This window comes from Mercenaria mercenaria, chromosome 4 (genome assembly GCF_021730395.1).
Source record: "Mercenaria mercenaria strain notata chromosome 4, MADL_Memer_1, whole genome shotgun sequence".
In the NCBI taxonomy this organism is placed as follows: domain Eukaryota; kingdom Metazoa; phylum Mollusca; class Bivalvia; order Venerida; family Veneridae; genus Mercenaria; species Mercenaria mercenaria.
This window is the reverse complement of record NC_069364.1, coordinates 49,962,272-50,250,629: the sequence shown is the minus strand read 5'-3', so window position 1 is coordinate 50,250,629 and position 288,358 is coordinate 49,962,272. Positions and strand designations below refer to the sequence as shown.

The 288,358-nt window shown below is 35.2% G+C and overlaps 9 protein-coding genes and 1 non-coding gene across 14 annotated transcripts; 5 read left to right on the top strand and 5 right to left on the bottom strand.

The window, feature by feature from the left end:
• Window positions 1–2,313: 2,313 nt before the first annotated feature.
• On the bottom strand, window positions 2,314–38,582 carry LOC123551645 (uncharacterized). Its single transcript, XM_053541125.1, has 5 exons — window positions 38,406–38,582; window positions 21,689–21,782; window positions 16,759–16,902; window positions 12,045–12,209; window positions 2,314–3,738 (listed from the first exon to the last, which is right to left on the bottom strand). Exons 2-5 carry the CDS (start codon window positions 21,777–21,779, stop codon window positions 3,632–3,634), a joined length of 507 nt encoding a protein of 168 aa, XP_053397100.1. The 5' UTR covers window positions 21,780–21,782; window positions 38,406–38,582; the 3' UTR covers window positions 2,314–3,631.
• A 10,987-nt stretch (window positions 38,583–49,569) lies between these two features.
• On the top strand, window positions 49,570–58,938 carry LOC123551643 (uncharacterized). The gene is made up of 5 exons (XM_045340724.2): window positions 49,570–50,218; window positions 52,959–53,104; window positions 53,536–53,731; window positions 54,215–54,316; window positions 56,192–58,938. Exons 1-5 carry the CDS (start codon window positions 49,990–49,992, stop codon window positions 56,602–56,604), a joined length of 1,086 nt encoding a protein of 361 aa, XP_045196659.2. The 5' UTR covers window positions 49,570–49,989; the 3' UTR covers window positions 56,605–58,938.
• Window positions 58,939–60,961: 2,023 nt separating this feature from the next.
• On the bottom strand, window positions 60,962–78,110 carry LOC123551642 (pre-mRNA-splicing factor SYF2-like). 2 transcript variants are annotated; one of them, XM_045340723.2, is made up of 7 exons: window positions 78,066–78,110; window positions 70,607–70,696; window positions 69,744–69,869; window positions 69,276–69,393; window positions 66,614–66,704; window positions 65,214–65,312; window positions 60,962–64,219 (listed from the first exon to the last, which is right to left on the bottom strand). In XM_045340723.2, the coding sequence occupies exons 1-7, from the start codon at window positions 78,075–78,077 to the stop codon at window positions 64,054–64,056; spliced, it is 702 nt and encodes a 233-aa protein (XP_045196658.2). In that variant the 5' UTR covers window positions 78,078–78,110; the 3' UTR covers window positions 60,962–64,053. The 2 variants fall into 2 exon arrangements, with proteins under 2 accessions (XP_045196658.2, XP_045196657.2); XM_045340722.2 differs by lacking the exon at window positions 78,066–78,110 and adding an exon at window positions 78,001–78,052.
• On the bottom strand, window positions 73,344–77,989 carry LOC128556357 (E3 SUMO-protein ligase KIAA1586-like). The gene is made up of 4 exons (XM_053541124.1): window positions 77,068–77,989; window positions 76,463–76,513; window positions 75,811–75,989; window positions 73,344–75,246 (listed from the first exon to the last, which is right to left on the bottom strand). The coding sequence occupies exons 3-4, from the start codon at window positions 75,946–75,948 to the stop codon at window positions 73,660–73,662; spliced, it is 1,725 nt and encodes a 574-aa protein (XP_053397099.1). The 5' UTR covers window positions 75,949–75,989; window positions 76,463–76,513; window positions 77,068–77,989; the 3' UTR covers window positions 73,344–73,659.
• Window positions 78,111–85,399: 7,289 nt separating the features above from the next.
• On the top strand, window positions 85,400–91,266 carry LOC123551641 (ufm1-specific protease 1-like). The gene is made up of 5 exons (XM_045340721.2): window positions 85,400–85,556; window positions 89,050–89,265; window positions 89,528–89,630; window positions 90,794–90,864; window positions 91,119–91,266. Exons 1-5 carry the CDS (start codon window positions 85,419–85,421, stop codon window positions 91,260–91,262), a joined length of 672 nt encoding a protein of 223 aa, XP_045196656.2. The 5' UTR covers window positions 85,400–85,418; the 3' UTR covers window positions 91,263–91,266.
• A 7,099-nt stretch (window positions 91,267–98,365) lies between these two features.
• LOC123551640 (protein Son-like) lies at window positions 98,366–125,464 on the bottom strand. Of its 4 annotated transcripts, XM_053541117.1 has the most exons (15): window positions 125,318–125,464; window positions 121,345–122,553; window positions 120,024–120,321; window positions 119,379–119,636; window positions 119,092–119,217; window positions 118,238–118,326; window positions 117,762–117,925; window positions 117,273–117,521; window positions 114,187–114,297; window positions 111,586–111,705; window positions 106,683–106,784; window positions 103,211–103,358; window positions 102,433–102,501; window positions 101,925–102,040; window positions 98,366–100,747 (listed from the first exon to the last, which is right to left on the bottom strand). In XM_053541117.1, the coding sequence occupies exons 2-15, from the start codon at window positions 122,489–122,491 to the stop codon at window positions 100,619–100,621; spliced, it is 3,126 nt and encodes a 1,041-aa protein (XP_053397092.1). In that variant the 5' UTR covers window positions 122,492–122,553; window positions 125,318–125,464; the 3' UTR covers window positions 98,366–100,618. The 4 variants fall into 4 exon arrangements, with proteins under 4 accessions (XP_053397092.1, XP_053397093.1, XP_053397095.1 ...); XM_053541118.1 differs by lacking the exon at window positions 106,683–106,784; XM_053541120.1 differs by lacking the exons at window positions 98,366–100,747; window positions 101,925–102,040; window positions 102,433–102,501; window positions 106,683–106,784 and adding an exon at window positions 109,875–109,974 and having other exon boundaries at window positions 103,220–103,358.
• On the top strand, window positions 125,417–140,011 carry LOC123551639 (ribosome production factor 2 homolog). Its single transcript, XM_053541122.1, has 10 exons — window positions 125,417–125,520; window positions 129,702–129,834; window positions 130,082–130,119; window positions 130,905–130,944; window positions 132,070–132,151; window positions 133,362–133,438; window positions 133,926–134,025; window positions 135,288–135,390; window positions 135,928–136,072; window positions 138,504–140,011. Exons 1-10 carry the CDS (start codon window positions 125,507–125,509, stop codon window positions 138,693–138,695), a joined length of 924 nt encoding a protein of 307 aa, XP_053397097.1. The 5' UTR covers window positions 125,417–125,506; the 3' UTR covers window positions 138,696–140,011.
• Window positions 139,914–172,028, bottom strand: LOC123551638 (tubulin--tyrosine ligase-like protein 12). The gene is made up of 14 exons (XM_053541121.1): window positions 171,807–172,028; window positions 170,143–170,294; window positions 158,650–158,814; window positions 158,063–158,099; window positions 155,719–155,878; window positions 151,751–151,884; window positions 150,393–150,580; window positions 146,639–146,857; window positions 145,762–145,873; window positions 145,109–145,263; window positions 143,948–144,035; window positions 142,905–142,973; window positions 141,823–141,961; window positions 139,914–140,728 (listed from the first exon to the last, which is right to left on the bottom strand). Exons 1-14 carry the CDS (start codon window positions 171,939–171,941, stop codon window positions 140,571–140,573), a joined length of 1,911 nt encoding a protein of 636 aa, XP_053397096.1. The 5' UTR covers window positions 171,942–172,028; the 3' UTR covers window positions 139,914–140,570.
• Window positions 172,029–172,050: 22 nt separating this feature from the next.
• Window positions 172,051–186,500, top strand: LOC123551637 (protein FAM76B-like). Its single transcript, XM_045340713.2, has 8 exons — window positions 172,051–172,246; window positions 174,467–174,531; window positions 175,057–175,117; window positions 175,891–176,046; window positions 177,336–177,805; window positions 178,511–178,745; window positions 179,524–179,625; window positions 181,023–186,500. The coding sequence occupies exons 1-8, from the start codon at window positions 172,166–172,168 to the stop codon at window positions 181,149–181,151; spliced, it is 1,299 nt and encodes a 432-aa protein (XP_045196648.2). The 5' UTR covers window positions 172,051–172,165; the 3' UTR covers window positions 181,152–186,500.
• A 7,958-nt stretch (window positions 186,501–194,458) lies between these two features.
• On the top strand, window positions 194,459–194,612 carry LOC123553626 (U12 minor spliceosomal RNA). The gene has a single exon (XR_006686813.2). It is a non-coding gene; the product is annotated as a U12 minor spliceosomal RNA (small nuclear RNA).
• Window positions 194,613–288,358: the final 93,746 nt, after the last annotated feature.

Genomic DNA, 288,358 nt, shown 5'->3' with positions numbered 1-288,358 from the left:
TAAAGCTAAGTCATATACGACCTTTGACCCCTAAGTGTGACCTTGACCTTGAAGGGAGTCATCCGAAACATGCACTCTGATCGTCGTCCCAGTGTGATGAACATTTGTGTCAAGTTACTTTGAAATCCTTCAAGCAGTTCAGGAGTTACAGAGCGGACACAAAACAAACTGATATGACCTTTGACCCCTAAGTGTGACCTTGACCTTGAAGCAAGACATCCAAACATGCGCTCTGCATGTCGCCTCTGTGTTGTGAACATTTGTGTCAAGTTTCTTTGAAATCTTTCTAGAGGTTCAAGAGTTACAGAGCAGACACAAAATTGCTAACGGATGGACGGACAGATGGACACCAAGGGGTATAACGTAATACGTCCCTTTGGGCATATAAAAAACCCAGATGAAATCAGGCTTTTCTCCCAATGAAAATATTGCAGAATTTGGTACTGTAGTAGCCAAACATTGAAATGAACCTGAAACTGGTAAGAGATACAACACCAGAAACCTGAATGGACAGACAGACAGATTGACAGACAGATAACCAACTATTTATGTTCACAGTCCTTCTTTTAAGGTTTAGCCACCCTTACAGAAGAAAAAGGCCTGCTGCGTACTCTTGCTGTGTACATACAGCGTATATGATGCGTACATGATGTGTACTGAAATCAAGGGCTTTAAATAGTACACAGGATATACACCGCACATACACCGATAGTACGTTTGTAGTACACTTTTGACATGCAAATGAGCTCTGCCGTGTACTACTTGCTGCGTACATGCTGTGGACTACATAGTACACAGGATGTACGCTGGAGGAATTTAGTATGCGGGAAATAGTACGCAGCATGTACGCGGCACATACACTTTTCACATGCAAATGAGCCTGCGGTGTACTACCCCTGCGGCGTACATGCTGTGTACTCCTGCGGCGTACATGCTGAGTACTCCTGGCCCTAGTCCTGCGGCGTACATGCTGTGTACTCCTGCTGCATACATGCTGTGTACTCTTGTGGCGAAACTGCTGTGATAATGTAAATTCCTTACCCCACCAACTTTTGTATGCAAATGCTGATCATTTGAACAGAAAAAACAGAAAAAAGATAAGTGACATGCATCAATAAGTATTTACCCTTACCAAAATAATGTAGATTGATGTTATCAAATAAATTAGTATGCTTTTCTTCATCCACTTTTCAATGAAATAAATCAATTTTTGCAGCATGTAATTTGGTAAACTTTTGAAGAAAATGGCGTAACTGCATCAAGGGGAAACAACTTTAATGCAACTAAATATAAGTGTTATGATTTATTATAGATGATGTGTGTGTTGTATGTATTTATTTTGATTAAAATCCATCTGAGAACAATCTAGGACTGGAATTATATAAGCATTTATACACTTTTACGTCCGTAAAAAGTAGCGCACAAAAAAATTTTGGATTGATTTTTTCCAATGGGGCCGGCGCAATTAGCCAAAAACGTTCTGAAAATATACGAGCGGCAAATCCGATGAACAACTTTTTAATTTGGTGAGGCCTTAATGAGTTAACATAATGAGCATTAAAGCCTTTATAAAACAGGACAGAATGGTGTTTTGCTTAAGAGTATTCAAATAACAGTGAGAGCTATTAATTCTTCTCATTCGGGCACTGTTGAGGCATTATCTTGGTAATTATTTCATGTATTACAAAATGTAATGCAACCAAGTTCAAATAAGGCTTTTCAATTATCCAAGTAAGTTAGAAAGCTCCAGGATTAATTCAGAATGAAAAAGAATATATTTTTACACTGCATGCAAGGTGCAGCTCAGAAATCACTAAGATGTAAGCTTCACAAATGAACATTGCAAATAGTTTGGCAAATTTTCATTGTTCAGAATACCGGTAATCTGAATTATTCTATGCTATTAAGATAAAAGTTACTAAGTATAAATGCCAACAGAAATTGTACAAGTCTTTCCCGCGTATATGAAATGTACTGCACAAATTTCAAAGTATCTGCGATGTACATGAAGTGTACTATTTTCTTGTACAAGTCCCTCCTGCGTACATGCAGTGTACTCCTTAAATTTTCAGAGTCTGTGCTGCGTACTTGAAGTGTACTAGTGACCTCCTGCGTACATGCTGTGTACTCGTCGAAATAGTACGCGGCATGTACGCGGAATGCGGTGTATGTAAAATGTACTCCTCTGGCGTACTACTGTGTTCGCGGCATATACACAGCAGATACGCAGCATGTACGCCACAGAGGCTTGCTTCTGTAAGGGCATGCACCTGATGCAGGTTATTTTACTTCATTTGCTAAAACAAGAGAAAATTCAGTATCTATTTTTTATTACAAATGAATAGAATAATTACATATGTGCAAGAAGACAAAAAGAATGGCTATATGAATGAAAAAAAAACTGTAACTGTGCATGATGAAATTAGCATAATCTTCTGAAAGTGTGATTTTTATCAAAACTATAAATAAAAAAAAAAAATACTTGAGAAAAATTTGCTGCTTGTAAAAAAACTTCAGTATTTATATATTTATATTAACAATGTAATACATTTTTGTAATGAAAAGATGAAATTTAAATGTTAAGATGACGATATTACAAAACTTCTAACAATATAAAATACATGATTACGGCATACAATAGTTAATACATGGAACAACAAATGAAAAAAATCTGACAAAGGCCATGCTAAGCCCGTTTTTAAAATTGTTAAACTTCTTAAATTATCATATACTAGATCTCTTCTAGGGCTAATACCCCTTTTGGAATTAATAAGCCAAATATTTTTTTGTTCTCCTTCCTTGCTCCATTAAACCGACAGTTCATAGTGTAAATGAATTTTTAAAAACATTAGCAATCCACTGTATATGATACAAGCATTTGCATGGAATATGCTAAATCATTTAGGTACGCATTAACTCGAATCACTATGGGATCACCATGATGTTTCTAAACTTTCTAGCGCTTCCAAATCAAAAATGGTAATACACAGAGGTCAGAGTTCACACATGCTAGGACCATACTTTTACAAGTAAACGACCAATTCCCCTAAAACATCTGACCTGTGCAATAGTTACATAAACATGTTAAGTTTATAATATTTCATTTTTTCAGCATGAAATATCAGTACACTTTGAACTGTCGCTTTAACCACACTGTAGATATACTTTACTTATAATGATGTGGACTATTTATTTTGAATTCAAACAAACTATCTATGGGGTGTTTTTACTAGAAGAGAACAGTTAAGAAAAGCAAATAATAACTTGGCACAATGCAGGTATTATTAAAATGTTACATCTTTTAACCATTGTTTATCACATGCTGTTAAAATGTCACTAAGTTTGATTAATAAAACACGCTTTTGGGGGTAAAACTGCACTTTCCATCAATAACAGAGATGGTCATTTTTTGCTCACTAATCAAAAAAGAAAAAAAAGAAAGAAAGAAAAAAGAATGTTATTTTTAAAAAAAAACTATTTGTTTTTAAATCAAAGTTTTCATTTTCTTAAAATTATAAGGATTTTTTTTTAAAATATGTTAAAACCTGACACATCTCTGTTATAAAAATGTTTGCAAAGGAACTAAATCAGCATCACACTGAGGCTTGCACTTTGTTCTACCATGCCACTCCTACTGATTCTGTGTCTTTTTCTCTCTGCGGTTACCTTTCCTCTTGCCTCCCTTGCCTCCTTTGCCGCCTTTACCCCTTTTACCTCCTTTACCACCTTTAGGTTTGACTGGAAGAAAATATTTAAAACGTTTTCAATAAAAATGGATGTATTATTATTAAATATATTGTTCTAAACATAAGAAAATATTACCCTGCATATATCTACAATAGTTTTATTAAATTTGAAAGTATACTCCTAATGGAGTGAGGCAATTAATGAAAATGATGATGATGAGTATGCAGTAAAATGGTCTGAGGAAAAAGTTTTCCCACTTTGACTAAGATAATACATTGTGTACAATTTCAGCAGTAGGATCTGTAATCTGCTGCACATTATTGGTGTTATAACAACTTTATTTACTGGTCATTACATCAAAAAGACGTTTTTCTAAAATCATGAGTCAATTCTTTTGCTCACTGGAGATGTTGATGAAAACAAGAGGGCCATGAAGGCCCTGTATCGCTCACCTGACCTATTGACCTAAAGATCATCAAGATCAACATTCTGACCAAGTTTCATTAAGATATGGTCATAAATGTAGCCTCTAAAGTGTTAACTAGCTTTTCCTTTGATTTGACCCGGTGACCTAGTTTTTGCCCCCACATGACCCAGATTCGAACTTGACCTAAAGATCATCAAGATTAACATTCTGATTAAGTTTCATGAAGATACAGTCATAAATCTGGCCTCTAGAGTCTTAACAAGCTTTTCCTTTGATTTGACCTAGTGACCTAGTTTTTTAACACACCTGACCCAGATTTAAACTTGACCTATAGATCATCAAGATTAACATTCTGACCAAGTTTCATTAAGATATGGTCATAAATGTGGCCTCTAAAGTGTTAACTAACTATTCCTTTTATTTGGACCCCCGTGACCTAGTTTTTGACCCGACATGACCCAGATTCGAACTTGACCTAAAGACCATCAAGTTTAACATTCTGACTAAGTTTCATGAAGGTATAGTCAAAATGTGGCCTCTAGAGTGTTAACAAGCTTTTCCTTTGATATGACCTAGTGACCTAGTTTTTGACTCATCTGACCCAGATTTAAACTTGACCTAAAGATTATCAAGATTAACATTCTGACCAAGTTTCATTAAGATATGGTCATAAACGTGGCCTCTACAGTGTTAATTAGCTTTTCCTTTGATTTGACCCGTGACCTAGTTTTGACCCGACATGACCCAGATTCAAAATTGCCCTAAAGATCATCAAGTTTAACATTCTGACTAAGTTTCATGAAGATAATAGTCCATAAATGTGGCCTCTAGAGTGTTAACAAGCTTTTCCTTTGATATGACCTAGTGACCTATTTTTGACCCCACCTAACCCAGATTTGAACTTGAGCTATAGATCATCAAGATTTGACCAAGTTTCATTAAGGTATGGTCATAAATGTGGCCTCTAGTGTAAACTAGCTTTTCATTTGATTTGGCTTGGTGACCTAGTTTTTTAGCCTACATGACCCAATTCAAACTGACCTTAAGATCATCAATATTAACAATCTGACCAAGTTTCATGAAGATACAGTCATAAATGCGCTTCAACAGTGTTAACAAGCTTTTCCTTTGATTTGACCTGGTGACCTAGTTTATGATCCCAGATAACCAAATATCGAAATCGTCCAAGATTTTATAAGGGTAACATTCTGACCAAGTTTCATTAAGATTGGCCAAAATGTGACCTCTAGAGTGTTAACAAGCTTTTTCTTTGATTTGACCTGGTGACCTAGTTTTTGACCCCAGATGACCCAATATCGAACTCGTCCAAGATTTTATTGAGGGTAACATCCTGACCAAGTTTCATTAAGATTGGGCCAAAATTGTGACCTCTAGAGTGTTAACAAGCTTTTCCTTTGATTTGACCTGATGACCTAGTTTTTGACCCCAGATGACTTAATATCGAACTCATCCAAGATTTTATTGATGGTAACATTCTGACCAAGTTTCATTAAGATTGGGCCAAAAATGTGACCTCTAGAGTGTTAACAAGCTTTTCCTTTGATTTGACCTGATGACCTAGTTTTTGATCCCAGATGACCCAATATCGAACTCGTCCAAGATTTTATTGAGGGTAACATTCTGACCAAGTTTCATTAAGATTGGGTCAAAAATGTGACCTCTAGAGTGTTAACAGTCAAATTGTTGACGACGGACGGACGGACGACGGATGACGACGGACGCCGGACACAGGGTGATCACTAAAGCTCACCTTTGAGCACTTTGTGCTCAGGTGAGCTAAAAATTAATTGTGCTTGCAATGTTAACATTTAAAACTATTTACAACAAAATCTCTAGATACGTTTAAAACTAGATTCTAACATGACTCGGTTTGATTTCCTGTTAAACAAAGAAGGAAATCAAGCTCTGTATATTCTGCGATAAACAAGTATATTCTGCGATAAACAACGGTTGACGCGCGGACTGGTAAGAGAGCATTATGACGTCAAATTGCCGCATGACGTCCGATACATTACTCCTCGGGTAAATGAAGTCCAGCATAATATTTATTAAAATAGAAGATCTATGTCAATGAGCATGTCAGAATGAAAACAATCAAGGCCTTCTTGTGATTTATCGTCTAATCTACCATGGTTCATCGTTCAGATGCTTCAGTATTTAACCATGAGGGCGTAAGCCCTCAAGGTTCAATTCCTACACATCTGAACTCGAACCGTTGTAAATCAGATGATAAACCACTCAAAGGCCTTGATTATTTGTTAAGTAACATATATATCATGGCCTAGTGTTCATCTACATCAAAGAAGAATATTCAATTAAACATTAGAAAACTTTTAGGAACATTTCATCTGAATCGGTACATGATCAAGATAGCAATAGCAGATTGAAATTTTGCATTATGAGTTCTGATTTCTGACTTAGAATTGATTTATTATTGGCCTTTAACAGTTCATAAAAGATATAAAATAGAATGCAGTAAGTCTCATTGGAATACTGACTTTCAAGTAGAGTCAATATCACATTATACTGCAAAGAATGCCTAAATCATCATTTATTAGAAGCATTTGATCTGTTAAATTCACAGGCATAAACTATTTGAAAAACATTTAACCTATCAAGGTTTTTTCAGGAAAACTTGACAAGTCTAAATCACAGACCATCACTTCTTTTATAATAAAATCTGTGAAAACATCCTTGGAAGCATAGAATGCATACAAACAACGTAACAGCAGGCTCAATTTGATTGAGTCTGTTCATGAGAGGTAATAGATAGAGAGTGCAACACCCTCACGTCCCTTATCACTAGCTGAAGTGAAATTCTGTTAAAGTCAAAATGAATATTCTCCATGATCTCAAAGGTCCAGAAAATATAACAACACTGTATCAAACACTTAAGCTGCAAAAGCAAGATACTTTTTCAGAAAACTTAACATCAAACTCTTTGTTTGTTTATCTGGTTTTATGCTACTTTTCTAACAGTATTTCTTCAATGTTAACAATGGTCCGTTAACATTACAAGTGTTTCTGGATTCTCTGGCAGGGCTAACATGTTTCAGACGTGTCCAAGAATGCGCACATAAATCAAAGGCAGAAAATGCATGAATTCATACATATTTTTCAGTCAAAACTTCATGGAGAATTTTCACTTCTTTTGGGTATCAACACACAACATTTTGATAGTTATCTACTATGCTAACCAGATATGCAATTTACTCAATGGATTGCAGATAAACACCCCCCTCTCCCCCACCCCCTGCACAATCTGAGCAAGATGGACAAAATCCCTCCTTTGACTTTTTCAGTTTTATCCAAATTTTCACTTCATTCCATTAAAAAAAAACATAATTATCATCTCATAAATTGTAATTTTTTCATTTCTGCTAATTTGAAGTTTTTAACTAAAAAAAAAACAAAGGAGAGATTTCAAGCTCCTTGGTCAGACTGAACATTGGATGTGTGGTGGTGGTGGGGGGGGAGGCCCATCCTACATCATTGCACACGCTCATATCTTGACCAGTCATTATCATAGACACATAACCGCTTAAAAAAACAAGAACAATTTGACCTTTTAACATTTCAAGAATAATTTGACTACTTCAGGAAAACACTTTATATGCCTTTGACCTTTGAATACGAGGGGTGTTCAATAAATACCCGGAAAAGTGCTCTCATTTCTTTATTTCTGGTCTCATTTTGCTAAAATTTGAAAATATGACGGATATGAACATACTGAATGCAAATACCTAAATTACAGATTTCGGAACATGCACAATATTTATTTGTCGTCTCCTAGGCAACGTCATCACCTCAAAAGCGGCCCAACGTCATTATGATTCTGTCATATCACACTCAGTTAATCAATACAACTCGTGATTACCTTTGATTCAATGTTTATCAGCATTAAATGCATTTTTACACCTTTCTAAGAATAAATAAATAAATGATGTTCCTGTCGTATTGAAGAAATTGGACACTGAACTGATGCCCTATCAAGGAGCTCTTTAATTTATGAAATGTGACTGAGCTTTATTTTTCATGTCTGTAACTCAAGTCGTCAGCAATATTCTCCTGACCACTTTTAAACGTCACGTCCCACTAATAAAATTTTGTTTTCTTCAGGGCATTGTCCCTTAAACCTTTTTCAACATAGCATTTGTCTCTTTCCTTGATTTTCGATTCAGAACACAAAATGTTATCTCACATCTCCGTTCAACACTGATTTTCAAGCGACGACCAACTCAATATGCCTGCCAAATATTTTAATGATGTCACATTTATTATTTGACGTTACTGGCGTAACGCTAATTTTTCATATCAATATTCACCCAATTTAAGAAAAGGTAGCTTGAAAAATAGGTAAGTGTCAAGTAATGTTTTAGCACATGTAAAATAAACAAGCAAATTCGATGAATTGGTATCCCCCGCCAAGGGTTTGTGGTGAGGAATGGCAAAAAGATATATCCGGCAAAAAGTTAAGGATGTTAATAAGAAGCAAATAATTTCATTAGTCAAAATCAATTTAACAGAAAACAAATGTTTAATTAAAAGAGTACATAATAAATGTATGATACTTTGATCCTGACTAAAGAATTTATTTTGAATGGGATATGCTTACTGTAATAAGCCTAGCTTTTAAAATTAAATGCAGTTAATTGAAATGTGAGCTTGAAGTTTAACTGGAATGAAATATTGTCTTTGAGTGGTTTGGCACCAGGTGTTGCTGTTTTACATGTACAATTGAACTTAAAAGATCAGATGTCCTTAAGAGAACACAGGTAAGATATCTTGAACATGGCTGAGGGCAATGTTTGTGCAGTCACAACTTAACATATTGAAGGTTTGAACATTTAAAAAAAAAAGGAATGGAAATATATATATGTATATAAAGATATATCAGGGCTTCGGAAATTTGCCGGTTTGTCGGTTTTGGACCTATTTTTGACTTTTCAGACCGATTCGTAAAGTGAAAAAACGAAAAAAATCGGTCCCGTAAAAATGGAGAAAAGTTTAAATTTCAGTCTGATATCTCAATACACGATCACCTGCCAAGCAGGAAACTGTTGGTCGCACCCTCAGATAATCAATAAACGTGTCAATCGGTCTGATTGTCACTTTGATAATCAGTCCGTAATTAGCACGTGATGCAATCAGCGCTCGCGCGGCACATCCTTTAATGTTTGCAGACAGCCGACTGCAATGTATTAAACATTTTTGACTGGTTTCCAAATGTTTCTGACTGGATCTAAATCATTTCGACGGGGATCCACTTCTTTTATTTAGAATCCGAGGAATGTTTTTTTTTTCAAAAGGTTATGTTTGATCACGGGTAAAAAACAAATGGTCACTGCATTTAATCATGTACATTATAGGTCTTTGATTTAAAGAGACATCACACGGAAAACCGATAAAAATGTTTTTTATAATTACATGATTCATTTGTTGGGGCTCCAGTTGAAAAAAGTGCAGAAAATCGTCATTGAAACCAGACTGTACAAACAAGAAAAAGAAAAAAAAAAGATGGACTGGCAAACATGAATGATAAAGAAAACCGGAGTGGCGCTGTTTATTAAATTGGTCTTTTAAAAAACGTTTCAAAATGAAATTTTGTTTACATCAGAACAGAACATATAACTTTATAAAAAAGTACAATGTAAGTGAAATGAAATCATCTGTGGCCAACCCACGTGACCTTTTGGTACTATAAATGCAGGAAATTCGATCTCAGCGTTCACATAACGTACACATTAGTATTCTTAAAATACTGAGGCTGTTTAGCAGAGAATATGTGTCGTGTAATTCACTTTGACACATTGTATTTTATAGAATTCCGTCAAAGAATGAGGAAACATCACAAAGTATCTGCCGTGATTACGGTACCAAAGTCACGTGCGTTAGCTTTTAGACTAGTTACGTACACAGTGTCAATGCCGGTAATTTTATCCTTGCAGGAAAAACTTCGAAATTTAAACAAAGTAACGATCACACATAACACTGAATAACTGTTCTTCATTGTATGGTAACTCGCGGTGACCGTAACTCAGTTTTAATGCATGACATGCTTATTTCTTTACTCTATCACGTTTTACAAAATATGTAATATAGGGAATGCGGTGGGTGGGGTAGAGCCGATGTCAGGATTTTCGTTTCGGACCGATTGAGTTATCAAAATTTCCGGAGCCCTGAGATATATGTATATATTTATTTTTTTAGGGGTGGGGTGGCAGGGGAATGGAGAGGAAACAAAATTTCACATGCTGATATAAATATTGATTGAAAATTAAAATGAAAAAAAAAGGTAAAAGGGTGAAGTTGGAGTGGGGGGGGGGGGGCAGTGGATGCATGATCAGTGGTGGCATGACTGGTGGAGAAGTGAGGTGGGGGAATGGTACAACTTGGAAGGTTTGAAAAAAACTAAAATAAGAAATGAAAAAAAAAATTTTTTTGGGAAGGGGGGGGAGGGGTTAGGAGGGGGAGGGGTGTGACAAATGCAAGTGGGTGACCAGGTGTGGGTGCGCAACTTCACATGTTTATAATAAATGTTCACAGAAAAGAATGAAAGAAATTTAATGAAATTCTGCCAAATGGTAAGTTTGTTATGTAAAAATATGTGGATTTTTAGACAATTAAAGGGCAATAACTCTGAATTTACAAAAAGAAATCCTTACAAAATTGTCTGTGCACAACCACATTATAGTGCTCTAAATTCTGTAAAGTTTCATAGTTCTAGGTCAAATATAAAAAAAGTTATGATGCAGAAATTGGCATATCTATAGATCTATAGTACCCTATATAGTTAACACTAGAAACTTCTAAGGGCCATAACTCTGGTGTTACTTGGGCAATCTGTCTGAAACTTGATGGGCCCCATAACCTCATAGTGGTGAACATGTACATGAAGTTTGTTTGAAAAAAATCTAAAATAAGGAATGATTTTTTTTTTTTTTGGGGGGGGGGGGGGGGTGTCGGGGGATAGGGGGGAGGTGTGTGATCAAGGTAAGGGGGTGACCAGGTGTGGGTACACAACTTCACATGTTTTACAATAAATGTTCATGGAAAGAATGAAAGAAATTTAATGAAATTCTACAAAATGGTAAGTTTGTTATGTACAAATATGTGGATTTTTATACAATTAAAGGGCAATAACTCTTAATTTACAAATAAATCCAAATGAAATTGTGTGTACACAACCACATTATGGTGATCTAAATTCTGTTTAAGTTTCATAGTTCTAGGTCAAATATATCAAAAGTTTGATGCAGAAATTGCCATATTTAAGTACCCATATAGTTAACACTAGAAACTTCTAAGGGCCATAACTCTGGTGTTACTTGGGCAATCTGACTGAAACTTGACGGGCCACAAGAACTCATTGTGGTGAACATGTATATGAAGTTTTAAATAAATATTCCCAACCATTTCCTAGATATGGCTCCGGACGGACGGACGGACGGACGGATGGAAAGACGGACGGACAACTCCAAAACTATATCCCTCCGACTTTCGTCGGGGGATAAAAAAGAGACAAAATTGGGCCGGATGACGTCACATGACATTGCCATGGGGACTCGCATTAATTTATTATTTATCCAATGACAATCTAATTTTGACAAATCAACTCTGTATTCCCTAGTCTACATTTTATAGCATTTTCATTTATTTTTGATGATACATGAAGAATTGAGAGCACTTTTCTGGGTATTTATTGAACGCCCCTCGTATTAACTTATAACCTGCTGGTGGCAAGTGATTGGATGTGCAGGCTGATCATGGTCTGCACTGTTCACTATTCAGTCAGTAAATTGTCAGTGAACACCCCTTTGAAAAACAAGTGGTACTGCCCAAATTGAATGCTGGACCAATCAAATTTATGAATTTAACAGGGTAATAGTTAAAACACAGTTATACTCACCTCCAGTTTTACAAAGTCCTGTCTTTGTAGTCTCCTTGTTCTTTTTGCTATTTGTACAGCCAGTCTTAGTTAGTGTTATAGTAAATTCTGTTGTTTCAGGGTCACTACCAGGTACACCACATGCAGTTCTATCAATTTTCTTTGTCATCACACAACCATTTTTCTCTTTAAAAAAGGAAAAAAGGGAAGGATGGGAATGAATATTGAAATTAACATTTAAATATTAATATCAAGTTTAATAATTCAAATAATCATAATTATGCAAATACAATAATTTTGTTGTCCAAATATTGGTGGCAGAAACTGCATAATTATAGTTGGACTGTTACACTTTACATTACTAAGATGACTTCACGATTAATGTCGACTGTTGTTAATATTTTGAAATCTAAATCCCATGAAACTTTTATATTTCTGAAGCAAAATAACTTTTCACAGTTTTGAGTACCAGTTATTTGGTGTTTTAGTGTCTACAAGACAACATATGAAAAGAAAATTTAATCTGATCACTAACAAATCAAAACAGACAATAGAATCAAAATTTTAATAATGCAATCTGTTGCAATACAATTTTTGATAGGGGTTAGATTAAGCAATAAAATACAATGCAGTTTAATTTCACCAGAGTTATACTGCCAGGTATGTCTACAACAGACATTCCTTCCTTACAGAAACATATTAAAAATACAAAATAATGATCACACCTGTCAGTTATTAAACCAATAAAGTGTCAATATGTTTAATTTTGCAGTTTAAAATCTGCAATTTGCACAAATTACACTGATGCGTTGAATGAATTCTGAGCACTTGGTTTTACTGTTGTTTTTTTTAACTCAACAAATATTCCCAAGCATTGTAAGTAAAGTAAATCTATAGTGAGAACAAGAGTTAAAGCCAGAGTTCATAGTCAGGTGATATTTTGTGTTGAAAAGTATGAACTAGAGCTATCACTAAAGGTGATCGATACACCCAGATGCCGCTTTGATACAGGGTAAGTAAACTGTTGTGATCAAGACCTTTGATCTTCAAGTTTGACCTTGACCTCGGTCCTAGTGACATGGATTGTACACTGCAAGTCATCTTGATGCGGTTAACAACTGATGCCAGTTTTATCAAAATCCTTCCAGATATTCAGTAAACGTAAATTTAAACTATTGGATTTGACTGCTAAGTGTGACCTTAACCTTTGAACTAATGATGTGGGTTGTGCAATCTGCATGTCACCTGGATGAGGTTACCAACTAGTACTAATTTTATGAAATTCATTGTAGTGGTTTAGTAGATATGAAGTGGACATTAAAATTTAACTATTTAACCTTTGACCTCTAAATATGACCTTGACCTTGGGCCTAATGACCAGGGTTGTGCACTCTGTATGTCATCTGGTAGACAACTGGTATCAGTTTTATGAAAATTTTCATGTGGTTTATACAATATGGAGCAGATATAAAGTTAAGCTATTTGACCTCTAAATGTGACGAACTTGATCTTGAACCTAGTGACCTGCATTGTGCACTCTTATCATCATCTTTATAAGGTTAAAAATTGATACCAGTTTTATGAAAATATTCTTAGCCATTAAAGAGGAATATGCACTATTTGGCAACATTTCATATTAGAAAGAACTAGAGCTATCACTAAAGGTGATGAATGTACCCCCCACATGCACTGACACAGTACATTGCAATTTGACGCACACAAGATTGCATAATTATGTGGACTGTATGTATATAGACTGTATATGTATACAGTATAGTAACAAAAAACAAAGTCCCATAACTATGCAGAATATTTATCTAAAAGAACGTAACATGCACCATGCACAACTAGGGTTGATACTGATCACTTGTGTGAAGTTTCATTAAATTGTGTGCAAGGGTTCGGAAGATTAGGTGCGCATAAGACTGCATATGCAAACTGTATGTACATAGTATGTGAACAAGAAACAAAGTCCCGTAACTCTGCAATTTTTGTGGTTGAAACAACCTAACATGCCCATGCACAAGTACTGTTGTTACTGATCATTTGTGTAAAGTTTCATTATATTGTGTCAAGGGGATGAGGAGAGATGGTGCGCACAAGATGGTGTCTATGTATATATAGTATAGTAACAAAAAACAAAGTCCCGTAACTCTGCAAATTTTTTTTCTGAAAGAACCTAACATGCCCCATGCACAACTACTATTGTTACTGATCACTTGTATGAAGTTTCATTAAACTGTGTCAAGGGGATGAGGAGAGATGGTGCGCACAAGATTGTGTCTATGTATATAGTATAGTAACAAAAAACAAAGTCCCGTAACTCTGCAATTTTTTTATCTGAAAAAACCTAACATGCCCCATGCACAACTACTGTTGTTACTGATCACTTGCGTAAAGTTTCATTAAATTGTGTCAAGGGGATGAGGAGAGATGGTGCGCACAAGATTGTGTCTACGGACAGACAGACGGACGGACAGACAGACAACCTGAAACCAGTATACCCCCCCTTACAACTTTGTTGTCGGGGGGTACAACTAGGTGAAACATTAACACTAACGAAAAAATATCAAAATCGGACTGCAAACAAAAAAGATATAGCCATTTGAATACCATCTATGCTCTCAAATGGCAGCCATTTTGGGCATTACCATATATGGAAATTCAGTGAATAACAACTAAGTGCAACATATTTTGTGGGCCATAATATAATATGAACCTTAGTATATGTGTAAAAGTGTTTACCTTAAATCTAAGCTCTGTGTTTGATTGTATTTAACATAATTTTGCCATAAATAGATATTTGGTAATGCTCATATAACGAAAGGACGATGTCGTCACTGTGCCGAAAATGGCTGCCATTTAATTAACTGATAATATTTAAATTGCCATAGCTTTTTTGTTTGTAGTCCGATTTTCATAATTGTTTTGCCAATTTATAGTATTCATTAAATTCTTTCTAAATATATACATTGTCAAATGTTGAATATTCCCCTTTAAGAAGATATGCAGCAGAATCAATGGACTGACACGTGAACAAACCAACAGACATTCTAAAATTCAATAAGCCTCCATATACCTTGTATCTAGCGGTATCAATACTATTGTACTTATTGATGACCAAACAGAAAGAATGGAAAGAAAAAACATAATATAATGTCTATTTTTATACTCCTAATAATCTTTAGAAAAAGATATGAAATTGTTTCATTTAACATAAACTGGAGACAACAAAACAAACATTTTTCTTCTTTCTTTTTTTTACTGCTTTCTATTCTCTTTTTGCTAAAACATTTGTTTTAAAAAATAATGAATATTCATTTATATTTCATCACATATTTCTTAAAATGTTTGAAAGGTATTTCATTGTAGTACACTGAGTATTGACTACTTATGAAACAATATACAATGTCCATTACTTGTTTTGTCATGAATTGTTTTATTATTACACACTACAACCGATATTAAATGTGATGACTTATACAAATAAATTATAAAAAAAGTTTCATAAAAAAACAAGTTTCATCAAGATTGAGCCAAAAAATTGTGGCCAGTGGAGTGCTAAAACAGTAAAATTGTTGATTTGTAAATATGGAATACATCTCACCTCAATGTGAGAAAATGTTCACATTTTCAATCATGCTAGGTGCTTGTGAAATTGTGAAAATATTTAAAATTTTCTTACTTCTCCATAATATATATTCCATAATCATTCAAAATAAACAAATATCCTATGTATTGTCCATAAGAGTTGACCTGGCACTCATTAATCTTTGCCAATATTTTCGGTTGTTTTCATACATTTACCCACTATTTGAATCCTGCAAATATCTATAGTACTAAAGTAACCTATACAGTTAATCCATGACACGCGTGTAGTGGTAAGGTGTCTTACTTCCACTCACGTTTTCACTGGTTCGAAATCACCTCAGATTATTATTTCATGTATCATATTTCATCAATTTTAATTGTTTTCTCTTGTAGTATTCATTTTCTGGAAATGCTGGTGGTTAGTAATTTGAGCTGCGCCATGAGAAAACCGACACAGTGCATTTGCGACCAGCATGGATCCAGACCAGCCTGCGCATCCATGCAGTCTGGTCAGGATCCATGCTGTTCGCTAATGGTTTCTCTAATTGCAATAGGGTTTGAAAGCAAACAGTATGGATCCTGACCAGACTGCGCAGATACGCAGGCTGGTCTGGATCCATGCTGGTCACAAATGCACTATGTTGGTTTTCTCATGGTGTGGCTCATTCGTCTTTTTATCTTAAGATACTTTTAAACAATTTTCGTCCATTTTTTCTACAAAGGTTAAATATGATAACTTTCAATAAATGAACCATAATAAATCAGGATAGGTTTGATCAGATAAGTGGTAAGTTTGCATATAAAATTAGGAAAAAAAAGAAGATATGGTCAGACGTAGGACTCGAACCAACAACACTGCGATTGGAAGCTAAACGCTTTGTCCGCATAGCTACCTGCAGAAGCGTGCACATTATATCTATTCAAAATTATATATGCAGTAGATTTATCACTTATTTAGGTTTGGACACCGAAAATTAATTTACAGATATATACGGAATATTCATGAGTGCTAGGTCAATATTTATGGACAATATTAAATGTCATTCTGAAATTTTGTTGCTTCACAATCTTTTCTAGAAAACCTTTTTATATTTTGAACATTTTTAGGACTGAATACAGAATGCATGACAGAGAATGTACGTACTTGAAGTGAAAGTGTTCTCTTCAACACAAGGCTTTTCATATGTTTCTGGCTGACAGCCATCCACGCCAGCTGTAGGATTCTTTGTGATTGTCATGTTACCTTTCGCACATTCTGTATAACTGAACGTGTAAGGCTTGCACTTCCCTGAAAACAGACGAGAATATTCTTACAACTTTTAGTTGTAACAACTCAAACAGCATACAATTTTTCTGAAGAAAAATCACAACTGCCTGTGGCGGGATTTGGACCCGGGTTGCTTGGGTGCTGGTCCAATGCTCTAACCACTGAGCCAGTCTACTCCCCGACACAGTTGTCAGATATTGGTTTTAACCGTACTGGCTGTGATTAAGCAACTGTAACAATATAGTAAACTGATTCTGGATGCCACACTTTCTACCTGTATTAACAGCTCACCCTGAACAAAGTATCATGTGATCATTAGTTTTGACAGATTTATTAATAATCATGCTATAGACATCAGTAGACTCCTTTTAACCCTTAGCCTGCTAAATTTCCTAAATGGACTGGTCCATCATTTAATTTGGGCAATACCATTTATTATTTGAAGGGGTTTTCACTGAAAATTTACTGACTGAATAGCGAACAGTGCAGACCATGATCAGACTGCACGGATGTGCAGGCTGATCTTGGTCTGCACTGTTCGCAAAGGCTGAAATATTCGCCGCCAGCAGGCTAAAGGTTAAAGTAGTTCTGCATGTTTGATAAATCGGAAGTAAAAGGGAAACATCATTAATTTGGAAAATGTAAAATAAAGCCCAGGGATTTTTTTGTTCATTAATTCACTCCTTCGAACAGAGACTATCCCAAGCTGAAAAAGAATGTTGTTTTTTTTTCCTCCTAAAAATGGAAAGCAAAATTTCCTCAAATTTAATTGGCAAAAAAATAAATGAAAGGTTATGTCTTATACAAAAATTGCATCTGAAAACGATAATATAAAGATGATCACTTAAGACCATCTTTATTAAAATATATCCCAATACTGCAGCATATTTCTCCCAGCAGACGACACCTGGAGTGCACACAACATATCTTGTGATGATGCCAATGATAAAACTGAGTCGTTTCATATGTTCAATACAATTTCTTGTGAACAAGAGATACGAATGATGAGAATGTGTGTGTGGGTTTTTTTTTGTTATTAAAATAAAGTAAAGCATGTTCAAACTGACCTGATGACAGAATTGAATAGTATACGTAGTTTACCCATGAATTGCCCCCAAAAAATCAGAGGTATCTAATTCTGTCTGCTTCATGCTAGAATTTTTTTAATTTCAATTTTTCTAGCGTTTCACTACAAAACATTTGCATTATCAGCAAAGGATCTCCAAATGGTCATCCCCAAAACCCTGAGTATCACACATGGCGCCACATCCACTGCTATTAATTAATACTACTGCATCAGTCCCTCCCCTCTCCCCCCCCCCCCCCCTCAATCCATAATTTAGTACCACTTTACCCCTCATTTAACCACAACCAGTACCATTACCAGAATATGAAAAAATTCCCTGAAGCCTGAGAATGTCATGCAGAAACAAAAATCATTTTACAACAAGAGCTGTCTGATGACAGCGCGCTCGACTATTCGAAGAATTGATTGAAGAATGGGGTAAAAATATTTCCACGGATATACAGACAAAAGAAATAAATAGATTAGACAAACAATGTTCCTGTATTACTTTGATTTTGATAAGTCTTGCACTAAATGGCAATATATGAGGCAATTTCAAAGTCCAAAAAGGGCCATAATTCAGTCAAAATAGTTATGTACTCTTGCCTACAGATGGAAATCATAATGATAAACAAGTGTTCAAAGTTTGAAAGCCATATGTCAAATAGTTTTGACAAAACATGGACTTGTATGAAAACAGAACCAATTTCAAAGTCCAAAAAGGGCCATAATTAAGCCAAAATAGATGACAGAGTTATTTTCTCTTTCCTACAGATAGAGACTATTATACTAAACAAGTGATAAAAGTTTCAAAGCCATATGTCAAACACTTTACAAAAAATGAACTGGTACGAAAAACTTAACCAAGATTTCTAAGTCAAAAGGGGCCATAATTCAGCTAAAATCCTTGATGGAGTTATGTACTCTTGCCTATAACTGGACATGGTGATAGTAAACAGGTGTTGAAAGTTTCAAAGCTTTTTCTCAAAAGACTTTGTCAAAATATGAACTGGTACGAAATATTAACCAAGATTTCTAAGTCGAAAGGGGCCATAATTCAGCCAAAATCCCTGATGGAGTTATGTACTCTTGCCTATAACTGGCCACGGTGATGGTAAACAAGTGTTGAAAGTTTCAAAGCTTTATCTCAAAAGACTTTGTCTAAATATGAACTGGTATGAGAAACTTAACCATGATTTCTAAGTCAAAAGGGGCCATAATTCAGCCAAAATCCTTGATGGAGTTATGTGCTCTTGCCTATAACTGGCCATGGTGATGGTAAACAAGTGTTGAAAGTTTCAAAGCTTTATCTTAAAAGACTTTGTCAAAATATGAACTGGTATGAAAAACTTAACCATGATTTCTAAGTCAAAAGGGGCCATAATTCAGCCAAAATCCTTGATGGAGTTATGTGCTCTTGCCTATAACTGGCCATGATGATGGTAAACAAGTGTTGAAAGTTTCAAAGCTTTATCTTAAAAGACTTTGTCAAAATATGAACTGGTACGAAAAACTTAACCATGATTTCTAAGTCAAAAGGGGCCATAGTTCAGCCAAAATCCTTGATGGAGTTATGTACTCTTGCCTATAACTGGCCATGGTGGTGGTAAACAAGTGTTGAAAGTTTCAAAGCTTTATCTTAAAAGACTTTGTCAAAATATGAACTGGTATGAAAAACTTAACCATGATTTCTAAGTCAAAAGGGGCCATAATTCAGCCAAAATCCTTGATGGAGTTATGTGCTCTTGCCTATAACTGGCCATGATGATGGTTAACAAGTGTTGAAAGTTTCAAAGCTTTATCTCAAAAGACTTTGTCAAAATGTGGACTGGTACGAAAAACTTAACCAAGGTGTGACGCCGACGCCGTGGTGAGTAGGATAGCTCTACTTATTCTTCGAATAGTCGAGCTAAAAATTTGCAAACCATGAGTAAATCTGTTAAAATGACAACATTACTGTATTTCTAAAGATAAAATTTGATATTAACTAATGTGTATCCATAGACACAGGTGCCCCCCTCCCCCATCTCCATTCCTGCCACTGTACATGGTTTCATGACTCTAAGTGAACTTTTAAGAACTTTATGTGTATTTTCGCTAAGGGAAGGGCCTTAACTCTGGCCTAGCTGAGTGAAATCCCAAAGAGAACACCAGGTGCACAACTTCACATGCTATATATTGATCCTCTAAGTTTTATTACTCTAGGTCGAGTGCATTTTGATATACATGTACACGAGACACAAACTTTTATTTTTTCACTAAGTCAAGGGTCTTGACAAGTGAAAAAAACAAAACAAACAAGAGCTGTCTCCATAGGATGACACATGCCCCCGATGGCACTTTGAATGAATAGTTATGGCCGATGTTAGAGTTTAGGACCTTTGACCTACGGAGCTGGGTCTTGCGCGCGACACGTCGTCTTACTGTGTCACACATTCATGCCAAGTTATTTGAAAATCCATCTATGGATGACAAAGATATGGACCGGACACGCCCATCAATGCACTATCCTTTAATGTCTAAGTGTGACCTTGACCTTTGAGCTACGGACCTGGGTCTTGCGCGCGACACGTCGTCTTACTGTGGTACACATTCATGCCAAGTTATTTGAAAATCCATCCATCGATGACAAAGATATGGACCGGACACGCCCATCAATGCACTATCCTTTAATGTCTAAGTGTGACCTTGACCTTTGAGCTACAGACCTGGGTCTTGCGCGCGACACATCATCTTACTGTGGTACACATTCATGCCAAGTTATTTGAAAATCCATCCATTGATGACAAAGATATGGACCGGACACGAAAATTGCGGACAGACTGACAGACCGACGGACCGACAGACGGTTCAAAAACTATATGCCTCCCTTCGGGGGCATAAAAAAACTCAGGTGCACATATTCACATGCTGAATAATATTCCTACATGGTTTCACGACCCTAGGTAAAATATTATTTAAGATATATGCAACACAAACTTTTAAGGAGTTTATGCCTATTAATCACTAAGTCAAGGACCGTAACTCTGGTTTGGTTGTGTAAAATCCCAAAAAGAACACAGGTGCAAAACTTTACATGCTACATAAGAATCCACTAATGTTTTATGACTCTAAGTCAAATACTTTTTAAGATACATGCGACACAAACTTAGGCCCTTTTTATGTGTATTTTTCACTTAAAGTCAAGGGCCATAACTGGTCTGGCTGTGTGAGATCCAAATTAAAACATCAGATGCACAACCTCACATGCTGAATAACAATCCTATCAGATTTGATGACTCTGGGTCAAAGACTTTTTGAGATATGCACAACACAAATTCAGACAGACAGGCAGGGGCAACTCTTAGAGCCCTCACAAAACTTTTGGGGAGCACAAAAAGGTCAATTCAAAAATAATGTCTTCAAATCAGCTTGAAATGTGCAGATATCTTTTATCATAGGCAAATATCTCAAACACAGGAATAATAACCTTATTTATAACCGAGAGAAAATTCATTAAACTATATTGCAGAAAGGTTTCTTTTTGCAAAACTGTCATTAAAATTGTAATTTTGCCACAGACTTCCATTATGAAAAATTATGTGAGGTCCAAATTTTGTTTATCAGTCTAGCAAAAGTTCAAGCACAGTTCCCTATCTTTTTTCTCTGAAGCTTTGAAAAAAAAAAATCAGGATTTAATCAAAATTCTACATTGTAAGAAAGGACTGATCTGAACATGCAGAACTACCTTAAGTCACTTACTTAGTGCTTTTCTTTCAGCTTTGTTTGGCTTGGCTGCCATAGCAACCACTGCAAACACCAACACAAGTGCTAAAACGTATGTAATCTTCATCCTCTGAAATAAAAAAAAAAAAATCATATGAGAAATAGTAAATATGCAGGTAAAGGTTCTTGAAGTCATTCCCTTTTTATAAATTTCCCTTTTCACTTGTGGTAAATTATTTTTTTACTTTGCACCACATTTTTTTGTGTGTGTGTGTGTGTTCGGGTTTAACGTCTTTTTCAACAATTTTTCAGTCTTATAAACGACGGTGTCTACTTGTAGCAGTGAGCACAATGCCCAACTTTATAGTGCTGCCTCACTGTAATATCACGCCGTAGACACATGGCATAATACCCCACCCAGTCACATTATACTGACACCGGGCTGACCAGTCCTAGCACTATCCTCTTAATGCTGAGCGCCAAGCGAGGAAGCTACTAGTACCATTTTTTGGTCTTTGGTATGACGCGGCCGGGGATCGAACCCACGACCTCCCGCACTCGGAGCGGACGCTCTACCACTAGGCTACCGAGGCGGTCACCACATTTTTGAAACCTTCAATCCAATCAGTTATATCATCACCACTAGTAAACAGAAGTATACACTGTTAGTGACTATTGTACCAAATAAATGTCATGCAATACAGCTTACAATACTGTAATAGTCAGCTCCCTGCCCCGGTTTGGGGGGGGGGGGGGGGGAGAGACATAGCAGAACCGTATCCCCCATAAAATTAGAGGTCATCTTCTGACCACAGACAATCATCCCATTAAATCTGATTACTGTAGGCCAAAAATTCTTAAACAGAAACCATTTCCAGTGACCCTGACCATTGACCTACTGAACCCAAAGCAATATATGGATCATCTACTCACCACAGACAATCACCTGACAGTAGGCAAAGGTGTTCTTTAACCCTTACCCTGCTAAATTTCTATAATGAACTTGTCTACATTTTAATTTGGACAGTACCATTAACTTTTAAAAGGGGTGCACACCAAAAAGTAACTGACTGAATGGCGAAGTGCAGATCATGATCAGACTGCTTGGATGTGCAGTCTGGTCAAGATCTGCACTGGTTCCAAAGGCAGAATCAATCCTTATTAGCATGATAAGGGTCAGTTATTGTGCAGAAACCATTTTCAGTCTCAAGGTCATTGTGACCTTGATCTTTGACCAACTGACCCCAAAACCTATAAGGGTCATCTGCTGACCACAGGCAATCATACTATGTGGTTTGAAGCTAAGGCCTGGGCATTCTTTAGTAACTGAGCAGAAACCATTTCCAGTCCCAAGCTCACTGTGCCCTTTACTGTCTGTCCCACAAGGTAACCATGCCAGATATTGCTATATTCTAAATGAATATTAAACAGACAGATGTTTATTTCTGTTGACAGCTGCACATCCACACATGTACCTTTTTCTTGTAAAATACAATGACTCACATGACTTACTAAGTCAAGATAAACCCTGGAAATCTTGACAAACTTTAGTCATATTTAAAGAGAAGCATTTTTTTTTGTATTTTTATCTTTTGTTGCTTAATTTCTACAAGAGTATACTGTATAATAAGCATTTACGAAGATAGACAACTTATAAATAGTAACATACAAAGTAACACTGACATACTGACCTATTTGTTTTACACATACAAATTATTTACTTACTTCCAAATTTTCTGTATATCTCTACTTTTTCTTTTCACAACAACAAAAATTTCTGACCAAGTATCACAAGATTAAACTCCCTATAATCCCAGAGAGAAATCATACAAAGACTATCCTACATTCTCAGTTCCCATGTTAGTGATGTTCTGATCAATAACACTGGCACTAAAATCATGAGAGTACAAACATGCTACAGGCTGTGCTTATCAGCATGTCAGGAATGCTGCAATAAACCTCTTCTCAATATTGGGGGAAAGGTATGACTGATAAAAATGACTGTTTTGAAATTATAATGATTTTTCATATTCAATGTAACAGATTTTCATATTTAAGACCAATTTTATATATCAGAAAGTTTATAATGCTCTGCACAGCACAGGTTTTTCATGTAAAATATATTGCCCTGTATTGCATGTAAAATTTAACATAGCAGTTTTATTATTAATTACTCTTATCTTGAACTGTATTAATTCTGTAAGTATTTATAAAATAAAATATATCAAATCCCTCAACTGTGCATACAATAAGCTAGAGTTTGAAATCCATTCAAAATGCTGCATAAGAACATTAACTTATTTATTTTTAGCGCCAAAGCAACCATAAGTTTAAATGTAGCAAGAAACTGGCATATCTGTCAGTCTCATAAAACAAGAGGGCCATGAAGGCCCTGTATCGCTCACCTGACCTATTGACCTAAAGATCATCAAGATAGTTTCATTAAGATATGGTCATAAATGTGGCCTCTAAAGTGTTAACTAGCTTTTCCTTTGATTTGACCTGGTGACCTAGTTTTTGAACCCATATGACCCAGATTCAAACTTGACCTAAAGATCATCAAGATTAACAGTCTAAGTTTCATGAGTGAGTGAGTGAGTTGGGTTTTACAGCGAATCGACACATGAAGATACAGTCATAAATGTGGCCTCTAGAGTGTTAACAAGCTTTTCCTTTGATTTGACCCAGTGACCTAGTTTTTGACCCCACCTGACCCAGATTTGAACATGACCTATAGATCATCATGATTAACATTCTGACCAAGTTTCATCAAGATATGATCATAAATGTGGCCTCTAGAGTATTAACTAGCTTTTCCTTTGATTTGACCTAGTGACCTAGTTTTTGACCCTACATGACCCAGATTCAAACTGGCCAAAGAGGCCCCACTAACAAGTTATAAATTTATTTTAAAGAGAAAAATGGATCTAAATATGTCTATTATCAGTGGCAAAAATGAAGAGAATAATCTGCCTTGCACATATCTGCAACATGATGCTATGTCGAGACATCATGAAAATTTTGTACGACCAGAAACCAATTAGTCTAATAGGACATAATAAGGATGCATTATCATACATCACTGAGTCATTCCCTAAAGAACAACATATCACTACCAAGGGAGAATTCTGGGCGATGCCTACCATTTTCTAATCTTGGCATAGCAGCAGTAATATTTCATTATGAAATGCCAAAAAACACTTATCTCTGAGAATATAGGAGGACAGCTTAATTTGTGCACAACATTCTACTGTTAAATTATCCAGCGAGAAATGTGAAAGATCAATTACCATGCTTTCTATCCAATTACAGCTTCCGTATTTTAATCATTTCATATCCTGTGACTTGAAAATTTGATCAAAATCGCTCAACGTCATACTAGACTCAAAATTTATATATTCATTCTCAGTGTTTCAAAATAATTTAGCATTTAATTGTCAAATTGCTTACACTGCTTTAAACCCTGAAAAGTTTTATCCTTTTATGGGTAGGGTAAATTAACTGCTTTTATGGGTAGGTTAAAATTACTATCTACACAATGTCATGTACAGGCCATAAATGGCTTAATGTCCAGTGAAGAAGATAAAGATCACAAGATTGCCGATAGTAAAAGTTTACAACCCAGGTGTAAGATGTCAAGTTCAAAACATCCCATGCTGCAGGCAATGTCACAGTGCACTTAGTAAGCTGTAGCAGGTTTTCAATGATTTTTCTTCCAGATCCCCATTTTTCATAATGCTCTACCATTAGCTGTATGCATGTTCCAGTATAGGGCTTTGGCCTGACTCTTTTTTTCCACATTTTTTTTTTTTCAAAAATAGCCTGGTTCATGGTTTCTTAAATTTGCAGTTTCGTTAAATGTGAAAAGATATTTTCACTGAACTTTGCTGGCCGACAAGTTCTTTTGATATGCCTTACCATTTTCCTGTACATGATCTCAGAACCATGCCATGATATTCAGGTAAATGTAACAAATATCAGGAATGAATTTATTTTGAATCATGAACATCACAGGATTAACATGGTCTAATTAACACAATTTATGCAAAGTATTGCTTTAAAACATACAAATTTAATGGTTATTTCAAAAACAATTTGCTAACAACTAAAATATCAAACATTAAAGATGGCCACGCACAAAATATTTTGAATCAGTCATGCTAACGAAATTTTTGTTTGCAAAAACACCTACTGTGTGTAAAAACACTGACTGTGTGTGTATCAACGATAGATTCAACGCGATAATATTTAACTCAATTTTTTTTTTTTAGGATAAAAAAATGGCATAAACTAGCGAAAACAGCTGAAAATACTGGCAAAGATTAACAAGTGCCAGGTCAATATTTACCAACTATACATCCTGCTTATAAATGACAACCAACATAATATAGTAAGTTTTATTTTTTGTGTGTTTTACAAATTAAAATCATTGTTCTAGAATTCGATGATTTTAAAAATCTACGAATATAGCAGAAAAAAATTCTGTGACTAAATGTCCCAGAACAGTATATCAATCAGGTACACTAGATGCCTTTTATTGTCTGTGAATATTGCAACACTGAAATCAATCTGGACAACTTAAAATTGTTTATAAAAAGTAAAAGATGGAATGTTCAATCAAAGAGATACACATCTGCAAAGATCATCTGCAACTTGAAAAATCAATTTCGGAATTGCTTAGCCAGAAAAAATCCAAACAGATTAAATTGATCTGCAACATGCTAGCATTACTGGAGATGCAAGTGCATCAGACTTTAGAAAATATGCACTCTATTACTTCTTTCATAGCCAGCTCTTTTCTTCAATGAAACTGAGAATCTAAGTGTAAATTGTATCTGCAAACACAGTGCCTTTGATCGGGAATGAAGAACATAGTGCTTTTTAGCGGAAGGTAAAACAAAGAGCCGATAAGGGGGAAGTTTGTTTGTTTGTTTTGGGTTTAACGCCGTTTTTCAACAGTATTTCAGTTTTGTAACGGCGGGCAGCTAACCTAACCAGTGTTCCTGGATTCTGTACAAACCTGTTCTCCACAAGTAACTGCCAACTTCCCCACATGAATCAGAGGTAGAGAACGAATGAATGCAGGCACAATGTCTTTTATCAAATTGTCAAAGAGAACATAATTATGCCCCGCCTGGGGATCAAACTCACGACCCCGCAATCCGTAGATCTGCGCTGTCCCTATTGAGCTAAGTGGGAGTGTCATAGGGGAAGAGACAGCATACAGACTGTAATGGGGGAGAGAGAATATAATGCCATTAATGGATAAGAAAAATTATAGTCTGTAAGTGGAAGAGAGAATATTAAGTGCCTTTAATGAATAAGAGAGAACCTACTGCCTCTGCCAGGGAAGTGAGAATAAGTATAGTGTCTGTAAGGGGAAAGCGAGTACAGTGCCAGTGAGTGGTAAGAGACAGCATACAGACTGTAATAGGGAAGAAAGAATATAATGCTTTAATGAACAAGATAGAACATAGTGTGGTAAGTGGCAAAGAGAATGTAATGCATTTAACAAATAAGAGAGAACATACTGCCTCTGAAAGGGAAGAGAGAATAAGTATAGTGTCTGTAAGGGGAAAGACCACACAGTGCAGAACAAAGTACCTTAAGTAAGAGGAGAGAACATACTGCCAGTAAGGATGAACAGAAAAAATTCTGTCTGTAAGTGGATAGAAAAACATAATGCCTTTAATGAATAAGAGCCAGCATTGTCTGTTAATGGAAGAGATTATATAGTGCCTTCAATAAGAGAGGTACAGCCGGTAAAGGGGGGAAAGAGAACATACTTATTTCTCCATATACATGTATACTTAAAGCAAATACATTTTTGCAGTATTAGGTGAACCATTTCTGTTCCTGTCATCCAGGAATTAACTTGCATATATTTTAAATTTGACCACAACATTATAGGCAAGTACAAAATGTTCTTTTCTTCCTTTTTCATTAATTCAAAATTCAGTGCATATTTTCAGACTGATAACACAATGTTCATTTCTTTACTAATCATATGTAAATTAACTTTATAGAATTTCCAGTAATTGGTGATGTTTGGAAAAGATATACCTAAAATTGAAAGTCTGTTCCACCAAGAATTTTAATGAAGCAGAAGATATGCTCATTACCATCATTTAATAAGAAACTGGCAATAATCTGTTTACATATCCTATTTCCTGCCAAATAACCATGAAATGCAATAAAATACACAGAATGCAATCATAAATCTAATTTGCATTCTGTTATTTACTTTACAATTGAAAGAATTTCTAAAGCTAAAATGAAAAGACAGGCTGAAAACTAATCCATTTACAGGTGATATCCTGTCTTCCTAATATAATGTCAAGACATAAATTTTCACAATAAATTCAACCTTATTTTTTATTCAGCACTAATTTATCTAAGTGTTTTCTAATCACTGAGCTAACACCTTACTGCTTTCAATCCACTGAGCTAACACCTTACTGTAGTACTAATGTATCTAACTTTGCTTTCTATCCACAGAGCTAACACCTTACAGTAGTACTAATGTATCTTACTGCTTTCTATCCACTGAGCTAACACCTTACAGTAGTACTAATGTATCTAACTTTGCTTTCTATTCACTGAGCTAACACCTTACAGTAGTACTAATGTACCTTACTGCTTTCAATCCACTGAGCTAACACCTTACAGTAGTACTACTGTATCTTACTGCTTTCTATCCACTGAGCTAACACCTTACAGTAGTACTAATGTATCTTGCTGCTTTCTATCCACAGAGCTAACACCTTACAGTAGTACTAATGTATCTTACTGCTTTCTATCCACTGAGCTAACATCTTACAGTAGTACTAATGTATCTTACTGCTTTCTATCCACTGAGCTAACATCTTACTGCTTTCAATCCACTGAGCTAACACCTTACAGTAGTACTAATGTATCTAACTTTGCTTTCTATCCACAGAGCTAACACCTTACAGTAGTACTAATGTATCTAACTTTGCTTTCTATCCACTGAGCTAACACCTTACAGTAGTACTACTGTATCTTACTGCTTTCTATCCACTGAGCTAACACCTTACAGTAGTACTAATGTATCTTGCTGCTTTCTATCCACAGAGCTAACACCTTACAGTAGTACTAATGTATCTTACTGCTTTCTATCCACTGAGCTAACATCTTACAGTAGTACTAACGTATCTTACTGCTTTCAATCCACTGAGTTAACATCTTACAGTAGTACTAATGTATCTAACTTTGCTTTCTATCCACTGAGCTAACACCTTACAGTAGTACTAATGTATCTTACTGCTTTCTATCCACTGAGCTAACATCTTACAGTAGTACTAATGTATCTTACTGCTTTCAATCCACTGAGCTAACACCTTACAGTAGTACTAATGTATCTAACTTTGCTTTCTATCCACAGAGCTAACACCTTACAGTAGTACTAATGTATCTAACTTTGCTTTCTATCCACTGAGCTAACACCTTACAGTATTACTAATGTATCTTACTGCTTTCTATCCACTGAGCTAACACCTTACAGTAGTACTAATGTATCTAACTTTGCTTTCTATCCACTGAGCTAACACCTTACATTACTACTAAAGTATCTAACTTTGCTTTCAATCCACTGAGTTAACATCTTACAGTAGTACTAATGTATCTAACTTTGCTTTCTATCCACTGAGCTAACACCTTACAGTATTACTAATGTATCTTACTGCTTTCTATCCACTGAGCTAACATCTTACAGTAGTACTAATGTATCTTACTGCTTTCAATCCACTGAGTTAACATCTTACAGTAGTACTAATGTATCTAACTTTGCTTTCTATCCACTGAGCTAACACCTTACAGTATTACTAATGTATCTTACTGCTTTCTATCCACTGAGCTAACACCTTACAGTAGTACTAATGCATCTAACTTTGCTTTCTATCCACTGAGCTAACACCTTACATTACTACTAAAGTATCTAACTTTGCTTTCAATCCACTGAGTTAACATCTTACAGTAGTACTAATGTATCTAACTTTGCTTTCTATCCACTGAGCTAACACCTTACAGTAGTACTAATGTATCTAACTTTGCTTTCTATTCACTGAGCTAACACCTTACAGTAGTACTAATGTATCTTACTGCTTTCTATCCACTGAGCTAACACCTTACAGTAGTACTAATGTATCTTACTGCTTTCTATCCACTGAGCTAACACCTTACAGTAGTACTAATGTATCTAACTTTGCTTTCTATTCACTGAGCTAACACCTTACAGTAGTACTAATGTATCTTACTGCTTTCTATCCACTGAGCTAACACCTTACAGTAGTACTAATGTATCTTACTGCTTTCTATCCACTGAGCTAACACCTTACAGTAGTACTTATGTATCTAACTTTGCTTTCTATTCACTGAGCTAACACCTTACAGTAGTACTAATGTATCTAACTTTGCTTTCTATCCACTGAGCTAACACCTTACAGTAGTACTAATGTATCTAACTTTGCTTTCTATTCACTGAGCTAACACCTTACAGTAGTACTAATAGTACTAATGTATCTTACTGCTTTCTATCCACTGAGCTAACACCTTACACTGTACTAATGTATCTAACTTTGCTTTCTATCCACTGAGCTAACACCTTACACTAGTACTAATTTATCTAACTTTGCTTTCTATCCACTGAGCTAACACCTTACAGTAGTACTAATGTATCTAACTTTGCTTTCTATCCACTGAGCTAACACCTTACAGTAGTACTACTGTATCTTACTGCTTTCTATCCACTGAGCTAACACCTTACAGTAGTACTAATGTATCTTGCTGCTTTCTGTCCACTGAGCTAACACCTTACAGTAGTACTAATGTATCTTGCTGCTTTCTATCCACAGAGCTAACACCTTACAGTAGTACTAATGTATCTAACTTTGCTTTCTATCCACTCAGCTAACACCTTACAGTAGTACTAATGTATCTAACTGCTTCCTATCCACTGAGCTAACCCCTTATATTAGTACTAATGTATCTAACTGTTTTCTATCCACTCAGCTAACACTTTACATTACTATGAATGTATCTCACTGCTTTCTATCCACTGAGCTAACACTTTACATTACTATGAATGTATCTGACTGCTTTCTATCCACTGAGCTAACCCCTTACATCACTACTAGTGCACCTAACTGCTACCCACAGAGCTAACCCTTTGTTTTTACATGTACTTGCTTTTTACCTACTCACCCACCTCCTCACATTGGTATTAATGTATCTAGCCTTGCTTTCAGCCAATTGAGTTAACCCCTTATATTAGTACTAATGTCTCCTGGCCAGGAAATGTGCATGCTTGATTTATTTTTTTTTTCTTCCTGGTTAATTTTCTCATATCTATTTTCCTGTCTTTAGATCTTTTTTATGAGAAACACAAAAGACAAAATTTATAAACAAAATCTTCTATTGTGGTTACCATAAATGTGCATCAAAAGAAATAGTCTCTTGTTAATCTACCAGTTACAGGATATCATATGAACATTTTCTTTCATATATATATTAGGTAATAAAATCTCATTGTAAAACAAATACTTAAGCTATGCCAGAGACATGAAACCATTTTTTACTATTCATCTGCACAGTATTTGCCACTTTTATCTTAAACTCTAATGAGATTGAACAAAAGTGAAAAGAATCCCTAAACACCTTCATCTGTAATAAAAGCAGCTTCCCTACATGAAACAGCGGTGTAGGATCCTTGATTATAGTCACCAAGTACTGTATTAATGGGAATATGTCGTTGCTGTTAAAGTTTCTGGATTAAAAAAAAAAAAAAAATGCAGTAAAATTTATTATTACTTTTATTTTTTACATTTTTTGAGACAGGTAGGACACGTTTATAGAAACCATTGGCTTTCAGAATCTGATTTGAGATTTTGTTACTAAATATCTGCTTTAAAAAACTTACCAACAAGTGGCTAAGCTGAAAAAGGGGCACACCAAGAAATGATTAAATTCCAGGTTGTCAGACACTACATGTACTTTTTACGGTTTGATTACTGACAAGTTTTAACTAAAACTGCTCAACATCTACTTGCAGTGACTGGGAAACAGCTAAGAGCTCATCAATTACGTCAAATAACTGTGCCGCCAAAGAGAGCAAAAACATTGATTTTCAAATGATCTATGTGTCTCAGACACCGAAATAGCATTTTGTGTCATTATTTTCAAGCATACCACTTCTAAGTATGATGTATTACTCAATTTTCCGGAGTGACTTATTACACAAATCATAACGCAAAATCAGAAATTTCTGAATAAGTACAAAATTGTATCTATATATGAGACACACCATGAGAAAACCAACATAGTGGCTTTGCGACAAGCATGGATCCAGACCAGCTTTCAAAGCCTATTGCACCTATTGCACTTAGACAAACCATTAGCGAACAGCATGGATCCTGACCAGACTGCGCAGATGTGCAGTCTGGTCTGGATCCATGCTGGTCGCAAAGCCACTATGTTGGTTTTCTCATGGCGTGGCTCATATTATGATTGTGTGTTTCTGTTCTGTGAACATTATCCATCATGGTTACAATAAAGGTCTGGAGCTTTCTGTTCATGGTATCACAGAGTAGACATCATCCATCAACACAAAGTGAAAACATTCAATTTTGCTAGCACAAAACTTCATGAATTTGCTTAAAGGGCTATATATCTTGTAGCAATCTGACTATAGTACTTGATCTTCTAAACGAAGATCTGAGAACGACCCATTCACATTCGTCTTCTGTATATTTTGGATTTCCAGTATTGCTATTTTTATTTTAACCAATCAGACGACTTGTTCGAATGTCAAAGAGTAAGAAAAATGTGCAGTCATTCCAGGGTTCGAACCCGGAACCCCTCGCTTACAAAGCAAGTGGCCTACCGACTGAGCTAACCGGCTATCTGATACATTACGACATAAGAATTGTAAATATCAAAAGTCAAGGCTACAGGTAGACTTGCAAGATGTGGTAAGTTAGGCTCTGATTGGCTAGCGAAAGGGTCGCCAGAACGAGGCAATGAATAGGTCGTTCTCAGATCCTATGCGTAGCGTAATAGGAGATGTACTTTAGTCAGATTGTATCTTGTAGCAACTTCAAATTACATGTAATAGGAATTTTACTTTTTTGGGATTTAGTTCTGTGGCTTAAATGAACATCATTCTGAAAGTTTCCTTCTAACAGAGAGATTTTTCTGAAAATTTGTTCATTGTTGACTTAAAAGAATGAATTAAAAAAAAATAAAAAGTGACAAGTACATGTCACAGCATTCATTTTCAATTTATTGCATGCTCTATTTTTTACAAATGCAAAACTGTCAAAATATGCAAACCTAGTCTTAGTTTTAATAATCTCATCTTAAAACCGTGTTTTATCTTTCTATAAGGTGCAGACAGCCTTTATCTAAATACTAATGCAGATTTGATATGATTATGTCAGACAGTCCAAAGTGCTAAGAAAAAATACCTTTGGTTAGAATTGTAGCTAAAATTGAAAAAAAAAAAAAGAAAAAAAGAAAAAAAAGAACTGATTTTCTACCTTCATAACTTGATAAAAACTACTAAATCTTACAGTTTGATCTATTTAAAAAAAAAAAAAACGCTTCCAGACATGACGTGGCTGTAAAATGAACATGAAATCCACAAGAACTAGTCCCCAATGAAAGAAGAATAATTTTACAGTATTAGAGGGAATAAAATTTAATTCCTCGAGACAGAAAGTAGAGGAGATGTCAAGGATGAGCGTATGAATTACTGTTCTCTATGTCTAAATTTTACTGAATATTCAGTACATAATCTTCTTAAGTATGTATGATGTATTGCTACTCTTGCAATCATGTGAATATTACTCTTTGGCAAGGAGTTCTGACCTTGACCTTTGGCCAGTGCAACTGAAGCATATGTTCTGCAAATGACCTTGACTTTGACTTCTAAAATCAGCACAAGGGCTTCAGTCAATTCATAAAGGGAGATAATTTACATATTTGAAAGCTCACCTTAGGACAAAATATATCAAGCTATTTCATACTCTGGAAAACGGAACAAAATAAATTTCAGTCAAAAATACGGTATAGTTAGAGGGTATATACACTGATATCGGCTATATGAAACCATTTGTACTGTCACAGATATGACCAATCTTCTTTTGACCGATGTCAAAATATTATCAGAAAATCTTTTTGTTTGTTCAGTTTTCTATCCTCAAGCTAAACAAAACTTGATGTAATCTGCAGATAACATTATCTCCACTGGTGACTTAGTGTTGATACATCAACAGAGGATTTTTCTACATCACCTGATGAAAATGAGCAAGGACCTCTGGATGTCTCCCCTTTTAAAGGCACATAATGCCTTTGATCAAGATGTGGCTGCCACATTTTCCATTATGAACATAAAATACATTGACTTCTTGTTAAATCATATTTCTGATAATTACTTTCCTTAACATTTGTCAAAGGTTTGAATACTGCTAAATATACTAGAATGTTCTATTGAATTATTGTTTTTTATTACCTCCCTGTATGTCTCTAACTATGACAGTTCATGACATTGTGCAATATTAAAAGTAGTGCTTTTCTAACAATGTAAGTATGCAAAATACCTATTTCAGGGATATAAACTAGCTATTTTTATTTCAGGGCCCAGACTGTCAAAAATAAATGTTTAACATTAAGTATATAGGCATTTTCTCTAACAATTTAGGGACCAAGCCCAAAGTCTAGGGACCATGGGCTACTGGGCCCCTGCTAATTTATATCCCTGAATTTGGAAAGCTGTTTCATCTATTTTTAAGATAAAAATTTAAAGCATTATGGGCCTTTAAAGAAAATTCTTAAGCTTCTGTATAAGTGGCCTTCAATACAGTTCAAAGAATTTTGAAGTAATTACCTTAAAACTCTTGGCATTTACTTCAAAATACAATATTTAAAAAAAAAAGTGTAACACACTATGATATTTTTGATGTGATGGTAAAAGATTCAAACTTTCTGAGCATATTTTCTGTCTTTTATATATACATAAGAATTTCTCACCACAAAATTAATGACCAATCAGTGTGATTTCTGTTTTACCCTGAACTCATTATAGCAGCACAGGCCAATTTTCTCTCTGATTAATGTCTTTCCTATACAGATTATGGTTAAAATGATGTGTTCCTGTCACTTGTATTAGATTTCATGTTATTTTCAGAAGTTCTTCATTACTGGTATAAAAACGAGGCAAATTGCAGTATATTCTGATGGCAAAAAACATCCACAAAAGTAAGTTGAGTGTCACATGTCCTTTACATGACTCACTGAATCAGATATTTTAAAATATTAGTAAAGAAATATGAAAAAAAAAGTTTTAGAATTGGTCATGAAATGACTCAAAAGCAAGTCCCTTAAAATGACATGTTACTTAAGTTGTTGACAAGTAGTGTTAGTACTTGACCTCTGCCTCAACTTGTGAACCTTGCAATAACATTAATTGACCATAATGAGACATTTTGCTATATTTACAAACCTTCAAAAGTAAACAGGTTGCCGTAGGTTCAATGTTTATAACCTTACAAATTAACCCTTATCATGCTGAACATGACTGATTCTGCCTTTGCGACCAGTGCAGATCATGATCAGCCTGCACATCTGTGTAGTCTGATCATGATCTGCACTGTTCACCATTCAATCAGTATCTTTTTGGTATGCACCCATTTTGACAGTTAATGGCACTGTCCAAATTGACAGATGGACTAGTTCATTAATTTAGCAGGATAAGTTATTGTAAAATCTCTATTGGATCTTATTTTAAACACAGATCTGCTACAAAACCTCTTCAGTTACCTGCAGGGACAGAATGCAGCAGCACGTCTTTTAAAAGAAGTCTTAATGTCACCAAGACCCTTAAGATATGTCATACTTGAATGAACTATTTTATTGAATGTTCAAATGCACCTTTTATATGATCTGAGATACAGTATCGCATATACACATATATATGTGTACTTTAAAGTCTAAGTCTAGGTTTGTTGTCTTGAAGCCAAGCTTGTCTTTGGCAATAAATGACTAGACAGTCTGGTGAAAAGTGTAAATTCTAAACCAAAGCCCGATCAGAGACGTGACACGGTACTAGACTTAAGTCTCTATATTTATCGAAGTGTAAAAAGAAAAACTGTAAGATTTCTCAGAACTTAGTGCCAAGTGCTTACCCTTTGTCTCTAGAAATCGATAACATAAACACTCCGGCAAACTGTAATTATTTTTTGTAGAGTAAATCAATAAGCCTTCATTCACTATGGGACTGCAGACTTGTATATGGTTACACCCAGTTTGTTGGCACAATATCATAATAACTATTGATTATAGACTCCGGCTTTTCATCACAAGGGAAAATTATTACTTATTTGGGAGATAATCCGAAAAGCTGTATCAAATATTTACAAATATGATAAGAGTACAAATTAAGACCAAATGTAAATAAGACCATTAGAGCAAGATTGCTTTGCTACGGATAATGTTATGGAGGTTGCCCAAAGTGCACTGTTATTTCATATAACCATTGCCCATGTACTGTCCTAATACTGAAGACAATATTCTTTAAAAAAAAACTTCCGTGCTGCACAGCGATAATTTTTTTTTGCAGTTCTCAAAAAGTAATGAAATGACTGAAAAGCCCGTCTTTACATGAAATTGCATTTACTAATAATACTTTTTTAAGTTCAGTGGATTATTGAACTGTAACTGATGTATATCAGTAATTCCTACTTCACTCCTGAACATCAGATCTTACGAAGACTATGTTGTGTTTGAAAATATTGCATCTGGTGTTCATACTGTTAAAGACATTTTTACCTTTACACAAACAGATACCCGCTACATGTTTACACTTTAAATTAAATCACATGTAAGAAATCAGTTTGAATTTACATTGCACATTACTTTCTTTAATACCTTAAAATTAATGTATTTTGTTAAAATGAAGAATAAGAGGACACAATTATCTGAGACATATTTTTAACACAGAGCAATTTTCTTCTTGGAATCCTGTAGGGGATATGGCAAGGAAACTAATAACACACAAGGTGAGGCTTTATCTCGTCAAAAACTGTTTTGCAGTTTAATTGCTTTTTTCCAAAAAAAAAACTGACGCAACTCGGCTTGAATTCGGAACATCGGTTGAAAACTTTTATTGGAAAGCTTTAATCGAGAAAATGGAATTGAATCTGAATTCTCAATGAATCTGATAAAATTCTAAAGTGAAATTCTCCGCAAAAACTCATTCAATAAATCGCTGTTAATTTCTGCAAGATTTTAGTTATTGAGTGTTGAAAACTTTTGTGCAGATGCACGGAAAGAAATAAAATCTCGCAAATTTATATGCTGATGACACCCCAAGATATTTTTTCTTTTCAGCCAGATCTGTTTCAAAGATCTTAAAGGCTTATAATGCCTTTGTTTAAAATGTGGCTGCCACATTTTTTGTTATGAACATAAAATACACTAATTTCTTGTTAAATCCTGTTTTTGATAATAACTTTCATTAACATTTGTCAAAGGTTTGAACACTGCTGAATATACTAGAATGTTTTATTGAATCTGTTGTTTTTATTACCTCCCCTTTTTTGCTCTAACTATAACAATTTGTGTGCAATATTAGAAGTAGTGCTTTTCTAACCATGTTATAAAGTACGCATAACATCTATTTGAAAAGCTGTTTCATCTGTTTGTAAGATAATTTTTTAAGCATATATGCATTTAGCCTTTAAGTTTAGTTCAGCCAAATATAAATGGTCAATATTGAGAAAAATAACTGTGATATGTACCAACTGTATAGAAAGCAATATTTATATAAAACCTCATTATTTATTGATCACACTACTGTCAAAGAATTCTCGTAAAATAATATATGTTGGAATGAGCTAGCTTCAAATTAATATGAAAAAAAAAGAAGAAAATATTAAGACAGAAATTTAGCGAGATAACTGAATTCGCAAGAAGGTTCATTCGCAAAATTTCAAGAAAATAAAAACCTCGCGAAAAATAGACTTTTACAGTACTTAAATAATTTTTTTTTACAAATCGTCACTCCGAATTGTATAAATTAATTCAAATCTTATGTGAAAATGAATCCGGGTATAAATCCGGGATAGCACATGACTGTATATAGCAAAATATCAAATTCTCATCTTTTTTGCTTTTTTTGTTCATCTGAATGAGCTCCTTCAATGAAATCAACAAGATGATATTAAAATATTCTTTATCAGCTGTAACTGTAAACCTCTTATTCATAATTTTAAGCAAATGTAAATCTAAATTGTATATTTAAGTTACAGTTTTTAACAGTAACATGCATGTGGAAATTTTATGAAAAAAGTATCAAAACTTTGAATCTGAATGCAAAAGGTATATCAGTACCTTCAACGTGATCTTTTAAACATGTATCAGATTTAAGAACAGTCCTTTCAAATTGTTTTAATTGGTGTTTTACAATGAAAAAAAATGCTCAAGTTTGCTATTTTAATTTCAATATTTAGGGTATATAATCACCTGTATAATACCAAATATAAACAGTTCAATAATTATAATAATTATAAAGTATTTTTAATAGCACTTAATAATGCAGATGATAATCTGATAATACATTCTTTTACAAATAAATCTACAATTTTAAATTATTCTTTAATTCTAAAGAAATTAAAGCAGATCTTTTTTTTACAAATTTAAGCCTGCGTCAATGTAAAGAAATATTTTTGTCACATACCTTTCAGTGTTAGCTGGACAAGGTACAAACTCCAAATAACTTGACTAACCCCAAGGGCTTGTTTATGTGTCCACTGCAAAGTAATAAATGACCGCTTGACCGTTACTGATATCTCATCACTATGAATGCACGTCACTATCTGTATCACCGCACTATCCTATGTAATATAATACAAGGTGATAAATGTCATTCAACAGATACCACTAAAAACCGGATTTTACTGGCTTTCTCTAGCTTTGTGAACAAAACTATTTGCATACCTTCTGTTTATTGGCTAGAATATATTATCAGATTAGACAGTCAATAGTGAAAATTTTGTATATGGTTAAAGTGGTTATCTTAAATCTGTTCGCAAACAAAAATATTATTTATCATATCTCGATAATCAAATGTTCATAACAATTATATTCAGGAATTCATCTAATATAAGGGTACATTCATTTGCACTTTAAGTATATAACTGATGTCTAATGAACAATAATTTGGATTGAAAATATTACATTTTAAAGATTTCAAAAACGTATTTCGTCTTTAAGAAAATTAATAATAAATTTAAAGTAATATGTACAATTATTTCCTGTCCGTATTTCTAGAAAGGAAAAGGCAAAGAATATCAATTTTTTGTATATAATAATATTATACAAAATGTAAAAATCAAAGTGCACATTTTTTCACTGGAACAAAACAGAGTAATTCCAACATCTACTAACACAAGCAATCAGAGGGGTTCATGCATCCACGAACCCCTTTTATCATTTTTGTATTCATGAGCATATTTCAGCACAGCATCAATGCAAAAACTAATAGCATTAAAAACCAGAGGGCCATCCTGGTCCTATGTTGTTCACCTGACCTTGAATATTCAATGTTGAATATAGATGACTCAATGAATCATGAATGGTAATATCTGTGTTAAGCATACAAAAACTTTAAGTGGGTCAACTGCCCCCATTTGAACAAATATGATGGAGTACCTTAAAATGACTCTACAAGTTAAATGGGGATCAATCAATCTGTTCACAAGAAGTAATTTAAAGGGTTTTCTATTTTTAGCTCTAATGGCCCCTTAAAGGACCAAGTGCCCCCATCTGAAAAATTAAAGGCTTTTCTAAGTTCATCTCTAGGGGACCGGGCCCCCTACCTAGAGGCTCAGCCCCGTATGGGCCCCTATTTCAATAAAATTGGGAGAGGACCTTACAAAGATAATACAGACCAGGTTAGATGAAAATCCAGCATGCTGTTCATGAAAAGTAGTTGTTGAAAAGGTTATTTTAGTTAAAGGCCTAGATTCACTACTATATAAGTTTCCCCCCCCCGCCCTACCCCAAATCCAATATACAACTCCCATCTTATCTGCTGCTTATCAGCGATTATGTAACAGTAACTGATTAGAGGGCAATTAGCACAACAGGGACCCCAACTAGACCATGAAGATGTGTGCAGTGGAGTTGAAAGAAATTAATTTTTCTTCAGTGAATGTGGAATGATATTATATAATAACTATTACTTTAATGTTATAATAGATAATAATAATAATAATAAAATAATCATAATTATTATTATTATTATCATTATTATATACAGGATGATAAAATATACAGTATTAATAATATTGAAAATAATAATGATAATAAAACACAAGTATAGTGAAAACTTCATGAGTTCTTTGTGCTGACAAACAATATTTTTCCAATTGGAAATTGATTTTCTTGTATTCATGTAAGGCCAAAAAAAAAAAAATTAGTTTCTCAGGCCACATTTTGTAAAATTTAATGAGGCAGTGCAGATTTTTTTTATATTTATTTTCTTTTTTAATAACGACATTGCCCGTTTTATATGAAATCTAATGATGTACATCCATATTTAACACACTTAAAGACATTGATGAACAAAGGAACCATTCTTGACGATTTATTCGTACGTACTCACATATTTTCCTTCTTCTGTCCTCAATTTTTTGTTGAATTTTCTCTTTTCGCGAATTTCTTCAGTTTTTCTTTGATAAAAATTTTAGATGCAGCGGGTCAAAATCGTATGCGGCAGGGCCTGAGAAACTAAACATTAATTTTTTTTGGCCTAATCAACATTATTTAAATATAAAATTATTGTGTTCCATCTATACTCAATTTTCATTTTCAGTACGTTGCCAAAAGAGACTTTTTCATGCTTTGCTTTGTAACTTTGAAATGCACATTCTGTTTTCAGTTTTAGACAAATGTTATTTACAGTATTCTGTAAGCTTTAGATGAGTGAAAGTCACATTTTTCTGAAATATCACAATTCTCCAGACAGAATTTGAAAAAATAAAAACTTGCATATTTCTTTAAGCAAGTTTCTCATTATTTCATTATTGTGGAAATAAGTTTCTGATTATTTTATTATTGTGTTTGATCATCAAATGTTTTTCTTCACATAGAAATGCCAAAAAAAAAAACAAGTATAACTTTAAAAGTTATCAATTATTCATTAATTTAAAATAAATTACATTGTTTCCACTTCTCACTAATTGATACACTTGTAAGGTAGACTGACTCTCCAATAAACAATGACCCTTGTTTATTGGAACCATACTGTGATGGTCATTAGCCCCCAACTGTGCAGGTGAAGACAGAAATCCCTTGGCCCACTGCCAAAATCTAGGCCTTAAAAGGAGCCAAGCACCCCAATTTGAAAAAAACCTGAGAGAGGACCTTACATCAGGCTAAGACTGAAGAAGATCCATCAAGTGATTCATTACACATATGAAGAAGTTGTTTAATACAGGGGCGTAGGGACGATTTGAGCATTGGGGCGGCGGAGGGGGTGGGTTTGGGAGGTGGGGTCCCCCTCCTATGAACGGGGTCCGGGGTGGCCCCGGGAAAATTTTGCATATAGCTAGAGTAAATGGTGCAATCTGGCGACTTCCTGGACTGCTCAGTATCTGTTGAACATACTCGTTTCTTTTTTCGAGTTTTCACCCCTGTTTACAGTTTACTATGTTTAAACACTATAATGGCGGCACGATGTTAGATAGGACAATGTCTTGCCAGGGTAAAACCAGTAATTAATCTAAGTAGGGGATTGAGCACAATACCCTGATTTAAAGAGGTAATCCAATCCTTGTGGCATTTTAGTCATTAAATGGCATTATAAGGGTAAAACACAGTTCCCTGTTTAGGGTTGAATGAACGGAGTTCGGGGTTCTTTTAACCAAATGATCGATTTGGAAATGCAAAATTGCGAGGCTGATTGGCCTTTTATATTTTTATGTAGAAGCTGTAATACTTGTTAATTTAATTAGATCTGTAAAATCTATGAGGACTTTTCTACATTTTATGCGTTGAATTTAATCATTATGATTGGTGCCTTTGATTTTCAAACAATATGTTTAAGTGTCAAAAATATTTAATATATTTTATGTAAAGACATCTAAAGATCTCGATTTGCGTTTGTGTTTTACCAGGAAGGTCTAATACGTATCAGTTGTTCCAGGTTTTACTCAAGATACTTTCCTTTGTCGGCAGAATTTGAGACACAACATTAATAGCAATTTTGGCAGTAAGCAGTTAAATACAATTAACTTTCATTAATTAAATTAATGTATTGCCTATAATCCGAGTCTGCGTTGCGTGAAAATACAGCGACCTTGGTCGTTGCGGATTATCGATTTTGTACAATACCATGTCACCAAGGTGATCTAGCAAGGTGTCAGCGATATGACAAGATTTTGTGTACATATCAGTTGCCGATGCACTTCATGATAAATGGAAGACCGCTGTATTTATTTTCAATTATAATTTCTAGCCTTTTCAAAAATTTACGAGTTCGGCATTTCGCCGCTCCTCGAAATATTGGGGCGGCAGGCACCGCCCCTGCCGCCCCAGCTCCTACGCCCTTGTAATAATGCTTTTTTTTTTCTATTTGTAACTCTTGCGGCCCTTGAAAGAGCCCAAGTACCCTCATTTGAATGAATTTGAGAGTTGGCCTTACAATGATTCTATACACAAAGTTTGATGAAATTCCGAGTGTATATCAAAATCCCCTCCACTGAAAAATGACTGGGTGTTACAAAATCCCCTTCACACATTTGCAGGGGTTATCATAATCCCCTCTGTGATTAACATTATAAATATATAGATATCAGTGCTCCAAATTATATTATGTTTGCTAAAGGCATTGTATTTACGTGCTTTATGCAACAGACTTTTAAGTTGTATATAGTTGTATTTGAACTTGATGAAATAAGTAAAAATCACAGAGGGGATTATGATACCCCCTGCAAAAGTATGAAGGGGATTTTGTAACACCCTGTCATTTTTCAGTGAAGGGGATTTTGATCAAGGGGATTTTGATTGTCTCCCTGAAATTCCATCTAACAGTTTTGCATAATTTTACTAACAGATATCATTACAGACCTCTGGTAAGCCAAAGGGCCTCCCTGGCCAAATAGCATTTCTATCTTTAGTTCTAGTGGCCCCTAAAAGGGGCCAAGTGTCCCCATTTGAAACAAAATTGGGAGAGGACCTTATAATAATGCTACAAACTAAGTTTGATGAACATTCTTTAAGCGATTCATGAGCAGAAGTTGTTGAAATGTATTTCTAATTGTGGCTCTAGGGCCCCTAAAAGGGGCTCAAGTGCCCCCATTTGAACAAATTTGATTCATGAAAAGAAGTCTTTTAAAGCCATTATTTTTAGTTCTAGCAGCCCCTAAAAGGGGCCAAGTGCCCCCCATTTGAACAAAATTGGAAGAGGACCTTATAATGATGCTACAGATCTAGTTTGATGAAGATCCATCAGGTGGTTCATTAGAAGTTTTTTACAGGTTTTTTCTATTTTTAGCTCTGTCTGCCCTTTAAAAGGGGCCACGGTGAACTCACAGTGTTGCAATCATACAAAACACATCCCTTATTTTCACATAGATATTGAGATTTATCTAATGAGCACATGTATTGGAAACACAATTTTAATACTGATTGTGTATTGGAATAATGCTAAACTATCTCAGCCGTGACATGTCCTTAAATTTATTAAGACATAACAACATAGGCGGGCTAGCTGTTAAACAAGAGCTGTCACAGGAGACAGCGCGCTCGACTATTTCGATGCTGGATAGTGAAACTGGGCACATCTGAAGAAACTAGAGCTGTCACTGGAGAATGACTCCAATTGTGGATGAAGATATTGCACAATAGCCTGAGTCTATATCAAAAATATCAACTTAAAGTAATAAGAGAGGTAAAGATAAAATGTATCAAAACACTATATAAGTATATCCTAGCAAAAAGGGGCATAATTCATTAAATATTGGTGCCAGAGTTATGCAGCTTGTGTCATATAGTGTGGGTGATGATGCTGAACAACTATTTTAAGTTTGAATCAAATCCATTCAGTAATAACAAGAGACAGAGTGAAAGTGCATCAAAACTTTAACCTAAAATTCTAAGTAAAAAGGGGGAATAATTAATGAAAAATTTGTGCCAGAGTTATGCACCTTGCGTCATATGGTGTGGGTGATGATGTTAACAACTATTTTAAGTTTGAATCAAATCCATTCAGTAATAACAGAGACAGAGTGAAAGTGCATCAAAACTTTAACCTAAAATTCTAAGTAAAAAGGGGAAATAATTCACGAAAAATTGGTGTCAGAGTTATGCACCTTGTGTCATATGATAAGGGTAATGATGTTGAACAATTGTTTAAGTTTGAATCAGATCCATTCAGTAATAACAGAGATAGAGTGAAAGTGCATAAAACTTTAACCTGAAATTCTAAGTAAAAAGGGGAATAATTCATGAAAAATTGTGCCAGAGTTATGCATCTTGTGTCATATGGTGTTGGTGATGATGCTGAACAACTATTTTAAGTTTGAATCAAATCCATTAAGTAATAACAGAGATAGAGTGAAAGTGCATCAAAACTTTAACCTGAAAATCTAAGTGAAAAGGGGGGATAATTCATGAAATATTGGTGCCAGAGTTATGGCCCTTATGTCAGATGATGTGGATGATGATGAGGAATAAGTATTTCAAGTTTGAATTAAATCCATCAAGTAATTACAGAGATAATTTGAAAAAAAGAGAAAGTGCACCAAAACTTTAACCAAGGTGGGGACGCGGAAAGACGCCGACGCCGACGCCGGGGCGAGTAGGATAGCTCTCCTTATACTTCGTATAGTCGAGCTAAAAATAATGTAGACTTTTGCTGTCAAAAGCCACTCATTGTGTATAGTGCAATGAGAAATATTAGTCCAAATAATTGTACTCGAGAGTTGAATATCGTTATATTATTTTGACTTGTCGATATCCACTAGGTAGACAACGTAAAATATCAAAATGTAAAATCGGTCTGCCCGAGGTCTCATTATTTAGACTATGAGAAATATTAGTCCAAATAATTGTACTCGAGAGTTGAATATCGTTATATTATTTTGACTTGTCAATATCTGCCTCCTCTAGGTAGACAACGTAAAATATCAAAATGTAAAATCGGTCTGCCCAAGGTCTCATTATTTAGACTATGAGAAATATATGACCGTAATTCGCAATCTTTGTGTAATTGGGTCATATAGTTTTTGTAACATTTTTCCTAATAGGCGAAGTGCTTAGAATGTTTTAATTAGGCCTAAAAAAATATGTTTGTTTCCTGTAACATGCTGAAAAAAATGTGGGTCGATAGAGGAATTTTTTTTTTTTTTTTAGTAGGTGTCAGAACATTTCAGTTTTTAGTAACCTTATTATCGCCAATTAACTGCCTAAAGTGTGAGTAATCAAATAAAATTGTTGAAAATTTGCTCCCGCCTTTCAATAACAGATGTTGTTCATACAAGTTTTTTTCTACACTGATTCCTTTGTTCAGTAAACATTGTGTAACAGGCAAAGTTCATAGTTTTGCAGACAGACATAGCTTCGGGCCATTTTTGCCAATTAGAGATTTTCGGGGCCACAATTAATCTTTTGTCGCAAATGGCTCAAGTGCAACCGACAGCGTGACCCCTGAACAAGTGGTACTAACATGATAATAGGCTGCTCTTCTATGAATTGTTTATCAATTAACGTTTACACATTGATCAATAAACACCTTTCATAATGAAAGACATTATTGTACTAATACAAACCGCCAGTCGGCACGTGGCGTGATTGACATCTGTCAGTAGGTAATTACCCAGCCAGCATGACTATATCGGCCCGATATAGGTATAATGTCGGAATGTCAGCAAAATGTGCCGATGTAGGGCCGACGTCAGGCCGTTGTGAGTGAGTGAGTTAGGTTTTATGGCGAATCGACACAAAATGATCATATATCGCCGAGATCGGACCGTTGAACTGCCGCAAAATATTGAAATCGGTAGATCTACATCAATCAGTGTAACTATTTCATAAGTCGGATTGACATCGAACCGATATTGGATTCTCTAATATAGCTATATTTTTCAAAATATTATTGATAAACGTGAAAAAGTAATCTAATTGTTTATGTGTGCTAATTTATTAAGCAAATATGATGTATGCCAGAATCAATCAAACTAGGTTCCAAACAAAATTTGTAGATGGTATTTATCAAAACTTTATTGTAATAAAGTGAGGTTATAATTAAGATGCATTTTTACTTTATGTAGAATGCCGCCGTAGAAATATTTATATTTACAAAAAAAGGAATATATAAATATGTTTCAAATTCTGATTGAACAATTTTAATAGTGTTAAGAATATACAGAAAACTTACGTAACTGTATAAAACATGTAGTATATAGTTGTGAAAAATGTTATATCAATAAAATCAAATAACCATCATACACATGGTGCGAGACACATCTGTTCTCAAGTAAATTACTCTGAGAATTTATGAAGTGTATAATTGAAGAAAACTTTGATGAAGCACTGCGTGTCACACTATTTCTCGACAACGATATGATCTGCCAATATCGGACCGTTTTGATGTTGGTCAAATATCGTTTGCCAATGTCGGACCAATGTCATTTTGATGTTGGCCCAATATCGTCTGGCGACGTCGGGCCGACATCATTCCTATTTGCAGCCAATATTGAAGCCGATATCGGGCCTTTATAGACAACGACTTCGGTTTGATATCGGGCCGATATAGAATGCTGGCTGGGTAGTATATGACGCTCCGCCTACTGCCATACTTCGGCTTGTGGCGGCGAACAGTATTGAAATTTACCGAGATTTTGATTGGCAAGGGGCAGAACTTTTGAACTCGATACACATCAAAGAAAACCTCGATTTTCGCTGGTGAAAACCCGGAACCTCGAGTCTACCGACAAACAGGCTTTTCGCCATGTTGTTTCATGTCGACGGAACCAGGAACGCTCATTACTATGCGCGACGAGGTCGGGTACAACTAAATTATTCCTATAATTAATAAAGATATGATCAGAATCTCGAATTTCGGCCCATAAAAAAATTGCGATCGGTGGTAAAAACTTACGGTCGGTCAGGTTACAGGAAACAGACATATTTTTTTTTTTTAGGCCTTACTGTAGTTATGCATAACCGGCGCAGTCGCTTTTTCATCTGTCATGTTTTAAATCGACCGCTAATGTCTGCACCAATAGCACTTCTTTACCTGAAAATACGCCAAAGTACACATTTAGGAGACATGCACTGAAAGTATGGCGTCATTCAGACATGGGAGGCCGAAGTAAACAACATCTAAACTAAATGAATATTTAAACGCATGCAATGTTGCCATATCCTTGCATAGATAATCAGACACTTGTTAAGTTATGTACAGATTTTGGTGAACACTGACTGAAATTTATATTTACTAATGAAGCAGACACCACAACAATGTTCAGTCATCTGTTTCTTGGTCTTCAAGAGGTACAAACGATTCGCAAATACCCTAGAATTGCCAGAAGACATCGGAGGTCTAGGGAGAAAACAAAAAATCTGTGGTTTGACGTTCACATCAATCAATGATGCTTTGGATAGCCTCTTGATGAAGCCACAATGTCGTTTACGTCGTTGAAATATGAGCTCCGTGTGCCAGGTTCGTGCAAGTGACTATTTTCGAGAAGGCATAACTTCTGACTGTATGATCATATTAACGTCAAATTTGAAGCGAAATTAGTGAATAGATTGCGAATCATGAGTGTGTATTTCTTGCTTTGCTTCATTTAAGTGTGTTAAAGCCAGAGACAACGTCTACGTTATTTTTTAATAGCTCATACTTGCTAGATATGTAGACTGACACATACCTTGAAAAACTATAAACAGCATACATTCTGAGGATGAATGCTTTGTTATTTCACTCAGTAATTCACAAGACACAGGGCTTAAGCTAGGCTAAGATTTTAGGGAGAAGTCACTTCTCCCTCAGCTAAGATTAGGGAGAAGTGGAGAGATTTTAGGGAGAAGTGGCGAGATTTTAGGGAAAATGGGAAAGATTTTAGCACCATGACATGCAAGTTGAAAAAGGAACTAATTATGCTTAATATAAGTTACTATTTTTATTATTTCCTGTCTTTGTTTATTAATTTAAAGTAAATAACAAATTCACTGAAAATGTCAGTGATTTTGTTTTCTTATCATTTTAAACCTTGTGAATCTAATGTGCTTGAACTGCAAATTCAAGTTTTTTTTCACCCTTGCAATGATTGCCCAAACCAAGAAAACCCTTTAAATATGAAAAGAATTTAAAAAAAAAAGTTAATTCCATATCAGCAAAAAATAAATCAAGCCCCCAAAGTCAGTCACTTTAAATAACAAGTGTACTGTATGAATTAAATACATGTCAATAGCAGTGACATCACTATGACATCACACAGAATACACCTCTTCTTTGATCTGCTGGTGTCTCTTTGATATGCTGGTGTCGGCACACATTAAAAGAAACAGTTGTCAAACAGGTTTAATCCAGTTTCTGATGGCAGGTGTCAAAAATTTGCGTTAATTTCAGTTACGTTATTTTATTCACAGAAAGTGTCAGTGATAATATTATGTTTCTAAAGTTTTGGTTTTGAAAAATACGAGTAAAATTATACATAAATTGTTCATATATTTAGCTTATAATATAATACCTATATGGCATGTTATTAAGCAATCTGATTTGCCGACTTAGTCAAGAGGCATCGGTCATTGTAGGTCAACAAAATGAGCACTGAAAAACTGTTATTTGAACTGAAAAACAAACCATTTTTAAAATTAAAATTTCTTTAATGTAAAAATCAACATAATACTTTGCAAATTCATAACTTTATCATGACATCACAGTACATTTGGGGTTCTAATTGATCAATCAGAGAACTGCATTTTCGAGTACCTGCCAGTTTCCACTTGGGTATAACGAAGTATATTTACAATGAACATATAGTAAAATGTAATCATTACCCAAGTGAAAATAAGTATCATTCCGCAATGTTTTGGACATGTTAAAAATATGAATACTTAACAAATTTTTGTTGCAACAAAAATTGTGAACTCACATAAAACTGACAATTTCATGAAGTTATGAAATCACAAGCAGATTTTAAAAATGGCCAGAAATTAATGCCTTATTTTTTGGTAGCCAGAACTACGCCAATGCATGCACTTAGAATTTGCCAGATGTGCATTCCAGTAACTGTTATTGTGCATTGGTATGTGGTGCTGAATGAAAACACATACAGCTGCGTAAGTGATGTCATCAATAGTGAAAAACAAATGGCTCATACAAGTCAGTGACTTTCTTCAGGTATGAAATAACATGTGTTGCACAAAATCCTGCACAAAAGAAAATTTGCTTAATTTTCTTAAATAATTTAGTCTTTTTCTTTTTCAAATTTAATCATTTAATCATGTCTAGAAGACTGAAATATGTAAAATACCCCAGTTTGTTTAGATGTGGATTTTAAACTTATAATGGAAAAAATGACCAAAGCTATCCTGTACACCCTAAACTAGCACATGTGTAAACAATGGCATGGAGAGAAAAAACACATGAATTTCTATTAAAAGCTAAATGTTAAAAAAATAATGGCTGCTTTCTGTTTGATATACAGAAAAAAAAGTACTAAATTTCATTCCTTTGAATTGGAATGCAGGAAATATTAGTCAGCTATCCCATGTATCCGCTATACCCTAAAGCACTGTACATATTTCCCATTCAAAAAATGACAAAATCAATGACGTAGCAAATAGTAACGTTGGAAAGGACGTAAACTACGCAAATTACGTCCTTGACGTTGGCGACGGCATATTGTGATTCTGTCGAAATACAACTTCATATTAGAGCTACAAACGTTTTTTTATTTAACAAAATATTGATTTCACATTTTTCCAATAGTTTAGGTCATTTTGTTAATGTAAACATATACAGCCCTTTGACATTAATCCGGAGGAGTCTAATTCAGATGAGCCTACTTTTGTATTTGTTTTGCCTTTTATTTTTTGACATTTTGGCGCGGTTTTGATCATTCTGTAAAACGCATTGTATACGTAATACTTTCATAAGCGTCTAATAAAGCACCTGCTTCCCGGAAGCGGAAATTCTATGTTGCTATACCGGTTACTAACGGCGCTCTTCTTTCCATTTAATTGCCAATTAGCACCTTTTGTAATCTAATTGTCTCAGTTTATTCGTTTACGGACATTAAAAAACAAAAATGATGGGCAGCAGAAAAGGTGCGCTCACAAGTACAGTTGATACAATCAAGAGAGACATTAATGAAATATGTCAGGGCGGAAATTATTACGTGACAGAAGAAATTGGAAACGAATTTAACACAATCGCAAATGGGTTAGATCACTTGAAACTAGATGGATATTTAATGAACACATCCACTGACTGGCAAAAAGGTTTCGATTCAACACAAGTTACAGCTCATAACTCAAGTAAGTATATTTTTACACAAAGTTAAGTACATATGCATACCGTTTTGTTTACATAGGTTATGTTATCTTGATGACTGCTTCTGAATTTCAAACACGTATTCAACAATGATGCATGAAATTTTTTTGGGTAAGCTCTCACCCGTCCTGTACTCCAACCAGCTGACAGTCAATATTTCTTTTACCTTTTTAAACAAACTGTATGCACAGGTTTTAAACTAAACATGACCCAGTGGACTAGTGCACTGATTTCTGTTCCTTTTTCTTTAGCCATATCTTTGGGTTCGCTTTCCATGCGAATAATCTTTTCACTCATTTTTTTAAAAACATTTTTATTTTTCGTTTAACTTGAGAAAATTGTTATTATCAAGAAATATTATATTGAAAAGAAAACAGATTGCTCCGCGGCACTGACAGAAAAGACCATCATAAAAACAACCGCTTTAGACCATGACTGTTGATGAGAATGTATCTCTAATGACCATAGGTGATACAATCTGTGTCTTAGCTCTGTTGGTATAAGTTTGACTGAGCTCGGATGTCACGGTTCTCATATTCCTTGGACCAGGAAATCATGTTCAAAATCTTAAAGTAAATAATCTTTACATATTTTCATAGTATATTTACTTTTTGTTGATACGATATTAATTGGAAAATTAGAAAACATTTTAAAAATGTAACAGAACATGACCGAGACCTACCGGTACCGGTATGCTAAGGTTGCTTTAAATGGCAGATTTATATCGGCTGCAAGTGGCAGAGGTTGGGAAGGGCAGACCCCTCCCCAACCCCCCACCCCCAGAGTGCCTTTGCATATGTGTGCTGTTTAATCACATAATCAAAGAATTGTGGATAAATTGTCCATGATATTATGGCTAAAGAAACTTTCCATCAGAGACAAATTTCAATGTCTAGAAATATTACTGCCAAATGAAGCTAAATCTAGTAAAATTACCACTTAACTATTTATGTGCATTTAAAGTTATTTAAATTATATTTAATTAAGAAATAGTAAATATGTTCCTATATTTTATCAGTTAATGAAATATGGGCAGGAGTTTGGATGCGTAATAATTAAATCACGAGTGCGTAGCACGAGTGCTTTAATTATTCACATCCAAACAACTGCCCATGTTTTATTAATTGATAAAATTATTGGAACATATTTATTATTTCGATTCTAACAACGCAAATAATTCGCATTTTACAGTACTACATTTTCAGCGTAATAGGTCATTCGGGTCATATGCTGTTACAATTTACCCCCTATGGTTAGAAAGTGTTGCATAGCTAATGGAACGTATAGATATTTGTTTCTTTTTTGTCAGAATTTTGAGAAGTATTCATAAATTAGTAATCTAACAGCTCGCATACTAATTATGAACAGAATCATCAAATTAGGCGAGTTGACCCTGTGTTACGAGTGACGAGCTTAACTTTTATATGACGTCATATCATTATGACGTCATACTTTATGTCATACATTTATGACGTCACCGCTGAATCATAATTAAGCTAATTGAATTCTCTCGTAGAGATCAGAACGTGTTTTACGGACCTACACATAAGTCAGTATGACTTTTTATTATATTTGTGTTTTTTAAAATGCTGTTTTCAAGCGTTTGGCCCTGAAATAATTCGTATGTAATGGAACTGAAGTAGAATCTCTTATGTTACAATCTTAGGGGGGTGAAATGTAACAGCCAACCATATTTTATCGTAGATTCATGTATAGGCGATTTCGCTATATGTTTATATAGCAATTGCTGCGGATCGTGTTAGAATTAATAATTATATTTCTCATTTGAAGGAATTATGACAATAATTGTCAATAATTCCATGTACGTTTCCTGGGCATTTTGTTCAAAATTACTAAATTAATGGATTCAATTATCATCCAGAATAAAGAATAACATTTTTTTTTATCTTATTTTGGCCAAAATTAATACTTCTAAATATGGTAGTGATTACTGTAAAATAATTGGGAGATAAATGTTTGTGGATTTCATGGTGAGTGTATCAAACCTGGAAATTAAATCCCAACTTAAGAATAAAATTTCTATTCAATTTATCTTCAGAATTTGAAATCCATGAATGTTAATCCTAATTCTAATGAAATAACTATTTTAAGCAAAGCCATAAATTTTTGTGACCACAAAGTTAAATGATTTCACAGTTGTCGGCAATCAGGGCTTTTTGTGAGGAAAACTCATGAGGTAATTCTGACTTATTCAAAACACTAGTACTGCATCCACAGAAATTTGTTCAGACTGCTTGCAGTCAAATTCTGCTCTGACAAGGAGTCATTATTTTATCAGACAGATCATGAGTCTGATTACTACTGTGTATCCTGTAGAAATATACAATTAAACTGTTAACAGTTATGACTATGAGGTGCTTTTAAAATGTCTTATTAGCAGTTGACTGGTGTAGATAAGTTTAGAGGAGAATCCAGATATATAAGAATATATACAGTACCTTATCATTTTACAAATACACTTACTGGTTCTTTAAAGGGCTAACATAAAAAGTGAAATTGAATATGTCAAATTTGAAATTAAAAAAAAAATACTGTGATCTTTTTCATTTTATATTCTACAGACAGTGGAGTAGTGGTCTGGCTGTTTTAACTCAAAGTCGGCAACGTTTTCATCTTTAGACATTAGTACTGTTTTTCCCAGGATTAAACTATCAAAATTTTTGCATTTTGTCTTTTTATTACTATGGCAAAATTTAATTTTAGATGCAAGAAATGTATTGGATTCCCTGGCAGCAACTCTGTTTGATTACAAAAGCAAGATGGGGAACACTGCCGTATCATCCTGCCAGGAGAATGAGATCAGAGAGAGACATCACTGGGCACTTAACAGTCTTAAACGTGCAGAACAGGTACTCTTCTGTAATTTTTTTTTTTTTTTTTTTTAAACATGACCTTTTATAACTCTTACCCTGCTAAGGTTTTAAAATGGACTACTCTGTCTTTCAGTTTGGACATTAACATTTATAGTTCATAGGGGTATTCACTGACTGAACAGTGCAGATCATGATCAGAGTGCACGGATGTGCAGGCTGATCTTGATCTGCAGTGGTTGCAAAGGCAGATACAATTGCTGCTAGTATACGCTAAGAGTTAAAAACTAATGTTTTAATTTGAAGAAAAACATTTTTTTGCTTACTTTTGTTGTATCTTACATTTTGACTTGGGTTTTGGGTCTAACAACTTTTAATAGCAACAGGTTATTGTCTGAAAATATATGATTTACTAGACAGTTGTTTCTTTTCTTTATAAATTTTCTTAATTCTCACAATTGTTTGAGCAGGATATGGCACCATTCACTTATGGAGCAGCAGACAGAGTCCGTCAGTTTGGGGATCACATAGGTGTAACCGACCGCTATACAGGGTACAGAAACAACCTCACCAGGGGTACCAGAGAGCCTTTCAAATTGGGTACCAACTGGATGGACAAAAACACTCAGGGAGGGCATCTTAGAAGCAGTTTTAGCAGAGCCAACAGTTTGTACCTTGTTATTTCACAGTCAAAATTAAGACCCAAAACCCCTTGCAGGAATTGTTTTAAGACAACTACATAATATGTATACAGTCGAACTTCGTTTGCGCAAACTCAGATAATTTAAACACCACCCTTTGCTTGAACTCATTGTCAAGTCCCGGCAAAATCCCTATGTCGTTTATTGTTTTAGTGGAGCAGACTACCACAACTTGCCGGTCCCTTCGAATATCAAGTTCGAGCGAACAAGGTTGAACTGTATACAAATATAGCTATATAATCTGAAGAAGAAAAGGTATATTGCCTTCTTCTCAAACTCACTGATGTCAGTTTAATACCATTTGAACAAAAATTACAGTCAAGATGATTTATTTGCAAACTGTTTTGTTCTAATCGTAATCAGGTGAAATAAACAAAATGAAAAGATGATTTTTTTTTCTGCTGTAATATTGAAATAACCCCGTAAAATCATTTGTTTTCCTTTTCAGCATTTGCTGGTCCAACAATGACTGAAGCCAGGACAGTGGCAGCTCCTGCAAGCGCCAAAGTCAGATTTGGGACAACTCAGCCTGGCAGAGTTGATGTCAAAGGTATTAATTATGCAGAGTACTGTACAAGCTAGCTAGCTAGGGGTTTTAATTGTTGAGTTTTATCTCCACATTATTTCTGTGGATGAACTCAAAAACTGGGATTGAAATTTGTATAATACATAAAAAACTAGTATATTCTACAAATTTAGTTCACTTGTGAGCACCATAATAAACATATTCACTTGTGTCTGCGCCACTGGTGAAAATATTGCATATGGTGTTCACTTGGTGAAATGTATTTCGATGCTACACTGAAACAAACAAATTTTCTTCTTATTTTATGTATTTTCAATAATTTAAACCAAATTATACCCAGTTTACCCATGAACTGTCTCTAGCCTTGCATCATAACATAATAATGTCATAAGGTCACAAGATCAATATGTAGAAAACTGTCAAATAGTTCTATTTATAATAAATAGATTTTTTGTGCAATTTCTCTCTTACATTACTTAAATAATATTATTCAAACAAAAATTATTTGTTTCTCTTAGTTATCCATATTATACTTTAACAAGGTCCATAGCTCTTGCACCAACATTTCATGAATTATTCTTTTTTCTTACTGGTACAGATTGTTTGCCCAATATAAATAAGTTCTTTCAGTATCTTTAATTTTTCTTGTTTTGCCCCTTTTCAGTTGAACATAAAAAAATGCAGTTTGCTGCAGCCTCTGGTAGATATTGTTTTAGCATAAAAGAAATGTCTGGGCTTACTTTACATACAAATATAGCTACATTGGAACCAGAGAGTCATGATGACCCTGAATCGCTCACTTGAGTAATATGAGCCACATGTTTAAAATGGCACACTGATGCTAAAATATTAGAAAGTAGGTCAGTAGGTCACATTCATGGTTGCTGAAAGTCAGTTTTAAGATCGGTGTGCAAAACTGTACATGTCATCCATATTTCAAGGCTGTATCTTAAAAAACAAGAAAGTAGGTCAGTAGGTCAAGGTCACAGTCAAGTGACCCCTAATCTAGAGGCAATGACCTAGAGGCAATGCTACATACCAAATATCAAAGGCCTAGGCCTTGATCCTTCAGACAAGAAGATTTTTTTCCCCCTATATAAATCTATGTTAAATTTGGGACCCCCAGGGCAGAGCCTCTTTTCACCCCAGGGGCATAATTTGAACAACTTGGGTAGAGGACCACAAGGCAATGCTACATATCAAACATCAAAAGCCTAGGCCTTGCAGTTTCAGGCAAGAAACTTTTTAAAGTTTTTGTCCTGTATAAGTCTATGTAAAACTCAGGACCCCACCCCCTGGTTATAATTTGAACAATTTTGGTAGAGGACCACAAGGCAATGATACATACCAAATATCAAAGACCTAGGTTGTGTGGTTTTAGACAAGAAGATTTTTAAAGTTTTTTTCTATATAAAGTCTATGTAAAACTTGTGATGCCTGGGGCGGGGCCTCTTTTCACCCCAGGGACACAATTTGAACAATCCTTGTAGAGGACCATTAGATGATGTCACATGCCAAATATCAAGGCTCTATGCCTTGCAGTTTTGGACAAGAAGACTTTTTAAGTTTTTCCTTTTGGTTGCCATGGCAACCAGAGTTCTGCATGGAATTCAATTCTTTGAACAATTTTGAAAGGGGGCCACCCAAGGATAATTCCTGTGAAGTTTGGTGTAATTCTGCCCAGTGGTTTTCAAGAAGATCTTTTTAGAAATTGTTGACGGACCCACGACTGACAACGGACACAAAAGCTTGAACCACGAGCCTTCGACTCAGGTGAGCTGAGTAATTTTTACCTGCATTTAACTGAAACTTACTGCAAGTATCAAAATAGTTCTTACCTGGTATTGTATTTATTATATCTGTACATAACAGCTCTGTTTAATTATATCTCATTTGCAGGTTATCAGACAGTTGACAGTCTATACCCACGTAGTAACACAATGTTTGTTGACGATGCTGCCAGCCGAAGTCAGGCACTGGCCAGCCTAAAAGCTGCAAATGCTTTAAATGCTAGTACCTCAGTTTCTCAAGCTTTCACCGCCATGCCGAGAGGTCACAAAAACCTGTCGGTCCAAGAGCAGGCTGGAATCAACACTACTTACCCTGGAAGAACAGAGTACATGACACGGTACAAATCTCCACCTCAAGATGTACGAACAAGCGACTTTATTGTCAATCCAACTCCTAATTTCATGTTGCATGGACGACCACTTGGACTTACAACATACACTCCAAGCTTTACTGAATATCAAACAAGATATGAATGGCCTGATGGAAATAAAATAGTAAAATTGCCCTGGAGAAGAAACTAAAGTGGCACCTTAAAATTATCAGTATTGCTTTCTGCCAAAGACTTTCTGTGTCACATTTTGTATGCAATAAAAAGAATGGACAGAATTATTTTCTTGAACTATGATCTGTATGAGATTTTTAAAGTGTTTAAACCACATTTATATAGGAGAGATGGTGTTTGTAAACAAATCCATTATATTTTCTATTTTTAGAACTGATAAGACAAAAACCGGGTGGCAGACGCCGAGCGTCTATGTTTTTTTTGTAAACAGTGATGTTTTTCTAACGGCTTAAACTTTCTTAAAACACAAATAATATCAATAGTTTTTTGATCAATGGAAAGTGTATAAAACAAGCAATTTATTGATTACTTTTGATCATAATTTCGAAATTAAATGGATTAATTATGAACGCTTAACTTACAGTGTTTTTTCAAAAAGTTTGGAGGATCGCTACGCCATTAAAATCTTATGTCATTTAAAACGGTTACTCATTTTAAAAAGATATTTAAATGGGAAAATATGAAAATCGTAAGCATTTCAAAACTTTTTGAATTTTTAAAATCCATAAATGAGCGAAAAAGTTATTAAAAATTAAAAATTCAGATCCCATACACAAACGATGTAAAAACATTTGTTTTACCCACCACCAGATAAACAGGTATTTATGCGTGACGTCATGGCGATCTCTCCTATTTAAAGACAGACTTACTTTCTGAATGTTCAATACCTTTTTATGCATATCTGTTGATTTGTGAATGAAATTGAAAACATTTCTTGAAAAAAAAAAAAAGTGAAATTAAATTGTAAGTGAAAAAAGAAATGGTATTTCAATTTTTGTTCTTTTTCTTTTTTCGAAATTACTACTGTTTAAGAAAATTATTGCAAATTTTCTAAACATAGTTACATGGTAATGACAAACTGTAATCTGGCTAGACAGTTTAAGAACTTTACTTACTATTATTTTGTAGTGAATACAATTTACATATCAGTACACATAAACAGAAGAGTTCTGCATGTTTTTGTTAATAGTTATTCAGACATTCAGATCCATGACATATTTATTTTCAAACAATAATAAAATCTTATCATAACTTATTTTTTTAGCTGCTAAAGCAGACATGTTTGTTCTATCAGTATTAATAAATATTTTCATGTTGTTAGACCAGTTAACTGTGATAAATCTGTTTTAATTATATGTTATATACAATGCACTTTAACATAAAATGATATATTTATATAAGTAGAAAAATATACAAGTTGATTTTAGATCTGAGAATCAGTATTCAGAGAGACGTTATTCCAGTATCAATCTGATATGTAAAACATATCATGGAAGTCTTTAAGAATTCTGTTTTCAAGCAAATGTTTTCTTGTAATTTAGTATTTTGCCTTTCGACAAGAGAACAGATTGCTTCAATCCAGTTTAACTTCTTTTATAAGTGAACGAAAAGGTGTTTTTATAGAGTATTTTTTAAATGCATTGTTATTTCTAATTATGTTTTGATAATAAATCTGTCATGAGAAAAACTATAGAGAACTGACTTGCATAATATGTTTTATAGTACAGGCACATGTATACTGTGCAATCATTTAACTGTGTTGGCCTAAGATTTCTAGGTTTCTTCCAAAATGGCAATTTCTTAAGGACATACATTGGTGTATTATTGAAGTTATGATAAATGAGAAATTTACTTGTTTGCTTGGATTTAAGCTTAAGGATTGAAGCAAGAAATGAAGTCCCTGAAAATTAATTCACCACAAATAATGTTTTCACAGAAATGCATTTTGTATGGATCCATTTCCCTGAATTTTCATCCATCTAAATCACTAACTAATTTTGCTACTGCTTTATTTTATACATACAGGATATAAGACAGATATTATTATAGTTAGTCATTAACATTTTGTAGAGCAATTAAAATGATGCCTGACTTTTTCTATTATTATTACCTAAAGCATTTGTTTTATATGTGAAGTTATGTGCTTTTTATATTTTTGAAGAGTATTTGTTAAAGTTTTTGACATTGTTTGTAAATACATTAGGATATCAACTGTGTTTTCCATTTTTAATTGCAGACATTGAATAAATTGATACTTTTTGGCTTGTATAAAATCATACATATTTAAATTAAAATGATTTTAAAGTGCATTATTTATTTTATGAAGTCACAAAAAGAAGTCCAAAAGTGTCAATTTATTAAATTTCTGTTCCATTTTGTTGTGTTTTAAGTGGTCACAGTAATCCTGCACTTTTGTGTGAATTTTGCACTTTCTATCTATACTCTTGTTTACATTTGTAGATCAGGTCGACGTTTAAAGGTATCCTAAAAAAATATAAAACAAAAAAGTGAACGGTTTTGTACTTTTTCTTGTAATCGTCGTTATTTGGTGATTGGGTGTTTATATTACTTTAGCCGCAATGGTCTGTATTGCCAGAGACAGGGATCAAACTTCAATGCAATTTGTTCAAAGAAGCCCAAATGGGCTAAAGCTGCTCACCTAAGGAGGTCCACAACCATTTCATCTTGCTTCTGACCAAGTCTTATGAACATCAGTTAAGGAGTTCATTGAAAGACTTTTTCTATTTTTTGCTCTAACAGCCCCAATATATTGTAAATAAGTTAAAAGGTCCAACCAACGGTATTGAAATGTTTTTCTACTTCGAGTTCAGGTAGCCCCTTTCAGAGACCAAGCAAAACCATTTGCACAAATATCAGAGAAGGCCATTCCAGGATGCTACAGATCATGTTTGGTTCTCACCAGCAGTTTCCGAGAAGATATTAAAGTAAAAATGTTGATGGAGGCAGGATGATAAAGGAAGTCCGATCACCAACCTGTACTAATAGCTCACCTGAACTTTGTTCAGAGTGAGCTAAAAAGTGTCCAAGAACTTAAGGACCTCTTTCCAATATTTGACTGAAGTATTTATGAGACACAAAGACAGAACCAAAGTGAGGATTTATATCATATACCACCTTCACAACCAACAAATAAACTTTTTCATATCTCAGAAGTTGATACAAAAAAAAAATGTTGGGTTCTGATCCACTGAAGAAACAAAATGTATCTATTATATTTAACAAGAGATCACAGAGTGATCTTGGCGCCCACCATTGAGTAATTTTTGAATGTTCCAAATTTCAAGACTAGATCAAAATCCTATAAGTCCTTGGATCCAGTGACCTCTAATACCAATTGGTAATTTTGGCTCCATACAAGGTACTTGCATACCAAATATCAAAGAGATTGGTCAATATATGAATGTGCTATGAGCAAAGCACAAATATGTCACTAGGTCAAAATCGAGGTCAAAGTTCATTTCTGTACACATAAAACTGAGCATGTGGTCCAAATTTGAAAGCTGTAGCTTGAGAAATGTGAAAGTAGGTCACTAGATCAAGTTCAAGGTCAAAGTTCATTTCAGTACACAAAACTATGCATGTGCTTCAAATTTGAAGGCTATTTGTTTGTTTGTTTGTTTTGGGTTTAATGCCGTTTTTCAACAGTATTTCAGTCATGTAACGACGAGCAATTAACCTAACCAGTGTTCCTGGATTCTGTACCAGTACAAACCTGTTCTCCGCAAGTAACTGCCAACTTCCCCACATGAGTCAGAGGTGGAGGACTAATGATTTCAGACACAATGTCTTTCATCAAATAGTCATGGAGAACATACGCCCTGCCCGAGGATCGAACTCAGTACCAATACATCATTCTGACAAAGTTTGGTCAAAATCCCCCCAGTAGTTTCTGAGAAGATACGGTAACGAGAAATTGTTGCCAGACCATGGACGCAGTGATTTAAATAGCCCACCATCTGATGATGATGGGCTAAAAATGCAAGCAGTGATTGTGTCAAAAACGTCACTTTATTAACATTTTTCTTCACAAAAACTTTATTTCATTTATCAATTTGTTCTGGTATTAGGTGGGTCAGAAAAAGTATATATAACCTTGATAGACTTTCATTAACTTTTGACAAGACAGTTAAAAGATAGAATAGTAAACACAGTAAAATTTTATGTGATACATTAGAAAACTGCTTGTGTGCTTATTAAAGGACAAATTTCATCAGAATTTCAAGTCCGCTTTCTAGTTCACAAATTGTATCCATCAATTTTAAGCTTTTTAAAGGAAGCAAAGGCCCCTTTGTAATTGTCTATATACAATCTTTAACAAATATCATACAAAAGGCCTTATATTCATACCATTCCTTAAGCATATTTATCAAATATATACTTCTGCTAAAATAACTTTATCTTGATTGGGCAACCAGTGTTAAATTCCAGTGCTTACTGCAAAAATATAACCATAAAATGGCAGGAAAAAACAATGCCTTCTAATATCATATAATTAACATAAATTAAGCCTTCAATGAAATTCAATGATTTATTGGTTTCAACAAAATGTACATGACTGTCAAATTAAATGATACAATTGCACAAGTTAAAACAGTGAGGACAGAATCTGATTTAAGACCCCTAATTCTGTCCCAAGGCTATAATTATTAAATAATTATCAATTCTTTATGTACACACATTACCTTGCATACCAGGAACATTCATTAAAAGAATATTGACAGGTAATATAACTGTTAAGTATCTTATTTACACTTACATAAAACAATGTCTAAATATGACTTGTTGCCTAGCAACATAAATACATACAAGAGGACCATGATGGTCCTGAATCGCTCACCTCTTCCCACATGACCCAGTTTTGAGTATGACGTCATTATTTGACATAGTGACCTAGTTTTTGAGCTCATGTGACCCAGTTTTGAACTTGACCTAGATATTATCAAGATAAAAATTCTGACCAATTGTCATGAAGATCCATTGAAAAATATGGTCTCTAGAGAGGTCACAAGGTTTTCCTATTATTTGACCTATTGACCTAGTTTTCGAAGGTACATAACCCTGTTTTGAATTTTACCTAGATATCATCAAGGTGAACATTCTCACTAATTTTTATGAAGATCTCATGAAAAATATGGCCTCTAGAGAGGTCACAAGGTTTTTCTATTTTTATACCTACTGGCCTAGTTTTTGATCGCACGTGACCCAGTTTCGAAACTGACCTAGATATCATCAAGGTGAACATTCAGATCAATTTTCATGAAGATCCATTGAAAAATATGGCCTCTAGAGAGGTCAAAAGATTTTAATAATTTTAGACCTACTGACCTAGTTTTTGACCGCAGTTGACCCAGTTGACCTAGATATCATCAAGACGAACATTCAGACCAACTTTCATACAGATCCCATGAAAAGTATGGCCTCTAGAGAAGTCACAAGGTTTTTTTATTATTTGACCTACTGACCTAGTGTTTTAAGGCATGTGACCCAGTTTCAAACTTGACCTAGATATCATCAAGGTGAACATTCTGACCAATTTTAATGGAGATCCATTCACAAGTATGGCCTCTAGAGAGGTCACAAGATTTTCTATTTTTAGGCCTGCTGACCTAGTTTTTGTCCGCACATGACCCTGTTTCGAACTTGACCTAGATATCATCAAGATGAACATTCGGACCAATTTTCATACAGATCCCATGAAAAATATGGCCTTTAGAGAGGTCACAAGGTTTTTCTATTATTTGACCTACTGACCTAGTTTTTGATGGCACGTGATCCACTTTCGAACTTGAACTAGATATCATCAAGATGAACATTCAGACCAACTTTCATACAGATCCCATGAAAAATATGGCCTCTAGAGAGGTCACAAGGTTTTTCTATTATTTGACCTAATGACCTAGTTTTTGAAGGCACGTGACCCACTTTCGAACTTGACCTAGATATCATCAAGGTGAACATTCTGACCAATTTTCATGAAGATCTCATGAAATATATGGCCTCTAGAGAGGTCACAAGGTTTTTCTATTTTTAGACCTACTGACCTAGTTTTTGAAGGCACATGACCCAGTTTCGAACTTGACCTTGATATCATCAAGATGAACATTCAGACCAACTTTCATACAGATCCCATGAAAAATATGGCCTTTAGAGAGGTCACAAGGTTTTTCTATTATTTGACCTACTGACCTAGTTTTTGATGGCATGTGACCCAGTTTCGAACTTGACCTAGAAATCATCAAGTTGAACGTTCTGACCAATTTTCATGAAGATCTTGTGAAATATATGGCCTCTAGAGAGGTCACAAGGTTTTTCTATTTTTAGACCTACTGCCCTAGTTTTTGATGGCATGTGACCCAGTTTCGAACTTGACCTAGATATCATCAAGATGAACATTCAGACCAACTTCCATACAGATCCCATGAAAAATATGGCCTTTAGAGAGGTCACAAGGTTTTTCTATTATTTGACCTACTGACCTAGTTTTTGATGGCACATGACCCAGTTTCGAGCTTGACCTAGAAATCATCAAGTTGAACGTTCTGACCAATTTTCATGAAGATCTTGTGAAATATATGGCCTCTAGAGAGGTCACAAGGTTTTTCTATTTTTGACCTACTGACCTAGTTTTTGATGGCACGTGACCCAGTTTCGAACTTGACCTAGATATCATCAAGGTGAACATTCTGACCAATTTTCATGAAGATCTTGTGAAATATATGGCCTCTAGAGAGGTCACAAGGTTTTTCTATTTTTAGACCTACTGACCTAGTTTTTGAAGGCACGTGACCAGTTTCGAACTTGACCTAGATATCATCAAGATGAACATTCTGACCAACTTTCATAAAGATCCAATGAAAAATGTGACCTTAAGAGTGGTCACAAGCAAAAGTTTACGGACGCACGGACGACGGACACCGCACGATCACAAAAGCTCACCTTGTCACTTTGTGACAGGTGAGCTAAAAAGTCATAAGCGGAGAGATGAGTCATTTGCAAACTGATTGAGAATCCCCTGAAGTTTTAATAAGTATATGAAAGATGACCCAGGTGATTTATTAAAGAGCTTGAGTTTTAAAGTCCAGTATTCAAAACACATTTATTCAGTAGTGTACAAAAATGTCTTTCCCATTTTGCCATTTATCATAATCTCACCTAAAACTCAAAATTACTTGTCTTTTAAAATTATGTCAGATTCTGACTTTTGACCTACATGATAGTGTCAGTGCCTACAGAAGTATCTTTTTTACAACCGAACTACAATATCCTCATGCTATGTCCAAAATGGGGCTGTAACACCACTGCCATACTGACAAATATATGCTGAATTCTGTTTTTAAATACAGATGATGTAAAAGCTGTGTAAAATGGCTGCTTATAACTTTAATCATCCCTGCCTCAAAGCTAAGCTACTCAACACAAGTGATGATAATTTACAAATTAACTGTTTGAAGACCTTGACGTTGTTTCCATAGCAACCATCTCTTATACCAGATGTGAACCTTATTCCTAGCAAGTCTCTTACTATCTGACATTCAAAGAAATCACCTCTGGAAATGTTTTACTTGAAAAAAAAAAAAAAAACATCCCCACTATACACAGTAAAACACTAGACTGCTGTCCCTCTTTCCAAGTTCTGTTTGATTTCTGCAGTATATGTTCCATAAAATCTTTCCAGTTTCTTGTTAAATTTAGCATTTCTTTCATTGATATAGTCAATATCAGCATCTTCATCATGAGCACGCCTCCGGCTGTATTTTGCACGCTTTTCAATTCTGGAGAAAAAAAGAAATCAAAACTATAACTCAGATTTACCCTATATTACTAATGCACATTTACTGATCAAAATGTAAAAGACAGTTTCAACATGTTGCATATCATTATGTCAATTTTTTAAAACAATGTTTAATGACTGCTCCTTGAACTCTTCTTTAATAAATTGTTTGTTTTGTTGGGTTTAACGTCGCACCGACACAATTCAGGTCATATGGCAACTTTCCAGCTTTGATGGTGGAGGAAGACCCCAGGTGCCCCTCCTTGCATTATTTCATCATGGACGGGCACCTGGGTAGAACCACCGACCTTCCGTAAGCCAGCTGGATGACTTCCTCACATGAAGAATTCAACGCCCTGAGGTGACTCGAACCCATGTCGTTGGGGGGGGGGGGGGCAAGTGATTTGATGTTGCAGTCTGCACATTGTCTCTTCAGGGTGAATTACCACCTGCCTATATTCAAAGTTTCAAGTCAATACCTTTAGTACTTCTTAAGTTATGCTCTGGACACAAAATATGATGGGCAGATTTGACATTGCTGTAACCTTGACCTCTGACCTACTGCCCTGGTTCATGCACTCTGCACATCGTCATGTTGCCACCTACCTACATCTCAAGTCTGACTTCAATACCTTTAATGGTTAATACATTATGCTCCAGACACAAAAAATGACGGACATATTTGACCTTTGAACGCAAAATGTGACCTTGATCTTTGACTTACAGAGCCGGTTCAAGTGCTCTGCACATCGTCTCATCGCCACCTACCTATATGCCAAGTTTAAAGTCAACATCTTCAATAGTTATAAAGTTATGCTCTGGACACGAATTATGACGGAAGGACAGACAGACACATGCGCCATCACATAATATGTCTGGTTTTTTTTCTAAACGGGCGTATAAAAACTTGATCACACTAAACAATAACAGCCACCGAATGAAAGCAAATATCTATTTGATGCAGTAAAAGAGAAACAAAGTTAGAAAGGACTTACTGTTTTTCAAGGTCATCCACCATTCTATCTACAGCTTCCTTTGGATCTTTTCTCTGTGTCAGACCCAATGTGTTCTTGGTAGCATAGAAATCATCACCCCTGAAATACAATAAACACATAATCTTTGAAAATATTTCAATTCGAAATACTATATGCCAGTTTTTTTTAAACTTCAAATTTTTGAATATACTAGAATTTAATTTTACTAGCATGAATATAACAATACCACATCAAATATGTTTAACTTGGCCAATAATACAACTGAAACGTTTGTAAAATAATACAGTGATTTTGCACATGCTTGTTATTTCTATTAGACAGCAGTTGTAAGAAGCTCTCAGTAAGCGGCCATTTTAATTATTTACTAGACTGATTGATGTTTAAAATGCGAAGTGTTTTTGTTCAGGGTAGTCTAGAAATTTTTGGTAGATTAGAAAAAACAAGAGCTGTCCATAAGACAGCACGCTTGACTTTTCTTAGTGCTTGACTCTGAATTACAGCTTTGCCAGTAAAAACTTTATAAAACTTTAACCAAAAAATTCTAAGTTAAAAAGGGGCATAACTCTGTCAAAATTCAAATCAGAGTTATGCGGATTGTTTCTCCTGGTGTAGACTTTGATAGTAAATAACTATTTTAAGTTGCAAGTCAAAAGCTTTGATAGTAACAGAGATATTTGACTTTATCAAAAACTGTAACCAAAATATTCTAAGTTAAAAAGGAGCATAACTCTGTCAAAATTCAAACCAGAATTATGCGGATTGTTTCTCCTGGTGTAGACTTTGATAGTAAATAATTATTTTAAGTTTCAAGTCGAAAACTTTGATAGTAACAGAGATATTCTACTTTATCGAAAACATTAATGAACCGTGACGCAAACGGCGACGCCGACGCCGGGGCGAGTGCAATAGCTCTACTTTTTTTTCGAAAACTCAAGCTTAAAATGTTCATGTTCCTGCTTTGTTATTTATTTATTTATTTTAATTTTTTTTGCTGGGTTTAACGTCGCATCAACACAATTATAGGTCATACGGCGACATTCCAGCTCTAATGTTGGAAAAAGACCCCAGGTGCCCCTCCGTGCATTATTTCATTATGGGCTGGCACCTGGGTACAACCACTGACCTTCCATAAGTCAGCTGGATCGCTTCCTCACATGAAGAATTCAACGCCCCGAACCCACATTGGTAAGGTGCAAGTGATTTTAAGTCAGCAATCTTAACAACTTGGCCATGGAGGCCCCTCCTGCTTTGTTAAAGTTTAGATATGATAATTAGAAATTATTATCAATGATGATGGAACCTTAAGCACACCAGAGTGATAATGTAAATCTAATTTATTCTAAGAAAATCAAACATGAGTGCTATGCAAATACCTAAACAAATGTCATTATAAAACTTACATTTTCTCTTTCTGTCTGGAGTAGTCAGCAAGATCTGGTTTAAGATTCTTTGTGTTTCTCTGGTACTTCCTATAGGTAGCCGCCTCATAATCTGTAATACATAACCAGTATTGTTATCTATCTGTCTGATGACAGTGCGCTCAACTTTTCCCAGTGCTTGACTCTGAATTAGAGCTTTGCCAGTAAAAACTTTATTAAACTTTAACCAAAAAATTCTAAGTTAAAAAGGGGCATAACTCTGTCAAAATTCAAACCAGAGTTATGGGGATTGTTTCTACTGGTGTAGACTTTGATAGTAAATAACTATTTTAAGTTTCAAGTCAAAAGCTTTCATAGTAACAGAGATATTTGACTTTATTAAAAACTTTAACCAAAAAATTCTAAGTTAAAAGGGGCATAACTCTGTCAAAATTCAAACAGAGTTATGGGGATTGTTTCTCCTGGCGTAGACTTTGATAGTAAATAACTATTCTAAGTTTCAAGTCAAAAGCTTTCATAGTAACAGAGATATCTCACTTTATCAAAAACTTTAACCAAACAATTCTAAGTTAAAAAGGGGCATAACTCTGTCAAAATTCAAATCAGAGATGTGGGGATTGTTTCTCCTGGTGTAGACTTTGATAGTAAATAACTATTTTTAAGTTTCAAGTCAATAACTGTGATAGTAACAGAGAAATTTGACTTTTTCAAAAACTTTAACCAATGCTGACACCGACGCAGACGCCAAGGCGAGTGCAATAGCTCTACTTTTTCTTCGAAAAGTCGAGCTAAAAACTATAAAATACACACATAAAAGATTAACTGAACTAAAAGAATGACAAATAACTGAAAGTCCCTATTCACTGTATAAAACTTTAAATGCAAAACTGGCAACATATGTCTTAGCTCTAGAGGATGCTCAACAAACTATTCAAGATTTCAAGGATACTCAAATTACACTGTGGTATTTCAAAGCTGATTTATAAATTTTGTAGTAAGTTTCATGGCCAAATCTGAACAACAGTTAGCAGAGTGCATACAACTCATTAATGAATACTTAGTAAAGGGAAACAACCATGTTTTACTGGGTGAAAACAAAAACTTAACTTCAGGTACAAAACTTCACACCTATAAAGTTTAATGTTTGTGAGTAATGTACAGTATGCAACACAAGTTTGAAATTACAATTCAAAGGCAATAAATCTTCTTTACAGAGTGAAAACAAATAGGGACACAACTTCATTATGCTGATTAACATTTCAGCAAAGTTTACTGTCCCTACCTTATACTGTTGCAACACATACAGTAATAAATTTTGTTTTAGACTTGCCATCCTGTGGAGTACCTGAAGATCTAGATGTACATCATGATATAATATTCTAAGCAGAAACTTTTTTTGCAGGTTTTTAAGTAACAATGAAATAATCTAAGGTGATATGGTGACTTTCCAGCTTTTGGTAGGAGGAAGATCCCTGGTGCCTCTCCAGGCATAATTTCAGACATGTGCGGGCAGCTGGGTAGGAAATTATGTAAGCCGGCTGGATGGCTTTAACATACGAAAGACTTCTACACCCCAAGCGAGGTTCAGAACACAAAACAGTGAGTCAATGATTCAAAAGTCAGCAAACTTAACAGCTCCAAAAAGGAAGCTCTATCACAACAAGAGCTGTCGGAGGACAGCAACGCTCGACTATTCAACAGCCTTGTCGACTGAATGAATACGAAAGTCGAAAAAGGGGCATAATTTAAAAAAAGCAAAATAGGGTTATGGAACCTGCATAGTGCTTATCAGCTCATGACAGTGGACAAGTGTGTGAAGTTTCAATCCATTCCCATTAGAGGGTACTGAGATACCAGCTTACATATAAGAATTTAACCCAAAACTCCTAAGTTTAAAAAGGTGCATAATTTTGTAAAATGCAAAGTAGAGGTATTGACCCTCTGTACTGCATGTCATATCATGACAGTGAACAAGTGTGTGAAGTTTCAATCCTTTCCAATTTGTGGATACTGAGATACCAGCTTACATACAAAACCTTAACCAAAAAATTCTAAGTCGAAAAAGGGGCATAATTTTGTAAAAAAGCAAAATAGAGTTATGGAACCTGCTTTGTGCATGTCAGATCATGACAGTGAACAAGTGTGTGAAGTTTCAATCCATTCCAATTAGTGAGTACTGAGATACCAGCTTACATACAAAACCTTAACCAAAAAATTCTAAGTCGAAAAAGGGGCATAATTTTGTAAAAAAGCAAAATAGAGTTATGGAACCTGTGCAATGTAAGTCAGTTTATCACAGTGAATAAGTATGTGAAGTTTCAATCCATTCCCACAAGTGGTTACTGAGATACCAGCTTACATACAAAACCTTAACCAAAAATTTCTAAGTCAAAAAAGGGGCATAATTTTGTAAAAAAGCAAAATAGAGTTATGGGACCTGTGCAATGTAATTCAGTTTATCACAGTGAATAAGTGTGTGAAGTTTCAATCCATTCCCACACGTGGTTGCTGAGATACCAGCTTACATACAAAACTTAACCAAATTGGGACGCGGACGCGGACGCCGACGCCGACGCATGGGCGAGTCCAATAGCTCTACTATTCTATGAATAGTCCAGCTAAAAACTGATTGTGTTAAACAACAGTCATATACTTTAAATGTAATCAACAGAATGAAAACTACCTGAAAATCCAGGATCAGGATTCTTTTTCTTCTTCTTTCTCTCCCATTTTTCTGCATCATCAGCTCCAATCTCCAGCAGTTTAACCCTGTCATAGTCCTCACCCTTCGCTTCAGCTTCCTAAACATGATCATAATCAAAACATTGACACAGGAAGGCAGCATACTGACAGTAAAACAATTTTCTTAATCAAGAACAAGAGGATCATGATGGCGCTATATCACTCACCTGAATCAGAGCTTAAACAGGCTAAAGAGTGTGCAACTTTAGAAAAAGACCATAATATGCTCAATGTGTCTAAAATCATGATTTTCAATCAGTGATAAATTCTATGTGATATGTGAGGTAAAAATTATGACAATTTCTTCTCCTACAACTGACAGGCTGAGAAAAAGTCTACAATTCTACTTCTAACTTGGTTTCAGTATCTACTGTGAAATCTATAACATCCGACAATTTTTGAATCTCACTTTTCTCTTTTTCTCTTCTTGTTCTTCCCATTCTACAAATTTCCTTTTTTGTTCAAAGTTTGCAGGCAGTTTCTTTCTTCTATCTTCTTCTACAACTTCCTGATGGTTCATCTTTCTTGCTTCATTCTGTACAAAAAAAAATATTATTCTGCATTTGACCGAAAGGCAATTTCTTAATAATTGTGTTTTTAGTCTAGAAGTTTTCAGCTGCAAGCAAATATTTACTTACTTGACACAAAATATAATAAACACTGAACCTTAAATTAGATTATGGTTCTAGGATATCAATGATACACACTACCAGTATATATTATTACTTTTAAAAATACTAGATACTGGTTTAGAGTTCTTCAAAAGTCATCACATTCTGCTGTTTGTTGAGCATAATCATGTTTGACTGTCAACCCAGAGGTCTGGGGTTTGAATCCAGACCCGGACACTGGAAATTTCCACAATGCTTTCAAGTGTCTCCCACTCACAGGCTGTCTATTTGCAAAGAGCTATGCATGCTAAGTCAGTCAGACTTGTGTGTATCTATAAAAGAGTTCTCTCTATTCTGAAGAGCTTTCTGGCCTTCTCTTACTCTGTCCCTCTGGACAGATCGCTCCGTGTATGTACTGGTAAAGGATGAATAGCCTTTAGGGTGCACAGAGTGGTATTCATCACTGTAGGTAAAGCACCTTTGAATGTGCTTAGCATGAAAAGGGTGCTATAATAATGTATCTGGTAGCAGACTGCTCACAGCATTGAGAACAAAAGTGAAAAAATTAATAACAATTATTTGTACAAAAAGCTGTATTCATGCACTAGCATAAAGTTTTCGTGCACTCTGAACATTTTCAAACTCTGTTTTTTAAACTTACCATACGTAGCTGGAGTTCCTGCAGTCTGTTTAATCTACTTTTCTTTTTGTCTTCTCCCCCTGACTCCGAGGAAGTGCCTGGCTGTGCATCCTGACAAACATAATTATTTAAAAATATTAACTTAAAACTAATACTTAGTTCACATAGCTTAATTTACTGTACATGATTCGAGTATGTCTGTTACTCTGTGTTGAGTTTTATTTAAAATTAATTGGAAGACATGTTTATTTTTCCCGTAAAATTTATTCCTTGTGTTTCCTTTGAATAGAAGCCGTTTAAAGGTATTTCTATTTTTTTTAATCCTAGCAGCCCCTTAGAGGGGCCAAGTGCCCCCATTTGAACAAATTTGAGAGAACCTTACAATGATGCTACAGACCAAGTTTGGTAAAGATCCATCAAGTGGTTCATGAGAAGAAGTCGTTTAAATGCATTTCTATTTTTAGATCTACATGTAGCAGCCACTTAAAGGGGCAAAGTGCCCCCATTTGAATAAATTGGAGAGAGGACAAGTCTGATGAAGATTCATCATGTGATTCATGAGAAAAAGTTGTTTATAGATATTTTTCTCTTTTGAGCTCTAGCAACCCATAAAAGGGACCAAGAGCTCCGATTCAAACATTTGAGAGAGGACCCTGACAGGATGCTACAGACCAATTTTAGTGTAATTCTGATCTGCAGTTTCAGAGGAGAAGATGTTTAATTAATGAAAGTTTCTACCAAGCAAGTACCATTTTAAGTATTCACAAGACAGTCTGAAAGATAACTATATCACCCACCGCTGTTGTGGTTAGTGATAGGGTTGATGGAATTGGGAGGAAGCATTGACTTTGTTAAGTATATTGTATAGTCCATGTATGATGACATCAATAAATCTGAGCTTGAGTTGTGACCTGGAAATTGAGCTATCATGGCTGACTCATGAGTTCTGCACATCGTCTTGATGAGGTGATCATTTGACCCAAGTTTCATGAAAATCCTTCAAGGGGTTTAGAAGATACAAAGCGGACACAAAATGGAAGACTCAAACCTTTGACCTTGAGTCGACATGGCTGACTCATCAGTTCTACACACCGTCTTGATGAGGTGATCATTTGACCCGAGTTTCATCAAAATCCTTCAAGGGGTTTAGGAGATACAGAGCAGACACAAAATGGAAGGCTCAAACCTTTGACCTTGAGTTGTGACCTTGAGCCGACATGGCTGACGCATGAGTTCTGCACATCGTCTTGATGAGGTGGTCATTTGACCCAAGTTTCATGAAAATTCTTCATGGGATTTAAGTTATATGGAGCGGACACAATTGTTACGGATGGACGGAGACCATTCCTATAACCACTCGTGGCGGGGGATTAATAATCATTACCAGACATCTAAACAGCCCTACAAGGGTTATCTAGGGTCCAGTAACCAGGGTTACTAGACCCCTGGCTACCGCTATATCAACATCTATGCATTAAGTGAAATTTCACATTTCATAACCACAGGTACTCTGCGATTGCGCATAAAGCCGCCATGTTGACTACCCGCCGTGTTTTGACCGTTAATTTTCATATTTGAAATTCTTTACATTTATAGTTACCAAATAACTCACAGATTTCGATTCAAATGATTCTTGAAAATATTCAGACTCAGAATTTGCCGATGATATTAAAAAAATAACAAGACAGTTCTCATGCTATCTTTTCAATCAACGAAAGTGGATTGAATCCGGCTTGGCAATGAAAACGTCAAGATTTAGGTAAAAAGAGTGAGATTCGCTGGGCTCAATCAACTTCTGTTGGTTGAAAAAATGGGTTGAGAGCTGTAACCTTGTCTAGGGGTGGCTCTGGATATTTTTTGGCTGTCGCTAACACTTTCGCCATTTGGCAAAAGTTGGAGCCAAAGAGGAGCCACTGGAGCCAACACCGGTGCCAAAGGAATTGAAATGAAAGTTAATTTTACCTGCATTATAAACTACAAGAACAAAAACAAATACTAAAATTCAAGTTCATTTATTTCAGTTCTATCTTCAAAACTACAAAACAAAAATAATAAAAAGCACAGTTTGAAGAACATTTTAGTAATAATATGAGCGTTTTACAAGTTCTTTTAACCATTTCTAAATAAAGTACAAACTGCACTGTGGAAAAAGTCGCCTATAATTTTCTATCCGAAATTTATGCGTCCGAAACTCGTAAATTTACCAGGTGCACAATCAGACGCCGTGGAAGTTTTCATGCATGTTTCGATTCTCTTATTTTAATAATGCCCGATTCTTGCCTCAACTTGTTCAGATTTATACATTTAATTGATTTATTTATTAATAAAACAATACCAAACTTGGCGATCTTTTTACAATATTTTATTACGGCAGTTCAGACGTCCGCGGAATCGGTTCCCGTGCAATTCATTTATAGAAATTGGCCGTATTTGAAGTAAACAGGGCCTCCTCTGGGTTTCTCATACTTGTCGCCAACCTTTTCGCCACTTTGAAAAAGTTGGAGCCACTTAAGAGCCACTTTTGAGCCAAAGTTCTGAGCCACTTTTATTTCTCTCATTTGGTTGTCTTAGTGTCAGAGCATATGGAAATCAATTATTGTAAATAGATTCAAGTTACATTAGGAATGATCATAAGGTGTATTAAATAATTTTAGAAGTAAAAACAAAGGAAAATTCAGTTTCTATATTTAATGTTAAATATACTTAAACTATCATATAGTATAATCTATACTGTCTTATTTACATAAATATTACACAACAAAAATCAGTCAACCAATTTAGCACTCAACATTTCTTTTTTTTATATAATGTTGAATATTAACTATCATGTAGTATAATCTATATTGTCTTTTATTCACATTTAACACAATAAAAATCTGTCCATCAATTTATCACACAACATTTGTTATATAGACTGCTGTCAAAGAACACATTACACTAGGATAACTTAAACTATCATGAGTATAATTTACACTGTCTTAAATTATCAACATTTAATACCATAAAAATCTGTTAATCAGTTTATCTCACAACATTGTTATATACATGTATGCTGCATTCCCAGAACATGAATATTACATTAAGATTCTCCTAGTCTTCAGAGTTTTCCATTTCTTAAAAGCACATCCAAAGTCAAAGTCAGATAAACCTGGCCCATCAATTGAAATCCTCATCAGGTTGTTCAGAGCTGACATTGCTAGAGAGTTTCTCAAGCAAGTTTTGATAAGGTTTTGCTTGCTGAACCCCCGTTCACATTCAACAGTGGAAACAGGGGCCACGAGTAACCTCCCAGCTGCCTCAGAAGCAGCTGGGTACACATCTTTATTTCTTAGTGCAAGATTTGCCATGTCCCTAGTGGATTTGACTGATTTATTGCCATTGTCATGGCTTGCATGGGCAAAATTGAGGAAGCATGAAAGTTCATCCTTGCAACCTTCCACCCCAACAGTGGCAAGGTATTCGTTGACCACATCTATGTCAGTACCTTTGCAGGTTTTACTGACTAATGGATTAAAGAAATTACTGAGAGCAGTCAGAACTGAACCATCCTCATTATCAGAAAACCGGACATTTAAACTTTTGACCAGACCAGTTACAAACTGGTCACAAACTTTGACTGCCTCATCTCTCTGCTTAGAACTGTCCCTAATAGTGTGACATTGGAACTGGAAAGTGACCAGACCATCAGCATCAACTTGGGGCTCAGAAGGGACCTGATCAAGAAATTCTGTGAGCTTTTGACCATTTTTCTTGACCTGCAAGTCACTGACACAATCAATAGTTGACCTGAGCAAAGGAGTAACCTCTGTGAAATCAAGGTCCTGCTTCTGATACATCTTTGACAGGATTGCCAAGGGTTTCAACACATCAAAAAGAAAGTGCACGACATACAAAAACTTGAAGCAGGTAAGTGACTTGTGTAGGCTCAGTGCCTTTCCTGAATTCTCCTCAAGAAAGACAGAAATCAAATTAGAGAAGTTGGTGACCATGGCAGACACTGATCCTTCAAAACTGAGCCAACGGGTATGAAATACTTCCTTAAACCTCTTACTTTGACCTGGTGTTAGAGACTGAACAGCTTCAAGCATGGCCATATTCTTAGGCGAATAGTGAAAATACTTGTAAACACTGTTGATGACCTCTTGCACTTTGACCATGTAAGGGATAGCATCAGCACCAGTACAACAACTTAACGCTAACCTGTGGGCAATGCAATGTGTGGCCAAAACACCGGGTACCTCTCTCTTTAACCTTGTAACTACACCAGACTTGTGGCCAATCATAACTGCTGCACCATCTGTGCTCACACCACAGAGATTAGACAAACTTATACCTTTGACCTTCAACATATCCATGACCTTAGTATATATTGATTCAGAGTTTGCCCTAGACAAGCTATCTATCCCAAAGAAGTAAGTACCAGGGGAAGTGTAACCAAACTCATCAGACTCAAGAACCCTAATGTACATTACCATGTTCTGGTGGACAGACACATCGGTGCTCTCGTCAAACATCAGGCTGAACTTCACACTGGAATTGATCTTGTCGATTAACTGGTCTTCAAGTACCCCGGCTATACAACTCTGGAATTCTTCAATTGAAGTTGAATGTTCATAATTGGTGTGACCATCACATTTCAGATCTGCCAACTGTGACACGCCCTATAAATAAAGTTTTAAAAAAAACATACATAAAAAGCTAGAAGTGCTGCTTTAAGGTAAAATTAATGCCTTAAAATATACCTTCTTTGTCTTATATAGTCTGATATCACAGAATATTCAGGCAGTATTTTTTGAAAAGCAGCACTAGTAGCTTGTATTTTGATTAACAACTGTGTTAAATATAATCTAAAGTGCACATAGGAGAAGGACACACTGCTTGTTCTCCTAATCCTTATGTTATCTGTAGAGCATATGATGTATCATTTTATGTATATCTGAACAAGAACTATTTAAACTAAGGTGCACACAGATGTAGCATTTATTTGTTTTGTGCATTTCAAATTTGTATTTAAGGCTGATGTGTAACTGTGTAAGGAAGATTTGCATCCCTACTAGCTGTAGGTACACACCTTTGCATTTTTAAAATTTTAGTCTGATCATGATGTTTAATATCTTACACATATTTAAAATCATACTAAATGCCTATTGTAAGGTTTACATTTTAATATGAAAAAATAAGATGTCATCTTTCCCATATTACAATTATATTTCATACAAACTTACTTGATACAACAAGAACTTGTTCAGCTTCGGAACCATACAGTTTGGAAGGTTTTCTTCTGCAGCGAAGTATACATTTTTCATTGCTGTTGTTATAGCCAATTCACTCTTAGCCAGTGAGTTTTCTCGGCACACTTGCATAATAGATCTCAGTTTGCCCGCTCTGGCAGCATCGTCATGTTCTGTAAATGAAGACAAATATATACAATTCTGGTGTATTTCTGCATTTTATTAACTTAAAAGTATTTCTTTTAAATCACACTATATGGTGGAATTCTAATGTATCCATTTTTTAATCTTCTTTGAAATTCAATTTAAAATGCAGAAATACAGCCACAATACATATAATGATATATGCCGCAAACATTTTTACATGTATCTTGTGTTTGCACAAAGTATGTGAAAAAGTTCAATTTGCCCGGTAACATCTTTAAGTACAAAAATATTATTTCATACTTTTTACTGGTACTTTAGTATAAATAACAATAAGTCCTGTGCAAGGTTCGAATCCTGTCAGACTGTACAGAGTTGTAACAATATGACAGACAGTTTTTAACAAATATGCCTCACAAAGTGACAAAAGATTTGTGACTCGAGTTCAAAACAAACTCGACAAATAGAATAAACCTAATAAAATAAATCTTATTGTGCTTACCTTTAATTTTCGCATGTTTAGTAACAGACTCCTTCTTCAACACATTACATCCTGTAACGAATGAGTTGGAATTTTGTGCCTGGATACAAATGTCACAAAACATTTCCTTAGTTTTAGAATCATATCTTAGCCATGAATTACCAATTTTCCAAGACTCTTTAAATTTTCTGATAGGAGAATTTTGAAATTTTGCTATTTTTGAAGGTGGAGTAGAACACTCATCTAAAGGTCTTTTAGAAGCCATGATAGCAACTGATACCATTCCAAAATGCCTGAACATTTTAAAGAAATTAGCCAGGATAACAATTAAGTCAGTTCTGTTTTTTGTTTTCACAACCGTCGGTAAAATCTTTTAAGTTAATTGACGAATTATAAAATTATCTAAAATGTTTGCAAACATTAACAAACTAAATGCATCTTTCGTACTAATTAAAAATTCGTCATACATCTACATGTCACAAACATACATGTCGGCCTTTTTGTAGAAATCCAAACTCATAAAGTACGCCGTAATTGTCGTTAATTTAGGCAAATCCTCGGCGCACTTCAAATATACGAGTTTGCAGATGTTTTTGTAACTGATTAATGATTTCACACATACTTACGCAATCATCTTCTCAAAGTGTCAACCAACATCAATATCCGAATTGACAAACACCGTCTAGACTGGTTATCGATTTTTTTCACAACCAGCGCTTTAGGTAAACACGTGTATCGAGAACCAATTCTTGACTCGCTTATATCATTACGGAAAAAAGACATAAACGACCCAAAAAAACTATGCGCCACTCATTTTCGCCAGTTCGCAAAATTTAGCGCCAGATTCTTAAAATCATCGCAAATGGCGACATTGGCGATCGACAGCGGAGGCCCTGGTATATTTTGATATAATTTATAATAAAATCAAGAAATAACATACGACTGAAGCATAAGATCATGTTGAAGAAGGTTTAAGTCTTAAAATTATTGGCAGTTGAAAATTTTCAAAATGACGAGGCTTACATATATTGATTGGTTGATGTTTGACAGATGAGTAGGCGAAGTTATTAACCACGGATTTATCAATAATTTACATCTATTGTATTACGCTGTGTGTACACCCAATTTTACAACTTAAATTAAACAGACAGATTACCTTGGCGATTTGGATTACCCCGGAGGCGAAAATTAGGCGAAGTGGCCTTTGAGTTTTTGGCATTTTCAGAAAAATCAAAGTCAACAGAAATGACTGAAAGTTACCGAACTCTGACCTTTATTTATGCATACCAAAAGTAAATTAATTTCATTCTAAATATGATTTTAGCAGTTTTCAAATATTTGATCTGTAAATTTATATATTGAAAAATCTGTCAATTTACAGATAATCTGTAAATATACCACTCTCCTAGACCTGATTAATGCCGACGGTAATTATGAGTATCCGAATCATACACTAATTCAACAAAGCTCTTAATTTCTATCTAAACTTCTAATTATAAAATATTCACATCATTACATACACAGCTTAATAAAAACTTTAGTGAAATAAATTACTTTACCTTTAAAATACGGAACAAAGACATGATCTTTAAAAAAAACAAAAACAAAAACAAAAAAACCTTACGTTTGACGCCATTTTGTTTTTTCTAATTCCCGTATGGTACCGTATTCCTACGGGCATGACTAGATACCGGAAAGGGCCCTTTCCGTGATATTTGATCGGAAAGGACCTAACATGATCGGAAAGGGCCTGCCATATGTTTATTATTGGAATTTATTTAACTATTTCTTCATATTTCATTATGGCATGATAAAAGAAAATAAATTAAGAAAAAAAAGTTATCAATATGTTATTGTTAAATGAATTATAGACAAAATACAAGTCATGGCATAAACCGCGCTGATCGGAAAGGGCTTAACGTGATCGGAAAGGGCCTGCTTTATGTTTATTATTGGAACTTATTTTATTATTTCTTCACATTTCATTTAACAAATGAAAAAGGAAATAAAAAAATATCCATATTCGATTTTTAAATGAATTATGGACAAAATACAGGTCAAGACATAAACCGTGCTGATCGGAAAGGGCTTAGCATGATCGGAAAGGGCCTGCCATATGTTTATTATTGAAAATTGTTTATTTATTTCTTCATATTTCATTTATCATAACAAAAAGAAAAGAACATACGGTAAAAAAAATATCAATTTTTGGCTTTTAAATGAATTATAGGCAAAATACGCGCCAGTACATAAAACGCGCTGATCGGAAAGGGCTCAACATGATCGGAAAGGGCCTGCCATATGTTTATTATTGGAAATTATTTCTTTCTTTCTTCATATTTTATTTATCAAATCAAAAAGAAAAGAACCTAAGAATAAAATAACATTTCTTTTATAATTTTTAAATGAATTATTGTCAATATACGCGCCAGTACATAAAGCGCGCTGATCGGAAAGGGCTTAACATGATCGGAAAGGGCCTGTTTTATGTTTATTATTGGAAATTATAAAGAATAGATTAAGATATATATATTTGTCTGACGATTCATTAAGATGAATCTTACAAATCGTATTTTAAACAGGAATATGATTATCATTTCGACCTTTTGTTCAATTTTCTATTAGGCATGTTATCTATTACTGTTTCTAATCGTGTTTTTCGATTTATTTGATTTTCTAACAACTATAAAATATTAAGATTCTACATTAACATATTCCTCTGTCAATACAGTTAACACTTACAAACTGTAAAATAAAGATATCATTTCATCAGCTAACGTCAGTACCTGCGGAATGTTCTTCTATGCAGGTGTATGTGTATGAAGTTTCACTTAAATGCACTTTAATCGGAAATGAGGAAAAGCTAAAAACTAATTATTTAGGTAATTTACGCTGTGATTCATAGAAACCATTTTTATTATCGTTTTTCATTCACTGATAGTCTCACGGATCTTATTCACCTGCATTATATATTTCAGGTTTCAGATTATACACAGTATTTTGCTGTTTCAATTGCCAGAGCAACCCAAATTTTTGTCCAAGAAATGAATGATATAACATGCATAACCTCTATATTGCCCCTACACAAAAAGCGAATGTCATGAACATTTCTTAATCCTTTGGAATATCATAGAATTCAGTTATTTGTCGGACGCAATCCGGTAACGGAAGTCAGACAAAATGGAAACAGACATCCGTCCGTCCAGATTCACCTCAAATTTGCAAACTAAGTGAACGATTATGAGACACTTTTCTTCCCAACATAATTTAAAATTATACATGTGTTTTATGCCAGTCATTTGTAAATATTCCGGCACAGGTCGCACAAGTTAAAATAAAAGCATCACTACGACGTTTAGAAAAAAACATGACAGATTAGATATACCAATATAATTTTTTTTTATATCTACGAATACGTATTTTTTGTATAAACGTATACGATAATGATTTTTAAATACATATGTTTTATATTTCAGGTATGTCTTCTTAAACATCGGAGGAAACAATATTGTCAACTACTGTTCGCCCGCTGATATATTTACAGACATCAGAGATATAGTAGAAGAACTTAGAGCAATTGGCGTGGAAAGAGTTTTCGTTTCTTCAATCATAGAAAGAGGGAAATTTCCTGAGTGGACTGGAATTACTAAAACTGACTTTAACAAAATACGAAAGTCTGTTAATGAAAAACTGAAAAAGTATTTAAAGGAAGATTATGTAGATACAGGAAAACGACTACGATACCCGAGACATTATGATCGTGACTTAGTACACCCTGGAGAGAAGGAAGGAGGAATGAAAATGTTTAAATCTACTATTCACCGCTGTTTTAGTAAAACCTTGAATTATTATTGATACGTTCAAGTATATATGTGTACTGCTTTATAAGCATTTCTTGTGCAAAAATAAAAATACTATCAAATGTACCTGTTTTTTTTCTTCAGTTCTTCAATTTGCAATAATAACAACAAGTATTAAATTAAATAAAAGCTTATCATATTAACTGCACTTTCCTCACAGAATATACAATTCGTCTTACACTGTTCCGTGCAAACGGTACACACATAATCCTTAGCCATTTTGCTTAAGAAACATGTATGCTAAGAATCAGGAGACTTTATACCCAAAACATTTAGCGGCATTGTTTGAAGAAAGCAATTAAACTTCATAAAGGGTATTATATGTCCAAAAGACAAAGTGAATAAAAATATTTTTATAATATAAAGACATTATTTGTCACATGGCACTTGTATGTGTTTACAATTATACTGATTAACTGATGTAATCAATAGGTGTGATAATCCAATCATACCTTATCAGGACTAATCAAAGGCACGTGTTTGTTACGCCGCATATATTCAAAGACCGGTCCTCTCCGATCAGCGCGGTTTATGTCATGATCCGTATTTTGTCTATAATTAATTTAAAAATCGTAAATTGCTATTTCATAATTCATAATTTATTTTCTTTTTTATTTGTTAAATGAAATATGAAAAAATAAATAATTAAGTTCCAATAATAAACAAATAGCAGGCCCTTTCCGATCATGCTAAGCCCTTTCCGATCAGCACGGTTTATGTCATGAAACGTATTCTGTCTATAATTCATTTAAAATTCGAGTATTGATATATCTTTTATTTTAAATTATTTTCTTTTTTATTTGTTAACAGAAATATGAAGTAATAATTAAATAATTTCCAATAATAAACATATAGCAAGCCCTTTCCGATCATGTTAAGCCCTTTCCGATCAGCGCGGTTTATGTCATGATCCGTATATTGTCCATAATTCATTTAAAAATCGAATATTGATATTTTTTTTATTTTAAATAATTTCCTTTTTCATTTATTAAATGAAATGTGAAGAAATAATAAAATAAGTTCCAATAATAAACATGTGACAGGCCCTTTCCGATCATGTTAAGCCCTTTCCGATCAGCGCGCTTTATGTCCTGACTAGTATTTTGTCTATAATTCATTTAAAAATAACAAATTGATAACTTTTTTTTCTTAATTTATTTTCTTTTATTATGTCATAATGAAATATGAAGAAATAGTTAAATAAATTCCAATAATAAACATATGGCAGGCCCTTTCCGATCATGTTAAGTCCTTTTTGCGAAAAGGGCCCTTTCCGGTATCTAGTCATAGCGGTATTCCTACCGTACATTTTTTGCCGTGTATTAAGGGAAAATGTGAATGGATTATTTATATTTGTTCATGTATTATATAATGTAATATATTGTTATGTTGTATTATGTGCTGCTTGAACTATTAATAAATCTTTAAATAAAAACTTTGCATCGTTTTCTTTTTCAGTCACAAATAACTATTTCAAATTAAGATAATAGATAAATATAACCCTTAAATACTATTGGTTAGGTTTTTTACGACGCAAAGTGATATAAGCTATTTTTATTACTTTTAAATCTGAAATAAATGAATTTAAATAATTCAATTTAAACTATCGATCGTGTAATTAAAGATCATCAATAATATTTGATGACTGTTTAAGATCAATAGAACTGCGGGCAATCATTTTCTTACTTACGACAATTTTGATTAATGACAAACTGTAAACTAAATTGAACTGTAATCAGGCATTGACATTGTCACAGCTTTTATGCAAAACAAAACAATTTCACTAACACAATCGGCAAACAATATTCTTTTCACTTAATTAAACATAAATATAATAGATCTACATTTTGTATTTTACAAAAAAATAAATAAATAAAATAGGAGTAGAAAAATCTATCTCCTCGGTCACTTACATATCCTAATCATCTCATTATCCCCTTTGTTAATGACGTTATTAATGTTATAAGAATATGATTATATTTCTAAACCAACCAAATTAAGTTTCTAAACATGGTACGAGTTGACCAAAAACTTTGGTCCGGGTCGTCCATAGTATATGGTCCGGGTCGTCCATAATATGGTCCGGGTCGTCTATATATAAAATGAGCCTGTAAGTTAACGTTAATAAAAATGAGCCATGTTCGTAATAGACATTATTAGTAATTCTGAAACTTCAAAAACATGTATTTGGTACAAAAAAGTGACCTAGAACTTTACAAAATACAGCTCAGTTCGTTCTGAAACGTGGTCCGGGTTGTCCAAGATATGGTCCGGGTTGTCTGGTCCGTATTGTCCCACGGTCCGTACTGTCCCAGTACCATCCGTCAGCATAAATAGTATTCCCTATATATTCTATATAAAACTGACATTTTTTAATGAGCTACCAAACATAGCTAGACTTATTTCAGAGAGCCAATCCTTACTTTATTTTAAAGAGTTATGATAAAACTGACATAAAATGAAGAGAAAAGTAGGGGTCATGTTCTTCTAAGAGAATTTTCTCTTGTCACATTTGCTTGATGTAAAATCACATCAAAATCACACTGCTGTGACCTTGAAGTACTACTCATACTAAAATTGAGTTTCACTTCACCAAATACAACCTCCTCTCCCATTTTTTCTACAAAAATGTCAAAAAAATACACCCAAAATGAAATTTAAACAGAAACCAGCTTTAATTTAGACCTCTTTGGCCATGCCAAGTAAAAAATTAGTGTTCAAAAACCTGTCCGCCATTACGCGTTAGGCCTATTCAGACAACTTGCAGTACATGTAAAGCATTGGTATAAATATAGATAAGACAATATATAGAACATATTATTAAACATTGTTGGTGCAAAAAGATCAGCAGCAACTCTGTCTGTTCCAAGCACAAATCAAGCTCCGAAATTGATTAAGATTTTACTCCATCATCATCATCATCATCATGTTGAAGAAAGGCGTTCCAGAGAATTACAGCACATGATGATGATGATGATGATGATGGTGATGATGACGATGACGATGGTGATGGTGATGGTGATGGTGAATTAAAATGCTGTACTTATAGGTTAGAGACCACCAATTGTTTTCCCATAGACTTACATTGTAACATTATGGCGTGTACGGCCTTCCATACATCGAAACATGTATATCTAATTACAAGTTTTTCAAGAACCACTTAGTTCTACCAAAATATCGGACGAAAAACATATGAATAGTGATACTTTATTTAAGTAATTTTCGTGTGAATGAGATGACCCCCTGTTTACATCATTGACATGGCGGGAGAAATTCGTTTGATAAAACTTTTTTTCAATACACATAAAATGTAGCAAATTTTGTCAAAATGTATAATGAAATACTGTAAATGCAGTGAAAAATATCAATTTTTAAAAAATAATCACTTCCTGGGTTAGTTTACATTACTGACCAATCAGAACGCACAGACGTTACCTTATTCCCAGGTATACACTTACCTCATTCCCAGTAAGTTCCCTGTACTTTTTTGAATTGGTGGTCTCAGACTTAAAAGTACATTAACAAGCCATAATGAAAAATAACCTTTATCTTTTTAACCCAGACTTCAAAATCTTTAAATCATCCTGTTATCATGTGTTATTTTACATTTTGTATACATCATATATTATGTTTATAGATGCACAAAATCTATCAAATAATATGTTTTTTTCAATCAGCAAGAGTCTGTCAACTCTGAAAATATAAGAGACAACAAGGCCTTTTTCTTTAGAATTTGGAAGATGCCTTGTAAATCGTCTAAATTTGGAAAAATTAAATCTTAATATATGAAACAGAAATTATTTACATTTGCTTTTTTAAGTTTTAGTAAAAAGCATGTATGGCGCTGGATCTTCAACATCTTGTGATAGTAGTGATATCTAAGATCGCGAGTATACTCTTCTGGAGTGAGGTGATTACCGAAGATGGTGATGATCATGATATTGATGATAAAATCTGCTTCATTTTGGAAAATTTTCAATTGTGCGATATTTTTTCTGGTATTTCATGATGACGTCCAAGCCGTTTAAACCCGGGTCTGCCTTAGTACAGTAATGTATGTTTCTGTAGTCTTAGACTTAATGAATATTTATACTTTTAATATAACTGCTTTATAATTTCATGTATGTGATTCGTAAGTTGGTGCAAAAAGCTCACTAGAGCTTATGTTACTTGTTGTTATTCTCCGACTTTGTAAATAAATATTACTTGACTTGACTTGAATGTACATGTAGATAGTTATTGTCCCTTCTCTTGATTAATAAATATTCATTACTTGTGCTATTTAATTTTGATTTAATTAAATATAATCATAATTTTGTTAATAACAACTGGAACCGCGATATCACTTTTTTTATAAATATAAAGATGGTATGGAAATAAAATTGATATTGAATTTTTGATTGATCTTGAATGTCTTTATATATAAAAAAAATCACAATTATTACATGGACTGAAAAAAATAAAGGGGAAGGAATGTTTAAATGTAAGTGGAATAAGAAAAACATTGCCCTTTCTTTTATAGACCAATTGCTGCAAATTATGAAAATTGCATGAATGAAAGAAATTGACCTCTAAACGGTATTATCCTAATATATAAAGAGGAAGATAGGATTCAATTCAATATTGTCGTAAGGGATTGTTTGAAAAAGACTTTAAAAGAAATAAACAAAATCGTAATAAATGAATATAGTTTATCAATAATGTTCATTGCCTTAATACAGTCCTTCTTCATGTCTGTTTGTTCGTTACTCCTTTGTGTATAGATACTTCACAAATTTCTTAATTGTAACACATTACATTATAAAACTTAAAAATATACATTATACTTAATAACTTTGACAATTTTCATCTGTTAAGAATCATTTAAGTTATTATATTATTTTATGCGTAATTTTAGATTATTTTGAATATAACTATATCATGTCTTTTTGGCTATATATATAATTTAGACTAATAGTGCTATAAAATATTTTTTTCTCATATCATATCAATGAATACCAAGATATGTTATACATTACGCTCAATTCCCCCATACATTATAAAGCATTACGCCTCATTACACCACATTATGCGCACGGTACGGGTATAGTACGGGGATTAGGAACCACTATTTCAAGATGGCTGCGCCCATGGGGGAAGTCATGAATATCAAATCTGATGTCCACGACGGCTTAGAACCCTTTGGTTCAGATAATCACATTGCACGAGGTGCATATTTATACTATAATTACGGCTGCGACAAATTTGACGACAGAGTATGTTCATTGTTTTATTCATGGGACTGTTCTAGTTTGATGTAGATAACCGGTGTTTTTGTTTACGTTGTTTGGCAAAATGATCCTATAGATCTGATATACAACTATACCCAGTCCAATTTATAACAAGGCAATGTGTCATATGCAAGACAGCCCTAGCTTAGTGATCAAGGCTATACTTGGTGGTTTGAAATAAGATCATTTTTCATTTCTGGTCTGTACTTGACACTCATTTGCGTTATACTTATAGCACACCATATTCAATAAGATACAGTATGAAAAACTTATCTCTCAGAAAGCAAAAACTGAACCAAAACAGTTCTGGCAATATGTTAAAAGTAAAACTAAGTCTAAAACAGGAGTGTCAAATCTGAAACGTGATGATGGGGAGTTTATTAGATCTGATAAAGAGAAAGTAGAACTTTTGAACGAATTTTTTACTACAGTATCTACAAAAGAGAATTTACAAAATCTACCAGTTATTGAAGACAAAAATGTACATGAAATTTTGGATGACATTTGTATTTCTGAAGGAGAAGTTATAAAATTACTTAAAGATATAAATGCCACTAAATCTATGGGACCGGATGAGATCCATCCATATTTGTTAAAAAGTATGACAGATATATTTGTAACACCACTAACACTAGTTTTTCAAAAGTCTCTGCTGTTGGGAGGTATTCCTATGGCTTGGAAAGATGCAAGAATCTCACCAGTATTCAAAAAAGGAAGTAAAACTGACCCAAGCAATTATAGACCTGTAAGTTTGACATCAGTTGTTTGCAAGATGCTTGAAAAAATTATTAGAAAACATATTATGAATCATTTAGATGAAAACAAGTTATTATCAAATGAACAGTATGGGTTTAGAACCAGGCGATCATGTGCTTTACAACTCTTGAATGTTATGGAAGACTGGACTGAGTATTTTGAAGAACATAATAGTTGGGATAGTGTGTACTTGGATCTGGCCAAGGCATTTGATAAGGTCCCATCACAGGAGGTTGCTGAAAAAGGTGTCATCATATGGAATAAAGGGAAATATTTTGGCTTGGATTGAGGACTTCTTGACAGATCGCAGACAATGTGTGTCCATTAAAGGTTAAACCTCTGGTTGGAGAAATGTTGATAGTGGTGTCCCACAAGGTAGTGTGCTGGGACCGGTACTTTTTATTTTATATGTAAATGATGTCGTAGATGGAATTAACACCAACATTAAAATCTTTGCTGATGACACAAAGTTATATGCACCAACTGCAGAATCTGACCATCTTCAGACTGATTTGAACTCAATTTGCGATTGGGCAGAAAAATGGGAACTAACTTTTAATGTGAACAAATGTAAAGTAATTCATTACGGGTATGGAAACCCAGAGAAAGAATTTTTTATGAACACAAACAAACTAAAATCTGATATAGAAGAAACAGACCTTGGAGTATTGTTTGAACGCGATTTGAAATTTAGTAAACACATTTCTACTAAGATTAATAAAGCAAATAGTATTCTGGCACTTATAAGTAAATCTTTTGAATATCTTGACAAGTATGCATTCTTGAAGCTGTATACAGCCTTGGTTCGACCACATGTGGAATTCGCTAATGTTGTTTGGTATCCATATCTTAGAAAAGACATAGATAGTTTAGAAAGACTTCAGAAAAGAGCTACCAAGTTAGTGCCTTCTGTTACAAACCTTACATATGAAGAACGTCTTAGGGAATTGAATTTACCAACACTTGCTCATCGTAGAATTCGTGGTGATGCTATCCAGACTTTCAAAATTGTTAAAGGTATAGATGACTGTTCCTTTGAAGATTTTTTCTGTTATTCATCATCTACAAGAGGACACAACTTAAAACTTGAAAAGCCCCGTTGTAGAACAACCTTTTGTCAAAATCAGTTTTCACGTAGAGTGATTGACATGTGGAATCGGTTGTCTCAAGAAGTGGTTGATGCCAAGGATGTCTATAGTTTCAGGACCAGACTTGACCATCACTGGCAGGGAGACATGCTGTACCAGTTTTGAGAACAGAATAGATGTTGTCAGGACAACTTTTGTAACTAAGTACTCTTTATCAGTTACCAACACAACTACCAAATTTGTTTTGAGAACTTGCAGTAATAACGTCATAAATAAAGTCCGAAAGAAGAGGGGCTTAAAAAGGACCTAGTCTTTACTTCAGAGCCCAAAATCATCCTACAGGTATCCTACAGGTATATTCCGAAATGGCTCCCAGAATAATTCTGAATGAGTCATTGATGACGCAAATGAACTTGCGACCAAATTCGGCAATGCAAATATTCATATCCAATCTAGTTAAGTAAGCACTGGTTCGCACATCTGACAGTACAAATTAGTAATATGGACTGTGACAACAGTTTAATTATCAAATACCTTTCTGGGTCGCCATATATTGTGAACTGGTCTATACTGTGTAGCAAAGTAGACAGCGCAGAAAGTTTAACAATCTGATACATCTCAAGATCACTAGATATGGTAAACCATTCAACAAAATGATGACCCTCTATCAAAATTTCCAAGAGGAAACCCTCTGTCATTTGATTCCAGCAACAACAACAAAATGGTAACAACGACAGCAAAACTGTTACAACAGCAACAAAACTGTGCTTGAGTAGAAAATATTCTCAAGTCCAATGAGATGTAGGTTTAACGATGTTATATACAATGTTTAAAATTAAATTAACTTCAGGTTTCTGGTTTCCCGTACTATCATTGGGGTTAGAGTCCTGTGTATTTGTTGTTTACATCTTGCATGCCAAAGAACTAGGGAAGCTTCTTGAATTGGAGTGTCTTCTGTATCTTGCACTATCCTCCAAGTTACATTACTAATAGTCTTATAGAGGAGTTTCCCACATCAGTTACTGGTGCAACTATGAATAAGCTTAGGAATTGGTCTGTAACTCTTGTATACATGGATTTATATTCAAATAACTTATCACAAATGTTCACAATAACAAGACAATGTGTGGTATGCGAGGCCGTCTCTACTAGTCAAAGGTTTAGGTCATGCTTAAAGGTCTGATATCATTCATGTAAATGTTGCATCCACTCTTAAAAATAATACAACCGATTTTCAATTATATTGACCTGAAAGATATTTTAACCTTACTCTGAAACTACATGTATGTAGATGTAAAGATTACAACTTGTTAGTCTTCTTCCCTTTCATTGTGGAGTAAACTTCCAGCCAGCTGAGCCTACCTGGCCGCAACACATACGCTGGAAGACTTCAAAGATGGTGTTGCTTAGCTGGACTATACACATATAAACTTTTTATTTATTTTTTTTCAGCACTTGTTTGGAGTCTCACTTTACCTTGCATATAAACTTATGTACAATAGTTTCCCAGAGTGGATCCAGTACAAATTTAGAAAAGAAAAAGAAGAAAAAACAAATAGTTTCTGTTAATACATTACTACAAGGGAGAAATACATGAATATACTTCTAAGATATGTATAACTTCTGCACTTCAGGGATGGGGATGTGGTTACAGAACCTTGCAAAGTATTTGTTCCTGGATAAAAAATCAGCAAGAAAAAGGAAGCTCGCAGATATCACACAGAGTTCCCAGCATTCCAGAGATACAGGAAGCCCTTGTTGCCATAGGAGACAAACCTGACACATTTAAAGGATCAAAAGATTGGATCGGTTCATTTGAAGTTTGCCTGTGCATTGACCATTTCTATAATGTATGAATTGCTGTTTTATGTCTGCATGGCATTTCATAAATCAAAATTGTGCTTGATAAACAAATATTTTATCTGATATACTGGTATCAGTTTTCTGGCCTTATTTCTGGCCCTATTCAACAAAGCAATTATGATCTACAATTAAAGGATGAATAAATTAGAGTAAATTGAATGTCTAATAGATATACATCTAAACAGAAATGTTTGCATTTGTTTCATTTAATTATTTAATTTCTGCAGCCACATTTATGCCTATTTGCAGGTGCCATGTAAAATAATACATGTGAATTCTGGTGCTGATCTGCCCGATCATGTTGAAGAGTTGGTCAAACATTTCCAGGAGTATGGAGCACCAGTTATGATGGGTATGTCACAACATCTATCTTTTAAATGGGTTCCATTAACTGTAAGAGCGGCTCTTAGATAGATTTGCCCAGATATTTTACCTGTGAAAATACGTCTATAAATGTCTGATAGAGAAACCTGAGTCTGACATGCTAACTAATTACAAGAAGTGAAAATAGAAACCTGTTGTCTGCTGAGATAAAATTTATACATTTACTACATATAGTTATACTTGAGAGAATCTTTAACAAGAGCAGTAAAAGAAAAAAGGTAAAGTTTCTTGTTTAACGTGGGTAGTCCCCACCTGGAATGGATGGAACAACTTATTTCCAGCCGAGCCCATGGCAGGTGTCATATTTACCTCCCCAGCATCCAGTCTGGGCCGATACTGCTGGGAACAGTACCAATTTAAGCATTATCATCCAGCACTGAACACTAGTTGGGATATCAGCTGTGACCGGGAATTGAACCCAGACCGCTGGCATTGTTGTCCAACCTGCTAACCACTGCACCACTGACTCCCTTATATAGTAGTGTTGTAGAAATCAAAATTCAGTGAATAAATGTTAATCCTTAATTACCATGTTGGACAGGATTGGTTCTGCTTTTGCGACCAGTGTAGATCATGATCAGCCTGCATATTCATGCAGTCTGATCATGATCTGCACTGTTCGCCATTCAGCCACTACCTTTTTGCTAAGCACCCCTTTTAACAGTTAATGGTACTGTCCAATTTGGAAAATGGACAATTTCATTATAGAAATTTAGCAGTGTGAGGGTTAATAGAACAGTAGTGTGTTTAGTCCTACCTGCATAAAATTAACAGTACATGTTGGTGCCTCTAATTAATGACTCATTTTCAGAAATTCTTCCCGTTTTAGCTGGAAGGTCACTTCTTTTTCGGGCTAGTAGGATTGTCCCCAGGGTTAATTCTCCCACATTGAGTGTACGTACACATTGAATGTACACTATTAAACCTAACCCTAACCTTTAGTCAGTATATTGTACACTCAATATTGTGTGTACATACAATAAGGCCAATTTAATGTTAGCAACTCATAGCATTCAGGGACAGTTGCATTCAAGAGTATGATGCTATTTGTAGTAGAATATCTTCATGTGTTATGTAGTTTCTTAGATGTCCTCACCTTGTTTACTTGCCTTGTTTACTTATATTTTGCAGGAGGAGATAGTGATAGTTCATCTAAAGGTGTGGTTGGTGTATGCAGAAACCCACAGGCTTTACTTATAGTGGTAAACTTTTATGTTATAAACCTCTTGTTCTCATTTCGTTTGACATGGTCCAGAAAAAGGCATCAGATAAATAACTGCTATTATGAGAGCCAAGCCTCTAGGACACTTAACACTTTTGTTTATGGATTTTTTTTTTCAGAAATGCAATTTAAGCCAATGTTCCTAGATTGATTACGGTTATCAGTACAATAAATTCTAGAATCATTTTGACTGCAGCTGACCTTTAACAGAGCATTTTCATTATTGGTTTGCAGGATCCACATCACTATGGACCAGCAAAATGTAAAACATATCTACAGAAAGAGGGCTGGGTAAAATGGAGGTTGATCGAGGAATTTAAAGAACACTCCTTTTATAACTTGTGTCTACCACAGTTAAAATACACAGATTTTGGATAAATAATCCCTCTTGTTATTGTTAATTCCCAAAATGTGAATATTGATGATGGTAATATGTAATAGAAAGGTTGCAGTTTCATACATGTATGTGTGGCAAATATGTGTACAGTACTGGTACTAAGTGTCTGCTAAAATTTGTTTGATTAATTGAACACAGTTACATGCTACAACAAAATCTAACAGTGAAAGCTTCATAATACAGATTGAATGTGTACAGGTCAATTGCACGAATGCTGTAATTAATCACCTCAGATACATGAAAATTATGAAAGATTATGGTACAAACATACATACCCATCCAAGAATGAAATCTCTACCCCTAAAAATTAGTATCTTCATGTCCAAAACATTCTGTTCTTTTTCCTCAGCAGTGCCTCTGTAGCCAGTCTATAAGCATTTACTTTTCAGAATGTCCCTAGTCATTCGTCTTTCACAGCTGACTGAGCCTGCCCAAATAACTGTATTCTTTTGTTTTTCCATGATGGTAATTATACACGATTTGCTGGGAAACAAGAGCTGTCTGTAAGACAGCCAATGCTCGACTATTCAAAATACTGTCCCAGAAGCAGGAAAATATTACCCTAAATGTTAAAATATCTATAGAGTTTCAATCCAGTATCTGCATTAGTTTTGGAGATAGTAACTTGCATGCAAAACTTTAACCAGAAGTTTCAAGTTCAAAAGGAGACAATTTGACCAAAATGCATGTCAGAGTTATGGGACTTGATGCTATCAACTAGTTTTATAACCCCGAAGACACATGAAAGTTCAATTCAACATCTGCATTAGTTTTGGAGATAGTAACTTGCATGTAAAACTTTAACCAGGATTTTCTAAGTCCATAAGGGGGCATAATTGCCTAAAATACATGTCAGAGTTATGGAACTTGACCCAGTGAGGTTGGTAATTGACCTAGAAAAAGAAAAAATAAGTTTCAAACCTATATGCCTTTAAGTAATAGCTGTATGTACTTGCACGCAAAACTTTAACCAGGATTTTCTAAGTCCAAAAGGGGGCATAATTTGGCCAAAATGTAGGTCAGAGTTATGGGACTTGATGCTATGAACTAGTTTCATAACCCTGAAGACACATGTGCAGTTTCAATTCGAAATCTGCATTAGTTTTGGAGATAGTAACTTGCATGTAAAACTTTAACCAGAATTTTCTAAGTCCAAAAGGGGGCATAATTTGCCCAAAATACATGTCAGAGTTATGGGACTTGACCCAGTGAGGTTGGTAATTGACCTAGAAAAAGAAAAAATAAGTTTCAAACCTATATGCCTTTAAGTAATAGCTGTATGTACTTCCAAGCAAAACTTTAAACAAGATTGAAGAAGTTCAAAAAGGAGCATAATTTGGCCAAAATGTATGTCAGAGTTATGGGACTTGATGCTATCAGCTTGTTCAGTTCAAAATCTGCATCACTTTTGGAGATAGTAACTTGCATGTAAAACTTGAACCTGGATTTTCTAAGTCCAAAAAGGGGCATAATTTGCTCAAAATACATGTCAGAGTTATGGGACTTGACCCAGTGAGGTTGGTAATTGACCTAGAAAAAGAAACAATTGGGCCATGAAGGCCCTGTATAGCTCACCTGACCTATTGATCTAAAGATCGTCAAGATAGTTTCATTATGATATGGTCATAAATGTGGCCTCTAAAGTGTTAACTAGCTTTTCCTTTGATTTGATCCGGTGACCTAGTTTTTGACCCCACTTGACCCAGATTTGAACTAGACCTTAAGATCATCAAGATTAAAATTCTGACCAAGTTTCATGAAGATACAGTTATAAATGTGGCCTCTAGAGTGTTAACAAGCTTTTCCTTTGATTTGACCTGGTGACCTAGATTTTGACCCCAGATGACCCAATATCGAACTCGTCCAAGATTTTATTGAGGGTAACATTCTGACCAAGTTCCATTAAGATTGGGCCAAAATTGTGACCTCTAGAATGTAATCAAGCTTTTCCTTTGATTTGACCTTTTGACCTAGTTTTTGACCTCATAAGACCCAGATTCTACCTTGACCTAAAGATCATCAAAATTAACATTCTGACTAAGTTTCATGAAGATACAGTCATAAATGTGGCCTCTAGAATGTTAACAAGCTTTTCCTTTGATTTGACCTAGTGACCTAGTTTTTGACTCCATCTGACCCAGATTTGAACTTAACCTATATATCATCAAGATTAACATTCTGAGTGCCTGGAGCGATTTGGCTGGTTATCGAACTTGGCTGAGATATTATGCCCACAAACATTGTCGTCAAGTTTGTTTAAGATCCGATGAAAACTGTTTGACTTAAAGAGCAGACATACTTTGGATGACCATCCGCCCACCACCACAGGAATTCACATAATATGCCCCGCTCTTTCAGAGACTGGCGTATAAAAAACAAGAATGCCAGACTTTCACAAAATACGTCCGTCATTGAACTTGGCCTAATTCATGGGGCATAATCCAAGAGTGCCTGGGGCGATTTTCTTAGTTATCGTACAGCAAGTTTGGTGAAGATCGGATGAAAACTGTTCGACTTAGAGTGTGGACAAGGCTAAATTTGCAGTTTTTAGCTCAGCTGAGCACAAAGTGCTCAAGGTGAGCTTTTGTGATTGCCCTGTGTCCGTCGTCATCAACAATTTGACTGTTAACACTCTAGAGGTCAGAATTTTGGCCCAATCATAATGAAACTTGGTCAGAATGTTACCCTCAATAAAATCTTGGACGAGTTAGATATTGGGTCATCTGGGGTCAAAAACTAAGTCACCAGGTCAAATTAAAGGAAAAGCTTGTTAACACCCTAGAGGTCACAATTTTGGCCCAATCTTCATGAAACTTGGTCAGAATGTTACCCTCAATAAAATCTTGGACAAGTTCGTTATTGGGTCATCCGGGGTCAAAAACTAGGTCACCAGGTCAAATCAAAGGAAAAGCTTGTTAACACTCTAGAGGTCACAATTTTAGCCCAATCTTAATGAAACTTCGTCAGAATGTTACCCTCAATAAAATCTTGGACGAGTTCGATATTGGGTCATCTGGGGTCAAAAACTAGGTCACCAGGTCAAATCAAAGGAAAAGCTTGTTAACACTGTAGAGGCCACATTTATGACTTATCTTCATGAAATTTGGTCAGAATGTTGATCTTGATGATCACAAGGTCCAGTTTGAATCTGGGTCAAGTGGGGTCAAAAACTAGGTCACCGTATCAGATCAAAGGAAAAGCTAGTTAACACTTTAGAGGCCACATTTATGACCATATCATAATGAAACTATCTTGACGATCTTTAGATCAATAGGTCAGGTGAGCTATACAGGACCTTCATGGTCATGTAGGGTCAAAAACAAAGTCACCAGTTCAAATCAAAGGAAAAGCTAGTTAACACTCTAGAGGCCACATTTATGACAATATCTTAATGAAACTTGGTCAGAATGTTAATCTTGATGATATATAGTTTAAGTTCAAATCTGTGTCAGATGGGGTCAAAAACTAGGTCACTAGGTCAAATCAAAGGAAAAGATTGTTAACATTCTAGAGACCACATTTATGACTGTATCTTCATGAAACTTAGTCAGAATGTTAATCTTGATGATCTTTAGATCAAGGTAGAATCTGGGTCTTATGAGGTCAAAAACTAGGTCAAAAGGTCAAATCAAAGGAAAAGCTTGATTACATTCTGGAGGTCACAATTGTGGCCCAATCTTAATGGAACTTGGTCAGAATGTTACCCATCAATAAAATCTTGGACGAGTTCGATATTGGGTCATCTGGGGTCAAAATCTAGGTCACCAGGTCAAATCAAAGGAAAACCTTGCTAACACTCTAGAGGCCACATTTATAACTGTATCTTCATGAAACTTGGTCAGAATTTTAATCTTGATGATCTCAAAGTCCAGTTTGAATCTGGATCATGTTGGGTCAAAAACTAGGTCACAAGGTCAGATCAAAGAAAAAGCTAGCTAACACTCTAAAGGCCACATTTTAATTTTTGATTTATGACCATATCTTAATAAAGTTTGGTCATAATGTTAATCTTGATGATTCCTAGGTCAGGTGAGCGATACAGGGCCTTCATGGCCCTCTTGTTTGAGTAATTCAAGGGGCATAATCCATGAATGCGTGGGGCAATTTGGCTGGTTATTGAACTTGGGCAAGATATTATGCCCACATAGTTAGCAAGTTTGGTGAAGATTGGATGAAAACTGTTTGACTTGGAGAGCGGACATACTATGGATGACCACCCGCCCGCCACCACAGGTGTTCACATAATATGCCCTGCTCTTTCAGAGAGCCATTTCTGGAAACTTACAAAATTACTCCATGAATACAATGTAGTTTCATATGTGGAAGTGGTTCTGCTAAGGCTGGTATGGCATCTTTCAGGGTCCTTTTTTACCAGTAAAGCTGCATGTCCATATGTCATTTAACACTTACTACCAGGCAACTTCTTAATACTAAATATGTAATGTCAGAAGTATCACTATGTAATCTTTCATACTGAACATGTTTTCATCCTATGTTGACCAATGGTACAAAGTTCTTTTAAAACTCCTTAAAGCAGAATGTCCACGATTTTGTGTTGTGACCTAAGCAATAGTGTCCTATCCTTTGCTTTTAATGTCACACAAGTATTAAATGTTTAAGGGACTATTTTGCTTTGGTGCATTGCTCTATCATCTATCATTTTTATATAACTACATAACCAGGCATGTCATGTATAAGTCAGAAGTACCTGAATAATGAAATACTACTAAGTTTATACCTGTACATATATAGGGTTTTTATGTCCAAATTCTTCCAATGATCAAAGTATTTCAGTGATACAAATAGCCAAACATTCACCATAACTAAGATGTACACAATCCAGCCTCAACAGCTGATTGGTGGGAATGTCCTCTTTTGAGTTCGATCAGTCCCTGGCCGCTTCATACAAAAGACACCATTACTAGTAGCTCCCTTTTTTGTACCCCCCGACAACAAAGTTGTAAGGGGGGGTATACTGGTTTCAGGTTGTCTGTCTGTCTGTCTGTCCGTCTGGTCGTCTGTCCGTAGACGCAATCTTGTGCGCACCATCTCTCCTTATCCCCTTGACAGAATTTAATGAAACTTCACACAAATGATCAGTACCAACAGTAGTTGTGCATGGGGCATGTTAGGTTCTTTTAGAAAAAAAATTTGCAGAGTTATGGGACTTTGTTTTTTTGTTACTATACTATATACATAGACACAATCTTGTGCGCACCATCTCTCCTCATCCCCTTGACACAATTTAATGAAACTTCACACAAGTGATCAGTACCAACAGTAGTTGTGCATGAGGCATGTTAGGTTATTTTAGAAAAAAAATTGGCAGAGTTATGGGACTTTGTTTTTTTGTTACTATACTATATACATAGACACAATCTTGTGCGCACCATCTCTCCTCATCCCCTTGACACAATTTTATGAAACTTCACACAAGTGATCAGTACCAACAGTAGTTGTGCATAGGGCATGTTAGGTTCTTTTAGAAAAAAAATTGGCAGAGTTATGGGACTTCGTTTTTTTGTTACTATACTATATACATAGACACAATCTTGTGCGCACCATCTCTCCTCATCCCCTTGACACAATTTAATGAAGCTTCACACAAGTGATCAGTAACAACAGTAGTTGTGTATGGGGCATGTTAGGTTTTTTCAGAAAAAAAATTTGCAGAGTTATGGGACTTGGTTTTTTTGTTACTATACTGTATACATAGACACAATCTTGTACGCACCATCTCTCCTCATCCACTTGACACAATTTAATGAAACTTCACACAAGTGATCAGTAACAACAGTAGTTGTGCATGGGGCATGTTAGGTTCTTTCAGCGACAAAAATTGCAGAGTTATGGGACTTTGTTTCTTGTTAACATACTATGTACATACAGTCTGCATATGCAATCTTGTGCGTGCCTGATCTACCAAACCCTTACACACAATTTAATGAAACTTCACACAAGTGATCAGTACCAACCCTAGTTGTGCATGGTGCATGTTACATTCTTTTAGATAAATATTCTGCATAGTTATGGGACTTTGTTTTTTGTTACTATACTGTATACATACAGTCTATATACATACAGTCCACATAATTATGCAATCTTGTGTGCGTCAAATTGCAATGTACTGTGTCAGTGCATGTGGGGGGTACATTCATCACCTTTAGTGATAGCTCTAGTTTACATTATTTTAATGATTGTACTACAAGTTAAGAAAGCCCAGGTGTTAGTGGATACCTTGTTGGCAGCAATTTAATTTTGTAGCTCCAGTAATGTGCCCATCAAATTTTCAACATCTTGATTATTTACACTAGGACCTACAGTGTCAATATTTTGCCATGTTGACCTGCAAATTACGTATCAAATGCAAGACACATTTTTTTTAATGTTTGGAGGTGTTTTTAATTGTACTCTGGCTAAAAACAAAATTGTATCATTTATGTACTAGTTATAAGTGTAGATGTGCATGTAGTTAACAGATTACAAGACTTGCATTGAGAAATAATGCACATTTTTCTTCCCCAGAACTAGAGGTGCTTTTGAGAAAAGCGTATCGTCTCCCATAACTGCCTAATCATCTGAATAGTAAGTCTGTCTATATATACTGTTTACTCACAGAAACTATATCTGACAGTTTGGAATAAGTATTGGAGTAAGCAGCCTATCGGATAAGTGTTGGAGTAAGCGGCCTATCGGTAATTCAAGGACCATAATTTCAAAGTGCCTGGGCCATTTTGGCTAGTTATCGAACTTGGCAGATGACTTCTTGGCAAACACATTTTGTTCAAGTTTGATGAAGATCGAATGAGAAATGTTCGACTTAGAGTGCGGACAAGATTTGTGACAGACAGACATACTGACAGACAGGAGTAAATCAATATGTCTCCCACCACGCAGTGGTTCGGGAAACAATGTTTCACTCCTTGAGTGGTGTAATATTTCTGATGCAGACCACCTGCATATTTCTGGATGAGAATCTAGTAACCTAGAAAGGATATATAAGTCTTGACTGCAAATAAGCCAACGATTAATTGGTAGTATTGTTTAAGATAGTCCATATTTACAGGAAATATAAACAATATGATTCTTTATAATGTAACAATTTATTACTGAAATGCAACAACTCCTTATCCTTACTGTGACAGCAAAGTTTGATTACAATATCTTAATCACTAATGTAATACAACAAGATAACATGTAAATCAAAGTACAACGTGATACACAGTTTCAAATATAAATGTTACAGCAATGAGAGAACAAGTATCACGCTTTAATTCAGATTTACGAGGATATATGTTCAGTCTAAATGAACTTTGTTGAAACAGAATCTTTCTATACTAGTAAAATTTATAATTATCACTGTATTACGCAAACTCCACTCACACTTGTATTGCATAAACCAAAATTCAGAAACAAACTTCTCATTTTTAGGTAGTTCTGTATGTTTGATAAACTGGATGTCATGTAATGTCCTTAATTATATATAATAATGCCCAGTGTTCACAAAATATTTTTCGGTCTCCGCTGAGTTTGAGTTCAATTTTACGAAAACCTCGAGGTTAAATCCAAACTGAGACTGACCATCAATACTGAATAGCCACTTGAAAATAGTTATTAATTTGAAAATTAAGTTTTAAACATATTTAGATACAAATGAAGTTTCATTATCAAACTCAACTGAGACTGAAAATGTTTTGTGAACAGGTGCCAAGATCCAGCATAGAGAAATGCCCATGATTTCATAAATGGCAACCAGTGTATTAATTGATAAAACTGGCAATGTTAAGATTTTGCTACAGCTTCAATACCCTAGCAAGAAAGTTGACGTATGAAAAAAATCAAATGTGCTAAAATCAGATCTCTATTATCTAAGAAATAAGCTTACATATACATTTTTTTACCATTCCAAAAAACATATCAATTCAAAACTGGGAGTAAATTCATTTCATTCTACATTTTTTCTAGAAGGGTATGTCATCAAAATTGTGATTTTCCCTTAGACTGCAATTACAGTGACTTGCTTTGAAGAAAAAAAATTCAAATATGTCTGGCAAAAAAAAATCAGAACTCACAACCAATTTTTTTACTGGCATATTGCAAGGACATACTAAGCTTACATTATAGATATAGAACTGGATGACATGATTGTATGTCCCTAATCTTGAAATATTCAAATGGCAAGATTCCATGACAAGACTTTCTCCAAACCCAGTTTTATAACCATGTTGCCAGTTGGTTGCCTATGAATACACTCAGTAGGTATGACCTAACATTCACATACTTTTGATTCCATTAGACAAAGAGACTTACAATATGACATTAATATTATTTAACAAAATTTAATGACAGAATTAACATAATTCTGAAGATTATTTTTTTCTTATATTGGTTAAGTTTCCTGTAAAAAATATATGTAACAAAAATTTGTACAAAAGTTATAGCAAATGTGTGTGTTTTTTAAAGCGTCTGTTTTCTATGAAAAGGAATATTCTGAAATTTTATTGCTGAAAAACTTATGATTAATGGAATGATTTTAAAAAGCACAATTACAAATGTAATGCTGTACATTTAGTCTTCAGTACTTAATTATACATACAGGAACACACCACTTCATTTAATACATTTACAATTATCACACTTTAATACATTTTATTTACTTACTACAAATATTACTGTACATTTACCAACAGTAATGCTTCATGACATTTACTCACAATCAGTTCTTGCTCAGTACAGGTGTTATAAACATTTTTTTGCCATATAATAATATTGTAAAAAAAGACACTATAAAATCACCAAAAAAGACTGCATTGCTGAACAATCTAAGTTCTTCCTTTCTAAAACAAGACTTTTAATCACAACTGTTTTTTTAAAATGAACATTTTTTCCCATATTTTTTAATCATATTCTACTTTCTGTTTCTATTTCAAACAAAAGTCTCCCAACTTGGTTCATAATGAACCAATGCTTTTTGGCATTTCATATCCTTCAAACTTTTTTATACAGCTACCAGTATAACTGAACTTAATTTAACAGATGTATGTTCAGAATTTGCTACTTAGTTACTGTGCAGGGTTTAGTTTCTCGAAACAATGAATTTGATATTTTGTTTCATTATGTACAAGCACTCCCGAATACAAGCTGAAAAGACAAGAAGCAAAGCCTTTAACATAAAGTTACACAGAGTATTCTTCTCAACAGTGTTTCATGTACAACACAGACGAACTCAGAAGCAGGTATGGGGTTCTATCAAACACTACGACAGCTAGAATGATAGCAATGCTTGATACAAGTTCACGTGCTTGGAACAATGGTTGATGTATCTGTATCATGTATATCAAGAAGCTGCAATAGTTCTTGGTACAAGTCCTAATTCTTGTAGACATACTGTAGCTGACTGTGCTTTAGCCAATTTCTTGTTATTACTGGCAACTGAAGGTTGATAGTCTACACCATTCACTCTAACCTGAAAAGATGAGGGGTAGTTATATACATATTTTATCTAATGAATACATTTCCTTTTCAATACAGGATGTATCAGTCATAAAAGTTACAACACACAAACACAGTTTACTCTCTTTCTGCAAATGTAGATGCTATGATATTAAGCTACAGGGAATGGAATTGTAAAACTTATTTTCTCAGAATCTGGTGTGTGTCAGAGAAGGGTGGGGCTGGGTAATAAGAAACTATGGATAAACAGCTGAGAGGGGGACTGGGTACTAAGAAACAATGTGGATAAACAGCTAAGATGGGGACTGGTTACATAGAAACAATCTGGATAAACATCTGAGAGGGGGACTGGTAACATAGAAACAATATGGACAAACTTCTGAGAGGGGGACTGGTTACATAGAAACAATATGGACTAACATTTGAGAGGGGGACTGGTTACATAGAAACCATATGGACTAACATTTGAGAGGGGGACTGGTTACATAGAAACCATATGGACTAACATTTGAGAGGGGGACTGGTAACATAGAAACAATATGGACAAACATCTGAGAGGGGGACTGGTTACATAGAAACAATATGGACTAACATCTGAGAGGGGAACTGGTTACATAGAAACCATATGGACTAACATTTGAGAGGGGGACTGGTTACATAGAAACAATATGGACTAACATTTGGGAGGGGGACAGGTTACATAGAAACCATGTGGACACACACCTGAGAGGGGGACTGGTTACATAGAAACCATATGGACTAACATTTGAGAGGGGGGACAGCTTACACAGAAACCATGTGGACACACACCTGAGAGGGGGACTGATTACAAAGAAACCATATGAACTAACATTTGAGAGGGGGGCAGCTTACAAAGAAACCATGTGGACAAACATCTGAGAGGGGGACTGGTTAAACAGAAACCATATGGACACACACCTGAGAGGGGGACAGCTTACATAGAAACCATATGCACTAACATTTGAGAGGGGGACAGCTTACACAGAAACCATGTGGATAAACATCTGAGAGAGGGACTGGTAAATGTAAAATGGTGTGCATATTCACCATATTGCCCTCTAGTATATTTAAGGTTCCTGTTTTTGAAATTTTAGACTCAAGGATGTAGAGCACACAATGTGCCCTCCATTGACATATTGGTAAGTGACTAAAAAGTAAAGAATGCTTACCTTGAAGAGAAAATCTTTTTTATGAGCAGGTCCGCTTTCATGTACCAACTCGTAATGTGGAGGACCCCAATGCTTCTTGTTACACAATTCTCCTAGCGCAGAAACTGGGTGTTTACCTGTACAGGATACAACATGCAATCATTCATTTACTGTAGTCATTTTACTACATTGGCATTCCGTTTTTATTGTTAAAAAGATGTTTATTTTGCAGTGTCTTAGATGTTTAATGGTTGAATATATATGTTAATTCTATTTCATTGTTGGGATTTTATTTCACTGACTGATGCACTACAAAATCAATCAAAATAAGTCCCCGAAGATAATAATGAACTATCGCTATATAGTAGTGTTGAAAAGGAATTATTTACCAGTTAAACCAAGAAAAGATAATCAAGGTGGCGCAAATTTTCAATAGTTTTTTTTATTTATATTAAGCCAGAAGCAAAATGGCCCAAAAGATCAAATCTTTGAGCAATAATGTTAATATTGTGTGAAATGAGAGATTTACCTGATAAATCTTTTACCCTAGGTAGTTTTGGCTGAGTTACTTTCTTTCCTTCCCCTTCTGTAACCAGACCTAAAACACAGTAACTTAGAATAAACAAGTGCATCACCTATGGGTGCCATAGCTCATCTGCAAGTGCTGGACAGTACGTAAGAAAAAGAGAATTTCTAAGTACAAAAAGGGCCATAATTCTAACAAAAGCAGGTTAGAGTTATGGTTCTTGGCCTGCATAGTCCTCTATTGATGATAAACAAGGGTGCAAAGTTTCAAAGCTGTAACTTTTATAGTTTTTGCGAAAAGGTGGATCTAAACAAATATTTTAACCAAGAAACTCAAAAAAAGGGCCATAATTCTAACAAAATGCAAACCAGAGTTATGGGTCTAGGTCACAGTTAACTAATGATGATAAACAAGTATGCAAAGATTCAAAGCTGTAGCTCTTATAGTTTTTGAGGAAAGGTGGACCTAAAAAAAATCTGACGGCGATGACAAGTGATGACAATACCTCGTAGATTTTTTTCAAAAATCAGACAAGCTAAAAATGGCATTTATAATGAGCAGACATAAAGGCATTGTCAGTCATATATCTACCTAAGGTTTTGCTAATGTATATTTCATACAGTAATTTTATGGAGAAGACTTGAACTGTTTTGACTTTCTTGTTTGTGTAAATGTATTCACAGAATTTATTTCCCACCTGTAATACTTTTTACAGCAAATTATTTTCAACACAAGACCTACTAGTATTAAAGTACATGAATATGTGGAAAAAAAACCTTACCCTTCCTGTCCACTTTGAAATCCAACATCAGTGGTTCCTTAGTTCCCTCATTATTTTTGCCGAGGCCCTCGCCATGTTTCCAGCCCATTTTCTGTAGCAGGAACATACCGATCCCCCCAGTCACTGGGGCAGCACTTGTGAACACATCCTGGACAATGATATGATAAACACAATGTTAAATCACTGTTTATGGTTACGTTTAATGGTCAAACTGTATATTTCAAGTTTATCCTATAAGAAATTTTTCAAAGTAAAGTGCAAATTTATACCAAACAATCAGATTGTCAAAATCTCATGATATTCTGAAGTAATGTCACAACAATCAAAGCTGACAGTGAACAAGAGAGCCAAGATGACACCAAATCGCTCACTTGAGTTTCACACTTAGAATAAACAACATTGTTTAAGGATCACTAGAGTAAAATTATTTTGAAATTGGGCCAGTCGTTTCTGAAAAGATTTTTGTTTGTTTTCGGTTTAACGCCATTTTTCAACAGTATTTCAGTCATGTAATGGCGGGTGTTTCTGAAAAGATATTCTAAATATTTTCCATAACAGCCATATCAAAAAAGGTAGCCATGCCTCATGGCAGCCATATTTTTTAATAAAGTGAAAGATTTGAAGGAACCTGGTGTATTGTCAGCCAAGAAATTATTTCAAAATCATGCAATCACTTTCTCAGGAGAAGAATTTTTAAAGTTATTGCTTTGGTTATCATGGCAACCAGAATTCTGCATGGATGATATATATTTGAAGGAATCTGAAAGAGGAATATCCAAGGAACAATATTGTGAAGTGTTACTGAAATCGGCTTAGAAGTTAAGGAGATATTCTTTGAAAAAATTGTGGAAAACTGACAGAAGGACAATAGATATCTAGTGATCCTAACAGCAGCTTACCAAGAGTGCCTTATGCTCAGGTAAGCTAAAAATTAAAACAATTTCTAACTAGAGCTATCACTAAAGGTGATGAATGTACCCCCCGCATGCACTGACACAGTACATTGCAATTTGACGCACATAAGATTGCATAATTATGTGGACTGTATGTATATAGACTGTTTGTATACAGTTTAGTAACAAAAAACAAAGTCCCATAACTAGGTAGAATATTTATCTAAAAGAATGTAACATGCCCATGCACAACTAGAGTTGGTACTGATCACTTGTGTGAAGTTTCATTAAATTGTGTTTAAGGGTTTGGTAGATTAGGCACGCACAAGATTGCATATGCAGACTGTATGTACATAGTATGTTAACAAGAAACAAAGTCCCATAGCTCTGCAATTTTTGTCGCTGAAAGAACCTAACATGACCCATGCACAACTACTGTTGTTACTGATCACTTGTGTGAAGTTTCCTTAAATTGTGTCAAGGGGATGAGGAGAGATGGTGCGCACAAGATTGTGTCTATGTATATAGTATAGTAACAAAAAAACAAAGTCCCGTAACTCTGCAAAATTTTTTTCTGAAAGAACCTAACATGCCCCATGCACAACTACTGTTGTTACTGATCACTTTTGTGAAGTTTCATTAAATTGTGTCAAGGGGATGAGGAGAGATGGTGCGCACAAGATTGTGTCTATGTATATAGTATAGTAACAAAAAAACAAAGTCCCATAACTCTGCAAATTTTTTTTCTAAAAGAACCTAACATGACCCATGCACAACTACTGTTGGTACTGATCACTTGTGTGAAGTTTCATTAAATTGTGTCAAGGCGATGAGGAGAGATGGTGCGCACAAGATTGTGTCTATGTATATAGTATAGTAACAAAAAAACAAAGTCCCATAAATCTGCAAATTTTTTTTCTAAAAGAACCTAACATGCCCCATGCACAACTATTGTTGGTACTGATCACTTGTGTGAAGTTTCATTAAATTCTGTCAAGGGGATAAGGAGAGATGGTGTGCACAAGATTGCGTCTACGGACAGACAGACAGACGTACAGACAGACAGACAACCTGAAACCAGTATACCCCCCCTTACAACTTTGTTGTCGGGGGGTACAACAAGGCAGTCTGAAAGACAGCTTTATCCCCTGCCGCTGTTATGGATAGTGACCTTGACCTTGTGCTTGCATGGCTGACTAGTGGGTTTTGCAAACCATCTCAATAAGGTGAACAATTGACCAAAGTTTCAAGAAATTCCTTAAAGTGATTTAGCAGAAAAGGCGGGGACAGGAAACTGAAGGCTCAAACATTTGAGTTGTGACCTTGACTTTGAGCTGGCATGGGGGTGAATTTTGAGTTCTGCACATCGTTTTGATAAGGGGAATATTACAGCCAAGTCAAATTAAAATCCTTCAAGGGGTTTAGGAGATACAGAGCTGACACAAAATGGAAGGCACAAACCTTTGACCTTGTGTTGTGACCTTGATCTTTAACCAACATGGCTGACTAATGAATTGTGCACATCGTCTTGATGACGGGATCATTTGATCCAAGTTTCATGAAGATCCTAGAAGGGGTTTAGGAGATACAGTGCCGACACAAAATGGAAGGCTCAAACCTTTGACCTTGAGTTGTGACTTTGACCTTGATCCAACATGGCTGACTCATGAATTCTGCACATCGTTTTGATGAAGGGATCATTTGACCAAAGTTTCATGAAAACCCTACAAGGGGTTAAGGAGATACAGAGCGGACACAAAATGGAAGGCTCAAACCTTTGACTGAGTTGTGACCTTGACCCGAAATGGCTGACTCATGAGTTCTGCACATGTCCAAGTTTCATGAAAATTCTTCAAGGGACTTCAGTTATGTAGAGCTGACACAACTGTTACAAACTGACAGAAGGATGGGCAGAGACCATTCCTATAACCCACCACCACTTGTGGAAGGGGATTAAACAAAAGAAATATGTACAAAACAGCAAATAGATGAAGGATTTACAATTATATTTCTTTTCTGACAGTAACAGTTGAATGCTGCATGCATTAAGAAAACATTAGAATCCATTAGTGGCAATTTTGATCAGGAATGTACTTATCTAAAGTACGGTAACATGAATAAAATGTACATTATATATACATCTTGTTGCTGCTTTTAATAGGTACTGAAACTGAACAATGACCAACAGTAAACAATGTTCTTTACCAGATTCAAGCTGCATCACTTTACAAGTAAATAAATACTTTTCCCAATATTTTCCAATATTCAAATATTCTGAATACTCATCCCATGTCAGTCAGATTAATAAAAAATTTTGAAACTAAGCATTTTTTGATTATTCACAAAATTAAATGATTTCCAAGTTATCTTACAAGACAGAATGTTTGTGAGTTTCAAATGTACATGTTCATACAGACCATGTTCACCATTCTGTTCTTTTTAAATTTCTGAAGACCTACAAGGAAAACAATTAATAAACCAGGACCCCCACAGACTCCCCCAGCAGCCAGAGAATTGTATGCCAATTAGACATGTAGACTTGTTACAAAAACAATGTTCGGACATTTTCAGTTTCATACCTTTCTCTGTAAATTAAGGCTCTTGATGAGAATCTTTTTCACAACTTCTGTAGAAAATTTCTGTTTAAACTTTCTTTGGCTCAATATTTCTAATCTTCTTTTCTATATTAAAGACATAAACCAACGAAAAATGTCTGAGCAATATGGAGCAAGAATGTCCCATTTATTTTTACTCTGACCCATCTAGATCAATGTATGTTAACTATTACGTAACTTTATTAAACCTATTTCAATAAGTCCCAGTCACCCAAACCTAGGAGGAGGGATTTAGTCCAGGTTTGGTGGTGCTGCGTGGGGGAATTACGTTCTTGCCTACTTTGCAGGAAAAGACAAGATTGTCCCTAAAGAAGATCACTCAATTTTTCTCCTATGGAAAAGACCAGCTACATGTGGACATTATGACATTATATTCATACCAAATTCCCATGCAATTTGTACTTCACACTATCTTTGAAAACATTGTATCTTGACATTAATGGTATGCAAGGAAAATTCGTTAATGGGACTGTGCAAGACAGATGTTTTCAAAACCCTCGGGACAGAGCAGATAAGAAATCTTGCTTACATGTATTCTCTGTTTCTCATTCCTCACTGCCTCTCAGGTTGGAAAAAACACCATCATACATAGTAAGGCATGTAAGACCCTTATATTCTACACTCTGATCATATATTATTAATGAACAATAGACATTGATAAACAGAATGCGAAGTAATTCGAATTACTTTGTGTTGAAATATAATTTGGCAGAAAAGCACAATTTGTTTTCTAAGATACATTGTATGTTTTACTGATGTTTTGGTTAAACGATTTAAGAATAAACTTGTTATTTTGATTTTAATCATTGGTCAACCATACAAAACCCTTTAAACAAAGCTTGGTTATGCTTTACACTCACAAAACTTTCTAATTTTGATCAATCCTTATAATAAGGAACATTTTTGCTATGAAATGTGTTCTATACATTCACTAGGATTCGCAATACTTACCATAGCAATCAAAATATTACAGAACTTGTTTTTCATGAAACAAAAACAATATATAATGTGACTTTAAGCGTAGGCTCTTTTCTGGAAATGGTATCCCTGTCTGCACAATATTACATTCATAAGAACTTGTGTATAGCTGCAAACTCCCAGCAGTGGTTACCTCCCCTGGCGCTACATTTACTGTAAGGGGAGATCACTGAGTAGGAGGCTGGTAAAGCTAGGCTTTCTGTAGAAATTTTTCATATATATACCTAGTTTTTCCAGCTTTTTTTTAATGTAAAACCTGTTGCACTGATGCAGTTAATGCTGTGAAATCATCCCCTCATGCATTCTAATGGAATGTATTGTGCAGACAGTCATACTATTTCCACTTACCATGTACCAATATTTCGCACAATCTGACAAATTGTCTACCACTGAGAGACTAGTTGGTGCCCCTCGCTAGTACACGCTGCTGCTGTCATCATGTAGTGATCACACTTTAAACTTATCTGCATTGTGATTTCATATTTCTCCTGTTTAACATATTCACCATTATAATTTTTAAGTATACTGTAAAAGCATATATTTTCGCTGGGTCAAAATTTCGCCAATTTGGAATTTTGAGTATGTTCCCGAGGTTAAATAAACGCTAAATTGTAAAAATGGTCACTACTTGAATTTGAATAATACTAATGATGAATATTTATGTGATGTGAGGATTAATTTTCATGAGATGTAGGGCCTCGCGAATATAGCGAAAATTAAACCCTTGTGAAAATTTCTGCTTTTACAGTAACTTTGATGGAGCTAGGTTAATGTGTGATAATTTTCGCCTTAAAAGTAAGAATTTAAATATTAAATTTATGGAAACTTATATCAACTTTACTGTCAAATTCAGACTATAAATGTAAAGATTAGGTTCATCAAAAATTATATGAGCTGTTGGGCAAATCTAATGCACTTTTTGGCTGTATATGAATCAAAACATATCCTGTATTGTTAAATCAGTATTAAACTAGAGATGCTTTTGAGAAAATGTCTCCCACAACTGCCCCATTGAAAAATGTCTAGTTTCTCTCCATGGCTTTAATGAATGGACCCAATCAGTAATTCAAGGGCCATAATTCAAAAGTGCCTGGGCGGATTTGGCTAGTTATCGAACTTGGCCAAGGTCTCATGATCAAACTCCAGTCTGGTGAAGATCAGATGAGAAATGTTCGACTTGAGTGTGGACAAGCTTTGTGACAGACACACAGACTGGAGTAAATCAATATGTCTCCCACACCACTGTGTGGTGGGAGACATAATAACTTTTTTATTCTATGCTCATGTTTTATTGATAAAAGAAACTTATTCTGATGGCATCAACATTCAGATCCAGGTGATACAAGTGACTAAACTGTTAATGCACAGGTGTTTACTGATATTGAGTTACATGGAGATTCTATGACAAGATCATAAATTTACCATAAACGATCATCCAATGAAGTTTTACATTTGTGAGATGGCCTCTAAAACGGGTAATAGGAAGAGTGGTTGGGGAGAGGCATGAAAAATGTGTTTTAATATTTTGTAGCAATACTATGTATGAATCGGCCAATTAACGTTCTGTCTTTTTGATGTTACTTAACTTCAGTTTTACAGAAACCTTGATAGAATAACCTGCAAAATTATTGTTAATATTTTGTTGGGTGTTGATCTTTTTAGTTTCTTTCATCATTCACAACAATATAATTAACATAACTTAATAAAATCATAAAATTTTTGTTCATAAATGTAATGGACTTTTAACAAGATGAAATATGAAGTCACAATGCAGATTCAAATATTTGAAACTGTCAATTTACACTTTTTTAAAATATTTTTTAAATCCATAACAATATGATATAATAAATGTAAAATCTGACAGTTTTAATATTTGTTATACATTCTACAAAATGTCTCTACAGAAACACAGTAGAATGATCGCTGAAACTACAAAGTTAACTGAGGCCACAAAATTATCTTGAATGAAAAATGAAAATTGCCCATCTCTTCAGCAAACACCACTTGTGTCTGTACATTGTATCTATAATTCAATCACCTGACAGTTAAAACTTTAAATGGTTCAAAACTATCAGTCTGAAAGAAGAGTTAATTATTATGGGCAAAGAAAGACATAACAGAATCGCCATATCCTCAAGAAAGCATGCATCACCCAAATCAAACTTTATCAAAACTCACTTCACACTTTTTATTCAAACAGTTAGGCAATTGTCAATTTTCCGTGATAAAAATGTGGCCAAAATTCCACCGACAGCACTGGTTTCCGTATTTCGCACACCTGCAATTAAATTAACTGTGTTTACTTCTTCAGTTTTGTCTGCTCTGTGCGTTATGTCCTCAATATTTTTGGTAGAGAACATTTAACTGTAACTGCATGATTTAGTTTCAAAGTTAGTTCTTTTTATAACTGAACATTTAATGTGATGATCGCTAAAAAGTAACTGAATATCTAGAATGAATGTAAATACATGTATCTATATTGGTATAAACAGAACACTGGTGGGCCCACTTACTGTCACTGTATGGTCATCTGTTTCTTGCTGATAATGCAACACTAATCTGTATATTACCTTGGAATGGGCTTTTGAGTTGGGAAGTGGGGATGGGGGACAGTGGTTACAGACATTTAAAATACACCAAGAAGCACAAGACAAAGAAATAACAGAAACTGAAATGTAATGTATACATGTGTAAGTAAATGTTAAGAGGGGTTAAATCCTAAATAATATCCCACTTGCACAACTTCCAATGCTGAAAAACATTTCTGCAAAATTTCAAGACACCAGGTCAAATCCTTCTTGAGATATATGCTGTACAAAATTTTAGGCACTTGAGACATATTTTTGACAAAGTTATGAGCTGCAATGCTGATACTGCTGACTGAAATCTAAATAAAACCCAGGTGCACAACTTCAATTCTGAATAATATTCTTATACTATGTCAAACGCTTTTTGAGACACCGTGGAAACATTTATTTTTTGCGGGCATGAAAATTCATGTTTTTTACCAAACTTGTAATTATGTGGGGATATAAATTTGTATATTGGGTGGAAATATGTTTGTTGAAATTTTGTGGATTGCTGTAACCAAGAAATCCATAAAAATGAATTAACCACAATTACTAATGATTCCACAGTAAGAGCAACACAAATATTTAAGCCCTTAATGCATATTTTTGGCTATGTTAATGGTCATAACTCTGGTCTGGCTGACAAAATCCAAACAAAACCCTAGGGACCAAACTTTATATGCTAAATAACAAGGTTTCATGACTGAAGATCTTGTGCATTTTGAGGCACCTAAGATACAAACTTTTCGGTCCTTCACACACTATTTTGACTAACAAGGGTCATAACTCTGGTGTATCTCAGTGAAATCGCAAATAAAATGTTGTAGGACATATACATTTAGAGATAGCACAACAAAACTTTGGACAGATGCATATTCGGACAGACTGACAGACAAAGGCAAATCTAAATACCCCCATCTCAAATTTCAGGGTATGGTTGGGGGCACAGAAATACTTACTTTCTTTTAACATTTGTTTCTGTCTATACTATAAATGAGACTTTAATCAATACATACTACGGACTATTATTTAAAATCATCAAGAAAAGGTAACTATAATATAAAGATGAATTTGATGAAGCTGGTGATGGTGATGATGATGATGGTGGAAATGATTGTGCTATAAAGGATAATGATATGAGCTATATACTATAATACTCCATTCTCACTTTTATTAATTAGCTCACATGGTATTAACCTAACATTTCTTGCTTAACTTTAACTTAGTCTTGTTCATTTTTCCTTAATAGCATCAGAGCAGACAAGAACTAAATTAGTATTTTTGTAGTTATAAAGTGCAAGTATGTATATTGTTTGTACCTTTTTAAGCCAAGCCTGACGCTTCTTGTTGCCCATCAACTCTTCTTGTGAAAGAATATTGGCCCCTGTACTTCCTATAAACTGGCCTGGTAAATTCTTAGATGCAGCCCACATACTTGCCTGCAAAAACAAACACACATTTTTTTTTGTATAGACCTATAATCAACTTTTTACCTGTTATGATTGGATATGAGCAGATGAAGGAGAATATGCAACATTTTCTTATTTAGAAGACCTATGTGATAAAAAGATCTGCTCTCTCCCTATTGAGCTATGCAGGCAGGCTAATTTCAGCATGTAACTAGAAGGTGTCTTTGTCACAAAAACATATGTGTCCCCCCCTACATATACCTTTAGGTCTGAAGTGGAACTTGTTGGTGGCTTGGTACTTATCACTCTTGAAAAGTTTCGTCAAAATCTGTCCAGCAGTTTGACTTATGAAAGCCGGACAAGATTTTTCAATTTTTAGCTCTGGTGGCCATTTTGTGCAGTGAAGCGGACCGTGCTGGCAATATGCACAACTAGGCTTGGTACTGATCACTCCTGTGAAGTTCCATCGAAATCTGTCCAGAAATTTGACCTGTGAAAGCCAGACAAGATTTTTCAATTTTTAGCTCTGATGACCATTTTGTGCAGTGAAGCGGAACGTGCTGGCAATATGCACAACTAGGCTTGGTACTGATCACTCCAGTGAAGTTTTGTCGAAATCTAGCCTGCAGTTTGACTTGTAAAAGCTGGACAAGATTTTTCTATTTTTAGCTCTGGCGGCAATTTTGTGGAGCAAAGCAGAACGTGCCAGTGATATGCACTACAAGGGTTGGTACTGATCACTCCTGTGAAATTCCTTCGAAATCCAGCCAGCAGTTTGACCTGTGAAAGCGGGACAAGCTTTATGCAGACGAACGGATGGAGAGACGGCAAAAGCAAAAACAATATGTCTCCACCATAAAATGGGGGAGACAATTGTTTCTGTAACTTTAAAAAAACATTTTAGTATGTAATTACCCATTCCTGTGCCTTGTTAAGTATAATTTTAGCATGTAATTACTGTTCCTATGCCTTGGTAAATACAAGTTTAGCATGTATTTACCTGTTCCTGTACTTTGGTAAGTATAATTTTAGCATGAAATTACCCATTCCTGTGCCTTGGTAAGTATAATCTTAGCATGTAATTACCAGTTTCTGTGCCTTGGTAAGTATAATTTTAGCATGTAATTACCTGTTCCTGTGCCTTGGTAAGTATAATCTTAGCATGTAATTAGCCATTCCTGTGTCTTGGTAAGTATAATCTTAGCATGTAATTACCCGTTCCTGTGCCTTGGTAAGTATAATTTTAGCATGTAATTACCCGTTTCTGTGCCTTGGTAAGTATAATCTTAGCATGTAATTATCCATTCCTGTGCCTTGGTAAGTATAATTTTAGCATGTAACTAGAAGATGCTTTTGTAGAAAAGCGCATGTCTCCCCCAATGCATAGTCGTCTAAGCAAGAAGTCAATAGAGGACAGGAACAAAAGTCAAAGAGACACTGATGGTTGGCTGCAATAGGGATCATATACTTGGCATGTCCAATCATCCCACTAAGTTTCAACATTCTGGGCCTAGTGGTTCTCAAGTTATGAACTGGAAACGGTTTTCCATGTTCAGGCCCCTGTGACCTTGACCTTTGATAGAGTGAACCCAAAATCAGTAGGGATCATCTGCTCTGTATGTCCAATCATCCTAGTAAGTTTCAACACTCTGGGTCAAGTTGTTCTCAAGTTATTGATCAGGAAGCGTTTTCTATGTTCAGCCCCCTGTGACCTTGACCTTTGATGGAGTGACCCTAAAATCAATAGGGGTCATCTACTCTGTAAGTCCTATCAACCTATGAAGTTTGAAGGTTCTAGGTCAAATGGTTCTCAAGTTATTGACCGGAAATGGATTTCCATGTTCTGTTCACTGCGACCTTGACCTTTAATAAGAGTGAGCCCAAAAACAACAGGGTCGTCCACTCTGCAAGTCCAATCATCCTATGAAGTTTCCATATTTTGGGCCAGGTGGTTCTCAAGTTATTGATCGGAAGTGGTTTTCCATGTTCAGGCCCCTATGACCTTAACCTTTGACACAGTGACCCTAAAATCAATAGGGGTCATCTACCCTGCATGTCCAATCATCCTATAAAGTTTTAACATTCTGGGCCAAGTGGTTCTCAAGTTATTGATCGGAAATAGTTTTCCATGTTCAGGCCCCTGTGACCTTGACCTTTAACACAGTATCCCCAAAAGCAATAGGGGTCATCTGCTCTGCATGACCGATCATCCTATGAAGTTTGAACACTCTGGATCATGTGGTTCTCAAGTTATTGATCGGAAATGGTTTTCCATGTTCAGGCCCCTGTGACCTTGACCTTTGGGGGTCGTCTACTCCATAAGCCCTGCCACCCTATGAAGTTTGAAGGTTCTAAGTCAAATGGTTCTCCAGTTATTGTATGGAAATGAAGTGTGACAGACAGATGGACTGACAGAAGGACAGGGCAAAAAGAATATGTCTCCCCCAGTGGGAGGGAGACATAATTACCCATTCCTGTGCCTTGTTAAGTATAATTTTAGCATGTATTTACCCGTTCCTGTGCCTTGGAAAGTATAATTTTAGCGCAGGTATCATTTGGATTCTCCTGTAACTTCTTCATTGCATCGAGTCTCTCTGATACAATCGAGCTTATATCCACTGGCTGAAAAATATAAGACACATCAAATTCCTTCCCTGAACTGTCCACCATTGTGCTTAAATCAAGGGCTTTTTATTCATCATAAAGAACGGATATAAGGACCCACTCCTAAAGACTTAAGGTACACCACTCCAAAAATCTACAATTTAACACTGTAATTCCAAAGTCCTTGTCATTTTCTATAAACAATCTATCAGTTTACTTTTAAATATAGTAGAACCATGACTACTTATTCTAAACAATGAGCCGCGCCATGACAAAACCAACATAGTGGGTTTGCGACCATTGCTAACAGTTTCTCTAACTGCAACAGGCTCTGAAAGCGAACAGCATGGATCCTGACCAGACTGCGCGGTCGCAAACCCACTATGTTGGTTTTCACATGGCGCGGCTCATATAAAGAGGTAATTCACTTGCAAAATAATTTTACAAAGGCATAGTCCAAGTGAATTACAACATACAGTGTGTAACCAATTTGGAATGTTTTGATATACTGGTATTAAGACATGGTTCTAGTATATTTTATTTTGATTCTGTCTTTTTCGGTAAACAAGTAGTCTATAAGATTACATAAGGAAACCTATTTCATAGCATATATATACGGTACTAAATATAGTAGATTGACCTGATGTCAGTGCTAACCGTCTTTTAACAGTATTGAAATAAAGGAGCTGTACGTCTCAAGGAATAACTTAGGACTGCATAGGTATCCAGAGAATTATTCTGCGTGCCTAATAATTGATTCAGATCATGTGAATTAAGTGAAACACCGTTCCGTTATATCATTTCAATTCTGAAACATCTTTTAAACAAGGCAGTCTGAATGACAGCTAAATCCCCCGCCACTGCTATGAATAGTGAAAGGGTAAACCTTTGATTTTAGCTGTGACCTTGACCTTGAACTGACATGGCTGACTCATGAATTCTGCACAACGTCTTGATGAGGTGATCATTTGACCCAAGTTTCATGAAAATCCTTCAAGGGTTTAGGAGATACAGAGCTGAAACTTGACCTTCAGTTGTGACCTTGACCTTGAGTTGACATGGCTGACTCATGAGTTCTTGATGAGGTGATCATTTGACCCAAGTTTGATGAAAATCTTCAAGGGTTTAGAGAATACAGAGTGGACACAAAATGGAAGGCTCAAACCTTCGACCATTAGTTGTGACCTTGATCTTGAGCTGGCATGGTTGACTCATGATTTCTGCACATCGTTTTGATGAGATAATCATTTTACCCAAGTTTTATAAAATTCCTTCAAGGGGTTTAGGAGATATAGAGCGGACACGAAATGGAAGGCTCAAATCTTTGACCCCAAGTTGTGACCTTGACCTTGAGCCGGCATGGCTGACTCATGGGTTCTGCACATCGTCTTGATGAGGTGATCATTTGACCCAAGTTTTATAAAATTCCTTCAAGGGGTTTAGGAGATATAGAGCGGACACAAAATGGAAGGTTCAAACCTTTGACCTCGAGTTGTGACCTTGACCTTGAGCCGACAAGGCTGACCCATGGGTTCTGCACATCGTTTTGATGAGGTGATCATTTGACCCAAGTTTCATGAAAATCCTTCAAGGAGTTTAGAAGATATAGAGCGGACACAAATGGAAGGCTCAAAACCTTTGACCCTAAGTTGTGACCTTGACCTTGAGCCGGCATGGCTGACTCCTGGGTTCTGCACATCATCTTGATGAGGTGATCATTTGACCCAAGTTTTATAAAATTCCTTCAAGGGGTTTAGGAGATATAGAGCGGACACAAAATGGAAGGCTCAAACCTTTGACCTTGAGTTGTGACCTTGACCTTGAACCAACAAGGCTGACTCATGGGTTCTGCACATCGTCTTGATGAGGTGATCATTTGACCCAAGTTTCATGAAAATCCTTCAAGGGGTTTAGGAGATAAGGACCGGACACGATTTTGTTACGGACGGAAGGACGGACGGACGGACGGACGCAGACCATTCCTATAATCCCTCCGCCACGGCGGGGGATTAATAAAACACCGTATCAGATGTGGCAGCAATCTTCCTTGGCACAAAATGATATGCCAATGTGACATCAATAATGCCATGTTTTAAAGAAAATGTGCATGTTTAGAATGTATAATCAATACTAGTTCACAGAATAAAACTATGGGATTGTCATTTTCACAATTTCTTGCCTTCTCTTTGTGTTTTCTGAATTTTCTGGACCCAAATTCATTCCCAATGAGATGAAAAATGACTTGGCAAAAACAGACGTCCTATATAATACAAGAGATCATAGAGTGTTCTTGGCGCCCACCATTGAGTCATTTTTGAATGTTCCAAATTTCAAGACTAGCTCAAAATCCTAAAAGTACTAATAATTAAACCCATACCCTAAACAAGAGAGATGACACCATTAATGAGTTATATGCAATTTTTTTTTCTTATTATGGAAAAAAAAAATGCATATATAATTACTTATATTATAACTAATAATTAAACAAATTAATCATCAATCTACCAGGGTAGTCCATTCACTGCTGAGGTGTAATAGGAAAATAATGAACCACTTGAATCATTATCTCATTAGTGTCTGCAGACTTTATGACCCTTCTACAGGTAAAGCCATAAAAAACCAATTAACTACTTGGAGGGCGGCTGGATATAAAATTATATCAGAAATCAAAATTAACAAAGGGCCATAACTCACTCAAAAATTGTTGAACCAGTCTGATTTTCAGGGGGACACAACTAGGGTACCAATACATCATCATTCTGACAAAGTTTGGTCAAAATCCGCCCAGTAGTTTCTGAGGAGATGCGATAACAAGAAATTGTTGACGGACGACGGGCCACGGACGCAGAGATTTGAATAGCCCACCATCTGATGATGGTGAGCTAACAAGTGTATATAACATCTAGATCTTTTTAAGTCTGAAAGTATTTCATTTTTAAAATCAACAGACATTGTGAGCAGTTTTATAACTGAAAAATAAAACATAAACAAACCTGTTCTGGTGGTTCCTCAAATACTTTAATATCTGGTTTGGGTTTGGGTGGTGCTGGAGGTGGCATCAACGCTGGTACTCCACCCACTGTGTTTGTTTTTGGCTTTGGTTGGGGAACAGGGTCTGGTTCAACTGGTACCCATTCTTTGTCTCTGTGCTGGGAACCACTAGACACAGGATAGGTAATTCGCAGTTGTGCATTCTGGGTTATTCTCTCTTGTGGTGAGACAACAGGCAGCTGTTTAGAATTCTGAAGATGAATTTCCATATAAAATTAAGTACCTAGGAAGTTTGGACTTTGAAAAAACACATAATGACTTACAACTTTGCTCATAAGTAATATTAAAAGAAAAGCCAAAATATCTGAGAGGCCCAAAAAAATATTTTTTTCCACACGATTTCATCACAAAATTGGTAATAAAATATTAAATGTATAAGTACCACCCATCTATAAAACAGACTACATTATGTATTAAAAGTGAAACTTTACCTTGATATCAACAATAATAGAACCTGGTTCTTTTACAAGGAATGGATGGTGCAACATGTCTTCATCCTCAGAATTTCTCGATGGCTCTTCGTCAGATGAACTCTCAAACTCATTTCTTGATTTCTTCTTCAGTATTTCTTTCTCTTGTATTTTCTTACAGTACTCTGTAAACACAGATCTTTTTTCTGAGCTTGGTGAAACGTGTGATATCAACGGTTACGTCATACATTCAGATATTTTAATTCTTCGGAAGGACTATTAAGCTATATCTGCTATTTTCCCTTTCAAGAAGATAAAAGATGTCCATTTTACTATGCATATAAAAAGGAAAATATATTTCACATTTCAGTTCCAAATTGACTGTTATATGCCTTTTCGTTGATTCATACTTGGTCAACTAAGCAAAGGTACAGCCAGTCTGCTTCAATTTTTAACTTTATAATACATCATATGTCAATCAACAGTGGGTCTATTACCTGTTAATTCCTCCACTGATTTTCCCCCAGATTTTATTGCCACATCTAGCTGAGGTCCTCCTGATCTTGCATTAGATACTGCATTTTTACTGCAAAGCACAAACACAAAAGATAAACATGTTTTTATCAAACAAGACTAAAGTTGTAGAGCTAACAAGATGAGTCTGACACACCCTGTCCAATCCTTCTACCCCCACTGTTACATTCCAACTCTATCAATCAGTACTAAAAACAAGAGCTATATACTGACAAGGCACTCAACTATTTGAAGCCCTTCCATATGATACTAGCTCACATACAAAAGTTTTACCAAACTAGAGTTATGTAACTTGTCATGTGAGGTCATCTCATGATGCCAAACCTGTGTGTGAAGACAGAAAGCACTTGGCAAGTTTTTGAGAAACCTACTTACATGCTAAACTTCTGTAATATAGACACCGATGAAAGGGTGACAACAAAATTTCTTCAATTTAAAAAACAACTCAAAAACTGAAGTTAAAAAACTTGATTGTTGATTAATCAAGATTACAGTTACAAATACCATTTATGGTCAAAACTTGTCAAAAAACCTAAGTTTTTACTATTCATACAAATGAAATAACTGGTATTTGCCCACCATTTGTCATTTTACTACTTTATCTGCTTTGAACTCATTTTACAGGCACATGATTATGTAAGAATGACAATTTAATTGTCTGAACTCATACAGTATATTACGCTAGATCTGGCTTACTTTTTCGTGCAATTTTAGGACTCAAGCATTCATCAGAGACACAATCACATCACAAATCATTAGTTCTTGATTTGTCAAGGCCATGATTAATATGCACAACAACTATGATTAAAAAACTTACATTGCAATTTCCCTGAGTTTGGCTTTATCAATTCTTAGACGTAGATCTTCCAATCTTTTCTTTTCCTTCTCAATGAACCTGTCTCGCTCTCTGTCAGGTGATCGACTACGTGATCTGTCACGTTTTCTAAAAATAAAAAGGAATTAAATCAGTACTGTACAAAAAGAATAACCAATTCATCAAAAAATAAGGCATTTCAATTTTATTTTTCCACAGATTACTAACTGTTCATTTCTATATCTCAATAATCAGCAGTTATATTCTGAAATCAATACACAAATATTTACCCTTTAAGAAATCTGTAGGCATCAAAGTCACCATATTTACTTCTCCAGAATCTGTCAGGGCTTTTACTTCTGGACCTTGATCTCCGCCCTCTTGACCTTGATCTTCTTCCCCGAGATCTTGACCTTCGGCCTCTGGACCTTGACCTAGATCTGCGTGAACTTCCTCTATCTCGAGATCTAGAGCGTGACCGCCTTCTTGACCTATCTCTTGAATAAGAATGTGACCTTGACCTTCGTGACTTTTTTGGAGATCTTGACCTAAAATAAATTGTATGGTACTTAACCAGAAATAAAGATTAGCACTTACCTGCACTTAGTGTGTCCCTACTTAGAATGGTCATCTTCTGGTCCACGGAAATTCCCTACATAATGACCAGCTGATAATAACTTTTCATATAACATGACCCTGTCCAAATGCACTATAATCATTATATAATCATTATAGAAAAACATTCACATCAATACATCGACAAAAGTCATTTTTACGTAGTTAATACTTTTGAACAAGCAGCTTACAAGTTGTTACTTTACCATGGAGACCAAATAACTGTGTAACAATGTCAATCAAACACTTCGTTAATCAACAATTTGTTTCAGTCAGTCCCTTCAATGACCACTATAAACAGGATATACAGTAATTATTACCTTGAACGTGGAGTAATTGAGACCTTTCTTTTTGACCCTGGTTTTTCCTTCCCAACAACTACAACCCCATCTTTCTCTTTGTCCTTATCTTTTTCTTTATGTTTTTTCTTCTTTTTATGTTTTGCTTTCTTCTTTTTCTTCTTCTTCTTTTTCGACTTCAATCCAGATTTTGATTCTCCTTCTGAGTCACTGATTGATCCAGTTCCTGAGACTTCATTATCATCATCCCCATCATCATCAGCATCTGGTTCAGAGTCTGAACTGTCACTACCTTCAGAAGATGAGGATAAAACCTCACCTGTGAAATGCAAAGTTAAACATAGATAACTGCTGCTTCTTTAACGTTTAAATTTTATACAAAAACACAAGCTGTTGGAGGGTCATCGTGCTTGTTTATTTGGAAATGTATATTATTAACAGTGTGAAAATGATTATTTCGAAATGTATATAATAAACAGTGTGAAAATGACAGATAACAGTGAAAGCAATCGTAAAAAGTGGACATTTTTTACTTTTATGTGTGTGTTAGAGGGGGATGGGGGTTGGAGGGGTGATTGGGGAGAGCTTATATAATGCGGGGATGGGGTGTACTAAGGAACAGGGTGTAGGATGGGATGGGGTGGATATGAACAGTAGGGGTTTTGTGATGTACAAACTACAAACAAAAGCTTTTGGAGGGAGAGAAGTATGATAACAGTACTAAGAATTATGTGATATCACATAGTGCGAGAAATGTAAAAATATGGATTTGTCATGGTGTGTGTGGAGGGGAAGTAGAAGTTGAGGTTGGGGGAGGGTATCAGGATACTAAGATACAATGCAAGGTATAAGTTAAACTTAATAAGAAGATATAGTGAAAATGAGAAATGTGCCACCAAAGTTTAACCAAAACCACTACAAAATTTAATCCATTTAACTTTGACTTTTGAATAATTAACCATAAAATTTTAATGTAAAAGCAACACTGGCAGCAACACTGGTGCAATTACAGTAGCCTTCCTTATTCTAAGAATTGCCAAGTTAAAAAAGTGAACTTTTCGAAAAAATTCTCCACAAACTGGTAATATTATATACTTGAAAAAAAAAAATGTTTGAACTTTAAAGAAATTCATATATAAACAAGAAAAAATCTATTAATGACTGACTTCTAAAAAACTGTAATCAGGTTTCGCAACTCTTGGTGATAAATATTTCCCTTTAAATCTACTCCAACATCACCATAATCATAGCTCTAGAAATATTATAATTTCTAACAGTTTTAAATGCATTTATATAAATATGAATAAAATAGCAGGACAAATGAAATAAAAGGAAAACCTACCTTCCTCGAGTCTTTTTCCTTTCTTGTGTACCTCTCCTGACTGTATAAGTTCAGCACTAGTAGCACTCAGCTTTATCCCAAAGTTCTTGAAACCAAGCGGTTTCTTAACCTCAATTTTCTGTTCTTCTGCATTATCTGGTTTTTCACCAATAGCTATGGACCTTGGTAACATAGGTCCAAATACAGGCAGAGCTTTTTCTGTTTTGTCTTTCTGAGTACTTGTATCATCTACTTCCTTGTCAGGTAAAGCAGACCTCGGGCCTTCTTGAGTTGGACCTGGCCCAGTAGGCAGTGGAATAGCACTCCCAGTAGGCAGTGGAATAGCACTATCTGGAATCGGCTGACTAGATTTTGGGAAGTCTTTTTCCTTCCTTAGTGGTATATCATTTCCTATAACTGGTCCTTTGTTAACACACGTTTTATTGGCATTTATGTTTTCTTTCCTTTTATCAAGTTTTAAAAGGCTTCCTAGAGTTGTTGGGTTATCAATTACACTTAGTTTTCTACCAGGTAGGACAGACTTCATATTACCTACTGATTTTAAGTTATCTGGTACACTTGTTGGTTTAGCAACAGACTTTACCTTGTCTGGTGGACTAGCTGGCTTTTCTGTTGTGTCTTTTGATACAGTAGGCAGTGCAATGTTACTTATTTCATTATCAAGAAATTTATTCATTTCATCCACCGAACTCACCTTTTTATCCTTATCCTTTTTGGATTTACTTTTTTTGTCTTTACTTTTAATATTATCACTTTCAATTTGCTTCAGTTTTGATGCAATGAAGTCTTTAAAGAGATCATCAACAATTTTATCATCTCCTTTACCAGCCTCTCTTTGTTTTTTAAACATATTAAACTTTTCTATTGCTGTCAACTCTGGTTCAGAAGTGTGTTTTTTCTCTTTCTTTTTCTCTTTACTTTTTTCTTTCTCTTTGTCTTTATGCTTGTCTTTCTTCTTTGATTTTTTATGTTTTTTCTTAGACTCTTTTTCATCACTGCTGTCATTGTGTTTGCTAGATTTTCTCTTGCCTGTGACTGAGGTGTTGTGTGCGCCTGACTTTCCCTCCTGAGGTGACAGGATTGCTGTATGAGGAAGGGGAATATGATCAAGCACTGGTGCTGAATCACTCATTGCTGAAGTTATCATCAACTTTCAGTTTAAATAGTTGAACATCTCTCTACCTTTGTATATCAGCTGAATGTCCTGTTCTGTAATAAAAATATATGCTGATAACATACCGGTACATATTTTTTCTATTTGTAGTATATGTTGTGAATTTAATTGGATTGTAGAATGAAACTTTGTCAATTACAACAAATTAACTTAAATACAGAAAATATCGCAAACAACAAACTAGTGAAAGAGACGAATTCGTGGATTCGCATTCATGAAGAAAGACATGTGTACACAAACATTTACAAAAGTAAATGTCTCTGGCGTACAGTAGATGTATTTACAATGTAATACATTACTGAAAAGTAAATTATAATATAATGGCTAAAATTGATGTATTAAATGTTGAAATAAGAAGTTGATAGCGATGGTCCCTCGTGTGAACACTGCGATTCCTGGAGACCGGCCATCATAAACCACTGTGTTCATGACCAAGAAGTTCAGTCCGGTGTTTGGCACTTGCGACTGACCACCTGTAAAAGTTTTGCACCACGAAAGTCGAAGGGTTTTTGAAGGTTTGCGTGCTGGCTTTACTGTATACCCAAAAGCACTGTATGTTAATTACAAATTGTTTAAATTGAACTGTCATCTGCAATATTTGCACAGAAAAATAGCGGTTATTATACAGCAATTGAATAAGTTTCCCAACAGTAAACTGATGGTAACTTGTTACTGACACGGGTTTTGAATACTGTAGTGATAGTAGGTTTACAGGTCACTTCCAACAACCTTGCTGTTGCGTTAACCTGTCAGTGACGTGGTTAGTGCAGGGTTCAAGCTAGCCCAGAAAAATTGGGAGAACAGAAGAGACTTAGAACTACCTCCAGTGAAAATAGGGAGAAGTTTTCTCAGAACAGAGAGAAATGAGGCTGCGGGTCAAAACAATCATTAATTACACCATATATTACATTTTGATGGTACAACACAAAGGAATAACATTTCAAAACAACACATATTTTATTTATAAGTACAAAATGCCAAGCATCAAATACAAACAAACAAAGTGAGCATACATGTAATCAAATGATATGCAGTAAAACTGTATTGATGCAGTCAAGTTTGCTACATTTATACTAAATCACCATCAGTATTACAACAGGCATGTTGGTAGTGATAGTTGGTTCACTGGCCACTTCCAACAACCTTGCTGTTGCATTTACCTGTCAGCAGGGGTCAAGCTAGCCCAGAAAAATTGGGAGAACATACCAGTGTGATTTGTTGTTATGGCTCGTGTGTCATGATGCCTTGCATATGCATTATCAAATTTTGCCAGTCTACATACAACTCAGTGTGATTTGCCAGACTCATCTTTCTTAAACCAGTCAAAACTAGGCAATAGAAAATTAATTTTAAGATTTTCATCCCCACTCGCCCCTTTCTGAACCCTCCATCCCAAAATTTTTACATTGGTCAAAATCCAGATACCCAAAATTTTATGTTCGAACACTGATATACTTTCATAAACATTGATACTTTCATAAACATTGCCAAGTTCTCCAGTTTATAAAGAATAATTTTGACAAATGGAAGTGGCTATTCTTACGGTCCCGTAGGAATAGCCTCGCAGGCTATTCTTACGGCTCTCCCGTAAGAATAGCGAAAAGCCCACAGGTGTCTATTCCTACGGCTCTCCCGTACCAATTATGAAAAGTCCTCAGGTGGTTATTCCTACGGCAGTTTTGTGTTACACATCGTACTGAATTCATTCGACTGCCGGATATGATTTCTCCCAACTTCTTTACTTTTAAATAATTTTAATACAACAAATTTATTGCAAGTGTAAAATACTTATTTAACTGAAATTTGTCTTCTAACTCAATCAGAAAGCAATTGTTGGTTGTACAGATGTAGATGTAAATACATACGTTATTAATATTGAAACACTAAAAAATATTGACCAAGTGTTTTCAACTTAACCAGTTAGAGAATTATTGATCTATGTTTCGTGTATATGCATGCAAATTTTTCACAACAGTACAAATCTCTTACCACTCTAGACATGTTTATTGCCCTTTGATTTAGTTTTATACTTACATCAGCTTGACATGTTTGCTTCAATTCAGACCTGACATTTTATTTGTAACACAATGACCAAATGTGATTACATGTCATTTCCGAGATCGGTTGAAAATGTATCAGTTGAATGATTTCAGTACAATCATTTTATTTTGTAATACAAAACTGCGGTAGGAATAACCATCTGCGAGCTTGTCACTATTCTTACGGAAGAGCCGTAAGAACAGCCTGCGAGGCTATTCCTACGGGACTGTAAGAATAGCCACTTCCTTGACAAATTGCGATGATTCAAACACTGGCAAAGACAATTTAACAGCATCTGACAGTATCTGATATTAAAGTATACATATACAGTCAGTGACAATACCTTTTACTGAAATAAATTAAGCGAAAATAATGAAAGGGATGTGATTAAAGTGTCCCCCTATGTATCATGAGATCCGGGATTTGAGCCCCAGCAGGGACCTTGGTATTTTCTCTCCTAGGGTTTATCACTAACTGTCAGTATCATGATTTCCGGATGGGCAATGCTACTTTAATACACAGGACAGTAAACATCAGCTTTATCAATGCTGACAGCAATATCATATCTGACTTTGGATGAATGAAAAATAATGTTGACTGTACATATGACATGGACTCATAATAAATTTTGTTTGTTTTTGTATTTTGCCAGTACCCCACCCACAAATTTTGCAATTCAATGTTGTTCAAACCAAAAAAACTGAATCTACAACAGGAAGGTTTTTCGCTGTTGTATCAGCAACAAAAAGAAATACTTACCACCGTTAGTATTTGCTGTGCATTTGACTTGAATACATTTAAGAACTTTACAATTTGGGAAAATTTCCAATTATTTTTTTTTGTGTCCTATCTCCGGTGTTGAAGTTGATATCTCCACGTTGAATAAGTCCGTAGTAAACACGTGTGAGTGAACAAAATTAGAAGAGGAAAAACAAGGCAATTTTGGAGATGCAGAGAGTCGCGTAAGAATCTGTATTGATACATTTAAGTTGTTTCCGTTTGGTTTGTTACTTTTTTGTTGTTCTTAAAAGCAAAAGGTACATAATTCAAACTTTGTTTATCTTTGAAATCCCTTTTCGCGATGTCAGGTCTAGGAAAGTGGTATACAATACATGTATTTACAGATTATCTGTAAATTTATAGATTCTTCAGTCTTTAAATTTACAGATCAAGTGTTTTAAAACTGCTAAAATCATATTAAGACTCAAAATTGTATCTTGAAATTAATGATTTACTAACTGGTAGTCAAAATAATTTGACAGTTTTATATTTTTTTTAAATTTTATTTCTGTGTTTTATATTTGTGACGGTGCAGTCTAAATGTCAGAACTTTGAAGGACCAAAATAATGCAGTACACAGTCATGTAAAGTTACTGGTTTTATCGTTTACGCTAGTCCAAATAATAGGTCGTTGATTAAACTTGGTTATTAAACACGGCCCGGCCCAAACCATGGAAATTGCCGATTCCGACTGAACAGAAACCACCAGAAACATCTACATCTACATCTACATCTACATAATACTTCCAACAATCATTAACGATTATGACTGGAAGGCGCTTATATACGGATAGAAGGCTTATATAACTATGATTGATATTTTGTCGATATCAACTTTCATTCTGTCACATATATATTAGAAGTTTAAAGTCATTTGTTTAAATATTTATATTCATAGCTTTATAGTCACGTTCTCTTGTACACCAATAGTCACTATTTCTAATTTATCAGGCAGTTATTAAGATCTCTGATTTCACCTGCTTAAAAATTGTAGGACTGTTTTTATTTATATATTCCTTTTCCCCCTCGCCAGTTTGTGAAACAGGCAACAGGCAATGCCGACATACTAAAGGCCACTTTGATGTAGTACAAAACCTAGCGTCACATCAATAGGTGTGAAAGGGGTTCATAACAACGTAACATTAACACCTAAAATAGCTCGTTATTTTAGGTCTTTGCTTATGTCAAGTGCAGTACCTCATTGAACATACGTTTCATCAATATTGTACTTTCCTTGTAGTTCTGTTAAATAATAAAGTAAAATACACATTTGCATTGATTAAGATGATGGTATAGCCACTCATAGTTATATTAGCCTTCCATTCGTAAGTTTCTGGTGGTTTCCGTACAATTAGAATTGGCTATTTCTGTTGATTGGGCCGGGCTGGGTTTTTTTAATACCCTGATAACTTCTTTGTTACATCCAAACTTATTCTGCATACTTCTGTTAGGAAATTCCCAATGAAATCTGTTGGGAACATTTTCTGGGAAATGTACAAAATATTTGTACTAAAATGATTACATCTCAGATAATGAATTTATGCTGACAATAAAGCATAAACTTGCCTCACTGAAATTTTATGAATGTATATTTTGTGTTTTGTTTCTGCAATTTAGTGTCACCGGCAGTCCAATCAGTATGTAGTTAAATACCATTAACACCTTCCAATCAGCCCAGTCAGTGACTTTTAATGTTATTAATAACCTTTGACACCTTTCGTTATATAGGTATAGTCTCATTTTACTTTTTGTTTTAGAAACCCCTGGCTTTTGAAGTATTTTTTTTTTTAATGACAAAGATGAATATAAAGCATGTTCGTTACCTTTAGTAATACATATCATTATGTGACAAATATCAGTTGTTAATTTATTTTTTTATTGCATTTCTAATTAAAAGACCAGGGATAAGGATTTATTGCTCTCTCTTTTCTTTAAATACTATGATTCTTGAAAAGTTAATTGTTAATATATTATATTTTTATTATTAAAGGCATTGTATTTATTTTTAGAACTATTCATAGAATAGTAGAGCTATTGGACTCGCCCATGTGTCGGCGTCCGCGTCCGCGTCTGCGTCCGCGTCCCGATTTGGTTAAGTTTTTGTATGTAAGCTGGTATCTCAGCAACCACTTGTGGGAATGGATTGAAACTTCACACACTTATTCACTGTGATAAATTGACCTACATTGCACAGGTTCCATAACTCTATTTTGCTTTTTTACAAAATTATGCCCCTTTTTCGACTTAGAAATTTTTGGTTAAGGTTTTGTATGTAAGCTGGTATCTCAGTAACCACTTGTGGGAATGGATTGAAACTTCACACACTTATTTACTGTGATAAACTGACTTACATTGCACAGGTTCCGTAACTCTATTTTGCTTGTTTTTACAAAATTATGCCCCTTTTTCGACTTAGAAATTTTTGGTTAAGGTTTTGTATGTAAGCTGGTATCTCAGTACTCACTTACTGGAATGAATTGAAACTTCACACACTTATTCACTGTCATGATCTGACATGCACAAAGCAGGTCCCATAACTTTATTTTGCTTTTTTTCAAAATTATGCCCCTTTTTCAACATAGAAATTTTTGGTTAAGTTTTTGTATGTAAGCTGGTATCTCAGTATCCACTAATGGGAAAGGATTGAAATTTCACACACTTGTTCACTGTCATGATATGACATGCAATGCAAAGGGTCAATAACTCAACTTCGCATTTTACAAAATTATGCCCCTTTTTCAACTTAGGAGTTTTGGTTAAATTCCTATATATAAGCTGGTATCTCAGTACCCACTTAAATGGGAATGGATTGAAACTTCACACACTTGTCCACTGTCATGAGCTGATAAGCACTATGTAGGTTCCATAACCCTATTTTGCTTTTTTACTAAATTATGTCCCTTTTTCGGCTTCCGTATTCATTCAGTCGACAAGGCTGTTGAATAGTCGAGCGTTGCTGTCCTCCGACAGCTCTTGTTTGATTTGTTCTCAGAGTTTAATCATGGTCAAATATCTCAAAAATTAGCACACGGACCTATATATTTTATTTCATCACATTATAAGCCATATCTTTATTTACAACTGTGAGAAGTTTCATTAAAATCTGCATTGTAGAAAAATTTCTATTTGCAAAAATGTCATGAATGTTAGGATTTTCCCATAAACTCCCATTATGAAAAATTGCGCGAGGTCTAAATTATTCAAATCAGTCTAGCAAAAAATCAAGCACAAGACCCTAACATTCTTATTTGCTGAAATTTCCAAGTATATTATAAAATTTTGAAAAATCTGAGTTTAATCAATTCTACATTGTAGAAAAAATTTTGATCCAAATGTGCGGAACTAACTTAAGTGAAAAGTTTTGGGTTGCACAATGACAAAATCTGATGCAGTGATGTTACAGGATTCCAGAAATGTGAAAATTAGGCCAAAATATATATCACACTCCATTAATAGGACGATATTGGTTGTGAAATAAAACGTTGTTTTGAAAATATTCAAATTTAACAACAGGAATAACATGCTTTCCAAGAATGAGCTAACACGATAAATTTCTAATTACCCAACAACAATTGACTTCGACTTTCTGCCTGCCCAAACTGAACTTTTACCTGCCTGAGGCAATTGAACAGTCCTTAAACTGTAGCCCTGATTACACCAGCAATCATTCTGACTGGTATTTACCTGCACATGAAATTTGTTTTGCCAACAAACATCTTAGTACCTGGTATTTACAAGCACATCTTTAAGATACAAAGCAAAATTTTAATATGCTTGTCTCTGTTACAGCAGCTAGAATGACTTTGCGTTAACGTATGGTGACGTTAAAGTTTTTGTTGCGACCAAGAAAAAGTGCTTCTGTATTTTATCTGCTGTTAGATTAAATGCATATAAGGATTGAATTAATTTATAGCAAAACTGTGTTTTAACACTATTTATACACTCAGGCAGTAGGTCTGTGCCCTCCTGAAATTATTACGCTGGACGTATAACCGCCCATCGTGCATAAATATTGTTAAAACAATCTTTTGCTATGAATTATTTCTTAAATGAATACGGGTAACCAGCTTTAATAAGTACAGGGTGATAAGTTGTTCAGTTAAAAGGCCAGTAGTATTAACCCTTAGCCTGCTAAATTTCTAAAATGGACTGGGCCATCATTCAATATGGGCAATACTATTTATTATTCGAAGGGGTTTTCACTAAAAATTTACTGACTGAATAGCGAACAGTGCAGACCATGATCAGACTGCACGATTGTGCAGGCTGATCTTGGTCTGCACTGGTCGCATAGGCAGAATCAGTTGCCGCCAGCAGGCTAAAGGTTAAAAATGATTATCTTCTGTTGATAATATTTTTATAGCAAGCCAAAAACCCAGCGTGGGAAAAGATTCCTGCAGGACAGGGAATCCAAGATCTATGAGAACACAAAGCGAGCAATGTTTGTGAAGGGTGGTAACACCAGTCAAACTGTTACACAGTTACTGAAAGAATTGGTATGTACAGAGTTGCCTACTTTTTATCTAGTATCACATTTTATTTGTATAATAATTACTCTGTTCTTAGCTGTTGATAGTGGGCATTAGGTTTGTTATGTCATGCATTGTGACAGGTACTTAAATATAGGTTTATTTCATTATGACAAGAACTTCTAATTTCCTATAAAAAGTTGCATGATTGAAGTGATCTATCCCTTTTAAGTAGGATGTTTAGTATTACATTGATGCTGTCTTTCTCTTCCAGTACACCCTGAAAAAGATAGATGCTGTAATGTACAAGAGGTAAGAGTAGCTACATAACAATCAAATACAAATTTTGACTTCCAACAACATTCTCTTGCTTAAATATTTCTTCATCGCAGTGTCACTTTGACTGTCAAATTTTGGCTGTATTTTTGCTTAAAGTTACCGTACAGTCCTTACAGAAATATTTGTTTCCAGGTTTCTGGTATATAGCTAGATACCTATGTAACAGACTTTATGTTTGAAGAAAACTGTACAATCAAGATACCAATTTAAAAGACCAAAATGACAAGAAAATTGTACACAAATTCTCTGCTTTTTATTCTTTTATGCCAGTTTAAGTTTTGCATATGTGAGCAGGTTTCTCAAAAACTGTCTGAGCAAATGCTTTCAAACTTAACGCATGACTGATATTATTTGAAAATCTCACTTGGCAAGATACAGGACTGTATCTTTGACTTTAACAAAGTTATACCCCTTTTTAGCATAGAAGTTTTGTGATAGTTTTGCATGTGAGCTTGTTTATCTGGAAATACTTGACCAAATGTTTTCATATTTTCCACACATCGTTGGCATCACAGGATGATCTCACATGTCAAGTTTTATATCTCAGGCTTACATTTTATCAAAATTATGCCCCTTTTGCAACTTTAGAAATTTTACTAATAAAAGCTTTTGTATATAAGCTAGTACCGGGTATATAGTTTCTAGGGCTTCAAATAGTCGAGAGCATTGTCATTAGACAGCTTGTTATAAATTCTATTCAGACCATTGCAGTATAGATATTTGAGTTGAAATGATTTTCTGTTCAATTTTTCTTGTAGGAAGAATATCCTTAGGCCATTTGAAGATGAGACTCCTTTGGTAAGTAAATACAGATGTATGTAAAATAGGAAACACAAACTTCATGTCAATTGAATGAGCAAAGTGAAAAATTGAGTATTGTGAAATCATGTAATTTTGCTTGTATAAATTTTTGTGGTTCTGCCCAAAAGAGCTATATTTTTGGGATATAATTTATGGATTTCTCTTTGCAAAGATAAAAGAATGAGAACTTTGCTTGTTCATTTGGATTGATTTTGATACCAGGCTTCAATACTAATGGTGTCCCAGGATCCCACATTCTAGTGAGGGACACCAATTATTCAAAGCTAGGTTTTCGTCCAGGATACCTATTTTCAATAGCGACAATGTGAGACTGTTGCTGAATTTAATTTGAAATGAGAAAAGAAATACAATTTAAGATCTAGCAGTTTTGGTTGAGTACATTTTCATCCTTTCAAACTGGAGGGATCCTTTATATTGGTGAGGGACACCAGATTCTACAGGTAGGGGGCCCTCTGGGACATCACTGAAAAAAGTAAGTGTCAAGGCCTGGATACACCACTAAATCCATGAAAATTAGTCCCCAATGAATTAAAATGATTACATTTTGATTTAAATGTTGTAGTTTAGTGGTGATATATCCACCATGTTGGTATTGATACTGGCAACAAATGCTGGATGCCCACCGGGTTAGTGCAGTTAGACTATGAAAAGGTTGTAAGTTTGATCCCAAGGGTATTTGTTAATTTTCTATGGCAATATAAGGTCAACTCAAATATTGGAAAACACTTGAATATTTTTGTTATAACTTACTATGTTTTTAGAAATGCTTCCAGTTCAGTTCTATCTCAAACAGACATAGTTATCATTAATGTTTAAATGATTGTAAACTGGTCAGGTTAACATAATATGAGCTGTGCCATGGGAAAACCAACATAGTGGCTTTGCGACCAGCATGGATCCAGACCAGCCTGCGCATCTGCGCAGTCTGGTCAGGATCCATGCTGTTCGCTAACAGTTTCTCCAATTCCAATAGGCTTTAAAAGCGAACAGCATGGAGCCTGACCAGACTGCGCGGATGCGCAGGCTGGTCTGGATCCATGCTGGTCGCACACCCACTATGTTGGTTTTCCATGGCACGGCTCATATATTCTTCTGTTTCAGGAATTTTTCTCCCAGAAATGTGATGCATCATTGTTTATGTTTGGTAGTCATTCAAAGAAGAGGCCCAACAACATTGTTATAGGTAAAATAAAGTACTGTAGTATCCTGTTTGCCTTTAATTAATTCTGTTAGTTTGTTCTTTTTTTCAAGTGCATGAGTGCTTAACAGTAAAATTATTACTGTATCGAAGATATTTAAGATACAATGTACATATTTGTACACCCGTTTCGAAAAATGACAGATGCATTATGGAATAGCAATGTCTGTCCTTCCATCGTTTCTTGACTATATGTCAGAAAGTATTAACAGCTGCAGCTTTCAAAGTTAACAGGATGACTAAGTACCATTTGAGAAGGATCTCTATTGTTTTTTAGCATTTTAGGTCAGAGGTCAAGGACACATTGACTGAGTCTGAATGTGATCTCCAGACTCTTAAGTAACAGCTAGCTTTCAGTCTTCACTTTCAGTCTTCCCACAATGATTGAATGCCACTAGAGTATTAAAGATCCCTGTTGGTCTTTGGGTCAGTTGACTAGAGGTCACGGTTACAGGGACTTCACTTAAACTCTGTTATTTTTTTTTTCTGTGCTATAAATCACGAAGTATTTTAGCTATTACAGGATGGATAAACACTACTTAAGGAGGATCCCTATTCTTTTTAGGATCAATAGGTCAAAGGTCAAAGTCACAGTAACCTGGAGACTGATATAGTTTCTGGACTCGTAAAGTATAAAGCTTTCATACTTAACACAATGATGGAGTACAATTTAAGGAACATCACTCTTGATTTTGGGATCAGTGGCTCAGACGTGAGGGTCACAGGGAACTGACTGAATTTCTGGTATTTTTTCGTTTGTTTTCAGGCTTTATATTAGGTGCATCATTCAGCCTTTACTTGATGACTTAGCACCACTAGGGGGGATCCCTATTATATTTCAGTTCTGTAGGCCAAAGGTCAAGGCCACAGTAACCAGGTGACTGATTGTAAATCAATAAGAATAACAACTATGTCTTTCAAACTTCACATAATGAATAAGTACCTTTTGAGGATAATCCTAATGGATTTTGGGTTCAGCGACTCTAAAGGTCAAGATGACAGGGATCCTTTTTATTTTCTGTGAAGTTTTTTGAAATTGTGTTTTAGTATCCCTTGTCAACATCCTGCACTCCTCTCCCAGTCCTATTCTTGCAAATGGGCCTATTATGCTCTGTTAAGTGGAGCTCTTGTTTGAATGTAATGCAGATTGTGATATTACTTCAGTGTAATAAAGCCTATCTTTTGTCATTGACAGGTCGGATGTTTGATTACCATGTTTTGGATATGATAGAACTCGGAATAGACAGTTTTAAATCAATGTTTGATATTGAGGTAAGACACTTCGATAAGGTACTCTGGGTTTGTTGATTTTTGTTTGCATAGAAACAGGTGTAATTTTTACCGTTTCCTGACCTGTGTGGCAGGTACTCATGTTCCTCACTATGCAAGTTTATGAAGAACAACATTGGACTGGACTCCAGCTCCAGTGCAAAATTTGTTCTCTGACAAAATTGTTAGTCAATTCATCACCACTGTTAGATACAGAGGTTTTTGAACACTAGCATAGATCTAGTGTGTATCTGGGACAATCATGTATGTTTAACATGTATAAGCATATTTTAAATTAGTTACTTATATGTGACTTATGTCACCTTTCTGAAGTACACAATGTATTGTATGAAATGTTACAAATTGGAAAACAAACAAAGACATCTTCATATAATGGTTCTGGTATAGCCATAATTGGTAGTATGTGTATCGTTTGTGTTTGAAGATGTTGATGATTATTCCTGCATACACAGTATTTGATATTTCACAGGGTCCAAAATGTCCAATAGGTACTAAACCATGTATTATGTTTGCTGGGGAACAGTTTGACACAGATCCCGACTACTCTAGATTGAAAAATCTCTTTGCAGGTAATTTACTGTAAAACAGTTTATTGATCTTTTCTAAGAATCAGATTTTGAATAATGATAGAAGGTTCCTGTCTGATCTGAAATAGTGCCTGGAGAGGAAACTGGGGTGCTATTCTACACCGTAAATACAGGAAAATGGTCTTAAGGCCTGTTAAATGCTAACAAATAAAATTTAAATGGTGATGAACTTAATGGCTGTGGGCTCAAGTAAAGACGGAACATTCCAGATATCACAGTGCATGATTGGCTAAGATTGTTATACACCCGAAGTGAGGTATTATGTTATGACGCCAGTGTCTGCCTGTCTGTCCATTAGCAATTTTGTGTTCGCTCTGTAACTCTTGAACTGCTTGAAGGATTTTAAAGAAGCTTGGCACAAATGTTCACCACATCGAGAAGACATGCAGAGCGCATGTTTAGGATACCTCGCTTCAAGGTCAAGGTCACACTTAGGGGTCAAAGGTTACACCTTCAGGCATATATTGCTTCTCATTATAGTGCTCTTGTTTAAATATATCGTGATGTCATATTTGATGCATACATTTTACGCAATGTAACTTAGGGAAAACGCGTATTGTTACGCAACATTTACTGTTCCAACAACTGTTATTTATCTCAGTTGAAGTCAGTCATACATTTGCATTATTTACAAGTTACAAATAATTGAAGGTTAAATTTCTTACTGGGAATTTGTAATATATTAAGCAAGAACTGGCATATGCTTGTTAGTGCTTTGATGAAATTGTTGTTAACATGTTACTGAATACTTTAAAACCTTTTGGTGGTGTGGAAGTTCATGATTTTGATCAAATCAGTCATTTTGCTGGGACAGGAATTTTTGCTGAATCTGCCATTTTGCAGGGACAGGATTTTTTTGCTTAGCCATTTTGCTGGGACAGGAATGTTGCTGAATCAGCCATTTCGCTCAGACAGAAATATGAGGATTTTAATGGAAACTTTAATGGGATTCAGTTTTGCAGATGAAATCAACCTAAATTAGTCTTATAAATAATTTCACTGTTTTTCATTGTGATCACTTAATGACAAAAAAATATTTACACACTTCAGCAAGTATTTCATACATATTGAAGATCTTTATCATCAGGAGCATTCAATTGACCATGATTAGTAAAACTCATAGCTCTAAGAACTATATTTTAAACAAACTAAGTTTCAGAAAAAAGACCTGAATACACAAATCAGTTCTCAATGTCAGAAATAAATTTCATGTCAATTTATATGAGAGATACATTTTATTTCAGATTTTTTCAGAGGTTCTGTAATAAAGCAGATTAGACTGCAGGGAATAGAACATGTTATAATGATATCAGCTGTAGATGGGAAAATATACATCAGAAATTACAGGTCTGTTCATACCATGTTTATTAGTTAAATGTAATGGATACTTAGCATGTAAAATACTTAAGGATGCTTTTATTATAGTTTATCAAACCAGCTTTACTTTGCCGTAAAGGGTTGTAATTTTGTCTCATCACATCAAAATTAGGGTAATTTGTCAGATCCCATCAGAATTTGGGTAAACTGACAACTTATCCAGAAATAGTTATTGCATTAGAGGAAAATTTAGTTGACATCTTCTTTATAGCATAGAATAGTAAGGCAGTTACTGTGTGTTAAGAACTTTCCAGAAAAAAGATGGTTATGTATAACTGAAATGTTGTTGTCAGCTGTGCTAAAACCATTTTAGTAATTAGTATGAAAATAATTACTTGCTAAAAGCAAAAAGTCTAGAAATTGGTATTGCTTATACAAGGACATAAACCTTACTTGTCTGCAAAGCAACTTGCAACACTTTTTAACCTATACTGTGTTTGTGCGCCGTAAAACCCAAATAAATAAATAATTACTGATTGTTCAATAATCTTCTTTTTTCAACAACAGAATTTTATTAAAGAAGTCTGGAAGCAAAGTTCCCCGTATTGAATTAGAAGATATGGGACCATCTGTCGACTTTACAGTGCGGAGAACAAAGATAGCATCAGATGATTTGTACAAGAGAAGCTTGAAGAAACCAAAAACAGCCACTGTAAGTATTCAGTTTCTCTTACCAGTTTTATAGTTCAGGTATTTTGCAGACTTTTTTTCCTTGTACAAGTTTTGCCAAATACTGTCTGACCTAGGTCTTGCATATGTTTGGTTGGTATGTGAATATAACAGTATTTTATTTAACTTCAGCAGTCATAATTTATTAGATATAAGTGATGGGTTGAATAGTCTTGTCAAAGGCCAATGAGAACAAGAAACAAGAGGACCAGGATGGTCCTGAATCGCTTACCTATCCCCACATGACCCAGTGTTGAACTGAGTATGACGTCGTTATTTCTATTATTTGACAAAGTGACCTAGTTTTTCAGCACATGTGACATAGATATCATCAAGATAAAAAATTCTGACCAATTTTCATGAAGATCCATTGAAAAATATGGCCTCTAGAGAGGTCACAAGGTTTTTCTATTCTTTGACCTAATGACCTAGTTTTTGAAGGCACGTGACCCAGTTTCGAACTTGACCTAGATATCATCAAGATGAACAATCAGACCAACTTTCATACAGATCCCATGAAAAATATAGGCCTTTAGAGAGGTCACAAGGACTTTCTATTATTTGACCTACTGACCTAGTTTTTGATGGCACGTGACATAGTTTCGAACTTGACCTAGATATCTTCAAGCTGAACAGTCTCACCAATTTTCATGAAGATCCATAGAGAAATATGGCCTCTAGAAAGGTCACAAGGTTTTTCTATTTTTAGACCTACTGACCTAGTTTTTGACCCCACGTTACCCAGTTTCAAACCTGACCAATATTCATGAAGATCTCATGAAAAATATGGCCTCTAGAGAGGTCACAAGGTTTTTCTATTTTTAGATCTACTGACCTAGTTTTTAACCCCACGTGACCCAGTTTCGAACTTGATCTAGATATCATCAAGGTTAACATTCTGACCAATTTTCATGAAGATCCATTGAAAAATACGGCCTCTAGAGAGGTCACAAGGTTTTTCTATTTTTAGACCTACTGACCTAGTTTTTGACCGCACGTGACCCAGTTTCGAACTTGACCTAGATATCATCAAGGTGAACATTCTGACCAATTTTCATGAAGATCCATTGAGAAATATGGCCTCTAGAGAGGTCACTAGGTTTTTCTATTTTTAGACCTACTGACCTAGTTTTTGATCCCACATGACCCAGTATCGAAAATGACCTAGATATCATCAAGGTGAACATTCTGACCAATATTCATGAAGATTTTATGAAAAATATGGCCTCTAGAGAGGTCACAAGGTTTTTCTATTTTTAGACCTACTGACCTAGTTTTTACCCCTACGTGACCCAGTTTCGAACTTGACCTAGATATCATCAAGCTGAACATTCTGACCAATTTTCATGAAGATCCTTTGAGAAATATGGCCTCTAGAGAGGTCACAAGGTTTTTCTATTTTTAGACCTAATGACCTAGTTTTTGACCCCACGTGACCCAGTTTCAAACTTGACCTAGATATCATCAAGGTGAACATTCTGACCAATATTCATGAAGATCTCGTGAAAAATATGGCCTCTAGAGAGGTCACAAGGTTTTTCTATTTTTAGACCTACTGACCTAGTTTTTGACCCCATGTGACCCAGTTTCGAACTTGACCTAGATATCATCAAGGTGAACATTCTGACCTATATTCATGAAGATCTCATGAAAAATATGGCCTCTAGAGAGGTCACAAGGTTTTTCAATTTTTAGACCTACTGACCTAGTTTTTGACCCCACATGACCCAGTTTCGAACTTGACCTAGATATCATCAAGGTGAACATTCTGACCAATTTTCATGAAGATCTTGTGAAATATATGGCCTCTAGAGAGGTCACAAGGTTTTTCTATTTTTAGACCTACTGACCTAGTTTTTGATGGCACGTGACCCAGTTTCGAACTTGACCTAGATATCATCAAGATGAACATTCTGACCAATTTTCATAAAGATCCCATGAAAAATGTGACCTCTAGAGTGGTCACAAGCAAAAGTTTACGGACGGACGCACGGACGGACGACGGACGCCGTGCGATCACAAAAGCTCACCTTGTCACTTTGTGACAGGTGAGCTAAAAAAGGACAGGTCAGTCAATCAAAACCGTTATAAAAATCTGATTCACCAATGGTATGGTGCAAACCTGATAATGGTATTCTCAGGTTACCTTGAAGGTACAATATGTAGAGTCATAAGATTAAAGCAACACATTTTCTTTGTACAGTATTATAAATGGATGTAGCTTTTATCAAATCATTAACCCCTACAGTGGGAGATATTTTTCTGTCATTGTGGTTTCAAAGAGTGATTTTTATATATGACAGGATATTTGCTACCAACAAAAAGTCTGAAAAGGGTTAACTCATGAAATAATTTGTTTGTCGGTGTAAAAACATTTACATTATATTTATATATTATTCCAAATTTAATTACAGATAAAGAAGAGAAAGAATATATCCCAGGATGCATTTGGTTCGCAGCTTGGTAGAATACACATGCAGAAACAAGATTTGTCCAACTTACAGACAAGAAAGATGAAAGGATTGAAAAGACAAAGAAAAGACAATAAAGGACAGGGAACCAGTCCCAAAAAGTCAAAACAATCAGTAGAGGAAGCAGACACTTGAAGATATTTTTTCTGAGAAAATTTAAAACTTTTTTTTTCTAAAGCATGTCTTTCTGTGACATTTTTCGAATGGTCGTGCCAAAGTATTGTACAAGTCAACATCTCATGTTTCAATTTGTAGTACAGCCACATGATCCTAAGTCGAGATTATTTGGGTTTTTAAAATATTTCAAACTGGCTTCATTGTATGTATTATTCTGAAAATAATTTAAGACCCAATATTTAAACAAGTATTCAGTTTTTCATACGCTCACAAAAAGAAATTTCAACATGTTTACAGTTGTTGAGTTCATGTTACTTCTTATACCAGTGGTGTTTGCTAAATGTTATAAAACTCTGATGTGTTAGTAATTTCAAATTTTAAAAAGTTCTGAATCTGTCACCATTTTATTTTGTGACTGCAGCTTGCTAGTAAGAACAAAACTGCCAGTCTCAGTGAAGCAAATACTCTCTTAGTTGATTTGTCTGGAAAATACACATCTTAGGCAGTTGTTTTCTTTGTTGTTTGACAGCAGAATATGTAACTTACGCAGTTGTTTTTGTTGATTTGACACAAGAGTATATACACACCTGGCAGTTGTTTCTTTGTTGATTTTGGTCGTTAACTTGACTGGAGAATATACATCGAAGACAGTTGAATTTGTTGTAGATTTGATGAGAATATGCATCTGAGGTAGTTGTTTCTCATTGCCAATTAGGCAGCAGAATAAACATCTCCAGAAGTTTATTTATTGAACTTCGACAGAATGCTTAGGCAGTTGTTTCTCTTCGTCAGTTTGACTGGTGAATATACATCTAACTTAAAAAAGAAACAGTGGTTTCTCGTTGTTAAGGCAGTTGTGTCTGTTTTGCAGTTTGGAAGGAAAAAGCAGATCTAAGACAGTGGTTTCTCATTGTCAGTTGTCAGAAGAATATACAACTAAGGCAGCTGTTTCTCTTTTTCAAATTGGCAGGAAAAAGCACATCTGAGACAGTTGTTTATCATTATTATTTGTCAGTTTTTCAGGAAACTGTCCATCCAATACAGTTGTTTCGGCAAATGTACATCTAAGGCAGTTGTTTTCCACCTTAATGTTGTGAAACGATATATGTAAGTTACATACAGGGAACAAGCAATGTAACCCAGGAATGCTGGGAAGGTATTGTAACTAGGTATGTAGACTAGAGGTTCATGTACCAAACATGTTTAAGTATTTTTAAGTTAAAATAAACTGAAAGATGTTTTTAAAAGTATTTATTGCACATGAAACTGTACATATTGATTCATTATAAAAGAAATCACTAACTAAAATGAAATAAAAATGAAAACTTTAACAATTTGCTGTTTCCTTTATATAACAAATAAGAGCTTACTGGTATTGAAACAGTTAAGATGAACACATGAATTGCCCAAAATAGAACTATGAAATGTCTGTGTAAGTTTGGACTGACAAGATATACTCTGAGGTATATGATAAATGTTGTATATTCCTGTCACTTGACTTTTCTTAGGTTTTTGGTACAAATTCTACTTTAAGCTTATTTCTGCATTATAAAGAATTTGCCACTTCCTGAACTTTTGCTCAGAGAGGCATACTGGATCCTTCCTTGTACTGTGCAAAGGTCACGTCTTGTATAACAACTTAGACAGATAAGAAAAGCTGATGGCAACTTTCATCTTCTAACCTTTTGCAATGTTCCATTTGATATATGAAGATCCATTTTGGAAAGATCCTGTTCATGCTTGTGTCTAATGATGGAAGCCAAACCTTCAATACAGTCTACAGTGTGCTATGATATATCATTATTTTAAGACTGATCCAGTCTATGTAACGATTAATGAGGTTAGTTATTATAACAATATAAAAACCGATCCAGTCTACATTAGAACAGCTCATCAAGACAGTGGGATGATCCTATCTTCACGTCCTTTGATGTCATTGAAGAATAATACACTGAAGGCGTCATTAAGCATTTCTGGATATTCCTCCATCCAGCTGGTATAATCACAGGCAAAGTTCACCTCACTTAACATAGGCTGTACATATTTCTCTCCTGCCAAAACATCAAATATTCACTTTAACAAGACACATACAGAAATTTCAAGATACTATAGTTTTTATTGCTAACATTAAATTTGAGTTGCCCTTGTCAGTCCATTTGTCCATCCCTCCATCTGAATTTGTGACATTCAAATCTCTAAAAGTATTTGACCCAGAGTCATCCAACCTTATAGCATATGCAGTTGTACACCTGGTATTTTCATAAAGATTTGACACAGCCAAACTAGAGTTATGGTCCATGACTTGGTCAAAAAATAGATCTACACCTAGATATTGTATAAACTATACACATGAGTGTAAGACACTGGTGCTCTTTCCTGTCAATGTACATAGTTTCATCACTGTAGGTGAAATATATTTAAGATATATGCAACATGTACTTTTGAGCATTTTTATGGGTATTTTTAACTTTAATAGCCGATGACCAGTTATCCACTCAGAACACAAGGCACACAACTTCACATGCTATATAACAACCCTGTAATGTTTTCTAAGTCAAATACTTACTGAGATGCATGCTACACAAACTTATATGTCCTTTTATGCATATTTTTTACTAAGTCAAGGGCAGTTACTCTGGTCTGACTGAGTAGAATCTGAATTAAACCCCAGGTGCACAACTTTGCATGCTATGCTTAACAATATACCTATGTTTCATAATCCTAGGTCAAATACTTTTCGAGATACATGTGACATAAATGCAGTTTAGTTTTAATAGCTTTCTCAATTATTGTAATTTGATTAATTTAATCTGAGAACATTTCTCTCGTATTTTCAGTGAAGAATTCCATTACCTTTTTAAAAAATGATAAAATGTTAACATAGGACTTAAATTACTCCTGTCATCATGGCTATAAAATTGAGTTTGATGACCAGTCATAGAAAGCAACTTTTCATTTTATGACTAGAACCAGTCAAAGCTGGTTTAAGACTGGTCTCCAAACTTGCATTTTATAACCTTAGGATCTTCAGTGCTTATGATAAAGCAACGCACTGAAAATATATTCCAAAAACTTTAAATCTCTGACATAATATCACCCTATTATGGACTGGCCCTTATGTAAAGTAAGTAACTATGTTATTCACCTTTTTCATTTTTGCTCCACTGCAACAATAAATCAATGCCATAAATAGCTCTAGACAGTGGGAAATGGGACATCCCAGCTGGTGGAGCCTTACTGGTAGCTGCCTGAAACACTTCCAGAAACATCTGGTGTATGGAGGCCTGAAATATTAGAATTATGACACCATAATTAGTAGAACTCTTACCTTTGTAACTTTCATTCTCTGGAAAATAAAATAATAATAAAATTATTAAGGCTTTTATATAGAAATGTTTTCGCAAGTTTGAGAAGCTTTCTTATCTGCTGCTCTTGTAAATAATTGTTATACATACAGTTGTATGTTGCTGTTACTTTAGAAATAATAAGTTCCCAAACGTGGTTTATCATAGAATAACCAGAGTTTTGAGTTCTTATGCGTAAGAATATATCACGAAAGCCGTAGGCCTGAGTGATATATTGTTTTGCATAAGAATGAAAAACTCGGGTTATTCTACAATAATCACCTGGGAATCTAATAATTTCGATTCTAACACAACATACTAGTATCAACAATGTTAGAAAAAATGATAACTACTTTTTAAGACCGTGCTACGAACCTGGATTGGATGACGTCATTGCATGCGAGTGGTTTATTGCAGAATAACTGGAGATAGATTTTGCTCTACATGTATGTAGGTTATTCACTTGTCGTGTTAGAATACGTAATACCTATACTTAATTGTAAGTATAGGTATTATCCAGTAACGGGTACGAACATTGTTGCTGGGTAATACCTTTACTTGTATGTAACTGTTACTGTGTAGTACCTACACTTGTAGAACTGTTACTGGTCACTTTATAGAAAAATCGAACAGTCAAACCTAAAGATCATTCTAAGCAAAGTCAGGCTACATACAGGCAATAACCACTACTGTACCTAAAATAGCAAAATAACATTTACTTTCTTCCAACTTATTGAATACACTTGTATTAATTGTTTTTCCCTACAACTGGTGTTGACAAATTATTGTGCAAGCTTAAGGCAGTTCTTAAGATACAATACTATTTGTTCTTAAAAAATTATAATCCAGACCTACATTTTTTTGCAATAATATAACAAAATACCTCTATAGGTTCCCATTTAAAACCTGGATTTTCTGCTTCAAATGGCTCTATAAATTGCTCTGTGTACATCTGCAACAAGGAAATAGATGCAGTGAAAGATAACATGCTGATAGTAAATAAACAGTTATACTGCATTTGGTAAATGCGTATGTCTACCTTCAATGGAATATGACAATGATAGATATGTACGTCATGTCTTGGCTGTTACTCTGAAAGTTGTATTTCTAAGGCCCTTGGCCCTTTCCAAAGATAACAGGAAATGCTTCAGATACAGAACTTAATTGTCAAATCAAATATGCAATACCTACATACGATTTTGTTACTAAGGTTACGGCTATGACTTTAACATGACATTGTTTATACCAAATTTAATTTCAAAATTACAGATAATAATTTTTTTATCCTGGCATTCAAGTGGTATTGGCCTCGAGTTAAAGGTAATATGGAATGATGTTAACGTTAACATTTAAACACTAGCTATTTCAAAATTCCTTGAAGGATGACAGTTATTGACTAGACTCATAATGAACCCATTAAACCTTTGATCCCAAAAAAAACTTGAAGCTAGGATTAATGTATAAGATGAAGAAAAAAATATGAATTATCTACTGACTCTCTTATGAAGTGTGGAGTGTGGAGGCTGTAGACCAAATAATCAGCAGCACTGAAGTATAGGTCAGTGTGACCTTGACCTTTGATAAACTGACCTCCAAATTGATAGGGGTCACACACTGATAAAAAGCAATCATCAAATGAATACCATTTACAGTCCTGGGTCATTATGACCATACCCCATGAACAGTGGGAAAGGGGGTTACAGCTTCTGGCCACAGGCAATCATTCTATAAAGTTTGACTATTCTATGTCCAAGCATTTAATAAAAATCTGAAACCCAATGGTCAAAGAATGACAAACAGACAAAGAGCTGAACTATATACCTCTGTGTAAATGTTTTCACCATCAAGTTTAATAATTTACATTAATCTCTTGACTTTTTCTAATATGATGTGTATAGATTTCCAAAGCAAACTGCAGGTACTTACACCAGGTCTGTAAACATCTTTATATTCGTAGAGACCAACATATGTCAGATGTCGTAGGAAATCATCATAGTCTGTTAACTCATATTGTCTGCAATATTAATCAGGTTCTTATATTGAAATATACGAATAAATGAATAAAGCATTCAGAAACCATAAACTACATTATTACATACACGTTTCTATTCCCCGTTAAGTTACACTGATACCGGAAAGGTCAATATTTTTCTATATACTGACGCCTGAATTTCATATCGGGTGCGTGACGTAATTCAGTGTCTGTTCTTGCACTATTTTTATCTATTTAGTGCAGTATTGTCAATCATATCCAGGCTGTTGAACAAATTTATGATATTTACATTATATTTATACGTGTAGCTGTGTATGTAATAAAAAGGTTATTATCTTTGCATCGGGAAATATGCACTCGTTCTTCAGCGGAGGAATATTGCGCTCCTAAAGTCGCGCAATATTTCCGCTGAGAACTCGTGCATATTTCCCGATACAAAGCTAATAACCTATAAGTATTTAACCCTTACCCTGCTTAATTTCTATAATGAACTTGTCAATCTCTCAATATGGACAGTCCAACTGACTGTTAAAAGAGGTGCTTACCAAAAAGATCTTGACTGAATGGCAAACAGAGCAGATCTTGATCAGACTGCACAGATGTGCAGGCTCATCAAGATCTACACTGGTCTCAAAGGAAGGATCAATCGTGTCCAGCATGGCAAGTGTTAAACTTTCAATAAATCTTGTATTATCAAGCTTGTGCAGTATTTTTAAACACCACAGACAAGAGGATTTGACAAAAACCTGACTTCCAATCAACTCTGCTTATAGAAAATGTCCTCTCTAAATTCCTGTATACCAAGTTTTTAATTTCAAATGTGTACAATTGCATTATCTGTAAGTCAGTTTCTTGCAAGATTCAAAACAACTAGTCTGTGTTCAGTTGTAGCAGATCTGAAATACAAGAGATATTTCCATCCTTGACTCTGTATTATGTAACTTATCATGAAAAATGATATGTTCATTTGTCTACTTGAATTCTCTTTTGAGCGTGTATACTACATAGGAGGTTAGATATTTCACAGCACCAACACAGTCCTTTTTTTCTTTTCTTCTAAAGATAACACCTTTGAGTAATTTCATTTCACTTACTTGTGTCCTCTCCTGACACTGAAAGGTTTATATACCCAGAGTTTCAATGGTTTCACACTGGCCAAAAACACCAGGAACCTGAAGTCAACTTTTACATCTGACTTGATATCTTCTCTATGTATAGTTACAGTGTCTGATATATACTTGCAAGCTATCTGAAGATACACGTATATCAATTTATTATATAGATCTACCTACAACTTGTCTGTCTGAAATACAGCATATGTTTTACTAACAAATACAAAACCCTTTATTTAACTCCAATTAGATACAGACAATTATTCAATGGTAGGACTATTGCTTTTGTTGTAACATCAAACTTTATGCGAGAAAACAATGTAACAATAGCATCTTTGACATTCCATGCTTAAAAATGTTCATTGTTTCAAATGAGCAAGCTTTCAATATGCAATCTATCTGAAGGTACATGTGTATCAATAAACAGTGACATCATACCTTTGTGGACGATATAATTTTTCACTTGCTTTTCCTTTTTGTCACATCAGAATAAGAAACCAGTATTCATTTCTTAACTTGAGAAATGAAATTTGACATTTTTAGTTTTTCATCTAAGAAAGTAACTAAAACTGAAACCATTAAAGGTGATCTGAAATATGCTATACTTTTTTTTTCTCTTTTTTTATTTTACTTACTTTTGGTCCACTTTCTGAGAAGCGAATAATCTGGTTGAGATTATCACTGACTGTTATGTCTGCAGAGTTGGAGAGATTCCACGGCTTTAAAATCCATACATTATCAAGACCTCTGTAACATAGTCAAATAGCTTTCTGTCTGAATATAGTAACTAATATTCAACTATTTTTAGTTGTTTCATATTTGGCATAAGTGTTTGCCAATTTCGCTTTTGACTTCTGTATGCCACATACTGGACTGTATACATGTATTAACATTTTTGCTCTATACATACCAGTGTAATTAAACAACACTGGCCTTAGATTTATAAAATACACTAGACCTTTACTTGATGTATTATCTGATTAGCAGCGATTCAGAGTTCAGATGTGTAAGAATTCAATCAAGTGTTAGCATGAGTGAATAAATATCCAAGCACCTAAATGACAAAATGTTACAATATTATACATGTAGATAATAAACTACAAGAAGACCTTGATTATTTTAATTCTAACAAGCTCATAGAACATTCTATTCTAAATCATACTGAACAACAGTCATTACGGTAGTAACCAGATGTTGGGTAACAATCTGACATCATAATTGATGCCATAATTGTGTCTCAACCAGCCAATGCATCAAAACCATTTCATGTTTTTGCCAAATATAGAACACCTTTTATTAAATTGACAAATAAATCAAATGGCAAATCATTGTATACTACTAACTGGCAAGCCATTCAATAAAGTAAACACGTTTCATTTAGACCTGACATAAAGTACTAACCGGTGATTTATTTAGTTGTAGCTGTCATGTAATAATAATAGTTCATAAATAATATATGAAATCAGCATAAAAATATTCATGAGCATAACTATGCTAAAATATGCAACATACTTTTCTTCTCTGTGCTGGAAGTAGGAAACAAATTTGTCCATTTCAGTATTGAGATTATATGACACTGGCAGCCATTTTGGAGACCCCTCTAGTGTTTCTGGGTCATATTTGCCAGAACCAGCTCTCCGACAGACTATAGGTAACAGATCTTTCACTGTTAAACATTGTTCACTTGGAAACTGGTTTATATATCTGTACACTCCTTCACTGTATAATGACCTGAAATATATGTATAAATACAGCATCAATATGAATTGGTATGCTAAGAATTACAGTTTTATTGGACAACATTTTATTACAGTTGAACACCTCTCAAACGTGCATTGAAAGCTTGAGCTCTGTGCTCACTTAAGCAATTCCAATGTTCTCTGGCTTTCATATCTATATGTTTGGATATCTTGAAACCCTAAACAACTTGAGCATTTAGCTCTTCACCTCGGAACCTTGAACGACAGGCGTTTTACTGTATTTGCAGCAGTGCTCTTGTTCTGGCAAAATGTTTGGAACAGTGCAACTTGTAAATTTAAAGCTTAATATTTATCTCCAAAGATTTAATTTAATTAATTAACATAAATGATACTGCTTGCATTCAAGTCACTGAAGTCATTATAAAACTCATGGAAATTCCATGATAACCAAACATTTTAGTTAAAGGATATGAAAGCAGGAGTAAAACAATGATAAGTAAAGGACATTACGGCATTCAGGGTCAATGTGAACTTGACCTTTGGTCTTTTGACCTCAAAATCAATAGGGGTCATTTGCTGGTCATGACCAACCTCCCTATCAACTTTCATGATCCTAGGCCCAAGAGTCCTGGAGTTATCATTCGAAAACTGTTTAACTGTTCTGGGTCACTGTGACCTTGACCTTTGATCTAATGACCATAAAATCAATAGGGATCATCTGCTGATCATGGTCAACCTCCCTACCAAGTTTTGTAATCCTAGACCCAAGCTTTCTCAAGTTATCGTCTGGAAATGGTTTAACTGTTCTGGGTCACTGTGACCTTGACCTTCGACCTACTGATCTCAAAATCAATAGGGGTCATCTACTGGTCATGAAAAACCTCCCCATCAACTTTTATGATCCTATGCCCAAATATTCTTGAGTTATCATCCGGAAACCATTTAACTATTCCAGGTCATTGTGACTTTGACCTTTGACCTACCAACCTCAAAATCAATAGGAGTCATCTGCTGGTCATGACGAACCCCCCTATCAACTTTCATGACCCCAGGCCCAAGAGTTCTTGAGTTATCATCCAGAAATCGTTCAACTGTTCCAAGTCACTGTAACCTTAACCTTTGACCTACTGATCTCAAAATCAATAGGGGTCAACTGCTGGTTATGACCAACCTCCCAACCAACTTTCATGATCCTAGGCCCAAGTGTTCTTATCATCTGGAAACGGATTGGTTTACATACCAACTGACAGACCAACCAACCAAACTACCGAGCGACCGGCACCTGCAAAATAATATACCCTCCTTCTTCGAAGGGGGGCATAAATATAACAAGAGCTATCCGTAAGACAGCCAATGCTTGACTATTGGAATTGTTGTCCCAGGAATGTTACCCTCAATGTGTATCTATAATAGAGTTTCAATCTATTATCTGCATTAATTTTGGAGATTGTAACTTGCATGCAAAAATTTAACCAGAAGTTTTAAGTTCAAAAGGGGACATAATTTTGCAGAATACAAGTCAGAGTTATGGGACTTGATGCTATGACCAAGTTTTATAAACCCGAAGAAATGTGTGAAGTTTCAATTCAATATTTGTATTAGTTTTGGAGGTAGTAAATTGCATGCAAAACTTTAACCAGGATTTTCTATATCCAAAATGGAGCATGATTTGGCCAAAATACATGTCAGAGTTATTTGACCTGACCCAGGTTGATAACTGACCTAGAAAATAAAAGTTTCAAAGCTATATGCCTTTAAATGATAGCTATACGTACTTGCATGCAAAACTGTAACCAAGGTGTGACGCCAACACCAGGGTGACTAAAATAGCTCAGACTACTCTTGAAATAGTCAATACTCAAGAAGACCTTATAATGATGCTAAAGACCAAGTTTTATGAAGATCCATCAAAAGGTTAATGAGAAGAAGTCATTAAAGATTTTCCTATTTTTAGCTCTATAGGCCCAAAAAAAGGAAAATCATTTGAGTAAATTTGAGAGAAGAACTTGCCAAGATGCTACAGACCAATATTGGTACAGCTCTGACAAGTAGTTTCAGAGGAGAAGATGGAAATTGGACCATCCACCTGTACTAATAGCTCACCTTTGGTTCAGGTGATCTAAAAAACATAGATCAATATGGTATAATTATGGACTTTGTGATGTGCACTAGAAAAAAAATAATACTGAAGCTTATGTCAAGGTCATTTTTTATATTATTCTGATCGAGATAAAATCGCAAGTCTTTAATTGTTTGATTATATTAAGCATGAATATTTTAGTAACTGTGTAATATTACAATTTCATGCACAGTTTTTTAATCACTTTAATGTCAATATGAGTTCAAGGTCATATATGAATCTGATGCACTATTTATAGTAATTGTTCAATATCATAATGAAGTTATATCTGTCCTTTATCATGTGATAGTGCAATAACCAATCAAAATTCATTTATTTATAGTAGGGATGGCAACGAATAGCATTTTTGGTATTCGAATATTCGGTCAACCTTCCGAACGAATATTCGAATATTCGGTCATCAACTGATCAACAAATCCACTAAAATCCTACGTGTTTATCATACCCTAATCATCGACATGCATTAATTTTACTTTCGTTTACACTGGAAGTGGTTCAGACATTAACGAATTAAAACTGACAAATCGTTCTCATCGCTTCTTTTGTCTTTTGTAGTATAAAATATTCGTTATTTGCCTTCATATACATATAATTTATATAGGATTTATCTATTTCTTACAGGGATTTAGCCCTCGCGTATGGGGGGTTTCTCCACACATATTACACGTAACTGACTTCTTATCTGATGATCGCGTGAAATACTTCAAAACGGCAGACTTTGAGAGTAGATTCACTGCGGGATGGGGGTCAATTAAGGGTAATATAAAGAAGAAATGCTTAACTTTACGTCTTTTGTCTGAAAATTGAGTACTGATTAAAAAATTAACCACAAGAAATGCATTTATTCGTCATTTCAATCAGATTATCCGATTTACGTAAAAAATTGATATGCATCCCATTTGAATTAATTGTTTTCTATAGTTTTCGGCAACTATCTTTACTCAAATTATAATTAAAGTATATGTTATTGACTTTGATTGAAATCTGAGTAATTAGTTCAGGTGATGTCCGATCATTTTTAATTACACGCGGTTCGCACCTACCGAAAACAAGATGAGTTGTAACGGATTTACATCAATTTGTGACAATTAAAATTTTCTAAAGGTAAGCAGTTAGCGGTATAACTACAGGGTACACTGTCATCACCATAGCGCACGCTATTATACAAAATGACACGTCTGATAATGACAGAAGCCATTTTCGTACGAATTTATAATGAAAGCGGGTTTTCTCAAATTACATAAACGGACATTTTTTGTTCTTTTAATAGGCTTTTATTTTTTTCATGATCTTATATTTTTTTCCGAATATTCGAATAGTGAAACGGTATTTGAATATTCGTGTAATGAATGAATGAACGAATATTCGAATATTCGTTGCCATCCCTAATTTATAGTTCATAAACTGATATTATTATGCTACTCACTTATAATCCTTGAAACTGTGTCGTGTCCAGATAATGTCTGCTTCTTCACCCGATTCTACCAATTCAAACCTGCTGTCTGTTAACTCTGGGGATTGTGGGTAATCTAGACACACCTTTAATTTCCGATCAGTAGGTAGGGGTGGGACCTTCTTCATATCAGAGGTGTCTTCATCTTCTATCCTGTGAGCCTGTAATACAGCAGAGAAGAACCACTGTGTCAGATAAATGGAGAATGTCAGACAAGTTTCACCATTAGCATTTTTACATACCTTATGTCTACCATGGTTCCCTGACTGAACCTCTAGCACATTTTGCCTATGGTTTTTATTTGTTTTGTTTGTTTTGGGTTTAATGCCATTTTTCAACATTATTTCAGTCATGTGACGGCGGGCAGTTAACCTAACCAGTGTTCCTGGATTCTGTACCAGAACAAACCTGTTCTCCGCAAGTAACTGCCAACTTCCCCACATGAATCAGAGGTGGAGGACTAATGATTTCAGACACAATGTCGTTTATCAAATAGTCACGGAGAACATACGCCACGCCCGAGTATCGAACTCGCGACCCCGCGATCCGTAGACCAACGCTCTATCTACTGAGCTAAGCGGGCGGGTTTGCCTATGTTTTAAATTTGTTTACAAGGTTATCATTTCAAAACTGACAATGATCTATGAGGAATATTTTGATCTGGAAAACATTGACTGGCTGAAATGATTGCCAATGGTAATTACCAGTGCCAATGCTCACCAAATAAATGAAAGACAGAAATTACAGTTTCATTTTAGACTTTGTCAAATGCCTATGCTTATAACTGTGACACTGAAAGCTAACATTATTTTCTTTGTAGTTCTTGCAAACTAGCTGACAGATTTTCCACACAAAACATAGGCAATGGAAGGAAGAAAGATCATTAATCATCTATGGTGGATCTCAAACTGTGATTTTTTGTAGCAAAGCTACATAAAAATTAATACCAATAATCTTTAATTTTAGAAAACCTGTAAAATAAAAAAAAAAAAAAACAATTCTTCATCTTCGCATGGTGATGTGATGAAAAAGTCAAAGCTTCAAATCAACCACTGAACAAACTATATCGATACAGTTTACAACTAATCTAAGGCCATAACTTTTTTGTGTTAATGCCACCAAAAGCTTTTTGTGTGAGTAGGTAGGTAGGGACATTTTATTTTGCATATAATCATACAGGGAAAATTTTTTACATTCGACTGGCCAGAAAAAAAAATTGGATCACAGTGATTTTCATGGGAAGGTCATGTTACTGCAAACAAATTTTTTTTTAATGATCGCCTAAGCAATACACAATAAATTTCACACATCAAAGTCACAAAACTATTTACTGAGAAGAAGGAAGGTTCTGGTTCTGGTTGTTCATATGAAATATCCTTGAAGTCACATTGTATCCATGGTAACAGCATAGCTTTTCTCCTCCCAGGATGTTGAATATTTGGTACATAATCTCTTGTTACTTCCTCTGCAAGTAACACATATATAAAATAAATATTTTTTTTGTGTGAAAACACAGAATTGCAACACATGATCAACAATTAGGTAAAATTTGTCGTCTTATCGGTAAAATTATCCCCCTTGAAATCACCTGGCAGTGCGATATCGATTTTTATCTGGTTGATATTTTCCTATAGAAACAAAGAAGGAAAAAAAGTTTAAACAAATATTGTTTTAATTAGAATGAACACACAATATTTATTATCCTATTGAAGTGTTCGTCATTCTTTTCTCTTTACAAAGATATAAATATTATTTATCTAAAATGAAAAATTAATGCTTCCCTTGGCGATTAAAAAACATCACTATCAGTCTCTGTTTACGGCATATAGTTACTGAATAAAATAAGCAAAAACCTGTGATACGTATCTTATTCTTTTCCCTGTAGCCACTTTATTCATACATTGAGAATATTTATTATCCTATTGAAGTATTCTACAGACAATAAACTTTTTATATATGTTTTTATTTTGAAATTATTTTAATGTCTTCTTGCTTCCCTAGACGTTTAAAAGTTGGTGATTTTTGTATTATTTCTTTATTTGCCGTGTCCGTGGTATTTCCGGACGCGTGCGGAAACGCACGAATCCGCCCGAAGTTTAGCTGCCGATGATACAGAAAATTTTATTATTACAACATAGTATTAAGTGATAATAATAGTGCGGGAATAATTTCAGTTATATTAAGGCGAACCATAGTTTTTGGGAAATACAAGCTTACCGCAAAAGAAATGTTACAGGGAAACATGCTGACGTATTATGTTAATAAATAAATAAAAAAAAATAAGACATGATGCACGTTGCAACTATATATATTTCTTTCTAAACCACCGTCTCGTATTTTAAAGATTCGTTTAATTATACTTATACCCCTTAGTTTAAGTTTTAACCATAAATATGTTATAAAGAATTTATATAATGCAACATTTGAGTAAATTGTTTTCGGAGCCTCTGAAACAGCCATATTAAAGCGCTTTTCGATAGTTGTTTATTACCAATTAACAGCTTTTTGCAAGTTTATTGCTTATCAACACCTTTTTATTAGGGGATTAGGGACGATCAGGTCTTTTTATTACACAGATAATAATCTTCTCGGTGACTGCGTAAGAGCATTTTGAAATTGTAACATGTTTAATGAACGAGACTTAAATACACAATAAATATTTTGTTTCATTTTCAAGTACAAATGTTGTTAGATACATAAGATAATGGGACAGTGATTGAGTATTTACTTGTATTTTTAATTGTTCGATATTAAAGTATAGATATATAGAACACGTGTTAAAAGTTCGCCTAAGAGTGAAAATATTATAGTATAGAAGATTTGTGACAACATTGTGAAAAATTGTCGTTTATTAATTTATTAGTTTATTCAAAGAAGTATAAAATACATTTTTAATTTTTTATAGCTCTTTGGTTTATTGTCTCTCCTGAAAAAAATTATTATGTACTTTCTCTGCTCCATATTATATAATGCTTTCACTTGCTGTAGGCATTGTATTTATGCAATAAATCGAAATTGAATTGAACTGAATGTACGCACAGCTAATCTCAAGAAGGTATAGCACGCGCTAAAAGATATGAAAAATCTGTAATCCCCTGTTCATATAATAAAAAAATTTGTGATAGTTATTATGAATAACCTTTACACTTCATTAATGTCACTTTATCCTAAATCTTTTCTAAAAGACTTTTTTCTATGGTGTGCTTGTTTTATTCTTAGGTTTTCCACTTTTTATTTTAAAAATCTGATATTTATTAAATCAGTCAGTCAGTACCTTTAGAGAAACATTGAGAAGTCATAATTCGCACCTACTTTATTACACAATGACTGGCTCGGGGGCAAATAGGTCACACTTCCAATTAACAGGCTCTGGTGTCATTAAAAGATACCGTTTACATTGTCAAGTATGTTTGCTAGTTTGTTTTTCTGTTCATTTTTTTCATCAGTGTGTTCATTTTTTCATCAGTGTGTGACAATATGTTTTTCAAATGTTCATTACATAGCAAAATTAATTTTAACAAGTTAAATATGATTAATAATAATAATAATAATAAAAAAACGCATTTCACATCCATTTATAATAACTGAAAATGAGATTGTTAAGTTTGTAAGCCCTTTAAAAAATTTTTTTTTTCCTGCTTTCTTTTTTGTAAGATAATAGTAGTTTCATGTACATGTATGTTATGCTCGCCTAATATACATGATTTTGTGTATTTATATTTGTTTTTATGTCTCACTTTCTGTAAAATATAAAGAAAATAATATAGTGTTGATCATATTTTCATATACTACATGTATGCCAAAGAAGTATAAAACACTTTTTTATAGCTCTTTGACTATGCAAAATAAAAGAATAAATAACGTAGTGTCTTCTTTTTTCCGTTCGGTATTTTACATTATTGAAAAACAGAATTAAACCAAGTTGATGACTATATTTGCTGTTGTTGTTTTACCAGTACTTAAAATTGGTGTAAAATAAATCACCCTTCCCACTACGTTTTTACAGGAGATCTCTAATCTATAATCCTTGTTTTTTTATGATCGGCACCTCCCGTGATACGATAAGCGGAGATAGCCGAACCATAACGATCTAAAAAATATCCGATAGTGATCGATATTTAGCTAGACGGTCGAAGGGAGACAACAAGGTATAGCGTTGATCTCAATAAACAAGGAAAGATAATAGAATCGATTTTTGCCCAATTCTTCAGTATGAATTTTCATATTTCTGTGAGCATATAGGACACATGAAAATGTGAAAACTGTCTCACTTTGAGGCGAAATATATACCATATTTTAACCTCAGAGGTAAACAAAGATGACGTCAGATGTCTTGTGATATTACAAAGACAAACATGAAATAAACTTCTGTTTCATTTTTTTTTTTACTTGCAGCATAATGTTTTGAAATTCTCATCAAGGAAAATTATTTGAATCAAGGAATATATAAAGAACAAAGTGAAACTACAATTTTTATCATTTAACTGAAAAATTAGAAATTAATACACAATGTACAAGTAGATCGGCAAAGCTATATCATTTGGTGTGGTTGATATGGATTATAATTATCTCACTAACAGTCCCAAGTATTTCAGTGAAAAGCACAATATGATTATAAATATCAACTATCATGTATATGTTACGGTTTAACCTTTACCCTGCTAAATTTCTGAAATGGACTGGTCCATCATTCAATTTGGGCAATACTATTTATTATTCAGAGGTGTTCACTTCAAATTTACTGACTGAATAGCGGACAGTGCAGACCATGATCTGATCTTGGTCTGCACTGGTTGCAAAGGTAGAAACACTTGCCGCTAGCAAGCTAAAGGTTAAAGTAGAAACTACTTAGCAGCTGCTGTCAGTCAGAACCCGTGACCCACAATCACTAGATCAAGTTCAAAGGTAGATTTAGGATATCAAGACAGAGGCAGCAGGTTGGTCAGAGAGATCCTGGGACATGCTCTCCTGTGCACTTCATTTGGTAAATTATCAAAAATTTCCATACCTCATGTTTTTATTTCGATGTAAATGAGAAACGAAACCAAAGTTTGTAGTCCTGTTTGGTGCCATATAACCTATACTGTGTTGGTGTGCCGAAAATCCCAAATAAATAAATAAATTATCAAACATGTTGCACTCTAATATTACACTCATGTGTAGTCTGAAAGACTTTCCAAAATGGCAAAAGATCTTTGATTTAAGGCCAAGCAAAATGTATGTATAACATATTTTAAGATTTATAATACAATACGGACAAAAACTTTTTACTGCTTGTTAACAGCTAGTTTATACTTGCCTCCCTTTTCGAGGTCTCTGACTGGCCAGATAATTGAATATGCTATATGCTGTGGTCCATACATGAAGGGTGCCATCTTAAATGTTGGCATATCTGAATGCTGAATACGGGAACCAAACTCATCCATTACATACCATATTGGAAGACGTTCATTTGTACCCTGTGTACAGAAACAACAATAGTGCTACTGAAATATTAAACATAACGTAGTATTGGCATAAAAAGCCCCATCATTTCCACTGTATTTTAATGTGTCAGAGAGAAAACTGTAAATAGTTTAAATAAATTACTACAGTTGGATATGACTTGACTGCTATGAAAGCTTTTTTGAATCACTCTCTAGTCTGGGTCCTGGAAAATCAGTGCTTGTGCCATATGAGATAGTGTGGTTGTGATGCCAGTTGGGCTCAAACCCATGACCTTGAGACTGAGCGACTGACACCATAACCACCGCTCCCCCTGTAAAATCTATGGAAAGGGCATTGAAATGGTTTCTAAGGAGTTCAAGTAACTTACTTCATCTGAATTTGTCAGAAGTAAAGCTGGCAGATATTTTCATTCAACAACTGAGATGGCTGTATTTATACAGCTCAAGTTCCTGAAAGTTACTATTTTGAACAAGAGATCACAGAGTGATCTTGGCGCCCACCACTGAGCCATTTTTGATTGTTCCAAATTTCAAGATTAGCTCAAGGTCAAAATCAAGGTCAGATTTCATTTCAGTACACAACACTGTGCATGTGGTCCATGCATGTGGTCCAAATTTGAAAGCTGTAGCTTGAGAAATGTGAAAGTAGGTCACAAGATCAATTTCAAGGTCAAAGTTCATTTCAGTATACAAAACTATGCATGTGCTTCAAATTTGGAGGCTGCAGCTTGAGAAATGTGAAAGTAGGTACTAGGTAAAAATCAATGTCAAATTTCAATTCAGAACACATAAATATGCATGTGGTCCAGTTATCAAATAGCAGGCAGTAGCTTGAGAAATGTGAAAGTAGGTCACTAGGTCAAAATCAAGGTCAAATTTCATTTCGGAACAAGAAACTATGCATGTGGTCCAAATGTGAAGCCTGTACCTTAAAAAATGTGAAAGTAGGTCACTAGGTCAATCTCAAGATCAAAGTTCATTTCGGTACACAAAACTATGCATGTGGTCCAAATTTGAAGGCTGTAGCTTGAGAAATGTGAAAATAGGTCACTAAGTCAAAATCAAGCTCAAATTTCATTTCGGAACACAAAACTATGCATGTGGTCCAAATTTGAAGCCTGTACCTTCAAAAATGTGAAAGTAGGTCACTAGGTCAATGCATGTCAAGGTCAAACGTTTTCCCAGTACACAAAACTATGCATGTGGTCCAAATTTGAAGGCTGTAGCTACACAAATGTGAAAGTAGGTCACTAGGTCAAAATCAAGGTCAACTAATGTCAAGGTTCATCTTGCCACTCAAAACTATACATGTGGTCCAAATTTGAATGTTGTAGGTTTTGTACAAGAAGATTTTAAAAGCTTTTCCCTTATACGTCTATATGAACCATGTGATCCCTGGGGCGGGGCCATATTTGACCCTAGGGGGATAATTTGAACAAATTTGGTAGAGAACCACTAGATGATGCTACATTACAAATATCAAAGCCCTAGGCTTTGTGGTTTGGACAAGAAGATTTTCTAAGTTTTTCCCTATATAAGTCTATGTAAACCATGTGACCCCCAGGGCGGAGCCATATTTGATCCTAGGGGAATAATTTGAATAATCTTTGTAGAAGACCATTAGATGATGTCACATACAAAATATCAAAGCCCTAGGCCCTGTGGTTTTGGACAAGAAGTTTTTCAAAGTTTTTCCCTATATAAGTCTATATAAACCATGTGAACCCCTGGGTGGGGCCATATTTGACCCTAGGGAAATAATTAGATTTATCTTGGTAGAGGACCACTAGATGACGCTACATACCAAATATCAAAGCCCTAGGCTCTGTGGTTTTCGACAAGAAGATTTTCAAAGATTTTCCCTATATAAATTATAAAAATAAACAAAGGGCCATAACTCACTCAAAAATTGTTGAACCAGTCTGATTTTCAGGGGGACACAACTAGGGTACCAATACATCATTCTGACAAAGTTTGGTCAAAATCCCCCCAGTAGTTTCTGAGGAGATGCGATAACGAGAAATTGTTAACGGACGGACGGACCATGGACGCAGAGTGATTTGAATAGCCCACCATCTGATGATGGTGGGCTAAAAAAATGTACAGAACTACCTTAACTGGAGCAGTTCAATTGTACATGCCACTTGAAATGCTAGTCCAAGACTGAGAAGTGTAAGATCTAGATTTTTAACTTACCAGTTCATAGTTACCAAGGCTGTATGTATTATTGAATCTGAAATGAATAGATATATCTACATGTACTTATAAACTTTACAGAATATAATCTAATATCTTTACATGAAACATTAAAGGTTTTCACAGGATACAGTGCACCTTTGTATCTACCATTGTTTGACAGTTAACGGATGTTACATTTGTACTATGTAGGTCTTGTCTAAACAGAATTTCAAAACAGAAGGAATGTATTTATTCTTCAGAGAAAACCGTAACACTTAACTTTTATTTTCTAAATGCACAGTCTGGACAAAGTGAGGGGCCATAAGTCAGGTCATACTGAAATAACGTCACATGCTGTATAACATTCCTATAAAGTTTCAGGAACCTGTTTAAGCAAGATACTTCTTGAGGTATATGCAACACAAGCAGCTTGCCCCTTATGCATATATTGGACTTGCAGTTGCTTTTTTTTTCCTTTCACAGAATTACTTTTTTTCAAACAAACATATGCATAAAAAATTTACTACCAATGTCATAACAATAAGAAATTTTCAGTTTGCCCTATTGAAAAAGGGATTCATCGATTTTGAGAAATGTTCACTTACTTCCACATTTCTTTCAGTAAGTCATCAACAACTTTCTTCTGCTCTCTACCCTCTGTAGGAACATCCATCAAAGCTGCCATTCTTTCTTTAAGTCCTGCCACCTGGTTAAGATAATCCCGTGCCTCATGTACACGGTATGTCCACGCATGATCAACAAGGTAAATGCTGAAAGAATACATTTCTATCTATTACTTGAACATAATTAAGTAGGTGTTGTGTAAATAGAAAGATTGCAGCAAATCTTTAGGAGATACCTGTAACACTAACTTTTAATTACTTGTCATTCAGTACCTAGAATGGCTGAACATTCCCAAGGAACATTTGTCTCTATTGGAATTTAGAGACTGTATTTTTGTTCATATTCACAATCTACCTTAACATGAATTTCCAATAATTTCAGTTCAAACAAATTCAATGAATTGGTACACCTGCAACTAAGACTTCACAGAAAGACATGGGGTATGACAAACAAGAGCTGTCACAGGAGACAGCGCGCTCGACTATTTCGATGCTGGACAGTGAAACTGGGCACATCTGAGGAAACTGGAGCTGTCACTGGATAGTTAATGACTCCAATGTGGATGAAGATATTGCACAATAAACTGAGTCTGTGTCAAAAATATTCGGTAATAAGAGAGGTAAATATAGTGTATCAAATCACTACATTACTATAATTCTATGCAAAAAGGGGGCATAATTCATAAAATATTGGTGCAGGAGTTATGCACCTTGCACCATACGATGAGGGTGATGATGTGGAACAACTACTTCAAGTTTGAATCAAATGCATTTCGTAATAACTGAGATATAGTGAAAATGCATCAAAATCAACCTTAAATTCTAAGTAAAAGGGTGCATAATTCACGAAACATTGGTGCCAGAGTTATACACCTTGTGTCATATGATGTGGGTGATGATGTTGAACAACTAAATCAAGTATGAATCAAATCCATTCAGTTATAACAGAGATAGTGAAAGTACATCAAAACTTTAACCTGAAATTCTAAATAAAAAGGGGGAATAATTAATTAATCAAAGGCCTGAAGGGCCTGAGAGTCGGCTAATGATTGATGTACTGGTAGTATAGTCTACCACTTTCAGTTTTTTTCCCCAACTGAACAGAGATTCTGTTACAATAGATGAAATGGACATTCAATCGATGCCTAGTAAAACTTTGATTGACATTATACAAGTATTTAAACCCAATATATTTCTCTAAAATTGAAGAGTGGTTCGCAAAAATAAAAATGTTGAAAGTACAAACTACAATTTGACAGGTGACACTAAGATACTGCCCATGACTATAAATATTTTTCCAGTAAACATTTGCCTCCGGCATTACCAAAACAGGCAATTATCGGCTGGTATATATTCGCACATGATAAAATTTGAATATGAAAATTTATATAAATATTGAAATTTTATAGCGCGGATTGCCACATACAATTTGTAACGGATGGACGAAAGAACTGTTCAGATATTTTACAGATAAGGGGCCTGGCAATAACCGTGTCACACGCTAGGTATTGTTCAATCATATTATAAGGGATGTGAATTTAAAGTATACTTACTTTGCGTTTAAAGATATGTAAATGTTGCTGAGTGTCGATATATAGTGTCATGAATGTTTACACTGACAGTAAAATTGCGCATTCGAAACTAAGAGAAGTTACTCGGACTAGCTACCAATTTCCGAAAAGATAACCAATATTAATAAATGCAGTTCTTTTTTAGTTTAAACCATCATTTATTCTATTTCAGACCTGTTAACCCCTTCAAAACCATGTCAGTAGTCCCCAAGTCTATGTACTTTCAAAAATCCGTTTTGATTCATGTAGACAGACAGGCCCAGACTGGGCTGAAAAAATGTTTGAGCCATTTTTACGTGGTCGGTAGCAGGGTGGGTGTGGGGAGGGGTGTTCCTTCCCGCTTTGAACTGCAGTCAGATTTTGAAATGGGCATTGTGGCAGGTGGTAAAATGGCAAATGTATCAAACTGTAAAGTGGCAATATGGGGGGAGGGTGTGGGAGGATACCCCCTCCTGCAAGTAGGGCTTGGGGTATCACCACAAGGAAATTTTGAAAATGTAGACCCTTGATACAGCCTTTGGTGCAATTTCTAACTGAAAATTTTATGTTTCGATTTCTAAATATTACCTAGATTCTTTTTAGTATTACAATATTCAAAGTATGAATGACTGTCACTTCATATTTTTACTTTCAGGTCATGCCTCAGCACTAGAATATAAGTCTGATATTGATTCTATGTATGTATTATAAAAATAAATTCTAGAATCATTTCTGTTACAATAATATTCTATCATGTCTGTTACTTTAATGTTTAAATTTCATAACACAGCTCGATATTTACCCAAAATATTATATCCGGATAGGATTACACTTTCTTTTATACCGCCAAAATCTCTAGTTTCGACAATATGTTTTACAAATTGTGATGATATGAAGACAGTTTAGCAGCAATTGGCAGTATCTGACATTGAAGTTTACGGTGAAATTATTTAAATCATTTCATAAAAAAATTGTTTTGTTTCGTCAAAGCACTCTAACATAGACGATCTACTTTTGATTTCAAAAACTACAAGAAAATACAACTTAATGTTTCGCCGATTTGTTTATTTCTCGAAAAATAAGAAATATAATAATTTTTAAAATCAGTAGTAATTAAACAAAGCAGTAAGAGCTCTTTCTCGGGATAATTTATCCGCTTACTGACTGCAAAAATCAAGCCATGTGTCATCATGAAAAGCAGAATGGGTGACGGTTTCATTTTTTTTGCGAACCTGAATCGTAAGCAAATTATCCAAACCAGTCAAAATTCCAGAAAGGTTACGATCTAGATTCTTTCTAGTATTACAATATCCAAAGTATGACTGTCACTTCATCTTTTTACTTTCAGATCATGCCTCAGGACTAGAATACGAGTCTGACATAGATTATATGTAGGTGTAATAAAAATAAATTCTCTAGAATCATTTCTGTTACAATAATATCTATCATGTATGTTACTTGAATGTTAAAATATCATAACACAGCTCGATATTTACCCAAAATATATATCCGGATACGATTACACTTTTCTCCAGTTTCACCAATATATTTTACAAATTGTGATGATACGAAGACATTTAGCAGCAATTGGCAGTATCTGACATTGAAGTTTACGGTTAAATTACCTCTTATTTAAATCTTTTCATAAAAAAGTTGTTTCGTTTCGTCAAAGCAGCCAAACATAGACGATCTACTTTCGATTTCAAAAACTACAAGAAAATACAATTTAATTTTTCGCCGATTTGTTTATTTCTCGAAAAATAAGAATTAATATCATTTTTAATATCAGTAGTAACTAAACAAACCAGTAAGAGCTTCTTCTTCCGATAATTTATCCGTTTACTGACTGCAAAATTCAACCCACTCAAAGTCGTAGAAGCATTGTTATAAACAGGTCATGCGTGTTCGCCGAGAAGTGTCCAGAATGTAGTTAGGATTCATCCGTGAAGTCTCGCGGAAGAATTAACATACTGCACATATCTTATTCGGGTCATTTAAAATGAAGCTGTCATAATTTAATTTCATCGATGTGATAAACTCTTTGATAAGAGACATTCCAATGCTTTCAGAGGTACCCACTCAATAAAATACTAGCAGTATGTTCTGGAACAATATAATATTTTGTCTTTCGCTGGATGTTACACAAGCTTTGTAAGTCTGCGCAATTCATAAAATGCACAGCACAATAAATTTGTTATTTGCGCAATGATTTTAAAGATTATTTTTTGAAACGGACAGGGTAACAAATGGATAATTTGGCTAATAAGTTAATATGCAGTTTTTATTTGAATTTGTGAACATCATATTTGCTATTTTGTGACAAAAGGGCATAAAATTCGTCACCATAATCATATGCGCAAATGTATAACCAAATCCCGCAGAATCGTTATGCGTGTTTATGCTTAATGAGTTACCGCGGAAGAAAATACGTGGCTTTATTTGAGTATTGCACAATTACAAGTCATAAATATGACAGATTACATCGTATATTGGTCAAAGCAAATAGGATTGACATAAATGAACTTCATTCGATCAATGAACTCTTTGAAATTAGAGACAATCCAATGGAACTACATCACTTCGCTGTGTTGTGAGGCCATTTAAGAATGAGAAATCGTGCGATAGCAAGGACTCGTCAAACGCTTGACAGCGTTTAACCGACTCAAAAATGTGTGCCAGAGTTATGAACCTTGTCTCATATGATGTGGGTGTTGATGTTGAACAATTATTTTAAGTCTGAATCAAATTCATTCAGTAATAACAGAGATAGAGTGAAAGTGCATCAAAACTTTAACCTGAAAATCTAAGTAAAAAAGGGGAATAATTCATGAAAAATTTGCACCAGAGTTATGCACCTTTGTCATATGATGTGGGTGATGATGTTGAACAATTATTTTAAGTTTGAATCAAATCCATTCAGTAATAACAGAGATACAGTGAAAGCGCATCAAAACTTTAACCTGAAAATCTAGGTGAAAAGGGGGGGGATAAATCATGAAATATTGGTGCAAGAGTTATGGCCCTTATGTCAGATGATGTGGGTGATAATGAGGAATGACTATTTTAAGTTTGAATCAAATCCATCAAGTAATTACAGAGATACAATGAAAAAAGAGAAAGTGTAAAACAAGAAATGCGGCAATGCCATGAAACCAGGTTTTCAACACTTTCAAAAGTATACTGAATCACAGTGCACCACTTTAAAGCACAACCCTAACCCTAACCCTAACCCTAACCTTACCCTAACCCTAACTCTAAAGCACAACCCTAACCCTAACCCTATTTTTAGTAACAATGACCATGACCTTGATCCCAGACACCCCAAAATCAATCCCAAGCTACAACTTTATATAAGTTTTCTATACACCAAGTTTCATCATGATAGCTCATTCCTAAGTTAAGTTATTGACCGGAAACCCTTTTTCTATTTTAAGTAACAGTGACCTTGACCTTGACCCCAGAAACCCCAAAATCAATCCCAGCCTTTGTCTTGATATAAGCTACATACATACCGAGTTTTATTCAAATACCTTTACCGAAACAAAAGTTATTGACTGGAAACACCAGTTTGACGCCACCATCCGCCCGCCCGCCCGACCAACGACATACCCCAATCTAATAACTCAGGTTTTCGAAAACCTGGTTAAAAACTTTAACCAAGGTGGGGACACGGAAAGATTCCGACGCTGATGCAGATGCCGGGTCGAGTAGGATAGCTCTCCTTATACTTCGAATAGTCCAGCTAAAAATGCACTACTAAATTAACTAAAGGGCAATAACTCTGTTGAAATTTTTCAAATAAACTGAGTTTTAAATTTAGTTATGCTGACCATAACACCACTGGCAACATTTGCAATCCCACTCTTGGTTTTTCAACAAAGTACCTATAAGCAAATTTCAGTTCAAACTAAAGTTATTGAGCTGAAACCGCTTTTCTCCAGTTTTAGTGACACTGACCTTGACCATGACCCACTGTCCCTATATGCAGCCCTGACCTTGGTCTTACTAATTTATGCTTAAACATTATAATTATACATCCAGATTATATTACATGCTCAGGACTGATTTGTATTACTATTCAGTCTAAGGAATCTTGACAAGAAACTACTCAGCTCTGAGCAGTAACACCTCAGCAGGAATACAGTTATAATTACTCTACAGACCCTTTGATCTAATATACCATGACAGATAGAGTGGGGCTGATAAGAATTACAAGCACACAGCAGAAGTTAAACAATATTAAAGAAGACCTATGGGCATAATTTATACATCAGTTTAGCAACAATTATCTCATGAATTCTTTATTTGAAGATTGCTTTTGTATATACAGTTATAGCTAATAAATGATTTGGTGCTTAAAAATAGAGTGTCAAAATTAAAGTATAATTTTAAATTATCATTCTAAACTCTGTTATATTTTAATTTCATTTTTATTTTCAATGTCAAACTAGAAAATGCTTTTGTAAAAAAGTGCATGTCTCCCCCAATGCAAAGTCCTATAGGCAAGAAGTCAATAGGGGTCAGGAGCAAAAGTCAAAGAGACACTGATGGTTGGCTGCAATAGGGATCATCTACTTGGCATGTCCAGTCATCCCGCTAAATTTCAACACTCTTGGCCTAGTGGTTCTCAAGTCACTGTTCAGGCTCCTGTGACCTTGACCTTTGATCAAGTGACCTCAAAATAAGTAGGGGTCATCTACTCTGCAGGTCCAATCATCCTATTAAGTTTCAACATTGTAGGTAAAGTGGTTCTCAAGTTATTTCCAAAAAATGATTTTACATGAACAGGCCACTGTGACCTTGACCTTTAATAGACTGACCCCAAAATCAATAGGGGTCATCTACTCTGCATGTTCAATCATCCTATGAAGTTTCAACATTCTGGGTCAAGTTGTTCTCAAGTTATTGATCAGAACTGGTTATCAATGTTCAGGCCCCTGTGACCTTGAACTTTAACAGAGTGACCCCAAAAACAATAGGGTCATTTACTCTGCATGAACAATCATCCTATGAAGTTTCAACATTCTGGGTCGAGAGGTTCTCAAGTTATTGATTGGAAATGGTTTTCCATGTTCAGGCCCCTGTGGCTTTGACCTTTAACAGAGTGACCCTCAAATCGTTAAGGGTCATCTACTCTGCATGACCAATCATCCTATGAAGTTTCATCATTCTGGGTCAAGTGGTTCTCAAGTTACTGACCGGAAATGGTTTTCAATGTTCGGGCCCCTGTGACCTTGACCTTTCACAGAGTGACTCCAAAATCATTAGGGGTCATCTACTCTGCATGACCAATCATCCTATTAAGTTTCAACATTCGGGGTCAAGTGGTTCTCAAGTTATTGACCGGAAATGGTTTTCAATGTTCAGACCCCTGTGACCTTGACCTTTAATGGAGTGACCCTAAAATCGACAGGGGTCATCTACTTTGCATGTACAATCATCCTATGAAGTTTCAACATTCTGGGTCAAGTGGTTCTCTAGTTATTGATCGGAAATGGTTTTCCATGTTCAGGCCCCTGTGACCTTGACCTTTGATGGAGTGACCCCAAAATCAATAGGGGTCTATTACTCTTTATGAACAATCATCCTATGAAGTTTCAACATTCTGGGTCAAGTGGTTCTCTAGTTATTGATCGGAAATGGTTTTCAATGTTCAGGCCCCTGTGACCTTGACCTTTGACAGAGTGACCCCAAAATCAATAGGGGTCATCTACTCTTCATGACCAATCATCCTATGAAGTTTCAACATTCTGGGTCAAGTGGTTCTCTAGTTATTGATCGGAAATGGTTTTCAATGTTCAGGCCCCTGTGAACTTGACCTTTGACGGAGTGACCCCAAAATCAATAGGGGTCATCTACTCTTCATGACCAATCATCCTATGAAGTTTCAACATTCTGGGTCAAGTGGTTCTCTAGTTATTGATCGGAAATGGTTTTCAATGTTCAGGCCCCTTTGACGGAGTGACCCAAAAAATAATAGGGGTCGTCTACTCCAGCAGCCCTACAACCCTATTAAGTTTGAAGGTTCTAGGTCAAATGGTTCTCCAGTTATTGCTCGGAAATGAAGTGTGACGTACGGACGGACGGACGGACAGAGCAAAAACAATATGTCTCCTGGGGGAGACATAATTAGGTAAAACATTGCTAACAATCAAAGACCCTAAATAGTTATAGTTTTCTGATTATAATATGTAGCGTCTCTGTACAAAATATATACTGATATCAAATACATTTGTACAGGCACAATAAGAAGGATGTACATGTCTTATAATGTCTTGTTACATGTATAACGTCAGACGGGAAAGAAATGAATTTGGTGTTCTTGAGTCTCCTGGTCGACATTAATTTAAACATCCTGACCTCAAACATTTTTATGCTTTTACAATAAAAAGAAAAAAAACGGCATTTCATGTTTTTAGAACAAACAAGAGCTGTCTCCATAGGATGACACATGCCCCCGATGGCACTTTGAATGAATAGTTATGGCCGATGTTAGAGTTTAGGACCTTTGACCTACGGAGCTGGGTCTTGCGCGTGACACGTCGTCTTATTGTGTCACACATTCATGCGCAGTTATTTTAAAATCCATGCATGAATGACAAACATATGGACCGGACATGCCCATCAATGCACTATCATGAAACATGACCTTTAACGTCTAAGTGTGACCTTGACCTTTGAGCTATTGACCTGGGTCTTGCACGCGACACATTGTCTTACTGTAGTACACATTCATGCCAAGTTATTTGAAAATCCATCCATGGATGACAAAGATATGGACTGGACACGCCCATCAATGCACTATCCTTTAATGTCTAAGTGTGACCTTGACCTTTGAGCTACGGACCTGGGTCTTGCATGTGACAAGTCGTCTTACTGTGGTACACATTCATGCCAAGTTATTTGAAAATCCATCCATGAATGACAAAGATATGGACCGGACATGCCCATCAATGCACTATCCTTTAAGGTCTAAGTGTGACCTTGACCTTTGAGCTACGGACCTGGGTCTTGCGCGCGACACGTCGTCTTACTGTGGTACACATTCATGTCAAGTTATTTGAAAATCCATCCATCAATGACAAAGATATGGACCGGACACGCCCATCAATACACTATCCTTTAATGTCTAAGTGTGACCTTGACCTTTGAGCTACGGACCTGGGTCTTACGCGCGACACGTCGTCTTACTGTGGTACACATTCATGCCAAGTTATTTGAAAATCCATCCATCGATGACAAAGATATGGACCGGACACGAAAATTGCGGACAGACTGACAGACTGACAGACCGACAGACGGTTCAAAAACTATATGCCTCCCTTCGAGGGCATAAAAAGTAAAAATAAGTAACAGTGATAATTAAAAGTATGTTTATTTTTTTAGCCAACTCAAAACACATTTCTTTTCTATATTCAATTGTAGAATATTAATGATTTCTTAGAATTTTTATTCGAACCTTTTGAAGCTTTAACTCTTACTATGTACCTTGTTAAGTTTCTACAATATAAACATGCCCATCTTTCAATTTTGACAGTACCATTTATAGTTTATAGGGGTATTAATTGAAAACTTACTGACTTAATTGTGAACAGTTAGGCAGTGGTAAGGGATAAGGTGTCGGCTGCTCACCTGTGAGGTGCAGGTTTGAACCCCAACAGGTGTTGATCAAAAGACACAAATACTGTTTTACTTCCAGGAAGTGGACTCGCGAGTGACTTATAATAAGCTACATGCCTTCTTCACACTCATGCTAAAATTAATTAATAAAACCTAACAATTACAGGTATACAATTTGTACAATTATGTAATATGTTAATTACATACATACCCACGAAGGAGCCATTTCAACAAGGAGGGCGAGGGGGTCCTATTATTATGGGGATCGAGGAGGACACAAATTTGAGTCTGGAAGTATGGGTTCAATTTTATAATAGAAGTAAATTAAGTATATCCGCAGATGAAATTATTATAAGCAATTTAGATGCTGAGCTTACATCATATCAACACTGAACTTGTTGGAGGTGGGGGCAACTACACACTCCCCCAAGCCTTGTCAGATACCCACCTCCCCTTTCCTCTGTCTAGAATGTCCAATAAATGATACATTTACTATATTTGCAAATAAATTGTAGGTTCAGTGTAACATGCATTTCCAAAATCAATTTATATACTATTTGATAGACTTAGGGGGTTAAAATTGCTTCCGTCAGAAACCTTTTTGTGTGGTGCTCTCATGAATGCTGTCTTTTATGAGCATTTTAGACATGCTTGGAAGCTCACTGATGACCATTTCAATTTTTCTCCAGACAAAGGGTTTCAAGTTTTGATCCAGAAAAAAGCATAGAATGTTAATGTGTTACAGATTATTAGATTCCAATTTTCCAAGATGTTCAACATTATATCAGCCTCCAGTGCTGGGCCATAATTCACTGTGGTCAGTTAGCTTGTCAGTGATAATGAGACAACATGCTGGGCAGCAAACTGCAGATATTTTTTGTATCTGACCAAGATTCCTTAGACTGTATTATTATTATTTTTTTTTATGTCATCTGGTTCATTATTGCTCACACACTAAACTTAACTTCACCATACTGTCTTACCACAATGTGACTCTGTTCATAATTTCTTCTGCCAAATTCTTTGACAATGTCATTACTAACTGGAAGTCAACCTACATATTAACATCTTGCTGACAAACACTAGCATATTTTTTATTTTTTTTTGAAGAAACAAGAGCTGTCTCCATAGGATGACACATGCCCCCGATGGCACTTTAAATGAATAGTTATGGCCGATGTTCGAGTTTAAGACCTTTGACCTACGGAGCTGGGTCTTGCACGCGACACGTCGTCTTACTGTGTCACACATTTATGCGTAGTTATTTTAAAATCCATACATGAATGACAAAGATATGGACCGGACACGCCCATCAATGCACTATCATGAAAAAAGACCTTTAACATCTAAGTGTGACCTTGACCTTTGAGCTACGGACCTGGGTCTTGCGCATGACACGTCGTCTTACTGTGGTACACATTCATGCCAAGTTATTTGAAAATCCATCCATCGATGACAAAGATATGGACCGGACACGCCCATCAATGCACTATCCCTTAATGTCTAAGTGTGACCTTGACCTTTGAGATACGGACCTGGGTCTTGCGCGCGACACGTCGTCTTACTGTGGTTCACATTCATGCCAAGTTATTTGAAAATCCATCCATCGATGACAAAGATATGGACCGGACACGCCCATCAATGCAATAACCTTTAATGTCTAAGTGTGACCTTGACCTTTGAGCTACGGACCTGGGTCTTGCGCGTGACACGTCGTCTTACTGTGGTACACATTCATGCCAAGTTATTTGAAAATCCATCCATCGATGACAAAGATATGGACCGGACACGAAAGTGCGGACAGACCGACAGACTGACAGACCGACAGACTGACAGACCGACAGACAGATGGTTCAAAAACTATATGCCTCCCTTCGGGGGCATAAAAAGAAGGCCAAGTACAAAAAGGTGACAAATTTCAATAAAATGACACTCATTCAGTTACTATCCTCATAAGACGTATTGATGAAATTTCATTCAATTGCTGTGAATCATTAACATGGTGTCTAAATATGATGCCCATGCTGGCAGTGAGGCAATAGTCTTGGTGACTTTCATAAACTAATTATAATATATTTATGTACTGGCATAAAAAACTCTGGTAATATAGCTGCCTAAAACAACTACATCATGTGAAGGAATGATTTAGTTAGTTTTAGTGAAACCATTGTTTACAACAGGTCCAATATACTTTACATATCTTTAAATGTGTCAATATCCAAAATTACTGTTTTGACATATCCTTGTCAATCAACAATATAATGACAGATATAGGAGGTAAAGTTGTTAAAATACTGTCACTTACTGCTTTTTATCTATGCATTTAATGCCCTCCTCTGTATTGACAACAACCCTCCAACTACAGCTGCTAGTATTCTCATCATCTTCTTCACTGTCCTCATCCTCTGCTTCTTCTTGAACACACTGTATCTGGAACACCTCTCCTGCATCATATATCTGAAATAACAGACAATCATACACATAAAATAATAGACACTTAATCTTGAACACCTCTATGGCATTGTATACCTGAAATAACAGACACTGAATCTGGAACACCTTAACTAACAGACACTGAATCTGGAACACCTATCCTACATCATATATCTGAAATAACAAACAAACAAACATCTAAACTAACAGACACTAAATCTGGAACACCTGTCCTGCACCATACATCTGAAATAACAGACAAACAAACCCCTGAAATAACAGACACTGAATCTGGAACACCTGTCCTGCATCATACATCTGAAATAACAGACAAACAAACATCTAAACTAACAGGCACTAAATCTGGAACACCTGTCCTTCATCATACATCTGAAATAACAGCAAACGAACCTCTGAAATAACAGATACTGAATCTGGAACACCTGTCCCGCATCATATTTATCTGAAATAACAGACAAACAAATGCCTAAAATAACAGACACTGAATCTGGAACACCTGTCCTACATAATATATCTGAAATAACAGACAAACAAACACCTAAAATAACAGACACTGAATCTGGAACATCAGTCCTACATCATATATCTGAAATAACAGACAAACAAATCTCTGAAATAACAGATACTGAATCTGGAACACCAGTCCTACATCATATATCTGAAATAACAGACAAACAAATCTCTGAAATAACAGACACTGAATCTGGAACACCTGTTCTGCATCATATATCTGAAATAACAAACAAACCTCTTAAATAACAGACACTGAATCTGGAACACCTGTTCTGCATCATATATCTGAAATAACAAACAAACCCCTGAAATAACAGACACCGAATCTGGAACACCTGTTCTGCATCATATATCTGAAATAACAAACAAACCCCTTAAATAACAGACACTGAATCTGGAACACCTGTTCTGCATCATATATCTGAAATAACAAACAAACCTCTTAAATAACAGATACTGAATCTGGAACACCTGTTCTGCATCATATATCTGAAATAACAAACAAACCCCTTAAATAACAGACACTGAATCTGGAACACCTGTTCTGCATCATATATCTGAAATAACAAACAAACCCCTTAAATAACAGACACTGAATCTGGAACACCTGTTCTGCATCATATATCTGAAATAACAAACAAACCCCTTAAATAACAGACACTGAATTTGGAACACCAGTCCTACATCATATATCTGAAATAACAAACAACCCCACCCGCTAAAGTTCTCAAGCCAGGGAGGGGGTATTTTACAGATGAATGGGTGGGGAGAGGGGGGCGGTTATTTAGCGGGACCAATTGGGGATCGAGGGGGTATTTTTGAGGAAGGGGAGGGGGTATTTAGGTGTGGTGTGTGGAACAAGGAGAGGGGATAAAATGTCTTCGGGTGTGTGTGCGTGTGTGGGTGGTGGGGGGGGGGGGCGTAATTTTCTTTAAAAAAACTGCTTCCATGGAGGGAGGGTAGGTATTTTCTTGTATAGCTCGATATGAATCTCTGTCACACCTCATTTTTCAGCTTCTTGAACAAAGTTGTCCAGTATAGTTGTGGTACACATGAACTCTCCAACTGATGCTGATGGACAAGCAGAAATTCTTCAAACGTCAAATCCTTCTCTTCATTTTTAGGCTCTTGAGACATTTTTGTACAAATCGATTTCAATATTATTAATTAGTGGTAAATAAACATGTGTGACAGTTCTTACAAAAATCACAACAAACAACGTTTACGCACCGGTTAAAGCATGCGCAATCTCATCTCCGGCGTAACTTGAACTTCCGGTTTGAAAGTCAAACAAAATTTCCGCAAAAATTCTTTGCATTTTCATATTTTTAAACGAAAGAAAGTGTTTTAAGAAAGAAGAAATGGCTGCCTTGTTCGCCTGCACAAAGTGTCACAGCAGGCATCCGTTTGAACAACTATCCACTTCGGAACAACTTTGTAAAGTTCGTATGATTTTTTTTCAGACAACAAAAGATTGTCTCACACATGTTCGCAATGATTCATTCGGGTTCATTTAAAAACGGTGTTAGGATAATAAATTTCTGTATTCTCCCCAAGAGGCACCTCTTTTTAATACACTAGTGGTATTCAGGACAAAAGCATGGTCAAGATGGCCTGTGTGTTAGTCCTAAATTATGTGAAGACGCTGTCTGTCAACTGGTAAACACAATTCTCGATATGAAGTGGCTATTCTTACGGTCCCATAGGAATAGCCTTGCAGGCTATTCTTACGCTTCTCCCATAAGAAAGGTAAAAAGCCCGCAGATGTCTATTCCTATGGCGCTCCAGTACGAATTATGATAAATATGAAAAGCACACAAGTGGTTATTCCAATGGCAGTTTTGGTGTTACACATCGTACTGAATTCATCTGACTGATATAATAACACCTAATGTCTTTAATTTCCGGCAAAGAAATCCAGAGAAGACAAAAAAGAGAAGTAATTTCGCCTTTATGATACATTTTATTACTTTCATTTGTTACATTAACAAACAATTTAACGAATTTATCATAAGTGTAAAATACTTATTTAACTGAAATTTGTCTTCCAAATAAATCGGAAAACAATTGTTGCTTGCACAGATGTAAATGTAAATACATACATTATATATTAAAACACTAAAAAATATTGACCAAGTGTTTTGAACTAAACCAGTTAGAGAATTATTGATCTATGTTTCGAGTATATATGTAAATTTTTCACAATCCTACAAATTTATTACCACTCTAAACATGTTTATTGCCCTTTGATTTGGTTTTATACTTGACATTTGATTACATGTTATTTCCAAAATCATTTGAAAATCTATCAGTTGAATGACTTAATTCAGTACAATGTATTGTGAAACAAAACTGCCATAGGAATAACCACCTGCAGGCTTTTTACTATTACGGGAGAGCCTTAAGAATAGCCTATGGAACCGTAAGAATAGCCATTTGTAAACTTCTCGATATGGAGGTTATAGGATAAATTCCGTTTTCCGGTATTAGCCGCTAATAAATACCCGTTCCCGGTTTTACGGTGAGGGGGGTATCGGCCATTACACTATGTAGCAATAGTGTTTAAGATTATCCTTTTTCAAGGTTTAAGCAGAAAAAAATACATAAAAAAAGTATTGCAGATTATCATAAAACACTGTTGTAATTAAGGTGTAGCAAAAATATCCCCAACGTTTACTTTAGTTTTGAGATCTTATCTTTTATTCTATGCTGCCGCTTCCGTAGCTCGATACCGATGGTGTGAAATTATTTGAATTTTTCAGGGTAAACAAATTGTGCAAAGATTTTGTTGCCGAGGTCATAAGATAGTATTTTCATTGTGAGAAAGTAAGAATTTTCCTAAATCCTAAGCTTCTGCCAAAAAAATTGCTAATATTGTACACGGTTGTTATACAGGCTAATCCCGCCAGCTCCCCTGACCCTATTTACGGAAATACCGGAGAACGGGATTTACCCTATAATGTCGATATGGTCAATAACGTTCGTTCCACATAAATTGATATTCCAATATTTTTAGTAAGCATGGCATTTTTGCTAATTGAAAAGAAAATTTGGAGTAACAGTCAATTTTTAAAGTAATGATCCAAAATGATGTTCACAAGTTAAACATATTAGTGGAATTTGAGTGCTCCGAATCAGTAACAGAAATCACACCAGAGCCACCATTTACATATGTCATTTTACCTATGCTCGACCAGCCAAGTGCTTGACCACAATTAATAAATGTACATGTTTATTGAAATAAACCTTTGAACTCGCAATTGTTGTTTATTTATTTCCTTCCCAGCATCCCTGTATGACATCATGCACACTTGATCTAGATCTTTAAGGGGCTTGTTTGTTTACAGACAACAGCTTCTTTGCCTCTGTCAGAATACTTACCGTGAATCTCCTCTAGAAAATGCATGATGCATTTTTCCAGAAATCATTAAGAAGAGTACTAGAACAACCTATTTTATAGTCTTCTAATATGGAATAGCCAAATTTATGTGCACTTTCAAGGCAAGGACCCTAACCATAAATCAAACCAATAAGCAAGGGCTCTCTGCTTTGATAGGATATTCCTTACTTACAAGTGACATCTTTTGTTGTTATGTTTTACTTGCTTACTATGTGTTTGTTACTGAAACATGATTAACACCATACATTAAATATGGTTTCAGGGTTGCCGTAACTATCAGCCAGTGGTCAAGTGTACAGCTTGCAGGGCAGAATTTACTCCAGGAGAGTAAGTATTTCTGATGTATGTTTACTATAAGGGTTGCAGGGAAAGAAGTTCTGATCAGAATGGTTGTGTCAGATCAAAGTATTAAATATGCAGCTAAATGCTATCATAAAGTGAAAATGACCCCTTAACTCTGCTTTAATACTTTATTCAAATTTCTGTAGTAATAGTACATTGACAAATATTTATTTGCCATGTTGACTTCATGCAGTGACTGATATTTAAAAAATATGCATTAAAGAATATATAGTATAAAGTCAAGTTCAAATTTACCATAGAACATCACTTTTGTGCAATAATACTATTTGTCATTTACATACTATTGACAAGAAAGTTCATTTTGACTAAGTTGCATTCTTGTTAGCCATACTTCAGTTTACTATAGATTTAATACATTTAGTGGAAAAATGACAAAACTGTTATTTGTTCTCTTAGACTGCACAGCACAATGCTGCTTTGAATATGTTTCAGTTTATAACAGATCAGTAACAGACAAATTTATCTATGAAAGTTTGGTTTGTTTTTCAGGAGGGGTGCTACAAATCAGAACTGCAGACATTGTACATACAATATTAAGGTTCATGGAGAGGTATGAAGAATATTAAATTGTTATCAACTTAACTGTATATTTAAACATGTTCAAAACTTAAATAGTATCTTCTAAAGTTTATTAGTACCCCAGTATCAGACTGCTGATAAATTGTGTTTTTCTTTAATTAGTTTTAGTTTGTTGTTGAAATTTCACAAAAGTTCAGTTTTTATATTAGTAAAAATAGTGTACATGAAAGTAAGAATATAGATACCATTTCAACAAATATTCCGTGTTACATTATATATAACTTAGACCATTCTCATCCATCAGAGGTTCGTCAAAATCCCGAGACGAACCTCTGATTTATTTCCATCGTTTACTTGGTGAGCATGCGCACTCGTAATTACTTTCGGGAGTGGTTTCAGCCAATCATTGTTCGCCTTATTTGGAACTCCGAATTTAAACTTCAAAAAATATGTAAACAAGATACTTGCTTACGATGGATAAAGGCTGTATTCCATGATTGGATAAATAAAGATTTATTCCTGTAATTCGACGTTAAGAGATTTACATCAAGAAATAATAATATTCGTCATAAATGGACATCGTATTCCCCCGATAATATGGAAAGGACGCGGTTACGCTTTTCACGGACGAGTTTGATTGGTTCGCTACGATTTGTCGCGAAACGACGCTGATTGGCTGAAACGTTTTACCTGTAATGTAACCAAACCATAAATATCGGCGAAATGTGCCAGAGGTTCATCCGGGGAACCACGGTAGACCTCTGGTATGCGAGAATGAACTTAGACAAGTTGTTTTGTTTGCAGCCAGCAGTCTGCAGGTTTTGTAACCTTATGGCAGCATTTGTAGACAACAAATGTCAACGATGTACAGCATATGAGAAAAAATTTGGTGCACCGCTACCCTGTGAACAGTGCAAAATGAAGTGTGCTTTTGACAAGTCGGAGCGATCCAAAGCTAAAGTATGTAATAATGGAAAGGAGTATTCTCTCCATATTAGATTTTTAACCTTTACCCTGCTAACTTTCTACAATGGGCTGCTCCACCTGTAAATGTAGGCAGTTTCGTTAACTGTGTGCTAGATAAAAAGCTACTTACTGAAAAGTGAACAGTGCAGATCATGATCAGACTGCATGGATGTGCTGGCTGATCATGATCTACACTGGTCGCAAAGGCAGAACCAATCATGTCCAGTATGGTAAGGGTTAACTTGTATTTCTGGTCAAAAAGGGAAGAAAAATAAAATAGCATTTGAAGATTTTAGAAAGAAGATTGTATTCTACATAACTTTATTTAAAGTTTTTAAATGAACTATTGAAACATAGCAGTTAAATATATCTTGTAAATTGACTCTACCAGTTTTGAAAATAAGGTACATGGTGTTCATTCAGTGAAAAATATATTTATCTCAAATGATTTTGTTTGTTTGTTTGTTTGTTTTGGGTTTAACGCCGTTTTTCAACAGTATTTCAGTCATGTAACGGCGGGCAGTTAACCTAACCAGTGTTCCTGGATTCTGTACCAGTACAAACCTGTCCTCCGCAAGTAACTGCCAACTTCCCCACATGAATCAGAGGTGGAGGACTAATGATTTCAGACACAATGTCGTTTATCAAATAGTCACGGAGAACATACGCCCCGCCCGAGGATCGAACTCACGACCCCGCGATCCGTAGACCAACGCTCTTACCTACTGAGCTAAGCGGGCGGGTTTTATCTCAAATGAATATCCTATAATATTTTATTTTGAAAAAACAAAAACAAACAGCACGAAATCATAGAAAGAAAGAAAGTTGTTTTTCATGGAAATAGAACAGCATATAAACCATGTATATTACTCTACCCAAGGATTATCATTTTACTTATATATACGCATTGAAATCTGGAAAGGACTGCAAAAAGGGACTACACTTTCGGAGAGTTCAAGCATTTAAAAAATGACCAGTTTCGTTGCAATGTATTTGAAAAAATGTCTGTGTGAATAAATTTCATATAACAAGATTTAAGATAGCTTTCAGCAATCGTTCATTTTTATTTCTTTACAATTGGCATTCAATGTGAAAGTCTAATAACATTTTTAGATTATTTTTAGTATCCAGTCATACTGGAAAGCATTGTAAAACGTGTATTAGACATGTTAGTAGCTTGTTGGTAAGGATGTTGTTTGTTTATCAGTTTTTATGTGGTTGGGTGATTCACTGCTAAATCTTAAACAAGGCAAAGAATAAACATAAATTGTTTCTTGTTTTAGATGGATGGCAAGACTCTCTGCTGGCTTTGTGCTCTGGCATACAAACGGGTACTAGAAAAGGCAAAACAGCGTCAAGAACAAAAAAGACAGGGACTGAGGTCCAATCCAAGTAGCTTTGATAAACTTGACAAATTAGACAAGTCAGACAAACTGGAAAAAGTAGAAAATATGAGTACGGGTAGCAACAGTCGAGATAAGATCTCACCGTTTGAAAATGCTAGTAACTCTCAGCCTGCTAAAACTCCACAAAAAGACTCAAAATCTCTGTTAAATTTATCTGTTGGAGAGAAATCAACTCCACCCTCATTTGCATCTTCATTCGATTTCCTCCGTGAACATAAGGATGAGAAAAGTAATGACTCAATTGATGTTGCAACAAAAGTCAAAGAAGAAGGTAGCAAAGACGGACATCATAAACATCGTCACCATCATCATCATCATCATAAATCAAAACATCACCACCATAAAAGGTAAGTATAAGCATTTTTTATAGATGGCTAGTCTTCAGAGCAGTGTTAGATGAAACAGTTGTAAGAATTTTTCTCATTTATATTTCTCTACACCTACTATTGTTGGGACTTTAAGCCTTCTTTTGCCTAAGATGCTTTTCACATAGCACAGATTATCTCTCCTGGCTGCTGTTTCGAGGGTCATTCCTGACATAAAATTACCTATAGATTACACCTTTTTTATGATATGAAGTTTGATAACTGACAAAAAAGATTTTCTTGTATTGTTGCTACATATTCAATCTTAACATGTGTAAAAGATTATGATAGGTGTCTCTGTTTAATATGTAGACAGAGCTTTGACCCACAAACTTTCTGCCAGTTTTTTCAAGGAAGATAAATATTGCAAAAATCAGAAATGCTCTATGTCTACTGTAGCATCACAGATTATAATGAAATGCTCAAAACAGAACTTAGTTTGATGTTGAATAATGAGCTTTTGCATTCTTTTTAAAAACAGAAAAAAAATAAGTACTGTCATTGCTGTTACACATACCTATAGCTGTAATACTATGTATGTTTTCTTTATGCAGTTTGTATTAACTGCTAGGTTTAGAAATAAAAAAAAAAACAGGCTGCTTTGGTTCACAAATTATTCTTTTTAATAATGATGTTGTTTCAAAATGCATTTATTCAACAGATATTATATATCAACCAATATTTCAGATCTCACAGTCCTCGTTCTCCCAGCAAGCGTCCTCGGCTAGAAAACAGTGACTCGAATGGAATGACTGGAACCCTGACACCAACTAAAAGTTCTGTGTTGGCAACAGAGAAATCTCCTGTGGACCCTAACAGTTCCGAGCATATCATAGCAATCAACAGACTGCAGGAACAACTGGATAACCTCAAAAAACAGCTCAGTCTTAAGGATCAGCAGCTCCTAGAAAAGGAGAAAAAGGTATAGCTGTCTATATTAACTTTTGTAGAGCACACAGAAAAGTGTTTCTGGTGATGTTGGTACATTCTCTTTTTGGCAGCTTTGTTTTTTGCCAGTTCGTTACACGTATATGTTGGACTGGGTACTTATTTACTTTTCATTTGATTGTATTGTCATTTACTTAAGTAATTAGTATTTTTTTGGACAAAATTGTGTCAGTCCGTAGATACCATCATCCCAAAAAGTGGGAATGTAATCAAACTTGTCAGAAAATTTAGGTGAATGGAACAAAGTATGGGTACTGGAGGAAATCGAAAGATAAGGGGCATATGATAGGATATATTAGAACATCTAAAACAACGGTTTATCAGTACAAATACCTTAGTTTTCCTGACGCATCTGAGTAATTATCGGCTATTTTTCCATGTAAGCTGCCTTTTTAAGTCACATGTTTCCCCACACTGATACCCAGTTCTCATCATTCGTACTGAAAAGATTTTTAGCTCGACTTTTGATGACACAACAGAATTTTGTAAAAAATTGTAATGTGTATTTATTTCATACCAGTAGACACCTCAAACAATATATTTTTTAAAAGCATGTATTAACATTCATTTGTGCTCTCTTTCTTTAAGTTACTTATCACTGCATGATATGATGTATTTGTGAATTATCTGGCAAGGATATTATTGTCAATCGATTTTCTCAGTTTACAATAAAGACTAGTACTGAAGTGGTTTTCGGCGGATACATTGTATTAATAATGGTATTTATATAGGAGGCTTTTGTTGTGTTTTAGATGACGGAGGTGAAAGCTGCTCAATATGAGAGTGATAAAAGTTTCAGGACCAAACTGAGTGAGCTCACCAAGAAGAACACTGAAGCTGTTGAAACTCTTCAGGTACTCATTGAATTGTAAAAAGTTTATATGAGCCGCGTCATGAGAAAACCAACATAGTGGGTGTGCGACCAGCATGGATCCAGACCAGCCTGCGCATCCGCGCAGTCTGGTCAGGCTCCATGCTGTTCGCTTTTAAAGCCTATTGGAATTGGAGAAACTGTTAGCGAACAGCATGGATCCTGACCAGACTGCGCGGATGCGCAGGCTGGTCTGGATCCATGCTGGTCGCAAAGCCACTATGTTGGTTTTCTCATGGCGCGGCTCATATAATGTAAATGTTAAAAAAAATTAGATGAAAGATGCTCAACTGCAAAGATACTGTTTTAAAAGTTTAGGACATGGACCTGTGTCAAATTTGTTCAAATTGGTTCCACTTGACTGCCACTAAGACTGAAAATAGAAAAAACAACATTTAAATGACTTCTCATGAACTGCTCCCCCTCCTCCATGTTTGTTGTTGGGGGGTGGGGAGGTGTGGAGGCACTTAGAGCTGCCCTTGTCCATCCATTCGAATTTGTGTTGTGTATGTCTCAAAAAGTATTTAACCCAGATTCATCAGTCCTCACAGGATTGTCATTCAGCATGTGACGTTTTGCACCTGATGTTAGGAATAGGATCACTTAGCCACTGAATAACACTTATAACCTTTGACCTACTTAAAGTCATACATTTAAAGGGCCAAAAGGTTTGTGTCAAATGCATCCCGAAAAGTATTTGACCTAGGATTATGAAAATAGGAATATTATTTGGTATGTGAAATTGTGCACCTGAGGTTTTGTTTGAGTTTTTACTTAGCCAGACAAGAGTTATTGCCCTTGACAGTAAAAATATGCATGGAAGGGCATGAAAGTTTGTGTCACAAGTATCCCAAAAAGTATTTGACCTACCCCATAAATCATTAGAGCATTGTTATATAGCATGTTAAGATGCACACCTTGTGTTCTGTTTGGGATTTCACTTAGCTAGACAAGAATTATGGTCCTTGGCTTAGATAACAATACACATAAAGTGCTTAAAGGTGTATGTTGTATTTATCTTAAAAGATAGTTCACCTAGAGTCATGAAACCATGTACAGTGACTGTAAGTGGAGAGCACCAGTATCCTATGGATACACATCTAGTTTTTAATGAAACTAGAATTTAGGTAATTTGGAATAAATGCAGGTTCTCTAATTTAGTTTTCGGTATACAAAATGAGGTTTCTGTGGCAGAAAATATGATTAGAGACCCCTGAGATAAGAGTCTTTAATTGCTGCACTGCAGTCTTGTTTCATCTTGTTTCATCAATTCTTCTTAACTTAACGAAGGGGTTGTTAGAGCTAAAAAAGGAAAACTTTAAACTTCTTTAGACTTTTAAAGCAAGAGCATACATGCTGTTGTTTGTTTTGTTTTTTCAGGCGAAGAATCGAGAGTTGGAGAAGAAGAATCGAGACCTGAGTAAACAAGTGACATTGTTGTCCAAGGGCAAGAAATCAAGCAGTGTCCTTAGCAACAGCCAGAACAATAGTCCTAGTCTAAGTTCATAGTGAATCTATCAATATGTAGCTGCATAATCTAGTTGTTATCATTGATGTTATAGAACTGACACTTCTGTTTAAGATTTTTGTTTATTTGAGCAATAGAACAAGGGCCTTTTGTTGCTAGTTACATCGTCAGGCAGTTAGATTTTCAGATTTAAGCAGTCAGGTCTTCAAGACTGCTGATTCATACTGGTTTACTTGTGTATTGACATGCTAATAAAACTAAATGTGGCTGCATATTTCTTTCAATTGTAAATGGATTATTTATTGGTGTCTGGAAAAAAAAATTCACATATATATTTATGGGAGACTTTTTGTGGACTTTGTTTGTGTCAACTAAAGGTATTAAATCCCAGTGAAATGAAAAATATTCCAATAGATTTTGAAGTCCACCAATTTAAGATCCTACATAAGAGTGATTTAAAAAAAAAAATATGCCAACAAAATAATTCCACAGTACATAATATACAGCTAAGTATGGCATTTTTATCACAAAGAAGATAATGGGAGATATTTTTACTTTATATGTCTACTTAATCCATTTGTCTTTGTCTTACAGAATAGTGTCATGCATAACAACTTGTTTAATAATGACTTGTATGAAAACACTAGTTGCTGTTGAGTTTACTGGAAAAAAGTAGAGCGTATTTCCGAAAACTTAAATAGAAGTGCGGCCTCCGTGGCCGAGTGGTTAATGTTGCTGACTTCAAATCACTTGCCCCTCATCGATGTGGGTTCAAGCCTCACTCGAGGCATTGAATTCTTTGTGAGGAAGCCATCCAGCTGGCTAACAAAAGGTCAGTGGTTCTACCCAGGTGCCCGCTCGTGATGAAATAGTGCACGGAGGGACACCTGGGGTCTTCCTCCACCATCAAAGCTGGAAAAGTCGCCATATGATCTATAATTGTGTCGGTGCGACGTTAAACCCAACAAAAAAATTAAATAGAAGTGTTTAAAGTGATTGTAATGCTAACTGTTTGATCCACATAATCTGTTACAGGGGTTTTCATGAACTATGGCTTTATTTGCAAAATCCATATATAAACTACAAGCATACTTCATTTCAAAGGATGGTACTAGCAACTTTGTTAATTTTTAAAGGTATACTGGACCCAAATTTCATATTTGAAAATATGAACAATGATTAGAGTAGAGTATGTAAACATAAAATTCAGCAGGTTTATGTGTATTACCAGTTTTATGCATGTTTAAAGTTGTACACACAAGCTGATTATATTATAAATGTGTACTACCTCAAAAAAACAGGAAGGTTTTTGATAATCGGCTGATACTGCATGATGTTTAATTACGAATGCAGCTCTTTATAAATGATTTATAAACATAGTAAAATTAAATACAGTTTATGAAGATTTTCAACATTTGAAGTAAATATCTTAAAGATAGATATTTTAGCGGAAGATGAGTATTGGCTATCTTTAAGATGTCTTTGGTAAGTTTTTTGGCCAAAAAATGTACTATTCTACATGTAAAAATTGGGAAAAAAAACACAATTCTGATTTTCTTTTTTATTGGAAATGTTCTTTTCAGTTCACAGAAAAAGTCATTGAATTTTTTTAATTTGTTCATGTCAGAAATGGCTGAAATTTACAAAGGAAAAGGTACCCGTCAGAATTATTTTTGACAATAATTCTAAAACCAGTCAAGATATTTTACTTTTAAGTTTTTATAACCACCCTCAGAATTCTTTAGTAAGATGTATATCACTGGTATTGTTTTATGTATAATAAAGAAAAACCTTGCAGAGAAGGTGGGTCAAACAGTAATTGTACATATGTATCTTGAAAGTGTTAGAAATCTATTGTTCTTGTCAATTGTACATGTGTTTTTGGTGCACAGCTGTTAGACGTTATTGTTTCCTGTGTTATAATTGTGAATCTATAATTATTTTAAGTTTACCAGACATTGTCAGTTTAGATTCAGGAAATGTTTAGTTGATGTTCAAATGCTTTTTTAAGTAAATTGTGAAGTATCACTGATTTTTAACAGAATTTTAATTATAAAGTAACAAAAACTGTTATTGTTTCTCTTTAAAATAGCTTTTTTATGTGTTGAACACTTATATATATATATATGTAACAGAGCCTTGCTCTAAGAAACTGATATATTGAATATAATTAGCTTGAAAAAATAATTTTTATAACAAATGTATGACTCACAAATGTTTGAAAAATTGATCATTTAATTAAACACAGTTTAAAGGCACTGACCTTCATATTTTGGCAAAAAATGATCTTTCTTTAAAATTGAAGTTTAGTCATGTTATGAGCATAAGAACATGAGACTTCGTTTTTAAACTATCTTAAAATGCCTAATCAAGAAAAAAAAATACTCAAATCGGGAATTGAACACGGGCTGCCTCTGCAGTAAAAACTTTCAGACGTTCTTAACTAATACACCACGAAGGAATATGCACTTAACATCCATTAAATATAAAGATTTATACTTAATAAGGCAGTTTACCTCCGGTACCATGTTATAAACGCTTTTCAATTTTAAATAGAAGAATTAATAAGAGCAATTAATTCTCATGTGACGTATAATCTGTATGTAACTAAGTTTTAAAGCAATATAGCAATAGTTCCCCAATACCTTAAAAATTCTGTTGTACTATCTGGAGGTCAGTGCCTTTAAGAAAGAAGTGTAAAGAATGGTTAATTAACAAGATTATTTGTCATTTTCTCTCTAAATTCATGTTTACTAAAATACTTTTGAAGGTCCATTGGAAAGTCAAAATTCTTAGAAAGCTCATACTTGCTCTGATTTTGAAATGAGCACTACCTCCTATATCTTTCCACCTAGCTATTGAATTCCTACATTTGTCCACTATTTTTATATTTTATAGCAATATGCACCACTATAAAATTGTGCTTTTTAACTCTCATAATAGTTACTAAAAATATGAATGCTTTTATAATGAAAACTGCCATTGAAATTTTATGGTTCCTTTTAGGGTATGCTAATTTTACTAATGCATGTGTTAACAGTAACCAAATGCCAAGCATCATAATCATCTCATTCATTCAAAAACACTTAACATGTTTATTGTAAATACTTAGGTGCTTAACATTGTAATAGTAAATCTTTTGAGTAACTGAATGTATATATAGATTGAGACCCATATATCATAAAGATTAATACCTATTTATATAGTATTTTGCTTACTTGTATAGGTGTAAGTAGGCAGTGTGTTCCATAACTCCTCCAATTCATGTCACCATATTCTGGTGGTTTTTCAAAATGGCATAATCCAATATTATTATTTTAAGCAGTTAAGAAAAAAAATTGGATGACATGCATATGTTGGGCATTTTCTATGACATTCATTCATCCCCATAGTATAATATCAAAAGTATTGTTCCCATACAATCATTCTGTTACATTTCTGTACAGACACATACAGAAATACTCATTTTGTATGTCATTTTTGTTGTTGAAGTCATTGTGTATGAACAAGATGTATTGTTTCAACATAAGAATACAGCGAGAACACGGAGTCCAACAGATACCTTAAAAATTCACATTCTGCTTGCAGTCATATATGTACAGTCAGTCAGAATTGTCACTTTAGTTACACAGATGCATCATAAATATTAGGTTAACTGCCCGCCATTACATAAACTGAAGTACTGAAAAAATGGCATTAAACCGAAAACAAACAAAATAAATATTGCTGAATAGTTTGAATACTAAGAAGATGTCCTTTAATAAAAAAAAAAAAAATAATAAAAAAGTTTTTCTATTGAACATCTTTTTCAGAAGAAAAAAAACATATTAAGAGATTTTTTTAAGTGAGCACAAGTTTTGTCAACTTTGTTTAAAGTGATCTTACTGTTAACATTAATAGTGTCTTCCTTTAGGATTGAAAACTTACTATGAAAGAGTGTTTCAGTAAGTTTCATTTTTAGCTCATCTGATTTTTTGAAAAAAAAATGATGAGTTATTGTCATCACTTGAGCGGTTGTCGGCGTCTGCGTCGGCGTTGCCTGGTTAAGTTTTATGTTTAGGTCAGCTTTTCTCCTAAACTATCAAAGCTCTTGCTTTGAAACTTGGAATACTTGTTCACCATCATAAGCTGACCCTGTATAGCAAGAAACATAACTCCATCTTGCTTTTTGCAAGATTTATAGCCCCTTTTGTAAGATTTATAGCCCCTTTTGTACTTAGAAAATATCAGATTTCTCGGTTAAGTTTTATGTTTAGGTCAACTTTTCTCCTAAACTATCAAAGCTATTGCTTTGAAACTTGGAATACTTGTTCACCATCCTAAGCTGACCCTGTACAGCAAGAAACATAACTCCATCCTGCTTTTTGCAAGATTTATGGCCCCTTTTGGACTTAGAAAATATCAGATTTCTTGGTTAAGTTTTATGTTTAGGTCAACTTTTTCTCTTAAACTATCAAAGCTATTGCTTTGAAACTTGCAACACTTGTTCACCATCATAAGCTGACCCTGTACAGCAAGCAACATAACTCCATCCTGCTTTTTGCAATAATTATTGCCCCTTTTGGACTTAGAAAATCATTTTCTTGCTATTGCTTTAAAACTTGCAACAGTTTTTCACCATCATAAGTGGACACTGTACATCAAGAAACATAACTCTATCCTGCTTTTTGCAAGAATGATGGCCCTTTTTAGACTTCATGGGTAGGACAATATTTCTATTATATAAAAAAATCAGATGAGCGTCAGCACCTGCAAGGCGGTGCTCTTGTTAATAAAGAATGTCAATAATTCTGTTGAGTTACATAGAATGATGGTTTTGTTTTGAAAAGTAATTAACTACTACAAATAGTATAGACAAATCAGGAATTCATTATTTCATTCATTTGTCATATAACGAATTTTGTGTTCATGAATTCTTTATTTTTCTGTGTGACTGCAGCAAGGTGTTTTTCTATACTCTGTACTAAATAGTCATTCCTTCACTTCATTTAAATATCTACAGTTACAGCATATTGCTTATATCTCTTATATGGCTGTATGGTATACTTGTACAAGTACATTTGTATACAGACAAGATGTCAGGAAGCTAATGTGTCTGAAAAATTCTTGGTGTAAAATCTGAAGTACCTTCCTTTATTTAATTTACTTATTACATGCTAAATCCTTGAAAAGGATTCTATTATAACTTCACACAATTACAAAAGACCATTGAGAGAAAGAACTGTGTACAAGAACCATAACTCTATTTTGCTTACTTTTTGAATTACCTCCGTTTAATTTACTTGTCCAAGGTATAACTCTGGAAGTGCTGAAGGGATTTTATGGACACTGCATACAACGATGGAGGACATTGTGAGGAAGTGGATTGTACAATAAATAAACCTCCTCTATGCTTAAATTTTGAATTCGCTCCCTTAATATTACTTGCAAAACTGTGTGAAATGCTTTTGCTAAAACTTTTATGATAAAAGAGAACATGAAAAAGAATGTAGTATACAAGAAGAATAATGTTATTTTTCTCATTTCTTGAATTATTGCCATTTAGTAAATTTGAAATGTCTGCACTGAATTTATTTAAAATTTTAAGGGCATAGTAAATAACAGTTAAGAAACTGCAGTGTGTATAAACCGTAACTATTGATAACACTGTTTCCTTCCCTGTCTTATATGCATACAATTCATTATTTCAAAATATTGCCTTGTACACAAGACATTTGCTTTGGCTATCTAAAAAAAATCCAAACTTGCCTGAATTAACGTTTTCAGTATGAAAAGTAAAATATCTCTTGACACGTTACCACTAATTCTAGCTGTGTCATGATTATGGCTATTATTTAGAGAGTAATACTGGTACATAGATTTTACTTACTTAAGTTTGATGAAAGAAGTAGGTCTTTTATTCAGTTGGAAGAAAGTGGAGTCCATTCAATACATTTGTAATAGTAGAGTTCGGCTTAAGCCGATGCTAGGGGGCGTGGTGGGTGATGCACTTGCCATTACCTCTCGTGAACAGACTCGATCAAACTGAGGCTGCTATTATTTTGCTTGTTGCATTCTATGCTTCCAAAGGATTTACAGATTTTACTTCCTTTTTATTCAAAACCCTAATTTTTTACCACTAAGTGATGGAGAATTGATTTATAGCAAAAGCTTGTTTTAATAAACTCGTGAAAGAGGATGTATGGTCTGCAAAATAATTTTTCATGGGCTTAGTCTGTGTTCAAATCAATACTAGATAAAATATGATAGCACTTTTTTTAAGGAAGGTTTTAAGATGTTAATATTTGTGTGTTTTGTTAAAAATAAACATGAATTGTTAGATTAGAAATGTTTATGCTTGCTTAGAATTCATACCACACAGAAGTGCACTTTTCTGATCTTTTTATTTGTTACAAATTGGAAGTTTTGTTTCAAGATTTCGTTGAGAATATTTGTTTCTGTGTATGATCAAAATATCTTTCAACAAGTTAACACCAGAAGTAACATTCTAAGGAGTGGCGCAACCACGAGTTAACATTTGAAACATGATGTTCACTAGTGAAAGATACTTCTATATTACATTTGCGACAAACAGATTCTCTTGTCATTTCAATGTGTTTTGACCAAGCTGTACCAGTTTTACCAGCACAACATTGAACGCATTGGGTATTGTCACAAGCAAAATCATGACATCACAGTGTTAATTTAGAAACAAATGAAATTGTTATTCTAAGATTTTTAGTCATTTTTTACATATTAATATGGTGATATATATCTTTTTGTTAGCTTGACTATTTATTATTTTTCAAATAGTTCAGCTATTGTTGTCAACCTTTTGTCAGCATCACAAAAGTTAATAAAATTATGCCTCTTTTTAAAGAACGAAAATTTTGGTAAAGCTTTTGTATGTAAGGTAGTATTAATTGGAAGGGCTTCAAATGTCCCATCCCTCTGTCATTAGACAGCTCTTTTTTATATACTTCTATATACTTCTATTTCTTCATTGATGTAAATTTTGGAGAGAAAAAAATCAGATTTTATACAATTCATACTTTTTAGTGTTCAAGTGTAGTTCTGTATTTAACAGTAAATGTTATAGATAGAATCTACCATTATATTTTAGTTATCTGCTAATCAAAAATATTGTGCAGAAGATTGTAAACATTTGCAACGCTTTTGAAATAATGCAGAAAATTTACATTCTTCTTGCATTTATACCAATATCTAATTTTTATTTTCACCTACTTTAATCAGTTTTCAGTGTCATTTATACATTCTATGGCAAAGCCCGCCCGCTTAGCTCAGTAGGTAAGAGCGTTGGTCTATGGATCGCGGGGCCGCGAGTTCGATCCTCGGGCGGGGCATATGTTCTCCGTGACTATTGATAAACGACATTGTGTCTGAAATCATTAGTCCTCCACCTCTGATAATTCATGTGGGGAAGTTGGCAGTTACTTGCGGAGAACAGGTTTGTACTGGTACAGAACCCAGGAACACTGGTTAGGTTAACTGCCCGCCGTTACATGACTGAAATACTGTTGAAAAATGGCGTTAAACCCAAAACAAACAAACAGACAAAACATTCTATGGCAAACTTTGTTGAAATGAACATATTGAAAAATTTCACCCAAATTGTGAGCGAGTAGCTTAACCCTTATCATGCTGGACAAGATTGATTCTGCCTTTGCGGCCAGTGCAGATCATAATCAGCCTGTACATCCATGCAGTCTGATCAGGATCTGCACTGTTTGCCATTCAGTCAGTATTTTGGTAAGCACCCCTTTTAACAGATAATGGTACTGTCCAAATTGAAAGATGGACCAGTTCATTACAGAAATTTAGCAGAGTAAGGGTTAAAACTGATGTTTACATCTACTGGTTACTTGAGCATTGATAGCTCAGAAATCAGAGCTGACTGAAGCATTCTCAACCATTTTTCCTATATGTTCTGTGTTTGGATCGTTTAGAACCCTGGATAACTCCCCATTGTCTTGTGACTTTTAGAAATCATCGTTTTATGGTATAAATAGTATTGTGAATATTATATATTTGCAACAGATATTTTATTCTAACTTTCAAGTTTTATTTTAACTACAAACTTTTACTTCATATATTTATTTGAATCACTACACTAATTTTATTTTAATCACAGAGTTTGTTTAAGATGCATCACAAGGATGTTTATGTATGAGAAAATGAAAAAAAAAAATATTTTTGTATTATATTTTTTTTTTTTCACAAGGGAAGTTATGGTTGTTTAACCCTCATCTTAAATGATGATAATCATGAAAATATGTTTTAAAGTCTTCTCTATAGTTATGTTCAGTTGACAGTATCATGTCGCTTTTAAAATAACAAATACAGAAAGTTTCAATAAAGACATATAGAAAATTGTTGTTCTTTTACATTTAAACAGCAAAAGGAGATAAGAGATTTTAATTCTGGAAGGGCACCTCAGCATTTAGGTTAACTTCTCAATGTAAATTCAGTTTACAGTATTTTGCTCTGAGGTGACAATACATTCTATAAAATTTCAAACTGGTCACTTCTAAGTTTCAGGTGTTCATTCCTGCCTTTTTATACACCGGTTTTGGATTATATGATGGCGGAAGCTTTGTCCATGATATTTTCGTGTCCGAGCATATTAAGTGGGTAACCATTTAAGGTACTGACTTTAAACTTGGCATATTGGCAGTTTGTGATCACTGATGAGACAATGTGCAAAACGCATGAACCAGGCCAGTAGGTCAACGGTCAAGGTCACAAATGGAGCTCGAATATCAAATTTGCCCCTTATATTTCGTGTCGGGAGCATATCTTAATAACAAATCTGGGTTCAAATGTTAATTTTATAAGGTATTGTCTAGACCATTACTTACACATGCATTGGACAATCTTTTTTTTTTTTATTTGGTAGAAATATTCAGGTCCCTTTCTGTAAGGTCAATGTCACACTAAGGGGTCAGTTGTTATGTCAGATCTTGCCGGTGTAACATTAAATATTGACCCCCGTTGAAAATGACCATATTGATCAAAAGTTGATGTTGCAATGTTGGCGGGGTCAACTCTCAACGTTGAAAAGGGACCTTTTAATAAAAAATTAATGTTAAAATATTGACTGGGTCAATTCTCAACGTTGAAAAAGGATCCATGGGATCTAATTTCAACCGTGTCAGTATTTAATGTTACACCGGCGTTGTAACTTTTACTTGTTTGGAAGACTTAATTTAAATTAATCATCCAGAAACTTATCATTCACTGTTTTATTTCGATGATAACTTGATGTCTACTAAAGTCATTAAATTATCGCTCAGGTACATCCTGCCGATACATGAATAAAATTACATTCTTGGTTTCGAGGATGACTTACCCTCCCCCACCCCTTCAAAAATCCATGAAATATAAGTACTGTGAACGTGACCAGTGGAAAAACTTACTTACACATGATCTTCGCTTTATATCGCCATAAAATCCCAACATATTGTGCAAAATGAGTAAACTGTTGTAATGCCTTTGAAATTGTGCAGATATCTGAAATTCTTGAAGTTTTCCCAAAGTCTAAAACTTTATTTCACTCATTTGTCATATCACATATTCTGCATCAATACACCAAACTTGATGGAAACGAAAACGTTGAAAATTTGGTATTAAATAATTTGAAATATATTTTACAGAGATCGCATCACTAATTCAAATGGCATGTAACTATACCTGGAACTGCTCGTCAATTATATACGTAATTTATGAGGTGACCTAACAGCCAGTTTGCTGGGTGTCCTTGTTCCTTTTTGATTGAAGAAAGTTCAATAAGCTGTCCACTAACGGGAATATTTGATGCCAAAAAAATAGAACAAATAATTCAATCAAAAAAGAAATTGGTTAGAACAGAACGAGCAAAAGACAGACAAGTTACTAAAACACTGGTGTTAAATACGCTGTCCCGATCCCGCTGGGAATGGGAATACGCGTAAACTTGATGGTTTGCACGACTTCCAGCGCTGGTGTTTGCGTCAGGATATACAATATCGAAATAGGTGGGGTTTTGTTTTTGTTTATTATGACATATTTACGAATGTTCTGGAAAAATGCAAAATGCTATTCGACACATGAAAAAGGATTATATTTGTGAAATATCTACTTTATATTAAAGAATCGGTCCTGTTATCACGTCCAACCGTCAAAAAAAGTATGGAAAATGACAATTTCCTGATTATGGAAATGCGGCGCTTCTTGTGATCAAACAAGTGCATAATACTTTCGTGAATATAACATTATACTTGAAAAAAAACCCATTGCTTTTGCAAAAAAAAAATGGCGTAAAAAACCCCAATCGAGAATGAGGTTACACTCTGGGAATGGAGTTGCTCGTATACATTATATAGTCAAACGGTCCTTTTTCAAATCCAACAGTTTTTACAATGTCATTTGCTGTTTTGCAAGAAAACTCGTTCCTTAGAAGTTTACGGCCAACGCAAGGCTGGAAGTGCACTTAAAGATCATCCAGAAAAACCAAGTTTCTCTATGCCATGTTGCAATAAGATAGATCAACGCTGACACTAGTTTGCTGTTCATATTGAGGTTAAAATCACATGTAACATTTGCCAGAATGAATTTGACTTCAAATGATGGCTTTTTTTTTTTTTTTTTTTTTTTTGGTTTATGGCCGTTTTCAACTGTGTTTCAGTTAAGTTTTGGTAGGCGTAAAAATTGTTTGTTTTCGGTATCCCGACCTACACAGAGATTCAATACTCGTAGTTACGTGTTTACGTCAGGATATACAATATCGAAATAGGTGGGGTTTTGTTTTTGTTTATTATGACATATTTACGAATGTTCTTGAAAAATGCAAAATGCTATTCGACACATGAAAAGGGATCATATTTGTGAAATATCTACTTTATATTAAAGAATCGGTCCTGTTATCACGTCCAACCGTCAAAAAAAGTATGGAAAATGACAATTTCCTGATTATGGAAATGCGGCGCTTCTTGTGATCAAACAAGTGCATAATACGTTCGTGAATATAACATTATACTTGAAAAAAAAAACCCATTGCTTTTGCAAAAAAAAATGGCGTAAAAAACCCCAATCGAGAATGAGGTTACACTCTGGGAATGGAGTTGCTCGTATACATTATATAGTCAAACGGTCCTTTTTCAAATCCAACAGTTTTTACAATGTCATTTGCTGTTTTGCAAGAAAACTCGTTCCTTAGAAGTTTACGGCCAACGCAAGGCTGGAAGTGCACTTAAAGATCATCCAGAAAAACCAAGTTTCTCTATGCCATGTTGCAATAAGATAGATCAACGCTGACACTAGTTTGCTGTTCATATTGAGGTTAAAATCACATGTAACATTTGCCAGAATGAATTTGACTTCAAATGATGGCTTTTTTTTTTTTTTTTTTTTTTTTTTTTGGTTTATGGCCGTTTTCAACTGTGTTTCAGTTAAGTTTTGGTAGGCGTAAAAATTGTTTGTTTTCGGTATCCCGACCTACACAGAGATTCAATACTCGTAGTTACGTGTTTTTCGTTAGTGCCAACTTCTCCGTATGAATTAGAGGTCTCCAGGACACGATATTTTTATCGCGGCGCAGACCATACGCCTCGTCCGAGGATCGAACTCATTACTAGATGGATATGTATGTAGAACTGCTCTCTCATTATTATTGTTGTTACGTGTAAGAGCCACATGTGTAGAAACAGTTCAGCAGGAAGACCATCTTGAATCTTGCAACAACAAAACTTGACAGAAAGGTGTCCAGAAATGCAGAGAAACTTCACTAGCGGCACCCCGTAACCATGAAATATTGACTTTATGTACATTTGGTCAATGTAAGTCTGAATTTGTTTGTTAATTGTCATATAGTTACGCAAATGATATACAAAATGATAAAACCCCGGTTTAAAATGTAGTTAGTATGCATGTTTTCTTATGACTATCTTTACGGTACATTTTATATCATTTCTTGGGTCCGCTGTACCATTGATATGGACAAAGATACAATAAGGGTATTCCATATATGTTATCGCCGATTGTGTTCACTGAAATAATGGTCCCATTCTTCTCGAAATAATTCAGGGAATTATAACCATTGAAATAATACAGTTATAAGAATTAATTAATTTATGTATGTACAAACATTCGTGACAAGAAATTTAACATTATATACGAACAACTCCATTCCTTTGGCGAAATCCAATTCCCGATTATTTTTGTCAATGTCTAAAAAATTCATTGTTTCCGGTAACATGCTAAAATAGGGTAGGTAGGTCGGGATTTTTTTTTTCGTGGGTGGGGGGGGGGGGGGGGGGGGGGGGGGGGGGGTATTTTTTTTTACTGAGTGACACTTTTCTGAAATTAAAATATTTTGTGTCAAAAATGAATACAAATAATGGGGTTATACCTTTAGAGCATCAGTAAGTTGATTTCTAACAGTTTTAAGCATCGAAAGTGCAGTATTGCAACTTTTTGTTATAAAGTTGAAAAAAAAATTCTCCAAGGCCATATAAAAACATTTAAAAATTTTCTGGATACTGGAAACAAACATTTGTTTGTTTGAAGCAAATAAACTATATGACAGTTGGTTTGTCATTAAAAGCGTCCTAAATAAGGGACATGGGGTCCGAAACTGGCACTTTTGTTGGTTTCTTACTTTTCTCATGTTTCGTGCCATTTTAAGCATATTCCCAGTCGGAATTGGATTGCACGTTTACTACCCGTGTAAAAGTAACTCATCCAGTCTTCACCCGTGGATTAAACTTGGACCAGTATTATACTCTCTAAACACAGACTAAAGAAAAATGCAAGACTAACTTTGTGTATCTTTTGCAATATGAAACTTGCTGTGATTTCTACAGGATTAATTTTGTTTTCTCAGGTGAACATAATTTAATGGTAAAATACAGCCATTGAATTGATGATTTCTGTTTCGGCTTATCTTAAACATTTAACAGATCTAGATAACAGAACTAGATAACAGTCAGATTTTCATTAATCACTTGAGAAAGATTTTCAAAGGCTTCCAGAGGCGTACCCTTTTCACTATCTATTCAACTTGAATATATGCATTCGACTCCTTTTTTTGTTTGAAACAAAAAAAAGGAGTCGAAGGCATATATGATTGTTTTCATGTTAAGCGTTTCCACTTATACATATTATGTAGGCCTATGTATTACCCCCTTTGAATAAAAACAGTTTAATTTACCAGCTCTGAAATAGAAAATTATTTCTAGACAAATTTAAATTAAAAATGCTTGCCTTTTGTTATAGATAATCTCTTTCTAAATAAACTTGAGACTTTAATATCATTGTCTTTAACTTTGATTTCAGAAATCATGAAATGAACATTTCAAATGACATTAAGTTCATGCCTTAAACTAATGTCAGAATAAGAAAATAATGGGCCTGTAGAAGTACAAGTCTCAGAGTAGTATCTATAAAGAAATTCTGAAAAGGCACAGGTTGCCCCCGAGTGACCCACCTACATTCGTGGGATGCTTGTGGCGCAGCGATCTTGTCTGCCCATGCTTAAATAGACACAGCTGATTTCAGCTTGCGTGCATGGGAAGTACTTCGTTGGCAGTTTTGCGTTAGGTTGTGCGTATTCATGAATTTAGCGGCAGAAAATGGAGCATTTTGTGCTAGTAATGAAATGTCTTTTCCAAGCATTGTTTCCTGTCAATGACGAAAATTGTAATTTGATTTCATGACTTTTTTGTGCATTAAAATACTTCCGACAGGTGCTGGAGCAAAATTTTAAATTTTCACTCTTTTTTTTTCGCAAGAAAAAATCATTTGAAGCAAACGAGCCAGGCGGCATCAACTTCGATTTTACCGGACAATATGTATACCGAGGCTAGCAAGACATTTCGACCCCAAGACATTTCAACCCCAAGAGACAATTCGACCCCAAGACATTTCAACCCCAACTCCTTGGACATTTCGACCCCATTCAATGATATGCCAGAAAACATCTAAGAATGCTGTCATTATTATAATTAAGCTTTAATCTATAGATAATTGAGCAATTTCAAAATGTTATAACGCTTAATTAGCAATTAAAATGTTAAAATACGGTTATTTTCGCGAAAATAAGATTTTTTGTTTACGAAATTGAGCCATATTTGTCTAAATTTCTTTATTTTCTAAAATTCTTTAAAAGACTTTGTTAGTACCGACTTCATATGAGAAATGAGTGATTTTTATCTCACAATAACGAAATAATCATCATCTATATTTTTTTTTCATTAACGAAAATAACGGGATTTATGTATCAGCAGCGTTTATTACGTAAATAATTTAAGAACAACCCGTTCTGATTATCTATCTTAAAATAACCTTTATATAACATATTTTCATACTTGGTGTTTAATTATATTTTCAAATCATCTTAAAGACTATTTTAGTACACGGCTATATTAAAAAAAAAAAAACAAGATTTTTAAATCATGGGCCGATTTCGCTGATTTTAATTATGAAAATAACTTTAATACCTCTTTATTTATTTATTTCAACCAAATATCCAAATATAAATAATTATAATGTAACTCAAAGAAGTATAAGATGTCACCATCTTCATTACATTGATATTTAAAATCATAATCAGAAAAACGTGATCTTTTGATTGGATTATCACACCTTGATTAATTGTTTGTTGATATACAGCACGTGTATATTTATCAGCAGTGCGCATTGCAATTAACAATCAATTAAGCGATTGTGGTGACATCGGATATTTATAAACATGTGTCAACATTATCTTTAATTTCGGCGAAAATGTAAAGAAAACAATAGGAAATTAAACAACACATTGCTTATTTTCGCATTTAATGTTATTTTCGTAAGCGATTTTGACGCACACATAAAGTATTTGCTTTACAGAATACAGAATATGATTTTTGTTATTTACAAACTGCTCTTTTCTTTTCTATGAACGACATTCCTTCCAGTTGTAAAATATCAAAAAAGAAATCCCCGTTACTGCAAAATATAAGAATAAATGAGTACTGTTCTGTTAAAAACGGGGAAAAATTATTATCATATTTCATATCTGTAAAGAAAATGTGGCAGCCATATTACATTTTTCTATATTATTTTAGCCAATACACGTGATTTAAAGTATGATTTTAAAAGTATGATTTTAGCAACTTCAAGCGATTTTGGTCACACATTAAACCGGAATCCACCAAAAAAATCAGGATACACCGGAATACATTTTCCATAACCGGGATACACCTGTATTTTGTAAGTTAAAGGTATTTTTGAAGTTTTTTTTTAAATAATTCAATCATATATATCATAAATGAATAAAATACGAAAGGAAAATAAAATACGTTCACACAAAATTTCCATTACCGAAATACACCATTATTTTATTAATAAATGGTATTTTTGTAGGGTATATTGCGGAAATCATTCGTGTATAATATAAATAATACTGGCAGTAAGTTTCAGAAGGATAAGTAAAATTCTTTAACGCAAAACGATTTTATAAGAGATTGAAATTCGGCGACCACGTGGGAAATTACCATAACCGAAATACACCCGTATTTCTTTAACAAATGGTATTTTTGAAGTGATTTATGACTGAATTCAAACATATATGTCATACAATATTATTTTTCAAAAGGAAATTAAAATACTTTTGCGCGTTACGTCTTGTACATGATTGAAAATCGGCGTGCGCACTGGAAATTTGTGAATTCGGAATTTCCATGTCCTAGATTCTCTAATGTACACAGGTATTTCTTTAATAAATCGTGTTTTTAGGGTTTATGATAGAATTCAATCATATCTCAAATAAATAATTAATTTACAAAAGGAAAATAAAATGCACAAAACGTTTTTACACGAAGTTGAAAATTTGTTGAGCGCACGGGAAATTTGCGCACTCGTGGATGAACAACAATCGCCGTAATTTTGTTAACTTTTAAATTAAATAAAAGCTTATCATATTTAACAGCACTTACCTTAAGCTTGTAAAACATTATTTGTCACATGTCACATGTGTGTGCTTACAAATATACTGATTAATTGATATAATCAATAGGTGTGATAATCCAATCAAACTCTATCAGAACTAATCAGAGGCACGTGTTTGTTACGCCTCATATATTCAAAGGACATTAATTGTGCTTTGGCAATAAATACAGTAAACGTTTTTATATTCATATATAAACATGATATAATTCTTTTAAAAACTGATTTTTCATAATAATTTTTCTTCTTAAATTATCAAATTAAACATGAAGAAATAATTCAATTAGTTCCAATAATAAACTTTCCGGTCAGCGCAGTTTATTCACTAACATGTATTTTGTGTATGATTCATTTAAAAATAGCATGTTTATATACATCTATATATTAATATTTTCTAAAATATGCAACATGGAAGAAATATAAAATGAAAATATACAACTATTTTTGAGGGGTCGAAATGTCTTGGGGTCGAAATGTCTTTGGGGTCGAATTGTCCAAGAAAATTAAATTTTGGGGTTGAAATGTCTTGGGGTCGAAATGTCTTGGGGTCGAAACGTCCAAGATTCTATACCGAGTATTGGGATTTAAACAAACCAACTAGAGTTGTCGTACTTTGAGTGGCGCTGTTTTGCACTGAATGAGTTTTTCAGAATGTGAAGAGTATTCTCGTCGGAAAAAGAAAGCGATGTAAATTATCGTAAGTTCTTTTCCTTTTTAGGAAAGTTGATATTGGTTTGTTGTCTGTTTTATTGCAAGAAACACAGTTAAATTAATTAGGTTTGTTATAATTTGTCAAACGACAGGAAATTGCAAGTCTAAAACTTTTTCATGTCAGCGGAATTTCGCCAAACTTGCAAGGTTGTTTATGTACAGCGAACTTGCCCTTTCCGAACCAGTTTTTAATTTTTTTATCGCTTTACTTCGTCAAGTTTATATTTTAAATATAAATTTCATCTTAAATGCTGGACAAATATATCACGATTAAAATAATGTGAAAAGAAATTCGAAACAAAACATTGTTCGTAACGGATTTCTGTAATTGATCAGACTGGTACTGTGCGTAATCCGGGTCATACTCGCCTATTTCGAATCACCACAAATGACCTGAAATGGTTTTCTTACTACTATCCACAACAACATAAAACTACCATCTTGAATCGAAAACTGAAATTATTTTATGTCAGGAATAGAAATAATCGCATTTAAGGCCAATTAAATGACTAAAACGATAGGCATGACATCCTTCTTTGGCATTATTGAAATATTCTGTTTTAAAACAGTCATGTGGGCGGTCTTGTCCAATATGTGATTTAATTAGTCACATTGTATAATAATACATCCGCCTTTTTCTTTAACATCTGGCCATGGGTAAAAACAATAACATAAATTAATATTTTGGACACATTGTATCAATATTTTTTCTGCAATCTTTAAACAACGTGCAGCAGAACAGATGTGTGATTCGGAATAGGCACAATGTATGCCATCTATATTTCCTCTTTAGGCATCTCAATGGTCAAATTGTTTTAAATGTGGGATATATGACTAGAAAGAGCATAAAATTTAAATATCGCTTAGGCAAAATGGATAAAGGATAACTTGTTATTATGTCATGTTGTCGCGATTTTTTCACTTGTACATATTACTATCATTTCAAAATAAAAGTACTGTTTTAACGGAATCGATTTCGTCATAAGAGTAAAAAGTTATTACGGTAAATATAAACAGCTGAAATATAACTTCATTTAACAAAAAATTGTTTTGCTGACAAACGCTTTAACGTTTTACCTGCCGCCCCGGCCGTACACATCTCGTGCACCAATATTCCAATAATAATCCGTTCTAAAAATGTTGCGCAAAAGCTCATCATTTTATGTTTGAATTTATCTTTAAGATATTATAGTTTGTAAGAATAGTTTTTCGTAAAGTTGGTTAATTATCACAATTTAGCCCTTACAGACATTGCAAGGTTTAACTCTTCTGTAAACTATTTAACTATTTTATGCAGATCTTTTTCTTTACTAGGAATAGTAATACCCGGTATTGTTCTTGTAAAAAAATTGAAACCTTATATTGAATGCCAAGGTTGAATAATAAATAGAAACATTTAGAACGTTCCGAGTGGCTGCCTTTATATGTAAAACGTTTGTCATGAAAAGGAAGCTTAATAAATCTTGTACATTTGTATTTAAATAATAACTATATATGAGCCGTGCCATGCGAAAACCAACATAGTGGGTTTGCGATCAGCATGGATGCAGACCAGCCTGCGCATCCGCGCAGTCTGGTCAGGATCCATGCTGTTCGCTAACAGTTTCTTCAGTTGCAATAGGCTTTAAAAGCGAACAGCATGGATCCTGACCAGACTGCGCGGATGCGCAGGCTGGTCTGCATCCATGCTGGTCGCAAACCCACTATGTTGGTTTTCTCATGGCACGACTCATATAATATCTATCAAACCAACCTGGTGTGATTTGTATGATAACAATGTTTGATGCTTAAAAGTACTATTATTTTGGCATTTCTTCTTTTTAAATATATTTTTTATTGATAAAATAATGTAATATTTGTATCTATTTAGAATATCAAACCTTCGAGTCAAAATTGTAAGTACCTGCATATCTTAGTGACTTAACTGTTATTCTCAAATGCTTTGTCATCCTGAAAGCTATCAGCTATCTAGGAATTCCATTGTATAGGCTGAAGATATAATAGGGTTATTATTTCAGTAGCTTGATCTGGGATGCAGTACTCGGCTCGAGTGGATTTTGCCAGATCGGTTCTCACGAGGCGCGCAAGCGCCGAGTGCGATCCGACCTTGCAAAATCCACGAGAGCCGAATACAAAGTCCCAGATCTAGCTACTGTAATAATGACCCTTTTATTATATACCTTTACCATTTTGATTCTTGTTTTGTTCTTGAACGAAATCTTCAATGGTTATCGATATTAGATGGAACTTAGTGAATTTTTTATGTGCGCTATTTATAGAAATGTGTCAGGTCATGCCTTTTAATGAAAATAGTCCGGCAGCATACAATACGGAAGGTACAATACGGAATTTAAAAGGTACAATACGGAATTTTTGTCTGTCTGTTCATATTTAGTTGTGAAATACAAGCCGATTGTTACAGAATTTATATAGGTATATAATAAAAATCATGATTGTATCTCCAGCTGCAAATCTCGTTCTATTGAATAAAACTACCCTTGAAAAGTTATGAGATATATCAGGTGTTGTTTAAAGTTACTTTTTGGTATCATTGACATGATTTGTGAGATTTTCCTTGTTTATATGCATTTTAACAAAGCAACAACGCATTCGTATAATTAGCGATTATCCGCTTGCACCTGAGTAACTAGGCCCAGCTTCGAAAAAATATCTATCACGTATTTCAGTACTTCATATTTTCAGTACATTTGTAAACTGTTAATCTATATGGGCATGATATGTCATATTATAATATTTTTGGTTTTATAAAAATATATATATCCTTATACAAACGAAAGTACATTCGAACTGAAAACTTGTATACATACAGTGCAATCTTTGTTTTCCATGTGCGCAATTTGAAAACGAGAAATAAAATATCTGAAAAAAAGATGTAGTAAGGATATAGAGAATAACAGGTTACTGTCTTTTGAGAAAGGGTTTCTCAGACGAGGCTAGATATGGTCTTCCAGGAGCGAGGCCTAATCAGATCGGTATCAATTAAAAAACTCAAATGCGAAATTAGGCGAGTTTCTTTATATATGGCATATATATTGCATAATAAAATTTAAAAAAAAGTTTTAATCTATACAAACACGACTGTTTACCTAGTTATCTGAGTATAACAAACCCGGGCCACATAGATTCAGAAATGGTTTATCTCTTTAACTAGAAGAACAGATATTTATTCAATCTCTGTAATCCTAACTTTCTTCTCCTAAACACAAACCAAAGACTTGTTACCTTCCTTCAAAAAATCTCAAAAAGTATTGGTTCCTGTAATCTACTTAAAAGAAAAACTTTTTTCTTCGATCAGTCATGTCAAGGACATGGTAAAAAGTCATTCTCCTACAATGGTTGTTCTTTGTGGAATAAATTGTCACATGATGATAAAAATTCTGAAAACATGGAACAGTTCAAGGTCTCAGTTAAAAATCAACTTTTACATAACTTGTAGTTACATTGGTCTTTTTATTTATTTATACCGTGGTTCTTTTTCTGTGCTACTTATTTCAAACTGCTAATAAATTTGCTCAAGTTACAACCATTACTACAAAGTTGTTGTGCTTTGCTAGGACATGTCATCATTTAGTCCTCATTTAGCCAAGACCACAGTAGAAATAAGGGGATTCACACTCCCTTTTTGTGTCATCCTGGGTATATAGATACATGTCCTGGTACATTTTACAATTATTGGTATTTTATATATTAGTAATGATTCTTAATTGTCTTTCAGTATGTTTTAATTTCTAGTCAATGTATATTCTTAATTAAGTTGTGTTGTACTATACCATGTATTTTATATACTGAAATATCATGCCCGCATGAAATTTAAATGGCGATTTACTTCGTTACTATCTATGCACCAGTTTTAAAATGCGTGTATATTTCACCCGTCAGTCGTGGGGCTGTTTCTTCGATCAAAATCTTTAAGGTTTCATGGAAATTTCCTTTGAAAACATTTTCAGATTTAGAAAATCTATAATCTAATTCGATATGCAATCGTATCAAGGGCTTACATTTCTACCTAATGTATCTTCGTTTCGTGTTTATATTCTGGAACATTCTTATATTCTTAATATAATCGTTAAACTCAAGAAAATATACCTTGCGCAGAAATCAACAACGGACCATATATGGCATAATTAAAACAATATCAACTTTAATTAAACAAAATAGAGATCATGGTCTAACAACTGGTAAAGAATGTGAGTGTAGAACATCCGAACTCCTAAGACTGGAAAATCCCTTCCTGTTTAATTTGACCACAGCGGTTAGACCCTATCCCGCCCCGCTTAATTTTGTTAAATAAGAAGAGGGTCACTGACCCTAAAGCGCTCACCTTGTACAAGGCTTCAAGTGTGTTTGTATAAGTACAGAGTTATGTTTCTTCTATGTTAGCCATTATTATATACAGGTCACACACATTTTTGAATCTACGGCAATAAATTGAACAATTATAGTAGATATCACAAGCCAAATATAAGGCTCTGGCAATTTTGATTCAGAGAAGAAGATTTTCAAAGTTTCTTATATATAAGCCTAAAGTAGACGTCGTCATTTTTAACTTAGGGCAATAATTTGGACAAGTATGGTAGAGAGTTAAACCCTTATATCATATGCCAAATATCAAATCTCTAGAGAAAAGAATTTTTAAAGTCTGATGACTGAAAATCCATTCAGTGCTTTTGGAGGAGTTGTTGTTTAAAGAAACTGTTGATGAAAAGTGACCACGCCCTCTGGCGGCCATGTCTTTTTTTTTTTTTTTTTTTTTTTTTTTGACGATTAGAATTTGTATGTACATTGTATTTATGGTGATACAGGGTCAAATAACTAGACGCTGTATCACGTAAGAATAACAGACGCTCATTACTTGAAATGGTAAGATATTAGCCAATCAGAATGAAACATTAGAGGGCGCTACTGACAGTCATTGTAACCACTCGAGGGCACTACTGACAGTCATTATAAAAGTGAGTATCTCTGAATATATATTACAGTCGCAATTTGGCTACTAAATTCATGCTCTGTGGACGAAACTCTCTGGGAATTGCAGAGAGGTAATCAATACCCCTACATTAGAACCAAAACACACTTTAAGAACATGATAAGGGGTATGTTCGCGGTCTATACTCTACGTGGCATTTATATGCCGGCTTCATTGTGTCTGATAGGGCGGATGGGCCGTAATTAAACTTAAATAGATAGATAGATAGATAGATAGATAGATAGATAGATATTCAATGTTGTGTTGAATTTCGAGGAGGACGTTTCGGCTGCATTCTCATAACGTTAAACCTATTATATATTGGCTTAACCGTGTTTTCTATTGGTGCATTGTGCCGTAGAAAGGTTGTGTCAGTCATAGTAGACAGGAAACGAGGTTTGTAGACAAATAGACGGGTAAGGTACAGATAGAAGATAGAATAGTCTGTTAGTGTTATACATAGGGACGGAAATCTGTATAAGGAAATAAAATCTGAAAAGTAGATCCCTCGGAAGCACCCAGAAGAAGGCAAACAGTGAAAATTTCAGACTCGGTTTGATTGAGTCTGTTCATGAGCAGTAATGGAAAATGCAACACTGTCCACATCCGACTTAAACAGTATTCAATTTTCAAATCTAAATGAGTTGAAATCAATGATCCCGATAGACCAGAAAATATAACAACACTGAGATGAAGTCGGGGCGACCTTTTACGACCGCCACACAGCATTTAACACCCGCTGTTTTGAAGTAAATAAAATCTGAAAAGTAGATCCCTCGGAAGTACCGAGAACAAGGCAAACAGTGCAAATTGCAGGCTCGGTTTGATTGAGTCTGTTCTTGAGCAGTAATGGAAAATGCAACACTGCCTACGTCCCCTAGCAGCTGCTTAAGCAGTATTCAATTTTCAAATCTAAATGAGTTGAAATTAATGATCTCGATAGACCAGAAAATATAACAACACTGAGGTGAAGTAGGGGCGACTTTTTACGGCCGCCACACAACTCTTAACACCCGCTGTTGTGAAGTAAATAAAATCTGAAAAGTAGATCCCTCGGAAGCACCAAGAACGAGAAGCCATAGAGAACAGAGGCATATATTGGTCCTCTACTATATAGGGTCGTATTAAAAGCTAGAACAACATATCATGTTAGAATTAAAGTAAACATGTCACTCTTGTGATTTATTTTCTGATTTAACACTGTTCTTGGTTCATATGCTTGGGTATTTAACCACTCACACTAAAGACCTTGTGGTTCTGAACTCTGAACCGTAATAAATAAAGCAATAAACCACGTGTAGGTCTTGGTCCTTAAAAGTATTTGTTTTAACACAATTTTAAAACTAGAATGTGTCTGTAGGACACAGGGTGTGCTCCCCCCTCCACCCCCCCCCCCCCCCCCCCCCCCACCCTCCCACTGGTACATTTGTCACAAATAATGGGGAAATAATTCAAATGTTTGCAGTCTTAATGGGGTATAGCCTAAAAAATATGAAAAGGATTCATTATTCTATACCACATACTTTCTGAGCTATGAGCATCACAAACAAAAAAATCTACTATTTTGGCTATTTCAAGGTCCATAATTCCTAAAATTCGCAAGAAGAATGCCAAGTGTGCAAGGTCACATTATGATAAAGACTCAAGCAAGGTTTCATGAATTTACATTAACACTTTTTGAGTTATGCACATGATTAGGTGAAAATGTGCATTTTTTACTATTTCAGGGGATATAACTTTAAACATGGTGGGGGGAGGCGGGGGGGGGGGGGGGGGGGGGGACAGTAAGTAAATAAGAGGTATGCAAGTTAATATAATGATAAAGACTCATGTAAGTTTTCATCCATTTATATCATATATTTTTGAAGTAGGTGCGTCACAAGGTGAAAATGTGCAGTTTTGACTATTTCAGGGGCCATAACTCTGGAAATGGGGGGCGGACCCAAACGAAAAATAGGAGGTGTGCAAGTTCATATCATGACTAAGACTCATGCAAGGTTTCATGAATCTATATCAAATACTTTTTTAGCTAGGCGTGTCACAAGGTGAAAATGTGCATTTTTGACTATTTCAGGGGCCATAACTCTAAAAATAGGGGGTGGAGCCAAACGAAAAATAGGAGGTGCGCAAGCTCATATTCTGATAAAGACTCATGCAAGGTTTCATCAATTTACATCAAATACTTTTTGAGCTAGGCGCGTCACGAACTTCGGACGGACGCACAGACGCACGGACAGACGGACGCACGGACAAGAGCAAATCTATATGCCCCCACCACTCATTGGTGGTGGGTACAATGACACAATGTAATGTGAAAAATATATAAAGGTGCCCACGGAAAGATTTATATCAAAAACTAAGGCTTACCACAGAATCCGCAACAAACCTCCTTCCTATGTTATCTTATTTATCATCATAATTATAATTATTTTACAGTAAAATTGTTTACAAGGGGTGTTTTAACAGGAGCGTATGAATGTATCATCAGCGATAGCAGGTATCATTAACACAACTTTATAAAAATGCGTTTCCCATTGCTAAACCTCAATGCATAACTGAAACAAGCTTGACAGGAAATGAATCGTATTTGGTTACCAACCTGTATTTTGTATTTTGTAAATATAGTGTTACTGAATATATCGGGTAACAACTGGCAAAACTTTTGTATAAATTTATCAGTATTCAGTTTGTATCACGATTGTTTGCTTGATGAAATCTTAAATCAGAAACCACTTTATCAGATTTCTATCGATATCGGCGTGAAGTTGACAGTACAGCAGTAGCAGCAGTTGCAGCAGTTAACTGCTGTAACTGCTGGCAGTAGCAGCAGTTAACTGCTCCTACTGCCAGCAGTTACATCAGTTAACTGCCGCTACTGCCAGCAGTAGGAGCAGTTAACTGCTGCTACTGCCAGCAGTTACAACAGTTAAATTGCCTGTACTACCACAAGTGAAGTGCTGCTATTGCCATGAGTTAATGTTCTGTTTTAAAGTTAGCGATGCTTTATCTTTTTTATAAAGGAACGGTCTATAGTTTGGATAGTGTTTGCAAATACAATATAGTAGTAAAGATTTATTTTGTATAATAATTAATTTTAGCAACAAAAAGATGAACCGCCAAAATAGCTGTGATAGTATGGTAGGTATAAGCATTGCTTAAATATCAATCAGTATTTTAATCAATATAAATTTTCATCTTTAACACAGTGTTATGTAAAGCCACAACATCAAACGAAATTATATGGAAGTCTAATTATGCGTATTATAATATTTTTTTACAAGTTTGTACAAAATATTTTATATAATGCACAATGGATGTGATGCATGCATGTGCAAATCAATATGAAATTCTTGGCTAGAAAAAATTATACTGTGGACTCTGACGAATTAGCTGGCGAAACTTACCAATAATGAAAATTGTGCATGGTACTTTTTGCGTTAAGATGAAAAGAAAAATAGGAAACATATAAGTGTAAGAATGAATTAATTTTATCGCACATAAAAGGTTAATAAAAAATGAATTGACAGAGTACAGAGTCCCAACCGCTTACGTGAGAATACTCCACGCTTTATTTAGACAGGAAGTAAATATACATTTGTAATAAAACACGGCAGATTTACATAATCGAGAGACGAGCCTATAAATTGAACTCTCAAATATCAAATCAGTTTATAGTAGAGTGTATTTAACTCTGAGTTTGGCCTTTACTATGATGTAATTACCTCCCCAGATTGTATGTTATGAAACTGAAAGTAAAAAATCCCGCGATTTTCTAAATGGCAAGGGATGGTTTCGAATTTGGGCCGGGCACGTTTTCTGAATAAAATCAGTACATGTATTTTATAGGCAAATATATTCAAATAGTTATTTTTAATGATAACTGAAGTAAAAATACAAACAACAGTTTGAAGGAATTTGTTATGTGCTAAAATCAAATTTGCCAGCTCCCGACTAAAAATAGAACGTCGAGGAAGATCAGGCAAACCAAAAAAGGGCAATTATCCATCAATGTATTCATCCATGTACATTGTATAGATTAACATCATGACTGTTAAATAAGACAAAAGTTTGGGGGTCCTCCCCAAGACTCCGGGGGGTCGTCCCCAGGAGCCGCCTTGAAATCTTTTTGGAGGACCGGGGTGGGTTGTGGAGGGGTGGAGGTGCGTTCAACTCGGCAGGATGGGCCTTCGGGGAAAACTCTTGTTTGTGGAGGAACCCGGGGTGAGGGTGAGGCGGGGGTGGCCTAAAAATGCTTACAGCAGTTAATAGGAGGACCCTACGGGACCTTGACTTTGGGACGGGACCGGGTGGCCGTTGTAGAGGGTGACGGTGTATGGGAGGCCAGCATAGCGGCTACCCCGGGAAAACTCTTGTTTACTCGTGAGCGGGTCTCAAAGTTGGTCCGAGGCCGTTTCTGGAAATGTTCACTTTTTTCAGTTTGGGCACCCCCAGCTCCGCCCCAGACCTTGACTTTTGGATCGGACCGGGTGGCCGTTGTAGAGGGGGTCGTCCCCCACCCGGCACGGGTGGCCGCCATTCGGGGAAAACTCTTGTTTGGGAGGAACCCGGGGTGAGGTGGGGCGGTGTTTCGAAGGATAACTCTTGTTTTTAGGAACTCGGGGCTGAATGCGGCTTGAGTGGTTTTCTTTCAGCAGTAAATATACCAGAAATATATTCGAAACTGGTAAATTGCTCTCGTTGGCTGTAACAGGAGCCTTGTTTTTTGCTGCCATAAGCATTTTACTGCTAGCAGTAAGAGGAGCCTTGTAAACATTTAATCGCTGGTAGTTACATGTAAAAAAAACTGGTGTACTGGTCTCATAAACCATTTGACTGCTGCCAGTAACACATAGAAAACTCAAAAAAATGTTTTCATTGGTGATTTCACTGCTGGAAGTGACATGCTCTCATTACGGTGTACCGTTTGGACAATCGTGACATTTTATTGAATCCTAAACCGCGATGCACGATGTTACGATGACGAAAACGCGATGGTGCGATGGCACGATGATGAAACAACAATGGTTCGATGGTGAAAACGCGATAACACGATGATGAAATCGCAATGATGCGATGACACGATGGTGAAATGTCGATGTAATATCGCGTTTTCATCATCGTACCATCGCGTTTTCACCATCGTATCATCGTACCATCGCGTTTTCATCATCGTACCATCGCGTTTTCACCATCGTGCCATCGCGTTTTCATCATCGTACCATCGCATTATTACCATCGTACCATCGCGTTTTCACCATCGTGTCATCGCGTTTTCAACATCGTAACATCGCATTTTCACCATCGTACCATTTCATTCCGGTGGTCATGCGCAGTGGTACAGTTTATATGTCAGTAAAATACAGGCTTGATACAATCTCATTTTCACATTGCACTATATACCTTCTACATCCTAACAAGAATAAGCTGAGTTTGAATATCATGTGACTATTACACCCAGCTTTTTATTTACTTTCATGCATACATAAAATACAAAGGACGTAGCCTTGAAGGTTTTACACAGTTTTAATGAACTGAGCATGAACATTTTGTAAAACATATTGCAAAACAGCAGAATCTAAATGGTAAATTTCTTCTCACAAAATACATTGAGATACATTCATCTATTGTTGACAAAAAGTACAAGTGCACGGGACTAAGCATTTCCAACCGGAAGGCGATGGTACGATGGTGAAAACGCGGTGGTACGATGGTGAAACCACGACGGTACGATGGTGAAACCACGATGGTACGATGATGATAACGTGATGGCACGATGGTGAAAATGCGATGGTACGACGGTGAAACCACGAAGGCACGATGGTACGATGATGACAACGCGATGGCACGATGGTGCGATGGTGAAAACGCGATGGTACGATGATGAAAACGCGATATTACATCGACATTTCACCATCGCAATTTCATCATCGTGTCATCGCGTTTTCACCATCGTACCATCGTTGTTTCATCATCGTGCCATCGTGCCATCGCGCCATCGCGTTTTTGTCATCGTATCATCGTGCATCGCGCTTTAGAATTATATAAAAAGTCACGATTGTCCTAACGGAACACCGTATCTCACAGACCATTCTGCTGGCAGAAACATAAATGAGACGCGAGAGACTTGTAAACCATTTAACTGCAGAGTACATAGTTTATAGGAGAATTTAAGGGTTAAATGGGACAATTTCCTTTAGGGCAAAAACTTTTCCTACAGGCAGTATTTCTTTAAACTTTGTATACTTACTGAGAATCAAGTTTAGAACGAAAATATGTATTAAAATCATAGGTACCCAGGCTTGATCCTGAATTTTTTGCCCTTGAAAGTCGGTTTCAAGGGCAGAAAATTCTTGATAGAAATAGATTAAGAACGCTTCAATGATCTTTAAACGATACGGACAAATGTATAAGCGGGAAGTGTAGGTTTTACGGCCCATTACACATCTGAAGGAAACTTGTAAAACTGATTTTAATAACACAATTTAACTGCTGGCAGTATTATATGTAGGACACTGACAAAATAAATACCTTATGTCATTCTCATCATCTGGTAATACAGCTTTATTAACTGTTATAATTGCTGGCAGTAGTAGCAGTTAACTGGTGTTAATAAACACGATCAATTGCTGTAACTAGTGGTAGTTAACTGCGACAGGCAATAAACTGCTGTAACTGTTGGCAGTAGCAGCAGTTAACTGTTGTAACTGCTGGCAGTAGGAGCAGTTAACTGCTGCTACTGCCAGCAGTTACAGCAGTTAACTGCTCCTACTGCTGCTACTGCTGTACTGCCAACTTCACGCCGATATCGATATTTGAAAATTCTGTCCTCTTTCTATATAGGCCAACAATTGTACCAAACATCTTTTCATAAAAAAGCGTTTCAATGAAGTAGATGAAAACAGCAACGTCTCTTTATTTATTTATTAAGTTTGTTATTTCACGGATATCGACATCACTTCTTTGAAAACACAAAACAGACAATCTATTTCCTGGACTTCAGCTTAAAATAAAAACAGTGATACTAGGAATGCGAACGCAGCGAGCAGAAAAATTCTTTTAAAATGCTGCGGGCTAAGTTGTAGGCTTTCTAAAAATGTGCTTGCCTGTTTTAAGTATGTGCTTTGGGTGCACCTCTGAATCAGTATACCAGGTTTTTTTCAAATTAGTGGGAGTGGGAGGAGGTGGGGAGAAATTGCGAGAGGGGGGACCCCATCCTGCAAACTCTTGGTATTTTAAAAACTAAATTTTACATTCTGCTGAGTTTAAAGAGAACGGAATTTCTGTCAACAAGTGTTTTGTATTTTTTTTTACCAGAAGAAATGTCTGTATTTGAACAGATGTTTTGTCATGAAAATATAAATATCGTTATCTCATTTTTTGGTCTGTTTAGGAACTGTTAAATAACATGCTCATCTTTTTTTTTAATTGCTGCAACCGTTTTGTATTGGGGTGTGTGGTGTGCCCCCGCCAGAAAATTTTGAAATTTGTGCATGCCACATTTATGACCGTATCTGAATGAAACTTGGTCAGAATTTTAAACTTTAGGATCTTTAGGTCAAGTTCTAATCTGGATCAGGTGGGATCAAAAACTAGGTCACCAGGTCAAATCAAAGTAAAAGCTTGATTACACCCTAGAGGTCACAATTTTGGCCAAATCTTCATGAAACTTGGTCAGAATGTTACCTTCAACAAAATCTTGGATGAAGTCGATATTGGATTATCTAAGGTCAAAAACTAGGTCACCAGGTCAAATCAAAGGAAAAGCTTGTTAACAATCTAGAGGCCACATTCATGGCTATATCTCTAAGAAACTTAATCAGAATGTTTGTCTTGATGACCTCTAGGTCAAGTTTGAATCTGGATCATGTGGGATTAAGAACTAGGTCACCAGGTCAAAAAATCTAAGGAAAAACTTTTTAACACTCTAGAGGTCACATTTATGATTGTATCTTCATGAATCTTGGTCAGAATGTTAACATTGATGATCTTTAGGTCAAGTTTGAATCTGGGTCATGTAGGGTCAAAACTAGGTCACTAGGTCAAATCAAAAGTAAAGCTAGTTAACTCTCTAGAGGCCACATTTTTGATAATATCTTAATGAAACTTGGTCAGAATGTTAATCGTAATGATCTAAAGGTCAAATTCCAATCTGGGTCAATTGGGGTCAAAAACTAGGTCACCAGGTCAAATCATAGAAACAAAAACTCATATTCTAATGTTCATATTTTGACCAAACCTCAATTTAAAAGAAATTTTCTTTTGCGCCAAAATCTGGAGGTCAGTGCCCTTTAACCTGAAGCATGATATCATAAGAATAATAAAAAATTTATATTAAATGATTAAAGATATATTCGAATCATTTCATGATAATCTTTATGTTAATTAAATGATACGAAAATTAATGATATCGTTAAATGAATATATGATTTACATATCAAATGAATTAATGATATCATAAGCAGATTTAAAATATCATAGAGTGAGTTGAAGATATCACAAAATAGTGACTGTTCTACCTGGTACGCACCTGTCTTAAATAATGTACAGGAGAGGAGTTCGACTCTTCATGTGATATAAGCTTAGATGTCGTCCTATATGAGTTTCATTAAATACTTAGTCTCAATTTGTGATTTTGGGTACTTCCCCGCGTTTTGCGTACTAGTTAATAACTTCACCACGTGTTTGGACTACTTTAAACCCACCGAGTTGTAAACTGAAATAGACATAACTAGTTGAAAATTTGTACCGATTTGAGGCAAAGATACAAAAAAGTATTTAATACTAAATACCATATGATAGGACAGATTCGATGTTTAACGACATGATTCTGGTATATCATCCAACAAATGGCAACGTACAACTCATAAACAACCACAGATATAATGTGTTTCAACTGCAAGGAGATAATTATGTATTACAGAAGAAACCAAGCGTATCTATGGATTCCTGAAAAAAAAAAACAATGCTCGAATTTCGAAGAGTCGAGTGCATTATTTTTCTCGAATTCGCAGTCATGGGTAGTTTCTCTGACTGGACCCATTTATGTATTTTGTACGGTTTCATAGATAAAAACAATTTCAAGAAAACAACAAAAATACTTATTGTAAAGACTTATCATACAAAAAGTTACCTAAATCGAGTGACCCAATTACTATATCTAGTACATAATAGCCATCGACTGTACCCACAAACGATAAAATGTAAGGAGCACACAGCATGGGTCACATATGTTCCCAATGTTAAAACTTATCTCAATTGATCCTGATCGGACCATTTGAGTTGTCGCTATGTAGGTTATTTCCAATACTTAAAACTATAACAAGGTTGTAGGTTCGAACCGTGCATGCGACGTATTTTCTACCACTCTTTCTCAAAACATTTGTCCTGTATATTTCACTTATTTGATACTATTCAGCTGTGCTACTTTTTTTTCTATGATTAAGTATGTCATAAAGATACGCCTAGGACAAAAATTGTGACATACAGTTTTTGTATATGGGTGTATTATATATGCCGCCACGTTATATATATAAAAGACAAATTTGATAAGTTATAAAATTGTCTCTATACAATAGATATTAAACTAAAGACTATGTATCATTGGTTCGCGAGTTCGATCCCAAGGTGCGACAATATTTGTAAGTCAAATATAAATTAGCGAAATGATCGGCTACTACAATAGAAGTATGTCTTTAAAATAGTTCGAGAAATAAGATTAACAAGCACTTTTCCAGACATGTGTTCGTTTATAAAAACTCCTATTCTCATCTGTCTCCTTGCTTTTGAAACACTCGGTGAACCATCACCGAATAATTTGATCACGCATGTAAATACTTTCACGGTTGGATAAGATGTTAGTCGTACACGGTAAACCACAAAAAAGTACACATAAACAGTTTATTTATACTTGCAACGTAAGAGAGACAATCTTCTCAAGGGCGTTCGTCTTTTGTCAAATGATGAAAAAGTTTTACTCCTTCTAGGAAGCTTGTCTCGGTATACCATGCTTACAGGTATCAAAACATAAATAGGCATTTAATACATTCTTTCAAGGACACTCTTTCTTATGGAAGGAGGAAAACTAGTACTTCTGCGAAAAACGTTTTGTTACATCATGTTTCCAGGTATCATAACATAAACTGGACCAGCCTTCAGTGTACTTCAAGGGCGTTTAATTTTTATGTAAGAATGAAAGTTGGTTCGAGATGTGCGAATCTAAATCGGTCTAGCTTTTTTTTTATAAAACAAGATTATGTTTCTTGCCAGTATTCAAGTCATTGACAGTTTTCATAGGATGAAACAGAAGGGGGTTGATAAAGAAGGTGGCAGATCTGTGAACACCACAAAACGAAAGATGATGAAACAATTGCAAGAGTTATTGGTCATGTTGCGACTTTCCAATATAATACAGTTGTTCAATTTTTCTGTAACCTAAATTTGTCTGAATGAAAGTCAATTTGGCTTAAAATTGTTTATTGCCTTTCAAATATGAGTTATAATTGATTAGTCAATTCTCGTTTCGAGAAGGCAGTTGTCAATGTGAAAAAAAATACATATACATAAATTTTCTTGTCCTGTTCCGGTAATGTATTGTAATACCGGTAGATCTACTGGTTGACATTTACCACATTGGTTGAAATGTGATCAAGGTTAATCTAGTTTACATTCTGAAGCTCTATTAACCAACCGTGGAAAGAGCATGTACGCGAAATTTTACTTCCGTTAATAAGGAACCGGATGAGGGTAAATTCGTCTTACAGTATACACGAATTTATAGCGTCGTTGGTTGTTAACCGGATGTTTTTATTTTAATGCGCATGCACTCTTTATGAATAGCAAAAAGGACGCTCATATAGAATGTAAAGTTCAAACAATTTTTCTCGACTGGTGTGTGGTGTTCAAGTTTAACGTCTTTTATATATATGACAGAGAACGCAGAAGTTGGCCGAAAGAAATATCAATATCATTTAGACATATGATTTAAGTATATACGAGGGTCCTGCAAAAAGATCTGTCATTGGGTTTCTTAAATGCTATGTTGTATCTAAATTATTGTTATTACAAACCTTCAAAGTATTACCCCCTTTATCGCAACACAATTTTGTAACCTATTACCCAGTCGCAAAAAGGAGAAAAATAGTCTTTGTTTGGTATCTGTTAGAGACACTGATAAATGGCGCTACCCAGAGAACTATATTTCTTTCCAGAAAGCATTTTCTTAAGCCTTGGTAATAAAATCAAGAGGGCCATGATGGCCCTATATCGCTCATCTGAGTTTAGTTGCTTGCTTGAACTAATTCTTTTGATTAAACTTCACTAACAAAAACTAGGTGTGTAGGTCATGGTAAAGATGATTATTCAAGATAACTACTGAAATCTGTTTAAGAATTAAACTGGCGGTCCAAATTTCTTTGTTGTAGCTTAAAAAAACACACAAAAAACCCAAAAAACAAACAAAGAACAAGAAAGATCAAGATCAAGACAATTCAAGATGAATATTGAAATCTGTATCAAACATTTTGCTTGTGGAAAAAATTTCTTTGCCACTGCTTTAAAAACAAATAAGTTTATGTTTCTGCGTGGCCTATATTGACCCCAGGGTCATCATTTTAATAATCTTAGTAGAGAACCACTAGAACATAACACAAACTAAACATTTAAGCTCTGGGCATGATGTTTTAAGGTTAGAATTTCTTTAAAGGGTTTTCCCTGTACAAGTCTATTTAAACCATGTGGCCCCCTGGCGGGGCCATATTTGAACCTAGAAGGATAATTTGAACAATCTTGGTAGAGGACCATTAGATGATGCTAAATACCAAATATCAAAGTCCTTGTGGTTTTAGGCAAGAAGATTTTCAAAGTTTTTCCCTATATAAGTATATATCAAACAGGGCGGAGTCATATTCCAGCGGACATTTGTAAAAATTTGGTAGAGGACCACTAGATGATGCTACATATCAAATATCATGGTCCTAGGACCTGTGGTTTTGGGCAAGAAGATTTTCAAAGTATTCCCTATATATAAGTCTATGTAAACCATGTGAACACCAGGACGGGGTCATATTTGACCCGAGGGGGATAGTTTGAACAATCTTGGTAGAAGACCAATAAATGATGCTACATCCCAAATATAAAAGCGCTATATCCTATGGTTTTGGACAAGAAGATTTTTAAAGGTTTTCTTTTCGACTGCAATGGCAACCAGAGTTCTATATGGAATTCAATTCTTTGAATAATTTTCGAAGAAGACAATCCAAGGAACGTCCCTGTGAAGTTTCGTTAAAATTGGCTAGGTGGTTTAGGAGGAGAATGACGGACGGACGCCGCCCGGTGAGCGATCACAAAAGCTCACCTGAGCACTTTGTTTTCAGGTGAACTAAAAAGTCACAGGGACTCAGATCATGTGAATAAGGGGGATGGTTTACAACTTCCATCTTTTCAGAAGCAAAAAAAGACTTAACAACCTCGCACTTGTGAGAGGAGGCGTTGTCATATATAAGATTCCTCCTGACCATCCTTTGCTTAGATGTTTCTTGTTGTAAAACTCTTTCACTATCTTCAGTACAGGATTCTTGTAGAATTGTCCAATGACTGTAGGACCAGACGGACAAGGCACTTGAACGCACTGAAGAAAACTGCGTACAACTTTATCGAATTTGTGGTTCTTTAGGCAATACAGGCACGTGTCTGATCTTTTCGCTTCCACTGCTTATTATCAGCCCTTCTCTGTGGCTCAAACATGTGCACCCAGGTTTCGTCACCTGACAGCAAGTTAGAAACAACCTGACTATCACAGCCTTTTATGTTTTCAAAAGTTATTTTGTTCCTCAGAGAACAAATGAGTTACCTGCATTTTTCAGAATTGTTTGCCTTCTGATATGCCAGTACAACTGATATATCCTTCATCGGCAATCGCGCATCCTGTGGAAACACAGCTTTTACAACAGCAATGTTTGCCTTGGTAACAGAGGTTTTTGGCCAACCAAATCGGGTATCATCTTCAACAGATAATTTCAAGCTTTAAAAGATTTAACCCACCTAAAAATTGTGCGCACTGAAATTGATTAAGGTCAATATAGGTACCACACAATTCATCAAATATCTGCTTTGAATCTACATCGAGCCTAATGCAACATTTAATATAGCTACGGATTTCAAAAGAAAACAACTGGTAAAATAATCTATTAATAATTATTTTTCAGGTGGTTCAAATAGTTTGCGTGCTCTTTTAGATCTTTCTTTCCAGTTTAGTGTATACAAACTTTTCCTTTGATTTGACCTCGTGACCTAGTTTTTGGCCCCACGTGACCCAGATTCGAAATTATTAAAGGATTTATAATAAAAAAACATTCTGACCAAGTTTTATGAAGAAAGAATAAAAATGTGGCTCCTAGAGTGTAAACAAGATTATTCTTAGATTTGACCTAGTGACCTAGTTTTTTGACCCCACATGACCCAGGTAAAAATCACCCGAGATTTCATGCAGATAAACACTCTGACAAAGTTTCAGCCACTTCAAAAGAAAAATGCTGCCCCTATTGCATACACTAGGTTCTTTTATTTTAGAACCTCTATATCCCAGATTCAAAACTGGGCTAAAGATCATCAAGATAAATATTTTGACAAAATTTAATGAAGATCTGGCCATAAATGTGGCCAAGTGTAATCAAGATTTACCTTTGATTTTACCGTATGACCTAGTTTTTGACCCCACATGACCAAGATTCACACTTGACCTAGAAGTCATCAAGACAAACATTCTGACCAATTCACATGGGTTTCAAACTTAAATTGTGATCTCTAGAGTGTTAACAAGACTTTCATTTAATTTGGCCTACTGACCTAGTTTTTACCCTAGTTTTTTACCCATGATCCAGTTTCAATTTTGACCCAGAAATCATCAAGCCAAACATTGTGACCAAGTTTTGTAAAGACTGAGTCACAACTGTGGCCTCTAGTGTTCACAAGCTTTTCCTTTTATTTGACCGGATGACCTAGTTTTTGACCCAACATGACCCAGGTTCAAATTTTACCTAGAGATCACCAAGATAAACATTCAGACCAATTCTTATAGTTTAATACTTAAATTGTGGTTTCTAGAGGGTTAACAAGATTTTTCCATTGATCCGGCCTACTGACCTAGTTTTTGACCCCACATGACCCAGTTTCGAACTTGACCTAGAAATCATCAAGAAAAACATTCTGACTAAGTTTCATATGACTGAATTACAACTGTGGCCTCTAGAGTGTTAACAAGCTTTTCTATCTTCCACCAACTCCTTAAGGGATCATACAGAGATGACGTAACTCATGTTTCCGTGAAATTCTGGCTTCAGAGACAGGCAGTCAAACAGGAACAAAGTTCCATGTTGACAAGTATAGTAAAAATAAAAAATCAAGCCCAACTGGGTGGGCTGGGAGGGTGTACGATCCCTTAAGGAGTTGGTGGAAGATAGAATCTCGATCAAACTTCAACTTACAGGTAAGTCCCGTTTAGTCTATCAATTCTATCTTCCACCTAACTCCTTACAGAGATTTTAGAGTTGATTTTTTTTGTTCAACAAATCGGATAAATTTTCAATATCTATTTATTCAAGTTATAACTGTCTTTTCTAACGGCTTATGATAATATCGTCTGAATGTTTTCACATTTGTCCAACCCGCAGTCTGGGCTATTTTCTCCAATGTTACTCCTCGAATTTTAGCTGTACTAGTAGCAACTGCACGCGTACTATGTGTTGTAAAGCTACTGTCAATACCAGCATGCAATAATATCCGTTTTACCCATCTGGCCATAGTGGCTCGCGATACACCCTTATGAGGGCTCTGAGTGTTTATCAGTAGAGATGTGTCACCTGGGTATCGAAGTGCAACTGTTCTCTCAAGATATTGTCTTAACACAGAGACAATACAAAGTTTAGAATTTTTTGGATATGCCGTTAGCGTTATAGGATCAAAGTGAAAAGTAGGTCTGGACTGTTTCAATAAGTGTGGGGTAACACTGTAACCTGTCTAGAATTCATTAAAATGTCTTCTAGTTGTATAGCATGAAGTGTTTAACATCTTTGAGCACTAAGTAAGATCAATAAAACACATAATTTCCCCGAAAGAAATATTAAAAAGTCGTCAGATTCCATACTTAAAAAATCCAAAACAATTTGAACATCCCAAACAACAGTCGATTTCCGTAAATTTGAACAATTATGAAAAATACCTTTCATAAATTTCTTTAACAGATTGTTTGAGCTGTAATCAATTCCACAAATGCATTAACTGCAGCCCTTGCATGATTCCGGCAGCTTACTCCGATAGGCCTTGTTCACGGAGGGCTCTGAAGCCTGAATTTCACGGAAACATGAGCTACGTCATCTCTGTGTGATCCCTGTAAGGAGTTAGGGGGAAGATAGAATATGATTTACTGCGTTCAGTAAATTACCCATATAGTTTAAGGGGTCAGTATGTCAAAAGTAAAGTTCGAATTGATCTTGATACCGCTAGAAAAGTAAATACATGTAATGCATTGCCTAATTGTTGTAAAACTTGATAAATGGTTGCATGTTGTCCCTAAAGCATTATGTCTCCCACCACACAGTGGTGTGGGAGACATTTTGTCTGTCTGTGTGTCTGTCACCAAGCTTGTCCGCACTCTAAGTCGAACATTTCTCATCTGATCTTCACCAAACTGTAACAAAATGTGTCTGCCAATAAGTGCTCGGCCAAGTTCGATAACTAGCCAAATCGGCCTAGGCACTTCGGAATATGGCCCTTGAATTACCAAAAACACTCAGATTTCTTGTGCAGTTTTGCCCCCAAACCGGCGCCTACTAGTAGAATAGGTGTCCTTTTGGTGTCAAGAAAGCGCATGCACATGTGGATTATGTAAACAGTATATAAAGACTGACTTGCTATTTAGATGATTAGGCAGTTGTGGGAGACATGCGCTTTTCTCAAAAGCATCTCTAGTTTATATTGTTTTTGGGTCAGTAAGTCAAAGGTCAAGGTTAAAGCTACCTAATTACTGAATATGGTTTTCGCTCAATAACTTGAAATGCTTTGACATACAGTCGTAAAACTTGAAAGGAAGATTTCCTTAGTCAGAACATGACCCTTTATGTTTCAGGGATCAGTTTGTTAAGGGCACAATTAGGTGTCACTTAATGATCAGAAACAAGTATGCAAGGTTTCAAAGCTATAGTTGTAATAGTTTTTGAGAAAATGTTGATCTAAACAATTTTTTTAAAAAGGCTGCCAACGCCGACGATCAAGAAACCGCAGTACCTCGTAGATTTTTTCCGACTAGAGATCATTAGGACAAACATTCTGACCAAGTTTCATAAAGATTGGGTCATATTTTTGGCATCTTCAAGGGTGACCTAGTTTTTGATCCCACATGCCCAAGATTCGAACTTGACATAGAAGTCATGAAGACAAACATTCTGACAAATTCTCATGAGTTTCAAACTTTAACCCTGGACTCTCGAGTGTTAACAAGATTTTCCTTTGATCTGGCCTACTGACCTAGTTTTTGTCCCTAGTTGTTATCAGTTGATGACCAAATATTCGAATACAAAAAAATGGTATTTGTTGCCATCCTTAAGGTAGTTCTGCACGTTTGGAACGAATTTTTTTCTACAATGTAGAATTTGATTAAACTCTGATTTTTCAAAACTTCATAATATACCTAGAAAATTTAGCAAATAAAAAAGATAGGGTCGTGTGCTTGATTTTTTGCTAGACTGATTTGAAAAATTTGGACCTCATGCAATATTTCATAATGGGAGTCTATGGGAAAATCATAACTTTCATAACATTTTCAAAAATAGAATTTTTTCTACAATGTAGATTTTGATGAAACTTCACACGGTTGTTAATAAACATATGGCCTTTAATTTGGTGAAATAAAATATATAGGTCCGTGTGCTTATTTTTGAGATATGTGATCATGATTAAAGTGAACCGGACATTTCACGCTAATTTTAAGACATTATTTTGATTTTTTAACGTGCCATATGTTTTAATATCATATTTTGACTTTAGAAATATAGCAACAGTGCCATTGTAATAAATTTACTCACAGGTTTCGATTAATTCATAAACTGATTTTCATTTCCGTACGCCGAATCCAGGCTTTATTCTACGTTTTCCGGATAAATGACGTTACGCTATCACTTCCGGTTTTTCAAACGTGCAGAACTACCTTAATTCTGACCAATTCTCATGAGTTTCAAACTTGAACTGTTGAGTGTTAACAAGCTTTTCCTTTGATCTGGTCTACTGACCTAGTTTTTGACCCCACATGACCCAGTTTCAAACTTGACGGGAAAGTAGAAACACCGGAAAACACCGAAAAACCGGAAAACACCGGAAAACACCAAAAAACACATAAAAAAACAAAGAGAACTGTAAATAATGATTGATTTTAGGTTAATGTCATGTATTTTAATCATCTGATGACGAAATAACTGTGTATTGTAAGAGTAATGAGTCACATTGTTGAGCATTTGTGTTTTTACGGGTTTACGTAAATGCGTAGAAAAACCGGAAAACACTCAGAAAACTCATTGGAAATAAAGAAAAGTATCAGATTTCGCCTGACTTAAAATTTTTATAATATTGTAAACATTATTTGAGATTAAAATTGTTTTGGAATTCAGTTTTCACTACATAATAGTAAGTTGAGGAGGTGTTTTTCGGTTCTTCAAAGTGTTTACCGGTGTTACTGTAAAATATGCAAGACGTTCAAATTACTAACCGTAAAACACAACTGTCTCACGATATCAGTCTTTAATACGCTAATATATAGTTTTTTTTCCAAAATATTATTCATATATATGACATTAACCTAAAATCAATCATTATTCACAGTTTTCTTTATTTTTTATATGTTTTTTGGTGGTTTCCGGTGTTTTCCGGTTTTTCGGTGTTTTCCGGTGTTTCTATCAACCGAAACTTGACCAAGAGATCATCTATACAAACATTCTGACTAAGTTTCATAAGACTGAATTACAACTGTGGCCTCTAGAGTGTTAACAAGCTTTTCCTTTGATTTGACTGGGTAAACTTGTTTTTGACCCCATATGACCCAGATATGAACTTGATCTAGAGGTCATCAAGAAAAATATTCTGACCAATTCTCAGTAGTTTCAAACTTAAACCATGGAGTCTTGAGTGTTAACAAGATTTTCCTTTGATATGGCCTACTGACCTAGTTTTTTACCCAACATGACCCTGTTTCAAACTTGATCTAGAGATCATCTATACAAACATTCTGACTAAGCTTCATAAAGATTGAATTACAACTGTGGCCTCTAGAGTGTTAACAAGCTTTTCCTTTGATTTGACTGGGTGACCTAGTTTTGACCCCATATGACCCAGATTCAAACTTGACCTAGAGGTCATCAAGACAAACATTCTGACCAATTCTCATGAGTTTCAAACTTAAACTTAGGACTCTTGAGTGTTAACAAGATTTTCCATTGATCTAGCCTACTGACTTAGTTTTTGATCCCACATGACCCAGTTTCAAACTTGACCTAGAGATCATCTATACAAACATTCTTACTAACTTTCATTAAGACTGAGTTACAACTGTTGCCTCTGAAATAGTAACAAGTTTTTTCTTTGATTTGACTGGGTGACCTAGTTTTTGACCCCACAGGACCCTGATTCGAAATCGACCAAGAGGTCATCAAGACAAACATTTGAGTTTCCAAGTTAAGGTATTAGGCCCGTAACAGAGTACCTCCTTTCTGAAGAGAATTTAATTCCTACTTTAAACCTACTTTGACTGCAATTCTCAGTGGGAGGGGGGTTCAAGACCCACTGGGACCAAATTTTTCAAGACTTATTATTTATTGTATAAAAGTGGAAAATTTTCATTTGATAAGCTATATTTCTTGCTATTCAAAGTGAATTTACCTCTGAAACAGAAGGGGTAGAGTTAGATATCTTTAAAAATACAGAGTTACATGCAGTAAAAGTTCTCTTTTTTGCTTTCACTCTTTAGACTACATACTGTGGAAGAAATGCAGGTTGGTTTTACTTCTGTCCCAAAGTTATTTCTGAATGAAGTGAGCAAAATTCAAAACAGACCCGCAGGATTGGACCATAATGTTGGAGTTACAATTCTGTCTCATTAAATCAGTTTACTTGAGGCACCCTAGAAAAAATGATACTGTTTTATAATTATTTACCAGTAGTTTGGTGTTTCTTTTATCAAAATTAATGGTATAATGAATTCTCTGCAAACGTTTTGGATAGTGGCCATCACTTTGAAATTTGTCTACCTGAGCATGAGGATATATCATAAATTATACAAAATTCATAAACAAGAGGGCAAAGATGGCCCTAGGTCACTCACGTGAGAAACACACCATAACAGTGTAACAAGAGGGTCATGATGACCCTGGATCGCTGACCTGAGTAATATGAGCTACATGTTTCAAATGTCAAACTGATGCTAAAATATTGAGAAAGTCAGTAGGTCACATTCATGGTCAATGAAATTCAGTTTTACGATTGGTGTGCAAAACTATGCATGTCATCCAAATTTCAAGGCTGTATCTTAAAGAACAAGAAAGTAGGTCAGTAGGTCAAGGTCACAGTCAAGTGACATCATATTACTTGGGGTCATCAGCTAATAATAATTAAACAGTCTTGGAAATAGGATCAGATAATTTTTAAGTATTTTTTCCTATATAACTCATATAATAACTAAGTGACCCCCGGGCGAGACCTCTTTTAACCCCAGGGGTATAATTTGAACAATTTTGATAGAGAACTACTAGGCAATGCATCATACTAAATATCAATTGCCTAGGTCTTGTGGTTTCAGACAAGAAAATTGTTAAAGTTTTTTCCTATATAAGTCTATAGAAAACTTGGGACCCCCAGGGCAGGGCCTCTTTTCACCCCAGGGGTACAATCTGAACAATTTTGGTTAAGGACCATAGGACAATGCTACAAACCAAATATCAATGGCCTATGTCATGTGGTTTCAGACAAGAAGATTTTTAAACTTTTTTTTCCTATATAAGTCTATGTAAAACTTGGGACTCCCGGGGCGGGCCATATTTGACCCTGGGGGAATAATTTGAACAATCTTGGTAGAGGACCACTAGATAATGCTACATACCAAATATCAAAGCCCTAGGCCGTGTGGTTTTGTACAAGAAGATTTTTAAAGTTTTTCCTTTCGGTTGCCATGGCAACCAGAGTTCTGCATGGAATTCAATTCAAGGATCATTTCTGTGAAGTTTGGTGTAATTCTGCCCAATGGTTTTCAAGCAGATTTTTTTTTAGAAAATGTTGACGAACACACAACACACGACGGACGACGGACATTGAGCGGTCACAAAAGCTCACCATGAGCCTTTGGCTCAGGTGAGCTAAAAATGTTTGACCTAGTGATATAATGAAAACAAAATATTCTGGCCAATTTTCATAAGACCTGGACCAAAAACTTGGTCTCTTGAGTTTAAACAAGTACTTTCTTTGATATAACCTAGTGACCTAGTTTTTGACCCCAGATGACGAATACCCAATAACCGGTATTTTTTACCTGCTGCTAATTTTTACTATATTTTACGACCAATCAGATTCGTAAATATTGGCCTTGTATAGATTTGCCACACAAAGTCAAATAAACTGGTAGACCTTGTGATTTCTTAAATTGAAAATTGTATAAAATAAAATCAAGTGTTTTACCCCAAATCCGTAAACTTACAGCAATGAGAATAACCCATTATACAGTATTCAAACTTGACCTAGATTTCATCAAGGAAACAATTCTGACTTAATTTCATGAAGATCCTGTGCAAAATGCAGTCCCTATTGCATACACAAGGTTTTTCTTTGGTTTGACCTAGTGACCTAGTTTTTGAACCTAGATGACCCATAATCAAATTCGACCTATATTTCATCAAGGCAATCAGTCTGACTAAATTTCATGATGATCAGTTGAAAAATACAGCCTCTATCGCATACACAAGGTTTTTCTTTGATTTACCTAGTGACCTACTTTTTGACCCCAGATGACCTATATTCAAACTTTACCTAAATTTTATCAGTGCAATTATTCTGACCAAAATTCATGAGGTTCAATTGAAAAATACAGCTTTTATTGCATACACAACGTTTTTCTTAGATTGACCTAGTGACCTAGTTTTTGACCCCAAATGACCCATTTTCGAACTTGGCCTAGATTTCATGAAGGTAATTATTCTGACACAATTTCATGAAGATCAGTTGAAAAATACAGGATCTATCGCATATACAAGCTTTTTCTTTGATTTGACCTAATGACCTAGATTTTGACCCCAGATGACCCATTTTCGAAGCTGGCCTAGATTTCATCAAGGTAATCATTCTGACCAAAATTCATGAAGATCAATTGGAAAAAAGAGATCACAATGTGATCTTGGCGCCCACAATTGAGCCATTTTTGAATGTTCCAAATTTCAAGACTAGCTCAAGGTCAAAATCAAAGTACACAACACTGTGCATGTGGTCCAAATTTGAAAGCTGTAGCTTGAGAAATGTGAAAGTAGACCAATTCCAAGATCAAAGTTCATTTCAGTACACAAAACTATGCATTTGCTTCAAATTTGGAGGCTGTAGCTTGAGAAATGTGAAAGTAGGCACTAGGTAAAAATCGATGTCAGATTTAAATTCAGAACACAAAAATATGCATGTGGTCCAAATTTGAAGCCTGTAGCTTGAGAAATGTGAAAATAGGTCATAAGGTCAATCTCAAGATCAAAGTTCATTTTGGTTCACAAAACTATGCATGTGGTGCAAATTTGAAGCCTGTACCTTCAAAAATGTGAAAGTAGGTCACTAGGTCAATGTCAAAGTCAAAGTTTCTTTCGGTACACAAAACTATGCATGTGGTTAAAATTTGAAGGTTGTAGCTACATAAAAGTGAAAGTAGGTCACTAGGTCAAGATAAAGGTTTTGTTTTGTTTTGGGTTTAACGCCGTTTTTCAACAGTATTTCAGTCATGTAACGGCGGGCAGTTAACCTAACCAGTGTTCCTGGATTCTGTACCAGTACAAACCTGTTCTCCGCAAGTAACTGCCAACTTCCCCACATGAATCAGAGGTGGAGGACTAATGATTTCAGACACAATGTCGTTTATCAAATAGTCACGAAGAACATACGCCCCGCCCGAGGATCGAACTCGCGACCCCGCGATCTGTAGACCGACGCTCTACCTACTGAGCTAAGCGGGCGGGCAAGATAAAGGTAAACTCATGTCAAGGTTCATCTTGCCACTCAAAACTATACATGTGGTCCAAATTTGAATGTTGTAGGTTATGGACAAGAAGATTTTAAAAGTTTTTCCCTATATAAGTCTTTATAAACCATGTGACCACCGGGGCGCAGCCATATTTGACCCTAGGGGGATAATTTGAATAAACTTGGTAAAGAACCACTAGAGGATGCTACATTACAAATATCAAAGCCCTAGGCTTTGTGGTTTTGGACAAGAAGATTTTTAAAGTTTTCCCTATATAAGTCTATGTATACCATGTAACCTCCAGGGCGGGGCTATATTTGACCCTAGGGGAATAATTTGAACAATCTTAGTAGAGAACCACTGATGATGTCACATACAAAATATCAAAGCCCTAGGCACTGTGGTTTTGAAAAAAAAAGATTTTCAAATTTTATCCCTGTATACGTCTATATAAACCATGTGACTCCCGAGGTGGGGCCATATTTGATCCTGGTAGAGGACTACTAGATAATTCTACATACCAAATATCAAATCCCTAGGCCATGTGCTTTTGGACAAGAAGATTTTCGGGCCAGCAGTTTCACACAAGAAGATTTTTAAAGTTTCCACTATATACTTATAGGGAAATTAGTGACCACGCCCTCTGGCAGCCATGTTTTTTGATGCATCAAAGTAATTTGAACAATCTTGGTAGAGGGTCACACAAGGAAAACTTGTATAAAATTATTCTAAAATCGGGCATGCAGTTTCATACAAGAACATTTTTAAAGTTTACACTATATTATATACATAAAGGGAAAAGTGACCACGCCCTCTGGCGGCCATGTTTTTTGACGAATCAAAATAATTTGAATAATCTTGGTAGAGGGTCACACAAGGACCATTTGTATAAAATTATTCTAAAATCGGGCAAGCAGTTTCATACAAGAAGATTTTTAAAGTTTCTGCTATATACATATAGGGAAAAGTGACCACGCTATTTGGCGGCCATGTTTTTTGACGATCGGTATAATTTGAACAATCTTGGTAGAGGGTGATATAAAGACCATTTGTGTGAAATTATTTCAAAATCGGGCCATCAGTTTAGGAGATGTCGTTTTTTCTATTTTTAGCTATGGCAGCCCCTATGTGCAACATGGTACTATACTGAACAGGAAAAGAAACTGTCCAGATGTATAACTGGTATATTTTGAAATAAAAAATTAATTTTTCAAATTTGAATTGTTTCTTCATACCAAAATTACACTTGAAGATCTTCACGTGATAAATTTTTAAAAATCAATCAACCATGAGTCAGTAGTCCCACAATAGCCGTTTGAAAGGCTATATTTTCTGCGTGTCAGTTGCATTGTAACATCCCAAATGGACCCTCGCGCTAAATTTGATTCAGTCGTGCGGTGCAACCAACAATATTTTTTAAACTTTATGCTGCTTTTCGAGTTGGCCAATTATCAATATTTCCTATGACAATAAAATTTCACAAAGAAAATTGTTAATTGCAGACGCACGTGAATTTCATGCAAAACGGCTATTGTGGGACTTCTGACTTCATGGTGTGATTGATTTTTCAAAATTTTACACATGAAGTTCTTCAAGTGTAATGTGATACGAAAAACACAAGTGATTTATAAATTAAAGTTTTTATATAAAAAATACCCCAGTTATAAAACTGGATAGTTTCTTTTGCTGTTCAGTATAGTAGCTTCCTCGCTTGGCGCTCAGCATTAAGAGGATAGTGCTAGGACTGGTCAGCCCGGTGTCAGTATAATGTGACTGGGTGGGGTATCATGCCACGTGTCTACAGTGTGATATTCCAGTGAAGCAGCACTATAAAGTTGGGCATTGTGCTCACTGCTACAAGTAGACACTGTAGTTTATATGACTGAAAAATTGTTGAAAAAGACGTTAAACCCGAACACACACACACACAGACACACACACGCACACACACAGACACACACACACACACCAAGCGGAACCATTTGAACAACTTTGTAGAGGACCACCCAAGGAACATCATGGCCAAGTTTCATCAAAATCAATACAGCAGTTTTGGAGATGTTTTAACACAAATGTTGACAACAGAAGACTTGATGCGCGACGGACACAGCGTGATCATAATACCTCACCATAAGCACTTTGGGCTCAGGTGAGCTAAAAAGTGAAATTTGTGTGTGTTTTGGTTTAACGTCTTTTTCAACAATTTTTCAGTCATATAAACGACGGTGTCTACTTGTAGCTGTGAGCACGATGCCCAACTTTATAGTGCTGCTTCTCTGGAATATCACACCGTAGACACTTGACATGATACCCCACCCAGTCACATTATACTGACACCGGGCTGACCAGTACTAGCACTATCCTCTTAATGCTGAGCGCCAAGCGAGGAAGCTGCTAGTACCATTTTTTACGTCCTTGGTATGACGCGGCCTGGGATCGAACCCACGACCTCCCGCACTCGAAGCGGACGCTCTACCACTAGGCTACCGAGGCGGTAAAAAAAACCTAGGTGGGGACGCGGAAAGACGCCGACGGTGGGTCGAATAGGGTAACTCTCCTTATACTTCTTAAAGTCGAGCTAAAATCAGACATGCTAAAAATCATACGACTGATCAAGAAGACAGAATGTGCATCTCCTCTTGAGAGTGAAACTTCCTTTAAAGTTTCAATGAATTCCAGTCATTGGTTGCTGAGGAATACTCCGGACAAGAAACTGTGCTACAGCATACTAATGTTGAATAATAAGGGCAATAAGTCAGTGAAAGATCATCAGACCAAACCATGAAGACAATAAGCAAATCATCTCTTTAGAGTGAAGCTTCATATAAAGTTTTGATGAATTCCAATTTGTGGTCGCTGAGGAATACTCTAGACAAGAAATTGTACTACAGTATACAAGTTTACAAGTTTATTTGAAAAGTCGAGGCTCATTTAGAGCATCTGACATACCAGTAACAAAGAAATGCAACATAAATAACATAACATAACTAACAATAAAAAATAATAGATAATGATTGACAAAAAGATGATTCTATTTAATGGAGAATGAGACATAAAGTATTTTACTGTAATTATTAAAATGTTGACATTATTTTGACAGAATATGGCTAATTTCAGCAAGATATATTTATCATCACTGAACTGACAATATTTAACAGCATTAGGATTTGTATAATAATACTCAGATCAACATATTTCTTTCTATCTGTAATAAAATGAGTGCATTGGAAAATATAGTGAAATTCATCTCCTAATACATTAACAAAGCACAGAGTGCATGTTCTAAGAATCCTTTCAATGTTAAAAAATCTACCCTTTTCAATTACTAGCAATTTATGATCGACACATCTAAATTTACACAAAACATTAGTAAGATCAGAAGATAAAACAATAACTGATTTTCAAGTACAAATTTTTTTTAAACATGTCATAATTCAGGCATTTACTAATATTACCAGTTTTGATTAAACTGATCACAAAGACGAGATATAACAACACTTATGAACACATTAGGAGCAATAATATTTTGATCTAACCAAAGAGTTGATCAACCAAGATTATTAAGTCTCATATATACAAAACTTAACCACTCAAAGTGTACACCATGGACAGTATATAATTTGTGCAAAGTTCTATACAGAATACTAAAAACCTTTGAATGATTAGAAATAAGAATATTACACCAATAATTAAGAAATCTACTTTTTATGCACACAGAAAGCGGTAAAATGCAAAGTTCACCATAAATCATACAACTGGGAGTGGTTTGTTTTAAATTGGAAATCTATCAATAACATCAACATTTTCAGTACCCCAAACTTCTGAACAATACATAAGAATAGGGGCTATCATGGAATCAAAGATACTCAACTGCATGCCAATAGGTAATGATAAATATGACTGAATTGTAACATAGCCTGGTCAATCAGATACTTTTTTGTTTCATTAAATTTTCCATTATAAGAATATTTTACTCCCAGATAAGAAAAACAAATTCTAGGTTATTTGCATCAAACTGAACAGTTGGAATATTTCTAAAACTACTCTTATTCTTCCAAAAAATAATCATCTCAGTTTTAGCCGTCTTACCTTGTTAACCAAATTTCTGGCAGTATTCAGACATAGCATCTAAAGCAGATTTTAACTATTCTGCATTTTCAAAACGCCACCAGCATACATCAAAAATAGTTTCAAAAATACAATTCAATAACATCATCACTAAGGTATTTACTAACATTTTCAGCGGCAGTGTGCAAACCATTTTATTTTCTCAGTTAGTGTATCATGCACCAAACAACAGATTTTTTATACAATGAAATACAAAAAAATAGTAATATTTCTTTGACAACTTGAACAAAACTAATTTAATTCCCTGTGTACACTAATTCTATTGCTGATAAACTTATACCTTCCTGATACATATTTAATTTCGTCAAATGAATGTATCAAACCAAAGATCAAATACCTCAAATACTATAGTGAGAAAAATTAACTCGCTTAAAGTACAAGGACGAGTCAATATGTAACTGGCCTAACCAGTTTCTAGATGACCGATAAGGCCATTATGCTTTTCACACAAAGTAGCGCACAATATGGGCAAATGTCAAAAATTGCAGTGCAGTTGGTTCATTTATCATTGAGATACTGACATGTTTAAAGTGAGATAAACAGTTGCTTTTCTCTCAAATTGGTGTACCTTGCTGTTATTCGGTACCTATTTTCAAAAGGCAAATCAGGGAAGGAAATTCATGATGATTGACAGACTGACATCTACTTCTGGCCTAAGTAATGCAGTGTTTTTCCATAATGCGAAAACTTTAGCTTTTCGTGGAATGCAGGAGCATAGGCACTGTACAGCTGAACAATGCCAAATTCTTATCATCATTATAGACAAATATATAAGCAATACTTTGGGTGCACTGCAACCAGAAATAAAACCTGATCCTAAGGAAGAAAACTGTAAGTAAAATCTGAGACAGTTTGGGACAAAAATGCAAGTGTAAATTTTGTTATCCAAGATCCTAACAAGGTTTCGAAGGCATTACAGTAATTGCATTTGCAGGACAATGTTACTCAGGTGATCATGATAAAAATGATTTGAGCCCTGCCATGAGAAAACCAACATAGTGGGTTTGCGACCAGCATGGATCCAGACCAGCCTGCGCATCCACGCAGTCTGGTCAGGATCCATGCTGTTCGCTTTTAAAGCCTACTGGAATTGGAGAAACTGTTAGCGAACAGCATGGATACTGACCAGAATGCGTGGATGTGCAGGCTGGTCTGGATCCATGCCGGCTGCAAACCCATTATGTTGGTTTTCTCATGGCACAGCTCATCTATGATACAGGAAGGATTGAACTTGTGATTTAAATACGCTAATATGTATGTTACACAGAACCCCAAAAAAGGATGAACATTATATAGCATTTCAGTTTAAATAGCAAATGTGGGTGTTGTATAAAAAGCTAAAAATTATGAACATTACTGATTTAGTAGCCAATCGGATTGGGAGAAGGCAAATGTGGTGATGATTGCACCCATATGTCCAACACAGGTCCAGTTCCTATGGTTACTGAACGTGTTAGTAAAACAGCCACACATTCTACCAATAGTTGACTGTTCTGTACCATCCAAAACATCCACAGAAAAAGCATCCTCTGTCAAATGAAATGGGCGTCTTCGTGCGGAATGTTCTTGATACCTCGAGCGCCAGTGCGAGATGTTGGAGAACATTGTTCTTAATTTTAGAAGCACAAACACCAAAAACATGCAATCAAGAATATTCAAGATGGCTGCACCATTGAAATGATGGAAGATATTTGCTACACTGCGGACTGCCTCGATGATTTGTTGTTCCAAACTATTTTGACTTCTTCAAACCAAGAAGAAAGGACAAAAGTGAAGATTTTCGGAGGATATGATTGTGTTGCAAAACATGAGTAACGACGAATGTAGACGTAATTTTTGCATTAGTTTAGATATTTTTAAACATTTATTGGACGAAAGAGGCCAAGAGTTGTACAAAGCCAACCACCAGGGATTTGTACCGATCACTGCTGAAGTAAAGATTCTTGTGTATCTCTGGTATGCAGCGAATTAGGATTCTCAGCGAGAAGTGGCTGTTTTGTTTGGACTGAGTGAATCAACTGTTAATACAAGAGCTCGTCGAACATGAAATGCCCCCTTTGATGCATTCAGTAATTGCATAAGCAACTGAAATTATTTGCTCACTGCAAACAAAAGTTCTATTGTTCTGGTTAAATGTGACCTTGACCTTTGTACTATTGACCTCAAAATCAACAGGTGTCATTTGCTGATCATGATCAACCTACCAATTAAGTTTCGTGATCCAAGGCCCAAGCGTTCTCAAGGTACCATCCTAAAAGTGTTTAACTGTTACCTTGACCTTTGGCCTACTGACCTCAAAATCTAAAAGGGTCATCTACTGGTCAAGACAAACCTCCCTATCAAGTTTCATGATCCTAGGCCCCAGCATTCTCAAGTTATTGTCTGGAAACGGTTTAAATGTTCCAAGTCACTGTAACCTTGACCTACTGACCTAAAAATCAATAGGGGTCATCTGCTGGTCATGACACACCTCTCTATCATCTTTCATGACCTTTGGCCCAAGTGTTCTTAAATTATCATCCAGAAACCTTTTAACTTTTCCTGGCCAATGTGACCTTGAACTTTGACCTAATGACCTTATCAATAAGGGTCATCTGCTGATCATGACCAATCTCCCTATCAATTTTCCTGATCCTGGGCCCAAGCAATCTCGAGTTATTGCCCAGAAACTGTTTTACTGTTCCTGGTCACTGACCTTGACCTTTGACCTACTGATCTCAAAATCAATAGGGGTCATCTGCTGGTGGTGACCAACCTCTCTATCAACCTTCATGATCCTAGGTCCAAGCAATCTTGAGTTATCATCGAGAAACTATTTAACTGTTCCGGGTCACTGTGACCTTCATCTTTGACATACAGATCTCAAAATCAATAGGGGTCATCTGCTGATGATGACCAACCTCCCTATTAATTTTCATGATCCTAGGCCCAAGCCTTCTTGAGTTATCATTCGGAAACGGATTAGTCTACATACTAATCGACCGACCAACCGACCGACAGACATGTGCAAAATAATATACCCCTCCTTCTTCGAAGAGCGGCATAATAATAACAAAAGATGTTGCAGATTGTATTAGCAAAAGACATTGAAAACTCATTTAGAGATATGTGTGGTATTTGAAATATTGTTGGGGGCCTTGGATGGGACACACATAATGCAATTGTGAACTGTACTGGTGGGGATGCAGACAACATAAATAGGAAGGGGTTTGCCTCTGTACAATTACTTTTACTTATCGTTGACAATACTCTTGTAATAATGGACGCTTATGTTGGGTGGCCAGGTAGCACACATGACGCTTGTGTACTAAGAAACTCACAGATGGGTATAAAAAGGTTTTTAAAGTTTACTGTTAATAAGAAACTAGTTCATTTTTCACACCTGAAAATGATTGTGTTTCACAGTGGTAAGTTGTTATTCAAAGTTCCATCACATTATCATGGTCCATTAGGAAATTATGCAGGAAATAAACCTTAGAAAAGATGTCCCAAAGGTACTGGTTTTATCATGAATTGTAACTGTTATCATGGTTTCTGCTTTCCGAATAATTGGGGAATCATTAGTATTACACAATAGATCTAGCAATGCTTTATCACACAAATAATAAGATAATTAACATTTTAAAGACAAATAAATCAATTTCACCAGGGCACTCACAGTTATTGTTTAGTGTTATCCAACCATGTTCCTGGCGCTCCCCTTAAAAGGTGTTGAAAATTTTGACCCTCAAACAGTGTTATTGGATCATATTCTTGGTGTTCAAGTTTGCTTTTTTTCAAAAAGAACAGGCGCCAAAACACCACGAACTTGTTCTCATGTCAAGAACATTCTTCCCAAAGTGTTTTCGAGATATCTGGGGAAAAATTGTAATTGACAGAAAACTGTAAGACTCTGCCAAGCTCATCTTACCATCATGGAAATCAACGAATACACAACAGTATTACACGCATTTCAAAAAATGTGTAAAGTTCTGTGAACAAAGGAAAATTGATAAAATTAATCCCAATGTAAAGCATATTCTTGATTTTTTAACCAATATATACAAAAGCGGATTGAATTACAGTGGGCTTAATACTGCAAGATTATCATCTCTCTTAGAAATAACTTCAAGTTTTCAAATTGACAGCATGTGCTTACTAAAAGACTATTAAACTATTGCTTTGCTCCAAATTATTAACAAAAAGAAACACAGTCATGCATTTTACACCCATGTATATTTTCTATAGTATGCCATATTATAATGTTCTGAAAGGTATCTAAGATACGCATGTCTTTAATGGATGTTTTAACAATACAAGCTTGATAAATTTCCAAAAGATATGTTAGCATATGAGGAAAAATTGCAATAACCTTTAACCTTGATGTACTGATGTTGGCATATTAAAATTGCACTGTCCGTCCTTGCATGCGTCCGCTTAATTCTTGTCCAGGCTGTTTTCCAAGAAGGGATTTTAAATTACTTTGCATAGATGTTCACCATAATGATACAATGTGCCATGTGCAAGACCCAGATCCATAGCTCCAAGATTAAGGTCACACTTAGAAGGCAAATGTTAATATGGTCTGTTTTGTGTTTGGTCCATAACTCTGCCATACATGAAGGGATTTATGAAACAACTTGGCATAAATGTTTATCATAATGCAACGATGTATCATGCGCAAGACCCAGACCCCTAGCTCCAAGGTCAAGGTCACACTTATAAGGCAACTGTTATAAGGGTAAGTTTCGTGTCCAGTCTTGTTCGGTCCATAACTCTGTCACAGATGAAGGGATTTTGAAATTACTTAGCATAAACGTTCCTTATAATGAGATGAGGTGTCATGTGAAAGACCCAAAGCTCCAAGGTCAAGTCGAAGAGCTGTCTAGCAATTATACTCACCCTGGCGTTGGCATCGGCGTCACACCTTGGTTAAAGTTTTGCATGCAAGTACATATAGCTATCATTTAAAGGCATATAACTTTGAAACTTATTTTTTTTCTTTTTCTAGGCCAATTACCAACCTTGATGGATCAACTTCCATAACTCTGACATGTATTTTGAGCAAATTATGCCCCAGACTTGGTATATACCGGATTAACTAAATCTGAACGAAAAATATCTTAAATGTATATATATATTTTGTAACCATGGTGCTACTAACCTAAGTTTTATGTATTTAACATTTCTGTGGACTGACACGCTGTGTTTGTTCCATTTTGGAACGCAGTTTTGTCGATAATATAAAGATACTCAACAAGTCCTGTTCATTATGGCGGACAAAGGCAAAGCATTTAGTCTGAATGATGGGAAAAGCAGTGTGAAGGGAAATTCCACTAAAAATAGTGCAAAGGGTAAAGGGCCTGTTGATTAGGGTACCAGGACCGTGATTCAATCTCTTGAGCAAAAACCCTTGCCGAGAGATTCAAAGGAAGTGAAATATGTGATCCACAAGTAGACCTGTCTTTGGCTCAGAATATTAATAATTTGTTTGGTACTGGTATATGTGAGGACATTTCTGCTCAGAGGAACAAAGATGATAGTATTCCAAGGTGAAAGAATTGTGAAGCTATTGTGTTCAGCGTACTAAAACCAGTCCTGGTACCGTACCGATCTATCATTTTCTCATCGGTAAGCTCTGTAGAAGATAGGTATGTCATTTGTTCATTTTTTTTTTTCAATATTTTGGTCTGATCTGCTATCTTTTTCTGATTTTCTATATACAGAACATGAATTAAAGAACAATTGATCAAAATTTATTTGCTTTTTTTTTCAAATTCAAGTACCTTTCAAGGAGTTTTTGGCAGTTTCAAAATCAAGTACTTTTCAAGTACTAGGCAAGAAATTCAAGTACTTCTCAAGACCTGTGCAAACCATGTAAATGCCTGTAACCCTGGGGACAGTGTCATGGCAGATAAAGGTTTTAATGTTCAAGATTCATTTGCAACAGCAAATGTACAAGTAAATGTTTTAACTTTCTTCAAAAAGAAAAACTGAATGTCTGGAAAAGTAGTTCTAAACTAGAGATGCTTTTGAGAAAAGCGCATGTCTCCCACAACTGTCCCTATGAAAAATGTCTAGTTATTCAACGGCCATAATTCGAAAGTGCATGGGAGGATTTGGCTAGTTATCGAACTTGGCTGAGGTCTTATGGTCAAACACACTTTGTTCAAGATTGGTGAAGATCAGATGAGAAATGTTCGACTTAGAGTGCAGACAAGAGTAAAAAGGCCAATTTTTGGGTAATTCAAGGGCCATAACTCCAAAATGCCTGGACCAATTTAGCTAGTTATCGAACTTAGTCGAGGTCTCATGGTCAAACACATTTTGTTCAAGTTTGGTGAAGATCGGATGAGAAATGTTTGACTAAGAGTGTGGACAAGAGTAAAAAGGCCGATTTTTGGGTAATTCAAGGGTCATAACTCCAATATGCCTGGACCGATTTGGCTAGTTATTGAACTCAGCTGAGGTCTTATGATCAAACACATTTTGTTCAAGTTTGGTGAAGATCAGATGAGAAATGTTTGACTTAGAGTGCGGACAAGAGTAAAAAGGCCAAGTTTTGGTATTCACGGGCCATAACTCCTAAATGCCTAAAATGATTTGGCTAGTTATCGAACTTGGCCGAGGTCTTATGGTCAAACACATTTTGTTTAAGTTTGGTGAAAATCGGATGAGAAATGTTTGACTTAGATTGCGGACAAGCTTTGTGACAGAGACACACAGACAGACAGACACACACACACACACACACACACACAGACTGGAGTAAATCAGTATGTCTCCCACACCACTGTGTGGTGGGAGACATGATGATTGGAAAATTTTCAGTCAGAATACATATAAAAAGAATAATTTGACTGGGAAAATCATACACAATATTGACATGTCTTTGGAAGGGCACCGAAACAAAGTGGTAATCTTATGTAACATGTGTGTTTTATGTTATTTAACTTTAAAACAAAATTTGTTAGCAGTTGCTGAAGTCAAAGAAAGCACACAAAACTCAGACATTACAGAATCATTTTTGGTATGAATAGCGCCAAAGCCAGAGAAAAATTTATCAATGAAGGAGAGAAGCTAACTTTGGACAAAACAATCTCAAATTGTGCTAAACCTTGAATACTGCCAAGTACAACTAAAGACCATTAACGCAAACAGTATGAAAGCAGTAAGTAAAGAAAAGACCTTAAAAACAAGACATGCAACTGTCAAAGCAAACACCACAATACAAACGTCAAAACAACCAAGGCCAAAACAACCAACGATATCATTCTAACTCTAAGTGCAGCTACTGTGGATATAAAAAACTTCAAAGGCATGAACAATGTCCTGCAATAAATGTTGATTTAAAAATCATTTTACACATGTATGTAAAAACAAATCAGTACGTGAGTTGGATTTTAATGGATTGGATGTGAGTTATCATAATTACGCAAAAAATAGTGATCTAGACAAGTTCTTCGTTGATACAGTAAATATATCTTCATTGTCTACACAAGGGCAAGCCTATGTTATTGTCTGTTGACCCCTCCCAGACCTCAATAAAATTTAAGATTGATACAGGTAGCTCAGCTGATTTCATTCCAGCCAGCCATTAAAGAATATTACAAATTTGACTGAAGTAAGGAAATTTAGGAAGAATATGTTTTTACGTGACAATGTGAAACAATAATCAGAATAGTGTTACATCTGTGAATGATCTAAGATTTAAAGAACTGTGCTAAAAGCACCAACTGCTGGGAAGAAACCAAGTTAAATGAAAATGGGTGGAAAGATCGTGCACACCCTCACCAGCCAAACATGTTTTACTTGCTTCATAACTTCACTGACTGTATTACATTGTGTTCAAATTGGGCTTTCATTTGTATATATGTACACTGATATGTACACAAATGTAACTAATTGTTCTTGTTTGTACTAACTCTTGTTCCCGCATTGTATTTAGTTAAGTTATGCGGTCCGTGCAGGCTGCTACGGTTACATCCCATTAGTAGATCTAACTAACTGCTTGGACTTTTTGTATATTATATTAATTTGATTTGCATGTAATAGTCTTAAAACATATAGTCAATGATGAGTTTCATCTGAGTTAGTGTCATTTAACAGTTAAATAAGTATACGTATCAAATACTTGTAATTCCACATGCTGTCCGTGCAGTCGGTAACCGTCACATCACACAAGTTACAGACAGCTTGAACTGTTCACTGCATTTGTAATCCAATTTTCATCCTCTGTTCATGCATTCATATTCTGCTGTGCAGTTATGCTCTCATGTTCATGTAATACTGTGAAATCATTAATATTCGTGGGGGACTAATTTTTGTGGATTTTGTGTTTGAGTCAATCCACAAAATTAATCCAAACAAACATGAAAAATTCCCATTCATTTTACGTTCAAAAGTTGAAATCCTCAAATTTATATCTCCAAGAAATAATGCCGTTTTGCCCAAAACCACAAAATTTCATGCCCATAAAATTAAATGATTTTACAGTATTTCTTCAATTATTAATATTTCAATGTAACTTATATTTGTATTTATTTTGCAATAATCTTGTATTTATATTCAAATGTTCATTTATTTACATTGCAATGTTAATGTAAATGTATTTCAATGTTCAAGTATTTATATTCCAATGTGCATGTATTTATATTCAAATGTTCATTTATTTATATTCTACGTTGATTGTGCAAAAGAAATAATAGAGAATGAAACATACATCGCAACTCCTCTATTTGAAGATGAATTCACAGTAAAAAAAACTATATGATCCAGACTGATGAGATGCCAATATTTTCAATTCAGAAATTTTCTTCAAACAATGAATTAATTCACTTTTATACAGACTTGAGTCATTTACATATATTTTCAAATAACTGGTATATCTGCTGAAAATCAGCTTTTAAAGACATCAATGAAGTTAAGTCGAAATTCAAAATAACTTTGAACTGTCAACATTTTTCTCAGTTGCTCAATCTAGTGTGAAAAATACTGTTTATACATAGATTATATTTATGTCAAAACAGTGGAGTGAAGCAAATATATGGCCAAGTCAGAATCTTGTGAGATATTTTATGCCGTCCGATTTCACATTAAAATTTCCAAAGACAAGAATTATTATTGATGGAACTGAATGCCCTATAAAAATACCTAAAGCACCTAGAGCTCAACAGTCAATTTAGACAACATACAAGAACAGGATTACTATAAAAAGTCCTTGTTGGCACAACTCCTGGTGGATTAGTGAACTATTTTCTTAAGATTAAGGAGGTTCCACAACTTACAGTCAAACTGCTGAACATTGTAAAATTGTTAATGCCTGTGCCTCTGGGGATAGTGTCATAGCAGATAAAGTTTTTAATGTTCAATATTTATTTGCAACAGCAAATGTGCAAGTAAATGATCCAACTTTCTTCAAAAAGGAAAAACAAATGTCTGGAAAAAGAGTTCTAAATGATAGGAAAATTTCAAGAAAAAAAGAGTACATAATGGCATAACAGCCTCTAATGGCATCGAAACAATTTATTTATTTATTTGGGTTTTACGGTGCACCAACACAGTATGGTTATAAGTTGCCATCTCATATAACATTACGTTCAGATGAATCAGTATTTAACCACTCCGGCTAATGCCCTTGTAGCTCAATTCATACATATCTGAACTCTGGAACAGTGATAAAATGATAAACCACTTAAAGGTCTTGATTATTTGTTAAAAATTACAACAGTCAGTGCTACTTGTGTAATAAATGCAGGATATATATATATATATCACTTAAGGTGCTTATTTTATTCTTTCTTTCCAGAAAGATTGTGACAACGGACAGGGGAAGACTTACTAGAAGGTTACAGATTGTTTCGTCCCAGGCGTAAAGTATAGTGGAGTCTGCTTGGCTTCATTCAACTTTGTCCTCAGTAAGAAAAAAGAACAAAGTCATCTTCAAAGATGATTCTGCAAGAATTTAGAAGCGACTTATGGATGGGTTGAACACTTTAGAAGAGCTTGAAGTCACTGGAGGGACGTCTTTATTTGAAAAAGACGAAAGATATAAATCTTTGAAATGTATATAATTTAAATGAGTTCCTTTTTACCTGGACTTTTCAAAGAATAAGTAGAGCTACTGTTTCCATCAAACCAGTTGACAATTATTTACTATTATGTCTACACCATGAGAAACAATCCTTTTTAACTCTGCTTTGAATTTTGACAGAGTTATGTCCCTTTTAGAATTTTTAGGTTAAAGTTTTTGATAAAGTCAAATATCTCCAATACTATCAAAGCTTTTGACTTGATACTGAAAACACTTATTAAATATCAAAGTCTACACAAGGTTAAACAATCCTAATAACTCTGATTTGAATTATTACAGAGTTATGCCCCCTTTTAACTGAGAATTTTTTGGTTAAGGTTTTTGAAAAAGTTTGATTAAGTTAAATTCCTATTACTGGCAAAGCTCTAATTCAGAGTCAAGCACTGAGAAAAGTTGAGCGTCCTGCAACATAACATTAAGGACATTTTTTAGGAGTTGTCTATTATGATTTATCCACCTGATCACATTTCAGTTGTATTACAAATTTACTACATATGGATTACTATTACTCACTTCCTTTTCACTTGATCTTCATCATACTTGGTTTGATTATTCATCTGTGTTTTCTTAAGTTTCATTTCAAATTAGAAATACCTTAAGCTGGTTTATGTAATTTCTGAATGAAATATGACCCCATCTTTTTCCTTCTTTTTTAGTGTCTGCTGCACAGAGTCTCAATATGGGTCACACTAAATTAATACAAACTGGAATTCCAAATTGTTGTTGTGCAGGGCCTAACAAGATGCAGTAGATTGGGAGCAGGAAATCTTCATAGCAACAAAACCTCTAGATGAAGAAGAAAACAGGAAGAAACAATATTCATATCTGTGTGATATTTTTGGATTTGGAACAGGCACCAGAGAAACAACCACGTTATAAGCCACAAGGACAGAACATTGAAGTTCAAATGTTCCTGGTGTGAGAAACTGTATTCATCAAAGGGTAATCTCAACAAACACTCACTGAAGATACATTGATTCAAGGAAGAATTCTTTGATATATGTAAGAATACAAAAACCAAATTCAAGTAACAAAAGGTAACCTTTCAAAATGACCTGAAAAAGCCAGAACAGCCACTTCATGAATGAATGTTCAACTGTGATCTGCATCTCTGCATCTGCATCTCTAGTTTTGATATACATGTACTTAAATGAATCAAAGCAAGATATACACAATCATGATCCACAATCTTTCCATTGATTCCGCTGCAAATTTGGTGTGAAATCTTGTGAACTTACAGTGAGAAATTATGCCTCTTTGAAAATAATGACTTACACGAACCCAGCACACAGTGATTATATTTGAATAACATTAACAATGTTGTTTTTCATCGAGATGCTTTCATAAAGCTTGCACTTATTCATATTTGTCAATTTCTTTTATTGATTTTGATTTACAATACTGTGAAATCATTTAAATTCGCTGGCATGAAATTTCGCGCAAATGTGAAAAAGGACTGTTTTGCGCAGGCTTTAATTCGCGCATTTTCAATTTTAGGAATGAAAATAAAATTAAAAAATAATAATAGCGCAGTCTTTAATTCGCGCATTGGTCCTAGCGTGAAATACGCGAACATTCATCCTCCGTGAATAAAAATAGTTTCACAGTAACTAAGTAATTTAATACGTTATTTGGTTACAATGTTGAAATCAAAGGCCTGAAGGGCCTGAGTCTGCTAATGATTGATGTACTGACAGTATAGTCTACCAGTTTCAGTTTGTTTTTAGTTTTTTTCTTAAAATTTCATAACACAGCTCGATATTTACCCAAAATATTATATCCGGATACGATTACACTTTTCTCCAGTTTCAACAATATATTTTACAAATTGCGATGATACGAAGACATTTAGCAGCAATTGGCAGTATCTGACATTGAAGTTTACGGTTAAATTACCTCTTATTTAAATCTTTTCATAAAAAAAGTTGTTTCGTTTCGTGAAAGCAGCCAAACATAGACGATCTACTTTCGATTTCAAAAACTACAAGAAAATACAATTTAATGTTTCGCCGATTTGTTTATTTCTCGAAAAATAAGAATTAAAATCATTTTTAATATCAGTAGTAACTAAACAAACCAGTAAGAGCTTCTTCTTCCGATAATTTATCCATTTACTGACTGTAAAATTCAACCCACGCAAAGTTTATAGAAATCATACGATGCGTGTTTACGTTCAATGTGGGAGGATTATAGGCTGATCGGCTATGTTACCTAACGCATCCAGATGATTCAGATTTTGTTTTTAAAAAAGCATTGTGTGCGTTTCTGTAATTTTATATACGTTTTTATACGCTTAGAAATTATTAGACATGCATATTTGCATTATTTCTATACGTAATTTACGCTAATACGCTTATCTGGAGCCCTGTGGAACTATTTTTTGTCTTTCGCTGGTTGTTACCCAAGCTTTGTAAGCCTGCGCAATTCTTAAAATGCACATTTATGCTTAATGAGTTACATTCGAGTATTGCACAATTACAAGTCATAAATATGACAGATTACATCGTATATTGGTCATAGCAAAGGGAATTGACACAACTTAACTTCATTCATGCAGTGAACTGTTTGAAGTTTGAGAAATCTAATGGAACTACATCCCTTCATGTGTTATTCGGTCCATTTAGAGAATCGCTGAACAGCAAGGACTCGTCAAAAGGCTTTCAGCCTTTAGCCGACTCAAAAAGTAAGAACTCTTATGCCAAGCATCTCATACAAGGTGCTCTAAGAACATTAGTTTTTAAGACAAACAGAAAAAGCACAGGTCACCACACTTGTTTTTATTATGCTCGCTAAGATGGTGTTCGCATCCCTGTAAATTTTTATTCATTGGCAGATTTGAAAATAATTTGACGTGTGTATCAAAGAAAGCACAAAAAACATTATAAATTATGCCAGCAAATATTTTCACCAAGTTTCAGATAAAAACTTTTTGACTTAGTGAGTAGACAAGGCTAAATTTGCATTTTTTTTCAAGTAATTCAAGGGCCATTATACAAGTGTGCCTGGGGCGATTTGGTTGGTTATCAGAAATTATGCCCAAAAACATTTTCACCAAGTTTGGTTAAGACCGGATGAAAACTGTTCAACTTAGAATGTGGACATGCCGGCCACGGCTGTTCACATCATACCCCCTGCTCTTTCAGAGACTGGCATATAAAAATCTGTAGATACCCTGCTCTTTCAGAGACTGGCATATAAAAATCTGTAGAAGGTGGCAACAAGTCCATAAGAGCGGACAAGGCTAAATGTGCAGATTTTGAGTAAATCAAGGGCCATAAGTCAAGAGTGCCTGGGGCAATTTTGCTGGTTATCGAACTTGGCAAAGATATTATGCCCACAAAAAGTGTCACTAAGTTTGATGAAGATCAGATAAAAACTGTTCAACTTAGAATGTGGACATGCTGGCCAAGGTTGTTCACATAATATCCTCTGCTCTTCTAGAGACAGGCATATAAAAAATCTATAGAAGGTGGCAATAAGTCCATATCCGACATACTGTCAGTTTGTAACATTGCAATCGGCAGACTTATATCCTGCAACTGCAGAGGCAGCAGAGAGATTATTTGTAGCCTCTGTGTCAACTGTGGATTGTGAGAAGATTTAGTCAGCAGAACAAGACAAAGCTGAGAAATTCTGTGAAGTCTCAGTCGTTGGACAGACATATGTTTCTTGCCAGAAATGGCCCTGACATGGAGCAGTTTGAATTTATAGGGCATTTAGTGTATGGGCTGTGATGAAGAACAGGAAAATATTAAATTAGTGTATCACTGTAAACCACTGGTGTGTGCTATGTATATAAATACTGAACTTCACTGAATGTAACTGCATGTCTGTTGGCATGATTTTAGGAACATTTATCTTATACTTTTGGAAAGACCTCTGTCACTGTTGAGAACAAGAGCTTGTCGAACACAAAATGCACCCCCCACCTTAATGCATTCAGTAATTGCACAAGGAACAGAAATTATATGCTCACTGTAAACAAAAGTTCTACTGTTCTGCTTCAATCTGACCTTGACCTTTCATGTAAAAATCAACAGGTGGCATCTGCTGGTCATGACCAACCTCCCTATTAAGTTTCTTGATCCTAGGCCCAAGCGTTCTCAAGGTAACGTCCGGAAAGGGTTCAACTGTTCCGGGTCAATGTGACCTTCACCTTTGGCTTACTGACCTCAAAATCTACAGGGGTCATCTACTGGTCATGACCAACCTCCGTATCAAGTTTCATGATCCTAGGCCCAAGTGTTATTGAGTTATCATAGGAAACCGTTTAACTGTTCAGGGTCACTTTGACATACAGATCTAAAAATCAATAAGGGTCATCTGCTGGTGATTACCAACCTTCCCATCAACTTTCATGATCCTAGGCCCAAGTGTTCTCGAGTTATCATCCGGAAACGGATCGGTCTACATTCCGACCAACCGACAGACCAACCGACATCTGCAAAACAATATACCCTTCCTTCTTCGAAGGGGGGCATAAAAAATAGTATATTTCTGGATTGAGAAGTAGCCTTATATAGGCTTCAGTTATATAAGGATGAAAAGCCCTGTACACCCATAAAATCAGATTCTTTACACAAATTTTCAACTGTAAGAGGTCTATTTTGTATAATTGGGGTATATTTTGCCAGAAGTTGTATGAAATGTGTCCACAAATATTATGATTATTTCAGAAGATAAAAGAAATGATTCTGAGGAGGTGGAGGAGCCCGACGATGTTACTGAAAGAAGTACCACACAGTTAGAAGAGTCTTTGAAAAAGATGTCTTCAGCCAGCAAGTCAGCATCTGTTTGGCAGATGTTAAGACTCACCTTGGATGAGCGAGTGGAAAAACATCAAGATATGCAAGAGAAAGGCAGGTTTCAAGAGTTACAGAAGATATTTCCAGTATTCCAAAAATCAGAATTTGTGAGTATTTAGTTGTACATCACAGCTATTCTATCTCGGGTTTTTTAAGCATTTTTTAAAGCTTGTTTCATTACCCTTATAATATGACACAAGGTCAGTAACTCTAGCAACAATATGCCCATCAAAATAGTCGAACACGCTGTCCCTACTGACAGTGCTTGTTTGCATATGGAGACTTACTGCAGTATATTTTTAAAAATACTGTAGTGTGATAGCTTATAAAATTATTACAGTATGCAATAAGGTTGCAGTTTAGTTACTTAACTTGGACTTCATAATAATTGTTATTTTAAGTAACTGTTATAAATCTGACACTGAAAGAAGCAGCAATATTTTGTTTTGGTCAAAGGTAATCTACTACATGATCATTCAACTGCCAGAGAAAAATACATCCATTGAAGTGCTGATGTCCAAGGTTGTTGAGCAGGCAGACAGCATATTGGATTATGTTAGTTCAAAAGGGGCTATGAAGTTTAGCAGACAGCATATCGGATTATGTTAGTTCAAAAGGGACTATGAAGTTTAGCCGCTACCTACTCAAAGCAGAGGGTACGATATGCATATTGTCGTTTTTGTTTTAATTTTCCTTGTTGATTTGTTTTATACTATTTGAGGATTGTTCTGAAAACTAGAATGTGTCTATAGGACACAGGGTGTACCCCTCACTGGTACATTTGTCACAAATAAGGGGCAATAATTCAAATGTTTGCAGTCTTAATGGGGTATTAACATTAATTTGATGAAAAGGATTCATTATTCTAGGCCATATACATTTTGAGCTATGAGCATCACAAACAAAAAATCCACTATTTTGCTATTTCAAGGGCCATAACTCTGTAATAAGCACTAAGATTCTCAACAAGAATGCCAAGTGTGCAAGGTCAAAGCATGATAAAGACTCAAGCAAGGTTTCATGAATTTATATCAAATTCTTTTTGTGCTAGGCACATAATTAGGTGAAAATGTGCATTTTTTTTTACTATTTCAGGGGGCATAACTCTGAAAATATGGAGCGAAGGCAGACAAAAAATAGGAGGTGTGCAAGTTTATATCATGATAAAGACTTATGCATGTTTTCAACCATTTATGTTAAATACTTTTTGAGCTAGGTGTATCACAAGGTGAAAATGTGCATTTTAGACTATTTCAGGGGCCATAACTCTGAAAATAAGGGGCGGACCAAAATGAAAAATAGGAGGTGCGGAAGTTCATATCATGACTAAGACTCATGTGAGGTTTCATGAATCTATACTGGGCGTCATTGAAAAGTTACCACTTAATATATTCCTCTTTATTTTTTATAAAATACCAACGTCACTTTTTCATGGTTTGTGCGCGGTCTATTACTCATAGACCCTGTCTGATCATGTCTCCTAACCCATGTCATGACTGTCAGGTGAGAACAGCACATAGACGTGCAATTTCACGACATAAAAGTTTGGCGTCAACCGTCCTAATGGCCTACTGGCGTTGATCATGCCTTAAACATGGAATTCTTAGCAAAGATATTCTGGTTTCTTAACGTATTCCTTTTAGTCTGTCGACTAACTTTCAAGTGCGATGAATGATTTGCGATAGAATTTTCGTACATGACGACATTGCTCAAAAAAGTCATTTTGCACGTGCAACCCATGCCTCAAATGGAGTTCATCGAATTTGACAAATCTGTACACCAGTGACATCTCAGTTACGTCAAAAATGTAGTCGACTTTATGCTTATAACACAGTCCAATGCGATTTTTAAAATATATGGGTCATTAGGGCGGTAACTTTTCATTGACGCTGAGTATATATCAAATACTTTCTGAGATAGGCATGTCACAAGGAGAAAATGTGCATTTTTGACTATTTCAGGGGCCATAACTCTGAATACAGGGGGCAGAGCCAGACAAGAAATTGGAGGTGCACAAATTCATATCATGAAAAAGACTCTTGCAAGGTTTAATCAATTTACATGAAATTCTTTTTGAGCTAGGTGCGTCACAAGATTAAAATGTGCATTTTTGACTATTTCAGGGGCCATAACTCTGAAAATAGGGGGCGGAACCAAATGGAAAAATAGGAACTGCGCAAGTTCATATCATAATTAAGACTTGTGCAAGGTGTCATGATCTATATCATATACTTTTTGAGCAAGGCGTGTTACAAGATGAAAATTGCATTTTTGACTATTTCAGGGGCCATAACTCTAAAAATAAGGGGTGGAGCCAGAGGAAAAATAGGAGGTGCGCAAGTTCATATCATGAAAAAGACTCACGCAAGGTTTCATCAATCTATATCAAATACTTTTTTAGCTAGGCGCGTCACAAACTTCAGACGGACATACGGATGCATGCACGGACGGACGCACAGACAAGACCAAATCTATATGCCCCAACCACTCATGGGAGGGGGCCACAAAAAATGGACAGGTATTCTTCACAAAACCCCATCATTCATATTGCTAGTAATTAACTGTAATTCTTCTTTTTGTATACATATATATTTATAAGAATGAAATGCAGGGCAGGTGTTAACATGACTGCATTATCATATTCTAGTATATTTTTTACTGTTTATGCAAAGATTCTTTAAAAAAAAATTGCTGTATATATCGCTTCCTGTTTACTTAAACGGCAAAAGTCTGCCAGCCTCAGTTCATAGTTTTGAAAGAAATAGTAAAAAAGATGAGATGTCAGTTGCTTGTAAAATGATACTAGGGTTCTGATTTTTTGTTATGTCGTGTTTTTTGTTTGTTTGTTTTTTGTTGTTGTTTTTTTAATCAAGAGGTTGCTGCAGTATACTTAAGACTGCCTATTGAGGACACCTGGCAGAATGTTGCAAGAGAGGACAGAAGCCAAGCAGATGGGAGTGTCTAGGTAATGGTGTAGAAAATAGGAGGATGGCCTTTATTCTATTCAATAAAGAAGTGCTGCTGAAATGTGCCTCAGCAGCTAATGGGGGCATACTATACAGCAGAGGTTCCATATCCGTGTAACCTAAACGGATCTCTGCTGTTCATTCAGCAAAATGTGTTGCAAGATCTTGTACATGAGAAGGACCTTGCAACACTAAACAAGGCTATGAAGTCCTATCAATCGTTTATAGACGCTATGCTAGAAGAGAACATTTTCTGAATGTAGAAATATTTACCAACTAACACTGAGAGTGATTGTTTTCAGAATAGTTTTGTTGTTGTTGTTATTTTATCAATTATCAATATGTAATTAACATATACCGCTTTTTGAAGCAAATGAAAAATAGTCATTCAACTGGATTCTCTTTATTGACCAAGCATTTGGTTAAAAAATATTTTCTAGCATTAAGAAAGGTGCAATCTTTTAAGCATGTTCAATTTTATATCAATTTAGTAAACTGTGTTAGATGTTGACTGGATCAATTCAGACATCCCAACTCTCTCGATCCGATCGGGTTTCTCCCGATTCTGGTTGTAAAACCCGATCACCCCGATCAGAAGTCTCAATCTCCCGATTAAAAAAACAACAACAACAAAACAACATAAACAACAAAAAAACACACAAAAAGTATGAAATAATCCACTTCTTTGCGCCTATCTGATACTGTATCACTACTGACGAATCTGTAAACAACAGCTTTCAGATACAGTGCTTTAGGGTAAAGCGGATAGCTAACTAATTTTTCCTGCATTCCAATTCAAAGAAATGACAATAATAGTTTTTTTTTTAGTATATCAGTTAGAAAATATCTATTCTTCTTAAAACAGTCAGTTTTTCATAGAAATTCATGTGTTTTTTCTCTCCACGCCATTGTTTACATATGAGCTGATTTAGGGTGTACAGGATAGCTTTGGTCATTTTTTACATTATTAGTTTAAAATCCACATCTTAACAAACTTTCCAAGACTTCTTTACTATAAATCAGAATAATAATGTATTCTCTTTTCAAAAACATTCAGCTTTTTAAATTTCTATCAAATACTTTTCATTCACTGACGTTTTTTACATATACACTGATTTAGTCTATAGGGGATAACTTTATTTTACATTTGATGACATATATATGAAAAATAACACAACGAGCAAATATTTAAAACGTATGTCAGAATGTTTGTTTGCATGCCAGTAAAAGAATGATATGAAAATTTATACAATAATTCAAGTCTAAATATAAAATTTATCAACCGATCCTCTATACCCTAAAATCCGCTATACCCTAAAGCACTGTATTTTCGCACCTTATTCTACCTGTGCTGATTATTGTTTATTACACGATTTAACAAAGCCAGGTGTTGATTAATGTGTAACAATTGAAATTAAAATCCAGACATTAGAAATCTAATTAAATTCAATCAAATTTAGATTAGAAATTATACTGGCTTTACCTTTTTCTGTAACTTTTTGAAATCGAAAGTGGATGGTCGCCGAGTCAACCTGCTTGGTTTTAAAAAAAACATTTCTCTTAAATTATTTTGATAAGAGGAAATGTCATGGAAAATTTTAATACCACTTACTATCAAATGCTGTTAAACTGTCTTTGCATCATAACAATTTGTCAAACACATCCTTTTAACTGGAGATTTAGGCAAATCCACGAAAGTGTAACAATACCCGGACATTCAATTTTGGATAACAGAATTTTGATCAATAAAAGTATTTGAGCCAGGGGTTTTAAATACTGGTTGACAGGGATGAGAATCAAACAGTAAATTTTCTATTGCTTGAACTTTTATTCTTTTAGCTATATACATTTTGTTTTTACAGTTCTAACAGCTGTACTGTTTGTCATGTAAAATTCACCTGGGGAGTCTTCTTTCCAACAAAAGAAACTAGAACTGTCACAGGAGTGACTCATACCCCCACCATACGGTCTTGTCACAGAAGAATGGAAACCATAAGGAATCTTAAAAATACTTTGGAGTACTTCATCCTGGGCTTCCACATATAAGTAATACTAGTATAATACTAGTATAGTAATACAAGTAAATATATTAAATCTCTAATATTAGAGATACACTCAAAGTGAAAACAAAAAAGGGTCTTACCGACCCATTTTACCACAGAAAAATGTTTTTACTTTCTACATAGGACTTATAATAAAAAAGTTAGAAAAATACCTAAAATACTGAAAATCTAAAAATAGGATTTCTAAAAATAGACTAATTCCTGGAATTTAAGGGGAAGAAACTCAGTACAAAAGTTAAAAAAAGGTTACTTCCCTTTGGCTCTAAGCCAATCAGAATGAGATATAGTGAAAATACATCAAAATTAACCTTTAATTCTAGGTAAAAGGGGAAACAATTCAAGAAAAATTAGTGTCAGAGTTATGCACCTTGTGTCACATGATGTGGGTGATGAGGTGGAACATCTATTTTAAGTTTGAATCAAATCCATTTTGTAATAATTGAGATGTAGTGAAAATACATCAAAATCAACCTTAAATTTAAAGTAAAAGGGGACATAATTCATAAAAAATTTATGTCAGAGTTAAGCACCTTATGTCACATCATCTGGGTGATGAGGTGGAACAAATATTTTAAGTTTGAATCAAATCCATTTAGTAATAACTGAGATATAGTGAAAATACAACAAAATTAACCTTAAATTCGAAGTAAAAGGGGACATAATTCATGAAAACTTGGTGTCAGAGTTATGCACCTTGTGTCACATGATGTGGGCACATGATGTGGGTGATGAGGTGGAACATCTATTTTAAGTTTGAATCAAATCCATTTAGTAATAACTGAGATATAGTGAAAATACAACATAATGAACCTTAAATTCTAAGTAAAAGGGGACATAATTCATGAAAACTTGGTGTCAAGAGTTATGCACCTTGTGTCACATGATGTGGGTGATAAGGTGGAACATGTATTTTAAGTTTGAATCAAATCCATTTGGTAATAACTGAGATAATAGATTTCTGGACGCGACGGGACGGGACGGGACGCGACAAAACTGCCTCCTTAGTCTAATATACCCCTCTCAAACATGTTTGGTGGGGGTATAATTAACCTTAAATTCTAGGTAAAAGGGGACACAATTCAAGAAAAATTAGTGTCAGAGTTATGCACCTTGTGTCACATGATGTGGGTGATGAGGTGGAACATCTATTTTAAGTCTGAATCAAATCCATTCAGTAGTAACTGAGATATAGTGAAAATACATCAAAATTAACCTTAAATTCTAAGTAAAAAGGGGCATAATTCATGAAAAATTGGTGTCAGAGTTATGCACCTTATGTCACATGATGTGGGTGATGAGGTGGAACATCCATTTTAAGTTTGAATCAAATCCATTTTGTAATAATTGAAATATAGTGAAAATACATCAAAATCAACCTTAAATTTGAAGTAAAAGGGGACATAATTCATAAAAATTTATGTCAGAGTTATGCACCTTGTGTCACATGATGTGGGCACATGATGTGGGTGATAAGGTGGAACATCTATTTTAAGTTTGAATCAAATCCATTCAGTAGTAACTGAGATATAGTGAAAATACATCAAAATTAACCTTAAATTCTAAGTAAAAAGGGGCACAATTCATAAAAAAAATGGTGTCAGAGTTATGCACCTTGTGTCACATGATGTGGGTGATGAGGGGGAACATCTATTTTAAGTTTGAATCAAATCCATTTAGTAAAAACTGAGATATAGTGAAAATACAACAAAATTAACCTTAAATTCTATGTAAAAGGGGACATAATTCATGAAAACTTGGTGTCAAGAGTTATGCACCTTGTGTCACATGATGTGGGTGATAAGGTGGAACATGTATTTTAAGTTTGAATCAAATCCATTTGGTAATAACTGAGATAATAGATTTCGGGACGCGACGGGATGGGACGGGACGCGACAAAACTGACTCCTATATACCCCCCTCAAACATGTTTGGTGGGGGTATAATAAAAGTGCAGGTTTAATTCTCAGTGGTGTTTTGAATTTAGACATAGTGCTTAAAGTGCCATAACTATTTAATTTTGCACAGAAGGCTTCATGTATTATTGTTCCAAAACATTAAAAATGTATGAATAATAAAATATAGACAGGTGAATTTTTTCAAGACTAGTGATTTTATAAGGGCAAATAAATTTATATTATCATTAGATTTGTTAAAAGCTTCGTTATCATGAACATAATTACCGTGGTATAAAATCTCCCACTTGAACACCTCAATCTCCCACTTTGGAAAGCAAAAACTCCCACTTGGCATTCAGAAAAAGTTGGGATGTCTGTCAATTACCACTTTAATCTTCTTCAACACTTGCGACAAACTAAAAATACGACTAAAATAAATGGTAATTAAGAAGCAAACAACACTGAACGTCATATTTTCAAGCTCTGTTGAAGGACTAACTTGGTTTATATCTGTAGACTTTCTCCAGAGTGAGCGGAGCTTTAAACTTAGATCACACATTATATCTTTATACCTGATATCACCTGAAACGAGGCTTCACTTTTGCAGCTTAGTTTTCCAATGGATCAACATTATGATCGTATAGTTTTCGGGCTACAACATCATTCATTGTCCACTTCCCGGGCCTGTAAATCCTCTCTTTATATTTTTGCGGCCTCAGGGAGGCGAATGGTAAAGTATGCAGAAGTCGAATCTTGATTTGAGAAGTACTTAGTAAAAGTATTTTTTGAGTGGACTCTTTTTTATTAAAGTAAATTATGTAAGAAGAAAGATGATTGGATGACCTTTACGATGGTAAGCGTGAAATTGATGTCAGACATTCAAGAGCTAAGGTATAACATAAGGCTTGCAATCCAACATGGCAAATCACCACAGTAATCACCGAGAACACTTAATTTCGTAGCGGATAAAACGGCTTATGAAAACCATTATTCATTCATCCACCGTTGGCAACTTATTTGGCGAAATCCACAATGATTCAGCATGTTTGAAACCCAATGTTTAAACTTGTTCTGCACATCGAAAAATGGGGGACAAAAGTCCAATTCAGGTATGGACGAAAACCTTGTTTTTAAAACTTAAATCTAAAAAAAATGAACTTACATATTTCAATGCATTATTAAACTTCACTGACTCATAGGGGAAGAAAAATGTTTGTAGAGTAGTAATTTGTATTGAGACGAATAATCCTTTCAAACTTTAACAGGGACTGAAGCCAGGACCGAGACTGCATTACACTCAGACACACAACCATGTCACTATTTAAAAGAACTAGACCAACAGCTGGGCTGTTGAAAGCCGCCTACATTATTGTAAACTGTTACACTCTTCTGCTCCTTTTATTACTTTTCCACATTTATTTCAATATTTGATAGCAGAGTTCTTCCCAAGCCTTAAGGAAAAAAGATAATTTTATTTTAAATATAAACACACTATGTGCATCTCTATAGGTTGAGCCTAGCTGGCATGGTTGTGGGGGAACTTGTGAAGTCTGGCTTGAAACACCTAAAGTTTGAATGCAAACCGAAGAATGACGGGGCTGATGAAGCCGCTGTGATCTTACAGGATGTCAGTGCAGCTGCCACAAGAAAGGCTATCAATGCGTTTGAGGTCATGATGAAAGGAGGTCGTGTGTTGCCAAAAAATGAAAACCAGCAGGTTAAACATATTGTCTTCTTACTGTTTTGTAGACTTGATTTTATTTCTTGAATTTTCACCACCATTTTAATAATTTTCATTGTTCGTCTATCTGACATTTTATTTAAACTACCTATACCTCAGGCATTTTTATGGTAGGTGTAACTGAAATATCAATGCATTGCGATCCTGTGTGTCCCGATAGAATGCATCAATAGAAAAGTCATGATCCAATAACAATTGTCAATAGTTCCTTCAACAATCAACAGTTTTGAAATTTTTGTAAATACAGAAATAATTAATAACTTATCAACCAAGAGACTGAGCCAGCCTTTTATTTGCGCCTCGGAAGAAGTTTATGTCTCCATTACAATAATTAACCGCACGGAATTAAACTACCTTAAAGAACTGAGAAGTTGCGGAGATAATCAATAAATTTAGTTTCTTAGAAACATTGATTAAATATATTTAAATAACCTGTTAATCTTAAATTAGAAAAAAATACTATGGACATGGAGAAAGTAGGCTACTTGTATAATATATCAAACTGTTCGGTACAGCCCTTCATTTAGTGTTTGGACATTCGCAACAAAATGGCCGATTCGTTTGAGTATACCTTGCCTAGGTTTATTGTTTTACTTATTGTTTTAAAGCCAAGGAGGGAAAGAAATAGAAACAAGAGGGCCATGATGGCCCTATATCGCCAACCTGAGTACCATTGCTCTTACTGGTAAGATCAAGTTTTGACATAGATCACATACGCATACACTTTAAATATCATCAGGATAAATATTTTCTTGCAACCCTTTTGACCTATAGGTCTACTGGTCAGGGCCTATCTCCATACCAAGTTTTAGGGTCCTCGGCTCAAATGCTACATTTTTGTACTAGCACGACTATTCCTTACCCTATAAGACTTAAACAAGCAAATTCGATGAATTGGTATCCCCCGCCGAAAGGGTCTGAATATTAGGATGAAGCGGATTAAAGTGTGCTCCAAAACACCGGTTAAATTTGCTTTAAATGCCTTAGAACTTCCAGTTAACAAAGAAGAATGCAAAGATAATTTAACAGTATATGGTGAAGGGAAGGAAAAGAAAGCGTTAGATGAAAGAAAAAGAAAAGCTCTGAGAGGTAAGAATTATTATTATGAGCCATACTTTTTGAAGAAAAGTCCACCTGTTCTACTGGCACAGGTTTCAGCTTCAACCTTAGTTGTAGGCTCGCTTCACTAATAAACCTCTTTATAGAATAACCCGAGTTTTGAGTTCTTATGCAAAACAATATATTATCACTACGGCCTCTGTGATATATTCTTACGCATAAGAACTCAAAACTCTGTTTATTCTACGATAAAGCACATTATGGAACTTATTATTTCTTAAATAACTAGACCATTTTGTTGTTTATCCCCCCACCAAAGGCGAAGGGGATATTAGAAATGCTCTCTGTCTGTCCGTGTGTCCGCAACGATCTTCTTCCAGAGCATAACTCCAAAAGTACTAGAGGGATTTTCTTCAAACTTCATACACTGATAGAAAACATTGGGAGGAAGTGCAGTGTGCAAGAACAATAACTCTACCTTGCCTATTTTTAGCTCACCTGTCACAAAGTCACTCTGATGTTACTGTTTATGCATCCGAATTAATAACACCACTGTAACTATGCATAAAATGTCAACATATAGATATATTAACTCAATAAAATTACTCTTGACAGATGTCGAAAGTATCTGAAACTGAGAAAAACAGGAAGTATTTCTTAATGATATGAATAATCTAACGGACAGATTTTTTTCCAAATTTTATATTATGTAAGCTAGAACTAAGACAAAAAAATCTAAACCAAAAAACTAATATCAACCTGTGCTTGTTTTCAAGAAAAATTAAAAAATATTCACTCTACCCACAAAAGTATTATTTCATTAGCCCACCCGCCTAAAAATTATGAACATTTTTTTTTTCTTACAAAACAAATTGCACAATGTTATTATCAGTTCCTTAATCAATATTCTCACATGCGGAATAATGCTCCTTTAAGGTTGCATGCCTCTAGGTCAAATACAAATTTTTGAGATACATGCTACACAAGCTTTCACATCCCATTTACGTATATATTTGACCACGTCAAGGGACATAAATCTGTTTTTATTGAGTGAAACCTCAAATAAAAGCACTGGTGCACAACTTTGCATGCTGAATTTAATTCTTGTGTGGTTTGATGACTCTTGGCACATATAATTTTGAGGTACATGTGACACAAATGTTTAGACCCTTTATGTACAATTTGACTATCAAGGGCAATAACTCTGGTCTTACTACGTGAAATGCGGGATGGGGCACAAAAAGTATAACCTTTTTAGGAAGTCACATTTGAACTTGAAGGAGATATATCTACGATAAGATTTTCTGGAATTTGATTTGACTTGGAGTCGACTGCATCATTACTGGACGAAATAGTTTACTTTCAAATTGGCTGTCCACAATGTATTCGATTCGAGCACTTCTTACAACTACTCCTCCAATAAAACACCATCACTTTTAAAGGTAAAATATGGATGCACAACCTATATTGTCAGTACATACGATATATTTTGCGCTAGTGTGCTGCATATCCGACAATTATGCACTTTCGACGGCGAATTCTGAACTATACAGTGGATATCGCTGGCTGCGCGATTGAGCTGCACACAAAATATTGTGATGAACTCCTTTAAAAAAACAAAAGACTTACAATGATTACTAAACAACCACAAAATTAACATTCCATTTGCAAATACAGCTGCTAGAGTAAAGAAATTTGCTGCGACGGGTATATAGTGTGACATTCTGGCACTCTTGTTCCCTGTTAGCTTTCCATTCCTTCTTTTTACAGTAGCCATATAGAAAAACATCATAGCTATACTGTTCATGAAAGTTAATAAAATTTAGCAGTAAACCACCTCACTACTGACTTATTCTTTCTTCCACATCTATAAAACCCCTTATGAGGACCACAACTAAAGGGTTCTTCAAAACTTTCCCCATAAATTAATACTTTCAGACACTAACTAATGCCAGGAACTTTAGCCTTCAATTATAATATGCCCTGCAGGGGGATTAGCCATGTGTAACATGGCTCTTGTTTTATTTGGTGCCTGTGATAGAAAATGTATTTAGTATGTTTTAAAAATAACATTGGTTGTGATTTCAGGTGAAATATTCAACAATTTTCCATGTAAATCAGAAGAAGAAAAAACAAATCTGTGGATGAACATCATAGTTCCAAAGCTGAATGACAAAATTCGAGGAATAAGAAACGATAAATAAAGACAAAACACAGCTGATAAAGAATAGTTTTCTCTTGTTTTCAGCAAGAGCCATGAAATAGTTTAGTTACTGAAATTGTTTGGATAAAAAAAATTATAATAGTTATTGAATTTATTTTATAAATAAAGACAAGAAGCTGATTTGAAAAAGTTGTGTAGTGTTGTGATACCACCAACAGCGTTGGTGGTATATAGATTGACAGTGGCTAGAGAACCGGAATCGGTTCCCTAGACAGCGAACTTATTCGTCCGGATCTGTAATGGTTTTCTGACTGTATTTGACATATATAGACAAAAAGCAGATATCTGCTGTAAGAGTAGAATTTTTCGTGAGGGGTTAATTTTCGCTATATTCACAAAGTCCTACATATCGCAAAATTTACTGGTAATTGTTGTGTAAATATTCACCATTAGTATAATGCTAATTCGAGTAAGATACCATTTTTACAATTTCTTGAATATGAAACCTCACATAGTCAAAATTTCAAAATCACAAAATGTTAACCTCGCAGAAATATGCGCTTTTACAGTATAATTGTTATTTGAAAGTTTTTGACAAATACCCGTGCAGAAATATTTTCCTGTTCTAAGGAAATCCCAGGATTATCCTGGGATATCCTGAGATTCTTTTAGCAAGGCTGCATAAAAGTCTTGACGACAGGACTTTAACACTAAAAGACAGGACTTTTGATAGAAATTGTCCTGTTCACAGGAAAAAGATAGGACTTTTGATGGAAATTGTCCTGTTCACAGGAAAAAGACAGGACTTTTTCTAAAAGATACAGACTGAAAGATGGTAATTAATTTGAAACATGATCTTGTAATGGTCTAGTAAGTTAATTACATCCTGGTGTTGAAGACCCATGTTTTGTATCATTAAGCACTTGTGCTGTTGTGTTGTTGGAGTAACAGAAATATATTCTATATCTGTGGTAAGTTAGCAAATTATTTCTGTATTAAACTTTTAGAAATAATACTAAATATATACCTACATTTAATGATTTTACAAAACAATACCAGTAGGTTATTTAGAAAAGTATTTTTCTTTAAAATCAATAAGAGCGTTGAAGAGTGAAATATGTTAGTACTGTTTAGATTATCTGTGCATGTTTGATCAAAGGCAGTTTCACTCTTAAAAGTAAACAGATCATAGAATGATAAGAGCTTTTTGCTCAATATGAAGCTCAAAATTTGATGTTTCTAGACTAAATATTACACCTAGTGTTTTTGCACATATTTGAACTGATAAATTGATATTTCTGCTATGACAGGTTGTATGTTTCAATGTACATGATGTATACTTTTTAACTAGAAAATATTTTTAATATTTGGAAATGATAATCCTTAATTATCATACAACTGAAATTTAACATTCATTCAATTTGTTAACTGTATTTCCCGCCAAAGAGAATTTCAAATCGTGTTTACAGCGTATTCAATTACATTTTTTTGCTAAATTTTCATTATTTTTCAAAAACATGTTAATGAAATTTCACCGAAAGAATTTGGCTAAATTTTGTTGAAATTCCACTGTTATTTTGGTGGAATTTTACCAAAATTCACCGAAAGATTTTGGCAAAATTTTGTTGAATTCCCACTGTTATTCTGGTGAAATTTCACTGTTATTTTTGTGAAATCCTAACGAAATTTTACCAAAATTCAGCGAAAGAATTTGGCGAAATTTTGCTGAAAATTCATTGTTATTTTAGCGAAATTTTAATGAAATTTCAACAAAATTTTACTGTTAATTTGCCAAAATCTTTCAGTGTTATTTCACTGAAATTTCATAGAAATATCAGTGAAATTTCACTGATCATTTTCACTGGGGCAGTATCTTGGTTCATGTCTATTTCAAGTTTGATGAAATTCTACCTGCTAGTTACTGAGAAATGGCTGCGGACTGACATTTTTCATTAAATCAAGGGCAATAACTCTTACGGAAATTGACCAATCAAAAAAAAAACTTGACGGGCATCATCGCAGTATGTTGGTTCATGTTTATTTCAAGTTTCATAAAATTGTACCAGGTAGTTAGTGAGAAATGGCTGCGGACGGACGGACTGGCGCACGGACAACGCCATTTCAATAACCCCCTCCCGATTTCATCGGCGGGGGATAATAACATTTAAAACCGATCTCATTAGATGCTGCTGAGGTATATTCATTTATATAAAATAAAGGGAAGTAATCTGTCATAAATTCAGTCGAAAGCTATCTACCCTGATTGTCGGAATCCATCTGATGGCATAAATGACATTTCAAATCAGTACCTTCATTGGTTTCTGAGATACACCCATTTTAATTTGAAACAAAGGGAGGTAATTTGACATAAAATGACTCCATAGTTATTCTATGTAGTACGTTACAATCCTTGCCTAAAATATAACTGTTAGCTGATTTAAAAAGAATAAAATTTTGGATAGTTGTTCTGAGCATTTCTTCTGGCTTAGGATTTGTTATAACCATCCTCGAAGGCTCATACTGAGCGTCCTGTTTACAACTGGAACTAGAGTGACAATGTGTGTGATCGTTTTTATAATGTGACACAATGTTTGATAGATATTTTCTCAAGTTTTCTGCCCTATTCTCACAGTTTCATATGGCCCAGTGACAGTGTGTTGCTACTGGCTCAACTTTGTCAGAAAGCTGCTCAAACCAAGTGTTCCCCTCTTTATATTTCGGTCCTGATGATATGGCAGTTTGATTGATTTAATTCCATGCCAAACATCATTCTGATTGGTTGTTAAATGTGTTTCTTTGACATATTTATTCACAGACATATTTCTATCATAAGTGTGTACCCTCATTGTCTGTGAAGTAGTTGTATTTTTTCTTAGTTCCATTTAGCTCATGTCTTTGAGACACAATGTCATCCCTTTTAGTGACATGACATCACTATAACACTTTAAGCATTTGTTCTCCAATAGTCACGATGCTCCTGTCCTTTGCATTTTTCCTCCAGCCATGCCTCGCATTGGTCATCACATCTATTCCATCTAAACTTTCATAACATCCAATTTCCTCAAATAAGGCATCTTTAATAATGACAGTAAAGCTGGTAGGCACTTGGTAGTTGGTAGTTGAACATTCGAATAATCAACTACTTACTAGTTGCCAGTTGGTTATTCAAAATGTATAAGCAAGTCTGATTACCTTTTCAAATATAATGATAACAAGAGATGTCTGATGACAGCGCGCTCGACTATTCGAAGAATTGATTGTAGAATGGGGTCCAAATATTCCCACGGATATTCAGACAAAAGAAATAAATAGATTAGACAAACAATGTTCCTGTATTACTTTGATTTCGATAAGTCTTGCACTAAATGGCAATATATGAGCCAATTTCAAAGTCCACAAAGGGCCATAATTCAGTCAAAATAGTTATGTACTCTTGCCTACAGATGGAAATCATAATTATAAACAAGTGTTCAAAGTTTAAAAGCCATATGTCAAATAGTTTTGACAAAACATGGACTTGTATGAAAACAGAACCAATTTCAAAGTCCAAAATGGGCCATAATTCAGCCAAAATAGATGACAGAGTTATGTTCTCTTTCCTACAGATAGAGACTGTTATACTAAACAAGTGATAAAAGTTTCAAAGCCATATGTCAAACACTTTACAAAAAATATGAACTGGTACGAAAAACTTAACCAAGATTTCTAAGTCAAAAGGGGCTATAATTCAGCCAAAATCCTTGATGGAGTTATGTACTCTTGCCTATAACTGGACATGGTGATGGTAAACAGGTGTTGAAAGTTTCAAAGCTTTATCTCAAAAGACTTTGTCAAAATATGAACTGGTACGAAAAACTTAACCATGATTTCTAAGTCAAAAGGGGCCATAATTCAGCCAAAATCCTTTGTTGTAAATTTAGCAGTCTTATTAAAGCTGATTTATTAATTGATTCTACTGATGAGAAACTTTGGCCTCTGCTACTAGAGATGTCATTCACCAGTTACCCTCATAAATTGCTTGGGACTGGAGTGTGTATCATTTTATCAGGGTATGTTGTCATCATGTACCATCGTAAACATGTCTGGTTTGTTAGAGTTAGAAGTGGCTCAGTATTTGGGATGGTACCATCAGTCAACGGTTATCCTCATAAATATTAGGGGTAATCTTTTTCGTTTATCACTATGATACACTCCAAATATGGGAGGGTACCTGCTTTTGTATATAAACCTAGGTCAGAACTAGCGAGAGATTCTTTACTTTTGGCTCGGACTTTGAAAATGACAGATCATAGAAACAAGAAATGAAATATTTTACAGTTATAATTATAAGTGACTTTAGACCAGAGGAATGAGAGTATTATAATTTTGATGACTTTATTTCCATCACTAGACAAAATCTCATAATAAACTAACATTGAAAATTGGAATTGGAGTGTATTTTATCAATGGAGTATAAACCCCCACACTCGAAGCTACGTTTTTCAACACTGGTGGCAGCGACGGAAATGGACTTACACACGTGCTTATCAGAAATTTGGACATATATTTCTATTTAATATATTTGTGGTGACAATTAAGTGACAATCATGGTACCTAAAAAGCAACAAGAAAAAGATTCTGTCACAACTGAAGATGATGACAGTCATGAACATGTAAGGGGTGTCAGACTTGTTTGAAGAAGCACGATTCCTGGTCAGATTTTGCATAATTCAATGACGTTGTTCCATTATTCGATAAAAACTTGAATATGGGGAATCAGAATAGGCCAGTTATATTACGAGTAAAGGCTCAAAATAGTGGGTTATGGAGCAGTATTTTTGTGCTCATGCAGCTGCAAATCATGAAGTTGATAGGTTGTTTCAATACACTTTTCCATGGATTAAAACAGACTGGGAAGTACTTCCGAAATCGCGTTAAACGACTTCGATTCCATAATAGTCTGGATTTAATGGTGTACAAAGTGGAAATAGCTTCAGCTTTGGTGACAATAACGAGGAGGTGTTGAACAAGGATGTAAATTCTATACTGGATGAACATGTTGCATTATCCGAGGATGCAGCGCAAACATCTAACTTAGGTTGTCTCAAACAGTTTAACACAGTTAATTGTTCACCTGTTAAAATGGCCAAATTACAGAGGGCAGACCCAGATTTAGGAATTGTGATACAGTGGCTTGAAGAAAACAGACGACCCCTGAGAGATAAGGTAGCTGGGAAGTGTGCGGAATTATTGGCTAAATTATGACTTGTTAACTCTGATTGATGGAGTGTTATTTAAAAAGTACATTGTCAGTGCAAAGGACCATCGGCTTTTGTTGATAGTGCCTAGAGTACTTTATAAGGAACTTTTGATATCTTGTCATGATTCAATTACAGGAGCACATTTAGGAATTTCAAAGACATATTCCAAAGTACGACTCAAATTTCACTGGTATAAAATGAAGGAATACGTCCAGTTGCATATTAAAAGTGAAAAGTGTGCATTCCGAAAAAGGCCGAAAAACATACCGAGAGCACCATTAACAGAGTACACAGTTGGCCATCCTATGGATCGTATACAAACTGACATAATGGGGCCACTTAATGAGACAGAATCCGGAAATCAGTACATTATAGTGCATCATGACAGATTGAAACCTTTTCATGAAAGTAAAATGACTCATTGGCAATCAAACATGGTTATGTCTGTGGAAAATAACCATAAAGCAAAAATGAAAGGGTACCAGCAAACTTCCAAATCCTGCCTGGACAGTACCAGTCAACAAGTGAGGAGAAGTTCAAGGAACAGGACCCAATACAGACCATACCAACATGGTACACAATAGATATAAGTATTAACAGTGTTAATTGTTTTGGATTAAGTTCATATTCCTTCTGGATTTAAAGTGGTAACTAATATTCATCCTGGATTATTAGTGTATTCAAATGGATTTATTATTCTTTGTATGGATTTAATTAGTGGCTGCATTGGTAATAATAATCCCATTCAGCACAAGTGTATTCAAATGGATTAATTATTCTTTGTATGGATTTAATTAGTGGCTGCATTGGTAATAATAATCCCATTCAGCCTTGGTGTATTCAGATGGATTTATTTGTGGGTTTCATTTTCAGATATGAATATTTGTGCCATTTATTAAAATCATTTGTTGTATAATTAGATATTCTTGGCACACAGGACTTAAAACTTTGGTAGAGACGACTACCATAGCCATACAAATTAAACATTGTGCCTATTCCTTTTTTTTTCAAATTAATTTAAATAAATTAAAGGCACCAGGACTTGCATTAGTAAATGGTAAAGTCGACTACCATATCAATGAAATTAATCAAAATTGTGCCAATTTCTATCATCATACTGTGTTAATTTTAAAATAAATAAAGGCACCAGGACTTAGTGCGAGTGAAATAAACATTGTGTGAAAGTGTTCACAAATATATATTCACCTTATTAGAAGAACTGAATTCAACACTGGATTTTATTATTACATGTGTTTTACTAGGACAGTTGTGATGTTTTTTTACGCTTTTAATGTTTCATACACACATTAGTATAATAGATATTTTACATGTATACTACTTTGAGAAGTATTTAGTCACATAGTTCTTCCGAACTATAATCCTGATTTTTATTTAAACACAGAGTATAGCATGTTTGCTACTGTTCATGACACTTAATCATTTATAGGAGCAATTTCAATGATATAATAGTGTAGGATTTTCATATTCTTATGTATCTTCTTATAGTACTTGAGAGCAAGAGTCTGGCTCAGTAGTCACTTATATTTTGATGTTTAAACTTAATTGGGGACAATTAAGAAGCTAAGGGTGGGGGAGTGTTGTAAATTTAGCAGTCTTATTAAAGCTGATTTATTAATTGATTCTACTGATGAGAAACTTTCGCCTCTGCTACTAGAGATGTCATTCACCAGTTACCCTCATAAATTGCTTGGGACTGGAGTGTGTATCATTTTATCAGGGTATGTTGTCATCATGTACCATCGTAAACATGTCTGGTTTGTTAGAGTTAGAGGTGACTCCGTATTTGGGATGGTACCATCAGTCAACGGTTATCCTCATAAATATTAGGGGTAATCTTTTTCTTTCATCACTATGATACACTCCAAATATGGGAGGGTACCTGCTTTTGTATATAAACCTAGGTCAGAACTAGCGAGAGATTCTTTACTTTTGGCTCGGACTTTGAAAATGACAGTTCATAGAAACAAGAAATGAAATATTTTACAGTTATAATTATAAGTGACTTTAGACCAGAGGAATGAGAGTATTATAATTTTGATGACTTTATTTCCATCACTAGACAAAATCTCATAATAAACTAACATTGAAAATTGGAAATGAAGTGTATTTTATCAATGGAGTATAAACCCCCACACTCGAAGCTACGTTTTTTAACACCTTGATGGAGTTATGTGCTCTTGCATATAACTGGCCATGATGATGGTAAACAAGTGTTGAAAGTTTCAAAGCTTTATCTCAAAAGACTGTCAAAATGTGGACTGGTACGAAAAACTTTACCCAAGGTGTGATGCCGACGCCGACGCCGTGGTGAGTAGGATACCTCTACTTATTCTTCGAATAGTCGAGCTAAAAAAGTCATTCTAATCCTTGTTTTGTTCTTTAATATTAATCTTCATTTCTTTAAATGCATTCAGCAGTCTCAAAAAGTACCTGGAGAGCCAGTTGCCAATTCGCGATATGTTTCAGAAAAGCCTTTTTTCAGAAATAAATGCATAAAATTATTCAATTTTACATATATTTTGTCCTTTCAGATCAATATCCGACACTTTCAATGTGTAAGTCAGTCTTGGAAACACTTCAATAGTCTCTTTGTAAGTAATGTCAATGCTTGAGATATGGTTTTCCTTAAACTTTTTCTCTTTTCTTTCGAGATAAGCCCCATTCCTGCCCCTTTCACAAAATGATGGTAATGTGAAGGCAACATTCCACTGCAAGCAAATCCATGATTCATTCTTTGATATACCAGATATTCTTTGTTCGGTAAATATGGAGATGATGACCACTGAAGTTTGTGTTTTGTTAGCTGGCATCGACATTTTCATTTACATGACCTCTGTACACTTAATTTTTCAACATTCAATCCTTTAGTACAATACTTCATGTGACTTTCACAAGTTTTTATCAATGTTGATAAAGAAGACTCTGCCACAGCAAATATTTTCTCATTAGTTAATTACATGTATTCCTATGTTTAAAAAGCTTGTCCATTAGCATTCCTTAGATTATTAAGCTGTTTTCTTATTTCAGTTCCTACCAAATACTGCACTTGATGTTGATGTCACAGAAGCAGACCGTGATTATTTCATGCGTGATGGGGACTTTGCCATTGAAAATACAGAGAACTCAAAGAGCTTGACGCTAGATGGTATCTACCAAGTTACCACTTATGATGCTTGTGCTAATGCAGGTGAAGACACTACCATATTTAACTTGAAATATATGCAGTTGGAGGTTTCAATCTCCCATTGGTTACATGTACCTTACTTTGTATATTATGCATTGCCTGGTGGTTATAGTCACTGTTAAAATTAACATGTATATTTATAACTTTTGCCTGCATTTTGCACAAACTGTGGCCCTTGTTTAACTTGAAATACTTATGTCGGTTCATTCAAGACTAAGTATTCCCAAATACTACCTCTAAGTTTGCTTGAGCTTAGGATCAGCTAGCTTCATTGGTAGGCTGTGGTTGCTGATGGCCAGTACATGACCCCCATTGTTTTAAAGGTCCATCTGTCAAAGGTCAAGGTCACAGGGACACCGAAACAGAATGGTTTCTGCACAAAAAAAAGATGGCGTGTGCACAGGATCATGAAACTTCATGGGCAGGTTGATAATGACCAGAAGATAGTCCGTATTATTTTTTAAGTCGGTAGGTTAAAAGTCGAGGTCTCAGGGAACCGTCAACATAAAAAATCTACAGTATTCCTCATTGTTTAGTTGAAGTAGGTTATGGTGCTCTTATACATATTGCGGTGATTGAACGCAATGTCATGATGAAACAAATTCCTTTTCAATACTTACTGATACTGGCTGCCTTGGCGAGCCATGTCGATTTTTTGGGCTCTTTTAGTTGGCAAACCTAATTTACTGTTCAACATGTCTCTTTTTCACCTTTCATTTCTCCTATATTTGTTAAAATTAGTTACCAAACACTTACCCTATTATCATTACTCTGTCTAATAGATTCACTCCGTGCTTTTTTTTCCAGCATGTAGGAAGAAGAAGATGGTAGAAGGGATATGTCCCACCTGTGAAGGTGACATCAGAGTATGGACCTACCAAGCAAAAGTGTCGATTACTGGCGCTGAACTACCAAGTGAAATAGTCCTCTTTCAAAACAGCTTAGAACAGCTGTTTGGTATGATGGAGGCAAGGTCGGATGAACAGTTAATAACAGAAATGGTAAATCAGTTACCAGTGCAGTTTACAGCGAAGGTACATGCTTCCAACCTGTACAGGATTGAGAGAAGCTGATGGACAAGTTTTATGACTTGAAAACTGTATGATTTCCTCAACAATAATTTTGCATGTAACAAATCACAATATCTCTTTGAATAGTTGATTGTCCTGTTTGGTTTGCTTCACAGAGTTCATACAGACCTCGAAAAGTCATGAGAAATGGGTTTTGTCTGGAAAATTTTTGGAAGACGATTCTTGCTGATTTGGTCATGGGAAACTCCTGAAATTCTGCAAAATTGTCTGGGATTTCAAATTTCTGCCTTGAAAATGTCAAAAACATCTGAAACTAGAGCTATCACTAAATGTGATGAATGTACCCCCCGCATGCACTGACACAGTACATTGCAATTTGACGCACACAAGATTGCATAATTATGTGGACTGTATGTATATAGACTGTATGTATACAGTATAGTAACAAAAAACAAAGTCCCATAACTATGCAGAATATTTATCTAAAAGAACGTAACATGCACCATGCACAACTAGGGTTGGTACTGATCACTTGTGTGAAGTTTCAATAAATTGTGTGTAAGGGTTTGGTAGATTAGGCACGCACAAGATTGCATATGCAGACTGTATGTACATAGTATGTTAACAAAAAAACAAAGTCCCATAACTCTGCAATTTTTGTCGCTGAAAGAACCTAACATGCCCCATGCACAACTACTGTTGTTACTGATCACTTGTGTGAAGTTTCATTAAATTGTGTCAAGGGGATGAGGAGAGATGGTGCGCACAAGATTGTGTCTATGTATATAGTATAGTAACAAAAAAACAAAGTCCCATAACTCTGCAAATTTTTTTTCTGAAAGAACCTAACATGCCCCATGCACAACTACTGTTGTTACTGATCACTTGTGTGAAGTTTCATTAAATTGTGTCAAGGGGATGAGGAGAGATGGTGCGCACAAGATTGTGTCTATGTATATAGTATAGTAACAAAATAACAAAGTCCCATAACTCTGCAAATTTTTTTTCTAAAAGAACCTAACATGCCCCATGCACAACTACTGTTGGTACTGATCACTTGTGTGAAGTTTCATTAAATTGTGTCAAGGGGATGAGGAGAGATGGTGCGCACAAGATTGTGTCTATGTATATAGTATAGTAACAAAAAAACGAAGTCCCATAACTCTGCAAAAAATTTTTCTAAAAGAACCTAACATGCCCCATGCACAACTACTGTTGGTACTGATCACTTGTGTGAAGTTTCATTAAATTCTGTCAAGGGGATAAGGAGAGATGGTGCGCACAAGATTGCGTCTACGGACAGACGGACAGACGGCCAGATGGACAGACAGACAGACAACCTGAAACCAGTATACCCCCCCTTACAACTTTGTTGTCGGGGGGTACAAAAAGTGAAATTCATGGCATAATACAACAATCAGTAAAAGACAGAACATTTTTAGTGTGAATCGCCCGTTGTCTGAACATAACAGTATGTCATGGAAAACAAAAATTTGTCATGGATATGTATGTCATGGAAAAGTCATGGAATTTTGTTCCATAAAAAGCGTATGGACCCTGGCTTCATAAACATTTTCCCTTCATACTACATGTTTGGTTTAATCTTTGTAAAAGCCCAGTAAAGAAAAGATATGCAAATGCAACATTTTCCAATAATTTTGGCAAATAATAACGTTGATGGTTATACAGTGTATTTTGTTCACAGTGCAATATTTGTACTTTGAAGCACAGGTAGCAGTAACGTACCTAGGATACATTATGGGTCCATGAGCCATATGCACTTAAATTTACTACAGTTATAATGTTTTCTTAGGAAAAAAATGACAAAAAGCCATTTTGAAAAAAATTTTGCTCCTGTGACAATGAGCCATGAGAAAGGTGATCAAGAACAGTTTGACATGTGCATTGCTTCCAGGTTCGTATTTTTTTCAAAACAATATTTCCTTATCAATGGTTGGCCGCCTTTTCGGTAAAAGATTAATCTTTCAGAAAAACCTTACTTCAAAACCCAGTTCCAAACCGTTTACGCATCACGAGCGAGCAACGGCATACGAAACGATATTGATTTCACCACCCGAATAAATCCCACACATTTTTCGCATCGAAGTCTCCCTCAGTTGACCCAGTTTCAAACTTGACCTATATATCATCAAGATAAACATTCAGACCAACTTTCATACAGATCCCACGCAAAATATGGCCTCTAGAGAGGTCACAACGTTTTTTCATTATTTGACCTACTGACCTAGTTTTTGAAGGCACGTGACCAACTTTCGAACTTGACCTAGATATTATCAAGATGAACATTCTGACCAATTTTTATGGAGATCCATTCACAAGTATGGCCTCTAGAGAGGTCACAAGGTTTTTCTATTTTTAGACCTACTGACCTAGTTTTTGACCGCACATGACCCTGTTTCGAACTTGACCTAAATATCATCAAGATGAACATTCAGACCAACTTTCATACAGATCCCATGAAAAATATGGCCTTTAGAGAGGTCACAAGGTTTTTTTATTATTTGACCTACTGACCTAGTTTTTGATGGCACGTGACCCACTTTCGAACTTGACCTAGATATTATCAAGATGAACATTCAGACCAATTTTCATACAGATCCCATTAAAAATATGGCCTCTAGAGAGGTCACAACGTTTTTTTATTATTTGACCTACTGACCTAGTTTTTGACGGCACGTGACCCACTTTCGAACTTGACCTAGATATCATCAAGATGAACATTCTGACCAAATGTCATGAAGATCTCATGAAATATATGGCCTCTAGAGAGGTCACAAGGTTTTTCTATTTTTAGACCTACTGACCTAGTTTCTGAAGGCACGTGACCCAGTTTCGAACTTGACCTAGATATCATCAAGGTGAACATTCTGACCAACTTTCATAAAGATCCCATGAAAAATGTTTTTGACCGCACATGACCCAGTTTCGAACTTGACCTAGATATCATCAAGGTGAACATTCTGACCAACTTTCATAAAGATCCCATGAAAAATGTGACCTCTAGAGTGGTCACAAGGTTTTTCTATTATTTGACCTACTGACCTAGTTTTTGATGGCACGTGACCTACTTTCGAACTTGACCTACATATCATCAAGGTGAACATTCTGACCAATTTTCATGAAGATCTCCTGAAATATATGGCCTCTAGAGAGGTCACAAGGTTTTTCTATTTTTAGACCTACTGACCTAGTTTTTGAGGGCACGTGACCCAGTTTCGAACTTGACCCAGATATCATCAAGGTGAACATTCTGACCAACTTTCATAAAGATCCCATGAAAAATGTGACCTCTAGAGTGGTCACAAGCAAAAGTTTACGGACTGACACACGCACGCACGGACGGACGACGGACGACAGACACCGCGCGATCACAAAAGCTCACCTTGTCACTTTGTGACAGGTGAGCTAAAAAAATACATATTGTAGGTGAACAAAAGAAGAATCTGCCAAATAAATCTGCTGACATAAATGAAATTTCAGATCAGTATCTTCATTAGTTATGGAGATATAGCAATTTTAAATTGAAATAAAGGGAGATAATTTGACATAAAATCAGTCCATAGTTATCTACCCTGATTGTCTCAGTCCAACTAACAACAATAATGAAATTTCAAATAAGTCCTATAAGTACTTACTGATATAAATCCATTTTGATTACAATCAGGGGAGGTAATCAGAAATAAAATAACTCTGGAACCTACGATTGGATCTGATTTGTCATGGAATCCAAGATTTATTGTTGTTGAAGATATTTTGAAAGTTTGAATAAAAAAAACTATAAATGAAATCTCTATATGGCTGCAAAAGCCAAAATAGCGAATTTTGGACATTTAAGGGGCCATAACTCTGGAACCCATCATGGAATCTGGCCAGTTGAAGAAAGGAAGCAAGATTTTGTGGTGATACAAGGTGTGTGCAAGTTTAGTTAAAATCAAATCATAAATGAAGCTACTATTGTGCAGACAAGGTCAAAATCCTGGGAAAAAAACATTTTTGTGCATAAATAGAAAGTGCATCAAAACTTTAACCAAAGTGCGGACGCGGAAGGAAGCTGACGCCAATGCCAGGTGGAGAAGGATAGCTCTCCATACTTCGTAAAGTTGAGTTAAAAAAGAAGCCAAAACTAAAACAAGAGGACAATGATGGTCCTGAATCGCTCACCTATCCCCACATGACCCAGTGTTGAACTGAGTATGACGTCGTTATTTCTATTATTTGACATAGTGACCTAGTTTTTGAGCACATGTGACCTAGATATCATCAAGATAAAAAATTCTGACCAATTTTCATGAAGATCCATTGAAAAATATGACCTCTAGAGAGGTCACAAGGTTTTTCTATTATTTGAATTAATGACCTAGTTTTAGATCGCACGTGACCCACTTCTGAATCTGACCTAGATATCATCAAGGTGAACATTCTCACCAATTTTCATGAAGATCTCATGAAAAATATGGCCTCTAGAGAGGTCACAAGGTTTTTCTATTTTTCGACCTACTGACCAAGTTTTTGACCGCACATGACCCAGTTACGAACTTGACCTAGATATCATCAAGCTGAACACTCTCACCAATTTTCATGAAGATGCATTGAGAAATATAGACGTCACAAGGCTTTTCTATTTTTAGACCTATTGACCTAGTTTTTGACCACATGTGACCCAGTTTCAAACTTGACCTAGATATCATCAAGATGAACATTCTGATCAATTTTCATGAAGATCTCTTGAAAAATATGGCCTCTAGAGAGGTCACAAGGTTTTTCTATTTTTAGATCTACTGACTTAGTTATTGACCGCATGTGACCCAGTTTCGAACTTGACCTAGATATCATCAAGGTGAACATTCTGACTAATTTTCATAAAGATCCCATGAAAAATATGGCCTCTAGAGAGGTCACAAAGTTTTTCTATTTTCAGACCTACTGACCTAGTTTTTGACCGCACGTGACCCAGTTTCGTATTTGACCTAGATATCATCAAGGTGAACATTCTAACCAATTTCCATGAAGATCCATTGAGAAATATGGCCTCTAGAGAGGTCACAAAGTTTTTCCATTTTTAGACCTACTGACCTAGTTTTTGACCCCAAGTGACCCAGTTTAGAATCTGACCTAGATATCATCAAGATGAACACTCTGACCAATTTTCATGAAGATCCATTGAGAAATATGGCCTCTAGAGAGGTCACAAGGTTTTTCTATTTTTAGACCTACTGACCTAGTTTTTGATCCCACGTGACCCAGTTTCGAACTTCACCTAGATATCATCAAGGTGAACATTCTGACCAACTTTCATGAAGATCTCATGAAAAATATGGCCTCTAGAGAGGTCACAAGGTTTTTCTATTTTTAGACCTAGTGACTAGTTTTTGATCGCATGTGACCCAGTTTCGAACTTGACCTAGATATCATCAAGATGAACATTCTGACCAATTTTCATGAAGATCCATTGAGAAATATGGCCTCTAGAGAGGTCACAAGGTTTTTCTATTTTTAGACCTACTGACCTAGTTTTTGATCGCACGTGACCCAGTTTCGAACTTGACCTAGATATCATCAAGGAGAACATTCTGACCAATTTTCATGAAGATCCATTGAGAAATATGGCCTCTAGAGAGGTCACAAGGTTTTTCTATTTTTAGATCTACTGACCTAGTTTTTGACCGCATGTGACCCAGTTTCGAACTTGACCTAGACATCATCAAGATGAACATTCTGACCAATTTTCATAAAGATCCCATGAAAAATGTGACCTCTAGAGTGGTCACAAGCAAAAGTTTACGCACGCACACACACACGGACGCCACGCGATCACAAAAGCTCACCTTGTCACTTTGTGACAGGTGAGCTAAAAAGCAAACAAACAAAACAAGTTGCATTTGGTACAACTGTTTAGCCACACCCTAATAGGAGACAATAGGTTTGAATAATTTTCAAATAGTTGTAGTATTGAAAAATAAATTTGTCTCTTTTACACAGTATCTGGAAACAGGTGGTAAGTCTTACAAACACTTTAGATGTGGTGGTGATAGACTATCTACTTTAGTCAATGTCCATATTAGTTTTATAAAGTCAAAGTCTTTGGACACATTATCTGCTAAACAACAGCAATGATTACAAGGCAAAAGAGAAGATTATCATCAATGTTGCATCACAAATCAACAACAAACATGGTCACCTTAATACCGAGTACCAAACTGTTTGTAAAAATATTAATGTTAAAAGTGAATACTACTCGTATGAGTCAAATCTTATTATATTTTTTCTTTGTAGATGCGGAAAAACAGGATGTAACAGGTCTGTACAAGAAATTAAACAAGAGCTGTCACAGGAGACAGTGTGCTCGACTATTTCGATGCTGGATAGTGAAACTGGGCACATCTGAGGAAACTAGAGCTGTCACTGGAGTGTTTAATGACTCCGATTGTGGATGAAGATATTGCACAATAGCCTGAGTCTATGTCAAAAATATCAACTTAAAGTAATAAGAGAGGTAAAGATAAAATGTATCAAAACACTATATAAATATGTCCTAAGCAAAAAGGGGCATAATTCATTAAATATTGGTGCCAGAGTTATGCACCTTGCAACATAAAGTGTGGGTGATGATGTTGAACAACTATTTTAAGTTTGAATCAAATCCATTCAGTAATAACAGAGACAGAGTGAAAGTGCATCAAAACTTTAACCTAAAATTCTAAGTAAAAAGGGGAAATAATTCATACAAAATTGGTCCCAGAGTTATGCACCTTGCATCATATGATAAGGGTAATGATGTTGAACAATTGTTTAAGTTTGAATCAGATCCATTCAGTAACAACAGAGATAGAGTGAAAGTGCATAAAACTTTAACCTGAAATTCTAAGTAAAAAGGGGAATAATTCATGAAAAATTGTGCCAGAGTTATGCATCTTGTGTTATATGATGTGGGTGATGATGCTGAACAACTATTTTAAGTTTGAATCAAATCCATTCAGTAATAACAGAGGTAGAGTGAAAGTGCACCAAAACTTTAACCTGAAATTCTAAGTAAAAAGGGGGAATAATTCATTAAAAAATGGTGCCAGAGTTATGCATCTTGTGTCATACGATGTGGGTGATGATGCTGAACAACTTTTTTAAGTTTGAATCAAATCCATTCAGTAATAACAGAGGTAGAGTGAAAATGCACCAAAACTTTAACCTGAAATTCTAAGTAAAAAGCCTTAAAGGAGGAATAATTCATGAAAAAATGGTGCCAGAGTTATGCACCTTGTGTCATATGATGTGGGTGATGATGTTGAACAACTATTTTAAGTTTGAATCAAATCCATTCAGTAATAACAGAGATAGAGTGAAAGTGCATCAAAACTTTAACCTGAAAATCTAAGTGAAAAGGGGGATAATTCATGAAATATTGGTGCCAGAGTTATGGCCCTTATGTCAGATGATATGGGTGATGATGAGGAATAAGTATTTCAAGTTTGAATCAAATCCATCAAGTAATAACAGAGATATTTTGAAAAAAGAGAAAGTGCACCAAAACTTTAACCAAGGTGGGGACGCGGAAAGACGCCGACGCCGACGCCTACGCCGGGGCGAGTAGGATAGCTCTCCTTATACTTCGTATAGTCGAGCTAAAAAATGTACAACAACACCAAAGGAAACAACAAAGAAAACAAGAGGGCCAAGATGGCCTTAGGTCGCTCACCTAAGAAACACTCCATAACAGTGTAAAACATGTTTGACCTAGTGATTTCATGGAAACAAATATTCTGACCAATTTCATTAAGATTGGACCAAAAAATTGGTCTCTTGTGATAAAACAAGCATTTTCTTAGATATGACCTAGTTTTTGACCCTAGATGACCCATGTTCAAACTCGACCTAGATTTTATCAAGGCAATCATTCTGACCAAAATTCATGAAGATCAACTGAAAAATACAGCCTCTATCACATACAGAAGTTTTTTCTTTGATTTGACAAGTGACCTAGTTTTTGACCTCAGATGACCCATATTCAAATTCGACCTAGATTTCATTAAGGCAATCAACCTGACCAAATTTCATAAAAATCAATTGAAAAAACCAGTCTCTATCGCATACACAAGATTTTTCTTTAATTTGACCTAGTTACCTAGTTTTTGACCTCAGATAACCCATATTCAAAATCGACCTAGATTTCATCAAGGCAATCACTCTGACCAAATTTCATGAAGATCAATTGAAAAATACATCCTCTATTGCATACACAATGATTTTCTTCGATTTGACCTAGTGACCTTGTTTTTGACACCAGATAACCAATTTTCGAACTCGGCCTAGATTTTATCAAGGTAATCATTCTGGCTAAATTTCATGAAGATCAGTTGAAAAATACAGCCTCTATTGCATACACAAGGTTTTTCCTTGATTTGACCTAGTGACCTAGTTTTTGACCCGAGATGACCCATTTTCGAACTTGGTCTAAATTTCATCAAGGTAATCAATCTGACCAAAATTCATGAAGATCAATTGAAAAATACAGCCTCTATCGCATACAGAAGGTTTTTACGTGATATGACCTAGTGACCTAGTTTTTGATCCCAGATGACCCATTTTCGAACTCGGCCTAGATTTCATCAAGGTAATCATTCTGACCAAAATTCATGAAGATCAATTGAAAAATACCGCCTCTATCGCATACACAAGATTTTTCTTTGATTTGACCTAGTGACCTAGTTTTTGACCCGAAATGACCCATTTTCGAACTCGGCCTAGATTTCATCAAGGCAATCATTCTGACCAAAATTCATGAAGATCAATTGAAAAATACAGCCTCTATCGCTTACACAAGGTTTTTCTTTGATTTGATCTAGTGACCTAGTTTTTGACCCGAGATGACCCATTTTCGAACTCGGCTTAGATTTCATCAAGGTTATCATTCTGACCAATATTCATGAAGATTAATTGAAAAATACCGCCTCTATCACATACACAAGGTTTTTCTTTGATTTGACCTAGTGACCTAGTTTTTGACCCGAGATGACCCACTAGATTTCATCAAAGTTATCATTCTGACCAATATTCATGAAGATTAAATGAAAAATACAGCCTCTATCGCATACACAAAGTTTTTCTTTGATTTGACCTAGTGACCTAGTTTTTGACCCGAGATGACCCATTTTCGAACTCGGCCTAGATTTCATCAAGGTTATCATTCTGACCAATATTCATGAAGATTAATTGAAAACTACAGCCTCTATCGCATACACAAGCTAAATGTTGACAGACGACAGACGACGAACGCCAGACATCAAGCGATCAGAAAAACTCACCTGAGCATTGCTCAGGTGAGCTAAAAATATATATATTATTTTGCGATATTCATCAAGGAGTTAATGATTTCATAAAGTGAATTTAATGATGCCACAAAATAGTTAAATATTTGTACGGCACCACATTCAGAAATATGCAGCTTTAGTATTCCCATTAAAAAATGCTCTTGCCAGTTATAATTTAACCTTGCCAATCAGTACTTAATTTGAGCCGTGCCATGAGAAAACCAACATAGTGGCTTTGCGACCAGCATGGATCCAGACCAGCCTGCGCATCCGCGCAGTCTGGTCAGGATCCATGCTGTTCGCTAATAGTCTTCTAATTACAATAGGCTTTGAAAGCAAACAGCATGGATCCTGACCAGACTGCGCAGATGCGCAGGCTGGTCTGGATCCATGCTGGTTGCAAACCCACTATGTTGGTTTTCTCATGGCACGGCTCATTTCATCAACCTGATGCCAGGTGCAATAAGACTTCTGCTAATATCAATTTTCAATGATAATATTCAGATAAATTTATTGTATTTTGCCTTCAGAATATCTAAGAAGAGTGCCACATCTACAAGACACATGAAGGTGTGGCAAAGTGTTCTGAAGATGTTTGGTTAAAAGTGATAAGATGTCGAAGCCAACTGGAAGGAAAAGAAGGCAAAGAAGCTGACATTCTTCACTGGTTGGCTGAAAGTGAAAGATAACTACCGTCATCCTACGAATATAAGAAGCACATTTTTTTACGAGATTCTGGTCTTGAAAGACAGATGCGTCCTATATATGGGTATAGAAAAAGACCAAACATTTCCCCCAACTCAAAAATTAAGAAAATCGATCTTTGTTTACCCCGCGTACCTCTATATTGAAGAGAATTCAAGGGGAGTAAATACCAATGACTCGGGCATAGCTAATAGCAAGTATCGGGACCTGGCGTCTTAAATTCAAAATAAATGCAAAGAAAAAGCCAGGCAGCAAATATTCAATTCCTATTATGAGATGACAATGACATTTGAGAGAAAGAGAGATTTCATTTGCCAACAAGTCGATGTCCAGCCAACATCAAATAGATATGGATGAACAAAAAAAACCCAGTCAAGGAAATTCCACCTACCAGTTGACAAACAAAGAGTGAAGGTGTGCAAAAGTTTTTTCTCAATACACTGAACATTGGGAAAAAGGTAGTTGAGTGTGCATTGCAGAGAAAAAAACATGGGAGCTTTGATGGAACTGATCAGAGAGGAAAACACACCCCTGCTAACAAAACAGATGAAAGCTCAATTCAGTACGTCAAAGAACACATTACATCATTTCCAGTAGTAGAGTCACACTATAGAAGAAAAACAACATCAAGACAATATTTAAGCCAAGACCTGTCCATTAGAAAGACGTACGAACTGTATAAGATAAAATGTCAGGAGGAGGGCAAAACAGTGGTTTCCGAAAAGGTGTACAGAAACATTTTCTGCAAAGAGTTTAATCTGTCCTTTCACAAACCAAAGAAGGACACGTATCAGGTGTGCAATTCTTTCAATGAAAAGAAAAAGTCAGGAATTGTAACTGAAAATGATGAGATGATGTACAATGAACATCTGAATGGAAAAGAAGAGTCAAGGATTGAGAAAGATAATGATAAGAAAAAAGCAAAAACTGACAAAGACTTTTATGTAGCTACCTTTGATCTTCATGCAGTACTTCAGACACCTTGTTCAAATGTATCACAGGCTTATTACAAAAGAAAACTAAACAGTTACAATCTAACTGTGTATTCATTGGACGACTCGAAAGGAACTTGCTACATATGGAATGAGACACATGGCCAAAGAGGGTCGTCTGAAATTGGAACTTGCATTTTAACCCATCTGAATTCTCTACCATCCAACATCAAACATGTAGTTCTATATTCTGACTGTTGCTCTGGCCAAAACCGGAACCAGTTCCTTGCATCAGGATTACTTATCTAGGAATTGATGTGACATGCCAAATATCAAGGCTCTACGCCTTGAGGCTCTGGACAAGAAGATTTTTAAAGTTTTTCTTTTTGGTTGCCATGGCAACCAGATTTCTGCATGGAATTCAATTCTTTGACCAGTTTTGAAAGGGGTCACCATTATTAGTTTGGTGTAATTCTGCCCAGTGGCTTTCTAGGAGAAGATTTTTTTAGAAAATGTTGACAGACGGATGATGCATGACACACAATGGACATTGAGCGGTCACAAAAGCCTTTGGCTCAGCTGAGCTAAAAAGTAGTACATTGTTAAAACAAGATTAATACAGTTTTTTGGCAGACAGAATGAACCTGGAAAATTTTGCTCATATTAGCCAGAAATGATAGTGCACAATGCTGCATAATTATATACCTTGGATAGATATCAGACCATTATAACACTGTTGAGATAACTAGAGCTATCACTAAAGGTGATGAATGTACCCCCCCCCCCCCCCACCCGCATGCACCGACACAGTACATTGCAATTTGACGCACACAAGATTGCATAATTATGTGGACTGTATGTATATAGACTGTATGTATACAGTATAGTAACAAAAAACAAAGTCCCATAACTATGCAGAATATTTATCTAAAAGAATGTAACATTCACCATGCACAACTAGGGTTGGTACTGATCACTTGTGTGAAGTTTCATTAAATTGTGTGCAAGGGTTTGGTAGATTAGGCACGCACAAGATTGCATATGCAGACTGTATGTACATAGTATGTTAACAAGAAACAAAGTCCCATAACTCTGCAATTTTTGTCGCTGAAAGAACCTAACATGCCCCATGCACAACTACTGTTGTTACTGATCACTTGTGTGAAGTTTCATTAAATTGTGTCAAGAGGATGAGGAGAGATGGTGCGCACAAGATTGTGTCTATGTATATAGTATAGTAACAAAAAAACAAAGTCCCATAACTCTGCAAATTTTTTTTCTAAAAGAACCTAACATGCCCCATGCACAACTACTGTTGGTACTGATCACTTGTGTGAAGTTTCATTAAATTCTGTCAAGGGGATAAGGAGAGATGGTGCGCACAAGATTGCGTCTACGGACAGACGGCCAGACAGACAGACAGACAGACAGACAACCTGAAACCAGTATACCCCCCCTTACAACTTTGTTGTCGGGGGGTACAATTAGTAAAATTTCAATGCAGTACTATGTATTGCCTGGCTACACTTAATTCTTGTTTAATATGTTACTTACTATATTACTTCAGAAGTATCAATGCACACATTTACTCAGGCATTACAAATGAAGAGACATTGAAGGTGGCCTCCATCCACAACAACAAAATGGACCATTTCCCACTTAGTTTTCTGGTAACCACTCAATATGAACGGTTTACCACTTTATTTTAGGGTTTGATTAAGAAATAATGCATCCAAACTGTTGAATGTGGTCGCTGTTTGGAATACAAATTCTATAAAGTAAGCTATTAGGAAAGCCACTTGTGTGAAATAAGCATACGCAACAAATGTTTTATTCCTTAAAAAAGCACAGCAAGATTTTTTATATTATTTTGCTCCAAATACGTTATTTAATCTTTGGCCTGCTGCTGCCAAGTAATTCTGCCTTTATAACCACTGCAGACCAAGTCAGCCTGCACTGCACATATCAGAATACCTCTTATATTGTCAACTCAAATTGCCTTCACAAATTGTCTAAGACATCATCACTAGAATGGGTCATCTCCATATGTCAAACACTGTGAAAGAGAAATTAACTACTAAAGCGTACAATGAAGAGCATGGCAACCGTTACTTAGGGCTGCAGGTGGGGAATTCAGCGTCAACGAAGCTTATGTCTGTCACTGGTGAAGACAGAATGACACCTAAATGAATCAAAACGAGTCAAGACATACCAATCATGGGCGTACAGCACAATATCTTGTTATTGAAAAAGAACTAATAAAGCTGGTCACCAGTCATCGCAGCAAAAGATTCGCCGTATCATATATTTATCTGGAGGCCATGAATGTTGCCGAGTCAAGCAACCACACAGAATTCAAAGGGTCACAAACCTGGGTCTACAATATCCTATGCATAAACCAATTATAAATTTGTTGCCACAAAATTAATGCACTGTGCAGAAACTGCCTAAGGATTATAAAGACAAATTCAATTATCCTTTATACATCAGTCCTTGTACATTAGTTTCGTTCATACTTCAGTACTTTAAAATCACAGATTGTATTTCACAGGTTCTGTGCTAAATGTGAACAAATATTGGATGGAGCTGAAAAAAAACTGTAAAACATGCAACTGTGATTTTACTAACAAAAACAATACTACGTATTTCATAGATTTTTATTATAAATTCCATTAATGTTTCAATTACAACAACTTTTCTATAGACTTATTTTTCAATTGAACTTGCTACTCAGATTTTCTTGAAGAAAAAAAAAATGAAAATAACATTGAAGAGTCATATATGATGGGGAAGTGTATAAAAAAATTCAAGGAAAGGAGGTTTTCTGGATGCAGCGAACAATATAAGCTTAATCTGGTATACAGATGGAGTTCCACTGTTTAAATCATCTAAAGTGAGCATTTGACCTCTCTTTCTGTCAATTAATGAACAAGAAAGGTTTAAGCCGGAAAATATGCTGTTTGCTGGTCTATGGTTTGGTCAATCAAAGCCAACAGTTACTATGTCAATCATGCTTTTTAAAGCCTTTTCATCACACTCTGACCAAGTTTAAAGATGCAGGACTGGAAGTATACTACTCACATTGTGCTAAACATATCAATGTGAAAGGGCACTTGCAATCTTCCAGCTAAATGTATGGTTATGAACATGACCCAGTTAATGGAAAGTTTAGTTGCCCAAAATGTAAACAAAAGGGAGTGGTCACCAAATCAGGTAAAGGACATACAAGAGTATTCCCATTCGACAGTGTGCATATTCATGGGCCTACGCGAACTCATGAAGAATTTACCTTTATTTTTTCTGAAATAGTTTTTGGAGAGAAATGACCATCATGGTGGACTAACTGTTGTCCAGATATCATTAATGGAACAGCTATCGACTATAATGCATTCTGTTCTACTAGAGCTTGTTCGTCGTTTGCTTCAGTTGTGGTTTGATCCAAAGTTTTCTGGTGAATCATTATCTGTTTCAAACTTAGTGGATGTAGCTGATCAAAGATTATTGGAGATAAAGCCACCCCACTTCATTCAGAGACACCCTAGAGATATCAAAGAACAGTCGAAGTACTGGAAAGCCTCAGAATGCAGAGCGTGGCTCTTCTTTTATTCTGTTCCAGTTCTGTCTGCAGTAATAAAGGAGCAATATTTTCAACACTATTTATTATTAGTGGAGTCAATATACATACTGAATTTGGAGTCAATTTCATCTCAAGACTTGAAACTTTGTGAGGAAATGTTGATTAAATATTGTTGTGTTTTTTCAGCACTGTATGGTGACCAACATATAATTATGTCAGCAAATTTGCACTTGCAAGGTACGTACGTACAGTACTGTTAAACAACTTGGACCTCTGTGTTTACTCATGTTTTTCATTTGAAAGTTTAAATGGTAAACTTGTAAGTCTTTTTTCAGTTGTTCAAATAGCCAATGCAGTTTCATGTTTGTTGAAGCCTCCAGCCTTTTCAGTCTCAAAGATTACTGAAGGAACAGAAATTGATCATTTCTATAGCAAACTAACCTCAAGAAATCACCATTATAAAGTTACAGAAACTATGTTTGATGGTGCATATATACTGAGTATAATACTTTATCAAGAAATTTGTGTCAGTAATTTATTCTGAAAATGGCAAGATGTGTTGTGCACATGTATCATTTATCATTTATAACAGTTTCTTTAACTTTAGAGCAAAATTTCAAGTACTTTTTTTTAGTGTAGGAACACAGATTTTTCTTCATTTTGTCACATGAATGCTTCCTTATAATAACAAATATAACATTATGATGTATGACTGTATAATTATTTGTCACTACTGACACTTCCTGGACAGAGTGGTAATTATAACTGTCAATTACCACACATCAAAACAACATTTGCCTTATAAAACTGGTTTAAACTGGATCAATCCTACCAAAACTTGGGGCATCTAATTAAATTAGACACTTTACATGCTGATTAAGAACCATAATTTATCAACATAAAACTCTAATTTATATATATATTTACACTGAATTGCAATTTGCTTGTCTCATATTACAAAAAACAGTTTCATATCAAAGCTGTTAATTCAAAATGCACATGATTCTGGGAAGATATAATTTTATACAACACCACATTTTAAACAAAGTCTACATCTTGCAGAATTTATCAAACATAACTATTGAAGCATTTGAAATAATATTAATCATTTTGGTTTTAAAATCCTCAATAAGGATAAGAGTTTCATCAGTGCTCTTTGTTTAACTTGGCAAGCAATTCAGTACTATGCCCCAACGATAACTTGATATTTACAAACATGACTATAAATAGGTTAAAATGGAACATAGGATATTCAACATTTTCCTAACATGTTACAATCTAAATATTTCCAGGTTTTATAGCAGTTACTAATTAGCTCAGCGGTAAAGCGTATTACAGTCTATGTACAACAGACCTTTTGCCGTGTGGGTTCGAAACTCAGCATCAACATTTATTTTTTTTTTAATTTTTATTTCACTTTTGCATAAAAATTAAGATTCCTTCATGAGCTCTGTGACAATACGACAGGTATCTAAAGGCAATATGGCAGATCAGAATAGTTTATTACATAACAAAGATGATATTGATTAAATGCATGCACTTAGCCATGCAAATAATGAACATATTAGAGTGTTATATCAAGACATATATACAAGTAAGCCCATGGGCAGAATGTCAAGCCCACCAGCACCTTTGACCTCTAAGTGCGACCTTGACCTTGGACCTAGGGACCTGCTTCTTACGCATGCACATACACCGAAATCGGTGTGGCGACTATATCGAGCTCACCGCAAGCGTGCTCGACAACAAACCATCAAAGAAAGACACAAAAATACGGAAGCAAAAATGAAAACTAATAGGAAAAACAAAAAAACAAGAGGACCATGATGGTCCTGAATCGCTCACCTCTTCCCACATGACCCAGTTTTGAGTATGATGTCTTTTTTTCTATTATTTGACACAGTGACCTAGTTTTTGAGCTCATGTGACCCAGTTTTGAACTTGACCTAGATATTATCAAGATAAAAATTCTGACCAATTTTCATGAAGATCCATTGAAAAAAATGGTCTCTAGAGAGGTCACAAGGTTTTTCTATTATTTGACCTATTGACCTAGTTTTCGAAGGTACGTGACCCTGTTTTGAACTTTATCTAGATATCATCAAGTTGAACATTCTCACTAATTTTCATGAAGATCTCATGAAAAATATGGCCTCTAGAGAGGTCACAAGGTTTTTCTATTCTTATACCTACTGGCCTAGTTTTTTACTGCACGTGACCTAGTTTCAAAACTGACCTAGATATCATTAAGGTGAACATTCAGATCAATTTTCATGAAGATCCATTGAAAAATATGGCCTCTAGAGAGGTCAAAAGATTTTAACAATTTTAGATCTACTGACCTAGTTTTTGACCGCAGTTGACCCAGTTTCAAACTTGACCTAGATATCATCAAGATGAACATTCAGACCAACTTTCATACAGATCCCATGAAAAGTATGGCCTCTAGAGAGGTCACAAGCTTTTTTTATTATTTGACCTACTGACCTAGTTTTTTAAGGCACGTGACCTAGTTTCAAAGTTGACCTAGATATCATCAAGGTGAACATTCTGACCAATTTTCATGAAGATCCATTTAAGGGTATGGCCTCTAGAGAGGTCACAAGGTTTTTCTATTTTTAGACCTACTGACCTAGTTTTTGACTGCACATGACCCTGTTTCGAACTTGTCCTAGATATCATCAAGATGAACATTCAGACCAACTTTCATACAGATCCCATGAAAAATATGCCCTTCAGAGAGGTCACAAGGTTTTTCTATTATTTGACCTACTGACCTAGTTTTTGACAGCACGTGACCCACTTTCAAACTTGACCTAGATATCATCAAGATGAACATTCAGACCAACTTTCATACAGATCCCATGAAAAATATGGCCTCTAGAGAGGTCACAAGGTTTTTCTATTATTTGACCTACTGACCTAGTTTTTGATGGCACGTGACCCACTTTCGAACTTGACCTAGATATCATCAAGGTGAACATTCTGGCCAATTTTCATGAAGATCTCATGAAATATATGGCCTCTAGAGAGGTCACAAGGTTTTTCCATTTTTAGACCTACTGACCTAGTTTTTGAATGCACGTGACCCAGTTTCGAACTTGACCTAGATATCAACAAGATGAACATTCAGACCAGCTTTCATACAGATCCCATGAAAAATATGGCCTTTAGAGAGGTCACAAGGTTTTTCTATTATTTGACCTACTGACCTAGTTTTTGAAGGCACGTGACCCAGTTTCGAACTTGACCTAGATATCATCAAGGTGAACGTTCTGACCAATTTTCATGAAGATCTTGTGAAATATATGGCCTCTAGAGAGTTCACAAGGTTTTTCTATTTTTAGACCTACTGACCTAGTTTTTGCAGCACGTGACCCAGTTTTGAACTTGACCTAGATATCATCAAGATGAACATTCTGACCAACTTTCATAAAGATCCCACAAAAAATGTGACCTCTAGAGTGGTCACAAGCAAAAGTTTACGGACGGACGGACGCAGGCACAGACGTACGGATGGACGACGGACGCTGCGTGATCACAAAAGCTCACCTTGTCACTATGTGACAGGTGAGCTAAAACTGAAAAAAAAAAAAAACCTCGTGAGGATTCGAACCCACAAAACGATCTGCTTCCACTCAATTATTGTCTGCATTTTACCCAACTGAGCTCATAATGTTGCCATCATACTTAGTGGATATTTGAAATGAATGAAATACTAATATTTGCTTGTCAAGTAATTTGCAAGCATTATGAATGGTTATTTCATCAGTTATCATGAATTAGACTCGTCCTCGCGTTTCGGCGGGAATCACGTTATCATTGGGGATTAGTATAAGGAGGGCTATTATTTAGAATAGCACTGGTTTGTAAAGAGGCAATTCGGTTGTATCAATATGTGTGTAGCTGTAAAGAACTATCCCACAAGTTGGTATCAAACTATCCTTTTAAGAGTCAAAATTGTAAATCTCATGCGGTAATAATTCTTAAGCCACCGCCTTTCTAGAATTTTCGGAAAGAAAGAAGGAAGTACAGCATAGTTTAACTCTTTCGGCGCCAACGTCGCTACACGGCTACTAAGACCTGACTGCCAAAGTCGCCGATCGGCGACGACGGGTAGTGACGGGTTTTATTGCAAATATTTACGACATCTTAAACGTTTACGAGCCCGCCCGCTTAGCTCAGTAGGTAAGAGCGTTGGTCTACGGATCGCGGGATCGTGAGTTCGATCCTCGGGCGGGCCGCATGTTCTCCGTGACTATTTGATAAACGACATTGTGTCTGAAATCATTAGTCCTCCACCTCTGATTCAAGTGGGGAAGTTGGCAGTTACTTGCGGAGAACAGGTTTGTACTGGTACAGAGTCCAGGAACACTGGCTAGGTTAACTGCCCGCCGTTACATGACTGAAATACTGTTGAAAAATGGCGTTAAACCCAAAACAAACAAACAAACAAATAAACGTTTACGACCACTTTATGGTAAATAAATGCGGAAGCGACTAAAATTGTCAAAAAAAACTAATTATTTCCCTAATTAAGAGCTGTTTCTCACCTGTTATTATCGGAATGGAACGACGCAGAAAGCGGCTTGATGTCAACGATGTTCTCATGCAAATAATGAACGATTCAGATTCTGGGTCTGAATTTGAAGGGGTTGGTGATGTAATTAAATAATTTTACTTAAATTTCTTTTATATTTTGGTCCAATAAATTGCAGAATGAAGGTAGTATGGCTCTCTCACACCTGTAATTTACCTGTATTTACCTGTGGAGAAGCAATTATGTCACAAATTAGAGACTGTTGTGTTCAATCATGCTGTTTAGGGCATAGAAAATACCTTGTTATCAAATGATTGTATTTATCATAATATAATGATTGTATTCATCATAAAATTTGGTCATAGAAAATACTTCAAATATGCAGTCATTCAGTTGATAAGTTTCTATAGACATTCTGCTATGGATAAAAAGTTTCACGGAAATTCATGAAATTACATTGATGAATTACATTTGAAGTTTTGATCCATATTTTATTTACTGATATTTAGGAAAAAAATATTATGAACAGGATCAGACCTGCATTATTATTTTGTAACCTTATAATAAACAATTCATATTTTTCATAATTTCAGGAGAACAGTGACCAACCTATTCACCGATAGATACTGCGGCCAGTTCTCCAGCTGCAGCAAATCTCACATCCGATGAAAGCAGTGAGGATGATGTAATTCAGCCCAAAAGACCAGCTAATCGTGGAAATAGAAGAGGTCGAGGCAGAGCCAGGGCCAGAGGTCGGGTTGAACAGAGACAAAGGGCCCGAGGCAGAGGTCGAGGCCAAGGAACAGCTAGGCGTATTACACCACCCGAGTACACATGGGAGTTTTGAGATCCGTTGGATGATTTTGATACTTCCTGGCTATCAGACCCAAATCACAGGAGAGGAGTTCTTGTGGACACCTCAGACTTTACCCCTGTTGACTATTTTAGTTTGTTTTTCCCTGACACACTTATTGACACAATGGTTGTGAATACTAATCTGTATGCCACACAATTCATTGATAACCATCCTTGGTTTAGTCAGTCCTCAAGATTTCGGAATTGGGTACCAACATCAGCAACAGAATTGAAAGCATTTGTTGGTATATATAACAAGCCAGAAATAAAAGATTATTGGGGAACTTACTGGTTGACTCGAAATGCATTTTGCGATTTCATGCCAAGAAATCGGTTCGAATTACTTTGTGCGTTTTTACATTTCAATGACAATACTACTAGGGTACCCCGAGGGGAAGATGGCTATGATCCATTACATAAGGTTAGAACTATTATGGACATTGTTGACCCTATATATCCAACAGTATACTGCCCTCAGAAAGAACTCGCATTAGATGAATCTATGATAAAATACAAAGGCTAGATATTCTTCCGTCAGTATTTGCCGGCGAAACCGACAAAGAGGGGCATCAAAACTTCTGCTTTTTGTGAAAGTGATACTGGTTACGGACTAAAATTCATGGTCTATACAGGTAAAACAACTTTTCCAGTTGACACAGCCTCAAACCTAAGTACGACGGAACAAGTTGCACTTGAAATGGTTACAGGCTACGAGCATAGTGGTCACACTTTATACATGGATAACTTCTATTCTTCACCACATCTTTTCATGTTAATTGTTTTTATTCTTGATATTGTTTAAGCTTTTGAGGACGAATTATATGCGATTTCTGTCCGGGGACTACTCGCGTGCCAGTATTGTTTCAATAGAAAGTGTGACAGATTTGTTTGCATTGGAATATAAAATACAGTATAGTTCATGTGTAAAAATGTAAAATAATTTGTTTCAGTCACAAATAACACTTTAGATTGAATACATGAACATTTCGCACCTCTAGTGAACTGGCATACAATGTTCGCCAAGGTCAAGCTCATTGTGATAGCTACATGTATTGTGATAGCTTATCAAGCAGAAACTTCCACCATAGTTTTGATTCTTACATAAAGTTCAGTATTTTGGTGCAGATTGTCATATGAAATGAAATAGAAACTTTGAATACATTTTTTCCGACATAGTGTGTTTTAGTTACAAATGAGTAGTTTGCTATTTAATGTTTCTGTCATAAAACCATGTAAATACTGCTTTTTTTCTATGAAATCAAATCTTTATGAATTATTTGAAGCATTTTTATCTTTAACTTTATAAATAGAAGGTAAAATCAAGAATATTTGTTTTATTTCCATACTGTTTAGCCAGAAAACAAAAAAATACCAATATCGCCAAAGGTCAAGGTCATTTTAGGTCACCGGTCAAGGTCAGACAAAGGAAGTATGACAAAAAAAACTGTATATTTATGCACAATACTTTAATTGCAACATTCATGCAAGGTTTCATTACAATAGAATGTAAAATAAGAAAATAATGCCTATTTAAGTGTGAGTAGCACTTTTTCCAAGAATAACTAAAATATATTTGGAGTTGAAAGTACCATTTTCGCAGAAATTTGGCGCCGAAAGAGTTAAACAGGCGTTGTTGTCAGTTTGATTGGTTATAAACTTATTTTTTAAAATGTTCTTTATCCTGCCAAATTGAACTGTTGGAGCCATGAGGTCTTGGTGCCATTTGGTAGCGACTTAGTTATTAAATAAATATTAAAATAATTTATTATATGTATAATTGGCTTGCATACGTTGTCATGATAATATTGTTGACTGTATTTTATTTTCTTTTTCATTGATTGCATTGTGAGACGTTCTACCAGAAAACGCAAAGCTCCGGGTCGGCTGGATGTGGGTGAGACGGTCCCAGAGACGGGCACACCCTGGTGAGACGGTCCAAGACAGACGAGCACCCCCTGGGCAAACTGTGGCTATGCAGACTGAGGCTCCTGCTCCTCCAATACATGATGGCCAGAATGTCCAAGACCCTGCATTGACAGTGCCTCCAGTTGACAAGGTTGTTTTACTTCTAGTGCCACCAGCAACCAACATTGGCATACATCCAGTGCTGCCATCAACAAATGGGCCTATAGGTAATATTACATTGCCAAATGTCACTCACACTTTCCAACCCCCCATGATTCCCTTAAGATCAGACTTGGGTTTGGCAGTATCTCAAAGTATTATTGATAAAAAGGCATTAGGTCAGTTTGTAGATATGGCCGCTTTTCTGCCATCTTGATGCTTCAGGTTCAGGTTTGGGCAGTTTCAATGAAGCTGCGAATATATGCACTGGGGGTCTTTGGAGCACCTTAGAGCAAAATTTGCATATTAACATTTTAGAAGTAAAAGCTTGCCAGTTAACATTAATGTCATTTTTGAAGGAGGAAAAGGCTACTCATGTTAGAATACATACAGACAACACAACTAGTTGTGCCTTTATCAATAAGTATGGGGAAAAACAATCATGCAAGTTTGAACAAAATAGCACAGGAAATATGGTTTTGGTGCACTGAACGGGAGATTTATGTCAGCGCTGCTCATATTAAAGGACGAAACAATGTTGAAGCAGATAAACAGTCTTGAATAAAGAAAACTAATATTCTATACAGCAAAACTATCAAAGGGCCATAACTGCAGTAAAAGTAGTCACAAAGAATATTTCTTCCTTTAAGACCATCTGCAAGTCAAGCTTGTTCATCTGAGAAAGTTTGAAGCATTAATCCGGCTGATAGTGTGGGAGAAGTTGGACTTACAAGATTTGGGGATGTATGGACAGACATATCGCTATATCGGGGATGTAATTTTTCCGCGGAATCGCGGATTTCCGTGGATCTGAATGTCCTAGGGGTCATTTCTGTGAATCATGTAAATCCGGGTCGAAAATTTCGAGGGGGGGGGGGTGATTGGCCGCATATCGTACAATAGATCCGACAAATACACTTCCATTCTATACTATGCCACCTTTCTTTGGTTGGAAGGCCCAACCAGACCAATCAAATCGTATGTG

Excerpts from the sequence above, each read along its gene's own strand:
- LOC123551645 (XM_053541125.1), bottom strand. The coding sequence starts at position 21,779 with ATGAAGATTACATACGTTTTAGCACTTGTGTTGGTGTTTGCAGTGGTT. Across the intron at positions 16,903-21,688 it reads AGCTGAAAGAAAAGCACTAA|GGAAGTGCAAGCCTTACACG; the intron begins GTAAGTGACTTA and ends GTCTGTTTTCAG. Across the intron at positions 12,210-16,758 it reads AGAGAACACTTTCACTTCAA|AGAAAAATGGTTGTGTGATG; the intron begins GTACGTACATTC and ends CCTTTTTTAAAG.
- LOC123551643 (XM_045340724.2), top strand. The coding sequence starts at position 49,990 with ATGATGGGCAGCAGAAAAGGTGCGCTCACAAGTACAGTTGATACAATC. Across the intron at positions 50,219-52,958 it reads AGTTACAGCTCATAACTCAA|ATGCAAGAAATGTATTGGAT; the intron begins GTAAGTATATTT and ends ATTTAATTTTAG. Across the intron at positions 54,317-56,191 it reads TGGCAGAGTTGATGTCAAAG|GTTATCAGACAGTTGACAGT; the intron begins GTATTAATTATG and ends TCTCATTTGCAG.
- LOC128556357 (XM_053541124.1), bottom strand. The coding sequence starts at position 75,948 with ATGCAAGTGTGCCGAGAAAACTCACTGGCTAAGAGTGAATTGGCTATA. Across the intron at positions 75,247-75,810 it reads ACAAGTTCTTGTTGTATCAA|GGCGTGTCACAGTTGGCAGA; the intron begins GTAAGTTTGTAT and ends CTTTATTTATAG.
- LOC123551642 (XM_045340722.2), bottom strand. The coding sequence starts at position 78,024 with ATGTCTTTGTTCCGTATTTTAAAG. Across the intron at positions 69,870-70,606 it reads AGGAACTCCAGCTACGTATG|AATGAAGCAAGAAAGATGAA; the intron begins GTAAGTTTAAAA and ends TTTTTTGTACAG. Across the intron at positions 69,394-69,743 it reads AAGAAGAGAAAAAGAGAAAA|GAAGCTGAAGCGAAGGGTGA; the intron begins GTGAGATTCAAA and ends GATCATGTTTAG.
- LOC123551641 (XM_045340721.2), top strand. The coding sequence starts at position 85,419 with ATGGCTGCGCCCATGGGGGAAGTCATGAATATCAAATCTGATGTCCAC. Across the intron at positions 89,266-89,527 it reads GCATTGACCATTTCTATAAT|GTGCCATGTAAAATAATACA; the intron begins GTATGAATTGCT and ends GCCTATTTGCAG. Across the intron at positions 89,631-90,793 it reads TGGAGCACCAGTTATGATGG|GAGGAGATAGTGATAGTTCA; the intron begins GTATGTCACAAC and ends TATATTTTGCAG.
- LOC123551640 (XM_053541117.1), bottom strand. The coding sequence starts at position 122,491 with ATGATAACTTCAGCAATGAGTGATTCAGCACCAGTGCTTGATCATATT. Across the intron at positions 118,327-119,091 it reads AAACTCAGGGAAATTGCAAT|TAAAAATGCAGTATCTAATG; the intron begins GTAAGTTTTTTA and ends TGTGCTTTGCAG. Across the intron at positions 106,785-111,585 it reads GTCAGGCTTGGCTTAAAAAG|AAAAGAAGATTAGAAATATT; the intron begins GTACAAACAATA and ends TCTTTAATATAG.
- LOC123551639 (XM_053541122.1), top strand. Across the intron at positions 130,945-132,069 it reads TTGAAGATGAGACTCCTTTG|GAATTTTTCTCCCAGAAATG; the intron begins GTAAGTAAATAC and ends CTTCTGTTTCAG. Across the intron at positions 134,026-135,287 it reads ATTGAAAAATCTCTTTGCAG|ATTTTTTCAGAGGTTCTGTA; the intron begins GTAATTTACTGT and ends ATTTTATTTCAG.
- LOC123551638 (XM_053541121.1), bottom strand. The coding sequence starts at position 171,941 with ATGTCTCAAGAGCCTAAAAATGAAGAGAAGGATTTGACGTTTGAAGAA. Across the intron at positions 146,858-150,392 it reads CACAGTTTCAAGGATTATAA|GTCATTATACAGTGAAGGAG; the intron begins GTGAGTAGCATA and ends CATATATTTCAG. Across the intron at positions 142,974-143,947 it reads AAGATGTTTACAGACCTGGT|ATGTACACAGAGCAATTTAT; the intron begins GTAAGTACCTGC and ends TCCTTGTTGCAG.
- LOC123551637 (XM_045340713.2), top strand. The coding sequence starts at position 172,166 with ATGGCTGCCTTGTTCGCCTGCACAAAGTGTCACAGCAGGCATCCGTTT. Across the intron at positions 177,806-178,510 it reads AAACATCACCACCATAAAAG|ATCTCACAGTCCTCGTTCTC; the intron begins GTAAGTATAAGC and ends CCAATATTTCAG. Across the intron at positions 179,626-181,022 it reads AAGCTGTTGAAACTCTTCAG|GCGAAGAATCGAGAGTTGGA; the intron begins GTACTCATTGAA and ends TTGTTTTTTCAG.